The sequence below is a fragment of the Callospermophilus lateralis genome, chromosome 12 (assembly GCF_048772815.1).
Source record: "Callospermophilus lateralis isolate mCalLat2 chromosome 12, mCalLat2.hap1, whole genome shotgun sequence".
NCBI classification, from domain to species: Eukaryota; Metazoa; Chordata; class Mammalia; order Rodentia; family Sciuridae; genus Callospermophilus; species Callospermophilus lateralis.
In genome coordinates this window covers 13,787,525-14,075,882 of record NC_135316.1, presented here as the reverse complement: position 1 = coordinate 14,075,882, position 288,358 = coordinate 13,787,525, and the positions used below count along the sequence as shown (strand labels likewise).

General features: G+C 40.2%; 1 pseudogene; it reads left to right on the top strand.

Moving 5' to 3' along the window:
* The first annotated feature begins 6,514 nt into the window (after window positions 1–6,514).
* LOC143642372 (eukaryotic translation initiation factor 5-like) lies at window positions 6,515–7,907 on the top strand (annotated as a pseudogene).
* Window positions 7,908–288,358: the final 280,451 nt, after the last annotated feature.

Genomic DNA, 288,358 nt, shown 5'->3' with positions numbered 1-288,358 from the left:
ATAATCATACTAGAAAACAACAAGCCTACCTGTGTAGGTTAGGAATATCTGTAGGCCTTAAACTAAAAACTTCTGCCTCTGGTAGCTCCTCTTGATAGTCTCTCTTTATAGTTATCAGGCATTCCTGTCTGAGAATCCTTCTTTGTAGCCCACAGTCTTACTTATTTTGGGAGGCTAACATAAAGTGTATACCTAAAAATATTATTATTATTATTATTATTATTATTATTATTAATTATTATTATTATATAAAATACCCAGGAATGGCTGTATTTTGCTTGCAACTATCTTTGCTAAGTGCTTAAGATGAAGCAGTGAAACTGACTTTTGTTTCTATCTATTGTTAATAGTCTGCTGAGCTTTTATGGGAGTCATTCCTGGGGAAACTTGAGAGCAGCTTCTCAGTTCTGCTAGTGCCAATTGCGCTAGGTGGGTCCAGGTCTTGCTTGACTATGTGGCTTCTCTCGGAAGAATCAGGGATGTCTCCCTTCTCTGATGACTCTCCTCTTTGTAGCAAATTCACTGATTGGCTTTATGTTCTCCAGTGGTCTCATTAATCTCCCTGATCAGGAGGTTATGTGGCCCAGAGTTGCAAAGCTCTTAGAGAAGTCCCCTGTTTCCTGGATTCAGACTGACTCAGGGGGCAAGAGCCAAATATTGGTTTTCTTGTCCCTTTTCACTTAAATTTAATTTTAAATCCTAATCTGAAACAACCAGCAAATAAATTTTAACAGCCTGTTAATGTCTATAACTTTATAATAATTTATATTTTATTAATTACGATCTTATTATTCTGTCTGTCTTGTAGGTGATGACTTATTATCTTAAATTAACCCGTGTTCTGTTCTTAAAGCAACACTTCTGTAAAACACCAACAGGAAATCATTAGATCACTTATAAGAAAATTACAAAATAAAATTTTTTAACAAGAGTAAAAATACTTAGTTCATGTAGTAGCTACCCTGAATTTTTTGGGTGAGTTATACATTATATCCCCTTTTTGAGATCCTATTAATCTTGAAAGAAGAAAAAAACCTTTTGAACATAACTTTAAATGAAATGAAATCTGACCTACTGCTTTCGTAGTCATTCTCACATGTAGTAAGATTGGACACAGAGCCTTATCTCAGGTAAGGCAGGGCTCTTTATAAATCTTAAGTGTTTTAGTGCTAAAGCTGATCTTTGTTTTTTAAATATCATTTTACAAAGTTTACATAAATTGTTAGAGATCACATGAACATTAGCTAACACCATATGATATCACATATAAAACATGAATTAAAGAACGGCTGGAAGTTTTTAACCTTTACATAGATTAGGGTATCATTAACTTAAAAATATATTTAAATTGTTCCACAATGTAAAAAGTAACATAAAACTTTATATATCTTATTGATAACAGGTAAATAAATCCCCAATATATATTTTATTTACCATACAACTTCAGAACACCTGCTTGATATAATGCGTACTTATACAGACCTTAGTATATCAATCAGATATCAAACAAAGGTACTCATGAATGAGTAATCCCATATCAAATTTACTTTACTTATTTATCAAAATATTAGAAAAATGTACTGAACAGTGTAAACCATATTTATTGGTTGAAGGAAAAGTCCTAGAACAAAGGCATATCAGACCATTTGTAGACATTAATATTTTATTAGATTTTTGAACACCTAGAAAAACTTGTAAGCTTAAATTTAAAGACATTTATATTTATCTGTTATCCAATTTATAATTGAAACATTTAAATCACGTGCATTAAAGATCTTTGGATCCACTTTTTAAAATTTTTTTATGAGTGATTTTTTAATATAAGTGTTTATTATATATGTTAATTTGTGTATCATATATATGATATATGGACATATGTATATATATAGACATGCAACACATAACAAAAGTGTGCACACATAATAATAGTGAAGGCCTTGTAGCTTTTAACAGGTGAAATCTCCATTGCAATGTTTTAAAAATTTCACAGTTGGTCAAAGATAGAACTGATCAGAAAAACATTAACCTAGGTCTGTAGGATCAAAATCATGAGCTCAAAAAATAAATAAAGAATCTATGGAAAAAATAATGAGTCCTAGATAAAATGACTGGCCAGTAATTAGTAAATACCACACAATATACCTTTTTTCCCCTTAGGCCTCATATCAGTCTTCTTTTGAGTTTACAGGCTTCTTTCATTTGCATTTGAAAATAAGTCCTGGCTGAGGTCTGGAAGGAGGAGGAAAAAATGGCTATTCTGAGCACACACCTCAGGCCTAAGGCATTTTAACCATAATTTTCTGGTTAGGATGTTGAAAATTATGATACAAGTTTAAAATACAATTCACAAAATTTTATATAATTACAAGTTGTTTTGTCAACAGATACCATACTATGATTCAGTATCCTTGTCCAAATTAATGCACTGGCACACACAGTGAAATTTTCCCAGGCTACCCAATTCAAAATTCGTGAAAAAAAGACTGAATGATTGGGAAGTTACTTGCCAACTTGGAAGTAGAGTTCTTTAATTTTCCATGCTAAGTATGTAAGTTCTTTGGCATGAATTATCTGAAATCATAAACTAAACAATTACCTAAACCCGACTTTTAACTGAAAGATTGTGCAATGCTTCAAAATCCCATTCAGATACTAGATTGTTACAATAAAACATCATCATTTAGACACACATTTAGCTAAGATCATTCTCAAAAAACAATTTATAATATCAACACATTATTTCACATGTCTTAAAGGGCCAGAAAAAAGCCACAAGACAGAAACAAAGGAACTCCAGACTATGTCTGACAGACAGAAGCCTTTACAACAGAGCAGATAAGAGAAAAATCTCCTACACCAGTGGCACCACAGATGTCCCCACAAGGGGCCCAGATGTTTTCACAGAGGAGCAACCTGAAATGTAAAACCAAGGGTTTCCATGGTGACTTTACTGCATTTAGTGTCCCCTTTTTCTTTTTCTCTTTTGTAAGAGGACAGAGGTGGCATAATCATTACAGTGCAGGGGACAAAGGAGGGAATTCCCTGAAGCAACAGGGCTTTGGCTGATGCTGGGAGTCCCTCAGTCCCTCCTTTTACTTACAGGATTAGCTCTTCTGTTTCGGTTCCACCCCAAGCATGCTCCATCTCCTAACATTTCAGTAGTCAGCTCTTAAAAAGTTCTGGGACGGGGGGCGGGTATCAAAATTTTTAACATAAAGTTCGGTTCCTGAACTTGAAGCCAAATAAAGCCAATTTAATAATGAGGACAGGGTTTTGAGAAAAAGAAAATGGGAGGTTTATTGCTTTGCTAACAAAGGAAAAACAAGGGGACTCTGCCCAAATGTTGTGACTCTCTTGATCTGCAAGGACCAGGGGATTTTAAGGAGTTTCACTTGTTAAGCTGGGATATACTCAGTTCTTCGTTCCCCAGCAGTCATTGCCATCTGGAGTGGGTGTGCTCCAGGCAGCCAGCTAGGGGCTTCTCTCATCTTGCTTAACAAAGGGTGGTAAAGTTCATCGCAGTTCCTTAAAACACAGTCCAAAGGGGTGTCAGGCTTACTTGCTTTGTTACCCATTTTCACTTCCAATATCCTTAAGATTTTACCACAGAAATCACACGAAAAAACGCACAAAAACAAACAAACAAAAAACATATAGAACACAGAACAAAACACAAAGAAACAGAAACCCGGTGAAGAAACAGAAAAACAGAGGAGCAATGCAACGTCTTGCTAAAGCTCCGGGGTAGGAGCTTGCGCGTGCCCCTCGGCACCTTTCTACCCTTCCAGAGGAATTCCCTACAGAACAGAACAAAGGATAGAACGATTGTCATTACTGTCCTGGACAGAAGTGAATGTGAGCCTCCCCAGGCCACTTCTCTGTCATCAGAAAAGATCTCCCTTAACCAGATATCAGATGTTATAAAGGCGTCACTTACCTATGGAGGCCTCCTCTACCAGGTGCTTGCTAATAGTTTTAGTGCGGTGGTTCACTGCAGTGCTCCCCAGACTGAAGGCTCACCCCAAGGCCTTGTAACATCTCAAGTAGTGCACCCCCTAGAGTGGCTCTCCAGCCCGGTGCCCTAGAGGGAAGGCCAGCTTCAGAATTTTCAGTAGTCTGGTCTTGTGATTAGGTCGGGCAGCGTCATCTCACAGGGGAACTCCAAAATGTTAGACCAGGACACAAGAAAAGACCACTGACTCCAATTAAAATCAAATTAAGGCAAGCTTATTATTAAAACAGGCTGGGCTGCCTCTCCATCCCAAAATGGCGGGAACAAGACAGCAACACCACTTTTCCTGCAGCCCAGCTATATAGCCCAGAAAGTTACACAAAAGGGGCTTACAGAAAACAGAACTTTGAAAACATCACACTAATGGTAGTTTACATTTTTTTTTGCTGGCCCCAACATCAGAAATTATGAGGACCATTAGAGCCTCAGAGAGGGTCGTTGTCTGGCCTGGGAAGGAAAATATTTATGAGGTGTCACTAATGTTTCAGAGAGCACGGTTATCTGGTCAGAGAGCCAGGCATGGATGAGTTCAAGGCACAGGCAGGCATTCCAAGCAGGTTCAGAATTTGCAGTAATTTATAGTAAAGCCAAAATTATCTTTTCATGGCTTTCTGGCAGGATGGCTCCCAATTTTAATAAAAGATCAGGTTGGGTCTATCAAGCCTGTCCCTTACTTTTGGAAACTCCTCTGCAACCTGTAAGGTTTTGAACTCCTGAGCATTTTACATTCCAGATATGTATTCACAGATTTTCGAACTCTTCTCCTCCAATTCCGTCTTACTTGGGGTGAAGGTAATATCAAGGCATTGTCCTGGATGAGAGTGGGAAGATTTTTGTGTAGCACATATTTGCATACACATTTAGAAGATCACTCCTCCTAAACACTGTTGGAACAGTAAATTCAATCTATTTGGGGAGCTTCCTAGCTGAACAACATTATACATAAATCCAAGTTCATTAAATAAATAGTTTTGGATCAGTGGATGATATATATTTCAAGATGAATTTAAATTGGCATATATATTGCTACATTTTAATGTCCGTGTGTGTTTTGTGTTTAAAATGTTTTGTGATTTATGTGGATTTATAATCAAATTTTCACAAGATTATTCTCAGAAATATTCATCCACCTGAAATACATATTTTTTTCCTAGTACTGAAAACTAACTTCAGTGAATGGTGCATAAATATCCTAAAAATTCTACAGTAACTGACCCAGATTAACATCAATGCAAGTAGATTTCTATGGGACATGATGTGTATTTTGATGTTCATTTTTATTCAACACTGGTACATTACTATTTCTGCAGTTAATGCACATCATACAATATATATTTCATCCAATATTTTGCAAATTTATAGGCATGTGTTTCACGTTCAATCACTTCCTGCTTCAGAACACATGTATTCCTCCAGGTTTCTTGACTATTCTTTTCATGAGACTTCTTTCCAAACACATTATTTTTGCTTTGCATAATCACTTTTGAAGCAAAACTCACACACCTTTCAGGATAAACCATAACCCTAATATTACCATTAGATGTATAACTGGTTGGTATGAATGATTGTATATCAATATGAGATTTCTTTTATGTTTTCAGATATCAATTCAATGCATTATTTTAAGTGGAACCAGTTATATTATTTACACAAAGTATGATCTATTCATGCATTATCTGCATATTCATAGACACAGGGTACACCTATTTGTACCCTGAATACTAATTTATACGTCTACAAAATATTGCTACAGAAATGGTGAAAGAAATACTCATGTCACCTTATCTACATATACATTTTTTTACAATTATATTCTGGATACAAAATGCAAAGGTCACACTTATGATTTTACCAAAGCCTAAATGGAAAGTGAGCATGGATTAATGAAAACATCCATGTCCTGGTTACCTAATGCTCTCAAAGATCAATGCAATTTGTGTCAAAATATTTGTTTCTTCCTAAGATTATACATGCAAACTCAACCCGTTTGAAAATATCAAACAAATTACACACTTTATACTTTTGCTGATTTTCTAATGTCTCTATTTATATCTGCTTTCCTACATATTTTCCACAATTCATCATTGTGACTGACTCTTCACATGTGCTGATATTTACATTCACTCTCTACCCGAAACCCTATTTGTAAAGAACTTTTGGTAGTCAGAGCGAGAACATTCCAGAGGTCGCCAGGCTCGGTGCTGCTGGTGTGGACGCAGACGTCGCTGGGACAGTCCTTCCAGCTGCTCGGCAGCGGCACCTGCCTGGCCGCCCTCCACTCGCCCTCCCCGCCGCTCCGGACCCAGTTTCCAGCGCCTCTTCCTCCCAGTCCTGGGCGACCTGCGTTGGGTTTATGTCTTTATTTGACGAAAACGAGTTGTTGTGCAGCCATTGGTACCTGTATTGGGGAAACATAGCGTAGAAGCAAGGAGTTTACAGCCTCAGCGGCGAAAATTTTTTCATGTCGGAGACCAAGAACTCTTGCAGTCATTTATGTCATCCCTTCTTCTCCAGACAGAAGATACCAAAAAGTTGCAATCAAAGATCTCTTCATCTTATTGATAAAGCCACTAATAAGCCAAAATGTCTGTCAACGTCAACCGCAGTGTGTCAGACCAGTTCTATCGCTACAAGATGCCCCGTCTGATTGCCAAGGTTGAGGGCAAAGGAAATGGAATCAAGACAGTTATAGTCAACATGGTTGACATTGCAAAGGCACTTAATCGGCCTCCAACGTATCCCACCAAATATTTTGGTTGTGAGTTGGGAGCACAGACCCAGTTTGATGTTAAGAATGACCATTACATTGTCAATGGATCTCATGAGGCGAATAAGCTGCAAGACATGTTGGATGGATTCATTAAAAAATTTGTTCTCTGTCCTGAGTGTGAGAATCCTGAAACAGAACTGCATGTCAATCCAAAGAAGCAAACAATAGGTAATTCTTGTAAAGCCTGTGGCTACCGAGGCATGCTTGACACACATCATAAACTCTGCACATTTATTCTCAAAAACCCACCTGAGAATAGTGACAGTGGTCCAGGAAAGAAAGAAAAGGAAAAGAAAAAAAGAAAGGGCAAAGACAAGGAAAATGGTTCTGTATCCAGCAGTGAGACACCACCACCACCACCACCAAATGAAATCAGTCCTCTTCCACATGTTGTGGAAGAAGAGGAGGATGATGATTGGGGAGAGGATTCAACTGAAGAAGCTCAGAGGCGTAGAATGGATGAAATTAGTGACCACGCAAAAGTTCTGACACTCAGTGATGATTTGGAAAGAACTGTAGAAGAGCGTGTCAATATTTTGTTTGATTTTATTAAGAAAAAAAAGAAGAGGGTATCATTGACTCATCAGACAAAGAAATTGTCGCAGAAGCAGAAAGGCTGGATGTAAAAGCCATGGGCCCTCTTGTTTTAACTGAAGTTCTTTTTAATGAGAAAATTAGAGAACAGATTAAGAAATACAGGTGCCATTTCTTATGATTTTGTCACAATAACAAAAAAGCTCAATGATACCTTCTTCATGGTTTGGAGTGTGTGGTGGCAATGCATCAAGCTCAGCTCCTCTCTAAGATTCCACATATCTTGAAGGAAATGTATGACGCAGACATTTTAGAAGAGGAGGTCATCATCAGCTGGTCGGAAATGGCCTCTAAGAAATATGTATCAAAAGAACTTGCCAAAGAGATTCGTGTCAAAGCAGAACCATTTATAAAGTGGTTGAAGGAAGCAGAGGAAGAATCTTCTGGTGGTGAAGAAGAAGATAAAGATGAGAACATTGAAGTGGTGTACTCAAAGACTGCCAGTGTACCGAAAGTTGAAACTGTGAAGTCTGACAACAAGGATGATGACATTGATATTGACGCCATTTAAAAGAATGGATGCAACCTAGCTTAACAGCGTAATGCTGCAAATTTTTCTCCATTATCAGCCAGAAGTGCAACATGTATGTGTAAAATCTAAAATGGCTTAACATCATGCTACACTTTAATACTAAAAATATATTACTGTGAGTGGTCTGTAATTAGCCCAATGAGACATCTAGGAAGTCCATACACACATCAGTGAGCAAATGTAGTTTGCTTATTTATAGCATGTTTCTTTTGGAAAAACTAGTGGTGTACACATTTGGATCACATTTATACAGATTTAAAAATAAAGACTTGATTTTGGTCATTCTTCAGATTTTGGGCTCTGAATGACTTAGCTAAAGTAATTGGCTCCTTTTAAAAAGTGGTGCCATCATTTAACCTGACATGGTCCTTGGAGCCTGGTAGATTTTGTTAGGTGCTGAGACCATTCAGGAGTTTTCAGCAGAATGTAAACAAACTTGTTTGTAATGATCTTACTGAGCTGTTAAATCTAGTACTTTTGAATTTTTTTAGTCCCTCAAATTGGCATCTGTAATTTTTTTTGTGCTGAGATAGACTGATAATCAAATGACAGTGCAACATCTTGTTGAGAAATAAAATTAATCTGAGTGTCCTATAAATAATTTTAAGAACTAGTTTTGAAGTTTGGGGTTGTGATTTTTCAGTTCATGTACACTAGCCCCAAATTTTAGTCTTTGGAGTCATGTGCATTGCACGTTGGATGAGCCAGGGAAAAATTAATAAATTAACAAATAAGTATTTTAATGTGTATATAGTGATTGCTCTGTAACAAGAGAAAACTCAAACTTTGAGGTGTGATTAAATAATAAATTCTGATTTTATTTGGGGGAAACAGGGAAAGGTGCATTTAATATCTAAGAAGAACTCAGCAGTTTTTCAGCTTTTACCCTTAAGATTTAAATTATAATTTCAAAATGTTGAGACATTCTATCTTGTGTTCAGTATGTCGTGTACCCCCCCCCAAAAAAAAAGAAAAAAAAATATTGTGGTTTATTCAATGCCTTTTACATTTGGACATGTAGCTTATGCTGTTTTAGATTTTGGTTATTGCCTTGCCAAAAAAGTGTTGCTATATTTCAAACTGGATTTTTTTCCCTCAAAAAACGTCTTATTTAAAAAATAAACAAGTTAAAGGCATATTTCTACACACATTTCTCACCACTGGACAGATCTTCCAAACAAAAGTTGAATAAGGAAACTATAGAACTCAATAACAGAATTAATAACCTAGACTTAATTGACATATATAGAATATACCACCCAAGATCAAGCAGTTACACTTTTTTTCTCAGCAGCACATGGATCCTTCTCAAAAATAGATCATATATTATGTCACAGGGAAACTCTTAGACAATATAAAGGAGTAGAGATAATACCATGCATCTTATCTGATCATAATGGAATGAAATTGAAAATCAACGATAAAAGAAGGAAGGAAAAATCATGCATCACTTGGAGAATGAACAATAGGTTACTGAATGATCAATGGGTTACAGAAGACATCAAGGAGGAAATTAAAAAATTCATAGAGATAAATGAAAACACAGACACAACATATCGAAATCTATGGGACACATTGAAAGCAGTTCTAAGAGGAAAATTTATTGCTTGAAGTTCATTCCTTAAAAAAAGAAAAAACCAACAAATAAATGATCTCATACTTCAACTCAAAATCCTAGAAAAAGAAGAGCAAAACAACAGCAAAAGAAGTAGAAGACAAGAAATAATTAAAATCAGAGCTGAAATTAATGAAATCGAAACAAAAGAAACAATTGAAAAAATTGACAAAACTAAAAGTTGGTTCTTTGAAAAAATAAATAAAATCGACAGACCCTTAGCCACGCTAACGAAGAAGAGAGAGAACTCAAATTACTAGCATACGGGATGAAAAAGGCAATATCACAACAGACACTTCAGAAATACAGAAGATTATCAGAAATTATTTTGAATCCTTATACTCCAATAAAATAGAAGATAGTGAAGGCATCAATAAATTTCTTAAGTCATATGATTTGCCCAGATTGAGTCAGGAGGATATTGACAACCTAAACAGACCAATATCAATTGAGGAAATAGAAGAAACCATCAAAAGATTACCAACTATGAAAAGCCCAGGACCCGATGGTTATACAGCAGAGTTTTACAAAACCATTAAAGAGGAACTAATACCAATATTTTTCAAGCTATTTCAGAAAACAGAAAAAGAGGGAGAACTTCCAAATTCATTCTATGAGGCCAACATCACCCTGATTCCTAAACCAGACAAAGACACTTCAAAGAAAGAAAACTAGAGACCAATATCTCTAATGAACCTAGATGCAAAAATCCTCAATAAAATTCTGGCAAACCGGAAACAAAAACATATCAAAAAAATTGTGCATAATGATCAGGTAGGATTTGTCCCTGGGATGCAAGGTTGGTTCAATATACGGAAATCAGAAATGTTATTCACCACATCAATAGGCTTAAAAATAAGAACCATATGATCATCTCGATAGATGCAGAAAACATCCCTTTATGTTCATAACTCTAGAAAAACTAGGGATAACAGGAACATACCTCAATATTGTAAAAGCAATCTATGCTAAGCCTCAGGCTAGCATCATTCTGAATGGAGAAAAACTGAAGGCATTCCCTCTAAAATCTGGAACAAGACAGGGATGCCCTCTCTCACCATTTCTGTTCAACATAGTTCTCGAATCACTGGCCAGAGCAATTAGAAAGACGAAAGAAATTAAAGGCATAAAAATAGGAAAAGAAGAACTCAAATTATCACTATTTGCAGATGACAAGATTCTATACCTAGCAGACCCAAAAGGGTCTACAAAGAAACTATTAGAGCTAATAAATGAACTCAGCAAAGTGGCAGGATATAAAATCAACACGCATAAATCAAAAGCATTCCTGTAATTCAGCGACAAATCCTCTGAAATGGAAATGAGGACAACCACCACATTCACAATATCCTCAAAAAAAAAAATAAAATACTTGGGAATCAACCTAACAAAAGAGGTGAAAGACTTATACAATGAAAACTACAGAACCCAAAAGAGAGAAATAGAAGAAGATCTTAGAAGATGGAAAAATATACCCTGTTCATGGATAGGTAGAACTAACATCATCAAAATGGCGATATTACCAAAAGTTCTCTATAGGTTTAATGCAATGCCAATCAAAATCCCAACGGCATTTCTTGTAGAAATAGAGAAAGCAATCATGAAATTCATATGGAAAAATAAAAGACCCAGAATAGCAAAAACAATGCTAAGCAGGAAGTGTGAATCAGGCGGTATAGCTATACCAGACTTCAAACTATACTACAGAGCAATAGTAACAACAACAGCATGGTACTGGTACCAAAACAGGCGGGTGGACCAATGGTACAGAATAGAGGACACAGAAACCAATCCACAAAACTACAACTATCTTATATTCGATAAAGGGGCTAAAGCATGCAATGGAGGAAGGATAGCATCTTCAACAAATAGTGTTGGGAAAACTGGAAATCCATATGCAACAAAATGAAACTGAATCTCTTTATTTCGCCATGTGCAAAAGTTAACACAAAGTGGATCAAGGAACTTGATATCAAATCAGAGACATGGCGTCTGATAGAAGAAAAAGTTGGCTATGATCTACATACTGTGGGGTCGGGCTCCAAATTCCTCAATAGGACACCCACAGCACAACAGTTAATAACTAGAATCAACAAATGGGACTTACTCAAACTAAAAAAGTTTTTTCTCAGCAAAAGAAACAGTAAGAGAGGTAAATAGGGAGCCTACGTCCTGGGAACAAATCTTTACTCCTCACACTTCAGACAGAGCCCTAATATCCAGAATATACAAAGAACTGAAAAAATTAGACAATGAGATAACAAATAACCCAATGAACAAATGGGCCAAGACCTGAACAGAAATTTCTCAGAGGAGGACATACCATCAATGAACAAGTATATGAAAAAATGCTCACCATCTCTAGCAGTCAGAGAAATGCAAATCAAAACCACCCTAAGATACCATCTCATTCCAGTAAGATTGGCAGCCATTAGGAAGTCAAACAACAACAAGTGCTGGGGAGGATTTGGGGAAAAGGGTACTCTTCTACATTGCTGGTGGGACTGCAAATTGTTGCGGCCAATTTGGAAAGCAGTATGGAGATTTCTTGGAAAGCTCGGAATGGAACCAGCGTTTGATCCAGCTATTCCCCTACTTGGTCTATTCCCTAAAGACCTAAAAAGAGCACACTATAGGGACACTGCTACATCCATGTTTATTGCAGCACAAATTCACAATAGCAAGACTGTGGAACCAACCTATATGCCCTTCAATAGAGGAATGGATAAAAAAAATGTGGCATTTATACACAATGGAGTTTTACTCTGCATTAAGAAATGAGAAAATCATAGAATTTGGAGGGAAATGGATGGCATTAGAGCAGATTATGCTAAGTGAAGCTAGCCAATCCCTTAAAAACAAATGTCAAATGTCTTTTTTGATATAAGGAGAGTAACTAAGAACAGAGTAGGGATGAAGAGCATGAGAAGAAGATTAACATTAAACAGGGATGAGAGGTGGGAGGGAAAGGGAGAGAGAAGGGAAATTGCATGTAAATGGAAGGAGACCCTCAGGGGTATACAAAATTACATACAGGAGGAAGTGAGGGGAAAGGAGGAAAAATATAAGGGGGAGAAATGAATTACAGTAGAGGGGGTAGAGAGAGAAGAGGGGAGGGGATGGGGGAGGGGACATAGTAGAGGATAGGAAAGGCAGCAGAATACAACAGACACCAGAATGGCAATACGTAAATCAATGGTTGTGCAACTGATGTGATTCTGCAATCTGTATATGGGGTAAAAATGGGAGCTCATATCCCACTTGAATCAAAGTGTGAAATATGATATATCAAAAACTATGTAATGTTTTGAAACCTACAATAAAAATTAATTTTAAAAAATGAACTTTTGGTACAAATTCTATACTCACTCTTCTTTCTAAACCTAATGACTATCTTGCTAATCCTACGGACTATCCCTTTTTGACTGAATGTTCTGCTTGTTATTCCATCATCCAAGGTACAAGATCCTATTTCTTTGTATATCGATTTATCTGAGACATCTGTGCAGAATATAATTCAAAGCTAAGTATCCCACTCAAGGGCCCAATGCCCTACTTGGCTTCAAATCTTCCCTAGATTTCTGTTTCCATACTTATATTTCACCTATATATTCTATATATCACAGCTTCCCTATACCATTATTCATGTTGCAGAATGATTCCTAACCCAAATCGAACATGTTATTGACCATTCACTGTTCCCTCAATCTAACTTTACAGCAGTGCAGGGACAGACTTCGTCTTACAATACAGGAATGTAGGAGATCTTCCACTTGCTGAGAATCTCAAAGATCCATGCAGAAATAATCCCTGAAGAAGATGTAGACTGCTATGAAGGACCCGAGAGAGCAAAAGTCATTTTCCATGGCAAACAACCTGGTCAGGATGAAGGAATGTGTCTGAATCAGCCTCTCTCTTTTTAATGTAGAGCAAATGGACCAAACCAGGCCTGTGTGGGGATCTTTCCCCTGGTACCCATGGTTGATATACCATTCAAACTTGTGAAAGTGTCAGAGGAAGTAGGGGCAGCCTCCATCTCATGGGACCCAAGGAAGAAATTGTTAGGACAAAGTGGTTGCCAAGGCTGTGAGCTCATTCAGCTCATGAGGGAAGTGACAACTTCACTTCTTTGGTGATGGAATTCTCTGAACTTTGGATCCCGGAAACCAGGCACCCACAGCCAGGCCCAGTAACAGTCCCAGAGGTCTCACTTGTTTTGGATTTATCATTGAGAGAGTCAGTCTTTCTTGGTAACTACAGATGTGAGGATGGCCAAATGACAGGAAAATTCTGAAGAGGGGTCTTTCCTGAGAAAGCAGGTAGTGGCTTACCACTGGCTCCTGATAACTTCACAGAGTGGGCCAAGGAGTCCAGATTTGAGAACAAACAGGCCATTTCGTGGGAACAAAGTATGGCCAACCAGGCAGAGGAGACTCCAGATAGTCACAGACCTACTTGAGGGAAGGAGGTGCCTTTATGGGAATGAGTGTGCATTTGTGGTTTTGTCTCATGTTCTGAGAATAGGTAGGAAAATCGGTTTCTTTTGTTTGGAATGGTCTGTTTCTAGTAAGTCATTTGACAAGGCGAGTGTTTCTATGTCTGTGTATCCCACTGTGTCCGTGGTTGTAGACATTACAATAGAAAATGCATCAATGGATGTGTCCTGTCTAGGAAAAAGCTTACCAACACTCATCCTGCCCAATTTATGAAAGAACGGAGGCTTGCCTTATTGATGGGCAAGACCTGCTACCTTCCTAAGTTTCTGTTTTCTTACTGAATTCTGGCCACTCTCCAGAATAGGCTCATGGTTTTGTGACCAAGATATGTACCCCCTCCAAGCTCTGTGACATGGCCATGTACTGGATAGCTGAAAGGAATGGCGAGAATCTCAGAAAACTCAGACATCATAGAGCAGATGAGCTAGCAGATCTCCATGTTTGTGGAGTGGTTACCATGTCCCTTACTTTTGGAAACTGCTCTACCACCTCCAAGATTGTGAACTCCTGAGCGTATTCCATTCCAGATATGCATTCACAGATTTTCTAACTTTTCTCATCTAATTGTGTCTTACTTGGGGCGAAGGTAATGTCAAGGCATTGTTGTGGATGAGAGTGGGAACATATTTGTGTAGCACATGTTTGCATACACATTGGATTCATTTTCCAAATTTTCATTCAAAATACTGAATCCCTGAAACTAACTCATAAACTACTAGACTCTGACTACTAATCCTAATATGATGGAGAAAAATAAACCAAACAGAATAGAAATACAAGCAGTTCAGTGGAGGCATGGTGTATAGTTGTAGTTGCTATTTGCATTATGTAGGGTAGTTGTTAAAAATCTAGTTAATTTTTAATTGAAATAGATCCCCATGTGTTTTTAAAGTTAATAAATATGTGAATTCCTGTCTCCCTTTCTCTGTTGCCTATTGAGAACATGTATTTTTATATGCACATGTAGAATCCTACCTGGTATCACATGTACATTCTTGTGAGGTGGCTGACTTGGCAGATACAAATTATAAGAAGATATCACTCCTCATAAACCCTGTTGGATATTAAAATTCAACCTATGGGTGACCTTCGTAGTTGAACAACATTATTCAAAAATCCATGTTCAGTAAAATTAAAAATTTTGGACCTGTGGACGATTTATATTTCACTATGAATTTCGATTGGCATATATATTCCTAATTTTTAATGTCTGTGTGTGTTTTCTGTGTGTGTGTGTGTATATATATATATATATATATATATATATATATATATATATATATATATATATTTATTCCAGATTTTTCAAAATATGAAATATATGTCTTATTATACACTCCGTAAATACATTCATATTCATATATGTGGATTTATAGTCAACTTTTCACAAGATTATTCTCAGAAATATTCACTCACCTGAAATACATATTTGTTTCCTAGAACTGAGAACTACCTTCAGTGAAAGGTGCATGCAAATTCTAATATTTCTGCAGTCACTTACCCAGTTTAACATGAAGGCTAGTAGATTACTATGGGGCATGATGTATATTTTGACGTTCATTTTTATTCAACACTGGTACACTACTATTTCTTCAGTTTATGCACATCATTGGATAAATATTTCATCCAAAATTTCAAAATTTAAAACATATGTTTCACTTTCAATCACTTCCTGCTCCAGAACACATGTATTCCTCCAGGTTTCTTGACTGGTCTTTCATGAGAATCCTTACAAATACATTATTTTCGATTTCGATAATCACTTTTGAAGCAAACCTCACACACTCTTCATGATAAACCATAAACCTAATATTACGATTAGATGTATAACTGGTTGTAATGAATGTATGTATACCATTATCAATATAAGATATCCTGTATATTTTCAGATATCAATTTATTCCAATTCCAATTTCTAAAGTTGGATCCAGTTATATTATTTATTCACAGTATGCTCTATTCATGCATCATCTCTATATTCATCAAAACAGGGTACACCTATTTGTATACCCAATACTAATTTATAGGTTTTAAAAATATTGCTCCCCATAATGGTGAAAGAAATACTCATGTCACCTAATCTACATGTACATTTTATCACAGTAATATTCTGGACACAAATGCAAAGGTCACACTTATGAATGTACCAAAGCCTAAATTGAAAGTGAGTATATATTACTAATAACATCCATTTCCAGGTTGCCTAATGCTCTCAAATGTCAATACTATTGGTGACTACATATTTGTTTCTTCCTAAGATTATATATTCAACCTCAAGCCTGTTGAAAATGTCTAATCCTATCACTCAATTTACACTTTGCCTGATTTCCTAATGTCTCTATTGATATCTGCTTTCCTACATAAGTTTCCCAGTTTATCATTGTGACTGACTCTTCATAAGTGCTGACATTTACAATCACTCTCTAAAGGAAACCCTATTTCTACAGAACTATTGGTCCAACTCGAATACTCACTCTTCTTCCGAAACCTAGGATCTTCCTAAACCTACTGACTATCCCTTTTTGACTGGATGTTCTCTTCGACATTCAGGCATCTGAGGTACAAGTTTTTATTCCATTGTGTATAGGTTTATCTGATACCACAGTGCAAAATGTAATTCAAAGCTAAATATCCCAATCAAGGGCCTAATGCCCTTCCTGGCTTCAAATCTTACCTAGATTTCTGTTTTCATACTTACATTTCAAATATATATTCTTATAAATATTGCAGGTGTCCAATACCATTATTCATCCAGCAAAATGATTCCTAACACAAATAAAACATGTTATTAACCCTAAGCATACACTGTTCCCTAAATCTAAATTTACAGAGAGGAGGGACAGAGTTGGTCTTACAATACAGGAATGTAGGGGAACTTCCCCCTAATGAGAACCTCAAAGTTCCTTGCAGAAATGATCACTGGAGAATATATACGCAGCTATGAAGGACCTGAGAGCGCAAAAGTCATGTTTAATGGCAGACAACCTGGTCAGAATTAAGGGTTCTGTCTGAATCAGCCTCTCTCTTCTTAATACAGAGAAGATGGACCAAACCAGGCCTGTGTGGGTAGCAGTTCCTGGGTGCCTATGGTTGATATACCATTCTAACTTGTGAAAGTGTCACAGGAAGTAGGGACAGCCTGTTTCTCATCTGACACTTGGAAGCCAAACCTGGCCTGTCTGGAGAGATTTTCCTGAGTGCCTATGGTTGATATACCATTCTAACTTGTGAAATTGTCACAGGTATTAGGGGCAGATTCTGTCTCATGGGACCCTTGGAAGCAACTGTTAGAACAAAGTGGTTTCCAAGGCAGTGACCTCATTCAGTTCCTGAAGGAAGTGACCTAACCTCACTTGTTTGGTGATGGAAATCTCTGAACTTGGGATTCATGAAGCCAGGCACCCAGAGGCAGCCTGAGTCCCAGTCCCAGTGGTCTCACTTGTTTGGGTTTACCAATGACAGAGTCAGTCTTTCCTGGTACCTACTGATGTGAGAATGGCCAGATTCCAGCAAAGCTCTGAAGAGGGGCCTTTCCTGAGAAAGCAGGTAGTGGCTCACCTCTGGGTCCTGACACATTCACAGAGTTGGCCAAGGAGACCAGAACTGAGACAGGTAAGGCCATTTCAGGGGAACATAGTATTGCACACCAATCAGAGGACAATCAAGATAGTCACAGACCTTCTTGGGGAAGGAGGTGCCTTTGTAGATGTGGGGGTGGGTTTGTGGTTTTGTCTCATGTTCTGAGAATAGGTAGGCAAGGCGCTTTTTTTTGGTGTGGAATGAACTGTTTCTAGTAAGTCATTTGACAAAGCGAGTGTTTCTATTTCTGTTTATCACACTGTGTCCATGGTGGTAGACATTAGAAAAGAGAATGCATCAATGGATGTGTCCTGTCTAGTAGAAAGCTTCCCAGCATTCACACTGCCCAATTTTTGAATGGACTTCAGATTGCCTTATCGGTGGGTAACAACTGGAATCTTCCTAATTTCCAGTTTTCTTCCAAAATTCTGGCCCTTCTCCAGAATAGGCTTATGGTTTTGTGTCTAAGGTATGTACCACCTCCAAGCTCTGTGGCATGGCCATGTACTGGAGAGCTCAAGGGAATGGAGAGCATCTCAGAAAAATCAGATATCAGAATGACCATTAAATCTCAGTGGAGAAACCCTGCTTTGCACCTTTTGCTTACCTATTGTTCTCTTGCCCTGAATGTCAGGAAGTTCTTTGCCTCAGGCCACCCCTTTGTGAAGCCTGAAGAAAAGAGTTTTAAAATGGAAATGAATGGGCATCACCTGGGGCTCTTTGCTTAATTGCTTTGGAAAGGGATGTGTCTGAGTCAGCCTCTTGGCCCTGTGTGAGGCTGTGTCTTAGATTCTCAGCACCTGATGGATCTAAAAAAAGATCCCATGGGTGCATCCAAAACTAAAATGGCCAAAAGAGCAGTCATTGTGGATGAAGCCTGCCACCTTCCTCTCTAGGGTTCCTGACATCCATCAATTGAGAATAGGGATCCTTTGGGTCAAATGAGTTCTTCAAAGCCCTGCAGAGGCTAGCCCATATGCTCTTGGGTTTTCTCATGACTCCAATTCACATAAAAAATCTAAACCCCACAGACAGTAGGCCTCAAATTGGAGAAGCCGAGCAGTATTAACTGCAGGCCTATTTGATCACTCCTGATTCACAGTCTGGATTTGAAGGCCACACAGACTTTAGGCAAATGAGGGGCAAGGGAGGTTATTTTGGAAACTGTCTTGACCTCGCCCCTCATGGAAACCTATATCCAGAGTTTATGATGAGTGTCTACAAGGAGAAGATAAGGACCATGTGGGAACATTTTGTTTTGAATTGTGGTAATTTGTGTGGCACTTGGAAGAGGTGAATGGATCCACCTGGGCTTGAACACTGGTGTGATTCCCTTTTGATAATTTCCATAACCACTTTTGAAGCAAAACTCACACACTCTTCATGATAAACCATAAACCTAATATTACCTTTAGATGTATAAGTGGTTGGAATGAATGTATGTGTATCAATATAAAATTTCCTGTATATTTTCAGATATGAATTGAATGCATTATTTAAATTTGGAACCCATTATATTATTTATTCACAGTACGGTCTATTCATGCATTATCTCTATATTCATAGTCATAGGGTACACCTATTTGTACACCCAATACTAATTTGTACATCGTCAAAATATTGCTCCCAGAAATTGCGGAAGATATACTCAAGTCACCTTATCTACATATACATTTTATCACAGTAATATTCTGGACACAAAAAGCAAAGGTCACACTTATTATTTTACCAATGTAAAGGTCAGGCGAGCGTCGGAGGAAGAGACCACAAGAGACTTTCTCATGCAACAGCCAAGGGTTTATGGGCGTCCAGCATGCTGGGGCTCAGAGCTCCCTTGAATAGAGCAGAGAGCCCTGAGAACAGCTTAAGCAGAGCTTTTATACTTTCCTTGGAGAGGGCAGGGAGGGAAGATTATTGATGGCTCAGGGCGAGTGGGCAGTTTGCATGCAAACGGGTGAGGGAGTACATTCTACAGTTTTGCAGTTGGTACAGCACATTCAGGGAACAAGATAAGAAAACTGTTCTCAAAATATCAACAGTGTTTTGTTAAACATACCGAAAAACTGGAAGTGACAAATAGCTATTTTGTTAAACTTTCATTCCCCATTTCTTCTTTTGGTTACTTTTAATCATAAAAGTGATCATTGGGGGTGTCACATTTTATGTCTGCTAGTGTGGTATATTGTTTTCTTATTACCATAAGTTTAACTTGTCCAATTTGAGCTTGGAGAAAGGAAACTACATGGTTGAGCAAACAAGGTCCAACAGTTAGCAATAATATGAGGATTATTAATGGACCGGTCAGGGCTGATAAGAGCGTAGTTAACCAGGGGGACTCTGTGAACCAAGACTCAAACCACCCTTTTTGGGCCTCTCTCTCTTGTTGATGCTCTACAAGGCGTCTTCTTAATTTAATCATAGATTCTTTTGCAACTCCAGTGTGGTCGGCATAATAACAACATTCTTCCCTCAATGCAGGACAAAGGCCGATTCTCTCATGAAGAGGAGGTCGAACCCTCGACTGTTCTGTAAAACAACTTCAGAGAGAGAGGTTAAAGATTCCTGTAAAGCTGTGATGGAGGTTTTTAATACCTTTAAGTTTTGGTCTATTGCTGCTTCTAATTGGGTCATTTGTTGTGTCCCATCAACTAGGGCAGTGGTTCCTGTGCCCACCCCTGCAGCAACTCCTATTCCTAATAGGATGGAGAAAGTGAGGGATACAGGTTTCCGGTGGAACCAGTTTGTATGACCCCACTATTGAAACTTTAAATGATCCTGCGTCATGATAGAGCACTCTGGGAAACATCTGCACCATTACATCTGTTGATCATTTTATGAAAACATAAACAATGCTTAAGTATATAGAATTATACTGTTGTAGGGACGGACAAGGCAAGGCACCTAAGATAGCACAGAAGACAGAGAACCAGTCCTATTTATTTGAAACCGAATTTAGAGGGCATTGCTTCTATTGTAATCAATTAATCCCCTGAACCCCAAGTTTAGGTAGTTTCAGAATTTTGTACCCAACATGTAACGTAAGTGGCTCAGAAATTCACAGTCTGCAGAACTTCACAAAACACAGTTTTAGTTTCTTTTTTTTTCCTCTGCTCTGGGCAAGTTAACTTTTAAAGGACACCTGGGAGGGGGAGAGCTTTTTTCTTCTCTTTTTTTTTTCTTCCTCCCAGCTGGTACCATGGAGCCCAGTTGTAAACTTCTTTATCTTAGAAATGTAGCCATCTTTGGAAGCCCCAGCTAAAGGCCAGAGGCCTTGTTCACATATTTTGTTAAAAACTAGTAAGGGGGTGTCTAGCTTAGGAGTGCTAATTTTTCCAGCCAGTGTCCAAGTAGAACAGAGCAACACAAAACGAGGAAGTTTAACTACACTGAACTCTTCTATAGGGACTCTGTTGCTGAAAGTACTAAAGTCAGCCATCATGAAGACTTCTGGAGAAGGCCATTTAAGATTTTTCTGTGGGCCTGGTACAGAGGGGGAAGATGGGGAAGGCGGGGGGGGGGGGAGTGAGAGCAGCACTGTGATTCTGAGAATGAGGAAAAAGAGATATAAAAGAATAATGGGAAAGGGGTTCGGGATTTTCCTGGCAACAAAACTTGATCAGTAGAACAGGTAGAGCAGAGGGGAAGATGGGAGTGAGTATCCCAAAAAGCCTGTGAGGGACTTTAAATTCTTTGTAACCTGTTTTCAGTGATGACAAAGCAACTTTAAAGGCCATTTTCATTACATCTTGGATAGGCATCTGAGGGCACTCCTCAGCTGGTTTGAGCTTTGGGTTAGCTGGTAAGAGGACCTGGTGGGACCTGGTGCAGGCACTGACAGGAGAAGAGTGGAGTGAGTGGGTGGAAGGGTACCTAAGTACCTGCAAGCTCAGCAAGGGGGCAATTGTCTGAGAACCAGGGGAGGTTTGGGTTTTTGATCTAGTAATTGGAACGGAGAAATCAGGTTGCTGATGTGAGAGTGACAGCAGAGAGTCTGGAAAAGAAGGCAGGGGGTGAGGATCTATTGGAGAAACATAGTTCAGGATGTGAGCAAAGGAGGGAAAAGGCCTACACATAGGGGAATTTCCTTGGAAGGAAATTCCAAAAGGATGGATTCTTTAGAACACTTGCCGAAGTTGAAACGGTCACACAGAATTTGAGGCTCTAGAGACCCCTCTGGGGGCCATCGGTTATGGTTGTCTAATTGGTAATATGGCCAATGCTGTGTAATAAATTTGATGAGGAGTTTGGGTTCCACCAGGCAGCCCCAGTATGCTCACATCCCCATTATTTACTGAAGAAGTCGGCTTTTCCCCCACACAGCCATGGCTGTTTGTGGCTTTGATAGTCTGCTGGGCAAACATAGTAGTCTAGGCTAGCCAACCTGCATCTGGCTCGCATGTCCCTACATCCATAATGTTTGTTTCCATTATCTATGGTACGGAAGGGATTTAATGGAATTTTAGTGGGATCCTCTTCATCAGAGATATCCCAATAGAAAAGACGTATAGCCAGCTGATAAATTTCTTGGTGGAGAGATGGCCACCAGGTCCCTAAGGGGGCTGTATGCGAGATAGACCATACTTCTTGTCAGGTAGAATTTTTGATCAGCCATCGCTGCTGAACAGGCTGATGAGGGTTAGGGCTACTGGTGGCCAAGGGGAGAGTCTATAGCCTTATCCACATGGCGAATATGCAATTTGAAACGGTTACCAGTTTTTTCCAGTTTCCAGCCAGATTCTGGACAGGGCGCAGGCTTGAGATGAGAATTAGGATACAGGAAGTGATTCCGTCTACCTTTACCACTGTAGGTTTTATAAGTAGCACCTGGTATGGTCCTGTCCAGCGGGGTTCCAGCGATGACACCTGATGTTGTCTTAGGTAGAGGAAGTCTCTTATTTGATATCGATGTGGAGTCCCCTCTTCACTAGGTTGGTAGGCAGTGGCCAGCTGTTTCCACAGGTATTGCTGAGTTCTTTCAAGAGCTTTAAGTCTGTCAAACAAGAGGGTGTTGAAAGGATCATTAGGTCTTAGAGTTGGGGTTAGGTCCCTTAGTGGAGGAGGGGCCCCATAGAGAATTTCATAGTGGGTGAGGTTACACAAAGAAAAAGAGGGAGTATTTCTTGCATGAAACAGTGCATAAGGCAGGAGCATAGTCCAATCTTTTATGCCGTTCTCTAAGCTTAATTTCGTTAAGGTCTCTTTAATGGTTCTATTTATTTTTTTTTACCTGTCCTGAGCTGGGGGTCTATAAGCACAATGTAACTTCCAATTTATCCCCAGGGTCCTGGGTAACCCCTGACTTACTTGGGCCATGAATGCTGGGCCATAATCAGACACTATTACCTTAGGCAGGTCATATCTTGGAAAAATATCTTTCAGGATCTTCTTGACCACCATTTATGCATTTTTTTTGTGTGTGTGGGGAAGGCTTCAATACATCCTGAAAATGTATCTACAAAGACTAGGATATATTTAAGTCCATAAGTTGCTGGCTTAATTTCAGTAAAGTCCACTTCCCAGAATTGTCCTGGTCTGGTTCCTCATAGGTGCTTTCCTGCAGGAAGCTTGGAAGGATAAGCATTATCTTATTGACAGAGACCGGACAGGCTTTTGTTACCCGTTCAGTTATTTCCTTTCACTGTGAGTCGGTTAGTGGAAAACTCTGTTCTTGATCCTTCAGGAGTGCCTGCAGTTTCTTTGAACCAAGTTGTGTAACTTGATGTACATTTTGAACATAGTGTAGGGCTTTCTGAAATTGCAAGCTTGGCTCAGTCAAGTTGAGGAGTTCAGTGTCAGTGTCGTTAGATGTTATCAAATCTTGCTGGTTCTCCGGGGTCCATTGGAATTGGGCATCTCCCTTTAACAGCGGGTATAAAGGAGAAGTTAAGGACGCAAAAACAGGAATCCATAACCTACAAAACCCAGTAGTCCCAAGAAACTCCCTTGTGTTCTCTGCTGCTAGATGGGGGTGGTATCTGCACAACCGTTTGATTTCTGGGCTCAGTGAGCCATCGTTTACCACCCCTAAGGGAATAGCCCAGGAAGATTACTTCTTGCTGTCAAATTTGGGCCTTTTGGGCAGAAGCTCTATACCCGAGTTGAGGAAGCTCATATAATAGTGCTTTGGTCCTAGACTCACAGTTTTCCTTGGTGTTGGCTGCCAGTAGCAGGTCATCCACGTATTGAAGCTGGGTGACGTCGGGATGCATAGTTCTGAAGTTGTTGAGATCTCTGTGGAGGGCTTCATCAAAAAGAGTGGGAGAGTTTTTGAACCCCTGTGAGAGTCTAATCCAAGTTAGTTGACCAGACGTTCCGGTTTCTGGGTCTACCCACTAGCAGGCAAACAGCAACTGACTAACTTTATGCAGAGGCAAGCAAAAGATAGCACCTTTTAAGTCCAGAACAGTATACCATTTCTGCTCAGGGTTCAGAGTGATAAGCAGATTGTACGGATTAGTTACTGTGGGGTGAATGTCCTGCACTCTGTTGTTGATCTCTCTTAGGTCTTGAACTGGGGATAGTCCCCAGTTCCTGGCTTTTTTTACTGGTAGCAGGGGAGTGTTCCAGGACGATTGACATGGCCTTAGGACCCTAAGGTCAGATATTTCTGAATATGGGGCCTTATCCCATCTTTAGCTTTTTTGCTCAGAGGATATTGTTTGACATTGATTGGGGAGGCTGAGGTTTTTAACTCCACTGTTCTTGGAGGTAATTTCACAGCTAGGCCTAACCCCGCAGTTTTTGCCCAAGCATCTGGGAAATCCGTTATCCATTTCTGGGGTAGCTTGCCTGTTTGATCAGTCTTGGGGGGTGTGAAGAGTTGCTGTTCATCTTCTACTGACATTTATAAAGCCAAGACTATAGGAGTTTTTACTGAAGGATTTAGAAATTTCATTTTGGGGCCTTCAGGGTTAAAAGTTGTTTTGGCCCAGAGCTTACTGAGCAGATCTCTGCCCATCAATGGGGACAGGAGTTCTGGGATAACTAGGAAGGAGTGATGGATTTTTCCTTTCCCCATGTACATGGTCCTCTTAGTTGTCTAAGTCTGATATTTACTGCCGTTAGCCCTTTGAACTGGAGACCTTTTATTTGATAATGGGCCCAGTGGGGCCTTAAGGGCTGTGTATACTGCCCCTGTATCCACTTCAAAGTTTACTGGGATCCTCTCCACTTCAAAAGTTACCCTGAGCTCAGGGAAGGGATCTGAGCCCCGACTTACTTAGTCATCCTCCAGAGTCAGAATGGCTGGCTGGCGTGCCTGTCTCTTTCTAGGGCACTCTTTGGCCCAGGGTTCTTTTTCTTTACAGTAGGCACATTGATCTGAGGCCAGGGGTGGCCTCTGGCGTGCACCAAGGTATCCCTTCCTGTCTCCCTGTTTCTTAATTTCTGGCCTATTTATTGTTGTGACCAGGACCTTAGTCAATGCCTTCGTCTGTCTCTTTCATCTCTCATCTTCCCTTTGCTCCCTTTCTTTCTCTCTGTTTCTCACTTATACTATACTTTCTCGGCTTCTCAGACTAAATCTCTCAAGGTCATATCTTGTAATCCATCTACGTATTGTAACTTTCTTTTAATATCCAGGGCAGCTTGCCCAATGAAGGCCATCATGACAGATGCATTTTGATCCTCTGCCTGAGGAACAAAAGGAGTAAATCTCCTATATGCCTCCATAATTCTCTCTAGAAACATAGAGGGATATTCATCAGGCCCTTGAATATTCTCTCTTAACCTGGCCAAATTACTTGGTTGCCTACCGACCGGTTGGAAACCCACTATTAGGGTCCGGCAATAAGTGGACAGATGCTCCCTAAATTCAAAGGTGTCAGGGTCCCACTTGGGTCAGTTCAAGGGGAAGCCGGCTTTGATTATGTTGGGAAGTTGTGTTGGTCACCCATCTGGACCGAGGATATTTTTTTCTAGCTTCCAGGAGGTTTCTCTCTCATTACTCTGTCATGAAGAGAGTCCCTAGGATTTGTTGGCAGTCATCCCAAGTAGGCAGGTGTGAAAACGCCAGGGAGTTCTTTGAGTTTTTTTAGCCGGCCAGCTTCCTCCAGGAAAGAAGGGGCTGTGTGTGACGCGGGGGAGTCATCTAGAGGGCGCTGGGCCGGCCTAACTTCCTCCAATGGCGAAGAGGCTGAGTCAGCAGCATTGGAATCACTTAGAGGTTGTTGGGTTTGGGGGATGAGGGCAGGGGATAAGAAGGGGGAGGAGAGTCCAGTAGAGTCTTGAGACTCAGGGAGAACAGAGGGTGGAGGAGGAGGAGCAGAGGGTTTGAGAGATAGAATCATGGTGGAAGGAGTAGGAGCGGGGGCAGGGACAAGAAAAGGCTTCACCCATGGAGGAGGAGATTTGCAGAGGTCCTGCCAAGTTAAGATATATGGCTGTTGATCTGGATGGCTATGTGGCCCCAGCTGAAAGACAATATCTCTGATTTTTCAAATTTGTGTGAAGTAGAAACAACCTTCTGGGGGCCATCCAACTCCAAAGGTGTGTCATTCTGAGGCACAGAGAGTCTGCCAGGTCCAGCGTTTTACTGAAAAAGAAAGGTTCTGGGCCCTTAAGCGAACTTTGGTCCAGTGATCAAGGGTCAGGGAGAGAGGTATTGAAGTGCTCTGTCCCAAAATGAGAGATACACAAACAGTGAAAGCAACGGCACACTACACAGAGAAGACAAGACAATAAAGACAGGCAATGGACATCCAATACTGAGACCAGGACTGAGTACCCGCCAAAACCTGATGGACTGGCAATACCAAATCCGAAACAAAATATCACTGAGTTGAGGAGACTATTGTTCCTTGATTTCCTGAGTCCTCTGGGGCATGTCCCAGGGACGTGGCCTGTGGCTCTGTGACACATCTCTCAGGCACCGTCAGAGAGAGCTCACGCTCATCACCAATAGCGATTTTGGCAAACCCTAACCTGAAACCTGAAACCAGAAAGAGTCGCCTTACTTACCCTGAAAGGAGCCCCTTGGGGGTCTTTCGTCCGCCGCTGCTGGATCTCGCTGGTGCCTCCAGATGTAAAGTTTGGGCGAGCATCGGAGGAAGAGACCACTAAGAGAATGTCTCATGCAACAGTAAAGGATTTATTGGAAGTCCACCATTACGAAGCTCACAGATCACTTGAATAGAGCAGAGAGCAATGAGAACAGCTTAAGCAGAGCTTATATACTTTCCTTGGAGAGGGCAGGGAGGGAAGTTTATTGATGGTTGAGGGCAAGGGGGCCATTCTGCAGTTTGGCAGTTGGGGACAGCACATTCTGGAAACAAGATTAGCAAACAGTCCTAAAAGATTTCATCAGTGTTTTGTTCAGCATACAGAAAACCAGGAAGTGACAATTACCTATTTTATTAACCTTTCACCAAAGTCTAAATGGAAAGTGAGCATGGATTACTAAAAACATCCATGTCCAGGTTGCCTAATGCTCTCAAATCAATCCTATTGGTGACTACATATTTGTTTCTTCCTAAGATTATATATTGAACCTCAAACCTGTTGAAAATGTCTAATCCTATCACTCACTTTGTATTTTGCCTGATTTCCTAATGTCTCTATTGATATCTGCTTTCCTACATATTTTCACAAGTTCATCATTGTGACTGACTCTTCACATGTGCTGACATTTACATTCACTCTCTATCTGAAACCCTATTGCTAAAGAACTTTTGGTCCAAATTCTATACTCACTCTTTTTTCTAAACCTACCAACTATCTTCCTAATCCTACCGACTATACCTTTTTGACTGGATGATCTCTTCGACAATCAATCATCCAAGCTACAAGGTCGTATGCCATTGTATATTGATTTATCTGAGACATCTGTGCAGAATATAATTCAAAGCTAAGTATCCCAATCAAGAGCCCAATGCCCTTTTTGGATTCAAATCTTATCTAAATTTCTGTTTTCATACTTATATTTCACCAATATATTCTTGTAAATATCACAAGTTCCCAAAACCATTGTTCATTTCTCAGTATGATTCCTAACCAAATTCGAACCTGTTACTACCCTAACCATACACTATTCCCTCAAACTAAGTTTAAAGATTAGCCAGGACAGAGTTTGTCTTACAATCCAGTAATGTAGGTTATCTTCCACCTGCTGAGAATATCAAAGGTCCATGCAGAAATGATACCCTGGAGAAGTTGCAGGGAGCTATGAAGGAACTAAGAGAGCAAAAGTCATATTCCATGGCAAACAACCTGGTCAGTATGAAGGGATGTGTCTGAATCAGCCTCTCCTTTCCTAATGTAGAGAAGACTCATCAAACCATGCCTGTGTGGAAAGCTGTTCCAAGGTACCTATGGTTGATATACCATTCTAACTTGTGAAAGTGTCACAGGAAGTAGGAGCAGCCTCCATCTCATGGGACCCTTGGAAGCAACTGTTAGGACAAAGTGGTGGCCAAGGCAGTGACCTCATTCATTTCCTGAAGTAAGTGACCTCACCTCACTTCTTTGGTGATGGAAATCTCTGAACGTGAGATCCAGGAAGCCAGGCACCCAGAGCCAGTCCCAGTCCCAGTCCCAGTGGTCTCACTTGTTTGGATTTACGAAGGACAGAGTCAGTCTTTCTTGGTACCTACTGATATGAGGATGGTCAAATGCCAGAAGAGCTCTGAAGAGGGACCTTTCCTGTGAAAGCAGCTATTGGTTCACTGCCGGCTCCTGACAACTTCACATAGTTTGCCAAGGAGACCAGATCTGGGACCGGACGGGCCATTTCAGGGGAACATAGTATGGCATACCAGTTAGAGGACACTCTGGAGAGTCACAGACCTACTTGGGTTAAGGAGGTTCCTTTTTAGGTTTGGGTGTGAGTTTGTGGTTTTCTCTCAAGTTCTGAGAATAGGAAGGAAAGGCTCTTTATTTGAATTGGAGTGGACTGTTTCTAGTAAGTCGTTTGACAATGCTAGTGTTTCTATGTCTGTGAATCCCACTGTGTCCGTGGTTGTAAACATTAGAAAAGAGAATACATCAATAGATTTGTCCTGTCTAGTAGAAAACTTCCCAGAATTCATCCTGCCTAATTTATGAATGGACTGTGGCGTGCCTTATGGATGGGCAACACCTAGTAAATTCCTAAGTTTCTATTTTCTTCCTGAATTCTGGCCACTCTCCAGAATAGGCTCATGGTTTTGTGTCCAAGATATGTAACACCTCCAAGCTCTGTGACATGTCCATATACTTGAGAGCTGTAGAGAATGGGAACATCTTAGAAAACTCAGATATCAGTGTTACCAGTAAACTCTCAGTGTAGAAACCCTGCTTTGGTTCATTTGCTTACCTATGGTTCTGTTGCCCTGAATGTCAGGAAGGTCTTTGCCTCAGGCCACCCCTTTGTGAAGCCTGAATAAAACAGTTTTCAAATGGAAATAAATGGGCATAATCTGTGGCTCTTTGCTTAATTGCTTTGGAAAGGTATGTGTCTGAATCAGCCTTTTGGCCCTGTATGAGGTTGTGGCTTAGATTCTCAGCACATGATAGATCTAAAGATAGATTCCATGTGTGCAATCAAAAGCAAAATTGCCAAAAATCTTTCATTGTTTAAGAGTCTCTTGCCTTCCCCTGTTAGGTTCCTGACCTCTATCAAGTGAGAATAGGGATCCTTTGGGTCAAATGAGTTCTTCGAAGCCCTGCAGAGGTGCTTGTGTTTTCTTATGACTCCAAAAAACATAAAGAATGTATCCCTGAGAGTCAGTAGGCCTCAATTTGGAGAAGCAGAGCAGTATTAACGGCAGGCCTATTGGATCACTTTAGGTTCACAGGAAGGGTGTCCATGCCATCCTGACTTTAGGCAAATGAGGGGTAAGGGAGAATATTTTGGACACTCTTTTGGGATGCGTCCCGCATTGAAACCTCCAGCCAGAGGTAATGATGAGTGTCTATATTTAAGAAGATGAGGGCCATGTGCGAGTGTTTTGGTTTTAATTGTGGTTATTTGTGTGGCAGTTGGAAGAGATTACTGGATCAACCTGGGCTTGAACTCTGGTGTCATTCCCCTTAAAGACTGAGTTCTGGATCAGACATCAAAGAAGTATTGCCATGAATTGTGTTTGGATTTTAGGAGGCCACGCATGAGATTCGCCCTTGGAATCGGAGATCTAGGCCCAGCGTGGCTTTTCACAGAGCACTGGGAATCTCAGCGAGGATATCACATAACTTTATTCTGAATGAGTTGGAAGCCATATTTGCTAGTCAAAACACACATGGACCTCAATTGTAGACCTCAATGGGCCTGGATTCATGTGACCTTTTGGCCACTCTTTGGGAGGCCTTGGCTGTGCGACTTCTCCAAAACTTTAATTGAAAGGAGCTTCCACACCATTGAATGATTCCTGAATGAATTGAAACCCACAGTGCCTCCAACTTCATCCTTGAAAATTGGCTAGATAAATACCATGAAATTTTTGAAATTCCAATGACCAGGTGGCACTGAATAACCTTTGGTTGTCCTGTTGCTGATCATGACTGTACCAGACAGTGCCTTGATTGACTGGGTTTCATGAAAATGGTGGAGAACAGAGATGCCATTAAGTTGGTGCCTGCTAAGTAGTGGGCCTAGAGCAGTTGTGAGCAAGTGTGTGATATAACATCTGTTGTGGGGTCATGTGGATCTGCCATTGGCTTCCAAATGGCTTGTGACTGACATGGTGCAGTCAGCAGACCCTTATATGTAAAGGCATCTTGTTATATGGAGAGGTTTCAGGGCAATGTTCAGAATTAGGTTGCTATGGTCAAGGGGGCAACCTATGTGGTATACAAGCCCTGTTGGTGCATTCTCCTGCAGACCCTGACCCACCACACGTGACAGAACTTCTTTCAGCATGGTGTCCCAGTTGAACTCCTTGTATTTCGTGAAGCAAGTACCAAACTCCGAGTGCAGCAGCAAAAAACACTATGAAAAGTGGAGGATGATAAAATAACTTCACAGTCCACATGGGGAGACACTTAGCCCCCAGTGGCCACAGTTTACCTACAAAGATAGAATTCAGCACTGCTGCCTCATGTTCATTGTAAAATAAGAATCCATGTCCTCCAGGTCACAAAGATGCAGACCCAGCTTTGATGCTCTCACTACAAAGAGAATTCAGCACTGCTGCTTCATGTTCATTGGAAAATTATAAACCATGTCCTCCAGATCACAGAGATGCAGACCCAGGTTTGATGGTCTCATTAGAAAGGAAGCTAAAGCTCCTGACAACAACATGTATTTCAAAGTTCCTGACAACAACATGTATTTCAAGTGCCCAACCTACAGGCAGTTTCTCCAGACGTCTTTAGGCAGGCAATTCTCCATGTTTGTGGAGTTTTTACACTGTCCCTTACTTTTGAAAACTCCTCTACCATCTCCAAGTTTGTAAATTCCTGAGAATTTTCCATTTCAGATATGCATTCAAAGATTTTCTAACTCTTCTCCTCTAATTGTGTCTTACTTATGGTGAAGGTAATTCAAGGCATTGTTCTGACTGAGAGTGGGAAAATTTTTTATGTAGCACACATTTGCATACACATTGATCCATTTTACAATTTTCCATTTGAAATACTGTATCCCTGACACGAACTCATACCTTACTAGACTCTGACTACTAATCCTAATATGATGGAGAAAGATATCCAAACAGAATGAAAATACAAGCATTTCAGAGAAGGCATGGTGTATAGTTGGAATTCCCTTTGCATGATAAAGGGTAGGTTTTATAAATCAACTCAATTTTTAATTGAAATAGTCCTCCATGTGTTTGTAAAGTTAACAAATATGTGAATTCTTGTCTCCCTTTCTCTGTAGCCTCCTCAGCACATGTATTTTTTAAATGCACATATAGAATTTTACCTGGTATCACACATACATTTTTATGAGTTGGCTGACTTGGCAGAAACAAATTGTGAAAAGAGATCACTTCTCCTAAACGGTGTTGGAACTGAAAATTCAAACTATGCGTGAGCTCCCTAGTAGAACAATATTATACATAAATCCGTGTTTAGCAAAATAAATATTTTTGCATCTGTGGATGATTTATATTACAGGAAGAATTACGATTGGCATATACATATTGATATTTTTAATGTATTTTTTGTGGTTTTTTGTATATATATATATATATATATATATATATATATATATATATATACACACTCTCCACATTTTATAAAATATGAAATATATGTGTCTTATATACACTCCGTAAATTCATTCATGTTCATATATGTGGATTTATAATCAACTTTTCACAAGATTATTCTCAGAAATACTCATCCACCTGAAATACATATTTGTTTCCCATACTGAAAACTAACTTCAATAAACGGTGCTTACATATCCTAATATTTCTACAGTAAAAGATCCAGTTTAACATAAATGCAAGTTGATTCCTATGGGACATGATTTGTATTTTGACGTTCATTTTAATTCAACACTGGTACATTACTATTTCTTCAGTTTTTGCACATCATAGGATATATATTTCATCTAAAAGTTCAGAAATTCATAGGAATTTGTTTCACTTTCAATCACTTCCTGCTTCGGAACACATGTATTCCTCCATGTTACTTAAATCGTCTTTTCATGAGACTTCTTTCCAAACACATTATTTTCAATTTCCATAATCAATTTCGAAACTAAACTCACACACTCTTCAAGATAAACCATAATATTAATATTACCATTTGATGTATAACTGGTTGGAATGAATGTATGAATATCAAGATAAGATTTCCTGTATATTTTCACATTTCAATTCAATCCATTATTTAAAGTTGAAATCAGTTATGCTATTTATTCACAGTATGGTCTATTAATGCATTATCTCTATATTCTTAGACACAGTGTACACCTATTTGTCCCCCCAATACTAATTTATACCTCTTCAAAATATTGCTACAAGAAATGGTGGAAGAAATACTCATGTCACCTTATCTACCTATCTATATATGTATCTATATATATATCAATATCTATATCTATATCTATATCTATATCTATCTATATATATCTATATCTATATCTATATCTATCTATCTATCTATATATATATATATATATATATATATATATATTATCACAGTAATATTCTGCACACAAAAAGCAAAGGTCACACTCATGATTTTATCAAAGCTTAAATGGAAAGTGAGCATGGATTACTAGAACAACAGTGTCCAGGTTGCCTAATGCTCTCAAATGTAAATCCTATTGGTGACTACATATTTGTTTCTTCCTCAGATTATATATTAAACCTCAAGCCTGTTGAAAATGTCTAATCCTATCACTCACTTTATACTTTGCCTGATTTTCTAATATCTCTGTTGATATCTGCTTTTCTACATATTTTCCCCAGTTCATCATTGTGTCTGACACTACATATGCTGACATATACATTCACTGTCTACCCTAGACGCTATTGCTAAAGAAATTTTGGTCCAAATCCTATATTCACTCTTATTTCTAAACCTACTGACTATCTTCCTAATCCTACTGACTCTCGCTTTTTGACTCGATGTACTCTTCGACAATCAATCATCCCAGATATAAGGTCCTAAGCCATTGTATTTCAATTTATCTGAGACATGTATGCAGAACATAATTCAAACCTAAGTATCCCACTCAAGGGCCCAATGCCCTTTTGGTTTCAAATCTTACCTAGATTTTTGTTTTCATACTTGTATTTCACCTATATATTCTTGTAAATATCACAGGTTCCCAATACCATTATTTATGAGGCAGAGAGATTCCTAACCCAAATCAAACATGATATTAACCCTAAACATACACTGTTCGCTCAATCTAACTTTACAGAAGAGGAGGGACAGAGTTGGTCTTACAATAAAGGAATGTAGGGGATCTTCCACCTGCTGAGAACATCAAAGGTCCATGCACAAATGATCCCTGGAGAAGATGTAGGCAGCTATGAAGGACCTGAGAGAGCAAAAGTCAAATTCCATGGCAAACAACCTGGTCAGGATGAAGGGATGTGTCTGAATCAACCAACAACCTCTATCTTCTAAATGTAGAGAAGATGGACCAAACAAGGCCTGTGTGAAGAGCTGTTCCCAGGTGCCCATGGTTGATATATCATTCTAAATTGTGAAAGTGTCACAGGAGGTAGGGAGAGCCTCCATCTCATGGGACCCTTAGAAGTAACTGTCAGGACAAAGAGGTTGCAAAGGCAGTGACCTCATTGAGTTCCTGAAGGAAGTGACCTCACCTCACCTCGTTGGCGATGGAACTCTCTAAACTTGTGATCCAGGAATAGAGGCACCCAGAGTCAGTCGCATTCCCAGTCCCAGTGGTCTCACTTGTTTCAATTTACCAAGGACAGGGTCAGTCTTTCTTAGTGCCTACAGATGTGAGGATGTCCAAATTCCAGGAAAGCTCTGAAGAGGGGCCTTACCTGAGATAGCAGGTAGTGGCTCACCTATGACTCCTGACAACTTCACAGAGTTGGCCAAGGAGACCAGATTTGAGACAGGAGAGGCCATTTTGGGAGAATATAATGTAGCCCATCATTCAGAGGACACTCTGGATAGTCACAGACCTAATTGGACAAAGAGGGTGCCTTTGTGGGTGTGGGTGTGTGTTTTTGGTTTTGTCTCATGTTCTGAGAATAGGTAGGAAAGGATGTTTCTTTGGATTGGCATTGACTGTTTCTAGTAAGTCGTTTGACAAGGCGAGTGCTTCTATTTCTGTGTATCCCACTCTGTCCGTGATTGTAGACAATAGAAAATAGAATGCATCAATGGATGTGTCCTGTTTAGTAGAAAGCTTCCCAGCCTTCATCCTGCCCAAATTATAATTGGACTGCGGCTTGCCTTTTTGAAGGGCAACACCTGCTATCTTCCGAAGTTTCTGTTTTCTTCCTGAATTCTGGCCACTCTCCAGAAGAGCCTCAAGGTTTTGTGTCCAAGATATGTACCACCTACAAGCTCTGTGATATGGTCATGTACTGGATAGCTGACGGGAATGGCGAGCATCTCAGAAAACTCAGATATCAGTGTGACCAGGAAAGTCTCAGTGGAGAAACCCTGCTTTGTGCCATTTGTTTACCTATTGTTTGTTGCCCTGAATTTCAGGAAGGTCCTTGCCTCAGGCCACTCCTTTCTGAAGCCTGAAGAAAACAGTTTCAAATGGAAATGAATGGGCATCACCTGTGGCTTTTTGCTTATTTGCTTTGGAAATGGATGTGTCTGAATTAGCCTCTTGGCAATGTGTGAGGCTGTAGTTAGATTCTCAGCACCTGATGGATCCAATGTTTTCATCCAAATCCAAAATGGCCATTGTGGATGAAGTCTCTTGCCTTCCTCTGTAAGGTTCCTGACCTCCATCAAGTGAGAATAGGGATCCTTTGGGTCAAATGATTTCTTCAAAGCCCTGAAGAGGGAAGCTCAAAGGTGCTTGGGTTTTCTCATGTTTCCAATTAACATGAAGAATCTAAACCCCAGAGTCAGTAGTCCTCAAATTGGAGAAAGAGAGCAGTATTAATGGCAGGCCTACTTGATCACTCCTGGTTCACAGGAAGGTGTTCAGGCCACCCCGACTTTAAGCAAATGAGGGTACAAGGGAGCATATTTTGGACACTTTCTTGGGCTGCGCCCCTCATGGAAACTTCCAGCCAGAGGTTATAATGAGTGTCTATATGGAAGAAGATGAGGGCCATGTGGAAGTATTTTGGTTTTAATTGTGGTTATTAGTTGGACAGTTGAAAATGATGACTAGCTCCACCTGGGCTTGAACTCTGGTGTGATTCTCCTTAGAGATGGAGTTCTGGAACTGACCTCAGAGAAGTATTGCCATGAGTTGTGTTGGGATTTTAGGAGGCCATGCATGAAAGTAACACTTGGAATTGAGATGTATGCCCAGGAAGGCTTTCCAAAAGGCACGGTGAATCTCAGCCAGGATATCACATGATTTTATTCTGACAGACTTGGCAGCCATAGTTGAGAATCAAAATACACATGGATCTCACATTGTAGACCTCAATGGGCCTGGCTTCATGTGACCTTTTGGCCACTTTTTTAGAAGACTTGCCTGTGTGTGTTCTCCAGAGCTTTCATTGAAATGAGCTTCCTCAACATTTAATGGTTCCTGAATGAATTGAAAATGATAGTGCTCCAACTTCATCCTGGAAAAATGGCTAGATAAATACCATGGGATTTTTAAATTTTTCACGACCAGGTGGCACTGGAGAACCTTTTGATGTCCGTTTGCTGATCATGAGTATACCAGACAATGCGTGATTGACTGGGTTTCATGAAAATGATGTAGATCAGAGATGCCAGTAACTTGGAGGCTGCTTAGTAGCGGTCCTAGAGCAGTGGTGGGCAGGTGTGTGATAAAATGTCTGTGCTGGGGCCATGTGAATCTGCCATTGGCTTCCAAATGGATTGTGACTGACATGGCTCAGCCAGCAGACCCTTATATGTTAAGGCATCTTGTTATATGGAGAGGTTTCAGGGCAATGTTCAGAATCAGGTTGCTATGGTCAAGGGGGCAAGCTATGTGGGATAGAAGCCTCATTCGTGCATTCTCCTACAGATCCTGACCCACCGCATGTGACAGAACTCCCTCCAGCACTATGTCCCAGTTGAACTCCTTGTATTTCGTGAAGCAAATACCAAACTCCCAGTGCAGCAGCAAGACACACCAGGAAAACTAGAGGATGACCAAATGGCTTCATAGTCAACACGGAGAGACACCTAGACCCCAGTTGCCACAGTTTACCTTCAAAGTGAGAATTCAGCACTGCTGCCTCATGTTCATTGAAAAATAAGATACCATGTCCTCCAGGTCACATAGATGCAGACCCAGTTTTGATGCTCTCACTACATAGGAAGCTAAGGCTTCTGACAAAAACACATATTTCAAATGCCCAAATTTAGAGGAATTTTCTCAAGAAGTCTTTAGGCCTGCAGAGCTCCATGTTTGTGGAGTGTTTACCATGTCCCTTACTTTTGGAAACTCCTCTACCACCTCAAAGCTTGTGAACTCCTGAGCATATTCTATTCCAGATATGTGTTCATAGATTTTCTAACTCTTCTCCTCTATTTGTGCATTACTTCAGGCGAGGGTAATATCAAGGCATTGTTCTGGATGAGAGTGGGAAGATTTTTGTGTAGCACATATTTGAAAACACATTGTGTTTATTTTTCTATTTTTCATTCGAAATACTGAATCGCTGACACTAACCCATTTCCTACTAGACTCTGACTACTAATCCTAATATGATGGAGAATAGTAACCCAAACAGAATAGAAATACAAGCAGTTCAGAGGAGGCATGGTGTATAGTTGGACATCCCTTTTGCATTTTATAGAGTTGAAGTTATAAATATGGTCAATGTTTATTGAAATCGTTCACCATGTGTTTTGAAGTTAAGAAATATGTGAATTCCTGTCTCTCTGCAGCCTATTCAGCATATGTATTTTTATATGCACATATAGAATCCTACCTGGTATCACGTGTACCTTCTTCTGAGGTGGGTGACTTGGCAGATACAAATTGTGAGAAGAGATCACTCCTCCTAAACGCTGTTGGAACTGAATATTCAACCGATGGGTGAGCTTCCTAGTTGAACAACTTTATAAATAAATCCATTTTTAGTAAAATGTATGTTTTTTGGATATGTGGATGATATATATTTCATGATGAATTTCGATTGGCATATATATTGCTACTTTTTAATTTCTGTGTGTGTGTGTTTGTGTATATATATATATATACATATATATATATATATATATATATATATATATATATATATACACTCCAGATTTTTCAAAATATGAAATGTATGCGTCTTATAATACACTCCCTAAAATCATTCATATGCATGTATGTGGATTTATAATCAACTTTTCATAAGATTATTCTCAGAAATATTCATCCACCTGAAATTCATATTTGTTTTCTAATACTGAAAACAAACGTCAGTAAATGGTGCATACAAATCATAATATTTCGTCATTGCAAGATGGCCGTGAATAGAGTGCATCACACCCAGTGTACCGCACCACTGTACCCGTGAATAACGAGTTAGAATGACAAAAAACTATCTTGTTAGAAAATTACAGCAAAATGGGGGTGCACCAAAACCTATAAGAAGGATTTCTAGCACCATGGTTCGGTAATTGAGTCTCAAACACGAGCCAACTGTGTGATCCAAGATCCGATCTGACTGATCCGCACGGCTCGCCCAGTGGCTACAGACGGCGCGGCACCACCGAGATGTGACCAATAAGCAGGGAGAAACGTTGATGCGGATTCTGTGGAATCCTGCCGGTAGAGCCCCCACTGAGGCCTTAGCTGAGTTCAGGATTTCAGACTGGGAAGAAAGTGGTACAGTTATAATTCCCAAAATGGAAACTCCTCCAAGGAAACCAAAGGCCACCATCTTGGAGAGCCGAAGTAACCACAGCCACTCTCCTACAGATTGCAACAATCAAACAGGTGTGTGTTACTCAGCTCATCTCCCATACATCGTGGATTTCGCATAAAATCTCTTATAGGCGTTCCGGGGGAGAGATGATGAGAGCGAGCCTGCATAAAAATGGGGGAAAACTAGAGGCAACTGACCTTTAACTCCCCCTCCCATCAGCGGTGAAAATGAAATCTGTCTAGCCAGCACTGGGGGAGGGGCAAGAGGAAAAAATCAAAACAATAGAATGCCGGGGTTCCTAATAGCCAACTGTGCGACCGGAGAACCGGGCTGATTGAATCGTGCAGCCAGGCCCGCTGTTACAGATGGCGGGGCACCACTGAGAAGCGACCTGCAAGTAGGGAGAAATGTTGCTGCGGATTCTGTGGAATCATGCCGGTAGAGCCCCCACTGAGCCCCGGGCTGATTTCAGGATTTCAGACGGGGAAGGAAGTGGTAAAGTTTTATCCCCCACAAAGGAAACTCCACCAAGAAAACCAGCGGCCACCATCTTGAAGAGCTGAAGTAACCACCGCCACTCTCCAACAGATTGCAACAATAAAACAGGTGTATGTTACTCAGCTCATCTCTCATACAGAGCTGAATTCGCATAAAATCTCTCCTAGGCTTTCTGGGGGAGGGATTATCGGAACGAGCCTGCATAAAGACACGGGTAAAACTAGAGACACCTAACTTTCAATTCCCCTCGCATCAGTGGCAAAATCGAAACGTGTCTAGCCAGTGCTGGGGGAGGGGCAAGCGGAAAAAATCAAAACAATATAGTGTCTGAGTTCCCAATAGACACCCTCCACACCCAACAATCGGCAGGCCCAGAGTATAGTTTGAACTGCTGAGAGGCATCACTCAGGGGAAATCTGGTCTAGCTGGAGAAACCAGCACTAGCAGGAGAAACCAGGGGACTAGAGGCCAGTCCCATGTGACTGGGCGGCTGGAGACTGCAGGACCGCAGGCGACAGTCCACCGGCTGCCCGCATGACTAGGCGGCTGGCAAACGCCCCCCGCCGGTGACCGACCACGCCACTGGGTTTCTAGAGATTGCCCGCCCGCACGCCACTGGGTTTCTAGAGATTGCCCGCCCGCCAGTGACAGCCCACTTGCTGCCCGCATGACTGGGCAGCTGGAGACCGCGTGCCCGCCAGTGACCCAGAGCTGAAACCAACCAGAGACAGTCGAGTCACACCCCCGTATTCACATACCTTGACAAAGAGCCTGGGGCCCGCCAAAACAGAGAGGTGACGTCACTGGAGCTCGGCCTTCGGATTTACTTCAAAGTGGAATCCACTTTAGCAGGCATAGTCTACCAACACAAAAGAGAGACAACAGAGATATACAACACCAAAACAAATCTATAGAATAAAGCAGAAACACAGCAATAAAATAGAGCTGGAAAGTAAAGTGAACATCATGAAAAAACAAGGGAAAAAAAGGAGTACAAACAATGCAGGACAACTTAATTCTACAGGAGGACCTAGAAGCATCAGAAACAGGGATAGGAAAAGAACTCAAGGCATACCTAACTCAGATGGAAAGGAATATTAGAGAAGACATGAGGCAGCAAGTCCAAGGAATAAAAGTATATTTTGAAAATGAATTAAACAGACAAATTCAAATGGCAAACAATGAGCTTTACCAGGAGATAGAGATCTTAAAAAAATTCAAACAGTAATTCTAGAAATGCAGGAAACTATAAACCAAATTAAAAACTCAAACAAGAATATTACAAATAGACTAGATCAAGTAGAAGTCAGAACATCAGATAATGAAGACAAAGTTTATCAACTTGAAAAGAATATAGTCAACACAGAAAAGATGCTTAAATCCCTCAAGCAATCTATTCAAGAGATATGGGATGTCATAAAAATAAATAAATAAATAAAAACTTCATCGGGATAGAAGAAGGCATAGAGATTCAAACCAAAGGAATGGACAACATACTAAATGAAATAATTCTAGAAAACATCCCAGAGATGAAAGATGGATTGGATTGTCAAATCCTGGAAGCCTACAGGATCCCAAACATTCAAAACCATAATAGACCAACTCCAAGACATATAATTATGAAGATAGCCAACATACAGAACAAGGAGAGAATATTAAGCGCTATAAGAGAAAGAAGGCAGATTACATTCAGGGGTTAACCAATTAGGTTAACGACTGATTTTTCATCACAGACATTGAAAGAGAGAAGATCCTAGAACAATGTATTTCAAATGCTGAAAAATAATGGATTCCAACCAAGAATACTGTATCCAGCAAAATTAAGCTTCAGATTTGAAAATGAAATTAAAGTCTTTCACAAGAAACAAAAGCTTAAAGAATTCACAGCCAGAAAATCAGCACTGCAAAGCATTTTGAGCTAAATACTACAAGAAGAAGAATTGAAAAATAGTGCTCAAAACTAACAGTGGGTGGTACCTCAGTAAAGGGGCAGGAAAACAACCATAAAAGTAAAAACTAGCCAAACTAAAATATAATAAATAAATAAACATGACTGTAAGTACAAATCATATTTCAATTGTAACCTTAAATGTTAATGGCCTAGACTCACCAATCAAGATACATGGGCTAGTAACGTGGATCAAAAAAACAAATCCCACAATATGTTGCCTTCAGGAGACTCATATGATAGGAAAAGACATAAACAGGGTGAAGGTAAAAGGTTGGGAAAAATCATACCACTCACATGGCCCTCAGAAGCAAGAAGGAGTGGCTATACTCATATGGAATAAAATCAACTTCAAAAATAAGTTAATCAAAAGGGATAAAGAAGGACACTATATTCTGTTAAAAGGAACCATCCACCAACAAGACATAACAATTATCAATTTGTGTGCACCAAGCAATGGAGCTGCAACGTTCATAAAACAAACTTTCCTCAAGTTCAAGAGTCAAATAGACTACAACACAATAATTATGGGTGACTTCAACACACCACTCTCGGCATTAGACAGATCCTCTAGATAGAAACTGAATAAAGAAACTATAGAACTCAAAAGCACAATCAATAACCCAGACTTAACCGACATATATAGAATATATCAACCATCATCAAGTGGATACACGTTCTTCTCGGTAGCAGCACATGGATCCTACTCAAAGATATATTATGCCATAGGGCAATTCTTAGTAAATATAAAGGTATGGAAATAATACCATGCACCATATCTGATCATAATGGAATAAAACTTGAAATCAATGATAAAAGAAGGAAGGAAAAATCCTACATCACATGGAAAATGAACAACATGTTACTGAATGATCAATGGGTGACAGAAGACATAAAGGAGGTGTTAAAAAAAATTATTGGAGACAAATGACAATACAGACACAATGTACCAGAATCTATGGACACAGTGAAAGCAGTTTTAAGAGGGAAATTCATTTCTTGTAGTTCTTTCCTCAAAAAAAGAAAAACCAACAAATAAATGAACTCACACTACACCTCAAAAACCTAGAAAAGGAAGAGCAAAACAAAAGCAAATGTAGTAGAAGACAAGAAATAATTAAATTTAGAGCAGAAATCAACAAAATTGAAACAAAAAAATTGAAAAAATTGATAAAACTAAAAGTTGGTTCTTTGAAAAAATAAATAAGATTGACAGGCCCTTAGCCATGCTAATGAAAAGAAGAAGAGAGAGAACTCAAATTACTAACATACGGGATGAAAAAGGCAATATCACAACAGACACTACAGAAATACAGAAGATAATTAGAAAGTATTTTGAAACACTATATTCCAATAAAATAGAAGATAGTGAAGATATCGATAAATTTCTTGAGTCATACGATCTGCCCAGATTGAGTCAGGAAGACACACACAATTTAAAGAGACCAATAACAAAGGAAGAAATAGAAGAAGCCAACAAAAGACTACCAACCAAAAAAGCCCTGGACCGGATGGGTATACAGCAGAGTTCTACAAAACCTTCAAAGAAGAATTAATACCAATATTTTTCATGCTATTTCAAGAAATACAAAAAGAAAGAGCTCTTTCAAATTCATTCTATGAGGCCAACATCACCCTGACCCCGAAACCAGAGAAAGACACTTTAAAGAAAGAAAACTACAGACCAATATCTCTAATGAACTTCGATGCAAAACTTCTCAATTAAATCCTGGTGAATCGAATACAAAAGCATATCAAAAAAATTGTGCAACATGATCAAGTAGGATTCATCCCTGGGATGCAAGGATAGGTCAATATACGGAAATCAATAAATGCCATTCACCACATCAATAGATTTAAAGACAAGAGCCATATGATCATCTCGATAGATGCAGAAAAAGCATTTGACAAAGTTCAGCATCCCTTTATGCTCAAAACACTAGAAAAACTAGGGATAACAGAAACTTACCTCAAGATTGTAAAAGCTATATATGCTAAAACTCAGGCTACCATCATCCTAAATGGAGAAAAACTGAAGGCATTCCCTCTAAAATCTGGAACAAGATAGGGATGCCCTCTATCACCACTTCTATTCAATTTAGCTTTTGAAATACTAGCCAGAGCAATTAGACAGACACAAGAAATTAATGGCATAAAAACAGGAAAAGAAGAATTTAAATTATCGCTATTTGCAGATGACATGATAATATATTTAACAGACCCAAAAGGGTCTACAAAGAAACGGCTAGAGTTAATAAATGAATTCAGCAAAGTGGCAGGATATAAAATCAACATGCATAAATCAAAGTCATTCCTGTATATCAGCAACAAAACTTCTGAAATGTAAATGAGGGACCACTCCATTCACAAAATACTCAAATAAAATAAGATATTTGGGAATCAACCTAACAAAAGAGGTGAAAGATTTATATAACGAAAACTACAGAACCCTGAAGAGAGAGATAAAATAAGATCTTAGAAGATTTAAAAATGAACCCTGTTCATGGATAGGCAGAACTAACATCATCATAATGGCCATATTACCCAAAGTTCTCTACGGGTTTAAAGCAATGCCAATCAAAATCCCAACAGCATTTCTTGTAGAAAAAGATAAAGCAATCATGAAATTCTAATGGAAAAACAAAAGACCCAGAATAGCAAAAGCAACTCTAAGCAGGAAGTGTGAATCTGGAATTATAGAGATACCAGAGTTCAAACTGTACTACAAAGCAATAGTAATAAAAGCAGCGTGGTACTAGTACCAAAACAGGCAGGTGGATCAATGGTACAGAATAGAGGACACAGAAACCAATCAACAAAATTACAACTTTCTTATATTTGATAAAGGGGCTTAAAGCATGCAATGGAGGAAGGATAGCATCTTCAACAAATGGCGCAGGGAAAACTGGAAATCCACATGCAACAAAATGAAACTGAATCCCTTTCTCTCGCCATGCACAAAAGTTAACTCAAAATTGATCAAAGAGCTAGATATAAAATCAGAGACACTGTGTGTGATAGAAGAAAATGTTGGCTACGATGTACATACCGTGGGGTTGGGCTCCAAATTCCTAAATAGGACACCCATCGCACAAGAGTTAATAACAAGAATCAACAAGTGGGACTTACTCAAACTAAAAAGTTTTTTTCTCAGCAAGAGAAACAATAAGAGTGCTAAATAGAGAGCCTACATCCTGGGAACAAATTTTTACCCCTCACACTTCAGATAGAGCCCTAATATCTAGAATATACAAAGAACTCACAAAACTAAACAATTAGATAACAAATTACCCAATCCACAAATGGGCCAAGGACCTGAAAAGACACTTCACAGAGGAGGACATACAATCCATCAACAAGTACATGAAAAAATGCAAACCACCTCTAGCAATCAGGGAAATGCAAGTCAAAACCACCCTAAGATATCATCTCACTTCAGTAAGATTGGCAGCCATTTTGAAATCAAACAACAATAAGTTTTGGCGAGGATGTGGGGAAAAGGGTACACTTGTACACTGCTGGTGGGACTGCAAATTGTTGAGGCCAATTTGGAAAGCAGTATGGAGATTCCTGGGAAATCTGTGAATGGATCCACCATTTGACCCAGCTATTGCCCTTCTCGGACTATTCCCTGAGGATCTTAAAAGAGCGCACTTTAGGGATAGTGCCACATTAATAATCATAGCGGCACAATTCACAATAGCTACACTGTGGAACCAACCTAGATGACCTTCAATAGACGAATGGATAAAAAAAGGGGCATCTATACACAGTGGAGTATTATGCAGCACTAAAAAATTACAAAATCATAGAATTTGAAGGGAAATGAATGGCATTAGAACAGATTATGCTAAGCGAAGCTAGCCAATCCTTCAAAAACAAATGCCAAATGTTTTCTTTGATATAAAGAGAGCAAATAATAACAGAACAGGGAAGAAGAGAATGATGAAAACATTAACACTAAACAGAGATGAGAGGGGGGAGAGAAAGGGAGAGAGAAGTGAAAGCATATGGAAATGGTAGGAGACACTAAATGTTACACAAAATTACATATAAGAGGTTGTGAGGGGAAAGGGGGGAAAACAAGGAAGAGAATTAAACAACAGCAGATGAGGTAGAGAGGGTAGATGGGAGGAGAGGGGAGGGGGATAGTAGGGGATAGGAAAGGTAGCAGAATACAACAATCATTAATATGCCATTATGTAAAAATGAGTGAGTGTGTAACTTATGTGATTCTGAAATTTCTATTGGGGTAAAAAGGGGAGTTCATAACCCAATTGAGTCAAATGTATGAAAGATGCTATAGCATGAGCTTTATAATGTTTTGAACATCCAAAAAAAAGGAATTTAATTTCCAATATTTGAGACATTTTACAACTTTATTTTTTAATAAAATTGACTTTTATTTGTTATCTTACTTGCTGTTATCTGCCTTTCAGTTTGAAAAAACAATGTGCTGTAGCCATTCATCCATGTAGTATGTAACAGAAATTTTTGAGTGTCTCCATATAACCAGATTGGCAAGGCATCAAGGTTTCCTTCACAAACAAGATGAAGGCTTTTCCATAAGAAATTTAATATTCTGCAATACATTTTTTTAAATTTCCAATTAAATTTCAAATATTTTTTTAAAAAAAGAAGGATCTAAACCCCACAGTAAGAAGGCCTCAAATTGGAGAAGTGGAGCAGTATTAATGGCAGGCCTATTTAATCACTCCTGGTTCACAGGAAGGGTGTCCAGGCCACCCTAAATTTAGGGAAATGAGCAGCAAGGGAGCTTATTTTGGGCACTGTCGTGGGCTGCGCCCCTCATGGAAAACTCTAGCCAGAGGTTATGAGGAGTGTCTATGTGGAAGAAGATGAGGGCCATGTGGGAGTGTTTTAGTTTTTATTGTGGTCATTTGTGTGGCAGTTGGAAGAGATTACTGGGTCTAACTGGTCTTTAACAATGGTGTGATTCACCTTGGAGAATGCGTTCTGGAACTGACCTCAGAGAAGTATTGCCGTGAATTGTGTAGCGATTTCAGGAGACCACACATGAGAGTCGCCCTTGGAAACTGAGATTTAGGCCCAGGGTGGCTTTCCCAAGAGTACTGGGAATCTCAGCCAGGATATCACAGGATTTTATTCTGAAATACTTGGCAGCCATAGATGAGAGTCAAAACACACATGGACCTCACATTGTATACCTCAATTGGCCTGGCTTCTTGTGACCTTTTGGCCACTCTTTGGGAAGCCTTGCCTGTGAGAATTCTCCAGATATTTTATTGAAATGAGCTTCCTCAACATTTAATAGTTCCTGAATGAATTGAAACCCACAGTGCCAACAACTTCATCTGTGAAAAATGGCTAGATAAATACCATGAATATTTAGAAATTCCCATGACCAGATGGCACTGGAGAACCTTTGGATGTCCTTTTGCTGATCATGAGTATACCAGTCAGTGCCTTGATTGACCAGGTTTCATGAAAATGTGTAGAACAGAGATGCCAGTAATTTGGAGCCTGCTGAGTAGTGGGCCTAGAGCAGTGGTGGGCAGGTGTGTGATAAAATATCTGTGGCGGTGCCATGTGGATCTGCCATTGTCTTTCAAATGGCTTGAGACAGACATGCTGCAGCCAGCAGACCATTCTATATAAAGGCATCTTGTTATATGGAGAAGTTTCAAGGTAATGTTTAAAATCAGGTTGCTATTGTCAAGGGGGCAAGCTATGTGGGATAGAATCCTGGTTGGTACATTCTACTGCAGACCCTGACCTACCAGACGTGACAGAACTCCCTCCAGCACTGTGTCCCAGGTGAACTTCATGTATTTCGTGAAGCCAATACCAAACTACCAGTGCAGCAGCAAGAAACACCACAAAAATTGGAAAATGACCAAATGGCTTCACAGTCCACATGGGGAGAAACTTATCCCCCAGTGGCAACAGTTTACCTACAAAGAGAAAATTCAGCACTACTGCCTCATGTTCATTGGAAAATCAGAAACCATGTCCTTCAGGTCAAATAGATGCAGACCCAGCTTTGATGGTCTCACTATAAAGGAAGCTAAAGCTCCTGAAAACAATGTATATTTCAAGTGCCCAACCTCAAAGGCAGTTTCTCAAGAAGTGTTTAGGCCACCAGAGCTCCATGTCTGTGGAGTGTTTACCATGTCACTTTCTTTTGGAAACTCCTCTACCACCTCCAAGGTTGTGAACTCATGAGCATTTTCCATTCCAGAAATGTGTTCACAGATTTTCTAACTCTTCTCCACTAATTGTGACTTACTTGGGGCAAAGGTAATGTCAAGTCATTGTTCTAGATGAGAGGAGGAAGATTTTTTTGTAGCACATATTTGCATACACATTTGATTCATTTTCCAATTTTTCATTCGAAATACTGAATCCCTGACACTAACCCATACTCTACTTGACTCTTATTACTAATACTAATATGATGAGAAAAATAACCCAAACAGAATAGAAATACAAGCAGTTCAGAAGAGTCATGGTGTATAGTTGTACTTGCCTTTTGCATGATATAAGGTAGGAGTTATAAATCTAGTCAATTATTTGTTGAAATAATTCTCCATGTGTTTTTAAAGTTAAGAAATATGTGAATTCCTGTCTTTTTTTTATCTGTAGTCTTTTAAGCACATGTATTTTTATATGCACAAATAGAATCCTACCTGATTTCACACGTACATTCTTCTGAGGTGGCTGACATGGCAGATACAAATTGTGAGAAGAGATCACTCCTCCTAAACGCTGTTGGAACTGAAAATTCAACAAATGAGTGAGCTTCCTAGATGAACAACTTTATACATACATCCATGTTCAGTAAATTGAATATTTTTGGATATGCGGATGAGTTATTTTTCATGATGAATTTCGACTGGCATATATATTGCTACATTATAATGTGTGTGTGTTTGTGTGTCTATATATATATATATATAGACTCCAGATTTTCAATATTGAAATATATGTGTCTTTCTATACACTGCCTAAATTCATTCATGTTCCTGTATGGGGATTTATTATCAATTTTTCACAAGATTATTCTCAGAAATATACATCCACTAAAATACATATTTGTTTCCTAGTACTGAAAACTAACTTCAGGAAATGGTGCTAACAAATCCTAATATTTATACAGTAACTGACCCAGTTTACCATCAATGCAAGTAGATTCCAATGGGATATGATGTTTCTGTTAAAGTTCATTTTTATTGAAACCTGATACGTTATTATTTCTTCAGTTTATGGACATCATAAGGTATATCTTTTCATTCACAAATTTATAAACATTTGGTTCACTTTCAATCACTTTCTTCTTCGGAACACATATATTCCTCCATGTTTCTTGACTGGTCTTTTCACTAGACTTCTTTCTAAACATATTTTTTTCGATTCCATAATCATTTTTGACGCAAAATTCACACACTATTCATGATAAATGGTAACCCTAATATTACCATTAGATATATAACTGGTTGAAATTAATGTATGTATATCAATATAAGATTTCCTATATATTTTCAGATATCAATACAATCCATTATTTAAATCTGGAACCAGTCATATAATTTATTCACAGTATGGTCTATTAATGCATCATCTCTATATTCATCAACACAGGGTAAACCTATTAGTATCCTTAGTACTAATTTATAAATTTTCAAAATATTGCTCCCAGAAATGTTGGAAGAAATACTCATGTCACCTGATATACATACACATTTTATCACATTAATATTCTGGACATAAAATGAAAAGGTCACACTTATGATTGTACCAAAGCATCAATGGAAATTGAGCATGGATTTCTAAAAACATCCATGTCCAGGTTGCCTAATGCTCTCAAATATCAACCCTATTGGTGACTACATATTTGTTTCTTCTTAAGATTATATATTCAACCTCAAGCCTGTTGAAAATGTCTAATCCTATCACTCACGTTATACTTTGCCTGATTTCCTAATGTCTCTATTGATGTCTGCTTTCCTACATATTTTCCCCAGTTCATCATTGTGCCTGACTCTTCACATGTGGTTTCATTTATATTCACTGTCTAACCGAAACCCTATTGCTAAAGAACTTTTGGTCCAAATCCTAGACTCACTCTTCCTCCTAAACCAACTGACTATCATCCTAATCCTACAGACTATCCCTTTTTGACTGGATGTTCTCTTCTACATTCAATCATCTGAGGTACAGGGTCTTATGCCATTGTATATCGATTTAACTGAGACCTCGGTGCAGAACATAATTCTAGCTAAGCATCCCAATCAAGGGTCCAAATCCTTCTGGGCTTCAAATATTACCTAGATTTCTGTTTTCATACTTATATTTCACCTCTATATTCTTATAAATATCGCAGATTCCCAATATCATTATTCATCCAACAAAATGATTCCTAACCCAAATCAAACATGCTATTAACCATAACCATACACTGTTCACTCAATCTCACATTAAAGAAGAGCAGAGACAAAGTTGGTCTTACAATACAGGAAGTTAGGAGATCTTCCAACAGCTTAGTACCTCAAAATCCATGCAGAAATGATCCCTGGAAAAGATGTAGGCAGCTCTGAAGGACCTGAGACAGCAAAAGTCTTCTTCTTTTGCAAACAACCCGATCAGGATGTAAGGATGTGTCTGAATCATCCTATCTCTTCTTAATGTAGGAAAGATGTATCAAACAATGCCTGTGTGGAGATCTGTTCCCAGGTGCCTTTGGTTTCTGTACCATTCTAACTTGTGAAAATTTCACAGGAAATTGGGGCAGCCTCCATTTCCTGAGACCCTAGGAAGCAACTGTTAGGACAAAGTGGTGGCCAAGGCGGTGACCTCATTCATTTCCTGAAGTAAGTGACCTCACCTCACTTCCTTGGTGATGTAACTCTCTGAATTTTGTGATTCAGGAAGCCAGGCACCCAGAGTCAGTCGCTGTCCCAGTTCCTCTGTTCTCACTTGTTTGGATTTACCAAGGAAAGAGTCAGTCTTTCTTGGTACCTACTGATGTGAGGGTGGCCAAATGCCAAGAAAGCTTTGAAGATGGCCTTTCCTGAGAGGGCAAGAAATGGCTCACCACTGCCTCCTGACAACTTCACAGAATTGGCAAAGGAGACCAGATCTGAGACAGGACTGGCCATTTCTAGGGAACATCGTATGGCCTACTAGTCAGAGGACACTCCGGATAGTAACAGACCTACTTGGGGGAAGGAGGTGCCTTGGTGTGTGTGTATGTCAGTTTGTGGTTTTGTCTCATGTTCTGAGAATAGGCAAAAAAAGAGGTTTGTTTGGTTTGGAGTTGACTGTTTCTAGTAAGTCATTTGAAAAGGAGACTGTTTTTATGTCTGTGTATTCCACTGTGTCCTTGGTTGTAGATATTAGAAAAGAAAATGGCTCAATTTGTGTGTCCTGTTTAGTAGAAAGCTTCCCAGCATTCACCCTGCCCAATTACTGAATGGACTGATGCTTGCCTTATCCATGGGCAATACCTGCTGTCTTTCTAGTTCCCATTATTTCCTGAATTCTGGCCACTCTCAACATTAGTTTCATGCTTTTTGTACAAGATATGTGCCACCTCCAACCTCGGTGACATGGCCATGTACTGGATAGCTGAAGGGAATGGCAAGCATCTCAGAAAACTCAGACATCAGAGTGACCAGGAAAGTCTCAGTGGAGAAACCCTGCTTGGGGCCTTATGATTATCTATTGTTCTGTTTCCCTAAATGTCAGAAAGGTCTTTGCCTCAGCCAAAATCTGTGTGAATATTGAAGAAAAGAGTTTTCAAATGGAATGGAATGGGCATCACCTCTGGCTCTTTGCTTAATTGCTTTTGAAAGGGCTGTGTCTGAATAAGCCTCTTGGCCATGTGTGAGGCTGTGGTTTAGATTTTCAGCATCTGATCGATCTAAAAAAAGATCCCATGTGTGCATCCAAAACCAAAATGGCAAAAATATCAGTCATTGTGGATGAAGCCTCTCGCCTTCCTCTGTAATATTCCTGACCTCTATCAAGTGAGAATAGGGATCCTTTGTGTCAAATGAGTTCTTCAAAGCCCTGAAGAGGCTATCTCATAGGTGCTTGTGTATGCTCATGACTCCAATTCACATGAAGAATCTAAACAACACAGTCAGTAGGCCTCAAATTGCAGAAGTGGAGCAGTATGAATACCAGGCCTATTGATCAATCCTGGTTCACAGGAAGGGTGTCCAGGCCACCATGACTTTAGGCAAATGAGGGGCAAGGGAGCTTATTTTGGACACTCTCTTGGGCTGTTCCCCTCATGGAAAGCTCCAGGCATAGGTTCTGATGAGTGTCAATATGGAAGAAGGTGAGGGCCATGTGGGAGTGTTTTGATTTTAATTGTGGTCATTTGTGTGGTGGTTGGAAAAGATGACTAGGTCCACCTGGGTTTGAACTCTGGTGTGATTCCTTTTAGAGACTGAGTTCTGGAACTGACCTCAGAGAAGTATTGCCATGAATTGTTTTGGGATTTTAGGAGGCCACGCATGAGAGTCACCCTTGGAAACTGAGATCAAGTCCCAGGGTGTCTTTCCACAGAGCACTGGGAATCTCAGCCAGGATATTACATGATTTTATTCTGAAAGACTTGGCAGCCATAGTTGAGAGTCAAAACACTCATTGACCTCACATTGTAGACCTCAATTGGCCTGGCTTAATGTGACCTTTTGGCCACTCTTTGGGAAGACTTGCCTGTGAGTGTTCTCCAGAGCTTTCAATGAAATGAGCTTCCTCAACATTAATGGTTCCTGTATAATTTGAATCGCACATTGGAGGATGACCAAAGGGCTTTACAGTCCACATGGAGAGACACTTAGCCCCCAGTTGCAACAGTTTACCTACAAAGAGAGAATTTAGCACTGCTGCCTCAAGTTCATTGGAAAATCAGAAACCATATCCTCCAGGTAACATAGATGCAGACCCAGCTTTGATGGTCTCACTACAAAGGAAGCTAAATCTTCTGACAACAACTATATTTTAAGTGCCCCACTTCAGAGGCAGTTTCTCAAGAAGTATTTAGGCTGGCAGAGCTCCATGTTTGTGGAGTCTTTACCCTGTCCCTTACTTTGGGAAACTTCTGTACCTCCTCCCAGGTTGTGAACTCCTGAGCATACTCCATTCCAGATATGTATTCACAGATTTTCTTGCTCTTCTCCTCTAATTGTGTCTTAATAGGGACGAAGCTAATGTCAACCCATTGTTCTGGAGGAGAGTGAGAAGATTTTTTTCTAGCACATATTTGCATTCACATTTGATTGATTTTCCTATTTTCCATTTGAAATACTGAATCCCTGACACTAATCCATACACTACTAAACTCTCACTACCTATCATAATATGATGGAGAAAAAGAAACATTACAGAATAGAAATACAGGCCATTCATAGGAGGCATGGTGTAAACTAGGACATGCCTTATGCTTTATCAATGGTATGTGTTATAAATCTAGTCAACTTTTCATTGTAATACTTCTCCATGAGTTTTTAAAATTAAAGCATATGTTAATTCCTGTCTTCCTTTCTCTGTAGCCTATCAGCACATGTAGTTTTTTTTATGCATATAATGAATCCTACCTGGTATCACACGTACATTCTTGTGAGCTCACTGATTTTCAAATATACAAATTGTGAGAAGAGATCACGCCCCCTAAATACTGATGGAACTGAAAATTCAACCAATGGGTGAGCTTCCTAATAAAAAATATTATACATTATTCCATGTTCAGTAAAATGAATATAGTTGGATATGTGGAGGAATTATTTTAAATGATGAATTTCGATTGGAATATATATTGCTACATTTTAATGTGTGTGTGTGTGCATGTTTGTCTCTCTCTTCTCTCTCTCTCTCTCTCTCTCTCTCTCTCTCTCTCTCTCTCTCTATATATATATATATATATATATATATATATATATATATATATATATATATATATCCAGATTTTCCAAAATATGAAATATATGTGTCTTATTATACACTCCCTAAATTCATTCATGTTCCTCTGTGTGTGGCATTATAATCAACATTTCACAACATTATTCTCAGAAATATCCAACCACCTGAAATACATATTTGTTTCCGAGTACTGAAAACTAAATTCAGTGAATGGTGCTTACAAATCCTAATATTTCTACAGTAACTGACCCAGTTTAACAAAAATACAAGTAGATTTCTATTGGACATCATGTGTATTTTGAAATTCATTTTTACTCAACACTGGTACATTACTATTTCTTCAAGTTATGGGCATCATAGGATATATCATTTCATCAACAAGTTTTCATATGTATATGCATTTGGTTCACTTTCAACCACCTCCTCCTTGCAGAACACAAGTATCCCTCCATGTTTCTTTACTGGTCTTTTCACTAGACTTCTTTCAAAACACGTTATTTTCGATTCCATTATCATGTTTGAAGCAAAACTCACACACTCTTCATGATAAACCGTAACCCTAATATTCCCATTAGATATATAACTGGTTGCAATGAATGTATGTATATCAATATAATATTTTCTGTATATTTACAGATATCAATTCGATCCATTATTTAAAGTTGGAACTAGTTATATAATTTATTCACAATATGGTCTATTCATGCATCATCTCTATATTCATCAACACAGGGTAAACCTATTTATATCTCCAGTACTAATTTATAAGTTTTCAAAATATTGCTCCCCGTAATGGTGGAAGAAATACTCATGTCACCTGATATACACATACATCTTATCACAGTAATAATCTGGAAACAAATTGCAAAGGTCACACTTATGGTTTTACCAAAGCCTAAATGGAACTTGAGCATGGAATACTAAAAATATCATGGCCAGATTGCCTAATGCTCTCAAATATTAATCCTAATGGTGACTAGATATTTGTTTCTTCCTAAGATTATATATTCAAACTGAACCCTGTTGAAAATGTGTAATCCTATCAATCACTATATACTTTGCCTGATTTCGTAATGTCTCTATTGATATCTGCTTCCCTATATTTTCGCCAGTTCATCATTGTGACTGACTCTTCACCTGTGCTGACATTTACATTCATTCTCTAACTGAAACCCTACAGCTAAGCAACTTTTGGTCCAACTACTAGACTCACTATTCTTCCTAAACATACTGATTATCTTCATAATCCTATGGACTATCCATTTTTGACTGGATGTTCTCTTCTACATTCAATCATCTGAGGTTTTGGGTGCCATGCCATTGTATATCGATTTATCTGAGTCCTCGGTGCAGAACATTATTCAAGCTAAGTATCCCAATTGAGGGTGCAATGCCCTTCTGGGATTCAAATCTTTTCTAGATTTCTGTTTTCATACTTATATTTTATGTCCATATTCTTATAAATATCGCAGGTTCCCAATACAATTATTCATCCAGCAGAATGATTCCTAAGCCAAATCGAACATGCTTTTAACCCTAACCATACACTGTTCCCTCAATCTCACTTTACAGAAAGCAGGGACAGAGTTGGTCTAACAATAAAGGAAGGTAGGGGATCTTCCACCTGCTGAGAACCTCAATAGTCCTTGCAGAAATGACATCTGAAGAAGATGTAGGCAGCTATGAAGGACCTGAGAGAGAAAAAGTCATATTCCATGGCAAACAACACGGTCAGGATGAAAGGATGTGTCTGAGTCAGCCTCTTTCTTCTTAATGTAGGGAAGATGGACCAAACCAGACCTGTGTGGAAAGCTGTTCCCAGGTGACTATGGTTTCTATACCATTCTAACTTGTGAAAGTATCACAGGAAGTAGAGGCAGCCTCCATGTCAGGAGACTGTAGGAAGCAACTGTTAGGACAACGTGGTGGCCAAGGTAGTGACCTCATTCAGTTCCTGAAAGAAGTGACCTGACCTATTTCCTCTGTAATGGAACTCTCTTAATTTGGGATCCAGGAAGCCAGGCACCCAGAGCCATTCCCAGTCCCAGAGGGCTCACTTCTTTAGATTTACCAAGGACAAAGTCAGTCTTTCTTGGTACCTACTGATGTAAGTGTGGCCAAATACCAAGAAAGCTCTGAAGAAGGGTCTTTCCTGAGAGGACAGGAATTGACTCACAACTGCCTCCTGACAACTTCACAGAGTTAACCAAGAAGAGCAGATCTGAGACAGAAAAGGCCATTTCTGGGGAACATTGTATGGCCTACCAGTCAGAGGACACTCCAGATAGTCACAGACCTACTTGGGGAAAGGAGGTGCATTTTTGGGTGTGGGTGTGGGTTTGTGATAATTTCTCATGTTCTGAGAATAGGTAAAAAAGGTGGTTTGTTTGGTTTGGAGTGGACTGTTTCTAGTAAGTCATTTGACAAGGTGAGTGTTTCTATGTCTGTGTATCCCACTGTCTCAGTGGTTGTAGACTTTAGAAATCAGAATGCCTCAATGGGTGTGTCCTGTCTAGTGGAAAGCTTCCCAGCATTCATCCTGCTCAATTTATGAATGGACTGCGGCTTGCCTTATCCATGGGCAACACCTACTATCTTCCTAAGTTCCTGGATTCTTCCTGAATTCTGGCTATTCTCCAGAATAGACTCATGGTTTTTTGTCCAAGATATGTACCACCTCCAAACTCTGTGACATGGTCATGTACTGGATAGCTGAAGGGAATGGCGATCATCTCAGAAAACTCAGATATCAGTGTGACCAGTAGTATCTCAGTGGAAAAACCCTGCTTTGAGCCTTTTGATTACCTATTGTTGTGTTGCCATGAATGTCAGGAAAGTCTTTGCCTCAGGCCACCCCTTTGTGAAGCCTGCAGAAAACAGTTTTCAAAGAGAAATGAATGGGCATCACCTGTGGCTCTTTGCTTCATTGTTTTGGAAAAGGATGTGTCTGAATCAGCCTCTTGGTCTTTTGTGAGGCTGTGGCTTAGATTGTCAGAACCTGATGGATCCAAAGAATTATCCCATGTGTGCATTCAAAACAAAAATGGAAAAAAGATAAGTCATTGTGGATGAAATCTCTCGCCTTCCTCTGTAAGATTCCTGATCTCCATTAAGTAAGAATAGGAATCATTTGTGTCAAATGAGTTCTCCAAAGCCCTGCAGAGGCTAGACAATAGGTGCTTGGGTTTTCCCATGACTCCAATTCACACAAAGAATCTATACCCGACCGTCAGTAGGCCTCAAATTTGAGAAGTGGGGCAGTATTAGCACCAGGCCTTTTTGATAGCTTCTGGTTCACAGAAAGGTTGTCCAGGCCACCCTGACTTAAGGCAAATGAGGGTCAAAGGAGATTATTTCTGACACTGTCTTGGGCTGCGCCCCTCATGGAAACCTCCAGCTAGAGGTTTTGATTAGTGTCTATATAAAACATGAAGAAGGCTGTGTGGGAGTGTTTTGGTTTTAGTTGTCGTCATTTGTGTGGCAGTTGGAAGAGATGCCTGGGTGCACCTGGACTTGAACACTGTTGTGATTTCCCTTAGAGACTGAGTTGTGGAACTGACCTCAGAGAAGTATTGCCATGAATTGTGTTGGGATTTTAGGAGGCCACGCATGAGATTCACCATTGTAAACTGAGATCTAGGCCCAGCGTGGCTTTCCACACAGCACTGGGAATCTCAGCCAGGGTATCACATGATTTTATTCTGAAAGATTGGCAGCCATAGTTGAGAGTCAACACACACATGGACCCCACATTGTAGACCTCATTGCACCTGGCTTCATGTGACCTTTTGGCCACTTTTTGGGAAGCCTTGCCTGTGAGAGTTCTCTCGAGGTTTCATTGAAATGAGATTCCTCACCATTTAATTGTTCCTGTATAAATTGAATCCCACAGTTCCTCCAACTTCATTATGAAAAAATATCTTGATAAATACCATGAATTTTTTGAAATTCCCATGACCAGGTGGCACTGGAGAACCTTTGGATGTCCTGTTGCTGATCATGATTTTACCAGATCGTGCCTTGATTGACTGGGTTTCATGAAAATGGTGTAGAACAGAGATGCCAGAAAGTTGGAGCCTGCGGACTAGTGGGCCTAGATCAGTGGAGTGTAGGTGTGGGAAAAAAAAAAAAAAAAACATCTGTGGTGAGGCCACGGGGATCTGCCATTGGCTTCCAAATGACTTGTGACTGACATGGTACAGCCAGCAGACCCTTCTATGTAAAAGCATCTTTTTATATTGAGAGGATTCCTGCCAGTGTTCAGAATCAGGTTGCTATTGTCAAGTTGAAAAGCTATGAAGGATTGAAGCCACATTGGTGCATTTTCCTGCAGACCCTCACCCACCACACGTGAGAGTACTCCCTCCAGCCCTGTGTCCCAGTTGAACTCTTTGTATTTCATGAAGTCAATAGCAAACTCACAGTGCAGCAGTAAGAAACACCACAAAAGTGGAGGATGACCAAATGGCTTTACAGACCACACGGTTAGATACTTAGACCACAGTGGCCAAAGTTTACCTACAAAGAGAGAATTCAGCACTGCTGCCTCATGTTCACTAGAAAATAAAGAACCATGTCACCCAGGTTACATAGGTGGAGACACAGCGTTGATGGTCTCACTACAAAGGAAGCTAAAGCTCCTGACAGCAACATATATTTCAAGTGCCCAACCTCACAGGGAGTTTCTAAAAAACTCATTAGTCCAGCAGAGCTCCATGTTTGTGGAGTGTTTACCCTCTTCCTTACTTTTGGAAACTGTTCTACCTCCTACAAGGTTGTGAACTCCTGAGCATTTTCATTTCCACATATATATTCACAAATTTTCTAACTCTTCTCGACTAATTGTGTCTTATTTGGGGCGAAGGTAATGTCAAAGCATTGTTGTGGATGAGAGTGGGAAGATTTTTGAGTAGCACATATTTGCATACACATTAGATTCATTTTCCTATTTTCCATTTGAAATACTGAATCCCTGACACTAACCCATACTGTACTAGAATCTGACTACTAATCCTAATATGATGGAGCAAAAGAATCCTAACAGAACAGAAATACAGGCCTTTCATAGGAGGCATGGTGTATACTTGGACTTGCCTTCTGCTTTATCAAGGATATGTGTTATAAATCTAGTCAACTTTTCATTGTAATATTTCTCCATTAGTTTTTAAAGTTAACACATATGTAAATTTCTGTCTCCCTTTCTCTGTAGCCTATTCATCACATGTATTTTTTTATGCATATTTAGAATTATCCCTGGTATCACACGTACATTCTTGTGAGCTCGCTTATTTTGGAAGATACAAAATGTGAGAAGAGATCACTCCCTCTAAATCCTGATGGAACTAGAAATTCAACCTATGGGTGAATTTCCTAGATTAACAATATTATGCATAAATGAATATTCAGTAAAATGAATATTTTTGGATATGTGGATGATATATATTTCATGATGAATTTCGAATGGCATATATATGGCTACATTTTAATGTCTGTGTATGTGTGTATCTATGTAATTATCTATCCATCTATCTATCTACATAGATATAGACATCTACTCTCAAGATTTTCAAAATATGAATTATATGTGTCTTATTATACACTCCCTAAATTCACTCATGTGTGTTTATGTGGATTTATAATCAACTTTACACAAGATTATTCTCAGAAATATTCATCCACCTGAAATACATATTTATTACATAGTACTGAAAACTAAATTCAGTGAATGGTGCTTACAAATTCTAATATTTCTACAGTAACTGACCCAGTTTAACATCAATGCAAGTAGACACCTATGGGACATGATGTGTCTTTTGAAGTTTATTTTTATTCAACACTGGTACATTACTATTTCTTCAGTTTATGGACATTATAGGATATATCATTTCATCCACAATTTCACAAATTTATAGGCATTTGGTTCAATTTCAATCACTTCCTACTTCAGAACACATGTATTCCTCCATGTTTCTTGACTGTTTTTTTTTTTTGTGAGATTCTTTCCAAACACATTATTTTCGATTTCCATAATCACTTTATGAAGCAAAACTCACACACTCTTCATGATATACCGTAATGCTAATATTACCATTAGATGTATAACTGGTTGGAATGAATGTATGTGTATCAATATAAGATTTCTTGTATATTTTCAGATATCAATTCAATCCATTATTTAAAGTTTGAACCAGTTATATTATTTATTCACAGTTTGATCTATTAAGGAATCATCTCTATATTCATAGACCCAGGGTATTCCTATTTGTATCCCCAATACTAATTTATAAGTCTTTAAAATATTGCTTTCAAAAATCGTGGAAGAAATACTCTAGTCACCTGATATACATATACATTTCATCACAGTAATATTCCTGACACAAAATGCAAGTGTCACACTTATGATTGTACCAAAGCCTATATTGAAAGTGAGCATGTATTACTAACAACATCCATGTCCTGATTCACTAATGATCTCAAATATCATTCCTATTCGTGACTACATATTTGTTTCTTCCTAAGTTGTATATTCAAACTCAACCCTGTTAAAAATGTCTTATTCTATCACTCACTTTGTACTTTGCCTGATTTCCTAATGTCTCTATTGATATCTGCTTTCCTACACATTTTCCCCAGTTCATCACTGTTGCTGACTCTTCACATATGCTGACATTCACATTCACTCTCTAACCAAAACCCTATATATAAAGTACTTTTGATCCAACTCCTCGATTCACTCAAATGGGTTCTTCAAAGCCCTTCAGAGGGTAGCCCATAGGTGCTTGGGTTTTCTCATGACCCCACTTCACATAAAGAATCTATAACCTACAGAGACTAGGCCTCAAATTGGAGAAGTAGAGCAGTATTAATGGCAGGCCTATTTGATCACTCCTGGTTCACAGGAAAGGTTTCCAAGCCACCCTGAATTTAGGAAAATGAGGGGCAAGGGAGCTTATTTTTGACACTGTCTTAGGCTGTGCCCTTCATGGAAACCTCCAGCCAGAGGTTATTCTGACTATCTATATGGAAGAAGATGAGGGCCATGTTGGAGTGTTTTGGTTTAATTGTGGTCATCTGTGTTACGGTTGGAAAAGATTCTTGGGTCAACCAGGGCTTGAACTCTTGTGTGATTCCCCTTAGAGACTGAGTTATGGAACAGATCTCATAGAAGTATTGGCATGAATTGTGTTGGGAATTTAGGAGGACACACATGAGGGTTGCCCTTGGAGACTGAGATCTAGGCCCAGGATGGCTTTCCAAATAGCACTGGGAATCTCAGCCAGGATATCACATGACTTTATTCAGAAAAACTTGGCAGGCATAGTTGAGAGTCAAAACACACATGGACCTCAATTGTAGACCTCAATGGGCCTGGCTTCATTTGATCTTTTGGCCACTCTTTGGAAAGCCTTGCCTGTGAGTGTTCTCCCGAGCTTTCATTGAAATGAGCTTCCTCACTATTTCATGGTTCCTGAATGAATTGAAACCCACAGTGCCTCCAACTTCATCCTTCACAATTGGCTAGATAAATACCATGAAATTTCTGAAATTCCAATGAACAGGTGGCACTGGAGAACCTTTTTACGTCTGTTGCTGATCACAAGTATACCAGATAGTTCCCTGATTGACTGGGTTTAATGAAAATGTTGTAGAACACAGATTCCAGAAAGTTGTAGCCTGCTTAGTAGTGGGCCTAGAGCAGTGGTTGGCAGGTGTATGATAAAACATCTGTCGTGGGGCCACAAGGATCTTCCATTGGCTTCCAAATGACTTGTGACTGACATGGTGCAGCCAGAAGACCCTTACAAGTAAAGGGATCTTGTTATATGGAGAGGTTTCAGGGCAATGTTCAGAATCATGTTGCTATGGACATGGGTGCAAGCTTTTTGGGATAGAAGCTTGGTTGGTGCATTTTCCTGCAGACCCTCACCCACCACACGTGAGAGTACTCCCTCTAGCACTGTGTCCCAGTTTATCTCCTTGTACTTCGTGAAGCCAATACCAATCTCAGAGTACAGCAGTAAATAACACCAGAAAAATTCGAGTATGACCAAATGGCTTCACAGACCTCACGGTTAGACACTTAGACCCCAGTGACCTCAGTTTACCTACAAAGAGAGAGTTCAGAACTGCTGCCTCATGTTCAATAGAAAATTAGGAACCATGTCCTCCAGGTAACATAGATGCTGACCCAGTTTTGATGGTCTCACTATAAAGGAAGCTAAATCTTCTGACAACAACAAATATTTCAAGGTCCCAAGCTAAGAGGCAGTTTCTTAAAAATTCATTAGGTCACCAGAGCTCCATATTTGTGGAATGCTTACCCTGACCTTTACTTTTGAAAATTCCTCTACCACCTCCAAGGTTGTGAACTTCTTAGCATTTTTCTTTCCAGATATATATTCACAGATTTTCAAACTCTTCTCCACTAATTGTGTCTTACTTGGGGCGAAGGAAATATCAAGGCATTGTTCTGGAGGACTGTGTGAAGAATTTTGTCTAGCAAATATTTGTATACACATTAGATTCATTTTCCTATTTTATATTTGAAATACTGAATCTCTGACACTAACCCATACCCTACTAGACTCTGACTGTTCCCAGGTGCCTATGGTTGGTATACCATTCTAACTTGTGAATGTGACACAGGAAGTAGAGGCAGCCTCTCTTTTGGAACACTTGGAAGCCAATGTTAAGACAAAGTGGTTGCCAAGGCAGTGACCTCATTCAGTTCCTGAAGGAAGTGACCTACCTCACTTCCTTGGTGATGGAACTCTCTGAACTTGGGATCCAGGAAGCCAGGCACCCAGAGCCAGTCCCAGTCCCTTTCCCAGTGGGTTCACTTGTTTGAATTTACCAAGGACAGAGTCAGTCTTTCTTCGTACATACTGATGTGTGGATGATTAAATGCCAGGAAAACTCTGAAGAGGGCCCTTTCCTGAGAAAGCAGGTAGTGACTCACCGATGGCTCCTGACAACTTTGCAGAGTTGGTAAAGGAGACCAGATCTAAGACAGACAGGCCATTTCGAGGGAACATAGTATGGCCGATCAGTCTGAGGACACTCTGGATAGTCACAGACCTACTTGGGTAAAGGATGTGCCTTTGTGGGTGTGGATGTGAGTTTGTGGTTTTGGCTCATGTTCTGAGAATAGGTAGGAAAGGCAGTTTGTTTGGTTTGGAGTGGACTGTTTTTAATAAGCCATTTGACATGGTGAGTGTTTCTATGTCTGTGTATCCCACTTTGTCCGTGGTTGTAGATATTAGAAAAGTGAATGCATCAATGCATGTGTCCTGACAAGAAGAAAGCATCCCAGCACACATCCTTCCGAATTTATGAATGGACTGTGGCTTGCCTTATCGATGGGCAACACCTACTATTTTCCTTAGTTCTTGTTTTCTTCCTGAATTCTGGCCACTTTCCAGAATAGGCTCATGTTTTTTTGTCTAAGATATGCACCACCTCCGAGCTCTGTGACATGGCCATGTTTGGATAGCTGAAGGGAAAGGGGAGCATCTCAGAAAACTCAGATATCAGTGTGACCAGTAAAGTCTCAGTAGAGAAATGCTGCTTTGTGCCTTTTGCTTACCTACTGTTCTGTTGACCTGAATGTCAAGAAGTTCTTTGCCTCAGACCACCAGTTTGTGAAGCCTGAAGAAAACTGCTTTCAAATGGAAATGAATGAGCATCACCTGTGGCTCTTTGCTTAATTGCTTTAGAAAGGAATGTGTCTGAATCATCCTCTTGGCTCTGTGTGAGTCTGTGGCTTAGATTTTCAGCACCTGATGGATCTAAAGAAAGATCCCATGTGTGCATCCAAAACCAAAATGGCAAAAAGATCAGTAATTGTGGATGCAGTCTCTTGCTTCCTGTATTAGGTTCCTGACCTCCATCATGTAAGAATAGGGATTTTTAGGGTCAAATGAGTTCTTCAAAGACCGGACGAGGTGCCTGGGTTTCACATGACTCCAAATCACATAACGAATCTATTCCTCACAGTCAGTAGGCCTCAGAATGGAGAAACAGAGCATTATTAATTGCAGGCCTATTTGATCAATCCTGGTTCACGGGAAGGGTGTCCAGGAAACCCTGACATTAGGCAAATGAGGGTCAAGGGAGCTTATTTTTGACACTCTCTTGGGCTGCACCCCTTATGGAAACCTCAAGCCAGAGGTACTGATGAGTGTCTATATGGAAGAATATGAGGGCCATGTGGGAGTGTTTTTGGTTTTAATTGAACATGTTAATAACCCTAACCATACACTGTTCCATCAATCTAAGTATTCAGAAGAGCAGAGACAGATTTGTTCTTAAAATACAGGAATGTAGGGGATCTTCGACCTGCTGAAAACCTCAAAGGTCAATGCAGAAATGATCCCTGGAGAAGATGTAGGCAGCTATGAAGGACTGGAGAGAGCAAAAGTCATCTTCCAATGCAAACAACCTGGTCAGGATGAAGGGTTGAGTCTGAATCAGACTATCTCTCCTTAACGTAGAGGAGATGGACCAAACCAGGCCTGTGTGGAGAGCTGTTCCCAGGTGCCAATGCTTGGTATACCCTTCTAACTTCTGAAAGTGTCTCAGGAATTAGGGGCAGCCTCCATCTCAACTGTTAGGACAAAGTGGTTGCCAAGGCAGTGACCTAATTCAGTTCCTGAAGGAATGACCTTCCTAACTTCCTTGGTTATGGAACTCTCTGAACTTGTGATCCAAGAAGCCAGGCACCCAGAGCCAGTCCCAGTCACAGTTCCAGTGTTCTCACTTGTTGGATTTACCAAGGACAGAGTCTGTCATTCTTGGTACCTACTGATGTGAGGATGGCCAAATGCCAGAAGTGCTCTGAAGAGGGGCCTTTCCTGAGAAAGCAGGGAGTGGCTCAACGCTGGCTCCTGACAACTTCACAGAGTTGGCCAAGGCGACAAAATCTGAGGCAGGACAGGCCATTTTGGGGGAACACAATGTGGCCCACAAGTCAGAGGACACTCCGGATAGTCACAGACCTACTTGGGGGAATGAGATGAATTTGTGGGTTTGGGTGGGGTTTGTGGTTTTGTGTCATTTTCTCAGAATAGGTAGAAAAAGCGGTTTGTTTGGTTTGGAATGAACTGATTCTTCTAAGTCCTTAGACAATGTGAGTGTTTCTATGTCTGTGTATCTCACTGTGTTAGTGGTTGTAGACATTAGAAAAGAGAATGCATCAATGGATGTGTCCTGTCTAGTAGAAAGCTTCCCAGCATTCTTCCTGCCCAATTTATGAATGGAGTGCTGCTTGCCTTATCCATGGGCAACACCTGCAATCTTCCTAAGTTCCTAATTTCTTCCTCAATTCTGGTCACTCTCAAGAATAGGCTCATGGTTTTGTGTCAAAGATATGTACCACCTACAATGTCTGTGACATGGCCATGTACTGAATAGCTGAAGGGAATAGCGACCATCTCAGAAAACTCAGATAGCAGTGTGACCAGGAATATCTCAGTGGAGAAACCCTGCTTTGGGCCTTATGCTTACATATTGTTCTGTTGCCCTGAATGTCAGGAAGGTGTTTGCCTCAGGCCAACACTTTTGGAAGCCTGAACAAAAGAGTTTTCAAATGGAAATAAATGTGCATCTCTTGTGGCTCTTTGCTTAATTGCTTTGGAAAGGGATGTGTCTGAATCAGCCTCTTGGCCCTGTGTGAGGCTGTGGCTTAGATTCTAAGCACCTGATGGATCTAAAGAAAAATCCCATATGTGCATCCAAAACCAAAATGGCAAAAAGAAAAGTCATTTTGGATGAACTCTCTTGCCTTCCTCTGTTAGGGTATTGACTTCCTTCAAGGAAGAATAGGGATCCTTTGGGTCAAATGGTTTCTTCAAAGCTCTGCCGTGGCTTGCCCATAGGGATTGTGTTTTCTCATGCCTCCAATTCCCTAAAAGAATCTAAACCCCACAGTCAGTAGGCCTCAAATTTTAGAAGTGGAGCAGTATTAATGGCAGGCCTATTTGATCACTCCTGGTTCATAGGAAGGCTGTCCAGGCCAACATGACTTTAGGCAAATGAGGGACAAGGAAGCTTATTTTGGACACTGTCTTGGGCTGCGCCCCTCATGAAAACCTCCTACCAGAGGTTATGATGAGTCTCTATATGGAAGAAGATCAGGGTCATGTGAGAGTGTTTAGGTTTTAATTGTGAGAGATGACTGGTTCTACCTGGGTTGAATTCTGGTGTGATTCCCCATAAAGGCTCAGTTCTTGAACTGATCTCAGAGAAGTATTGCCATGAATTGTGTTAAGATTTTAGGAGGCCATGCATGAGAGTTGCCGTTGGAAACTGAGATCTAGTCCCAGGGTGGCTTTCCACAGTTCACTGGGAATCTCAGTCAGAGAATCACATGATTTTATTCTGAAAGACTTGGCAACCACAATTGAGAGTCAAAACACACATGGACCTCCCATTGTAGACCTCATTGGGCCTGGCTTCAAGTGACATTTTGTCAACTATTTTGGAAGCCTTGCCTGTGAGTGTTCTCCAGAGCTTTCATTGAAAAGAGCTTCCTCACCATTTAATGGTTTCTGAACAATTGAAACCCACAATGCCTCCAACTTCATCTTTGAGAATGGTTACATAAATATCATGAAATTTTTAAAATTATGATGACCAGGTGGCACTGGAGAACCTTTGGATGTCCTGTTGCTGATCATGAGTATACCAGACAGTGCCTTGATTGACTGGGTTTCCTGAACATGGTGTAGAACACAGATGCCAGTAAGTTGGAGTCTGTTGAGTAGTGGTCCTACAGCAGTGGTGGGCAGGTGTGTGATAAAACATCAGTGGTACGGCCATGAGAATCTACCATTGGATTCCAAATGCCTTGTGACTGACATGGTGCAGCCAGCACACCCTTCTATATAAAGGCATCTTATTATATGCAGAGGTTTCAGGGAAATGTTCAGAATCAGGTTGTTATGGTCAAGGGGGCAAGCTATGTGGATAGAAGCCTGGTTGGTGCATTCTCCTGCAGACACTGACCCACCACACGTGAAAGAACTCCTTCCAGCACTGTGTCCCAGTTGAACTCCTTGTATTTCATGAAGCAAATACCAAACTCCCAGTGCAGCAGCAAGAAACACCACGAAAAGTGGATGATGACCAAATTGCTTCACAGTCCACAGGGGGAGACACTTAGCCCCCAGTGGCCACAGTTTACCTGCAAAGAGAGAAACCAGCACTGCTGCCTCATGTTCATTGGAAAATAAGATGCCATGTCCTCCAGGTCACATAGATGCAGACCCAGCTTTGATGGTCTCACTAGAAAGAAGCTAAAGCTCCTGAAAACAACATATATTTCAAGTGCCCGAACTCAGAGGCAGTTTCTCAAGAAGTTTTTAGGCCAGCGGAGCTCCATGTTTGTGGAGTGTTTACCCTGTCCCTTATTTTGGAAACTCCTCTACCACCTCCAAGATTGTGAACTCCTGAGCATTTTCCATTGAATATATGTATTCACAGATTTTCTAATTCTTCTCCTCTAATTGCGTCTTACTTGGGGTGAAGGTAATGTCAAAGCATTTTTCTGGATGAGAGTGGGGAGATTTTTGTGTAGCATATATTTACATACACATTGGATTCATTTTCCAAATTTTTATTCGAAATACTGTATCCCTGACACTAACCACTACATTACTAGACTCTGACAACTAATCCTAATATTATGGAGAATAAAAACCGAAACAGAATAGAAATATAAGCAGTTTAGAGGAGGCATGTTGTATAGTTGGACTTGCCTTTTGCATTTTGTAGAGTAGGAGTTATAAATCTAGTCAATTTTCTGTTGAAATAGTTCTCCATGTATTTCTAAAGTTAACAAATGTTTGAATACCTGACTCCCTTTCTCTGCAGCCTATTCAGCACATGTAATTTTATATGCACATATAGAATCCTACCTGGAATCACATGTACATTCTTGTGTGGTGGCTCACTTGGCAGATACAAATTGTTAGAAAAGTTCACTCTTCCTAAACGCTGCTGGAACTGAAAATTCAACCAATGGGTGAGCTTCCTAGTTGAACAACTTTATACAAAAATCCATGTTCAGTAAAATAAATATTTCTGATCTGTGAATAATATATATTTCATGGTGAATTTCGATTGGCATATATATTTTTACTTTTTAAAGTCTGTGTGTGTGTGTTTGTGTGTGTGTGTGTATACATACTCTCCTGATTTTTCAAAATAAAAAATATTTGTCTTATTATACACTCCCTAAATTAATTCATATTCATGTATGTGTATTTTTAATCAACTTTTCACGAGATTATTCTCAGGTATATTCACACATCTTAAATACATAATTGTTTCCTAGTACTGAGAACTATCTTCAGTGAATGGTGCATACAAATTCTTGTATTTCTACAGGAACTTACCCAGTTTAACATCAACACAAATAGATTCCTATGGGACATGATGTGTATTTTGAAATTCATTTTTATTCCACACTGGTACATTGCGATTTCTTCAGTTTATGCACATCATAGGATATATATTTCATCCACAAATTCGAAAATTTATAGGCATTTTTTTCAGTTTCAATCACTTCCTGCTTCAGAACACATGTATAACTCCATGTTTCTTGACTGGACTTTTCATGAGATTTCTTTCCAAACACATTATTTTCGATTTCCCTAATCACTTTTGAAGCAAAACTCTCACATCATTCATGATGAACCATAACCCTAATATTACCATTAGATGTATATTTGGTTTTAATGAATGTATATATATCAATATAGGATTTCCTGTATATTTTCAGATATCAATTCAATCCATTATTTAAATTTGGAACCAGTTATTCTATTTATTCACAGTATGATCTATTCATGCATTATCTCTATATTCATAGACACAGGGTACACCTATTTGTACCCCCAGTAATAACTTATACGTCTTCACAATATTGCTCCCAGAAATGGTGGTATAAATACTCATGTCACCTGATCTACATATACATGTTATCACAGTAATATTCTGGAAACTAAATGCAAAGGTCACACTTATGATTGTACCAAAGCCTAAATGAAAAGTGAGCATGGATTACTAAAAACATTCCTGTCCAGGTTGCTACTGCTCTCAAATGTCAATCCTATTGGTGACTATATATTTGTTTCCTCCTAAGATTATATATTCAACCTCAAGATTGTTGAAAATGTCTAATCCTATCACTCACTTTATACTTTGCCTGATTTCCTTATGTCTATATTGATATCTGCTTTCTTAAATATTTTCCCAGTTTATCATTGTGACTGACTCTTCACATGTGCTGACATTTAAATTCACTCTCTAACAGAAACCCTATTGCTAAAAACATTTCCTCCAAAACCTATAATCACTATTCTTTCTAAACCTACCGACACGCTTCCTAATCCTACGGACTATAGCTTTTTGACTGGATATTCTCATGACATTTAATCATCCAAGGTACAAGTTCCTATGACATTGTATATGAATTTATTTAAGACATCCGTGCAGAACGTAAGTCAAAGCTAATTATCCAAATCAAGGGCCCAATGCCCTTCTGATCTTCAAATCTTACCTAGATTTCTGTTTTCATACTTATATTTCACCTATATATTCTTGTAAGTATCGCAGTTTCCCAATACCATTATTCATCGCTCAGAATGATTCCTAATCCAAATCGAACCTGTTATTAACCCTAACCAAACACATGGGACTACACTTAGCCCCCAGTGGCCACAGTTTACATACAAAGAGAGAAATCAGCACTGCTGCCTCAGTTTCATTTGAAAATAAGAAACCAAGTTCTTTATGTCATATAGATGCAGACCCAGCTTTGATGGTCTCACTACAAAGGAAGCTAAAGCTCCTGACAACAACATATATTTCAAGTGCCCAACCTCAGAGGCAGTTTCTCAAGAAGTCTTTAGGCCAACAGAGCTCCATGTTTGTGGAGTGTTTACCCTGTCCCTTACTTTTGGAAACTGCTCTACCACCTCCAAAGTTGTGAACTCCTTAGCATATTCCACTACAGATATATATTCACAGATTTTCTAACTCTTCTCCTCTAATTGTGTCTTAATTGCGGTGAAGGTAATGTCAAGGCATTGTTGTGGATGAGAGTTGGACGATTTTTTTTGTAGCACATATTTGCATACACATTGGATTCATTTTCCAATTTTCCATTTGAAATACTGAATCCCTGACACTAACCCATTCCCTACTAGACTCTGACTACTATGGAGTAGTCAGATGGAGAACAATTACCCAAACATAATAGAAATCCAAGCAGTTCAGAGGAGGCATGGTGTATAGTTGGATTTGCCTTTTGCATTTTATAGGGTAGGAGTTATAAATCCAGTCAATTTTTAGTTGACATAGATCTCCATGTGTTTTTACATTTAACAAATATGTGAATTCCTCTCTCCGTTTGTCTGTAGCCTATTCAGCACATGTATTTTTATATTCACATGTAGAATCCTAGCTGGTATCACATGTACATTCTTGTGATGTGGCTGACTTGGCAGATACAAATTTTGAGAAAAGATCACTCCTCCTAAACGCTGTTGGAACTGAAAATTTAACCTATGGGGCAGCTTCCTAGTTGAACAACATTATACACAAATCCATGTTCAGTAAATTAAATATTTTTGGATCTGTGGATGATATGTATTTCAACATGAATTTCGATTGGCAAATATATTGCTACTTTTTAATGTCTCTGTATGTCTATGTGTGTATGTGTGTGTGTGTGTGTGTGAGTGTGTGTGTGTGTGTGTATACACACACACACTCTCCAGAGTTTTCAAAATACGAAATACATGTGTCTTCTTTTACATATCCTAAATTCATTCATATTTATGTATGTGGATTTATAATCAACTTTTCACAAGATTATTCTCAGAAATATTCATCCACTTGAAATACATATTTGTTTTCCAGTACGGACAACTAACATCAGTGAATGGTGCATACAAATCCTAATATTTCTACAGTAACTAACCCAGTTAAACATCAATCCAAGTAGATTACTATGGGACATGTTGTATATTTTGACGTTCATTTTCATTAAACACTGGTACTTTACTATTTCTTCAGTTTATGCAAATCATAGGATATGTATTTCATCCACAAGTTAGCAAAATTATTTGCATTTGTGTCACTTTCAATCACTTCCTACTTCAGAACACATGCATTCCTCTATGTTTCTTGACTGGTCTTTTCATGAGACTTCTTTCCAAACACATTATTTTCCATTTCCATACTCAGTTTTGAAGCAGAACTCACACATCTTTCATGATAAAATATAACCCTAATATTACCATTAGATGTGTAACTCGTTGTAATGAATCATTATATATCAATATAAGATTTATTATATATTTTCAGATATCAATTCTATCAATCCATTATTTAAAGTGGAATCAGTTAAATTATTTATTCACAGTATTGTTAATTCATGCATTACTTCTATATTCATAGACACACTGTACACCTCTTTATACCACCAATACTAATTTATACGTCTTCAAAATATTGCTCCCAGAAATGGTGGAAGAAATACTCATGTCACCTGATGTACATATACATTTTATCACAGTAATATTCTGAACACAAAATGCAAAAGTCACACTTATGATTGTACCAAAGGCTAAATAGAAAGTGAACCTGGATTACTAAAAACATCCATGTCCAGGTTGCCTAATGCTCTCAAATGTCAATCTAATTGGTGATTACATATTTGTTTCTTCCTAAGATTATATATTGAAACACAACCCTGTTGATAATGTCTAATCCTATCACTCACTTTATACTTTGCCTGATTTCCTAATGTCTCTATTGATATCTGCTTTCCTACATATTTTCCCCAGTTCATCATTGTGACTCATTCTTCACATGTGCTGACATTTACATTCACTCTCTAACCGAAACCCTATTGCTAAAGAACTTTTGGTCCAAATCCAATTCTCACTCTTCTTCCTAAACATACAGACTATATTCCTAATCTTACCAACTATCCCTTTTTGACTGGATGTTCTCTTCTACATTCAATCATCTAAGAAACGGTCGGGCGAGCGTTGGAAGAAGAGACCACCAAGAGTCTATCTCATGTAACAGCAAAAGGTTTATTGGGGGTCCAGCATGCTGGAGCTCAGAGCTCACTTGAATCGAGTAGAGAGCCCTGAGAACAGCTTAAGCAGAGCTTATATACTTTTTTTTGCGAGCGCAGGGAGGGAAGTTTATTGATGTGTCAGGGCGAGTGGGCAGTTTGCATGCTACCAGGTGAGGGAGTACAGTATGGCAGTTGGGGACAGCACATTCTGGGAACAAGATTGGCAAACATTTCTCAAGATTTCAACAGTGTTTTGTTAAGTGTACAGAAAAACAGGAAGTGACAAGTATATATTTTATTAACCTTTCATTCCCCACTTCTTCTTCTGGCTACTTTTAATCATAAAAGTGATCATTGGGGGGTGTCACATTATATGTCTGCTAGTGGGGTATTACCATAAGTTTAACTTGTCCAATTTGAGCTTGGAGAAAATAAATTATATGGTTGAGCAAACAGGGTTTTATAGTTAGCAATAATATGAGGATTATTATTGGACCGGCCAGGGTTGATAAATGAGTAGTTAACCAGGGGGACTTTGTGAACCAAGATTCAAACCACCATTTTTGGGCCTCTTTCTCTCGATGACGCTCTTCAAGTCATCTTTTTAATATACTCATAGATTTTTTTACCACTCCAGTATGGTAGGCATAAAAACAACATTCTTCTATCAATGCAAAACAAAGGCCCTCTTGTCTCATGAAGAGGAGGTCCAATCCTAGACTGTTCTGTAAAACAACTTCAGAGAGAGAGGATAAAGATTCCTGCAATGCTGTGATGGAGGTTTCTAACATCTTTAAGTTTTGGTCTATTGATGCTTCTATTTGGATCATTTGTTGTGTACCATGGACCAAGGCAGTGGTTCTTCTGCCCACCCCTGCAGCAACACGTATTCCTAATAGGATGGCTAAAGTGAGGGATATATGTTCCCATTGGAACCAGGTTTTATGCCCCCTATTTGATCTTCAAATGAACCTGCATAATGATAGAGCACTCTGGGAATCATTTGCACAATTACACAATTAATCACATCTGTTGACCATTTCATGAAAACATAAACAATGTTTAAGTATATAGAATTATACTGTTGTAGGGACAGACAAGGCAAGGCACCTAAGATAGTACCAAAGACAGGAAAACAGTCCTATTTGTTTGCAACCAGATTCAGAGGGCATTACTTCTGTTTTAATCAATTAAATCCCGGGAACCGCAAATTAAGGTAGTTTCAGAATTTTGTACCCAACATGTAAGGGAAGGGGCTCAGAAGTTCACAGTTTGCAGAAGTTCACAAAAAGCAGTTTTTCATCTGTTTTTTTTCCTCTGTTATGGGCAAGTTAACTTTTCAAGGACACTTGGGTCAGGGAGAGCTTTTAATTCCCTTTATTTTTTCCCCTGCCAACTTTTACCATGGATCCCAGTTGGTAACTTCTTTATCTTACAATTGTAGCCATCTCTGTGAAGCCCCAGCTCAATGCCAGAGGCCTTGTTCACATATTTTGTGAAAAACTAGTAAGGGAGTGTCTAGCTTAGGAGTGCTGATATTTTTAGCCAGTGGCCAAGTAGAACAAGGAAACACAAAAAGAGGAAGTTTATCTACTTAGAAATCTTTTATAGAGATTCTTTTGCTGAAAGTCCTAAATTCAGCTATGTTGAAGATTTCTGGAGAAGGTCAGTTAAGACTTTTCTGTGGGCCTGGTACAGAGAAGGAAGACGGGGAATGCGTGGCTGTGAGCAGCTCCGGGGATCTGAGAATGAGGTAAGAGAGATGTAAAAGAATAATTGGAAGGGGTTCGGGAATTTCCTAGCAACTAAATCTTGAGACGTAGAACAGGTAGAGCAGAGGGGAAGATGGGTGTTAGGATCCCAAAAAGCCTTACAGGGACTTTAAATACTTAGTAACCTGTTTTCAGTGATGACAAAGCAACTTTAAAGGCCATTTACATTACATCTTCGATAGGGGTTTGAGGGCTCTCCTCAGCTGGTTTGAGCTTTGTGTTAGCTGGTAAGAGGACCTGGTGGAACCAGGTGAGGGCAATGACAGGAGAACAGAGGAGTGAGTGGGTTGAGGTGTACCTCAGTACCTACTACCTCAACAAGGGGGCAATGGTCTGGGAACTGGCAGAGGTTTGGGTTTGTGATCTAGTAATTGGAGGGGAGAAATCAGGTTGCTAAGGTGAGAGTGAGAGCAGAGAGTCTGGAGCAGAAGGCTGAGGGTGAGGATCTATTGGAGAAGCATAGTTCAGGATGTGAGCAAAGGAGAGAAAAGGCCTCCACGTAGGGGAGTCTCCTTTCACACTTTTGAGCACTTGCAGAAGTTAAAAAGGTCACGCAGAAATTGAGGATCTAGAGACCCCTCTGGGGGCATTCGGTTTTGGTTATCTAATTGGTATTATGGCCATTGCTCTGTACAGAAGTTGATGAGGAGTTTGGGTTCCATCAGGCAGTCCGTGTATGCTCACATCCCAATGACTTACAGAAGTAGTTGGCTTTCCCCCAACACAGCCATGACTGTGGTTTTGATAGTCCTCCGGGCAAGCATAGTAATCTAGGCTAGCCAACCTGCATCTGACTCCCGTGTCCCTACATCCATAATGTTTGTTTCCTTTATCTATGGTATGGAAGGGATTTAATGGAATTTTAGTGGGATCCACTTCATCAGGGATATCCCAGTAGAAAAGACGTATAGCCAGCTGACAAATGTCTGTGTGGAGAGATGGCCACCAGGTCCCTAATTAGGCTGTATGCGAGATGGACCATACTTCTTGTCCAGTATGATTTTTGATCAGCCATCGCTGCTGAACGGGCTGATGAGGGTTAAGACTACTGGTGGTCAAGGGTAGAGTCTATAGCCTTATCCACATGGCAAATACACAATTTGAAAGGGTTACCAGTCTTTTACAGTTTCCAGCCAGAGTCTGGACAGGGCACATGGTTGAGATGAGAGGTATGGATCCAGGAAGAGATTCTGTCTAACTTACTGCTATAGGTGTTATAATTAGCACCTGCTGTGTTCCTTTCCAGCGGGGTTCCAGGGATGACACCTGATGTCTTCTTATGTAGACAAAGTCTCTTTCTTGATATCGATGTTGATTCCCCTCGTTCCCAGGTTGATATGCAGTGGCGATCTTCACAGGTATCTATGTGGCCCTGGCTGAAAGCCAATATCTCTGACTTTTTAAATTAGTGGGAAGTAGAAAGATCCTTCTAGGGGCAATCCAAATCCAATGGTGAGCCATTCTGAGGAACAGAGAGTCTGCCATGTCCAGCGTTTTACTGAAAAAGAAAGATTCTGAGCCCTTAAGCGAACTTTGGTGCAGTGATCAAGGGTCAGGGACAGAGACATTCAAGTGCTCTGTCCCATAATGATAGATACACAAACACTAAAAGCAACAACACATGACACAGACAAGACAAGACAATAAAGAATGGATATGGACGTCCTACACTGAGAACAGTACTGAGTAGTAGGAAATACCTGATGCGCTGGTAATACCGAATCTGAAAAAAAATATCACTGAGTCGTGGAGAGTATTGTTCCTCGATTTCCCAAGTCCTCTGTGGTGTCTCCCAGGGACGTGGCCTGTGGCTCTGTGACATGACTGTCAGCCACCGTCAGAGAGAGCACACGCTCTTCATCGACATCCATTTTGCCAAGCGCTGACCTGAAACCTGAAACCAGAAAGAGGCGCCTTTCTTATCCTGAGAGGAGTCTGTTGGGGTCTCTTGTCCGCTGCTGCTGGATCTCGGTGGAACCTCCATATGTAAAGGTCCAGTGACAATCAGGGAAAGAGACCACCAAGAGACTGTCTGATGCCAAAGCAAAGGGTTTATTGGGTGTCCAGCATGCTGGGGCTCAGAGCTCACTTGAATAGAGCAGAGAGCCGTGAGAACAGCTTAAGCAGAGCTTATATAGTTTCATTGGAGAGGGCAGGGGGGGAAGTTTATTGATGTTTCCAGGCAAGTGAGCGGGTTGCGTGCAACCGGTTGAGGGAGTACATTCTGCAGTTTGGCAGTTGGGGACAGCACATTCTGGGAATAAGATTAGCAAACAGTTCTCAAGATTTCAACAGTATTTTGTTAAGCATACAGAAAAACAGGAAGTGACAAGTACTAATTTTATTAACCTTTCACTACCGACTATAATTTGCCAGAGTTCCTAATGTCTCTATTGATATGTGCTTTCCTACATATTTTCCAGAGTTCATCATTGTGACTGACTCTTCACATGTGCTGACATTTACATTCACTCTACCTGAAACCCTAGAGCTAAAGAAATTTTGGTCCAAATCTTATACTCACTCTCCTTTCTAAACCTACCAAATATCTTCCTAATCCTATCGACTGTCGCTTTTTGACTGGAAGTTCTCTTTGACAATCAATCATCCAAGGTACAAGGTCCTATGCAATTGTATATCGATTTATCTGAGATATCTGTGTACAAAATAAATCAAAGCTAAGTATCACAATCAAGGGCCCAATGCCCTTCTGGGCTTCAAATCTTACCTAGATTTGTGTTTTCATACTTATATTTCACCTATATATTCTTGTAAATATCACAGGTTCCCAATACCATTATTCGTGCAGCAGAATGATTCCTAAACCACATCGAACCTGTTATTAACACTAAACATACACTGTTCCCTCAATCTAACTTTACGGAAGAGCAGGTACAGAGTTGGTCTTACAATACAGGAATGTAAGGGATATTCCAACTGCTGAGAACATCAAAGGTCCATGCAGAAAAGATACCTGGAGAAGTTGTAGGCAGCTATGAAAGAACTTAGAGAGCAAAAGTCATCTTCCATTGCAAAAAACCTGGTCAGGATGAAGGGATGTGTATGAATCAGCCACTCTCTTCTTAATGTAGGGAAGAAGAACCAAATAAGGACTGTGTGGAGAGCTGTTCCTGGGTGCCTATGGTTGATATACCATTCTAACATGTGAAAGTGTCACAGGAAGTAGGGGCAGCCCCCATTTCATGGGACCCTTGGAAGCAACTGTTAGGACAACGTGGTTGCCAAGGCAGTGACCTCATTCAGTTCCTGAAGGAAGTGACCTCACCTCACATCCTTGGTGATGGAACTCTCTGAACTTGGGATCCAGGAGGCAAGGCACCGAAATCCTGTCCCAGACCCAGTCCTAGTGCTCTCAAATGTTTGGATTTACCAAAGACAGAGTAAGTCTTTCTTGGTACCTGATGATGTGAGGATGGCCAAATGCCAGGAAAGCTCTGAAGAGTGGCCTTTCTTGAGAAAGCAGGTAAGTGGCTCACCATTGGCTCCTGACAACTTAACAATGTTGACCAAGGAGACCAGATCTGAGACAGGACAGGCTATTTCGGGCGAACACAGAATGGCCCACCAGTCAGAGGACACTTGGGATAGTCACAGACCTTTTAGGGGGAAGGAGGTGACTTTGTGGGTGTGGGTGTGGGTTTGTGGGTTTGTCTGATATTTTGAGAATAGGTAGGAAAGGCGGTTTGTTTGGTTTGAAATGAATTGTTTCTAGTAAGTAGTATGACAAGGCGATTGTTTCTCTGTCTGTGTATTCCACTGTGTCCATGGTTGTAGACATTAGAAATGAGAATGAATCAATAGATGTGTCCTGTCTAGTAGAAAGCTTCCCATCATTCATCCAGCCCAATTGATGAATGGATTGTGACTTCCCTTATCAATGGGCAACACCTACTATCTTCCTAAGTTTCTGTTTTCTTCCTGAGTTATGGCCACTCTCCAGAATAGGCTCATGATTTTGTGTCCAAATAATGTACCACCTCCAAGCTCTGTGACATGGCCATGTACTGGATAGCTGATGGGAATTTCTAGCATCTCTGAATACTCAGATATCAGTGTGACCAGGAAATTCTCAGTGGAGAAACAGTGTTTAGGCCATTTGCTTACCTATTCTTCTACTGCCCTGAATGTCAGGAAGGTCTTTGCCTCAGGCGACCCCTTGTGAAGCCTGAAGAAAGCAGGTTTCAAATGGAAATAAATGGGCATCACCTGTGGCTCTTTGCTTAATTGCTTTGGAAAGGGATGTGTATGAATCAGCTTTTTGGCCCTGTGTGAGACTGTAGCTTAGATTCTCAGCACCTGATGAAAAATTCCATGTGTGCACCCAAATCCAAAATTTCCAAAAAGCATTCATTGTGGATGAAGTTTCTCGACATCCTCTTTAAGGTTCCTGACCTCCATCAAGTGAGAATAGGGATCCTTTGCATCAAATGAGTTCTTCAAAACCCCCCAAAGGCTAGCCCATAGGTGCTTGGGAATTCTCATGACTCCAGTTCACATAAAGAATCTAAATCCCAGAGTCAGTAGTCTTCAAATTGAAGAAGTGGAGCAGTATTAATGACAGGGTATTTGATCATTGCCGGTTAAAAGAAAGGGTTTCCAGGCAACCCTGAGTTGTAAAAAATGAGGTGCAAGGGTGCTTATTTTAGATACTGTGTTGGACTGTGCCCCTCATGGAAACCTCCAGCCAGAGGTTATTATTAGTGTCTATATGGAAAAAGATGAGGGCCATGTAGGAGTGTTTTGTTTTTAATTGTGGTCATTTCTGTGGCGATTGGAAGAGATTTCTGGTTCCAACTGGGCTTGAACTCTGGTGTGATTCCCCTTAGAGACTGAGTTCCGGAACTGACCTCAGAGAAGTATTGAACTGAATTGTGTTGGGATTTTAGGAGGCCACGCATGAGAGTCACCATTGGAAACTGAGATCTAGGCCCAGGGTGGGTTTCCACAGAACACAGGGAATCTCAGCCAGGATATCACATGATTTTATTCTGAAAGACTTGGCAACCATAGTTGAGAGTCAAAACACACATTGACCTCACATTGTAGACCTCAATTGGCCTGGCCTCATGTGACCTTTTGGCCACTCTTTGGGAAGCCTTGCCTGTGATAGTTCTCCGGATCATTCACTGAAATGAGCTTCCTCTCTATTTAATGGTTCCTGAATGATTTGAAACGCACAGTGCCTCCAACTTCATCCTTGAAAAATGGCTAGATAAATACCATGAAATTTTTGAAATTCCCATGACTAGGTGGCACTGGAGAAACATTGGATTCCTGTTGCTGATCATGAGTATTCCAGACAGTGCCTTGACTTACTTGGTTTCATGAAAATGGTGTAGAAGAGAGATGCCAGTAAGTTGGAGCCTGCTGAGTAGTTGGCCTACAGAAGTGGTGGGCAGGTGTGAGATAAAACATCTGTGGTGAAGCCGTGTTTATCTGCCATTGGCTTTCAAATGACTTGTGACTGACATTTTGCATCCAGCAGATCCTTGTATTTAAAAGCATCTTGTTATACGGAGAGGTTTCAGGGCAATGTTCAGAATCATGTTGCTATGGTGAATGGTGCAAGCTCTGTGGGTTAGAAGCCTGGTTGGTGCATTCTCCTGCAGACCCTGACCCACCACAAGTGACAGAACTCCCTCCAGCACTTTGTTCCTGTGGAACTCCTTGTATTTCATGAAGCAAATACCAAACTCCCAGTGCAGCATAAAGAAACACTACAAAAAGTGGATTAGTACCAAATGGCTTTACAGTACACACAAGGAGACACTTAGCCCCCAGTGGCCACAGTTTACCTACAAAGAGAAATTTCCACACTGCTGCCTCATGTTCATTTGGAAATAAGAAACCATGTCATCCAGGTCACATAGATGCAGACCCACCTTTGATGGTCTTACTAGAAACGAAGCAAAATCCCCTGAAAACAATATATATTTCAAGTGCAGAGGCAGTTTCCCAAAGTCTTTAGGTCAGCAGAGCTCCATGTTTGTGGAGTGTTTACCGTGTCCCTTACTTTTGGAAACTCCTCTACCATCTCCAAGGTTGTGAACTCCTGAGGATTTTCCATTCCAGATATGTATTCACAGATTTTCTAACTCTTCTCCTTTAATTGTGTCTTACTTTGCACGAAGTAATGTCAAGGCATTGTTGTGGATGAGAGTTGGAAGATTTTTGTGTAGCACATATTTGCATATACATTGAATTCATTTTCCTATTTTCTATTCAAAATACTTAATCCCTGATAATAACCCATGCCCTACTAATCTCCTACTACTAATCCTAATATAATGGAGAAAAATAACCGAAACAGAATAGAAATACAAGCAGTTCAGAGGAGGCATGGTGTATATTTGGACTTGCCTTTTGCATGATAAATTGTTGGTGTTATAAATTTAGTCATTTTTTATTTGAAATGGTTCTCAATGTGTTTTTAAAGTTAACAAAAATGTGAATTCCTGTCTCCCTTTCTCTGTAGCCTATTCAGCACATGTTTTTTATATGCACATATAGAATCCTACATGGTATCACACGTACATATTTGTGAGGTACCTGATTTGGCAGATACAAATTGTTAGAAGAGATCACTCCTCCTAAACTCTATTGGAACTGAAAATTCAATCTATGGGTGAGCTTCCTAGCTGAACAAAATAAATCCATGTTCAGTAAAAGGAATATATTTGGATCTGTGGATGATATTTATTTCATGGTGAATTTGATTGGCATACATAATGCTAATTTTTAATGTCTCTGTGTGTGTGTGTGTGTAAATATATATATATATATATATATATATATATATATATATATGTATATATATATATATATATATATATATATATATATATACACTCTCCTAATTTTTCAAAATATGAAATATATGTGTCTTATTATACACTCAATAAATTCATTCATATTCATGTATGTGGATTTATAATCCAATTTTCACAAGATTATTCTTAGAAATATTCATCCACCTGAAATACCTATTTGTTTCCTAGTATAGAAAACTAACTTCAGGGGATCAAATGATGGCGGCGAAGGGAGTTCATCACCCCTGTGTACTGTGTCACTTTGTGGAAGAATGACGAGTTAGAACGGTTAAAAGCTATCTTGTTAGGAATTTCCAGCAAAATTGGGGTCCTCCAGAACCTAGAGGAAGGATTTCTATCGCACGAGGACCAGCTACGGGGGCTCAAATGCGAGCAATTTTTCTGCGCGGAGGGTCATGCTGCTTATTCAGCAAATTGCCCCATGGCTAGAGTCTGCGGTGCCCGCTGGGAAACAACGAGATAGCAACGAAAATATACAGTGCTGTGGATTCTGAGGGCTCCTGCCAGCTGTGCAGTCACTGTGCTCAGTGCTGAATTCTGGGTTTGAGACGGGGGAAAGAAGCTGTCCAATTCAGTTCTGCACACCGGTCAGACCACAGAGGAAGCCAGCGGCCACCATCCCTGTTTTCGACTGATCGCAGCTCATTCAGATATAGAATACGTAATTTCTGGCTGCCATTCGCCTGCATCTTTCAGACAAATTACTAAGGCTCAGTGCTAAAGAACCCAAGGAAATTACTTCTTGGAGCCTGCTCCTATCAGAACATACACCTAACCCGGAGCGGCTGATTTCCGGGTCCTGGAACTGGTCTGGCCCAGGGCTAAAGAACCTGTGTAAACTGCTTCTCAGTCTGGGTCCTGCTGAATACTGTGGAGTTAAATATCAACCGAGCCTTCATAAGCAGTGGCAACAGGATTGAGACAGGGCTTGTGAGGGCCGGTCAGGACTCACCCGTTGCTTTGGTAACCCGGCAAAGGGAATGAAATGCTGCCATTCACATGGGATACCAACATGGCAGAGATCTGATGTCAGAAAGCGGCGGGGGTGGTAACTTAATCGATACCAGCGGCAACAGAAACAGTTGGTCTCCTGGTAAAGAAAGTGAGTCACAAACACCCGAGTCTCTCTCACTTTGTCATCAAGCCAGAAGGGCAGAGCAAAGCCACCACGCGTGTCCGGAACAGGCCCAGCGATACACCGGCGTGGTAGTCACATCACCCTAATTGGACTAAGGGCAGAGCAGAACTGCCGCCTGTGCCCGGAACAGGATAAGCAAACCGCAGGCGTTGTAGTCACGTCACCCCAATTAGAGTAGGGCCCGATCAGAGCCACCACCCGCATCTGGAATAAGCCCAACGACCCGCTGGCATGGTAGTCACGTCACCCCAATTGGAGTAGGGGCATAGCAGATCTGCCTCCCGAGCCCGCAAGGTAGGCAGACCTGCGACCGACCTGCAGAAGAGGTCCAGTGGTCTGCAGGCGTGGTAACCATGTCACATCAATTGGAGGAGAGGCAGAGCAGCTCCACCACCAGTGCTCGCAAGGTAGGCAGACCTGCAAACGACTGTCGGATCAGGCCCAGCGGCCTGCCGGCATGGTAGATGCGTTACCCTAATTGGAGTAGGGTCCGAGCAGAGCCACCACCTGCTCTCGGAACAGGCCCTGAGACCTGCCGCCATGGTAGTCATAACACCCCAATTGGAGTAGGGGCAGAGCAGAGCTGCCACCCACGCCCACAAGTTAGGCAGACCTGGGACAAACCGGCAGAACAGGCCCAGTGGCCTGCTGGCACGGCAAACACATCACCCCATTTGGAGTAGGGGCAGAGCAGAGCCGCAGCCCATGCCTGCAAGGTAGGCAGACCTGCGACCGACTGAGGGAACAGGGCCAACCACCAGCCGGCATGGTAGACACGTCATCCCAATTGGAATAGGGGCAGAGCAGAGCTTCCACCCACGTCCGGAACAGGCTCATAGGCTCACCGGCATGGTAGTCAAATCACCCCAATTGGGGTAGGGGAAGAGCAGAGCTGCCACACACGCCCAGGACAGGCAGAGTGACCCGCTGGTGTGGTAGACACGTCACCCCAATTTTAGTAAGTGCAGAGAAGAGCCGCAGACAATGACTGCAAGGTAGGCAGACTTGCAACAGACTGGCAGAAGAAGCCCAGGGGTTCGAGGGTGTGGTAAATACGTCTCATCAATTGGAGGAGGGGGAGAGCCCAGCTGCCACCCACGGCTGCAAGGTAGGCAGACCAGCGACCGACCGGCACAACAGGCCCAGTGGCCAGTCAGCATGGTAGACAGATAACCCCAATTGGAGGAGCAGCACAGCCGCCGACCACCCCTGCAATGGAGACTTTTCCACTATACAAGAGAAATATAAATATATAGGGGGAAAATTTTAAAAAGCCAAAAGTTTCACCAAGTAGAAAGTAATGTGAGCAGTATGAAAAGACAAGGAAAGAAAGGACCACAAGCAATGCAGGTCAACTCAACTTTAGGAGAGGTAATAGCTGCAGCAGATGGAATGTCAGATAAAGAATTCAGGATATACATGCTTCAGATGTTCTGGAGTCTCAAGGAAGACATTAGACAGCCAAATCAGACAATGAATGATCACTTCGACAATGAATTACATAAAAATCCAAGTAGCAAAAGATCAACTATACAGGGAGATAGAGGTTAAAAAAAAACAAACAAACAGAAATCCTAGAAATGCAGGAAGCAATGAGCCAACTTAAAAACTCAATTGAGAATACTACCAGCAGAGTAGAATACTTGGAAGATAGAACATCAGACAATGAAGACAAAGTATTTCAACTCGTAAAGAACATAGACAGCTCAGAAAGACTGTTAAGAATCCATGAGCAGAACATCCAATAAATATGGGATAACATAAAGACACAAAACTTAAGAGTCATTGGGATACAGGAAGGTATAGAGGTCCAAACCAAAGGAATGATCAATCTATTCAATGAAATAATATGAGAAAACTTCCCAGGCTTGAAGAATGAGACAAAATCCCAAATCTTAGAAGCCAACAGAATGCCAAATGTGCAAAATCATAAGAGATCCACACCTAGACACATTATAATGAAGGTGCCCAACATATAGAATAAGGAGAGAATTTTAAAAGCTACAAGAGAAAGGAAGTAGAATACACTTAAGGGGAAAACCAATCAGGATAACAGCTGATCATTCATCACAGACTCTGAAAGCTAGGAGATCCTGGAACAACATATTTCAAACACTGAAAAGAAATTCCAATCAAGAAGCATGTATCCAGCAAAATTAAGCTTCAGGATGGAAGATGAAATTAAAAACTTCCACGATAAAAAAAAGTTAAAATAATTTGCAGCTAGAAAACCATCTCTTCTAAACATCCTCAGAAAAACATTACAGGAAGAGGAAATGGAAAATATCAATGAAAACCAACAGTAGGAGGTAGGACAGTAAAGGGGGGAAAATAATCAATGAGGAAAACGAACCATATTTAGTAACATAACTAAACAAATATGGCTGTAAGAACAAGACATATCTCAATAATAACCCTAAATGTTAATGGCGTAAACTCACCAATTAAAAGACACAGGCTAGTAGAATGGATCACAAAAAAAGAACCAACAATATTCGGCCTAAAGGAGACTCATTTGATAGGAAAAGACATACATAGACTGATGGTGAAAGGTTGGAAAAATCATATCACTCATATGGACTTCGGAAACAAGCAGGAGTGTTCATTCTCGTATCAAATAAAACAGATTTCAAGCCAAAGTTAATCAAAAGGGATAAAGAGGGACACTACATACTGCTCAAGGGAACCATACACCAACAAGACACAACAATAATAAATATATATGCCCCAAACAATGGTGCAGCTATGTTCATCAAAAAAACTCTTTTCAATTTCAAGTGTCTAATAGACCACCATACAATAATCATGGGAGACTTTAACACACCTCTCTCACCACTGGAAAGATCTTCCAAACAAAAGTTGAATAAGGAAACTGTAGAGCTTAATAACACAAATAATAACCTAGACTTAATTGACATATATAGAATATGCCACACAACATCAAGCAGTTACACTTTTTTCTCAGAACCACATGGATCCTTCTCAAAAAATAGATCATATATTATGTCACAGGGCAACTCTTAGACAATATAAAGGAGTAGAGATAATACCATGCATCTTATCTGATCATAATTGAATGAAACTAAAAATCAACGAAAAAGAAGGAAAAATCATTCATCACTTGGAGAATGAACAATAGGTAACTGAATGATCAAAGGGTTATAGAAGACATCAAAAAGAAAATTAAAAAATTCTTAGAGATAAATGAAAACATAGACACAACATATTGGAATCTATGGGACACATTGTAAGCTGTTCTAAGAGGAAAATTCATTGCTTGGAGTTCATTCCTTAAAAAAAAAAATAAAAAACAAATAAATGATCTCATAATTCATCTCAAAATTCTAGAAAAAGAAGAGCATAACAACAGCAAAAGAAGTAGAAGGCAAAAAATAATTGAAATCAGAGCTGAAATTAAAGAAATCGAAACAAAAGAACCAATTGAAAAAATTGACAAAACTAAAAGTTGGTTCTTTGAAAAAATAAATAAAATAGACAGACCCTTAGCCATGCTAATAAAGAGAAGAAGAGAGAGAACTCAAATTACTAGCATACGGGATGAAAAAGGCAATATCACAAGAGACACTTCAGAAATACAGAAGATAATCATACATTTTTTTGAATTCTTATACTCCAATAAAATAGAAAATAGTGAAAGCATCGATACATTTCTTAAGTCATATGATCTGCCCAGATTGAGTCAGGAGGATATAGAAAACCTAAACAGACCAATATCAATTGAGGAAATAGAATAAACCATCAAAAGACTACCAACTAAGAAAAGCCCAAGTCCAGATGGATATAGAGAAGAGTTTTACAAAACCTTTAAAAAGGAATTAATACCAATACTTTTCAAGCTATTTTAGGAAAAATGCAAAAATCCTCAATAAAATTTTGATAAATTGGTTACAAAAATATATCAAGAAAATTGTGCATCATGATCAAGTAGGATTCATCCCTGGGATGCGAGACTGGTTCAATATACAGAAATCAATAAATGTTATTCATCACATCAGTAGACTTAAAAATAAGAACCATATGATCATCTCAATAGATGCGGAAAAAGCATTCGACAAAGTACAGCATTCATTTATGTTCAAAACTCTAGAAAAACTAGGGATAACAGGAACATCCGTCAATATTGTAAAAGCAATCTATTCTAAGCCTCAGGCTAGCATCATTCTGAATGGAGAAAAATTGAAGGCATTCCCTCTAAAATCTGGAACAAGACAGGGGATGTCCTCTCTCACCACTTCTGTTCAACATAGTTCTGGAAACACTGGCCAGAGCAATTAGACAGATGAAAGAAATTAAAGGCATAAAAATAGGAAAAGAAGAACTTAAATTATCACTATTTGCAGGAGACATGATTCTATACCTAGCAGACCCAAAGGGTCTACAAAGAATTTATTAGAGCTAATAAATGAATTCAGCAAAGTGGCAGGATATAAAATCAACATGCAAAAATCAAAGGCCTGTATCTCAGTGACAAATCCTCTGAAATGGAAATGAGGACAACCACTCCATTCACAATATCCTCATAAAAAATAAAATACATGGGAATCAACCTAACAAAAGAAGTGAAAGACTTATACAAAGAAAACTAAAGAACCCTAAAGAGAGAAATAGAAGATCTTAAAAGATGGAAAAATATACCCTGTTCATGGATAGGCAGAACTAACATCATCAAAATGGCGATATTACCAAAAGTTCTCTAAAGGTTTAATGCAATGCCAATCAAAATCCCAATGGCATTTCTTGTAGAAATAGAGAAAGCAATCATGAAATTCATATGGAAAAATAAAAGACCCAGAATAGCAAAAACAATGCTAAGCAGGAAGTGTGAATCAGGTGGTATAGCGATACCAGACTTCAAACTATACTACAGAGAAATAGTAACAAAAACAGCATGGTACTGGTACCCAAACAGGCGGGTGGACCAATGGTACAGAATAGAGGACACAGAAACCAATCCACAAAACTACAACTGTCTTATATTTGATAAAGAGGCTAAAAGAATGCAATGGAGGAAGGATAGCATCTTCAACAAATGGTGCTGGGAAAACTGGAAATTCATATGCAACAAAATGAAACTGAATCCCTTTCTCTCACCATGCACAAAAGTTAACTCAAAATGCATCAAGGAGCTAGATATCAAATCAGAGACACGGAATCACAGAATCTGATAGAATAAAAAGTTGGCTATGATCTACATACTGTGGGGTCTGTCTCCAAATAACTTAATAGGACACCCATAGCACAATAGTTAATAACTTCAATCAACTAATGGGACTTACTCAAACTAAAAAGTTTTTTCTCAGCAAAAGAAACAATAAAAGATGTAAAGAGGGAGCCTACATCCTGGGAACTAATCTTTACTCCTCACACTTAAGATAGAGCCCTAATATCTAGAGTATACAAAGAATTCAAAAAATTAGAGAATAAGATAACAAATAACCCAATCAACCAATGGGCCAAGGACCTGAACAGACACTTCTCATAGGAGGACATACAATCCATCAACAAGTACATGAAAAAATGCTCACCATCTCTAGCAGTCAGAGAAATGCAAATCAATACCACCCTATGATACCATCTCACTCCAGTAAGATTGGCAACCATTATGAAGTCAAACAACAACAAGTGCTGGCGAGGATGTGGGGAAAATGGTACACCTGTACATTGCTAGTGGGACTGCAAATTGGTGCAGCCAATTTGGAAAGCTGTATGGAGATTTTGTGGAAAGCTGGGAATGGAACCACCATTTGACCCAGCTAATCCCCTTCTCTGTCTATTCCCCAAAGACCTAAAATGAGCATGCTACAGGGATACTGCTACATCGATTTTCATAGCAGCACAATTCACAATAGCAAGACTGTGAAACCAACCTAGATGCCCTTCAAAAGATGAATGCATAAAAATGTGTCATTTATACATAATGGAGTATTACTCTGCATTAAAAAATGACAAAAATCAAAGAATTTGCAGGAAAATGCATGACATTAGAGCAGATTATGCTAAGTGAAGCTAGCCAATCCCTAAATAACAAATGCCAAATGTCTTCTTTGATATAAGGAGAGTAACTAAGAATACATTAGGGATGAAGAGCATGAGAAGAAGATTAACATTAAATATGGATGAGACGTGGGAGGGAAAGGAAGAGCGAATGGAAATTGCATGAAATTGGAAGGAGACCCTCAGGAAGAGGAAGTTAGGGGAAAGGGAAAAATAATACAAGGGGGAGAAATGAATTACAGTAGAGGGGTAGAGAGAGAAGATGGGAGGGGAAGGGAGGGGAGGGGGGATACTAGAAGTTAGGAAAGGCAGCAGAATACAACAGACACTAGTATGGCAATATGTAAATCAATGGATGTGTAGCTGATGTGATTCTGCAATCTGTATACCAGGTAAAAATGGGAATTCATAACCCACTTGAATCAAATTGTGAAATATGATATATCAAGAACTAGGTAATGTTTTGAACAACCAACAATAAAAATTTGAAAAAACAGAAAAATAACTTCTGTGAATCGTGCACACGCATCATAATATTTCTACAGTAGCTGTCCCAGTTTAACATCAATGCAAGTAGATTTCTATGGGACAAGATGTGTATTTTGACGTTCATTTTTATTCAACACTGGGACATTACAATTTCTTCAGTTTACTCACATCATAGAATATATATTTCATTCACAAGTCAGCAAATTTATCGCCTTTTTTTTTTTAAATATCAATCACTTTCTGCGTCAGAACTCATGAATTCCTCGGTGTTCCTCGACTGGTCTTTTCATGAGACTTCTTTCCAAACACATTATTTTCGATTTCCATAATCACTTTTGAAGCAAAACTCAAATAAACTTCATGATAAACCATAACCCTAATATTAACATTAGGTGTATAAGTGGTTGGAATCAATGATTGTATATCAATATAAGATTTCTTATATATTTTCAGATATCAATTCAATCCATTATTTAAAGTGGAACCAGTTATATTATTTATTCACAGTAATGTCTATTCATGCATTATCTCTATATTCATAGAAACAGGGTACACCTCTTTGTACCCCAATACTAATTTATACGTCTTCAAAATATTGCTCCCAGAAATGGTGGAAGAAATAATCATGTAACCTGATCTACATATACATTTTATCACAGTAATATACTGGAAACAAAATGCAAAGGTCCCACTTAGGATTGTACCAAAGCCTAAATTGAAAGTGAACATGGATTACTAACAACATCAATGTCCAAGTTGCCTAATGCTCTCAAATGTCAATCCTATTGGTGACTACATATTTGTTTCTTCCTATGATTATATATTCAATCTCAACCCTGTTGAAAATGTCTAATCCTATCACTCACTTTATACTTTGCCTGATTTCCTAATGTCTTTATTGATATCTGCTTTCCTACATATTTTCCCCAGTTCATCATTGTGCCTTACTCTTCATATGTGCTGACATTTACATTCACTCTCTACCCGAAAAAATATTGCTAAAGAACTTTTGTTAAATATCCTATACTAACTCTACTTGCTAAACCTCACGACTATCTTCCTAATCCTACTGACTCTCCCTTTGACTGGATGTTCTCTTCCGCATTCAATCATCCAACGTTCAAGTTCCTCTGCCATTGTATATTGATTTATATGAGACATCTTTGCAGATAGTAATTCAAAGCTAAATATCCCAATCAAGGTCCCAATGCCCTTCTGGGATTCAAATCTTACTTTAATTTCTGTTTTTATACATATATTTAACCTCTATATTCTTATAAATCTCGCAGGCTCCAATATCATTATTCATCCAGTAGAATGATTCCTAACCCAAATTGAACATGATATTAACCCTAACAATACACTGTTCACTCAATCTAAATTTACAGAAGAGCAGGGACAGATTTGTTCTTACAATACAGAAATGTAGGGGATCCTCCACCTCTTGAGAACTTCAAAGGTCCATTCCGAAATGATCCCTGGAGAAGATGTAGTCAGCAATGTAGGACCTGAGAGAGCAAAAGTCATCTTCCATGGCAATCTACCTGGTCAGTATGAAGGGTGGTGTCGGAATCAGCCTCTCTCTTCTTAATATAGAGAAGATTGACCAAACCAGGCTTGTGTGGAGAGCTTTTCCCGGGTGCCTAAGGTTGATATACAATTCTAACTTGTGAAACTGTCAAAGGAAGTAGGGGCAGCCTCCATTTCTTGGGACCCTTGGAAGCAACTGTTAGGACAAAGTGGTTGCCAAGGCAGTGACCTCATTCATTTCTTGAAAGAAGTGACCTACCTCACTTCCTTGTTGATAGAACTCTGTGAACTTGGGATCCAGGTAGCCAGGCACCCAGAGTCAGTCGCAGTCCCAGTCCCAGTGGTCTCATTTGTTTGGAATCAACAAGGACAGAGTCAGTCTTCTTGGTAGCGACTGATGTGAGGGTGGCCAAATACCAGGAAAGATCTGAAGAGGGGCCTTTCCTGACAAAGCAGGTAGTGGCTCACCGCTGGCTCCTTACTACTGCACAGAGTTGGCCATGGAGACCAGATCTGAGACAGGACAGACCATTACCAGGGAACATAGTATGGCCCACCAGTTAGAAGACAATCTGCATAGTCACAGACCTACTTGGGGGAAGGAGGTGCCTTTGTGAGTGTGGGTGTGTGGTTTCGTCTCTGTTCTGAGAATAGGTAGGAAAGGAGGATTGTTTGGTTTGGAGTGGACTGTTTCTAGTAAGTCCTTTGACAAGGTGACTGTTTCTATGTCTGTGTATTCCACTGTGTCCATGGTTTTATACTTTAGAAAAGAGAGTGCATCAATGGATGTGTCCTCTCTAGTAGAAAGCTTCCCAGCATTCATCCTGCGCAATTAATGAATGGAGTGTGGCTAGCCATATGGATGGGCAACACCTACTATCTTCCTAAGTCCCTGTTTTCTTCCTGAATTCTGGCCACTGTCCAGAATAGGCTCTTAGTATTGTGTCCAAGATATGTACCACCTCCAAGCTCCGTGACATGGCCATGTACTGGATCCCTGAAGGGAATGGCCAGCATCTCAGAGAACTCACATATCAGTGTGACCTAGAAAGTCTCCGTGGAGATATCCTGCTTTGGGCTTTTTGCTTACCTATTGTTCTGTTGCCCTGAATGTCAGGATGTCTTTGCCTCAGGCCACCCCTTTGGGAAGACTGAAGAAAAAAGTTTTCAAATGGACATGAATGGGCATCACCTGTGGCTCTTTGCTTAATTGATTTGGAAAGGGATGTGTCTAAATCAGCCTCTTGGCACTGTGTGAGGCAGTGGCTTAAATTCTCAGCACCTGATGGGCCTAAAGAAAGATCACATGTGTGCATCCAAAAGTAAAAAGGCAAAAATATCAGTCATTGTGTATGAAGTCTCTTGCCTTACTCTGATAGGTTCCTGGCCTCCATCAAGTGAGAATAGTGATTATTTGGGTCAAATGAGTTCTTCAAAGCTCTGGAGACGCTAGCCCATATGTGCTTTGGTTTTCTCATGACTCCAAATCACATAAAGAATCTATACCTGACAATGAGTAGGCCTCAAATTGGAGAAGCAGTGTACTACTATGGCCAGAATTATTTGCTCACTCCTGGTTCACAGGAAGGGTGTCCAGGCCACCCTGACTTTAGGCAAATGAGGGGCAAGGGAGCTTATTTTGGACACTGTTTTGTGCTGTGCCCCTCATGGAAACCTCCAGCTAGAGGTAATGATGAGTGTCTTTATGGAAGAAGGTGAGGGCCATGTGGGAGTGTTTTGTTTTTAATTGTGTTCATTTGTGTGGTGGTTGGAAGAAATGACTGGGTCCACCAAGGCTTGAACTTTGGTTTGATTCCCCTTAGAGACTGAGTTCTGGAACTGACCTCAGAGAAGTATTGCCATGAATTGTGTTGGGATTTTAGGAGGCCACACATGAGAGTCGCCCTTGGAAACTGAGATCAAGGCCTAGGGTGGCTTTCCATTGAGCACTGGGAATCTCAGCCAGGATATCACATGATTTCATTCTGAAAGATTTGGCAGCCATAGTTGAGAGTCAAAACACACAGGGACCTCACATTGTAGACCTCAATGGAATTGGCTTCTAGTGACCTTTTGGCTACTCTTTGGGAAGCCTTGGCATTGGAGTTCTCCAGAGCATTCATTGAAATTAAGTTCCTCAACTTTTAATGGTTCCTGAATGAATTGAAACCCACAGTGCGTCCAACTTCATTCTTGAAAAGTGGCTAGATTAATTCCCTGAAAAATTTGAAACTCCCATGACCAGGTGGCACTGGAGAACATTTATATCTTCTGCTGCTGATCATGAGGGTACAAGACAGTGCCTTGATTGATTGGGTTTCATGAAAATGGAGAAGAACAAAGATGCCAGTAAGTTGAGACTGCTGAGTAGTGGGCCCAGAGCTGTGGTGTGCAGGTGTGTGATAAAATATCTGAGGTGGGGATCTCCAATTCACTTCCAAATGTCTTGTGGCTGACATGGTTCAGCCAGCAGACCCTTATATATAAAGGCATCTTGTTATATGGAGAGGTTTCAAGGCAATGTTCAGAATCAGTTTGCTATGTTCAAGGGGAAAGCTATGTGGGATAGAAGCCTGGTTGGTGAATTCTCCTGCAGACCCTGACCCACCACACGTGACAGAACTCCCTCAAGCACTGTGTCCCACTTGAACTCCTTGTATATCGTGATGCAAATAACAACCTCCCAGTTCAGCACCAAGAAACACCACGAAAACTAAGGATGACCAAATGGCTTCACAGTCCACACGGGGAGACACTTAGCCCCCAGTGGCCACAGTTTACCTACAAAGAGAGAATTCAGCACTGCTGCCTCATGTTCATTGGAAAATAAGAAACCATGCTCTCCAGTCACATAGATGCAGACCCAGAAAAGAAGCTAAAGCTCCTGACAACAACATATGTTTCAAGTGCCCAACCTCAGAGGCAGTTTCTCAAGAAGTCTTTAGGTCGGCAGAGCTCTATGTTTGTGGAGTGTTTACCTGTTAGACTAGAATGTAAGAAAAGAACACTGACTCCAATTAAAATCAAATTAAATCAAGCTCATTATTTCCATTGGCTGGGCTGCCTCTCTCTCCCAAAATGGCACAAACAAGAGAGCAATCCCACCTTTCCTACAGCCCAGCTTTATAGCCCAGAAAGTTACACAAAAGCGGGGTTACAGATAACAGAACTCTGACAAGTATCACACTAATGGTAGTTTACATTTTTTTTTGCTAGCCCCAACTTCAAAATTTATGAGGACCATTAGAGCCTCAGAGAGGATCATTGTCTGGCCACGGAAGGCCAATATTAATGAGGTGTGACTAAAGTTTCAGAGAGGGCTGCTACCTAGTCATAGAGCCATGCATGGATGAGTTCAAGGCATGGGCAGGCATTCCAAGCAGGTTCAGAATTTGCAGTAATTTATAGTAAAGCCAAAATGATCTTTTCATGGCTTTGTTGCAAGATGGCTCCCAATTTTAATAAAAGATAAGGTTGGGTCTATCATTTCCCCCTTTTCTTATGTGTCCCTTTCAAATGTTTGATAGGGTAGGGGAAGAGCACTGAGGAAATTTTAATCCCTCAGGTAACAGTCTCGAAATTTTTAGAACTCACCGAAAACTGGTCTCCCTGATATTACCTGACTTAATTAATTACTTATATTGATAGTCTATTTATTTTTGGCTCCATTGTTGTAAGTAGAGAGGCGTCTCTCATTTTGGCTTCTTCTGAGCTGAGAGAGGGTGACGTGAGGGGGCACGGCATGAGGGACATGAGTTGCCTTTTTGAAGTCAGTTGAGGGATATGAATTGCCTTTTAGATGTCAGTTGGTTTTGAAGTCTGATTGGGGAAGAACAGGTTGTAAAGTCATCTGGGGATGGGTTCTTCTATGAGAGAAACAAAATACATGAGTACTGAATAAATGATGCAGCAGCTAGAACATGTCACTGTACCGAAGTTTCCTCACCAGTCTTTAATATCCCCAGTTATCAGGACTGTCAACTTAATATTTAAATTTTAGTGTTACAGTTGTCCCACCCATAAGATACAGTTTAATAATTTAATGTCATCTGATCTTGCAAAATCCTTTTACTAGTATGACCTCTGTGTCTAATAGAGAAATCTTTAATTCTGTTACTCAGGGCTGGATAATCGTATTAGCAAACACCAAATCTACCTGTGTAGGTTAGAAATATCTGTAGGCCTTAAACTAAAAACTTCTGCATCTGGCAGCTCCTCTTGATAGCCTCTTTTTATATTTATCAGGCATTCCTGTCTGAGAATCAATCTTTGTTGCCTCCAGTCTTACTTATTTTGGGAGGCTAACATAAAGTGTATACATTAAAATATTATTATTATTATTATTATTTTAAAATGACCAGGAAATGCTGTATTTTGCTTTCAACTGTCTTTGCTAAGTGTTTGAGATGAAGCAGTCAAACTGACTTTTGTTTCTATCTATTGTTAACAGTCAGCTGAGCTTTCATGGGAGTTATTCCTGGGGAAACTTGAGAGCAGCTTCTCAGTTCTGCTAGTGCCATTTGTGCTAGGTGGGTCCAGTTCTTGCTTGATCATGTGGCTTTCCTCGAAGCATCAGGGATGTCTTTCTTCTCTGATGACTCTCCTCTTAGTATCAAATGCACTGATATGCTTTCTGTTCTGCAATGATCTCATTAATCTCCCTGATGGGGAGTTTTTGTGGCGCAGAGTTGCAAAGCTCTTAGAGAAGTCCCCTGTTCCCTGGATTCAGACTGACTCAGAGGGCAAGAGGCAAATATTGGTTTTCTTGGCCCTTTATTTTAACTTTAATTTTTAAATCCTAATCTAAAACTTTCAGCAAATAAATTGTAACAGCCTTATATTAAGAGTACTGGGCTTTAATGTCTATAACTTAATAATTATTTATCTTTTTATTAATTTGGGTCTGTATTATTCTGTCTGTCTTGTAGGTGATGACTTATTATCTTAAATTAACCCATGTTGTGTTCTTAAAGCAACACATCTGTAAAACACCAACAGGGAATCTTTAGATCACTTATAAGCAAATTAAAAAATAAAATTTTTTAAGAAGAATTAAAATACTTAGTTAATGTAATGCTACCCTGAATTTTTTGGGTGAGTTATACTTTATTTTCCCTGTTTGAATACTAGTAAACTTGAGAGAAAAAAAAAAAAAGAAAAGAAAAAACAAAACTTTTGAACATAACTTTAAATGAAATAAAATCTGACCTACTGCTTTCGTAGTCATTCTCACATGTAGTAAGATGGGACACAGAACCTTATCTCAGGTAAGACAGGGCTCTTTGTAAATCTTAAGTGTTTTAGTTCTAAAGCTGATCTTTGTTTTTTAAATATCCTTTTACAAAGTTTACATAAATTGTTTGAGGTCACATGAACATTAGCTAACACCATATAATATCACTTTTAAAAGATGAATTAAAGAATGGCTGAATGTTTTTAACATTTAAATAAATTAGGCTCTCATTAATTTAAAAATACATTTAAATTGTTCCACAATGTAAAATGTAACATAAAACTTTTCATATCTTATTGATAACAGGTAAATAAATCCCCAATATATATTTTATTTACCATACAACTTCAGAACACCAGCTTGATATAATGCTCTTTTAAAGTTTCTACCTTATAGAGTTGTATAACTGGAAGATATGAGCACATTAATAGCATCACAATTACATTGATGTTTCTACATTAACCAAGTTTAGCTTTTAAAGAAATGGCAGTACAGTGCTCTAAAATAACAGTTCTGTTTTAAATAGTTTTTTAATTTTTATGGTTGCTTGCTCTGGAAAAAATAAAACTTAATAAACACAATGTTATGAGTAAACTTATGTTTTAAGAAAATTTTGTCTCTTTAACACATGACTAATTTTTACAATCTTACACAGACATTAGTGGAAAGTCTGTATAAGATTGTAAAAATTTTATACAGACTTTGTACTAAAAATTGATAGACCTTAGTATATCAATCAGATATCAAACAAAAGCACTCATGAATGAGTAAAGCCATATCAAATTTACTTTACTTTTTAATCAAAATATTAGACAAATGTATTGAACAGTGTAAACCATTTTTTTGGTTGAAAGAAAAGTCCTAGAACAAAGCCATATAGACCTTTGGTAGACAATAATATTTTATTAGATTTTTGAAAACCTAGAAAAACTTATAGGCATAAATTTGAAGACATTTAAATTTATCTGTTTATCCAATCTAAATTGAAACATTTAAACCATGTGAATTAAAGATCTGTGGTCCACTTTTTAAAATTTGTTTTTATGAGCGCTTTTTTATATGAGTGCTCCTTATATATGTTAAATTGTGTATCATATGAATGATATACGGATATATATATATATTTATATATATATATATATATATATAGACATACAACACATAACAAAAGTGTGCACACATAATAATAGTGAAGGCCTTGTAGCTTTTCACAGGTGAAATCACCATTTCAATGTTTTTAAAACTCCACAGATGGTCAAAGATAAAACTTATCAGAAAAACATTAACCTAGGTCTGTAGGATCAAAATCATGAACTCAAAAAAAAAAAAAGAATCTAAGAAAAAATTATGAGTCCTAGAAAAAATGACTGGCTGGTAATTAGTAAATACCATACAATTTACCATTTTTTTTTCCCTTAGGCCTCAGATCAGTCTCCTACTGAGCTTACAGGAGACTTTCATTTGCATTTCAACAGAAGTCCTGGCTGAGGTCTGGAAAGAGCAGGAAAAAACTGCTATTCTGTGCAGACACCTCAGGCCTAAGGCATTTTAATGATAATTTTCTGGTTAGGATGTTGAAAATTATGATACAAGTTTAAGATACAATTCACAAAATTTTATATCTTTACATCTTGTTTTGTCAACAGATACCATACTATGATTTACTATCCTTGTCCAAATTAATGCACTGGTAAACACAGTGACATTTTCCCAGGCTACCCATTTCAAAATTGGTGAAAATAAGACTGCATGATTGGGAAGTTACTTGCCAACTTGGAAGTAGAGTTCTTTAGTTTTCCATCCTAAGTATTTAAGTTCTCTGGCATGAATTATCTGAAATCATAAACTAAACAATTACCTAAACCCGACTTTTAACTGCAAGATTGTGCAATGCTTCAAAAAAACGCATTCAGATACCAGATTGTTACAATAAAAACACCATCATTTAGACACACATTCAGCTAAGATCATTCTCAAGAAACAATTTATAATATAAACACATTATTGCACATATCTTAAAGGGCCAGAAACAAAGGCACAAGACAGACAGAAAGGAACTCCAGAATATGGCTGACAGACAGAAGCCTTTAATACAGAGCAGATAAGAGAAAAATCTCCTACACCAGTGGCACCACAGATGTCCCCACAAGGGGACCAGATGTTTTCACAGAGGAGCTACCTGAAATGTAAAATCAAGGGTCTCCACGGTGACTTTACTGCATTTAGTGTCCCCTATTTATTTTGCTCTTTTAAAAGAAGACAGAGGTGGCATAATGCTTACAATGCAGGGAAGGAAAGAGGGAATTCCCTGAAGCAACAGGGCTTTGGCAGTTGCTGGGGTCCCTCAGTCCCTCCTTTTACTTACAGGATTAGCTCTTCTGTTTCGGGTCCACTCCAAGCATGCTCCATCTCCTAACATTTCAGTCGTCAGCTCTCAAAAAGTTCTGGGACAGGGGCGGGTATCAAAATTTGTAACTTGAAGTTCGGTTTCTGACCCTGAAACAAATTAATGCCAATTTAATAATGAGGACAGGGTTTTGAGAAAAAGAAAATGGAGGTTTATTGCTTTGCTAACAAAGGAAAAACAAGGGGACTCTGCCAAAAGGTTGTGACTCTCATGATCTGGAGGGACAAGGGATTTTAAAGAGTTTCACTTGTTAACCTGGGATATACTCAGTTCTTCATTCCCCAGCAGGCATTGCCCTGTGCAGTGGGTGTGCTCCAGGCAGCCAGCTAGGGGCTTCTTTCATCCTGCTTAACAAAGGTGGGTAAAGTTCATCACAGTTCCTTAAAACACAGTCCAAAGGGTGTCAGGCTTACTTGCTTTGTTACCCTTTTTCACGTCCAATATCCTTAAGATTTTACCACAGAATTCAAACAAAAAAAGGCACAAAAACAAACAACAAAAAACATATAGACCACAGAACAAAACACAGAAAAACAGAATCCTGGTGCCGAAACAGAAAAACAGAGGAGCAATGCAACATCTTGCTAAAGCTCCAGGGTAGGAGCACGTGTGTGCCCATCGGCACCTCTCTACTCTTCCAGAGGAATTCCCTACGGAACAGAACAGAGGACAGCATGATTCTCATTACTGTTCTGGACAGGAGTGTATGTGAGCCTCCCCAGGACACCTCTCTGTCATCAGAAGAGATCTCCCTTAACCAGATATCAGATGTTATAAAGGCGCCACTTACCTATGGAGGCCTCCTCCACCAGGGGCTTGATCATAGTTTTAGTGTGGTGGTTCACTGCAGTGCTCCCCAGACTGACGGCTCACTCCAAGGCCTTGGAACATCTCAAGTTGTGCACCCCCTAGAGTGGTTCTCCAGCCCAGTGCCGTGGAGGGAAGGCCAGCTTCAGAATTTTCAGCAGTCTGGTTTTGTGATCTGCTCGGGCAGGGTCATCTCGCTGGGGAACTCCAAAATTTTGGACTAGGATGCAAGAAAAAACCACTGACACCAATTAAAATCAAATTAAGGCAAGCTTATTATTTCAACAGGCTGGGCTGCCTCTCCTTCCCAAAATGACTGGAACAAGACAGCAACCCCACCTTTTCTATAGCCCAGATATATAGCCCAGAAAGTTACACAAATGGGGGGTTACAGATAACAAAACTTTGAAAGCATCACACTAATGGTAGTTAACATTTTTTTTTTTTTTTTTTTTGCTGGACCCAACATCAGAAATAATGAGGACCATTAGAGCCTCAGAGAGGGTCGTTGTCTGGCCAGGGAAGGCCAATATTTATGAGGTGTCACTAAAGTTTCAGAAAGCACTGTTATCTGGTCAGAGAGCCAGGTGTGGATGAGTTCAAGGCACGGGCAGGCATTCCAAGCAGGTTCAGAATTTGCAGTAATTTAGAGTAAAGCCAAAATTATCTTTTCACGGCTTTGTGGCAAGATGGTTCCCAATTTTAATAAAAGATCAGGTTGGGTCTATCAAGCCTCTCCCTTACTTTTGGAAACTCCTCTACAATCTCCAATGTTGTGAACTCCCGAGCATTTTACATTCCAGATATGTATTCACAGATTTTCTAACTCTTCTATTCCAGTTGTGTCTTACTTGGGGCGAAGGTAATATCAAGTCATTGTTCTGGATGAGAGTGGAAAGATTTTTGTGTAGCACATATTTGCATACACATTTAGGAGATCACTCCTCCTAAACACTGTTGGAACAGAAAATTCAAACTATGGGGGAGCTTCCTAGTTGAACAACATTATTCATAAATCCAAGTTCATTAAACAAATAGTTTTGGATCAGTGGATGATATATATTTCAAGATGAATTTCAATTGGCATATACTATGCTACATTTTAATGTCTGTGTGTGTTTTGTGTTTATAATGTTTTGTGATTTATATGGATTTAAAATCAAGTTTTCACAAGATTATTCTCAGAAATATTCATCCACCTGAAATACATATTTGTTTCCTAGTACTGAAAACTAACTTCAGTAAATGGTGCATAAAAATCCTTATATTTCTACAGTAACTGACCCAGATTAATATCAATGCAAGTAGATTCCTAGGGGACATGATGTGTATTTTGATGTTCATTTTTATTCAACACTGCTACATTACTATTTCTGCAGTTTATGCACATCATAATGTATGTATTTCATTCAAAAGTTCGCAAATTTATATGCATGTGTTTCACGTTCAATCACTTCCTGCTTCAGAACACATGAATTCCTCCAGGTTTCTTGACTATTCTTTTCATGAGACTTCTTACCAAACACATTATTTTATATTTCCATAATCACTTTTGAAGCAAAACTCACACACATTTCAGGATAAAATATAACCCTAATATTACCATTAGATGTATATGTGGTTGGAATGAATGATTGCATATCAATATGAGATTTCTTTTATATTTTCAGATATCAATTTAATCCATTATTTAAAGTGGAACCAGTTATATTATTTATACACAGTATGGTCTATTCCCGCATAATCTGCATATTCATAGACACAAGGTACACCTATTTGTACCCCAAATACTAAATTATACGTCTACAAAACATTGCTCCAGAAACGGTGGAAGAAATATTCATGTCACCTGATCTACACATACATTTTATCACAATAATATTTTGGACACAAAATGCAATGGTCACACTTATGATTTTAAAAAAGCCAAAAGGGAAAGTGAACATGGATTACAAAAAACATCCAAGTCCTGGTGACCTAATGCTCTCGAATTAAATCCTATTTGTGACAACATATTTGTTTCTTCCTAAGATTATATATTCAAACTCAACCCTGTTGAAAATGTCCAAAACCAATTACACACTTTATACTTTTTCTGATTTCCTAATGTCTCTATTTATGTCTGCTATCCTACATATTTTCCCCTGTTCATCATTGTGACTGACTCTTCACATGTGCTGACATTTACATTAACTCTCTACCCGAAACCCTATTTGTGAAGAACTTTTGGTCCAAATGCTATATTCACTCTTGTTTATAAACCTGCTGACTATCTTGGTAATCCTACGGACTATCCCTTTTTGACTAGATGTTCTGTTTGTTATTCAATCATCCGAGGTACAAGATCCAATTTCATTGTATATTGACTTATCTGAGACATCTGTGCAGAATATAATTCAAAGCTAAATATCCCACTCAAGGGCCCAATGCCCTACTTGGCTTCAAATATTCCCTAGATTTCTGTTTCCATACTTATATTTCACCTATATATTCTTGTAAATATCACAGGTTCCCAATACCATTATTCATCCAGCAGAATGATTGCTAACCAAAATTGAACATATTATTAACCCTAACCATACACTGTTCCCTCAATCTAACTTTATAGCAGTGCAGGGACAGAGTTGGTCTTACAAAAGAGGAATGTAGGGGATCTTCCACCTGCTGAGAATATCAAAGATCCATGCAAAAATGATCCCCGAAGAAGATGTAGACTGCTATGAAGGACCTGAGAGAGCAAAAGTCAGCTTCCATGGCAAAGAACCTGGTCAGTATGAAGGGATGTGTCTGAATAAGCCTCTCTCTTTTTAATATAGAGCAAATGGACCAAACCAGGCCTGTGTGGAGATCTTTTCCCTGGTACCAATGGTTGATATGCCATTGTAACTTGTGAAAGTGTCACAGGAAGTAGGGGCAGACTCCATCTCATGGGACCCTTGGAAGCAACTGTTAGGACAAAGTGGTTGCCAAAGCTGTGAGCTCATTCACTTCATGAAGGAAGTGACCTACCTAACTTTCTTGGTGATGCAACTCTCTGAACTTGGGATCCCTGAAAACAGGCACCCAGAGTCAGGCCCAATAACAGTCACAGAGGTCTCACTTGTTTGGATTTATCAAGGAGAGAGTCAATCTTTCTTGGTACCTACAGTTGTGAGGATGGCCAAATGCCAGGAAAGATCTGAATTGGGGTCTTTCCTGAGAAAGCAGGTATTGACTCACCGCTGGCTCCTGACAACTTCACAGAGTGGGCCAAGGAGTCCAGATTTGAGAATAGAGAAGCCATTTCGGGGGAACATAGTATGGCCCACAAGGCAGAGGACACTCTGGATAGTCACAGACCCTTTTGGGGGAAAAAGGTGCCCTTGTGGGAATGAGTGTGTGTATGTGGTTTTGTCTCATGCTCTGAGAATAGATAGGAAAGGCGGTTTCTTTGGTTTAGAGTGGACTGTTTCTAGTAAGTCATTTGACAAAGTGAGTGTTTCTATGTCTGTGTATCCAACTATGTCCGTGGTTGTAGACATTACAAAAGAAAATGCATCAATGGATGTGTCCTGTCTAGGAGAAAGCTTCCCCACATTCATCCTGCCCAATTTATGAAAGGACGGAGGCTTGTCTTATTGATGGGCAAGACCTGCTGTCTTCCTGAGTTTCTGGTTTCTTCCTGAATTCTGGCCACTCTCCAGAATAGACTCATGGTTTTGTGACCAAGATATGTAGCATCTCCAAGCTCAGTAACATGGCCGTGTACTGAATAGCTGCAGGGAATGGCGAGAATCTCAGAAAACTCAGATATCTGTGTGACCATGAAAGTCTCAGTGGAGAATCCCTGCTTTGGGCCTTTGCTTACCTATTGTTCTGTAGCCCTGAATGTCAGGAAGGTCTTTGCCTAAGGCACCACTTTGTGACACCTGAACAAAACAGTTTTCTAATGGAAATGAATGAGCATCACCTGTCTCTCTTTGAGTAATTGCTTTTGAGAGGGATGTGTCTGAGCCAGCCTCTTGGTTATGTGTGAGGCTGTGGCTTGCATTCTCAGCACCTGATGGATCTAAAGAAAGATGCCATGTGTGCATCCAAAACCAAAATGGCCTAAAGAGCAGTCATTGTGGATAAAATCTCTTGCCTTCCTCTGTAAGCTTCCTGACCTCCATCAAGTGAGAATAGGAATCCTTTGGGTCAAATGACTTCTTCAAAGCCCTGCGGAGGCTAGCCAATAGGTGCTTGGGTTTTCTCATGACCCCAATGCACATAAAGAATCTAAACCCCACAGTCAGTAGGCCTCAAATTGGAGAGGCTGAGCAGTATTAATGGTAGGCCTTTTTGATCACTTCTGGTTCACAGGAGGGGTGTCCAGGCCACTCTGACTTTCAGAAATGACGAGCAAGAGTGCGTATTTTGGACACTGTCTTGTCCTGCGCTCCTCATAGAAACCTCCAGCTAGAGGTTATGATGAGTGTCTATATGGAAGAAGATGAGAGCCATGTGGAAGTATTTTGGTTTTAATTGTGGTCATTTGTGTGGCAGTTGGAAGAGATGACTGGGTGCACCTGGGTTTGAACTCTGGTGTGAATCCCCTTAGAGACTGGGTTCTGGAAGTGACCTCAGAGAAGTATTGCCATGAATTGAGTTGGGATTTTAAGAAGCCATGCATGAGAGTCGCCCTTATAAACTTAGATCAAGGTCCAGGGTGGCTTTCCAGAGAGCGCTGGGAATCTCAGCCAAATTATCCCATGATTTTATTCTTAAAGACTTGGCAGCCATACTTGAGACTCAAAACACACATGGAACTCACATTGTAGACCTCAATAGGCCTGGCTTTATGTAACCTTTTGGCCACTCTTTGGGAAGCGTTGCCTATGAGAGTTCTCCAGAGTTTCACTAAAATGAGCTTCCTCAACATTTAATGGTTCTTGAAAGCCACAGTGCCTCCCAACTACATCCTTGAAAAATGGCTAGATAAATACCATGAAATTCTTGAAATTCCCATGACCAGTTGTCACTGGAGAATCTTTGGATGTTCTGTTGCTGATCATGAGTATACCAGAGAGTACCTTGATTGACTGGAATTTATAAAAATAATGTAGAACAGAGATGCTAGTAAGTTGGAGCCTGCTGAGTAGTGGGCCTAGAGCAGTGGTGGCCACGTGTGTGATAAAATATCTGTGGTGGGTCCATGTGATTCGCCCATTTGCTTCCAAATGGCTTGTGACTGACATGGTGCAGCCAGCATACCCTTATTTGTAAATGCATCTTTTTATTTGGAGAGCTTTTAGGGTAATGATCAGAATCAGGTTGATATGGTCAAGGGTGCAAGCTATGTGGGAAAGAAGCCTGGTTGTTTCATTCTCCTGCAGACCCTAAACCACCACACGTGACAGAACTCCCTCTAGCACTGTGTCCCAGTTGAACTTGTTGTATTCTGTGAAGCAAATACCAAAGCCCCAGTGCAGCAGCAAGAAACACCACAAAAATTTGAGGAGGACCAAATGGCTTCATAGTCCACACGGGGTGAAACTTAGCCTCCATTGGCCACACTTTACCTAAAAAGAGAGAATTCAGCACTGCTGCCTCAGGTTCATTGGAAAATAAGAATCGATGTTCTCCAGGACATATAGATGCAGACCCAGCTTTGATGGTCTCACTACAAAAGAAGCTAAAACTCCTTAATACAACATATATTTCAAGTGCCCAGCTTCAGAGGCAGTTTCTCAAGAAGTCTTTAGGCCAGCAGAGCTCCATGTTTGTGGAGTGTTTACCATGTTCCTTACTTTTGGAAACTGCTCTACCGCCTCCAAGGTTGTGAACTCCTGAGCATATTCCATTCCAGATTTGCATTCACAGATTTTCTAACTCTTCTCCTCTAATTGTGTCTTACCTGGGGTGAAGGTAATGCCAAGGCATTGTTGTGGATGAGAGTGGTAAGATATTTGTGGAGCACATATTTACATACACATTGGATTCATTTTCCAATTTCCCATTCAAAATACTGAATCCCTGACACGAATCCATACCCTACTAGACTCTGACTACTAATCCTAATATGATGAAGATAAATAACCCAAACAGAATAGAAATACAAGCAGTACAGAGAAGGCATGGTGTATAGTTGGACTTGCTTTTTGCAACATGTAGGGAAGGTTTTATAAATCTAGATAATTTTTAATTGAAATAGTTCTCCATGTGTTTTTAAAGTTAACAAATATGTGAATTTCTATCTCCCTTTCTCTGTAGCCTATTCAGCAAATGTATTTTTATATGCACATATAGAATCCTAGCTGGTATCACATGTACATACTTGTTTGGAGGCTGACGTGGCAGATAAAAATTATGAGAAGAGATAACTCCTCCTAAATGTTGTTGGATCTTAAAATTCAACCTATGGGTGATCTTCCTAGTTGAATAACATTATTCATAAATCCATGTTCAGTAAAATTAATATTTTTGGATCAGTGGACGATATATATTTCACCATGAATTTCGATTGGCATATATACTGCTACTCTTTAATGTCTGTGTGTGTTTTGTGTGTGTGTGTGTGTGTGTATATATATATATATATATATATATATATATATATATATATATATATATACAATCTCCAGATTTGAAATATGAAATATATGTGTCTTATTATACACTCCCTAAATACATTCATATTCATGTATGTGGATTTATAATCAAATTTTCACAAGATTATTCTCAGAAATATTCATCCCCCTGAAACACATATTTGTTTCCTAGTACTGAAAACTAACTTCAATGAAAGGTGCATACAAATCCAAATATTTCTGCAGTAACTTACCCAGGTTAATATCAATGCAAGTAGATTCCTATGGGACAAGATGTGTATTTTGACATTCATTTTTATTCAACACTGGTACAGTACTATTTCTTCAGTTTATGCACATCATAGGATAAATATTTCATCCAAAATTTCAAAATTTAAAACATTTGATTCACTTTCAATCACTTCCTGCTTCAGAACACATGTATTCCTCCATGTTTCTTGACTGGTCTTTTATGAGACTTCTTTGCAAACACATTATTTTCGATTTGCATAATCAATTTTGAAGCAAAACTCACACACTCTTCAAGATCAACCATAACACTAATATTACCATTAGATGTACAACTGGTTGTAATGAATGTATGGATGCCAATATCAATATAAGATTTCTTGTATATTTTCAGATATCAATTTATTACAATTCCAATTTCTAATGTTGGGTCCAGTTATATTATTTATTCAGAGTATGGTCTATTTATTCATCATCTCTATATTCATCCAAACAGGGTACACCTATTTTTTTTCCCCAATACTAATTTATAGGTTTTAAAAATATTGCTCCCCATAATGTTGGAAAAAATACTCATGTCACCTGATCTACATATACATTTTATCACAGTAATATTCTGGACACAAATGTAAAGGTAACACTTATGATTGTACCAAAGCCTAAATTGAAAGTGAATATATATTACTAAAAACATCCATGTCCAGGTCGCCTAATGCTCTCAAATTTCAATCCTATTGGTGACTACATATTTGTTTCTCCTAATATCATATATTAAACCTCAACCCTGTTGAAAATGTCTAATCCTGTTACTCACTTTATACTTTGCCTGATTTCCTAATGTCTCTATTTTATATCTGCTTTCCTACATATTTTCCCCAGTTCATCATTGTGACTGACTCTTCATATGTGCTGACATTTTCATTCGCTCTCTAAACGAAACCCTATTGCTAAAGAACTATTGTTCCAACTCAAAGACTCACTCTTCAACCTAAACCTACAATCTTCCTAATCCTACTGACTATCCCTTTTTGACTGGATGTTCTCTTCGACATTCAGTAATCTGAGGTACTAGGTTTTATTCCATTGTATGTAGATTTACCTGCGACCACAATGCAGAATATAATTCAAAGCTAAATATCATAATCAAGGGCCCAATGCCCTTCCTGGCTTCAAATCTTACCTAGATTTCTCTTTTCATACTTATATTTCAAATACATATTTTTATAAATATTTCAGGTTCCCAATACCATTATTCATCCAGCAGAATGATTCCTAACACAAATAAAACATGTTGTTAACCCTAACCATACACTGTTTCCTCAATCTAAATTTACAGAGGGAAGGGACAGAGTTGGTCTTACAGTAAAGAAATGTAGGGGGTCTTCCACCTACTGAGACCCTCAAAGTTCCATGCAGAAATGATCACTGGAGAATATATATGCAGCTATGAAGGACCTGAGAGAGCAAAAGTCATGTTCAATGGAAAACAACCTGGTCAGGATGAAGGGTTCTGTCTGAATCAACCTCTCTCTTCTTAATGTAAAGAAGATGGACCAAACCAGGCCTGTGTGGGTAGCTGTTCCCGGGTGCCTATGGTTGATATACCATTCTAACTTGTGAAAGTGTCACAGGAAGTAGGGGCAGCCTGCTTCTCATGTGAGACTTGGAAGCCACTGGTAGAACAAAGTGCTTGCCAAGGCAGTGACCTCATTCAGTTTCTGAAGGAAGTGACCTCACATCACTTCCTTAGTGAAGGAAATCTCAGAACTTGAGATTCATGAAGCCAGGCACCCAGAGTCAGTCCCAGTCCCAGTCCCAGTGGTCTCACTTGTTTGGATTTACCAAGGACAGAGTAAGTCTTTCTTGGTACCTACTGATGTGAGGATTGCAAAATGCCAGGAAAGCTCTGAAGAGGGGCCTTTCCTGAGAAAACAGGTAGTGGCTCACCTCTGGGTCCTGACACCTTCACAGAGTTGGCCAAGGAGACCAGATCTGAGACATTTCAGGCCATTTCAGGGGAAAATAATATGGCCCACCAGTCAGAGGACACTCCGGAGAGTAACAGACCTTCTTGGGGGAAGGAGCTGCCTTTGTGGGTGTTGGTTTGTGGTTTTGTCTCATGTTCTGAGAATAGGTAGGCAAGGCGCTTTATTTGGTGTGGAATGAACTGTGTATTGTAAGACATTTGACAAGGCGAGTGTCTCTATGTCTGTTTACCTCCCTGTGTCCGTGGTTGTACTCATTGGAAAAAAGAATGCATCAATGGATGTGTCCTGTCTAGTAGAAAGCTTCCCAGCATTCATCCTGCCCAATTTATGAATGGAGTTCAGATTGCCTTATCAATGGGTAACACCTGCAATCTTCCTAAGTTCCAGTTTTCTTCCAGAATTCTGACCCCTCTCCAGAATAGTCTCATGGTTTTGTCTCTAAGGTATGTACCACCTCCAAGCTCTGTGACATGGCCATGTACTGGATAGCTCAAGTGAATTGTGAGCATCTCAGAAAAATCAGATATATGTGTGACCACTAAATCTCAGTGGAGAAACCCTGCTTTGGGCCTTTTGCTTACCTATTATTCTGTTGCTATGAATGTCACGAAGTTCTTTGCCTCAGGCCACCAAATTGTGAAGCCTGAAGAAAACAGTTTTCAAATGGAAATTAATGGGCATCACCTAGGGCTCTTTGCTTAATTGCTTTGGAAAGGGATGTGTCTGAATCAGCCTCTTGGCCCTGGGTGAGGCTGTTGCTTAGATTCTCAGCACCTGATGGATCTAAAGAAAGATCCCATGGATGCATACAGAACCAAAATAGCCAAAGGAGCTATCATTGTGGATGAAGACTCTCGCCTTCCTTTCTAAGGTTCCTGACATCCATCAAGTGAGAATAGGGATCCTTTGGGTCAAGTGAGTTATTCAAAGCCCTGCAGAGGCTAGCCCATATGCGCTTGGGTGTTCTCATTACTCCAATTCACATAATGAATCTAAACCCCACAGTCAGTAGGCCTCAAATTGGAGAAGCCAAGCAGTATTAATGGCAGACCTATTTGATCACTCCTCGTTCACAGTCAGGGTTTCCAGGCCACACTGATTTTAGGCAAATGAGGGGAAAGGTAGGTTATTTTGGACATTGTCTTGGTCTGTGCCCCTCATGGAAAACTCCATCCAGAGGTTATGATGAGTGTCTACATGGAAGAAGATAAGGGCCATGTGGGAGAATTTTGTTTTGAATTGTGGTAAGTTGTGTGGCAGCTGGAAGAGATGCCTGGGTTTACCTGGGCTTTAACTCTGGTGTGATTCCCCTTAGAGTCTGAGTTCTGGAACTGACTTCAGAGAAGCATTGTCATGAATTGTGTTTGAATTTTACTAGGCCATGCATGAGAGTTGCCCTTGGAACCTGAGATCTTGACCCAGAGTGGCTTTCCACAGAGCACTGGGAATCTCAGCCAGGATATCATATGATTTTATTCTGAAAGACTTTGCAGCCACAGTTGAGTCACATGAAGGTGACCTCAATGGGCCTGGCTTCATGTGACCTTTTGGCCACTCTTTGGGAAGCCTCGCCTGTGAGTGTTCTCTAGAGCTTTCATTGAAATGAGCTTCCTCAACATTTAATGGTTCCTGAATGAATTGAAACCCCCAGAGCCTCCAACTTCATCCTTGACAAATGGCTTGATAAATACCATGAAATTTTTGAAATTCCCATGACCAGGTGGCACTGGAGAACTTTTGGATGTCCTGTTGCTGATGATGAGTGTACCAGACAGTGCCTTGATTGACTGGGTTTCATGAAATTTGTGTAGAACAGTGATGCCAGTAAATTGGATCCTGCTCATTAGTGGGCCTAGAGCAGTGGTGTGAAGGTGTGTGATAAAACATGTGTGGTGGTGACATGTGAATCTGCCATTGGCTTCCCAAAGGCTTGTGACTGACATGGTACAGCCAGAAGACTCTTCTAGGCAAAGGCATTTTTTATATAGAGAGGTTTCAGAGCAATGTTCAGAATCAGGTTGCTATGGAAATGGGGGCAACTTATGTGGAATTGAATCCTGGTTGGTGCATTCTCATGCAGACCGTGACCCTCCACACGGGACAGAACTCTCTCCAGCACTATGTCCCAGTTTAGCTCCTTGTATTTCATGAAGCAAATACCAAACTCCCAGTGCACCTGTGAGAAACACCACGAAAATTGGAGAATGACCAAATGGCTTCACAGTCCACACGTGGAGACACTTACAACCCAGTGACCATAGTTAAACTACAAAGAGAGTATTAAGCACTACTGCCTCATGTTCATTGGAAAATTAGAAACAATATCCTCCAGGTCACATTGTTGCACACCCAGATTTGATGGTCTCCCAACAAAGGAAGCTAAAGCTCCTAACAACAACATATATTTTAAGTGCCCAACCTCAGAGGAAGTTTCTCAAGAAGTCTATACACCAACAGAGCTCCATGTTTGAGAAATGTTTACCCTGTCCCTTACTTTTGAAAACTCCTCTACCACCTCGGAGGTTGCAAACTCCTGAGCATTTTTCATTCCTGATATATATTCATAGATTTTCTAACTTTTCTCCTCTAATTGTGTCTTACTTGGAACGAAGGCAATGTTAAGGCAATGTTCTGGATGACAGTGTGAACATTTTTTTGTAGCACATATTTACATACACATTGCATTCATTTTACAATTTTCCATTCAAAATATTTCCATTCACGAACCCATACCCTACTAGACTCTGACTACTACTCCTAATATGATGGAGAAAAATAACACAAACAGAATAGGAATACAAGCAGTTAGGAGAAATCATAGTGTATAGTTGTACTTGTCTTTTGCATGATTAATGGTAGGTGTTATAAATCTAGTCAATATTTAATTTAAATAGTTCTCCATGTGTTTTTAAGGTTAACAAATATGTGAATTCCTGTCTCCCTTTCTCTGTATCCTATTTAGCACATGTACTTTTAAATGCACATATAGAATCATACCTGGTATCACATGTACATTCTTGTGAGGTGGCTGATTTGGCAAATACAATTTGTGAGAAGTGATCACTCCTCTTAAACGCTGTTGGAACTGAAAATTCAACCTATAGGTGAGCTTCCTAGTTGAACAACATTATACATAAATACATGTTCAGTAAAAGAAATGTTTTTGCATCTGTGGATGATATATATATCATGATAAATTTCGATTGGCATATATATTGCTAATTTAATGTCTGTGTGTGTGTGTGTGTATCTGTGTGTGTGTGTGTGTGTGTATATATATATATATATATATATATATATACTCTCCAGAAATATATGTGTCTTACATACACTCTCTAAATTCATTCATGTTCATGTATATGGATTTATAATCAACATTTCACAAGATTTTTCTCAGAAATATTCATCCTTCTGAAATACATATTTGTTTCCAGTACTGAAAACTAACTTCAGTTTATGTTGCATACAAATACTATTATTTCTACAGGAACTGACCCAGTTTAACATCAAAGCAAGTAGATTCCAGTGGGACATGATGTGTATTTTGACTGTCATTTTTATTCAGCACTGGTACATTAATATTTCTTCAATTTATGCACATGATAGGATATATATTCCATCCACAAGTTAGCAAACTTATAGGCAGTTGTTTCACTTTCATCACTTCCTGCTTTAGAACACATGAATTCTTCTAGGTTTCTTGACTGGGCTTTTCATGAGACTTCTTTCCAAACACATTATTTTCAATTTCCATGATAACTTTTGAAGCAAAACTCACACACTTTTCATGATAAACCATAATCCTAATATTACCATTAGATGTATTAGTGGTTGGAATGAATGTATGTATATCAATATAAGATTTCCTGTATATTTTCAGATATCAATGGAATCCATTATTTAAATTTGGAACTCATTATATTATTTATTCACAGTATGGTCTATTCATGCATTATCTCTATATTCAGAGTCACAGGATATACCTATTTGTACACCCAATACTAATTTATACATCTTCAAAATATTGCTCCCAGAAATGGTGGAAGAAATACTCACGTCACCTTATCTACATATACATTTTATCACAGTAATATTCTGGACACAAAAAGCAAAGATGACACTTATTATTTTACCAATGTAAAGGTCAGGCGAGCGTCGGAGGAAGAGACTACCAGAGACTGTCTCATGAAACAGCCAAGAATTTATGGGGGTCCAGCATGCTGGGGTCAGAGCTCCCTTGAATAGAGCACAGAGCCCTGAGAACAGCTTAAGCAGAGCTTATATACTTTCCTTGGAGAGGGCAGAGAGGAAAGTTTATTGATGGGTCAGGGCGAGTGGGCGGTTTGCGTCCAAATGGGTGAGGAAGTACATTCTGCAGTTTTCCAGTTGGGTACAGCACTTTCAGGGAACTAGATTAGCAAACAGTTCTCAAGATATCAACAGTGTTTAGTTAAGCATACCGAAAAACTGGAAGTGACAAGTACCTATTTTATTAACCTTTCATTCCCCACTTCTTCTTTTGGTTACTTTTAATCATGAAAATGATCATTGGGGGTGTCACATTTTATGTTTGCTAGTGTAGTATATTGTTTTCAGATTACCATAAGTTTAACTTGTCCAATTTGAGCATGGAGAAAGGAAACTACACGGTTGATCAAACAGGGTCCTACAGTTACCAATTATATGAGGATTATTAATGGACCGGCCAGGGCTGATAAAAACGTAGTTAACGAGGGGGCTTTGTGAACCAAGACTCAAACCACCTTTTTTGGGCCTCTCTCTCTTGTTGATGCTCTTCAAGGCATCTTCTTAATATAATCATAGATTCTTTTACAACTTCAGTATGGTCGGCATAAAAACAACATTCTTCCCTCAATGCAGGACGAAGGCCCCTTCTCTCATGAAGAGGAGGTCCAACCCTCGACTGTTCTGTAAAATAACTTCAGAGAGAGGTTAAAGATTCGTGTAAAGCTGTGAAGGAGGTTTTTAATATATTTAAGTTTTGGTCTATTACTGTTTCTAATTGGGTGATTTGTTGTGTAACATGGACCAGGGCAGTGGTTCCTGTGCCCACCCCTGCAGCAACTCCTATTCATAATAGGATGACTAAAATGAGGGACACAGGTTCCTGGCAGAACCGGGTTGTTTGCGCCCCTATTTGATATTTAAATGTACCTGCATCATGATAGAGCACTCTGGAAAGCATCTGCACCATTACATAATTAATCACATCTGTTGACCATTTTATGAAAACATAAACAATGTTTAAGTATATAGAATTGTACTGCTGGAGAGACGGACAAGGCAAGGCACCTAAGATAGCACAGAAGACAGGGAAACAGTCTTATTTGGTTGCATCCGGATTTAGAGGGCATTGCTTCTGTTGTAATCAATTAATCCCTGAACCCCAAGTTTAGGTTGTTTCAGAATTTTGTACCCAGCATGTAAGGGAAGGGGCTCAGAAGTTCACAGTCTGCAGAAGTTCACAAAAAGCAGTTTTTGTTTCTGTTTTTTTTTTTTTCCTCTGTTCTGGGCAAGTTAACTTCTTAAGGACACCTGGGAGGGGAGGAGCTTTTTTCTTCTTTTTTTTCTTTTCCTCCCTGCCAGCTGTTACCATTGAGCCCAGTTGGTAACTTCTTTATCTTAGAAATGTAGCCATCTCTATGAAGCCCCAGCTCTAGGCCAGAGGCCTTCTTCATATATTTTGTTAAAAACTAGTAAGGGGGTGTCTAGCTTAGGAGTGCTGATTTTTCCAGCCAGTGCCAAGTAGAACAGAGCAACACGAATAGAGGAAGTTTATCTACATTGAACTCTTTTATAGGTACTGTGTTGCTGAAAGGCTTAAAGTCAGCCATGGTGAAGACTTCTGGAGAAGGTCATTTAAGACTTTTCTGTGGGCCTGGTACAGAGGGGAAGACGGGGAATGCAGGGGATGAGAGCAGCTCCATGGATCTGAGAATGAGGAAAAAGAGATATAAAAGAATTATGGGAAAGGGGTTTGGGATTTTCCTGGCAACAAAACTTGAGCAGTAGAACAGGTAGAGCAGAGGGGAAGACGGGAGTGAGTATCCCAAAAAGCCTGTGAGGGACTTTAAATTCTTAGTAACCTGTTTTCAGTGATGACAAAGCAACTTTAAAGGCCATTTTAATTACATCTTGGATAGGCGTCTGAGGGCACTCCTTAGCTGGTTTGAGCTTTGGGTTAGCTGGTAAGAGGACCTGGTGGGACCCGGTGCGGGCACTGACAGGAGGAGAGAGGAGTGAGTGGGTGGAAGGGTACCTCAGTACCTGCAAGCTCAGCAAGGGGGCAATTGTCTGAGAACCGACGGGAATTTGGGTTTTTGATCTAGTAACTGGAGCTGAGAAATCAGGTTGCTGATGTGGGAGTGACAGTAGAGAGTCTGGGGCAGAAGGCTGTGCGTGAGGATCTATTGAAGAAGCATAGTTCAGGATTTGAGCATAGAAGGGAAAAGGCCTACACGTAGGGGAATTTCCTTCCACCCTTTTGAGCACTTGTCGAAGTTGAAAAGGTCACGCAAAATTTGAGGATCTAGAGACCCCTCTGGGGCCATCGGTTTTTGTTATCTAACTGGTAATATGGCCAATCCTGTGTACTGAATTTGATGAGGAGTTGTGCTTCCACCAGGTAGCCCCTGTATCCTCACATCCCCATTATTTACAGAAGAAGTTGGCTTTTCCCCCACACAGTCGTGGCTGGTTTTTGCTTTGGTAGTTTGCGGGCAAACATAGTAATCTAGGCTAGCCAACCTGCTTCTGGCTCGCCTGTCCCTACATCCATAATGTTTGTTTCCATTATCTATTGTACGGAAAGTATTTAATGGAATTTTTGGGGATCCTCTTCATCAGGGATTTCCCAATAGGAAAGACGTATAGCCCGCTGACAAATTTCTTGGTGGAGAGATGGCCACCAGGTCCCTAAGTGGGCTGTATGTGCGATAGACCATACTTCTTGTCTAGTAGGATTTGTGATCAGCCATCGCTGCTGAACGGGCTGATGAGGGTTAGGACTACTGGTGGCCAAGTGGAGAGTCTATAGTCTTATTCACATGGCAAATATGCAATTTGAAAATGTTACCAGTCTTTTCTATTTTCCAGCCAGATTCTGGACAGGGCGCAGGCTTGAGATGAGAATTAGGAACCAGGAAGTGATTCCGTCTAACTTTAGCACTGTAGGTGTTATAAGTAGCACCTGGTATGGTCCTGTCCAGCCGCGTTCCAGGGATGACACCTGATGTCGTCTTATGTAGACAATGTCTCTTACTTGATATAGATGTGGAGTACCCTCTTCAGCAGGTTGGTAGGCAGTGGCCAGCTGTTTCCACAGGTATTGCTGAGTTCCTTCCAGAACTTTAAGTCTGTCAAGCAAGGTGGTGTGGAAAGGATCGTTAGATCTTTGAGTTAGGGTTAGGTCCCTTACTGGAGATGGGGCCCCATAAAAAATTTCAAAGGGGTTGAGGTTACACAAAGAAACAGAGGGAGTATTTCTTGCATGAAACAGTGCATAAGGCAGGAGCATAGTCCAATCTTTTATGCTACTCTTTAAGCTTAATTTCGTTAAGGTCTCTTTAATGGTTCTATTTAATTTTTTTTACCTGTCCTGAACTCTGGGGTCTATTAGCACAATGTAATTTCCAATTAATCCCCAGGGTCCTGGCTAACCCCTGAGTTACCTGGGCCATGAACTCTGGTCCATTATCAAACCTATTACCTTAGGCAGGCCATACCTTGGAAAAATATCTTTCAGGATCTTCTTGACCACCATTTGAGCCTTTTTTTTTGGGGGGGGGAGGCTTCAATCCATCCTGAAATATATCTACAAAGAGTAGGAGATATTTAAGTCCATACCATGCTTGCTTAATTTCAGTAAAGTCCACTTCCCAGAATTGTCCTGGTCTGGTTCCTCGTAGGTGCTTTCCTGCAGGCAGCTTGGAAGTGTAAGCATTAACCTATTGACAGACCCGACAGGCTTTTTTTTACCTGTTCAGTTATTTCCTTTCACTGTGAGTCGGTTAGTGAAAAACTCTGTTCTTGATCCTTCAGGAATGCCTGCAACTTCTTTGAACCAAAGTGAGTGAACTGATGTACATTTTTAACGTAGTCTAGGGCTTTCTGAAATTTCAGGCTTTGCTCAGTGAAGTTGAGGAGTACAGTGTCAGTGTCCTTAGATGTTATCAAAAGCTTGCTGGTGCTCAGGGGTCCATTAGAATTGGGCATCTCCCTTTAACAGCGGGTATAATTGAGAAGTTAAGGACCCAAACACAGGAATCCTTAACCTGCAAAACCCAGCAGTCCCAAGAAACTCTCTGTGTTGTCTGCTGTTAGATGGAGGTGGTATCTGCACAACCGTTTGATTTCTGGGCTCAGTGAGACATCGTTTACTGCCCCTAAAGGAATAGCCCAGGAAGATTACTTCTTGCTGGCAAATTTGGGCCTTTTAGGCAGAGGCTCTATACCCGAGTTGAGGAAGCTCATATAATACTGCTTGGGTCCCAGATTCACAGATATCCTTGGTGTTGGCTGCCAGTAGCAGGTCATCCACGTATTGAAGCTGGGTGACTTCGGGGTGCGTAGTTCTGAAGCTGTTGAGATCTCTGTGGAGGGCTTCATCAAAGAGAGTGGGGGAGTTTTTCAACACTTTTGGGGAGTCTACTCCAAGTTACTTGACCAGACGTTCCAGTTTCTGGGTCTACCCACTAGTAAGCAAACAGCAACTGACTATATTTATGCAGAGGCAAGCAAAAGAAAGCATCTTTTAAGTCCAGAACAGTATACCATTTCCTCTCAGGGTTCAGAGTGATAAGCAGATTGTACGGATTAGGTACAATGGGGTGAATGTCCTACACTCTGTTGTAGGTCTGTCTTATGTCTTGAATGGGGGATAGTCCCCGGTTCTTGGCTTTTTATACTGGTAGCAGGGGAGTGTTTTAGGATGATTGACAAGGCCTTAGGACCCTAAGGCCAGATATTTCTGAATATGGGGCCTTATCCCATCTTTAGCTTTTTTGCTCAGAGGATATTGTTTGACATTGATTGGGGACGCTGAGGTTTTTAACTCCACTGTTTTTGGAGGTTGTTTCATGGCTAGGCCTAACCCAGCAGTTTTTTTCCAGGCATCTGGGTAATCTGTTATCCATTTCTGGGGTAGCTTGCCTGTTTGATCAGTCTTAGGGGGTGTGAAGAGTTGCTGTTCATCTTCTACTGACATATTTAAAGCCGTGAATATAGGAGTTTATACTGAAGGATTTTGAAATATCATTTTGGGGCCTTCGGGGTTAAAAGTCGTTTTGGCCCGGAGCTTGGTGAGCAGATCTCTGCCCATCAATGGGGCCAGGCATTCTGGGGTTACTAGGAAGGAGTGATGGATTTTTCCTTTCCTCATGTCCAAGGTTTTCTTAGTTGTCTAATTCCCATATTTACTGGTGTTAGCACTTTGAACTAGAGAGCTTTTATTTGATAGAGGGCCCAGTGGGGCCTTAAGGACTAAGTATACTGCCCCTGTATCCACTTCAAAGTTTACTTGGGTCCCCTCCACATCAAAAGTTACCCTGGGTTTATTGGGACTCTAGCATTCTGGGGCTCAGAGCTCACTTGAATAGAGGAGAGAGCAATGAGAACAGCTTAAGCAGAGCTTATATACTTTCCTTGAAGAGGGCAGGGAGGGAAGTTTATTGATGGGTCAGGGCGAGTGGGCGGTTTGCGTGCAAACAGGTGAGGGTGTATATTATCAGTTTGGCAGTCGGGGACAGCACATTCTGGGAAAAAGATTAGCAAACAGTCCTCAAGTTTTCAACAGTGTTTTGTTAAGCATACAGAAAAACAGGAAGTGACAAGTACCTATCTTATTAACCTTTCACCAAATCCTAAATGGAAAGTGAGCATGGATTTCTAAAAACATCCATGTCCAGGTTGCTCAATGCTCGCAAATCAATCCTATTGGTGACTACATATTTGTTTCTTCCTAAGATTATATATTCAACCTCAACCCTGTTGAAAATGACTAATACTAACCCTCACTTTATGCTTTTCCTGATTTCCTAGTGTCTCCATTGATATCTGCTTTCATACATATTTTCCTGAGTTCATCATTGTGACTGACTCTTCACATGTGCTGACATTTACATTCACTCTCTATCCGAAACCCTATTGCTACAGAACTTTTGTTCGAAATCCTATACTCACTCTTTTTTCTATACCTAGCAACTATCTTCCTAATCCTACCGACTATCCCTTTTTGACTGGAAATTCTCTTTGTCAATCAATCATCCAAGGTACAAGGTCCTATGCCATTGTATATCAATTTATCTGAGACATCTGTGCAGAATATAATTCAAAGCTAAGTAGCCCAATCAACAGGCCAATGCCCTTCTTGGATTCAAATCTTATCTAGATTTCTGTTTTTATACTTATATTTCACCTACATATTCTCGTAAATATCACGAGTTCCCAATACCATTGTTCATTCCTCAGTATGATTCCTAACCTAAATCGAACCTGTTATTACCCTAACCATACACTGTACCCTCAAACTAACTGTACTGAAGAGCTGGAACAGAGTTTGTCTTACAATAGAGTAATGTAGGGGCTCTTCCACTTGCTGAGAACATCAAAGGTACAAGCAGAAATGATACCCTGGAGAAGTTGCAGGCAGCTATGAAGGACCTAATACAGCAAAAGTCATCTTCCATGACAAACAACCTGGTCAGTATTAAGGGATGTGTCTGAATCAGCCTCTCCTTTCTTAATGTAGAGAAGATAGATCAAACCATGCCTGTGTGGAGAGCTGTTCCCAGGTGCCTATGGTTGATATACCATTCTAACTTGTGAAAGTGTCACAGGAAGTAGTGGCAGCCTCCATCTCATGGGAACTTTGGATGAATCTGGTAGGACAAAGTGGTTGCCAAGGCAGTGACCTCATTCAGTTCCTGAAGGAAGTGACCTCACCTCACTTTCCTGGTGATGAAAATCTCTGAATTTGGGATCCAGGAAGCCAGGCACCGAGAGCCAGTCCAAGTCCCAATCCCAGTGGTCCCACTTGTTTGGATTTACCAAGGACAGAGTCAGTCTTCCTTGGTACCTACTGATATGAGCATTGCCAAATGCCTGAAGAGCTCTGAAGAGGGGCCTTTCCTGAGAAAGCAGGTAGTGGTTCACCGCTGGCTGTTGACAACTTCACAGAGTTGGCCAAGGAGACCAGGTCTGAGACAGGACAGGCCATTTTAGGGGAAAATAGTATGGCCCACCATTCAGAGGACACTCCGGATAGTCACAGACCTACTTGAGTTAAGGAGGTGCCTTTGTGGATGTGGGTGTGAGTTTGTGGTTTTGTCTCATGTTCTGAGAATAGGTAGGAAAAGCTGTTTGTTTGGATTGGAGTGGACTGTTTCTAGTAAGTCGTTTGACTAGGCGAGTGCTTCTATGTCTGTGTATCCCACTCTGTCCATGGTTGTAGACATTCGAAAAGAGAATGTATCAATGTATGTGTCCTGTCTAGTAGAGAACTTTCCAGCATTCATCAGGCCTAGTTGATGAATGGACTGTGGCTTTCCTTATGGATGGGCAACACCTACTAACTTCCTAAGTTCCTGTTTTCTTCCTGAATTCTGGCCACTCTCCAGAATAGCCTCATTGTTTTGTGTCCAAGATACATACCACCTCCAAGCTCTGTGGCATGGCCATGTACTTGATAGCTATAGGGAATGGGAATATCTTAGAAAACTCAGACATCATTGTGACCAGTAAACGCTCAGTGAAGAAACCATGTTTTGTTTCATTTGCTTACCTATTGTTCTGTTGCCCTGAATGTCAGGAAGGTCTTTGCCTCAGGCCACCCCTTTGTGAAGCCTGAATAAAACAGTTTTAAAATGGAAATAAATGGGCATAACTTGTGGTTCTTTGCTTTGGAAAGGGATGTGTTTGATTCAGCCTCCTAGCCCTGTATGAGGTTGTGGCTTAAATTTTCAGCACATGATGGATCTAAAGATAGATACCATGTGTGCAATCAAAACCATAATGGCAGAAAATCAGTCATTGTGGATGAGTCTCTTGCCTTCCTCTGTTAGGTACCTGACCTCTATCAAGTGAGACAGGGATCCTTTGGGTCAAATGAGTTTTTCAAAGTCCTGCAGAGGTGCTTGTGTTTTCTCGTGACTCCAAATCACATAAAGAATCTATACCTGAGAGTCAATAGGCCTCAAATTGGAGAAGCAGAGCAGTATTAACGGCAGGCCTATTTGATCACTTCTTGTTCCCAGGAAGGGTGTCCAGGCCACCCTGACTTCAGGCAAATGAGGGGCAAGGGAGAATATTTTGGACACTGTCTTGGGATGCGTCCCGCATGGAAACCTCCAGCCAGAGTTTATGATGAGTGTCTATATTTAACAAGATGAGGTACATGTTTGAGTGTTTTGGTTTTAATTGTGGTCAATCGTGTGGCGGTTGGAAGAGATGACTGGATCCAACTGGGTTTGAACTATGGTGTCATTCCCCTTAGAGACTGAGTTCTGGAACTTACCTCAGAGAAATATTGCCATGAATTGTGTTGGGATTTAGGAGGCCACGCATGAGAGTCACCCTTGGAAACTGAGATCTAGGCCCAGGGTCGCTTTCCACAGAGCACTGGGAATCTCAGGAGGATATCACATAATTTTATTCTGAAAAACTTGGCAGACATATTTGATAGTCAAAACACACATGGACCTCAATTGTAGACATCAATGGGCCTGGCTTCATGTGACCTTTTGGCCACTCTTTGGGAAGTCTTGCCTCTGAGAGTTCTCCAGAGCTCTCATTGAGATGAGCTTCCTCACCATTTAATGATTCCTGAATGAATTGAAACCCACAGTGTTTCCAACTTCATCCTTGAAAATTGGCTAGATAAATACCATGAAATTTTTGAAATTCCCTTGACCAGGTGGCACTGGAGAACATTTGGATGTCCAGTTGCTGATCATGAGAGTACCAGACAGTGCGTTGATTGACTGGTTTTCATGAAAATGGTGTAGAAAAGAGATGCAAGTCATTTGAAGCCTGTTGAGTAATGGGCCCAGAGCGGTGGTGAGCAAGTGTGTGATAAAACATCTGTGGTGGGGTCATGTGGATCTGCCATTGGCTTCCAAATGGCTTGTGACTGACATGGTGCAGCCAGCAGATCCTGTATGTAAAGACATCTGGTTATATAGAGAGGTTTCAGGGCAATGTTCAAAATCAGGTTTCTATAGTCAAGGGAGCAACCTATGTGGTATACAAGCACTGTTGGTGCATTCTCCTGCAGACCCTGAACCACCACACATGATAGAACTTCCTCCAGCCCTTTGTCCCAGTTGAACTCCTTGTATTTCATGAAGCAAATACCAAACTCCGAGTGCAGTATCAAGAAACGTTTTGAAAAGTGGAGGATGACCTAATGGCTTAGCAGTCTACATGGGGAGACACTTAGCCCCCAGTAGCCATAGTTTACCTACAAAGAGAGAATTCAACACTGCTGCTTCATGTTCATTGGAGAATTATAAACCATGTCCTCCAGGTCACAGATGTGCAGACCAAGCTTTGATGGTCTCACTAGAAAGGAAGCTAAAGCTCCTGACAACAACATATATTTCACGTTCCCAACCTAGAGGCAGTTTCTCCAGAAGTCTTTAGGCTGGTAAATCTCCATGTTTGTGGAGAATTTACACTGTCCATTACTTTTGGAAACTCCTCTACCAACTCCAAGGTTGTGAACTCCTGAACATTTTTCATTTCAGATATGCATTCAAAGATTTTCTAACTCTTCTCCTCTAATTGTGTCTTACTTGGGGTGAAGGTAATGTCAAGGCATTGTTCTGAATGAGAGTGGGAAAATTTTTGTGTAGCACACATTTGCATACACATTGATCCATTTTAAAATTTTCCATTTGAAATACTGAATTATTGACACTAACTCATACCCTACTAGACTCTGACTACTAATCCTAATATGATGGAGAAAAATACCCAAAAAGAATGAAAATACATGATTGGAAGTAAAAATCATATTTCAATTGTAACCTTAAATGTTAATGGCCTAAATTCACCAATCAAGAGAATGGGCTAGTAACCTGGATCAAAAAAACAAATCCAACAATATGCTGCCTTAAGGAGACTCACATGATAGGAAAAGACATACACAGGCTGAAGGTAAAAGGTTGGGAAAAATCATACCACTCACATGGCCCTCGGAAGCAAGATGGAGTGGCCATACTCATGTGGAATAAAATCAACTTCAAACCTAAGTTAATGAAAAGGGATAAAGAAGGACACTATATTCTGTTAAAAGAAACCATCCACCAACAAGACATAACAATTATGAATTTGTATGCACCAAGCAATGTAGCTGCAATGTTCATAAAACAAACTCTCCTCAAGTTCAATAGTCAAATAGACTACAACACAATAATTATGGGTGACTTCAACACACCACTCTCGGCATTAGACAGATTCTCTAGACAAGAACTGAATAAAGAAACTATCAAACTCAACAGCACAATCAGTAACCTAGACTTAAACGACATATATAGAATATATCAGCCATCATCAAGTGGATACACGTTCTTCTCAGTTTCACATGGATCCTACTCAAAGATAGACCATATATTATGGTCAAAGATAGACCATAGGGCAATTCTTAGTAAATATAAAAGCATGGAGATTATACCATGCACTATATCTGATAATAATGGAATGAAACTGGAAATCAATGATTAAAGAAGGAAGGAAAAATCCTACATCACATGGAAAATGAACAACATGCTACTGAATGATCAATGGGTTACAGAAGACATAAAGGAAGAGATAAAAAAAATTCTTAGAGACAAATGACAATACAGACACAACATACCGGAATCGATGGGACACAATGAAAGCAGTTTTAAGAGGGAATTTCATTTCTTGGAGTTCTTTCCTCAAAAAAAGAAAAAAATCAACAAATAAATGAACTCACACTACACCTCAAAAACCTAGAAAAGAAAGAGCAAAACAACAGCAAATGTAGTGGAAGACAAGAAATAATTAAATTTAGAGCAGAAATCAACAAAATTGAAACAAAAAAAATTAAAAAATTTGATAAAACTAAAAGTTGGTTCTTTGAAAAAATAAATAAGATTGACAGGCCCACAGCCATGCTAATGAAGAGAAGAAGAGAGAGAACTCAAATTACTAACATACGGGATGAAACAGGCAATATCACAACAGACACTACAGAAATACAGAAGATAATTAGAAAGTATTTTGAAACACTATATTCCAATAAAATAGAAGATAGTGAAGATATCGATGAATTTTTTAAGTCATACGATCTGCCCAGATTGAGTCAGGAAGACACACATAATTTAAAGAGACCAATAACAAAGGAAGAAATGAAAGAAGCCATCAAAAACTACCAACCAAAAGAAGCCCTCGACCGGATGGGTATACAGCGGAGGTCTACAAAACCTTTAAAGAAGAATTAATACCAATATTTTTCAAGCTATTTCAAGAAAAACAAAAAGAAGGAGCTTTTCCAAATTTATTCTATGAGGATAAATCACCCTGATCCCGAAACCAGACAAAGACACTTCAAAGAAAGAAAACTACAGACCAATATCTCTAATGAACTTCGATGCAAAACTTCTCAATAAAATCCTGGCGAATCGAATACAAAAGCATATCAAAAAAATTGTGCACCATGATCAAGTAAGATTCATCCCTGGGATGCAAGGCTTGTTCAATATACAGAAATCAATAAATGCCATTCACCACATCAATAGACTTAAAGACAAGAACCATATGATCATCTCAATAGATGCAGAAAAAGCATTTGACAAAGTTCAGCATCACTTTATGTTCAAAACACTAGAAAAACTAGGGATAACAGGAACTTACCTCAACATTGTAAAAGCTATATATGCTAAACCTCAGGCTAGCATCATCCTAAATGTGGAAAAAATGAAGGCATTCTGTCTAAAATCTGGAACAAGACAGGGATGCCCTCTATCACCACTTCTATTCAATTTAGTTTTTGAAATACTAGCCAGAACAATTAGACAGACAAAAGAAATTAAAGGCATAAAAATAGGAAAAGAATTATTTAAATTATCGCTATTTGCAGATTTCATGATAATATATTTAACAGACCCCAAAGGGTCTACAATGAAACGGCTAGAGTTTACAAATGAATTCATCAAAGTGGCAGAATATAAAATCAACACGCATAAATGAAAGGCATTGCTGGATGTCAGCAACACAACTTCTGAAATGGAAATGAGGAAAACCACTCCATTCACAATATCCTCAAATAAAATAAGATACTTGGGAATCAACCTAACAAAAGAGGTGAAAGTTTTATATACTGAAAACTACAGAACGCCAAAGAGAGAGAGAGAAGAAGATCTTAGAAGATGGAAAAACAAAAGACCCAGAATAGCAAAAGCAAATCTAAGCAGAAAATATGAATCTGGAGGTATAGTGATACCAGAGTTCAAACTGTACTAAAAGCAATAGTAACAAAAACAGCGTGGTACTGGTAACAAAATAGGCAGGTGGATCAATGGTACAGAATAGAGGACACAGAAACCAATCCACAAAATTACAACTTTCTTATATTTGAAAAAGGGGCTAAAAGCATGCAATGGAAGAAGGGTAGCATCTTCAAACAATGGGGTAGGGAAAATTGGGGAAAGGGGGGGGCAAGGGAGAGAAGTGAACAACAGCAGATGAGGTAGAGAAAGAAGATGGGAGGAGATGGGAGGGGGGATAGTAGGGGATAGTAGGGGATAGGAAATGTAGCAGAATACAACAGTCACTAATATGACATTATGTAAAAATGTGAATGTGTAACCGATGTGATTCTGCAACTCGTATTTGGGGAAAATTGGGAGTTCATAACCCAATTGAGTCAAATGTATGAAAGATGATATATGATGAGCTTTGTAATGTTTTGAATAACCAATAAAAAATAAATAAATAAAAGTTAAAAATTGAGTGGGATGAAATCAGCTAAAAAAGAGTTGAGATGCATTCATTTTGCTAAGCAGAAACTTTGTTTTGTGTAGTTGTAACTATCACAAATTTATTTTACCAGAAACCTGGCTTTTAAAAATGCATATAATTGAGATTAAAGGATAATCCACTTTCCTTCATGAAAAACTCATAGCATTTCCTATATTTTTCATATTTTATTTTTTTGTGAATATTTTGACATGGACCAGGTCTAGACTTAGGCTATTCTTCCAGAATACTACCTCATCTGACAAGTTGGTACAATGTGTTGGATTGTTCTTTTCACCTTTTATTTAATAGTTTCTAGATGATAATGTGTATTTTTTCTTATCTTTGTTTGGACATACATACCCAACTATATCTTCGCTTTTTATGTTTTACTTGGGAAGAGACTCATCAAAAGCTCTTTATTATATGTATCAACAATCAAACATTTACAGCATGCAATAATACATAATTTTGCATGAAAATATTTTTGTACAATTTTTATAAAGATTTAGAATTATTAATACTGTCCCTACTGTAATTAGTAACTACTTACAAAAAGAATTAAACAATTGACTTTATATCAATTATGAATATGAAAATTACTAAAATAAGTGTTTGGCAATTAATACGCAATTGATAGAAAGTGAAATCACAAGAAAGCCATTTAAAATGTCAGTGCATATGGTCCTTAAATAATAGGTTGTTCAAAAAAAATTTCTCTAATTCAAAAGAGTTAATATGCCATATTACAGCTAAATGTGATATAAAACTTTAAATTATCAGTATTGATAAATAAGAATGATACCTGTTTACTTAAATATGTTTATTTGATTTTCACTGTAAGATGTTAATTCTGGAAGACTTGAGAATTAAGAAAGACTTGGTCTATATTATTTCTAACAGGCTAATCAAAGTACTTTTAAATATATATGTATATGTATATATATATATATATATATATATATATATATATATGTAACACATATGCATGAATATAGATACATATGCATAATAAATGTATTGTAATATATTTATCAGGTGGTTTTAATTTTTAAATTTTCTCAAGAAAAAAGAATGACTATAAAAAACAGTTTTAAATGTAAATTTCATAGCATAGTACTGTTTGTAATGCTATGAGAGAAAAATACATATGGAGGAAAAATGAAAAAGGAAGAGAGAGAAGGGGAAAAATGAGGAAGAAAGTGAGTAAAGAAGAGGGAGACGAGTGTTTGATGAAAAGATAAAAGTGGAGGGGCTGGGTTTGTGGCTCAGTGTTAACATGCTTGTCTAGCATGTGTGAGGCAGTGGGTTATATTCTCAGCACCACATACAAATAAATAAAATGAAAGTCTATCAACAACTGAAAAATAATAAAAGGAGAAATATTACCAAAATTCCAAGATTTTATGAATGTTAAATACAAAAAATTATGTTGCATAGCCTTATATAATTTCTAGACTCCCCAAAATAATCATTAAATGTTAGATTATTAGTGCTATAACTAAAAATCCATTGCTCTTTCCTCTACATTCTGTGGCATGCTAGTGCTAAAATAAATTGTATTATAACACCAAAATAAAATTCTAATATTTATACAGTAACTGACCCAGTTTAACATCAATGCAAGAAGATTCCTATGTGATATCATGTGTATTTTGACGTTCATTTTTATTCAACACTGGCACATTACTACTTCTCCAGTTAATGCACATCATAGGATGTATATTTCATCCACAATTTAGCAAATATATACACATTTGTTTTGCTTTCAATCACTTCTTGCTTCAGAACACATGTATTCCTCCATGTTTCTTGACTTCTCTTTTTATGAGACTTCTTTCCAAACACATTATTTTCAATTTCCATTATCACTTTTGAAGCAAAACTGACACTCCCGTCATGATAAAACATAACACTAATATTACCATTAGATGTAAAACTGGTTGAAATGAATGGTTGTACATCAATATAAGATTTCTTGTATACTTTCAGATATCAATTCAATCCATTATTCAAAGTGAAACCAGTTATATCATTTATTCACAGTATGGTCTATTCATGCATTGTCTATATATTGATAGACACATGGTACACCTCTGTGTACTCCCAATAATAATTTGTATATCTTCAAAATATTGCTCCCAGAAATGGTGGAAGAAATATGCATGTCAACTGATCTACATATATATTTTATCACAGTAATATTCTGGACACAAAATGCAAAGGTCACACTTATGACTGTCCCAAAGCCTAAATGGAAAGTGAACATGGATTACTAAAAACATCCATGTCCAGGTTGCCTAATGCTCTCAAATGTCAATCCTATTGGTGATTACATATGTGTTTCTTCCTAAGACGACATTTTCAATCTCACCCTGTTGAAACTGTCTAAACCTCTCACTCATTTTATAATTTGCCTGATTTCCTAATCTCTATTCACATCTGCTTTCCTACTTTTTCCCCCAGTTCATCATTGTGACTGACTCTTCACATGTGCTGACATTTATATTCAATCTCTACCAGAAACCCTATTGCTAAAGAACTTTTGGTCCAAATTCTATACTCAATCTTCTTGGTAATCCTACCGAGTATATTACTAATCTTAGCAAAAATCCCTTTTTAACTGGATGCTCTCTTCTACATTCAGTCATCGAAGGTACAAGGATCTATGCCATTGTATATCGATTTATCTGAGAAATATGTGCAGAACATAATTCAAAGCTAAGTATCCCACTCAAGGGCCAAATTCCCTTCTGGGATTCAAATCTTACCTAGATTTATATTTCCATACTTATATTTCACCTATATTTTCATGTAAATATCGCAGGTTTCCGATAACATTGTTCATCACGCAGAATGATTCCTAACCCATATTGAACATGTTATTAACCCTAACCATACACTGTTCCTCAATCTAACTTTACAGAAGAGCAGAGACAGAGTTGGTATTACAATACAGGAATGTATGGATCTTCCACCTGCTGAGAACCTCAAAGGTCCATGCAGAAATAATCCCTGGAGAATATGTAGGAAGCTATGAGCGACCTGAGAGGGCAAAAGTCATCTCCCATGGCAAAAAACATGGTCAGGATAAAGGGTTGTGTCTTAATCAGAATCTCTCTTCTTAATGTAGAGAAGATGGACCAAACCAAGCCTCTGTGGAGAGCTGTTCCCCAGTACCTATGGTTGATATACCATTCTAACTTATGAAAATGTAAGAGGAAGTAGGTGCAGCCTCCATCTCATGGGACCCTTGGAAGCATCTGTTAGGACAAAGTGGTTGCCAAGGATGTGACCTCATTCAGTTCCTGAAGGAAGTGACCTACCTCATTTCTTGGTGATGGAATCTCTGAACTTGGGATCCAGGAAACCAGGCACACAGAGCCACTCCCAGTACCAGTCCCAGTGGTCTCACTTGTTTGGATTTACCAAGGACAGAATCAGTCTTTCTTGGTACCTACTGATGTGAGGATGGGCAAATGCCAGAAAAGCTCTGAAGAGGGGCCCTTCCTGAGAAAGCAGAAAGTGGCTCACCACTGGATCCTCACAACTTTACAGAGTTGGCTAAAGAAAACAGATCTGAGACAAGACAGGCCATTTTGGGGTAACATAGTATGGCCCACCATTCAGAGGACACTCCGTATAGTCACAGACCTACTTGGGAGAAGGAGGTGCCTTTGTGGGTGTGGGTGTGAGTTTGTGGTTCTGTCTCATGTTCTGAGAATAGGTGGAAAAGGCGGGTTTTTTGGTTTGGAGTGGACTCTTTATAGTAGGTCGTTTGACAAGGTGAGTGTTTCTTTATCTATGTATTCCACTGTGTCCATGGTTGAAGACATTAGAAAAGAGAATGCATCAAGGATGTGTCCTGTCTATTAGAAAGCTTCCCAGCATTCATCCTGCCCGATTTATTAATGGACTGTGGCTTGTCTTATAGATGTGCAACACCTACTAAATTCCTAAGTTCATGTTTTCTTCCTGAATTCTGGCCACTCTCCAAAATAGTCTCATGGATTTGTGTCCAAGATATGTACCCCTCCAAGCTCTGTGACATGGCCATGTACTGGATAGCTGAAGGAAATGGGAGCATCTAAGAAAACACAGATATCAGTGTGACCTGTAATGTCTCAGTGGAAAAACCCTTCTTTTGGCCTTTTGCTTACCTATTGTTCTGTTGACCTTTATGTCAGGAGGTCTTTGCCTCAGTCCACCCATTTGGGAAGACTGAAGAAAACTGTTTTCAAATGGAAGTGCATGCGCATCACCTGTCGCTCTTTGTTTAATTGCTTAGGATAAGGATGTGTCTGATTCGACCTCTTGGCCCTGTGTGAGGCTGTGGCTTAGATTCTCAGCACCTCATGGATCTAAAGAAAGATCCCATGTGTGTATCCAAAACAAAACTGGTCAAAAATCAGTCATTATGGATGAAGTCTCTAGCCAATTCTGTCAGATTCCTGATATCCATCACGTGAGAATAGTGATCCTTTGTGTCAAATGACTTCTTCAAAGCCCTGCAGAGGCTAGCCCATAGGTTCTTGAGATTTCTCATGACTTCAAATCACATAAAGAATCTATCACTATGAGTCAGTATTCCTCAAAATGTAGAAGCAGAGCAGTATTAACAGCAGGCCTATTTGATCACTCCTGGTTCACAGGATGGGTGTCCAGGCCACGCTGACTTTAGGAAAATAAGTGGCAAGGGAGCTCTTTTGAACACTCTCTTGGGCTGCGCCCCTCATGAAAAACTCCAGCAAGAGGTTATGATTAGTGTCTATATAGAAGAGGATGAGGGCCTTGTGGGAGTGTTTTGGTTTTAATTGTGGTTATTTGTGTGGTGGTTGGAAGTGATGACTGGGTCCACCTGGGGTTGAACTCTGGTGTGATACCCTTAGAGACTGAGGTCTAGAACTGACGTCAGAGAAGTATTGCCATGAATTGTGTTGGGATTTTAGGAGGCCATGCATGAGAGTCGCTCTTGGAAACTGAGATCTTGGACCAGGGTGGCTTTCCACAGAACACTGGGAATCTCAGCCAGGATATCACATTATTTCATTCTGAAAGACTTGGCAGCCATAGCTGAGAGTCAAAACACACATGGACCTCACATTGTAGACCTCAATGGACCTGGCTTCATGTTTAATTTGGTCACTCTTTGGGAAGACTTTCCTCTGAGAGTTCTCCACAACTTTCATTGAAATAAACTTCCTCAACATTTAATGGTTCCTGAACGAATTTAAACCCACAGTGCCTCCAACTTCATCCTTGAAAAATGGCTAGATAAGTACCATGACATTTTTGAAATTCCCATGACCAAATGGCACTGGAGTAACTTTGGATCTTCTGCTGTTGATCAAGAGTGTACAAGACAGTGCCTTGATTGACTTGGTTTTATGAGAATGGTGTAGAACAGAGATGCCAGTAATTTGGAGACTGCTGAGTAGGGGCCTAGAGCAGTGGTGTGCAGGTGTGTAATAAAACATCTGTGTTGGGGCCATGTGGATCTGCCATTGGCTTCCAAATGGCTTGTGACTGACATGCTGCAGCCAGCAGACCCTTATATGTAAAGGCATCTTGTTATATGGAGATTTTTCAGGGCAATGTTCAGAATCGAGTTGCTATGGTCAAGGGGGCAAGCATGTGCGATAGAAGCCTGGTTGGTGCATTTATCTGCAGACCCTGACACACCACATGTGACAGAAATCCCTCCAGCACTGTGCCCCAGTTGAAATCCTTGTATTTCAAGAGGCAAATACCAAACTCCAAGTGCAGCAGCAAGAAAGACCACGAAAACTGGAGGATGACCAACGGGGTTCACAGTCCAAACAGGGAGACACTTAGCCCCAAGTTGCCCCAGTTTACCTACAAAGAGAGAATTCAGAACTGCTGCCACATGTTCATTAGGAAAATAAGAAACAACATGCTCCAGGTCACATAGATGAAGACCCAGCTTTGATGGTCTAAGTACAAAGAAAGCTAAAGTTTCTGACAACAACGTATATTTCAAGTGCCAAACCTCAGAGGCAGTTTCTCAAGAAGTCTTTAGGCCAGCAGAGCTCCATGTTTCTGGAGTGTTTACCCTTTCCCTTACTTTTGGAAACTCCTCTACCACCTCCAAGGTTGTGAACTCCTGAGCATTTTCCATTCCAGATATGTATTAACAGATTTTCTAATTCTTCTCCTCTAATTGTGTCTTACTTGGGGCGAAGGTACTGTCAAGGCATTTTTCTGGATGAGAGTGGAAAGATTTTTTTTAACATATGTTTGCATACACATTGGATTCATTTTCCTATTTTCCATTTGAAGTACTGAATCCCTGACACTAACCCATACCGTACTAGAATCTGACTACTAATCCTAATATGATGGAGAAAAAGAATCCTAACAGAAAAGAAATAGAAGCTGTTCAGAGGAGGCATGGTATATATTTGGACTTGCCTTTTGCATGATAAAGGGTAGGTGTTATAATTCTAGTCAATGTTTAATTGAACTAGTCCTCCATGTGTTTTTAAAGTTAACAAATATGTGAATTCCTGTGTCCCTTTCTCTGTATCCTATTCAGCACATTTATTTTTATATGCACATATAGAATTCTACCTTTTATCACGTGTATATTTTTGTGCGGTAGCTGACTTGCAGATACAAATTTTGAGAAGGGATCACTCCTCCTAGATGCTGTTGGAACTGAAAATTGAACCTATGGGTGAGCTTCCTAGGAGAACAACATTATACATAAATCCCTGTTAAGTAAATTGAATATTTCTGGATCTGTGAATGATGTATATTTCATGGTGAATTTCGATTGGCATATATGTTGCTACATTTTAAAATGTGTGTGTGTGTGACACACACACACACTCTCCAGATTTTTCAAAATATGAAATATATGTGTCTTATTTACACTCCCTAAATTCATTCATGTTCAAGTATGTGGATTTATAATCAACTTTTCACAAGATTATTTTCAGAAATATTCATCCACCTGAAATTTATATTTGTTTTCTAGTACTGAAAACTAACTTCAGTGAATGGTGCATATATATCCTGTTGATAGTCACAGCCGAAGGGGCCACAGCAAACTTCCAGCTGCCAGCAAACTTTCAGCTGCCGGCTGATGATTGGCTCACAGCGACCCCAGCAACTTCTAGCTGATTGGCTCCTCTGTGGTGATGCTCATTGGAGATGCTCATTGAGATGTTTCCCCGCCTTTCAGACTTCCAGCTTATGATTGGCTAACAGCAGCCCCAGCAACATCTAGCTGATTGGCTCCTCTGCAGTGATGCTCATTGGGCTGTTTACCTGCCCATTCAGACCATGGAGCTGCTCATTGGGGGACTTTTTTGGCTCTGCCCACGTGACCCAGCCAATCTGCCTCAAGAGCAGGAGGATTGTGAGAAGTGGATAGAGGCTTGTGTAAGAGGGAGAGGCTTTTGGGAAGCCGGTGTTGGGAGTTGGGGTTCTGAGGATTTTTCCTGAGAGGCTGTTTTGCTTGGTGTGTGTGGTTCTAAACATAAAGTTAGTTTCTTTTGACAAGTGGATCCTGATTGTGCCCAGCCAGACTGCGGCATTTGGTGGCTCGCATGGTGAGCGACTGAGGGTAACTGATAAGGTAAACTGCTCGCTCATGAGGGCAGGGCGAGAGGATGGGTAGCCATTTTATTATTTCTCTTTTGTTTTAAGTTGCCTTTCCCTGGAGATGAGTGAGATGGAAGAAAAGCCACTCACATCTGAGGAAAAACTATTTGTGTCTGAGGAACAGATAGGGAGAAAGGCTATAATAATTTTTTGTTGTTCCATTTTTATTTCGTTCTATCTTTTTTTTGTTTGGTGTTATCTTGTTGGTTTGTATTATAGTAGAAATATGGGATCAAAAATTAGTAAAAAACAAACCAAAAAAGTGTTAAGTAAATTGTTAGAGGAAGGAGGCATCCCAGTAAAATCAAGAGCAGTCATGGCAATTGTTGATACAATACAAAAATGTAGACCATGGCTTTTTAAAGAGGAGTTGTTAAATATATCACAATGGAACCATCATGGTGCAGATTTAAAAAGAATAGAAAAGAAAAGCGCAGGGACTCTGCCAGTTGGCACATTGCCATTGTGGACATTCATATCTTGTTTGCTTAGTCCAAAGCCTTCAGTTCAGTCAATGGTAGAGGAAGGAGGAGAAGACATATTGATTCAAGTAAAACAGAAGGTGTCTCAAGTTAGTCAGACAGAGGAAAAAATTCAAGTAAAAGAGAAGGTCTCTAGATCTAGTCAGATAGATGAAACTATTCAAGTAAAAGAGAACGTCTCTCGAACTAGTCAGTCAGAGGAAAAAATTCAAGTAAAAGAGAAGGCCTCTAAAGCTAGTTAGACAGAGAAAGAAAGTGTAAAACAGTAAAAACCATCAGGGGAAATTTTCAACAGGAGACTGCTACTAACATCTTTCTATCACCAGAGGGTGTAAGTGTCCAACCAACAGGACCACCTCTACAGGAGACTGCTACTAACACCTTTCTATCACCAGATGACATAAGTGTCCAACTAACAAGGCCACCTTCATATGCTGGGAGGCCCCCAACTCCCGCAGTTGATAGTTGGGATCCAGAGACAAGATCTCAAATATTAACATGCCCTGTATTTGAGGGAGGAGGGCAGCGTGTTTACCATGCTTTAAATTTCAAAACAGTGAAGCAGCTAAAAGAGGCTGTAATAACCTATCGTCCTTAAGCACCCTTCACTGTAATCATGGTCGAATTCATTAACAACTTGAACATGAAGCCAGCGGATTGGGCTAATATGTGTAATGGTGTGCTAAATGGAGGACAATACATGTTATGGAAGGTTGCCAATGAGGAATGTTGCAAGGAGACAGCTAGGCGAAATGCAGGAGCTGGTTATCCTCAGAGAAATCTAGATTTGTTGTTAGGAAAGGGACCTTATGAAGATCAGCAGCAACAAATTGCATATGATCATGGTGTATGTGCATAAATTGCTGTAGGTGCAATTAAGGCATGGAAGACTTTACAAGAACATGGTGGTTTACAAGGTCAATTATCTAAGATAATACAAGGAGCTAATGAACCTTATGCTGAATTTGTAGATAGGCTTATTCAAAGAGCAACCAGAATTTTGGGGAATACAGAACAAATAATGCCATTACTAAAACAACTGGCTTATGAGCAAGCGAATCGTTGTTGCAGAGATATCATTAGACCATGGAAACATGAAGATTTAAACACATTTATTTAATAATGTAGAGAAATTAATGAACAAAGCAAGTCATGGTAGCTGCAGTAAAACAGGCTTTAGTTGACAGAGACATTAATGAACAAGGGCAAATTGTGGCAGCTGCAGTAAAACAGGCTTTAGATGCCAGACCAAGAACATGCTACAAATGTGAAGAAACAGGACATTTTAAAAGGAATTGGCCCATAGGAAGAGGGTTTAACAAAATTAGGTATCAAAGTAGTAGAATACCAGGTATTTGGCCACAATGCCATAGAGGGAGACATTGGGCTAATGAGTGCTGTTCTCAAACCACCATAGAGGGTACTCAATTATCAAAAAATGAACAAGGACTAGGTGTTTATCCACGTTATCATGGAGTAAGGCATTGGGCTCAATTGCCAAAAAAATGGACAGGGGGTTCCAATGCTCCGGGGCCCAAAACCACAAATATACAGAGCACTGGAGGAACCCAGCAACCCCATCAGGGTAGTTCCCAGGACACATTGTCCATCAGATCCCTCATCAGACAAACCAGAGGGAGCACAGGGTTGGACATCTGCACCTCTGCCAGAGCAGTACTAACTCCAGAGATGGGAGTTCAAATCATTCCCACAGGGGTAAAAGGACCTCTTCCCAAAGGAACCGTAGGCTTATTATTGGGATGCAGCTCTTCTACTCTAAAAGAACTTATAATAAGTCCTGGGGTGATTGATCCCAATTATTAAGGTGAAATAAAAATTATAGCCAGTTCTCCAAAGGATATATCAGTAATTTCACCAGGAGAGAGAATAGCACAGTTACTAATAATACCCAGCCTACATGATAAATTTTCCAGTCGTACTGTAGAAAGATGTTCCAAGGGATTAGGCTCCACAGGTGTAGATTTGGCTATGCTTTCTTTTAATTTAGATTCTCGCCCCATGCTAAAACTAAATATTCAAGGGCATGAATTTAATGGGCTACTGGATACAGGTGCAGACATTAGCACCATCTCTCGTCAAGAATGGCAAAAACATTGGCCATTACAACAAGCCACTCAAACGCTTCGAGGCCTATCAGTGGCGACTAATCCCCATAGAAGTGCAATGGTATAGATAGGAAGGATCCTGAAGGATGTGAAGGAACTATACAGCCATATGGATTGGATCATCTTCCCATAAATTTATGGGGACGAGATGTCCTAGATCAATTAGGTTTGACATTAACAAATAACATCAACCAAAATGCAGCCACTATTATGACTAGACAAGGTTTTAGGAAAGGAAAAAGATTAGAGAAACAAGAATAAGGCATAGCAACACCAATACAAATAGATCAAGGAACAGACAGACATGGGTTAGATTTTCAGAAAGGGCCACTGAGACAATAAAAATTACCTGGAAATCAGAAAGACAGTATGGGTTCCTCAGTGGCCCCTGACTAAAGAAAAGATACAAGCAGTCCATGACCTGGTAAAACAACAATTAGCAGAAGGACATATACAACCGACTGTATATCCCCAAAATACTCCCATTTATGTCATCAAAAAGAAATCTGATAAATGGAGACTATTGCAAGATTTTAGAGCCATTAATAATGAGATGGTTATTATGGGACCTGCTCAATCTGGGATTCCTCAATTGTCTGCTTTGCCAATAACCTGGTATGTTTTAGTTATAGATATTAAAGATTGTTTTTTTTTTCAATTATTATTCATCCTGAGGATAGTCCAGGTTTTGCTTTTACTATCCCTGCACTGAATCCTGAAGGTCCTGATCAGAGATATGAATGAAAAGTACTCCCTCAAGGGATGGCTAACAGCGCAACTATGTGTCAAATTTATGTTAACAAAATAATCCAGCCACTTAGAAATCAAAATCCTGAACTACAAATATTTCACTATATGGATAATGTATTATTAGCACACAAAGCTAAAAACACAATGCTAGAAAGTTATGCCACACTTACAAACTTATTAAAAATTATAATCTAGAGATAGCAATAGATAAAGTACAATTAAATTTTCCAATTAATTATTTAGGAGTTCTATTATCCTCAACCATGGTCAGTCCACCAAAAATTCAAATACGAGTAGATCAACTCAAATCACATAACGACTTTCAAAAGTTATTAGGAGACATAAATTGGATAAGGCCTTATCTAGGTATACCAACAGGAGAGTTGGGACCTTTATTTGATATCCTAAAAGGTCTATCAGATAAAAATTCACCCTGCATGTTAACGCCTGAAGCAAGAAAGGCATTAAAAATCAATGAAACATATATGGAAAATATGCATTTGGATAGAATTGATATAAGTTTGCCTTTATTATTTATTGTACTACCAAAAAAATTTTCTAATAGGAGTATTTTGGCAAGAAGGTCCATTATTATGGATACATTTATCTTATTCTCCTAACACTATTCTTACTAGGTATCCTGAGGCTTTAGAATAATTAATACTCAAAGGAATTAAAGCAGCAAAGGGAGTGTTTGGAATTTCTTCCAATAAAATTTTTACTCCATATACTCTGAATCAAATTGATGAGTTAGCTAATGAGTTAAATTCTTGGGGAATAATCATGGTCCAATCTAATACTTCATTTGATAACCACTTACATCTAACCCTTTATTGTCTTTTTGGTCATCGCATCCTGTAATTTTTCCAAAATTGAGTAGAAAAACACTTATCATGAATGCTCCAAATATATTCACTGATGTATGAAATAATGGTACAGCAGCAATAGTTATACCTGATTAAACTTATACATTTTTAGTACCCAAACAATCAGCTCAAAAGGTAGAGCTTAATGCAGTATTACAAGCTTTTGAGATATTTAAATATTCTGTATTTAATTTTTTTTCCGATAGTCAGTATACAGTTAATGCTATGGTATCCCTTGAAGATGCTGGTAAGATTTCTCCTTTCTCTACTGTTTTCTCTTTGCTTTCCAATATACAAAGTCTAATCTGGGACAGAAAAGATCCATTCTTTATAAGACATATCAGGGCACATCCAAAAAGAATATGATTTGACTCAAGTCCATAACAGCTGATATCCAAAATTCCAGTTTGGCTATCCTTACATCTGAGATAGAACCAGGATGCTTTTTTCATTATCTATTTTATTATTGCCCTTTCCCACATTCTATTTTGTTTTTTGAGCTCATACAGACCTAGTTTAATGTTTTGCTGATCAGTTCTATTTTTTGACAAAAGAGTTTTTGAACATTGCAATGGAGATTTCACGTGTAAAAAGTTATAAGGCCTTTACTATTAGGTTATGTGTTGTATGTATTATATTATGTGTGAACACTTGTGTTTTGTGTTATATGTTTGAATGTTCGTATGTCCATGTATCATATATGATGAGCGCTCATTAAAAAAAATGGATCCAAATATCTTTTTATTCACATTATTTAAATGGTTTAATTTAAATTGGGTAAAGAGCTGTTGCGGTTTGTTTTAAAATGTGAAAAAAAGGAGGTTAACAGATCTGTTTCCTTTCTTTCACCTTTTCTTTTCATTATTTTTAATAATTATCTTCAAGACAATGTAAATAGTTAAGAAAATTGTTTTCTTTCAGTGCCTTCTGCAATGTTACATAATTTTTCTTTAGCCATTATTGCCAGAATTCCTATCTTCATCCCAGTGCTGGTGAAATCAAAGATAAAACCAATCTACAGCTTCTGCAATAGCCATCACTGTAATGCTTCCAGAACTTGCCTAGACACATTGAGAACTCACCTGTATGCATTGTAAACTATCTGTTTGTGCAGCGACGTGTGGTAGTGTTCGGGTATATTTGCTGATGATGTCATCAGTGGCACAATTTTTCCAAAAGGATCCGTTAATTGGCTTGGTGTATCTTCCTTTCTTCTGTGTGTCATTATCGTCCAGCTAATGTTTGGGGGCCATTAGATGTGAGGCAAAGAACCTCACCACCCCCCGGTGGTACAAAGACCTCTCCACAGGTGTTGCTGTATACTGGACCGGTAGTCAGTGATGGGTAAGATCCAATTGCAATGGTACCAACTTAATGGCTAAGGACCATATGTACTATTGGACAACCTAAGGCAGGCACTGTCCCTAAGCCACATGTGTGTTGTTTAAACAGAGAGTGGGAGATGTTGAGAGCCACATGCGAAGGGGCCCCAGCAAAATTCCAGAAGCCAGCAAACTTCCAGCTGCTGGCTGATGATTGGCTCACAGCGGCCCCAGCAACATCTAGCTGATTGGCTCCTCTGCGGTGATGCTCAATGGAGATGCTCATTGAGATTTTTCCCCACCCTTTCAGATTGTCAGCTGATGATTGGATCACAGCGGCCCCAGCAACACCTAGCTGATTGGCTCCTCTGCGGTGATGCTTATTGGGCTGTTTCCCTGCCCTTTCAGACCACGAGTTGCTCATTAGGGGACTTTTTTGGCTCTGCCCACATGACCCAGCCAATCGGCCTCAAGAGCAGGAGGATTGTGGGAGGTGGAGAGAGGCTTGTGTGGGATGAAGAGGCTTTTGGGAAGCCAGTGGTGGCAGTTGGGGCTCTGAGGGTTTATCCTGAGAGGCTGTTTTGTTTGGCGTGTGTGGTTTTAAAATTAAAGTTAGTTTCTTTTGACAAGTGGCTCCTGATTGTGCCCAGCAAGACTGTGGCATTGTCCTAATATTTCTACAGTAACTGCCCCAGTTTAACAGCAATGCAAGTAGACTCTTATGGGACATGATTTGTATTTTGACGTTCATTTTTATTCAAAACTGGTACATTACTATTTCTTCTGTTTATGCACATCAGAGGGTGTATATTTCTTGCACAAGTTAGCAAATTTATAGGCATTTGTTTCACTTTCAATCACTTCCTGCTTCAGAACACATGTATTACTCCAGGTTTCTTAACTGGTCTATTCGTGAGACTTCTTTCCAAACATATTATTTCCGATTTTCTTTATAATTGTTGAAGCAAAACTCACACATCCTTCATGATAAACCATAACTATAATTTCACAGTTAGATGTATAACTGGTTGGAATGAATGATTGTATATCAATATAAAATTTCTTATATATTTTCTGATATCAATTTAATCCATGATTTAAAGTGGAACCAGTTATATTATTTATTCACCGTATGGTCTATTCATGCATTATCTCTATATTCATAGACACAGGGTACACCTCTTTGTACCCCCAATACTAATTTATACGTTTTCAAAATATTGCTTCCAGTAATGGAGGAAGAAATACTCATGTCACCTGATCTAAATATGCATGTTATCACAGTAATATTTTGAACGCAAAATGCAAAATTCACACGTGTGATTGTACCAAAGCCTAAATGGAAACTGAACATGGATTACTAAAAACATCCATGTCCAGCTTGCATAACGCTCTCAAATGTCAATTCTATCGGTGACTACATATTTTTTCTTCCTAATATATTCAACCTCAAAACTGTTGAAAATATCTAATACTATCACTCACTTTATACTTTGCCTGATTTCCTAATGTCTCTATGGTACAAATACTAAATTTACCCTTGTTCCGAAATCTACCGACTATCTTCCTGATCCTATTGATTATCCCTGTTTGAGTGGATGTTCTCCTCTACATTCAATCAGCGAAGGTACAAGTCCTATGGCATTGTATATCGATTTATCTGAGTCATGTGTGCAGAACGTAATTTAAAGCTATGTATTGCAATCAATTGCCCAATGCACTTCTGAGCTTCAAATCTCACTTAGATTTCTGTTTACATACTTATATTTCACCTCTGTATTCCTATAAATATTGCAGGTTCCCAATACCATTATTCATCCCGCAGAATGATTCCTAAACCAAATCGATCCTGTTATTATCCCTAACCATACACTGTTGCCTCAATCTAACATTACAAAAGAGCAGGGACAGAGTTCGTCTTACAATACAGGAATGTAGGGGATCTTACACCTGCTGAGAACCTCAAATTTCCATGCAGAAATGATCCCTGGAGAAGATATAGGCAGCTATGAAGGACCTGAGAGAGCAAAAGCCATCTTCCTTGGCAAATAACTTGTGATAACGAAGGGATGTGTATGAATCAGCCTCTCTCTTCTTAATGTAGAGAAGATGGACCAATCCAGACCTGCGTGGAGAGGTGTTCCCGGGTGGCCATTGTTGATATACCATTCAAACTTGTCAAAGTGTCACAGGAAGTAGGGGCAGCCTCCATCTCATGAGACCCATGAAAGCAACTGTTAGGACAAAGTGGTCGCCAAGGCAGTGATCTCATTCAGTTCCTGAAGGAGGTGACCTACCTAACTTCGTTGGTGATGGAACTCTCTGAAATTGGGATCAAAGAAGCCAGGCACCAGAGCCAGTCCCAGTCCCAGTCCCAGTGGTCGAACTTGTTTGGATTTACCAAGGACAGAGTCAATCTTTCTTGGTACCTAATGATATGAGGATGGCCAAATGCCAGTAGAGCTCAGAAAAAGGGCCTTTCCCGAGATAGCAGGTAGTGGCTCAATGCTGCCTGCTGACAACTTCGTAGAGTGGGCCAAGGAGAAAAGATCTGAGACAGGACAGGCCATTTTGGGGCAACATAGTATGGCCCACCAGTCAGAGGACACTCCAGATAGTCACAGACCTACTTGGGGGAAGGAGGTGCTTTTGTGGATGTGGATGTGAGTTTATGGTTTTGTCTCATGTTCTGAAAATAGGTAGGAATTGTGGTTTGTATGGTTTGGAGTCGACTGCTTCTAGGAAGTCGTTTGGCAAGGTGAGTGTTTCTATGTCTGTGTATCCACTGTGTTCGTGGTTGTAGTCTTTAGAAAAGAGAATGCATCAATGGAGGTTTCCTGTCTAGTTGGAAGCTTCCCAGCATTCATCCTGCCCACTTTATAAATGGACTGCGGCTTGCCTTATGGATGGGCAACACCTACTATCTTCCTATGGTCCTGTTCACATCTTGATTTCTGGCCTCTCTCCAGAATAGGCTTATGGTTTTGTGGCCAAGATATGTACCACCTCCAAAATCTGTGACATGGCCATGTAATGGATAGCTGAATGGAATGGGAACATCTCAGAAAACTCAGATATCAGTGTAACCAGTAAAGTCTCAGTGGAAAAACCTTGCTTTGGGCCATTTGCTTACCTATGGTTCTGTTGCCCTGAATGTCAGGAAGGTATTTGCCTCAGGCCACCCCTTTCTGAAGCCTGAAGAAAACATTTTACAAATGGAAATGAATGGGCATCACCTGTGGATCTTTGCTTAATTGCTTTGGAAAGAGATGTGTCTGAATCAGCCTCTTGGCCCTGTGTGAGGTTGGGGCTTTGATTCTCAGAACGTGATAGATCTAAAGAAAGATCCCATGTGTGCTTGGGTTTTCTATTGCCTCCAAATCACATATAGAATTTACACCTGACAATCAGTAGGATTAAAATGGAGAATCAGAACATTATTAACGACAGGCCTATTTGATCACTCCTGGTTCACAGGAAGGGTGTCCATGTCACCCTGACTTTAGGCACATGAGGGGCAAGGGAGTTTATTTTGGACACTGTCTTGGGCTTCGCCCCTCATGGAAAACTCCATCCAGAGGTTACGATGAGTGTCTATATGGAAGATAATGAGGGCCATGTGGCAGTGTTTTGGTTTTAATTGTGGTCATTTGTGTGTTGGTTGGAAGAGATGACTGGGTCCACCTGGACCTGAACTCTGGTGTGATTCCCCTTAGAGACTGAATTCCGGAACTGACTTCAGGGAAGTATTGCCATGAATCGTGGTGGGATTTTAGGAGGCCACGCATGAGAGTCGCCCTTGGAAACTGAGATCTAGTCTCAGGGTGTCTTTTCACAGTGCACTGGGAATCTCCACCAGGATATAACACGATTTTATTCTGAAAGACTTGGCAACCATAGTTAAGAGTCAAAACACATATGGAACTCACATTGAGTAGACATCAATGGGTCTGGCTTCATGTGATGTTTTGGCCACTCGTTGGGAAGCGTTGCCTTTTAGAGTTCTCCAGAGCTTTCATTGAAATCAGTTTCCTCACCATTTAATGGTTCCTGAATGAATTGAAAAACCAGTGCATCAAACTTGATACTTGAAAAATGGCTAGTTAAATACCATGAAATTTTTGAAATTCCCATGACCAGGTGGCACTGGAGAACCTTTGGATGTCCTGTTGCTGATCATGAGTGTACCAGACAGTGCCTTGAATCACTGGGTTTCATGAAAATGGTGTAGAACAGAGATGCCAGTAAGTTGGAATTTGCTGAGTAGTGGGCCTAGAACAGTGGTGGGCAGGTGTGTGATTAAACATCTGTGTTGGTGTCATGTGGATCTGCCATTGGCTTCCAAATGGCTTATGACTGACATGGTGCAGCCAGCAGACCCTTGTATGTAAAGGCATCATGTTATATGGAGAGGTTTCAGGGCAAGGTTCAGAATCAAGTTGCTAGGGACAAGGGGGAAGTCTATGTTGGATAGAAGACTGGTTGGTGCTTTCTCCTGGCAGACCCTGACCCACCACACATGACAGAACTCCCTCCAGCACTGTGTCCCAGTTGAACTCCTTGTATTTCGTGAAGCAAACACCAAACTCAAATTGCAGCAGCTAGAAAGACCATGAAAAATGGAGGTTGACCACATGGCTTCAGAGTCCACACAGGAAGACACTTAGCCCCCATTGGCCACAGTTTACCTACAAAGAGAGAATTCTGTACTACTGCCTCATGTTCATTAAAGAATAAGAAAAGATGTGCTCCAGGTTACATAGATGCAGACCCAGCTTTGATGGTCTCACTTCAAAGGAAGCTAAAGCTCTTGACTACAACATATATTTCCAGTGCCCAAACTCAGAGGCAGTTTCTCATAAGTCTTTCGGTCAGCAGAGCACCATGTTTGTGAAGTGTTTACCCTGTCCCTTACTTTTGGAAACTATTCTACCACCACCAAATTTGTGAACTCCCGAGCATATTCCATACCAGATAAGTATTCATAGATTTTCTAACTCTTCTCCTCTAATTGTGTCTAACTTGGGGCGAAGGTAATGTCAAGGCATTGTTCTTGATGAGAGTGGGAAGATTATTTTTAGCACATATTTGCATAAACATTGGATTCATTTTCCTAATTTTCATTCGAAATACTGATTCACTGACACTAACCCATACCCTACTAGACTCTATATTCTGATTCCTAATCCTAATATAATGGAGAAAAATAACCCAAAATGAATAGACATACAAGCATTTCAGAGGAAGCATGGTGTATAATTGGAATTGCCTTTTGCATTATGTAGAATTGGAGTTATAAATCTAGTCAATTTTTTGTTGAAATAGTTCTCCATGTGTTATTTTTTAACTTTTGTTGTTTGTTGTTCAAAACATTATATAGTTCTTGATATATCATATTTCACACTTTGATTCAAGTGGGTTATGAACTCCCATTTTTATCCCGTATACAGTTTGCAAAATCATATCAGTTAAGCATCCATTGATTTACATATTGCCATACTAGTGTCTGTTGTATTTTGCTGCCTTTCCTATCCTCTACTATCCCCACTCCCCTCCCCTCCCCTCCCATCTTCTCTCTCTACCCCCTCTACTGTAATTTATATTTCCCCCTTGTATTTTTCCCTTTCCCCTCACTTCCTCTTGTCCGTAATTTTGTATAACCCTGAGGGTTTTCTTCCATTTCCATGCAATTTCCCTTCTCTCTCCCTTTCCCTCCTACCTCTGATCCCTGTTTAATGTTAATCTTCTTCTCATGCTCTTCATCCTTACTCTGTTCTTAGTTACTCTCCTTATATCAAAGAAGACATTTGGCATTTGTTTTTTCGGGATTGGCTACCTTCACTTAGCATAATCTGCTCTAATGCCATTCATTTCCCTGAAAATTCTATGATTTTGTCATTTTTTAATGCAGAGTAAAACTCCATTGTGTATTAATGCCACATTTTTTAACCATTCGTCTATTGAAGGGCATCTAGGTTGGTACCACACTCTTGCTATTGTGAATTGTGCTGCTATGAACATCAATGTAGCAGTGTCCGTGTACCATGCTCTTTTTAGGTCTTTATGAAATAGACCAAGAAGAGTAGTAGCTGGGTCAAATGGTGGTTCCATTTCAAGCTTTCCATGAAATCTCCATACCGCTTTTAAAATTGGCTGCACCAATTTGCACCCCTACCAGAAATGTACATGTGTACCCATTTACACACATCCTTGCCAGCACTTGTTGATGTTTGACTTCATAATGGCTGCCAATCTTACTGGAGTGAGATGGTATCTTATGGTGGTTTTGATTTGCATTTCTCTGACTGCTAGAGATGGTGAGCATTTTTTCATGTACTTGTTGATTGATTGTATTCCTCCTCTATGAAGTGTCTGTTCAGGTCCTTGGGCCATTTGTTGATTGGGTTATTTGTTATCTTAATGTCTAATTTTTTGAGTTCTTTGTATACTCTGGATATTAGGGCTCTATCTGAAGGGTGAAGAGTAATGATTTGTTCCCAGGATGTAGGGTCCCTATTTACCTTTCTTATTCTTTCTTTTGCTGAGAAAAAAAAATTAAGTTTGATTAAGTCCCATTTCTTTATTCTTGTTATTAACTCTTGTGCTATGGGTGTCCTATTGAGGAATTTAGAGCCCGACCCCACAGTATGTAGATCGTAGCCAACATTTTCTTCTATCAGACTCCGTGTCTCTGATTTGATATCAAGCTCCTTGATCCATTTTTTGTTAACTTTTGTGCATGGCGAGAGGAAGGGATTCAGTTTCATTTTTTTTCATATGAATTTCCAGTTTTCCCAGCACCATTTGTTGAAGATGCTATCCTTCCTCCATTGCATGCTTTTAGTCCCTTTATCAAATATAAGATAGTATGTAGTTTTGTGGATTGGTTTCTGTGTCCTCTATTCTGTACCATTGGTCCACCCACCTGTTTTGGTACCAGTACCATGCTCTTTGTGTTACTATTGCTCTGTAGTATAGTTTGATGTGTGGTATCGCTATACCGCCTGATTCACACTTTCTGCTTAGCATTGTTTTTGCTATTCTGGGTCTTTTATTTTTCCATATGAATTTCATGATTGCTTTCTCTATTTCTACACGAAATGCCTTTGGGATTTTGATTGGCATTGCATTGAACCTATAGAGAACTTTTGGTAATATCGCCATTTTGATAATGTTAGTTCTGCCTATCCATGAACCAGGTATATTTTTCCATCTTCTAAAATCTTCTTCTATTTCTCTCTTTAGGGTTCTGTAGTTTTCATTGTATAAGTTTTTCACCTCTTTTGTTAAGTTGATTCCCAAGTATTTTATTTTTTCTGAGGATATTGTAAATGGAGTGGTTGTCCTCATTTCCATTTCAGACAATTTTTCGCTGATATACAGGAATGCCTTTGATTTGTGCATGTTGATTTTACGTCCTTCCACTTTGGTGAATTCATTTATTATCTCTAATAGTTTCCTAGTAGACCTTTTTGGGTCTGCTAGGTATAGAATTATGTCATCTGAAAATAGTGATAATTTAAGTTTTTCTTTTCCTATTTTTATGCCTTTAATTTCTTTTTTCTGTCTAATTGCTCTGGCCAGTGTTTCCAGAACTATGTTGAACAGAAATGGTGAGAGAGGGCATCCCTGTCTTGTTCAAGATTTTAGAGGGAATGCCTTCAATTTTTCTCCATTCAGAATGATGCTAGCCTGAGGCTTAGCATAGATTGCATTTACAGTATTGAGGTAGGTTCCTGTTATCTCTAGTTTTTCTAGAGTTTTGAACATAAATGGATGCTGTACTTTGTTGAATGCTTTTTCTGCATCTATCGAGATGATCATATAGTTCTTATTTTTAAGTCTATTGATGTGGGAAATAGCATTTATTGATTTCTGTATATTGAACCAGCCTTGCATCCCAGGGATGAATCCTACTTGCTCATGGTGCACAATTTTTTGATATGTTTTCGTATCCGATTCACCAGAATTTTATTGAGGATTTTTGCACCTAGGTTCATTAGAGATATTGGTCTGTAGTTTTGTTACTTTATAGTGAGTTTCTCTGGTTTAGGAATCAGGGTGATGTTGGCCTCGTAGAATGAATTTGGAAGTTCTCCCTCTTTTTCTATTTCCTAAAATAGCTTGAAAAGTATTGGTATTAATTCCTCTTTAAATGTTTTTTAAAACTCCGCTGTATACACATCCGGTCCTGGGCTTTACTTAGTTGATAGTCTTTGGATGGTTTCTTCTATTTCCTCAATTGATATTGGTCTGTTTAGGTTGTCTATATCCTCCTGACTCAATCTGGGCAGATCAGATGACTTAAGAAATTTATCAATGCCTTCACTATCTTCTATTTTATTGGAGTATAAGGATTCAAAATAATTTCTGATTATCTTTCGTATTTCTGAAGTGTCTGTTGTGATATTGCCTTTTTCATCCCGTATGCTAGTAATTTGAGTTCTCTCTCTTCTTGTCTTCATTAAAATGTCTAAGGTTCTGTCGATTTTATTTATTTTTTGAAAGAAACAACGTTAAGTTTTGTCAATTTTTTCAATTGTTTCTTTTGTTTCGATTTCATTAATTTCAGCTCTGGTTTTAATTATTTCTTGCCTTCTACTTCTTTTTCTGTTGTTTTCTTCTTCTTTTTCTAGGGTTTTGAGATGAAGTATGAGATCAATTATTTGTTGGTTTTTTCCTTTTTTAAGGAATGAATTCCAAGCAATGAAATTTCGTCTTAGAACTGCTTTCAATGTGTCCCATAGATTTTGATATGTTTTGTCTGTGTTTTGTTTTATCTCTAAGAATTTTTTAATTTCCTCCTTGATGTCTTCTAAAACCCATTGATCAGTCAGAAACCTATTGTTTATTCTCCAAATGATGCATGATTTTTCTTTACTTCTTTTATCATTGATTTTCAGTTTCATTCCATTATGATCAGATGAGATGCATGGTATTATCTTTACTCCTTTATATTGTTTAAGAGTTGCCCTGTGACGTAATATATGATCTATTTTGAGAAGGATCCATGTGCTGCTGATAAAAAAGTGTAACTGCTTGATGTTGGGTGATTTATTTTGTTTATGTCAATTAAGTCTATGTTATTAATTGTGTTATTGAGTTCTATACTGTTGCCTCAATCTAACATTACAAAAGAGCAGGGACAGAGTTTGCCTTACAATAAAGGAATGTAGGTTATCTTCAAACTACTGAGAATCTTAAAGTTCCATGCAGAAATGATCCCTGGAGAAGATGTAGGCAGCTATGAAGGACCTGAGAGAGCAAAAGCCATTTTCCATGGCAAACGACCTTGACAGGACGAAGGGATATGTCTGAATCAGTCTCTCTCTTCTTAATATAGAGAAGATGGACCAAACCAGGCCTGCGTGTACAGCTGTTCCCAGGTGCTTATTGTTGATATTCCATTCTAAGTAGTCAAATTGTCACAGGAAGTAGGTGCAGGCTCCATCTCATGGGACCCATGGAAGCAACTGTTAGGACAAAGTGGTTGCCAAGGCAGCGACCTCATTCAGTTCCTGAGGAAGTGATCTACCTAACTTCCTTGGTGACGGAACTCTATGAACTTGGGATCCAAGAAGCCAGGTACCCAGAGCCAGTCGCAGTACCAGTCCCAGTGGGCTCACTTGTTTGGATTTACAAAGTACAGAGTCATACCTTCTTGGTAACTACTGATGTGAGGATGGCCAAATGCCAGTAGAGATCTGAAGAGGGTCTTTTCCTGAGATTGCAGGTAGTGGCTAACCACTGACTCCTCACAGTTTCACAGAGTTTGCAAAGGAGACCAGATCTGAGACAGGACAGGCCATTTCGGGGGGAAAATATTATGGCCCACCAGTCAGAGGACACTCCAGATAGTCACAGTCCTACTTGGGGGAAGGAGGTGCCATTGTGGGTGTGGGTGTGAGTTTGTGGTCTACCGGACAGTGCCTTGATTAAATGGGTTTAGGGAAAATTCTGTAGAACAGAGTTGCCAGTAAGTTGCACCCTCCTGAGTAGTGGGGCCAAAGCTGTGGTGTGCAGGTGTGTGATAAATCATCTGTGGTGGGGCCATGTGGATTTGCCATTGATTTCCAAATGGATTGACACTGACACGGTGCAGTGAGGAGACCCTTGTATGTAAAGGCATCTTGTTATATGGATAGTTTTCAGGGCAATGTGCAGAATCAGGTTACTATGGACAAGGGGGCAAGCTATGTGGAAATGAAGCCTGATTGTTGCATTCTCTTGCAGACCCTGAAAAACCACACGTGACAGAACTCCCTCCAGCACTGTGCCCCAGTTGAACTCCTTGTATTTCATAAAGTAAATACCAAACTCCCAGTGCAGCAGCAGGAAAAAACCACGAAAAGTTGAGGATGACCAAAAAGCTTCCCTGTCCACACGGGGAGACACTTAGCCCCCTGTGGCCACAGTTTACCTACAAAGTGAGAATTCAGCACTGCTGCCTCATGTGCATTGGAAAATAAGAAAGAATGTCCTCCAGGAAACATAGATGCAGACCCAGCTTTGATGGTCTCTATACAAAGGAAGCTAAAGCTCCTGACAACAACATATATTTCAAGTGCCCATCCTCAGAGGCAATTTCTCAAGAATTTTTTTAGGCCAGCAGACCTCCATATTTCTGGAGTGTTTACCCTGTCCCTTTCTTTGGAAGACTCCTCTACTACATCCAAGTTTGTGAACTCCTGAGCATTTTCTATTCCAGATATATATTCACAGAATTTCTAACTCTTCTCCTCTAATTGTTTCTTATTTGGGGTGAAGGTGACGTGAAGGCATTGTTGTGGATGAGAGTGGGAGGATTTTCATGTAGCACATGTTTGCATACACTTTGGATTCATTTTCCTATTTTCCATTCGAAATACTGAATCTCTGACACTAACGCATACCCTACTAGACTCAGACTACTATTCCTAATATGATGGAGAAAAATAACCCAAACAGAATAGAAATACAAGCAGTTCAGAGGAGGCATGGTGTATAGTTGGACTTCCTTTTGCATGATAAAGTGTAGGTGTTATAAATCTAGTCAATTTTTATTGAAATAGTTCTCCATGAGTTTTTTTTTTTCATTTAATTTTTATTGTTGGATCTTCAAAGCATTACATAGTTTTTGACATATCATAGTTCACACTTTGATTCAAGTGGGTTATGAACTTCCATTTTTCCCCGTATACAGATTGCAGCATCCCATCGGTTACACAGTGACTGTTTTACATATTGCTATAGTGTCTGTTGTATTCTGCTGTCTTTCCTATCTACTATCTCCCATCCCTTCCCTCCAATCTTCTCTCTCTACATCACCTACTGAAATTTATTTCTTGCCCTTGTTTTATTCCCCTTTCTCCTCAATTCCTCTTGTATTTAATTTTGTATAACCATGAGGGTCTCCTTCCATTTCCATGAAATTTTCCTTCTCTTTTCTTTCACTCCCACCTCTCACCCTTGTTTAATGTTAATCTTCTTCTCATGCTCTTCCTCCCAACTCTGTTCTTAGTTACGCTGCTTATATCAAAGAAAACATTTGGCATTTGTTTTTTAGGCATTGGCTCTCTTCACTTAGCATAATCTGTTCTAATGCCATCCATTTCTCTGCAAATTGTATGATTTTTTCATTTTTTAATGCAGAGTAATACACCATTGTGTATAAATGCCACAATTTTTTTTTATCCATTCATCTTTTGAAGGGCATCAAGTTTGGTTCCACAGTCTTCCTATTGTGAATTGTGCTGCTAGGAACATCAATTTATCAGTGTCCCTGTACCATGCTCTTTTTAGGTCTTTAGCGAATAGACCGAGAAGGGAAATAGCTGGGTCAAATGATGTTTCCATTCCCAGCTTTCCAAGAAATCTCCATACTTCTTTCCAAATTGGCTGCACCAATTTGCAGTCCCACCAGCAATGTACAGGTGTACCCTTTTCCCCACATCCTCGCCAGCACTTGTTGTTGTTTGACTTCATATTGGCTGCCAATCATACTGGAGGGAGATGGTATCTTAGGGTGGGTTTGTTTTGCATTTCTCAGACTGCTAGAGATGGTGAACATTTTTTCATGGACTTGTTGATTGATTGTATGTCCTCCTCTGAGAAGTGTCTGTTCAGGTCCTTGGCCCATTTGTTGATTGCATTATTCGTTTTTATATTGTTTAATTTTTTGAGTTCCTTGTATACTCTGGAAATTAGGGCTCTCTCTGAAGTGTGAGGAGTAAGATTTGTTTCCAGGATGTAGGCTCTCTATTTACCTCTCTTATTGTTTTTGTTACTGAGAAAAATCTATTTAGTTTGAATAAGTCCCATTTGTTCATTCTAGTTATTAACTCTTGTGCTATGGGTGTCCCATTGAGGAATTTGGAGCCCGACCCCACAGTATGTACATCGTAGCCAAGGTTTTCTTCTATCAGATGCCGTGTCTCTGATTTGATATCAAGCTGTTTGATTCATTTTGACTTAACTTTTGTGTATGGCGAGAGAAAGGGATTCAGTTTCATTTTGTTACATATGGAACTCCAGTTTTCCCAGCACTATTTGTTGAAGATGCTATCCTTCCTCCATTGCATGCTTTTAGACCCTTTATCAAACATAAGATAGTTGTGGTTTTGTGGATTTGTTTCTGTGTCCCCTATTATGTACCATTAGTCCACCCACCTATTTTGGTACCAGTACTATGCTCTTTTTGTTAGTATTGCTCTGTAGTACAGTTTGAGGTCTGGTATCGCTATACCGCCTGATTCACACTTCCAGCTTAGAGTTGTTTTTGCTATTCTAAGTCTTTTATTTTTCCATATGAATTTCATTATTGTTTCATCTATTTCTACAAGAAATGCCGTTGGGATTTTGATTGGCATTGCATTAAACCTATAGAGAACTTTTGGTAATATCGCCATTTTGATGATGTTAGTTCTGTGTATTCATAAACAGGGTATATTTTTTCATCTTCTAAGATCTTCTTCTATTTCTCTCTTTAGGGTTCTGTAGTTTTCATTGTGTAAGTCTTTCACCTCTTTTGTTAGGTTGATTCCCAAGTATTTTATTTTTTTGAGGATATTCTGAATGGAGTGGTTTCCTCATTTCCATTTCAGAGGATTTGTCACTGATATACAGGAATTCCTTTGATTTATGCGTGTTGATTTTATATCCTGCCACGTTGCTGAATTCATTTATTAGCTCTTATAGGTTCTTTGTAGACCCTTTTGGGTCTGCTAGGTATATAATCATGTCAGCTACAAATAGTGATAATTTAAGTTCTTCTTTTCCTTTTTTTATGCCATTCATTTCTTTCATTTGTCTAATTGCTGTTGCCAGTGTTTCGAAAACTATGTTGAACAGAAGTGTCGAGAGAGGGCATCTCTATCTTGTTCCAGATTTTAGAGAGAAGTCCTTCAGTTTTTATCAATTCAGAATGATGCTGGCCTGAGGCTTAGCATAGATTGCTTTTACAATATTGAGGTATGTTCCTGTTATCCCTAGTTTTTCTAGAGTTTTGAACAGAACGGGATGCTGTACTTTGTCGAATGTTTTTTTCTGCATATATCGGAATGATCATATGGTTCTTATTTTTAAGTCTATTGAAGTGGTGAATAACAAATATTGATTTCCATATATTGAACCAGCCTTGCATCCCAGGGATGAATCCTACTTGATCATGTTGCACAATTTTTTAATATGTTTTTGTGTCTGATTTGCCAGAATTTTATTGAGGATTTTTGCATCTAGGTTCATTAGAGATATTGGTCTGTAATTTTGTTTCTTTGAAGTGTCTTTGTCTGGTTTAGGAATCAGGGTAATATTGGCCTCCTAGAATAAAATTGGAAGTTGTCCCTCTTTTTCTATTTCCTGAAATATCTTGAAAACTTTTGGTATTAGTTCCTATTTAAAGGTTTTGTAAAACTCTGCTGTATATATATCCAATCCTGGGCTTTTCTTAGTTGGTAGTCTTTGGATGATTTCTTCTGTTTCCTCAATTGATATTGTTCTGTTTAGGTTATCTATATCCCCCTGACTCAATCTGGGCAGATCATATGACTTAAGAAATTTATTGATGCCTTCACTATCTTCTAATTTATTGGAGTATAAGGATTCAAAATAATTTCTGATTATCTTCTGTATTTCTGAAGTGTCTGTTGTGATATTGCCATTTTCATCCCGTATGCTAGTAATTTGAGTTCTCTCTCTTCTTCTCTTCCTTAACATGGCTAAGGGTCTGTCGATTTTATTTATTTTTTCAAAGAATCAACTTTTAGTTTTGTCAATTTTTTTCAATTGTTTCTTTTGTTTCAATTTTATTAATTTCAGCTCTGATTTTAATAATTTCTTGCCTTCTACTTCTTTTGGTTTAGTTTTGCTCAAGTTTTTCTAGAATTTTGAGATGAACTATGAGATCATTTATTTGTTGTCTTTTTCTTTTTTTAAGGAAAGTACTCCAAGCAATGAATTTTCCTCTTAGAACTGCTTTCAATGTGTCCCCTAGATTCTGATATGTTCAGTCTGTCTTTTCATTTATCTCTAAGATTTTTTTTTTATTTTCCTCCTAGATGTCTTCGATAACCCATTGATCATTCAGTAACCTATTGTTCATTCTCCAAGTGATGGATGATTTTTCCTTCCTTCTTTTACCGTTGATTTTCAGTTTCATTCCATTATGATCAGATAAGATGCCAGGTATTATCTGTACTCCTTTATATTGTCTAAGCGTTGCCATTTGACATAATATATGATGTATTTTTGAGAGGTATCTATGTGCTACTGAGAAAAAAGTGTAACTGCTTGATGTTTGGTGGTATATTCTATATATGTCAATTAAGTCCAAGTTATTAATTGTGTTATTGATTTCTATTGTTTCCTTATTCAACTTTTGTTTGGAAGATCTGTCCAGTAGTGAGAGAGGTGTGTTGAAGTCTCCCATGATTATTGTATGGTGGTCTATTAGACTCTTGAACTTGAGAAGAGTTTGTTTAGTGAACATAGCTGCACCATTGTTTGGGGCATATATATTTATGATTGTTATGTCTTGTTGGTGTATGGTTCCCTTGAGCAGTATGTAGTGTCCCTCTTTATCCCTTTTGATAAACTTTGGCATGAAATCTATTTTATTTTATATGAGTATGGACACTCCTGCTTGTTTCTGAAGTCCATATGAGTGATATGATTTTTCTCAACTGTTCACCTTCAGTCTATGTATGTCTTTTCCTATCAAATGCGTCTCCTGTAGGCAGCATATTGTTGGGTCTTGTTTTGTGATTCATTCTACTAGCCTGTGTCTCTTAATTTGTGAGTTTAAGCCATTAACTTTTATGGTTATTATTGAGATATGGGTTGTTCTTCCAGCCATATTTGTTTATTTATGTTACTAAACATGGTTTGTTTTTCTTTGATTATTTTCCCCCCTTTATTGTACTACCTCCCACTGTTGGTTTTCATTGTTAGTTTCCATTTCCTCTTCCTATCATCTTTTGCTGAGGATGTTTTGAGGAGATGGTTTTCAAGCTGCAAATTCTTTTAACTTTTGTTTATCATGGAAGGTTTTAATTTCATCTTCCATCCTGAAGCTTAATTTCGCTGGATGCACAATTATTGGTTGAAACCCATTTTCTTTCAGTTTTGGAAAAATGTTACTCCAGGATCTTCTAGCTTTCAGAGTCTGTGTTGAAAGATCAGCTGTTATAATGATTGGTTTACCGCTAAGTGTAATCTGCTTCCTTTCTCTTGTAGCTTTTAAAATCCTCTCCTTATTCTGTATGTTTAGTGTCTTCATTATAATATGTCTAAATGTGGATCTCTTATGATTTTGCACATTCGGCATCCTGTAGGCTTCTAGGATTTGGGATTCTGTCTCATTCTTCAAGTCTGGGAAGTTTTCCCATATTATTTCATTGAATTGATTTCTCATTCCTATGGTTTGGACCTCTATACCTTCCTGTATCCAATGATTCTTAAGTTTGGTATCTTTATGTTATCCCACATTTCTTGGATGTTCTGCTCATGGTTTCTTAACAGTCTTGCTAGCTGTCTCTGTTCTTTTCAAGTTGAAATACATTGTCTGATGTTCTATCTTCTAAGTGATCTCCTCTGCTGGTAGTATTCTCATTTGAGTTTTTAAGTTGGTTTATTGCTTCCTGCATTTCTATGATTTCTGTTTGTTTGTTTTTTATAACCTCTATCTTCCTGTATAGTTGATCTTTTGCTTCTTGGATTTGTTTATGTAATTCATTGTCAAAGTGATCTTTCATTGTCTGATTTTGCTGTCTAATGACTTCCTTGAGACTCCAGATCATCTGAAGCATGTATGTTTTGAATTCTTTATCTGACATTCCATCTGCTGCAGGTATTACCTCTTCTAATGTTGAGTTGACCTTCATTGCTTGTTGTCCTTTCTTTCCTTGTCTTTTCATACTGTTCGCGTTTCTTTCTGCTTGTTCAAATCGTTGTGTTATTGAATTTTACCCCTAAATATTTACACTGCTCTTTTATAGTTGCAAAGTCACCGTCACAGGCGCAGGCCGTGGCTCTGCCCCTCCTCCAAATGGGGCAATGTGCCTACCTCACCAGCAGGCTGCTGGGCCTGTTCTGCCGGTCGGTAGCAGGTCTGCCTACCTTGCAGGAGCGGGCATCGGCTCTGCCCCTCTGCGGGCGCTGGGCCTGTTCTGCCAGTGGGTCACAGGTCCACCTACCCTGCAGGCGCGGTCGTCGGCTCTGCCCCTCTGCACGACGCTGGGCCTCTTCTGTCTGTGGGTTGCAGGTCTGTCTACCTTGCAGCCGCAGGTGGCGGCTCTGCCACTTCCCAAACAGGGGTGATGTGTCTAACACGCTGGCAAGTAGCAGGGCCTCTTGTGCTGGTGGGTCAGAAGTCCACCTGCCTTGCAGGCACGGGCGGCAACTCGGACCCTCCCCCAACCTGGTGATGTTTCTAACACCCTGTCGGGCCCCTGGGCCTGGTCTGTCCACGTTAACAGGTCCGCCTACTTCGCAGGTGCGTGGGGTGTCTCTGCCCCTCTGAAGGCCCCTGGGCCTCTTCTGCCGGTGGGTTGCTGTTCACCAACCTTGACGTGGCAAGGGGCGCCTCTGCCCCACCGCTGTTTTCTGGGCCTGTTCTGCCTGTGGGTCGCAGGTCCGCATTCCTTGCAGCCGGGCGGTGGCTCTGCCCTTTCCCCAACCAGTGCGATGTGTCTTTTACGATTGGCGGACCGCTAGGCCTGTTCTACCAGTGGGTGGAGGGTCCGCCTACCTTGCAGGCGTGGTTGGTGGCTCTGTCCCTCCCCCTCTTCATGTGTTTTTAAAGTTAACAAATATGTGAATTCCTGTCTCCATTTCTCTTTACCCTATTCAGCACATGTATTTTTATATGCACATATACAATCCTACCTGGTATCACAAGTAAATACTTATGAGGTTGCTGACTTTGCAGATACAAATTGTGAGAAGAGATCACTCCTCCTAAACGCTGTTGGAAATTAAAATTCAAACTATGGGTGAGCTTCCTAGTTGAACAACATTATACATAAATCTATGTTCAGTAAAATGAAGATTTTTGGATTTGTGGATGATATATATTTCATGATGTATTTCGATTGGCATATATATTGCTACTTTTAACTGTGTGTGTGTGTGTGTGTGTGTGTGTGTGTGTGTAGGTATAAATAAATAAATAAATAAATAAAAAAAAAAAATATATATATATATATATATATATATATACTCTCCAGATTTTTCAAAATATAAAATATATCTGTCTTATTATACACTCCCTAAATTCATTCATGTTCATGTATGTGAATTTATTATCAACTTTTCACAAGATTATTTTCAGAAATATTGATCCACCTGAAATACATATTTGTTTCCTACTACTGAAAACTAACTACAGTGAATTGTGCATACAAATCCTAATATTTCTGCAGTCACTGACCATGTTTAACATCAATGTTAGTAGATTCCTATGGGACATGATATGTATTTTGACGTTCATTTTTTTTCAACACTGGTAAATTACTATTTCTTCAGTTTATGCACATCATAGGATATATATTTAATCCACAAGTTAGCAAATTTATATGAATTTGTTTCACGTTCCATCACATCCTCCTTCAGAACACATGTATTCCTCCATGTTTCTTGACTAGTCTTTTCATGAGACTTCTTTCTAAACACATAATTTTGGATTTCCATAATCACTATTGAGGCAAAAGTCACACACACTTCATGCTAAACCATAACACTAATATTACCATTAGATGTATAACAGGTTGGAATGAATGTATGAATATCAATATAATATTTCCTGTATTTTTTCAGATATCAATTCAATCCATTATTTAAATTTGGAACCAGTTATATTATTTATTCAGAGTATGGTCTATTCATGAATTTTCTCTATATTCATATAACACAGACTACACCTATTTGTACCCCCAATACTAATTTATTCGTCTTCAAAATATTGCTCCCCAAAATGGTGGAAGAAATACTCATGTCACCTGATCTATATACACATTTTATCACAGTAATATTGTGGAAACAAAAAGCATGGTCAAACTTATGATTGTACCAAATACTAAATGGAAAGTGAGCATGGATTACTAAAAACATCCATGTCCAGGTTGCCTAATGCTCTCAAATGTCAATCCTATTGGTGACTACATATTCGTTTATTCCTGAAATTACATATTCAACCTCAACCCTGTTGAAAATGTTTAATCCTATCACTCACTTTATACATTGCCTGATTTCCGAATGTCTTCATTGATATCTTGTTTTCTATATTTTTTCCCACTTAATCATTGTGACCGAATCTTCAAATGTGCTGACATTTACTTTAACTCTCTACCCAAACCCGTACTGCTAAAGATCTTTTGGTCCAAATCCTATACACACTCTTCATTATAAACCTACCGACTATCATCTTAATCCACCAACTATCCCTTTTTGACTGGATGTTGTCTTTGACATTTAATCATCCAAGGGACAAGGTCCTATGCCATTGTATATCAATTTATCTGAGACACCTGTGCAGAACATAATTCAAAGCTAAGAATCCCAATCATGGGCGCAATGCCCTTCTGGGCTTTAAAAATTACCTAGATTTCTGTGTTCATACTTATATTTCACCTATATATTCTTATAAATATTGCAAAATCACAATACCATTATTCATCCTGCAGAATGATTCCTAACCCAAATGGAACCTGTTATTAACCTTAACCATACAATGTTCCTCAATCTAACTTTACTGAAGAGGAGGGACAGAATTGGTCTTCCAATATATGAATGTAGGGGATCTTCCAGCTGCTGAGAACCTCAAAGTTCCATGCAGAAATGATCCCTGGAGAAGATGCAGGCAGTTATGAAGGACCTGAGAGAGCAGAACTCATCATTCATGGCAAACAACCTGGTCAGGATGAAGGGATGTGTCAGAATCAGCCTCACTCTTCTTAATGTTGACAAGATGGACCAAACCAGGCCTGTGTGGAGAGCTGTTTCCGGGTGCCTATGGTTGATATACAATTCGCAGTTGTGAAAGTGTCACATGAAGTAGAGGCAGCCTCCTTCCCAGGAGAACCTTGGAAGCAAATGTTAGGACAAATTGGTTGCCAAAGCAGTGACCTCATTCAGTTCATAAAGGAAGTGACCTTCTTCACTTCCTTGGTGATAGAACTCTCTGAAATTGGGATCCAGGATGCCATGCACCCAGAGCCAGTCCCAGTACCATTCCCAATGGGCTCATGTGTTTGGATTTACCAAGAACAGAGTCAATCTTTCTTGGTACCTACTGATATGAGGATGGCCAAATTTCAGGAGAGCTCTGCAGAGGGGCCTTTCCTGAGAAAGCAGGTAGTGGCTCACCGCTGGCTCCTGACAACTTCACAGAGTTGTCCAATGAGATCAGATTTGAGACAGGACAGGCCATTTCAGGGAAACATAGTATGGCCCACCAGTCAGAGGACAATCTGGATAGTCACAGATCTACTTGGGGAAAGGAGGTGCCTTTGTGGGTGTGGGTGTGAGTTTGTGGTTTTGTCTCATGTTCTAAGAATAGGTACGAAAGGCGGTTTATTTGGTTTGGAGTGGACTGTTTCTAGTAAGTCTTTTGACAAGGTGAGTGTTTCTATGTCTGTGTATCCCACTGTGTTCATGGTTGTAGATATTAGAAAATAGAATGCATCAATGGATGTGTCCTCTTTAGTAGAAAGCTTCCCAGCATTCATCCTGCCCAATTGATTAATGGACTGTCGCTTCCCTTATGGATGGGCAACACCTACTATTTTCCTAAGGTCCTGTTTTCTTCCTGATTCTGTCCACTCTCCGGAATTTGTCATGGTTTTGTGTCCAAAAAATGTAACACGTACAAGCTCTGTGAAATAGCCATGTACTGAATAGCTAAAGGAATGGCGAGCATCTCAGAAAACTCAGATACCAGAGTGACGTGGAAAGTCTCAGTGGAGTAACCCTGCTTTGGGCCTTTTGCTAACCAATTCTTCTCTTCCACTGAATGTGCGGAAGGTCTTGGCCTCAGGCCACTTTTTTGTGAAGCCTGAAGAAAACAGTTTTCAAATGGAAATGAATGGGCATCACCTGTGGCTCTTTGTGAATTGCTTTGGAAATGGATATGTCTGAATCAGCCTCTTGGCCCTGTGTGAGCCTGTGGCTTAGATCTCAGCACCTGTTGGATCAAAGGAAAGATCCCATGTGTGCATCCAAAACCAAAATGGAAAAAGATCAGTCATTGTTGATGAAGTCTATCGCCTTCCTCTATCAAGTGAGAATAGTGATTCTTTGAAACAAATGAGTTCTTCAAAGCCCTGCAGAGGCTAGCCTATACATGCTTGTGTTTTCTCATGTCTCCAAATCACATAAAGAATCTATACCCGTCAGTCAGTAGGCCTCAAATTGGAGAAGCAGAGCAGTATTAATGGAAGGCATATTTGATCCCACCTGGTTCACAGGATGGGTGTTCAGGCCACCCTGATTTTAGGAAAAAGACGGGCAATGGAGCTTATTTTGGACACTGTCTTGGGCTTCGCCCCTCATGGAAAACTCCAGCCAGAGGTTATGAGTAGTGTCTATATGGAAGAAGATGAGGGCCAGGTGGGAGTGTTTTGGTTTTAATTTTGGTCATTTGTGTGGCTGTTGGAAGAGATGACTGGGTCCACCTGGCCTTGAACTCTGGTGTGATTCCACTTAGAGACTGAGTTCTGGAACTGACCTCCGAGAAATATTGCCATGAATTGTGTTGTGGTTTTAGGAGACCACACATGACATTCGCCCTCGGAACCTGAGATCTATGCCCAGGATGGCTTTCCACAAAAAAACTGGGAATCTCAGACAGGATATCCCATGATTTTATTCTGAAAGACTTGGCAGCAATAGTTGAGAGTCAAAACATACATAGACCTCACATTGTAGACCTAAATGGGCCTGGCTTTATTTGACCTTTTGGCCACTTTTTGGGAAGCCGTGCTTGGGAGAGTTTTCCAGAGCTTTCATTGAAATGAGCTTCCTAAACATTTAATGGTTCCTGAATGAATTGAAAACCACCGTGCTTCCAATTTTATCGTTGAAAAATGGATAGATAAATACCATGAAATTTTTTAATTTCCCATGACCAGGTGGCACTGGAGCACCTTTGAATGTCCTGCTCCTGATCAAGAGTGTACTAGACAGTGCCTTGATGGTGTAGAACTGAGATGCCAGGAAGTTGAAGCACGCTAAGTAGTGGGGTTCGAGCAGTGGTGGTTAGGTGTGTGATTAACCATGAATGGTGGGTTCATGGGGATCTACCATTACCCTACAAATGGATTGTGACTGACATGGTGCAGCCAGCTGACCCTTTTATGTAAAGTCATCTTTTTATATTGAGAGGTTTCAGGGCATTGTTCAGAATCGGGTTGCTATGGTCAATGGGGCAAACTATGTGGGATAGAAGCCTGTTCTGTGCATTCTCTTGCAGACCCTGAAAAACCACACATGACCGAACTCCCTCCAGCACTGTGTTCCAGTTGAACTCCTTGTATTTTGTGAAGCAAATACCAAACTCACATTGCAGCAGCAAGAAACACCACGACAAGTGGAGGATGACCAAAAGACTTCACAGTCCACACGGAGACAGACTTAGCCCCCAGTGGCCACAGTTTACCTACAAAGAGAGAATTCAGCACTGCTGCCTCATGTTCATTAGAAAATAAGAAACCATGTCCTCCAGTCACTTAGATACATACCCAGCTTTGATGGTCTCTCTACAAAGGAAGCTAAAGCTCCTGAAAACAACAAATATTTAAAGTGCCCAAACTCAGAGGCAGTTTCTCAAGAAGTCTTTAGTCCAGCAGAGCTTCATGTTTGTGGAGTATTTACCCTGTCCCTTACTTTTGGAAACTCCTCTACCACCTTCAAGGTTGTGAACTCTTGAGAATATTCCATTCCAGATATGTATTCACAGATTTTCTAACTCTTCCACTCTAATTGTGTTTTACTTGGGGCGAAGGTAAAGTCAAGTCATTGTTCTGAATGAGAGTGGTAAGATTTTTATGTAGCACATATTTACATACACATTGAATTTATTTTCTGATTTTCCATTTAAAATACTGAACCCTGAAATTAACCCATAACCTACTAGACTCTGACTACTATTTCAAATATGATGGAGAAAAATAACCCAAACAGAAAAGAAATAAAAGCAGTTCAGAGGAGGCATGGTGTATACTTGGACTTGCCTTTTGCATTATATAGGGTAGTAGTATTAAATCTAATCAATTTTTTGTTGAAATAGTTCTCCATGTGATTTTAAAGTTAACATATAGGTGAATTCCTCTCTCCCTTTCTCTGTAGCCAATTCAGCACATGTATTTTCATATGCACATATAGAATCATACCTGTTATCACATGTACATTCTTGTGAGGTGGCTGACTGGGGAGATACAATTTGGGATAACAGATCACTCCTCCTAAACCCAGTTGGAACTGAAAATTCAACCGATGGGAGAGGTTCATAGATAAACAACATGATAAATAAATCCATGATCAGTAAAATGAATATTTTTGGATCAGTGGATGATATATATTTCATGATGAATTTTGATTGGCATATATATTGCTACTTTTTATTTTCAAAATATGAAATATATGTGTCTTATTGTACACTCCCTAAGTTCATTCATATTCACTGTATGTGGATTTATAAACAAATTTTCAAAAGATTATTCTCAGAAAAATTCATCCACCTGAAATACATATTTGTTTCCTAGAACTGAAAACTAACTTCAGTGAATGGTGCACACGAATCCTAATATTTCTACAGTAACTGACGCAGTTTAACATCGATGCAAGTAGATTCCTATGAGACATGATGTGTATTGTGATGTTCATTTTTAGTCAACACTGGTACATTACTATTTCTTCAGTTGATGCCCATCATAAGATATATATTTCATCCACAAGTTAGCAAATTTAAAGGCATTTGTTTCAATTTCAATAACTTCCTGCTTCAGAAAACATGTATTCCTCCTTGTTTCTTGGCTGGTCTTTTCATGAGACTTCTTTCTAAACACATTATTTTCGTTTTCCATAATCACTTTTGAAGCAAAACTCACACACTCTTCATGATAAAACATAACCCTAATATTACCATTAGAAGTATAACTGGTTAGAATGAATGATTGTATATCAATATAAGAATTCCTGTATATTTTCAGATATCAATTCAATCTTTTATTTAAAGTGGAACCAGTTATATTATTTATTCATAGTATGGTCTATTCTTGCATTATCTCTATATATTCATAGACACAGGGTACACCTATTTGTACCCCCATACTCATTTATACACCTTCAAAATATTGCTCCCAGAAATGGTGGAAAAATTATTCATGTCACCTGATCTACATATACATTTTATCACAGTAGTATTCTGGACACAAAATGCAAAGGTCACACTTCTGATTGTACCAAAGCCTAAATTTATAGTGAGCATGTATTTCTAAAACATCCATGTCCAGGTTGTCTAATGCTTTCAAATGTCAATCCAATTGGTGACTACATATGTGTTTCTTCCTAAGATTATATATTCAAACTCAACCCTGTTGAAAATGTCTAATCCTATCACTCACTTTATACTTTGCCTGATATCCTAAAGTCTCTACTGATATATGCTTTCCTACATAATTTCCCAGGTTCATCATTTTGACTGACTGTACATATGTGCTGACATTTACATTCACTCTCTACCTGAAACCCAATTTCTAAATAACTTTTGGTCCAAATCCTATACTCACTCTTCTTTTTGAATATACCTACTATCTCCCAAATCCTACTGACTATCCTTTTTTGAATTGGTGTTCTCTTCGACATTCAATCACCCAAGGTACAAGGTCCAATGCCAATATATATTAATTTATCTGAGACATCTGTGCAGGACATAATTCAGAGCTAAGTCTCCCAATCAAGGGCCTCATACTTTTCTGGGCTTCAAATCTTACTTAGATTTCTGTTTACATACAGTGTGACCAGGAAATTCTCAGTGTAGAAACCCTGCTTTGGGCCTTTGGTTTACCTATTGTTCTTTTGCCCTGAATGTCAGGAAGGTCTTTGCCTCAGGCCACACCTTTGTGAAGCCTGAAGAAAACAGTTTTCAAATGGAAAAGAATGGGCATCCCCTGTGTCTCTTTGCTTAATTGCTTTGTAAAGATATGTGTCTGAATCAGCCTCTTAGCCCTCTGTGAGGCTGTGGCTTAGATTCTCAACTCATGATGGATTTAAAGAAAGATACCATGTGTGCATCCAAAATCAAAATGGCAAAAATTGCAGTCATTGTGGATGAAGCCTCTCGCCTTCCTCTGTAAGGTTCCTGACCTCCATCAAGTGAGAATAGGGATCCTTTGATCAAATGAATTCTTCAAGGCCCTGCAGAGGGTAGCCCATAGGTGCTTGGGTTTTCTCATGAGTCCAGTTCACATAAAGAATCTAAACCCCACAGTCAGAGACCTCAAGCTGGAGAAGAGGAAAAGTATTAATGGCAGGCCTATTTTATCACTCCTGGTTCACAGGAATGGTGTCCAGGCCACAGTGACTTTAGGCAAATGAGGGGCAAGGGAACATTTTTTCGACACTGTCTTTGGTTGCACCCCCAGTGGAAAACACCAGCCAAAGGTTATGATGAGTGTCTGTTTGGAAGAAGATTAGGGCCGTGTGGAGTGTTTTGGATTTAATTGTGGTCATTTGTGTGGTGGTTGGAAGAAATGACAAGGTCCACCTGGCCTTGAACTCTGGTGTGATTCCTCTTAGAGACTGAGTTCTAGAACCGACATCAGAGAAGTATTGCCATGAATTGTGTTGGGATTTTAGGAGGCCACTCATGAGAGTCGCCCTTGGAAACTGAGATCTAGGCCCAGGTTGGCTTTCCACATATCACTGGGCATCTCAGCCAGGATACCAAATGAATTTATTCTGAAAGACTTGGCAGCCATAGTTGAGAGTCAAAAATCACATGGACCTCACACTGTAGACCTCAATAGGCCTGGCTTCATGTGACCTTTTGGCCACTCTTTGGGAAGCCTTGCCTGTGAGAGTTCTCCAGAGCTTTCATTGAAATGAGCTTCCTCACCATTTAACGGTTCCTTAATATATTGAAACCCACAGTGCCTCCAACATCATCCTTGAAAAATGGCTAGATAGATACCATAAATTTTTTTTCAAATTCCCATGACCAGGTCGCACTGGAGAACCTTTGGATGTCCTGGTGCTGATCTTGAGTATGCCAGACAGTGCCTTGATTGACTGGGTTTCATGAAAATGGTGTAGAACAGAGATGCCAGTAAGTTGGAGCCGGCTGAGTAGTGGGGCTAGAACAGTGCTGGGCAGTTGTGTGATAAAACATGTGGTGGGGCAATATGGATCTCCTTTTGGCTTCCAAATGGCTTGTGACTGACATGGTGCAGACAGCAGACCCTTCTTTGTAAAGGCATCTTGTTATATGGAGAGGTTTCAGGGAAATGTTCAGAAACAGGTTGCTATGGTCAAGGGAACAAACTATGTGGAATAGAAGCCTGGTTGGTGCATTCTCTTTCAGACCCTGACCCACCACTCAGACAGAAATCGCTCCAGCACTGTGACACAGTTGAACTCCTTGTATTTCATGAAGCAAATACCAAACTTCCAGTGCAGCAGCAAGAATCACCACAAAAATTGCAGGATGACCAAATGTCTTCACAGTCCACACGGGGAGACACTTAGCCCCCAGTGTCCACAGGTTACCTAATAAGAGTGAATTAAGCACTGCTTCCTCATTTTCATTGGAAAATAAGAAACCATGTCCTCCAGGTCACATAGATGCAGACCCAGCTTTGATGGTCTCACTACAAGGGAAGCTAAAGCTCCTGACAACTACATATATTTCAAGTGCCCAACCACACAGGCAGTTTCTCAAAAAGTCTTTAGGCCAGCAGAGCTCCATGTTTGTGGAGTGTTTACCATGTCCTTTACATTGGAAACTCCTCTACCACCTCCAAGGTTTCAAAACCCTGAGCATAATCCATTCCAGATATGTATTCACTGATTTTCTAACTCTTCTCCTCTAATGGTGTTTTAGTTGAGGTGAAAGTACTATCAAGGCATTATTCTGGATGAGAGTGGGAACATTTTTTTGTAGCACATATTTACATACACATTGGATTCATTTTCTAATTTTCCATTCGAAATATTGAATCCCTGACACTAACCCCTAACCTACTGCACTCTGACTACTAATACTAATAAGATGGAGAAAAATAACCCAAACAGAATAAAAATACAAGCATTACAGGAGGCATGGTGTATAGTTGGACTTGCCTTTTGCCTTAAATATGGTAGGAGTTATAAATCTAGTCAATTTTTTGTTGAAATCGTTCTCCATGTTTTTTTAAAGTAAACCATTGTGTGAATTCCTGTCTCCCTTTCTCTGTAGCCTATTCACCACCTGTATTTTTATATGCACACATAGAATCCTACCTGGGACCACACGCACATTCTTGCGAGGTGGCTAACTTGGCAGATACAAATTGTAAGGGATCACTCTTCCTAAACGATGTTGGAACTGAAAATTCAAATTATGTGTGAGCTTTCTACTTGAACAATATTATTCATAAATCCATGTTCAGTAAAATAAATGTTTTTGGATCTGTCGATGATATATATTTCATTATAAATTTTGATTGGCATATATATTGCTATTTTTAATGTATCTGTGTGTGTGTGTGTATCTATATATCTATATATCTATATATCTATATCTATCTATATATATCTATATCTATATCTATATCTATATATCTATCTATCTATATATATATATCTATATATATCTATCTATATCTATATCTATATCTATATATATATATATATATATATATATATATATATATATATACATATATTTATATATACACTCTCCAGATTTTTCAAAATATGAAATGTGTGTCTTATTTTACACTCACCAAATTTATTCATATTTATGTATGTGGATTAATAATCAACTTTTCACAAGGTTATTCTTAGAAATATTCATTCACCTGAAATACATATTTGTTTCCTAGTACTGAAAAGTAATTCAGTGAATGGTGCATACAAATCCTAATATTTCTACAGTAACTGACCCAGATTAACATCAATACAAGTAGATTCCAATCACACATGATGTGTATTTTGACGTTCATTTTTATTCAACACTGGTAGATTACTATTTCTTTAATTTATGCACATCGTAGGATATATATTTCATCCACAAGTTAGGAAATTTATAGGCATTTCTTTCACTATCAATCACTTCCTGCTTCAGAACACATGTATTCCTCCATATTTCTTGACTGGTCTTTTCTTGAGAAAAGGGACGGACAAGGCAAGGCAAGGCACCTAAGATAGCACCTAAGACAGGGAAACAGTCCTATTTGGACTGTTGTCCAGAGCTTTCATTGAAATGAGCTTCCTCACCATTTAATGGTTTAGAGGGCATTTCTTCTGTGGTAATCAATTAATCCCCTGAACCCCAAGTTTATGTTGTTTCAAAATTTTGTACCCAACATGTAAGGGAGGGGCTCAGAATTCCACAGTCTGCAGACGTTCACAAAAATCAGTTTTTTTTTTCTCTATTCTGGGCAAGTTAACATTTTAAGGACACCTGGGAGGGGGAGAGATTTTTTCTTCTCTTTTTTTCCTTGCCAGCTGTTACCATGGAGCCCAGTTTGTAACTTCTTTATCTTAGAAATATAGCCATTTCTTTGAACCCCCAGCTCAAGGCCAGAGGCCTTGTTCACATTTTGCCAGCATTGTGACTGACTCTTTCCAAACACATTATTTTGGATTTCCATAATCACTTTTGTAGCAAAACTAACATATCTTCATGATAAACCATAACTCTAATATTAATATTATATGTATAACTGGTTGGAATGAATGATTGTATATCAATAGAAGATTTTTTATATATTTTCAGATATCAATTCAATCCATTATTTAATGTGGAAACACTTATATTATTTATTCACTGTATGGTCTATTCATGCATTATCTCTATATTCATAGACACAGTGTACACCTCTTTGTACCCCCTATACCCATTTATATGTCTTCAAAATATTGCTCCCAGAAATGGTGGAAGAAATACTCATGTCACCAGATCTACAAATACATTTTATCAGTGTAATATTCTGGACACAAAACGCAAATGTCACACTTATGATTGTACCAAACCCTAAATGGAAAGTGAGCAGGGATTACAAAAAACATCCATGTCAAGGTTGCCTAATGCTTTCAAATGTCAATCCTATTGGTGATTACATATTTGTTTCTTCCTAAGATTATATATTCTAAGTCAACCCTCTTGAAAATGTCTAATCATATCACTCACTGTATACTTTGCCTGATATATTGATATATGCTTTCCTTCATATTTTTCCCAGTTCATTATTGTGACTGTTCACATGTGCTGACATTTACATTCACTCTCTAACCTAACCCCTATTGCTAAAGAACTTTTGTTCCAAATCCTATACTCACTCTTCTTCCTAAACCTACCGACTATCTTCTTAATCCTACTGACTATCCTTTTTCGACTGGATTTTCTCTTCTACATTCAATCATCCAAGTAATGTTCATATGAGCATCAGAGGAAGAGACCACCAAGAAACTGTCTCATGCAACAGCAAAGGGTTTATTGGGGGTCCAGCATGCTGGGGTTCAGAGCTCACATGAATGGAGCAGAGAGCCCTGAGAACAGCTTAAGCAGAGCTTATATAATTTCCTAAAAGAGGGTAGGGATGGAAGTTTATTGATGGGTCAGGGCGAGTGGGCGGTTTGCATGTAACCGGGTGAGGGAATACATTCTGCAATTTGGCAGTTAGGGGACAGCACATTCTGGAAACAAGATTAGCAAACAGTTCTCAATATTTCAACAGTGTTTTGTTAAGCATACAGAAAAACAGGAAATTACAAGTACCTATTTTATTAACCTTTCTTTTCCCACTTCTTCTGGCTACTTTTAATCATAAAAGTGATCTTTCGTGGGTGTCACATTCTATGTCTGCAAGTGGGGAATTACCAAAAGTTTAAATTCTCCAATTTGAGCTTGGAGAAAACAAATTACACGTTTGAGCACACAGGGTTTCATAGTTAGCAATAATATGAGGATTATTATTGGACCGACCAGGGTTGATAGAAGCGTAGTTAACCAGGGGTACTGTATGAACCAGACTCAAACCACCCTTTTTGGGCCTCTCTCTCTCATTGATGCTCTTCAAGGTGTCTTTTTAATTTACTCATATTTTTTTACACCTACAGTATGTTCGCCATAAAAACAACATTTTTCCCTCAATGCAGCAAAAGGCCCCCGTCTCTCATGAAGAGGAGGTCCAACCCTTGACTGTTCTGTAAAACTACTTCAGAGAGAGAGGATAAAGATTCCTGAAAAGCTGTGATGGAGGTTTCTAATATCTTTAAGTTTTGGTCTATTGATGCTTCTAATTGGATCATTTGTTGTGTCCCATGGAGCAGGGCAGTGGTTCCTGTGCCCACCCCTGCAGCAACTTCTATTCCTAATAGGAAGGCTAAAGTGAGAGAAATATGTTCCCAGCGGAACCAGGTTGTATGCCCCCCTGTTTGAACTTCTAATGAACCTGCATCATTATAGAGCACTCTGGGAAACATCTGCACCATTACACAATTAATCACATCTGTTGACCATTTCATGAAAACATAAAAAATGTTTAAGTATATAAGTATATAGATTTTACTCTTGTAGGGGTGGACAAGGAAAGGCACCTAAGATAGCACCGAAGACAGGGAAAAAGTCCTATTTGGTTGCAACTGGATTCAGAGGGCATTGCTTCTGTTGTAATCAATTAACTCCCTTAACCCCACGTTTATGTAGTTTCAGAATTTTGTACCCAACATGAAAGGGAAGGGGCTCAGAAGTTCACAGTGTGCAGAACTTCACAAAAAGAAATTTTTTTTCCTGTTTTTTCCTCTGTTCTGGGCAAGTTAACTTTTCAAGGACACCTGGAAGGGAGAAAGCTTTTTCTTCATTTTCTTTTATCCCCCTGCAGCTGTTACCATGGAGCCCAGCTGGTAATATTTTATCTTTGAAATGTAGACATCTCTGTGAAGCCCCAGCTCAAAGCCAGAGGCCTTGTTCACATATTGTGTGAAAAACTATTAAGGGGGTGTCTAGCTTAGGAGTGCTGATTTTTCCAGCCAGTGGCTAAGTAGAACAGGGCGACAGAAAAAGAGGGGGTTTATCTACACTGAACTCTTTTGTAGGGACTCTTTTGCTGAAAGTCCTAAAGTCAGCCATGGTGAAGACTTCTGGAGAAGTTCAGTTAAGATTTTTCTCTGGGCCTGGCACAGTGGGGGAAGATGGGGAAGGCGGGGGGTGAGAGCAGCTCCGTGGATCTGAGAATGAGGCAGGTGAGATGTAAAAGAATAATGAGAAAGGGGTTTGGGATTTTCCTAGCAACTAAAACTTGAGCAGTAGAACAGGTAGAGCAGAGGGGAAAAGAGGAGTGAGTATCCCAAAAAGCCTGTGAGGTACTTTAAATTCTAAGTAACCTGTTTTTAGTGATGACAAAGCAACTTTAAAGGCCATTTTTATTACATCTTCGATAGGGGTCTGAGGGCTCTCCTAAGCTGGTTTGAGCTTTGTGTTAGCTGGTAAGAGGACCTGGTTGGACCCGGTGCAGGCACTGACAGGAGAAGAGAGGAATGAGTGGGTGGAGGGGTACCTCAGTACCTGCTACCTCAGCAAGGGGGCAATGGTCTGAGAACCGGCAGAGGTTTGGGTGTTTTATCTAGTAATTGGTGGAGAGAAATCAGGTTGGTGAGCTGGGACTGACAGCAGAGAGTCTGGAGCAGAAGGCTGAGGGTGAGGGTCAATTGGAGAAGCATAGTTCAGGATGTGAGCGAAAGAGGGAAAAGGCCTTCACATTGGGGAATTTCCTTTCACCCTTTTGAGCACTTGCAGAAGTTAAAAAGGTCACACAGAATTTGAGGATCTAGAGACTCCTCTGGGGGTTTGGTTTTGGTTGTCTAATTGGTAATATGGCCAATGCTGTGTATTGAATTTAATGAGGATTTTGGGTTCCACCAGCAACCCCTCTATGCTGAAATCCCCATGACTTACAGAAGATTTCGGCTTTTCCCCCACACAGCCATGGCTCTTTGAGGCTTTAATAGTCTGCCAGGCAAACATACTAATCTAGGCTAGCCAACCTGCATCTGGCTCGCATGTCCCTACATCCATAATGTTTGTTTCCATTATCTATCGTATGGAAAGGATTTAATGGAATTTTAGTGGGATCCTCTTCATCTGGGATATCCTAATAGGAAAGACCTATAGCCAGCTGACAAATATCTGGGTGGAGAGATGGCCACAAGATCACTAAGGGGGCTGTATGCGAGGTAGACCATACTTCTTGTCTAGTAGGATTTGTGATCAGCCATTGCTGCTGAACGGGCTGATGAGCGTTAGGTCTACTCATGGCCAAGGGGAGAGTCTATAGCCTTATCCACATGACGAATACACAATTTGAAAGGGTTACCAGTCTTTTCCAGTTTCCAGCCAGAGTCTGGACAGGGTGCAGGCTTGAGATTAGAGGCATGGATCCAGGAAGTGATTCCGTCAACTTTTACCGCTGTAGGTGTTATAAGTAGCATCCAGGGATGACACCTAGTGTCGTCTTATGTAGATGATGTCTCTTACTTGATATCGATGTGGAGTCCCCTCATCCCCAGGTTGGAAAGCAGTCGCCAGCTATTTCCACAGGTATCGCTGAGTTCTTTCAAGAGATTTAAGTCTGTCAAGCAAGGGGGTGTGGAAGGGATGTTTAGGTCTTAGAGTTGGGGTTAGGTCCCTTACTGCAGGAGAGGCATCATAGAGAATTTCATAGGGGGAGAGTTTACACAAAGAAACAGAGGGGGTATTTCTTGCATGAAATAGTGCATAAGGCAGAAGCATAGTCTAATCTTTTATGTCGGTCTCTAAGCTTAATTTCGTTAAGGTCTCTTTAATGGTTCTATTTATTTTTTTTAACCTGTCCTGAGCTCTGGGGTCTATAAGCACAATGTAACTACCAATTGATCCCGAGGGTACTGGCTAACCCCTGACTTACCTGGCCCAAGAACGCCGTTCAATTATCAGATCCTATTACCTTAGGAAGGCCGTGTCTTGGAAAAATATCTTAATATTTTTCAGGATCTTCTTGACCACCATTTGTGCCGTGTTTTTTTTTTTGGGGGGGGGGCGGGGAAGGCTTCAATCCATCCTGAAAATGTATCTACAAAGACTAGGAGATATTTATGTCCATATCTTCCTGGCTTAATTTCAGTAAAGTCCACTTCCCAGAATTGTCCTGGTCTGGTTCCTCGTAGGTGCTTTCCTGCAGGAAGCTTGGAAGGGTAATCTTTAACCAATTGACAGAACCGACAGGCTTTTGTTACCTTTTCAGTTATTTCCTTTCGCTGTGAGTGAGTTAGTCGAAAACTCTGTCCTTGATCCTTCAGGAATGGCCGCAGTTTCTTTGAACCAAGGTGAGTGAGTTGATGTACATTTTTAATGTAGTGTAGGGCTTTCTGAAATTGCAGGCTGGGCTCAGTGAAGTTGAGGAGTTCAGTGTCAGTGTCCTTAGATGTTATCAAAAGCTTGCTGGTGCTCAAGGGTTCATTGTAATTGGGCATTCTCATTTAACAGCGGGTATAAAGGAGCAGCTGAGAACACATACACCGGTATCAATAACCTGCAAAAGCCAGCAGTCCAAGAAACTCTCTGTTTTGTCTCCTGTTAGATGGGGGTGGTATCTCCCCAACGGTTTTTTTTTCTGGGCTCAGTGAGCCATCATTTACCGCTCCTAAGGGAACACCCCAGGAAGATTACTTCTTGCTGGGAAATTTGGGCCTTTTTGGCTGAAGCTCTATATTCGAGTTGAGCAAGCTCGGATAATAGTGCTTGGATCCCAGACTCACAGTTTTCCTGGTGTTGGCTGCCAGTAGCAGGACATCCACATATAAAAGCAGGGTGACTTCAGGGTGCATAGTTCTGAAGTTGTTGAGATCTCTGTGGAGGGCTTCATCAAAGAGAGTGGGGGAGTTTTTGAACCCCTGTGGGAGTCTAGTCCAAGTTAGTTGACCAGACTTTCTGGTTTCTGGGTCTACCCACTCGAAAGCAAACAGCAACTGACTATCTTTATGCAGAGGCAAGCAAATGAAAGCATCTTTTAAGTACAGAACAGTATACCATTTTCACTAAGCAACAGCAAAGGTTTTATTGGGGGTCCAGCATGTTGGGGCTCAGAGCTCACTTGAATAGAGCAGACAGCCCTGAGAACAGCTTTAATAGAGCTTTTATACTTTCCTTGGCGAGGGCAGGGAGGGAAATTTATTGATGTGTCAGAGTGAGTGGGCGGTTTGCGTCCAACCGGGTGAGGGAGTACATTCTGCAGTTTGTCAGTTGGGGACAGCACATTCTGGGAACAAAATGAGCAATCAGTTCTCCAGATTTCAACAGTGTTTTGATAAGCATACAGAAAAACAGGAAGTGACAAGTGACTATTTTATTATCCTTTCACGAAAGCAAAATGGAAAGTGAGCATGGATTACTTAAAACAACCATGTTCAGGTTGCCTAATGCTCTCAAATGTCAATCCTATTGGTGACTACACATTTCTTTCTTTCTAAGATTATATATTCAACCTCAACCATGTTGAAAATGTCTAATCCTATCACTCACATTATACTTTGCTGATTTCCTAATGTCTCTATTGATATCTGCTTTCCTACATATTTTCCCCAGTTCATCATTGTGAATGACTCTTCATATGTGCTCCAATTTATGTTCACTCTCTACCTGAAACCCTATTGCTAATGAACGTTTTGTACAAATCCTATACTCACTCGTTTTTCTAAACCTACTGACTATCTTCCTAATCATACCAACTATTTATTTCTGACTGGATGTTCTCTTGGACATTCAATCTTCCAAGGTACAAGGTCCTATGCCTTTGCATATTGATTCATCTGAGACATCTGTGCAGAACAAAATTCAAAGCTAAGTATCCCACTAAAGGGCCCAATGTCCTTCTGGGCTTCAAATCGTTCCTAGATTTCTGGTTTCATACTTATATTTTACCAATATATTCTTGTGAATATCGCAGGTTCCCAATATCATTATTTATCCTGCAGAATGATTTCTAACCCAAATAGAATATATTATTAACCCTAACCATACACTCTTCCCTCGATCTAACTTTACAGAAGAGCAGGGACAGAGTTGGTCTTACAATACAGGAATGTAGGGGATCTTCCACCTGCTGAGAACATCAAAGGTCCATGCAGAAATGATCTCTGGAGAAGATGTAGGAAGCTATGAAGGACCTGAGAGAGCAAAAGTCATCTTCCATGGCAAACAACCTGATCAGGATGAAGGTATGTGTCTGAATCAGCCTCTTTCCTCTTGATATAAAAATATGGACCAAACCAACCCTGTGTGGAGAGCTTCTCCTGGGTGCCAATGGTTGTTATACCATTGTAACTTGTGACAATGTCACAGGAAGTAGGGGCAGTCTCCATCTCAAGGGACCCTTGGAAGCAACTGTTAGGACAAAGTGGTTGCCAAGTCAGTGACCTCATTCCCTTCCTGAAGGAATTGACCTACCTCATTTCTTTGTTGATGGAACTCGCTGAACTTGGGATCCAGGAAGCCAGGCACACAGAGCCAGTCCCAGTCCCATTCCCAGTTGTCTCACTTGTTTGGATTTACCTAGAACAGAGTCTGTCTTTCTTGGTACCTAGTGATTTGAGGATGGCCAAATGCAAGTAGAGCTCTGAAGAGGAGCCTTTCCTGAGAAAGCAGGTAGTGGTCAGCACAGGCTCCTGACAACTTCAGAGACTTGGACAAGGAGACCAGATCTGAGACAGGACAGGCCAATTTGGGGGAACACAGTATGGCCAATGAGTCAGATGACACTCTGGATAGTCACAGACTTACTTGGGGAAGTAGGTGCCTTTTTGAGTGTGGGAGTGAGTTTGTGGTTTTGTCTCATGTTCTGAGAATAGGTAGGAAAGGCGGTTTGTTCAGTTTGGAGTGGACTCTTTCTAGAAAGTCCTTTGACAAGGCGAGTGTTTCTGTGTCTGTGTATCCCACTGTGTCCATGGTTGTATACATTAGAAATTAGAATCTATCAGTGGATGTGTCCTGTCTAGTAGAAAGATTCCCAGCATTAACCCTGCCCATTTTAGGAATGGACTGCAGCTTGCCTTATCCATGGGCAACACCTACTCTTTTCCTAAGTTTCTGTTTTCTTCCTGAATTCTGGCCACTTTCCAGAATAGGCTCATAGTTTTGTGTCCAAGATATGTACCACCTTCGAGCTCTGTGACATGGCCATGTACTGGATAGCTGAAGGCAATGGCGAGCATCTCAGAAAACTCAGATATCAGTGTGACCAGGAAAGTCTTAGTGAAGAAACCCTGCTTTGGGCCTTTTGCAAACCTATTGTTTTGTTGCCCTGAATGTTAGGAAGTTCTTTGCCTCAAGCCACTCCTTTGTGAAGCCTTAAGAAAACAGTTTTCAAATGGAAATGAATGGGCATCACCTGTGTCTCTTTCCTTTATGGCGTTGAAAATGGTTGTATCTGAATCAGCCTCTTGGCTCTGTGTGAGGCTGTGGCTTAGATTATCAGCACCTGATGGATCTAAAGAAAAATCTAATGTGTGCATCCAAAACCAAAATGGCAAAAAGATCAGTGATTGTGGATGAAGTCTCTCGCCTTCCTCTGTTAGGTTCCTGACCTCCATCAAGTGATAGTAGGGATCCTTTGTGTCAAATGAGTTCTTCCAAGCCCTGCAGAGGTGATTGGGTTTCCTCATGACTCCAAATCACATAAGGAAACTATACCTGACATTCAGTAGGCTTCAAACTGGAGTAGCAGAGCAGCATTAACGTCAGACCTATGTGATCAATCCTGGTTCACAGGAAGGGTGTCCAGGCCACCCTGAGGTTAGGCTAATGAGGGGTATGGGAGATTATATTGGACACTCTCTTGGGCTGTGCCATTCATGGAAACCTCCAGCGAGAGGGAATGATGAGTGTCTATATGGAAGAAGATGAGGGCCTTGGGGGAGTGTTTTGGTTTTAATTGTGGTCATTTGTGTGGCGGTTGGAAGAGATGACTGGGTCCACCTGGGCTTGAACTCTGGTGTGATTCTGCTCAGAGACTGAGTTCTGTAACTGACCTACGAGAAGTAATTGCTTTGAAAAAGGATGTGTCTTAATCAGCCTCTAGGCTCTGAGTGATGCTGTGGCTTAGAATATCACCACCATATGGATCTAAATAAAGATCCCATGCATGCACCCAAAACCAAAATGGCCAAAAGAGCAGTCATTGTGGATGAAGTCTCACACCTTTCTTTGTAAGGTCCTGAAAGTATAAAAGAAATTAAAATTGAAATAAAAGAACCAGGTTTTGTAAAGTTTACAAGCTGCACTCAGAACCTGAAAATCTGTGGCAGTTAAGACAATTCCCAGACCTGCCCATTATATGTGTGTTGAAATCTTCCCTGACCACCTAGTTACTTAACAACCCCTTACCAGAAACCGTGCAGCTCAGCACATATACATCTCAGGTCTTCAACCAATCATTTTAAACGTATACCCCTTCTCATGGCTGACCAATCACCCCTGCCCGATGTGTTCCTGCCAATGAAGGTGCTAATCATGTTTTAGAGTTGTTATTTGATTTTCCCGTGGTATATGATGATTTGCTAAAGGAGGCTATGATGTATGTAAAGTCCCTGCCCTCTCTAAAGAATGTATATAAACTCTGCTCAAGTTGTTCTCGGGGCTCTTTGTTCTTTGCATCTCTGAAGTGAGCTCTGAACCCCAGCATGCTGGACCCCCAAAAAACCCTTTGCTGTGGCATGAGACAGACTCTTGGTGGTCTTTTCCTCCGACATTCGCCCCATCTTTTCATCTGGAGGCCCCAGGTGAGACATCTGGCAGCGGCGGACGAAAGACCCCATCTTACTTACCCCAACTCTCGGGGTAAGTAAGGTGCCTCTTTCTGGTTTCGGGTTTCAGGTTAGGGCTTGTCTAAGTGGCTGTCAGTGAAGAGCATTAGCTTTCTCTGATGGTGGCTGACAGACGTTTAACAGAGCCATAGGCCACGTCCCTGGGGGACGCTAAAGAGGACTCGGGAATTCGAGGAATAGTAGTTTCCTCAACTCGGTTATATTTTGCTTCAGGATTCGGTTTGACAGCCCATCTGGTTTTGCCGGCTACTCAGTTTTGTTCATTGTCAGAAACTCATGTTGAGTTTACTGTCTGTCTTTATGTCTAACCCATCAGGTTTTGCCAGTTACTCAGTTCTAATCTTTGTCTTGGACTCATGTTAAACTTTTACTGTTTGTCTTTGTCTGTGTTGTGTTTGTGTATTCACTGTCCCTGTTTGAGTAATTCCCATTATGGGACAAAGTACTTGCACGCCTCTGTACCTTACCCTTGATCATTGGACTGATGTCCGCTCAAGGGCCCAGAATCTTTTTTTTTTTTTTTTTTTTTTCAGTAAAACGCTGTACCTGGCAGACTCTCTGTGCTTCAGAATGGCCCATTGCCGCAGTCCGGCTGCAGCAAAATATCCGGGGGGTGACGAATGACTTGTGTACTTTGATACAGCAGGAATAGGAGCCGTTTATTGTAGGATCTGAGCGATATTCATACATTTTACACAGCTTATCTAATTAGCATAAAATAGATACAGCAGTCAACCAATAAGGAATCTCTAAACTTAATGGCTCGCTTTTGTTACTTCACAAACCACTCCCGCTGGCATTTTGCCAGGCACCATGAAGACTTGTTTACAGATTCTAACATTTCTCTGGCAAAATAACAGGTGCCATCCTGACTTGTTTACAGACCTTAACATTTCCCCCTTTTGTTTAATTTAAATAACGACCATAGTGTTTTTTACAGAAACACCATAAATAACCTGCTAGAAACAGAAAGGGAGGATACAAAATGTTACAATTCCAAGCCAATTGATGGCTCCATGCAAGAAGCCCTTGGAAAAATTATACCAGCAATGACACCATTAGCAAAGATATTGAGTTACAATTTGTTGTAGATTACAGTTTGTTATCTCAGTCCAGATAAAGCAGTGTCTCAATAGATTAACTCTCAGTCCAGGTAAGTCACAGTCCAGGTAAGTTCCTCAGTCAGCTAGCTTAAGTTGTAGCAGCAGAAACAGCAATACTCGGATGTCTAATCGGGTTCTCAGCCGAAGTTTTCTTTGGTTCTCAGCAACACTGTAAATTCTTTCACCTTTGTTTTCACCAGCACTGGAAAGAAGGCAGGAACTCCGGATGGCTAAAGAAAATCCTGTAGCATTTCACTAAGAAACCAACCTTTGGAACAATTTAGTACATTATCTCAAGGATTTTTACATTTGAAATAAGCCTTAATAGTACTCATTACTCATCAGTCTCCTGGTGTGGGAGACCCATTGTAGTTACTGGCCTTTGAAATGATCAAACTTCAGGGATGCCAGTAGCGTCTTCTGCCAGCTGTAGCATCCCGGGCAGCCCCAGATGGCCATGGGGAGAGTCCCAGACTCAAACTGCTTCCGGGCACATGGAGCAAGAGCCTGCGAGACTGTGCCTCCAGGTGAGGTCTACATTTGGGCTCCCAGTGGCCATCCGCTCCCCCAGACAGGGAGGCGGGGAAGAGCCAGCAACTGCCGCTTGGAAAATTCTTGCTGCGCCATGATCGGATTGGGCAGGTGGCAGCCACCTTGTCGTTTCACGCACCCTCCGGTAATGAAAAGTATTCAGTAACAGCCTTTTGGTGCAACTTTTGTCCTGATAATCTTTCTTCTTCTGAACTTTCTTTTTCTTTCTGACTAGAGTTTCTGGCCTTTTATCAAGACATGCCCTAATTATTCTTGGTTCTACTGGGGTGCCTTTCTCCCTTATCAATTTACTTCTCACCCTTTCCATAATTTTTGTCACAAAGACAATACAACATTTCAAGACAAAACAAGACACAAACATACTGCATCAATCTTCTCCATTTTCTCGAAAAGGCCATTTTTCCTCTGGCCCTATCTGCCTAGGGACAAGCAGATTACTCCCGTCCTATCTATGGACGGGCAGCTTTTCTTTGTCACTTTCCCCCGAGTGTCCCGGGGCTCCCCGTAACGGGCCACCATCTGCCGCAGTCCGGCTGCAGCAGAATAACCGGGGAGGGAGGGGTGACGAATAACTTGTGTACGTTGATGCAGCAGGAATGAGAGCTGTTTATTGTAGGATCTGAGCGATATTTATAAATTTTACACAGCTAATCTAATTAGCATAAAATAGATACAGCAGTCAACCAATAAGGAATCTCCACACTTAACGGCTCACTTTTGTTACTTCACAAACCACTCCCTCTGGCATTTTGCCAGGCACCATGAAGACTTGTTTACAGACTCTAACATTTCCCTGGCAAAATAACAGGTGCCATCCTGACTTGTTTACAGACCTTAACAGCCCATCCTCGGAGTTGGATGTGCCCCAGAATGATCCTTCCACTTTCCTCTAACCTGAAAAGTCAGAGATATTGTCTTTCAGCTGGGGCCACGTGTCCACCCAGATCAACAGCCATATAACCCTTCCCCCACGATCCTATCATTCAAAACTTTCACTCCTCCCCCTCTTCCCTTCATTCTCCCTGAGTCACAAGACTGGACACTCCTCCCCCTTCCTTATCCTCTACCCTTGCTCCCCAACCCCCAACATGTTCTTGATGATCTTCCCGCCGCTGACTCAGCCTCTCCACCACTAGAGGCATTTAGTCCGGACCCAAGCCCTCCAGGGGACTTCCCCAAAGTAGCAGCTGCCCCTACGACCCTGGAGGAAGCTGGGCCACCTAAAGGAAACCGCCAGCAATGGATAATAGAAAACTCAGAAGCCCCTGTGATGCTCCTTCTCCATCCTTATGGGCCAATGAAACGACCCAACTGGGACCCCAACACCTTTGAACGTAGGTAGCATCTGTCCACTTATCGCCGGGCTCTAATAGCAGGTCTCCGAGCGGCCGCCAGAGGGCTGACTAATTTGGCCAAAGTAAGAAAGATTATCCAAGGGCCTAATGAGTCTCCCTCTAAGTTTCTTGAGAGAATTATGGAAGCATAAAGGAAATATACTCCTTTTGATCCTCAGGCAGAGGATCAAAGAGCATCTGTTGCAATGGCCTTTATCGAGCAGGCTGCCCCAGATATTAGGAGAGATTTACAAAGTCTAGATGGATTACAACATATGACTTTAAGAGATTTATTCAGAGAAGTTGAGAAAGTATATTATAAGAGAGAAACTGAAAAGGAGAGGAAACAGAAGAGAGAGAATGAAAGAGAACAAAAGGAGGATGAAATGAGCAAAAGGCAGACTAAAGCATTGGCTAAGGTTTTGTTCACAGCAGCAAATACGCCAGAAGTTAAAAGCAGGGAGACAGGAAGGGATACCTGGTCCCATGCCAAAGGCTGCCCCTGGCCTCAGATCAATGTGCCTACTTTAAAGAAAAAGGACACTGGGCCAAAGAGTGCCCCAAAAAGAAGCAGCCACCCCAGCCCGCCATGCTGACTCTAGAAGAGGACTAGGAATGTCGGGGCTCGGATCTCCTCTCCGAGCTCAGGGTAACATTTGAAGTGGAGGAGACTCCAGTGAACTTTGAAGTGGATACAGGAACAGTATACTCAGCCCTTAAGACCCCACTGGGCCCCCTATCAAATAAAGGGTCTCTTGTTCAAGGGGCTAATGGCAGTAGATATCGGGCTTGGACAACTAAGAGGATTATGGATGTAGGAAAGGGAAAAGTCCACCACTCTTTCCGAGTAGTCCTAGAATGCCCAGCCCCATTGATGGGCAGGAAACTGCTTACCAAACTCCGGGAAAGAATAACCTTTAACTCTGATGGTCCCCTAGTGAAGTTTATAAAGCCTTCAGTAAAAATTCCCATAGTCACGGCTTTGACTATGTCCACAGAAGATGAACAACAACTCTTCTCGCTCCCTAGGACTGATCAAACAGGCAAACTACCACAGAAATGTATAAAAGATTATCCTAATACCTGGGCAGAAACTGCTGGATTAGGTCTAGCCATAAAACAACCTCCAATAGTAGTAGAATTAAAAGCCTCTGTCTCTCTAATCAGTGCTAAACAATATCCTCTAAGCAAAGAAGCTAAGGATGGGATAAGGCGCCATATTCAGGAATACCTGGCTCTTGGTATCCTAAGGCCCTGTCAATCAGCCAGGAATACCCCCCTGCTACCAGTAGGAAAGCCAGGAACTGGGGACTACCGTCCTGTTCAAGACCTAAGAGAGATCAACAACAGAGTGCAGGACATTCACCCCACAGTACCCACTCCATATAATTTGCTTAGCACTCTGAATCTGGAGCGGTAACGGTACACTGTGCTGGACTTAAAAGATGCTTACTTCTGCTTTCCACCTACATAAGGACAGTCAGTTCCTGTTTGCTTTCAAGTAGATAGACCCAGAAACTGGAACTTCTGGCCAAGTAACCTGGACTAGACTCCCACAGGGGTTCAAGTACTCCCCCACTCTCTTTGATGAAGCCCTGAACAGGGACTTCAACGACTTCAGAACTGCACACCCCGAAGTCACCCTACTCCAATATGTGGATGATCTCCTACTGTCAGCCGACACCAAGGAGAACTATGAGTCTGGGGCCCAAGCACTATTATCTGAGCTTGCTCGGCTTGGATATAGGGCTTCTGCCATAAGGTCCAAATTTGTCAGCAAGAAGTAATCTTCCTTGGTTATTCTCTTAGGGGTGGCAAACGATGGCTCACTGAGCGCAGAAAACAAACTGTTGTGCAGATACCACCCCCATATAATAAGAGACAACTCAGAGAGTTTCTTGGGACTGCCGACTTTTGCAGGTTATGGATTCCTGGGTTTGCATCTCTGGCTGCCCCTTTATACCCGCTGATAAAGGGGGATGCCTACTTCCAATGGAACCCTGAGCACGAACAAGCTTTTTATAATGTCAAAAAAAGGTGCTGCTATCTGCTCCGGCCTTAGCACTCCCAGATGTAGAAAAACCCTTCACTCTCTACATCAAGGAAAAGAAAGGAATAGCACTGGGAGTGCTCACTCAGACTTTGGGACCTTGGAGAAGGCCGGTAGCATTCTTATCAAAAAAAACTGGACCCATTGGCTAGCGGGTGGCTCCATTGCTTAAGAGCTATAACAGCGGCAGCCCTTCTAATAAAAGATGCTCGTATATAAACTTGGGACAAAAGCTAACCATTATAGCCCCCCATGCCCTGGAGAGAATCATCTGTAAGCCTCCAGAGAGGTGGCTATCAAACTTCAGAATAAACCACTACCAGAGGCTCTTGCTTGACAAAGACAGAATAATGTTGGGACCCCCTGCTCCACTCAACCCGGCTACACTGCTGCCAGAAGTATCATCAGGACCCATCGCTCATGAGTGTCAACACATACTGGCAGAGGAAACCAGCATACGACGAGACTTGAAGGATCAGCCACTTCCTCGCCCTGAAGTCCTATGGTTTACGGAGGGAACCAGCTTCCTCCAAGACGGTAAGCAGCGGGCTGGAGCAGCAATAGTTAGCGAAACTAATGTCATCTGGTCCTCTGGTCTCCCAGAAGGGACATCAGCCCAAAAAGCAGAACTGATTGCCCTTACGAAACCATTGGAACTAGCAACAGGCAAAAGGGCCACCATATACACTGATAGCTGTTATGCATTTGTCACTGCAAATGTGCAGGGGGCTACTTACCAGCAAAGGCGGCTATTAACCTCCGCTGGGAAAGAAATAAAGAACAAAGATGAGATCCTCCAACTTCTCTCAGCAGTGCAGGGCCCTAAGGACCCAGCTATAGTGCACTGTCCAGGGCACCAGAAGGGAAACGACCCCGTGGTGGTTGGAAACAGAAGGGCAGATGAGGAAGCTTAATTGGCAGCCCTAAACGGAGTGACTCTTTTAACTTTTTCCACACCGGGGAGAACAAAAAGTGGTCAAAAAAATCCTAGAAGACATTTTCCAAGGTTCGGCCTGCCTAAGGTACTAGGGTCCGATAACAGACCAGCATTCGAAGCCCAGGTAAGTCAGGGATTCACCAGAACCCTGGGGATTAATTGGAAGTTACATTGGGCTTATAGACCCCAGAGCTCAGGACAGGTTCAAAGGATGAATAGAACCATCAAAGAGAACTTAACAAAATTAAGCTTGGAGACTGGCATAAAAAATTGGATTATGCCCCTACCTGATGCACTGTTTCGTGCAAGAAATAACCTCTCTGCCTCTTTGTGTAACTTAACCCCTTATGAAATACTCTATGGTGCCCCTCCTCCAGTAAGGGATCTAACCCCAACTCTGAGACTTAATGATTCCTTTCACACCCCCTTGCTTGACAGACTTAAAGCCCTTGAACAAACCCAGCACCCAGCTATACCTGTGGAAACAGTTGGCCACTGCTTATCAGCCTGGAGATGAGGGAACCCCACATAGATATCAAGTGGGAGTCTTTGTCTACGTGAGACAGCATCAGGTGTCATCCCTGGAACCCCGCTGGAAAGGACCATACCAGGTGCTGCTTATAACACCTACAGTGGTGAAAGTGGATGGGATCACTTCTGGATCAATGCCTCCCATCTCAAGCCTGTGCCCTGTCCAGACTCCGGCTGGAAATTGGAACAGACTGGTAACCCTCTCAAGTTGCGTGTCCATCTTGTGGGTCGGGCTATGGATTCTTCCCCTGACCACCAGCAGTCCTAATCCCCATCAGCCTGTTCAGCAACAATGGCAAGTTATAAATCCTACTGGGCAAGTAGTGTGGTCTATTTCACATACAGCCCCCTTATGGACTTGGTGGCCATCTCTCCACCCGGACATTTGTCAGCTTGCCATAGGCCTCTCTGACTGGGATCTCCCTGACATAGAGGACCCCACAGAGATCCCACTCAAACCCAAACCAGGGCAACATAGACCACCTTACCCCATGAATTATGGATGTCATCTCCCCCAGCCCAGGTGTAAACTAGCCAGTCTTGATTTTTATGTGTGCCCAGCTGATTTCCGAAGTCGCAAACAGGCCCAACCCTGTGGAGGACCCAGTGCCTAGATCTACCAGAACCCCTCTATCATCTCATACTTCCCAGTTTCCGTTTTTGCCTACTTCTCCAGTCCAGAGTACAGGTGACTCCTCCCCCTGGGAACTAAATAAAGGAACCTTTATGGTACTGAACTCCACATAGTCAGAACTCCTTGCATTTCAGCTCAGGTATTGGACAGCTCTCTAAAATATTGTGTATTGGTGCAGATACTCCCCAGGGTGCTCTATCATGATGCAGAAACTTTTGAAGGTCTACTAGGGGGACAAAAAAACTGATTTTGCTGGGAGCCAGTGTCCCCTACTCTAGTCATCCTATTGGGGATAGGAGCTGGTGCAGGATTGGGTACAGGAACAGCTGCTATGATCCGTGGGTCACAACAAATGGCCCTATTAGAAACAGCAATATCTCAAGACTTGAAGACGTTAGAGACCTGCATTACAGTTTTTCAGAAATCCTTAACCTCTCTCTCTGAAGTGGTTTTACAGAACAGGTGAAGATTAGACCTCCTCTTCATGAGGGAGGGGAGCTTCTGGGCTGCACTGAGAGAAGAATGTTGTTGTTATCTTGACCATACTGGAGTTGTAAAAGAATCCTTGAGTAAATTGAGAAAATGCCTTGAAGAGCACCAGAGAGAAAGGGAGATTCAACAAGGGTGGTTTGAGTCATGGTTTACCCAGTCCCCCTGGTTAACTACACTCCTATCAGCCTTAGCAGGACCCCTGATCATCCTTATGGTGTTGCTAGCTGTGGGAATTTGTTTGCTTAATAGCATATTTACCATTCGCCAGGCTCAGATTGGGCATGTAAAACTCATTGTAATCAGACAGAAATACGCTCCACTGGCAGAAATAGAATGTGAGACCCCACAATAATTATGATTCATTATTTTTAAGATTAAAAGTTGTCAGAAAACGCAGTGGGAAATTAAATAATAAAAGAAATTGAGATTGAAACGTAAAGAACCAGGTTTTGTAAAGTTTACAAGCTGCATTCAGAACCTGAAATTCCTGTGGCAGTTAAGACATTTCCCGGAACTGCCCATTAGATGTGTGTTGAAATCTTCCCTGACCACCTAGTTACTTAAAAACCCCTTAACAGAAACCGTGAAGTTCAGCACATATACATCTCTGGGCTTCAACCAATCAGTTTAAATGTATACCAATTCTCAGGGCTGACCAATCACCCCTGCCCGACGTGTGTCCGCCAATGAATGTGCTAATCATGTTTTAGAGTTGTTATTTGATTTTTCCGTGGTATATGATGATTTGCTAAAGGAGGCTAGAATGTATGTAAAGTCCCTGCCCTCTCTAAAGATTGTATATAAACCCTGCTCAAGTTGTTCTCGGGGCTCTTTGCTTCTCTGAAGTGAGCTCTGAGCCCCAGCATGCTTGGTCCCCAAAAAACCCTTGTCTGTGGCATGAGACAGTCTCTTGGTCGTCTTTTCCTCTGACATTTGACCGACCTTTTCACCTATCAAGGACCTGAGAGAGCAAAAGTCAACTCCATGTCAACTTCCATATCAAACAACCTGGTCAGAAGGAAGGGATGTGTCTGAATCAGCCTCTCTCTTCTTAATGTAGATTAAATGGACCAATCCAGGCCTGTGTGGAGAGCTGTTCCCGGGTGCCTATGGTTGATATACCATTCTAACTTGTGAAAGTGTCACATGAAGTAGGGGCAGCCTCCATCTCATGGGACCCTTGGAAGCAATTGTTAGAACAAAGTGATTGCCAAGGCAGTGACCTCGTTCAGTTCCTGAAGGAAGTGACCTACCACACTTTCTTGGTGATGGAACTCTCTGAACTTGGGATCCGGGAAGCCAGGCACCCAGAGCAAGGCCCAGTCCCAGTCCCTGTGGTCTCAATTGTTTGGATTTACCAAGGACAGAGTCAGTCTTTCTTGGTACCTACTTATGTGATGATGGCCAAATGCCAGGAGAGCTTTGAAGAGGGCCCTTTTCTGGGAAAGCAGGTAATGACTAAACCATGACTCCTGTCAACTACAAAGAGTTGGCCAAAAAGACCAGATCTGAGACAGGACACGCAATTTTGGAGGAACATAGTATGGCCCACCAGTCAGAGGACACTCAAGATAATCACAGACATACTTGGCGGAAGGAGGTGACATTGTGGGTGTCCGTGTTAGTGTGTTGTTTTGTCTCAGGTTCTGAGAATAGGTAGGAAAGGCGGTTTATTTGTTTGGACTGGAATGTTTCGAGAAAGTCGTTTGATAACAGGAATGTTTCTATGTCTGTGTATCCCACTGTATCCGTGGTTGTAGACATTTGAAAAGCGAATGCATCAATGGTTGTGTCCTGTGTAGTAGAAAGCTACCCAGCATTAATCCCGCCCAATTTAAGAATGGAGAGCGGCTTGCCTTATGGATGGGCAACACCTACTACCTTCCTAAGTTCCTCTTTTCTTCCTGAATACTGGCCACTCTCCAGGATAGCCTCATGGTTTTGTTTCCAAATATGTACCACCTCCAAACTCTGTGACATGACCATGTACTGGATAACTGAAGGGAATGGGAGCATCTCAGAAAACTCAGATATCAGTGTGACAAGTAAAGTCTCAGTGGAGAAACACTGCTTTGGGCCTTTTGCTTACCTATTGTTCTGTTGTCCTGAATGTCAGGAAGGTCTTTGCCTCAGGCCACCCCTTTGTGAAGCCTGAAGAAAACAGTTTTCAAATGGAAATGAATGGGCATCACCTGTGGCTCTTTGCTTAATTGCTTTGGAAAGGGATGTGGCTGAATCAGCCTCTTGGCCCTGTGTGAGACAGTGGCTCAGATTCTCAGCACCTGATGGATCTAAAGAAAGTTTCCAAGTGTGCATCCAAACCAAAATGGCCAAAAGAGCAGTCATTGTGGATGAAGGTTCTCGCCTTCCTCTGTTAGCTTCCTGACCTCCATCAAGTGAGAATATGGATCCTTTGGGTCAAATCAGTTCTTCAAACCCTGCAGAGGCTAGCCAATATGTGCTTAGGTTTTCTCATGACACCAATTCACATAAAGAATCTATACCAGACAGTCAGTAAGCCTCATTCAGGAGAAGCAGAGCAGTTATATAGCCAGCATATTTGATCACTCTTGGTTCACAGGAAGGGTGTCCAGGCCACCCTCACTTTAGGCAAATAAGGGGCAATGGTGCTTATTTTGGACAATGTCTAAGGCTGCACCCCTCATGGAAAACTTTAGTCAGAGGTTATTATGAGTGTCTATATGGAAGAAGAAGAGGGTCATGTGGGACTGTTTTGGTTTTAATTGCGGTCAGATGCCGCAGTCTCTGGCTGGGCACAAATCACGAGTCTCCACACAGCTTGTAGATTCAAACAGCAATTCTTTATTCCCGAACTCACACAGGCCATCTACAAACACATTCTGGGGAAATCCACGTTCTCTGCCCAAATCCACTCTCTGCCCAAATCCACTCTCTGCCCAAATCCACTACTCCTGGGCTTCTGTCTCCCAAATATACTGTCTGACCCTAAGAACTCAAGAGGAATTCAGCAGCAGGATACGCCCTATTCTAAAGGGGAACACCCTAATCTCCTATTATGCTAAACCGCGCTATTCTAAAGGGGGAACACCCTAATCTCCTATTATGCTAAACCAAGAACACCCTAAACATGGATCCGCCCTGGTCCTTGAGCAAGGTCACCTTACATGCAATGTCCTGCAAAATGTCCTATTTCCATGATTCATTCCACTAAAGAAACATGGGGGTACGCTGGCAAGGAAATTGTCATACCTACTTGGCTGATGGCTCCCAGCATCTCCCCCCTTCTGATTGATTAAACAACAAGTAATGTGGCTTAAGGACCGTGCCTGGTAGGTTGTCCAGTTCAACATATGGTTCTTTCCCGTCATTGGAAAACTGACCTTTAGGCGTCAGCCTCCTGTCATAGGTTGATACCACTGCAACTGGATCATACCCGTCACTGACTACCGGTCCAGCATACAGCCATACTTGTGGATAGGTCTATGCACCAGTGGGGGGGGTGAGGTTCTTTGCCTCACCTCTGTTGGCCCCCAAATTTGGCCTTGGTGCCAGTGGGGGAGTGAGGTTAATGTGGCTTAAGGACCGTGCCTGGTAGGTTGTCCAATTCAACATATGGTTCTTACCCGTCATCGGAAAACTGACCTTTAGGCGTCAGCCTCCTGTCTTAGGTTGATACCACTGCAATTGGATCATACCCGTCACTGACTACTGGTCCAGCATATAGCCATTGGCCCCCAAATTTAGACGATCACTAGCAGAAGGAAGGAGTATACAGAAATGCCATGACACCAAGCCAATTGACAGTTCCTTTGGAAAAATTGCATCATTGGTGACACCATCAGCAAAAATCACTGGTGACACCATCAGCAAAGATATGCCAGCATTACCACAATTCGCTGTACCAAACGATTGTTACATAGTCTAGGCAAGTTCTGTAAGCAATTCAAAGTGGAGGAATCCTTCTTCTACTGTTTTCTCTTTGTTTTCCACTATACAAAGTCTAATCTGGGACAGAAAAGATCCATTCTTTATAGGACATATTAGAGCACATACAGGATTGCCTGGAGCCCTTAGTTTGGGCAATGATTTTGCAGATAAAACTAAACATGACATACATATTTTCTCTAAACTAGAAGAAGACAATTTCCTTGTCAGCGTACCCCCATGTTTCTTTAGTGTTAGGACTCATTGAAATAGGACATTTTGCAGGACATTGCATTTAAGGTGACCTTTCTCAAGGACCAGGGCGGATCCATGTTTAGGGTGTTCCTGGTTTAGTATAATAGGAGATTTGGGTGTTCCCCCTTCAGAATAGGGCGGTTTAGCATAATAGGAGATTAGGGTGTTCCCCTTTAGAATAGGGCGTATCCTGCTGCTGAGTTCCTCTTGAGTTCTTAGGGTCAGACAGTATATTTGGGAGACAGAAGCCCAGGAGTAGTGGATTTGGGCAGAGAGTGGATTTGGGCAGAGAGTGGATTTGGGCAGAGAATGTGGATTTCCCCAGAATGTGTTTGTAGACGGCCGGTGTGAGTTCGGGAATAAAGAATTGCTGTTTGAATCTACAAGCTATGTGGAGACTCGTGATTTGTGCCCAGCCAGAGACTGCGGCATCTGGTGGTTTGTACGTGGAACGCCTGAAGCTTGGGGGTAAGTGAAATTGCTCGCCCCTGAGGGAAGGCGAGAGAATGGGTGACCATTTCAAAAAACAGTATGTTTTTCTTTTGATTTATTTTGTTTTTATTTCAAGTTGCCTGTTCCTAGAACTTTCTCAGGCAAACTGGGGAAAATGGTTGGCTCAAAGTTTGAAGTTGTTCACCTCCGAGGGAGAGAAATTGTTAGAGAAAGGAGCAGGCACCCCCCCAGTAAGACCAAGAACAGCTAGGGCATATGTTGATATAATACAAAAATGTAGCCCATGGCTTTTTAAAGACGAGTTATTAAGTATATCAATGGGACCATCATGGTATCCTGTAGAAGGATTTTTCTTCAAGAAATAGATGGCTAATTCTGTTTACTACATTTGTCTAAGATCTTGGTTTCTACAAAGTTCTAATTAATTTACAAAGCTAAAGTGTTAAAATATCAACCACTAAATATAAAATCAAGTACTCTTTACTTATTAAGTTCGATAAGGTAATATATTTAAAAATTATGTGTGTTTTCATAAATTGGTCAATGGAAAAAAGTTTTAATATTGCTTTGGTCTGTGTCTTTGCCAAAACAAGGTTACTAAGTGTTAAGATTCTATCAGGTGTTATTTATATACAAAGAGTATAATCAGTTTCAGTTGGGTTTCAATTATAGTATCATGGTACCATAAAAAAAAATGAAAGTATTTTATCCTATTAAAGTGGAGTAATTTGTCAGAATCAGAAATTTTATAAGAGTTGTTTCAAAATGTGAATTTATGAAAAGGGTTAACGGTTAAAAAAGAGATACAAAAAGATTCAAGATGTGGAAATATATTTTAATATAAGAAGTTAATGGAAAAAAGAAGTGTTTCTAGATGAGATAATCTCTGTGTGGTAAAGTAAAAAGTTGTAAAAAGCCATTTAAAAAGATTTTGAGGAAACTAGACTTACTTTAAAAGCTTGAGAAAAAAAGAAGGAAGAAAAAAGGTATTTGTACATGCAGATTAAGACAAAGCTTCTTAATGGAGAAAAAAAGGCCTTTGGTTGAAGGGCAGCCATGTAAACTAACATTAAGCGATTTAAACAGAATCTAAGCCTCGTTTAAAATAGTGAAGCTGTAGGTGGTGAAAAAGTTCATTTAAAAGTACAGTATAGATGATAATTAAAAGGCTTTAAAAGGTTAATTTGAAGGTGGTTAAGATGCCTTCATGACGGAGGAAAAATTGCATCATTGGTGACACCATCAGCAAAAATCACTGGTGACACCATCAGCAAAGATACGCCAGCATTACCACAATTTGCTGTACCAAACGATAGTTACATAGTCTAGGCAAGTTCTGTAAGCAGTTCAAAGTGGAGGAATCTATTAATCTGTCCGTCTCCTCGCAAAGTCCGTTTCCTCCCAAAGTAAGTTGACTCCTTGATTGAGCATACTTGTTGAGTTATGTTCATTGGGATGAAGATAGGAATTCTGGCAATGATGCTAAAAAGACATTATCCTGAAAAGAATTATTAAATATAATGAAAAGGAAAGGTGAAAGTAAACAAACAGATCTGTTAACCTCCTTTAAAAACAATCCTTAGCAGCTGTTTACCTAATTTAAATTAATCCATTTAAATCACGTGAATAAAAAATAATAATTCGGATCCATATTCTCATGAGCGCTCCTCATATATGAAATATGGACATACACACACACAGACATACAACACAAAACACAAATGTGCAAACAAATGTACAACACATAAGATAATAATAAAGGCCTAGTAGCTTTACCTAGGTGAAATCTCCATTGCAATGTTTAAAAACTCCACAGTCAAAAAATAAAACTGATCAGAAAAACATTAACCTAGGTTTGTATGAGCTCAAAAAATAAAAATAGAGCCTTATGATGTGAAAAAATGCAATAATAAAATAGATGTTGAAAAAAGAATCCGGGTTAATCACTGTTGCAGATGTAAGAATGGCCAAGCTGGAGTTCTGGATATCAGCTGTTATGGATTTGAGTCAAATCATCTTCTTTTCGATCTGTAGAAATCGTTTTAGTTATTCTTTCTGGAATCCAAATCGGTTGCTGTTCTCCCTATGGAAACACACAGACAGAGCCCCGACTCCAGACAATCACTGGGTCAGGACCTTTCCATTGTCCTGTTAGAATATCTTTCCAAAGAACTTTAGACTTATGCACATTTTTTGGATACATATGCCTTTCCGCAGCACTAAGTCCTGATGAATCCAAATTTAAAAATTTAGAGTAAAAAGCGTTATTTTAAGTTTATCTTTAGGGGATATATACCCCTTTCCAATTCCCTCTTTTTGCTTTAATAAGTACGTTTTAATAGTTTTATGAGCTCTTTCAACTATGCCTTGTCCCTGTGGATTGTATGGAATTCCTGTTATATGAGTAATACCAAATGATGAGCAAAATTGTTTAAAAGAGGTAGAGGTATAGCCAGGACCGTTATCAGTTTTTAACTGTTTAGGAACGCCCACAGAGGCAAAATTTTGTAAGCAATGAGCTATAATATCTTTAGTTTTTTCTCCGGCATGAAGGGAGTCCATCAAAAATCCGGAAGAAGAATCAACTGTAACATGTAAATATTTTAATTTTCCAAATTCTGGCAAGTGTGTGACATCCATCTGCCAAATATGGTTAGGTGTCAGTCCTCTAGGATTGACTCCAAGATTAACTTGTGGTAAAAAGGTCACACAATTTTGACATTGTTTTATTATATGTCTGGCTTGTTCCTTAGTTATTTTAAAATGCTTTTGTAAAGTATTAGCATTAACATGGAATTTTTTATGAAAATTTGTAGCTTCTTCTAGTGTAGAGAAAATATGTATGTCGTGTGTAGTTTTATCTGCTAAATCATTGCCCAAACAAAGGGCTCCAGGCAATCCTGTATGTGGTCTAATATGTCCTATAAAGAATGGATCTTTTCTGTCCCAGATTAGACTTTGTATAGTGGAAAACAAAGAGAAAACAGTAGAAGAAGGGGAAATCCTACCAGCATCTTTAAGAGATACTATAGCATTAACTACATACTGAATATCAGAAAATAAATTAAATACAGAATCTTTAAACATTAAAAAGGCTTGTAAAACTGCATTAAGCTCTACCTTTTGAGTTGATTGTTTGGGTACTAAAAATGTAAAAGTTTGATCAGGGGTAACTACTGCTGCTGTACCATTATTTTACCCATCAGTGAATATATTTGGAGCATTCATGATAGGGGTTTTTCTTGTCATTTTTGGAACAACTACAGGATGCTTAGACCAAAAAGACAACAAAGGATTAGATTGTAAGTGATTATCAAATCAAACATTAGATTTACACATGATTATTGCCCAAGTATTTAACTCATTAGCTAACTCATCAATTTGATCCATAGTATATGGAGTAATAATTTTATTGGGAAAAATTCCAAACACTCCCTTCGCTGCTTTTATTCCTTTGAGTATTAATTGTCCTACAGCCTCAGGATACCTAGTAAGAATAGTTTTAGGAGAATAAGATAAATGTATCCACAATAATGGACCTTCTTGCCAAAATACTCCTGTAGGAATATTTTTTGTTGGTAGTACAATAAATAATAAAGGCAAACTTATATCAATTCTATCCAAATGTATACTCTCCATATATGTTTCAAGAATGTTCAATGCCTTTCTTGCTTTAGGTGTTAACATGCGAGGTGAGTTTGGATCTGATTGACTTTTTGGAATATCAAATAAAGGTCCCAACTCTCCTGTTGGTATGCCTAGATAAGGCCTTATCTAATTTATGTCTCCCAATAACTTTTGAAAGTCGTTAAGTGACTTGAGTTGATCTACTCGTAATTGAATTTTTGGTGGATGGACCATGGTTGAGGATAATAGAACTCCTAAATAATTAATTGGAAAATTTAATTGTACTTTATCTATTGCTATCTCTAGATTATAATTTTTTAATAAGTTTGTAAGTGTGGCATAACATTCCAGCAATATGTTTTTATCTTTATGTTCCAATAATACATCATCCATATAGTGAAATATTTGTAGTTCAGGATTTTGATTTCTAAGTGGCTGGATTGCTTTATTAACATATATTTGACACATAGTTGTACTGTTAGCCATCCCTTGCGGGAGTACTTTCCATTCATATCTCTGATCAGGACCTTCATGATTTAATTCAGGGATAGTAAATGCAAAGCGTGGACTATCCTCGGGATGAATTGGAATTGGAAAAAAAAAAACAATCTTTAATATCTATGGCTAAAACATGCCAGGTTTTTGGCAAAGCAGACAATTGAGGAATCCCTGATTGAGCAGGGATTATAATTAAATGGGAGTATAATGGGGAGATATGGAAGGTTGTATATGTCCTTCCACTAATTGTTGTTTGACCAGATCATGGGCTACTTGTATCTTTTCTTTAGTCAGGGGCCACTGAGGAACCCACACTGGTCTTTTTGATTTCCAAGTAATGTTTATTGTCTCAGTGGCCCTTTCTGAAAATCCAACCTATGTCTGTCTGTTCCTTGATCTATTTGAATTGGTTCTGCTATATCTTGTCCTTGTTTTCCTAATCTTTTTTCTTTCCAAAGTCCTTGTCAAGCCCTAGTAGTGGGCGCATTAGGATTGATGTTATTTGTTAACGTCAAATCTAATTGATCTAGGTCATCTCGTCCCCATAAATTTATAGGAAGATGATCCAATACATATGGCTGTATAGTTCCCTCACAACCTTCAGGATCCTTCCAATCTAATACCATTGCACTTCTATGGGGATTCGTAGCCACTCCAAGGCCTTGAAGCGTTTGAGTGGCTTGTTGTTATGGCCAATGTTTTGGCCATTCCTGACTAGATATGATGCTAAGGTCTGCACCTGTGTCCAGTAGCCCATTAAAGTCGTGTCCTTGAATATTTATTTTTAACATTGGGCGAGAATCTAAATTTAAAGACAACATAGCCCAATCTACCCCTGTGGAGCCTAATCCCCTGGAACCTCTTTTTTACACTATAAATAGGAAATTTATTATGTAGGCTGGGTATTATTAACAACTGTGCTGTTCTATCTCCAGGTGAAATTACTGATATACCTCTTGGAGAACTAGCTATAATTTTTATTTCACCTACATAATCGGGATCAATTACCCCAGGACTTATCATAAGTCCTTTTAATGTAGATGAACAACGTCCCAATAATAAGCCTACTGTCCCTTCGTGAAGAGGTCCTTTTATTCCTGAAGAAATGATTTGAACTCCTATCTCTGGAGTTAATACTGCTCTGGCAGAGGCACAGATGTCTAACCCTTTGCTCCCTCGGGTTTGTCTGATGAGGGATTTAATGGACAATGTGTCCTTTGCACTACTCTGATGGTGTTGCTGGGTTCCTCCACTGCCCCGTATATTTGTGGTTGTGGGCCCTGGAGCATTGGGCCCCTTTGTCCATTTTTTGGCAATGAAGCCTGATGCCTTTCTCCACGATATCGTGGGTAAATACCTGGTCCTTGTCCGTTTTTTGATAAGGGAGTACCCTCTATGGTAGTTTGAGAATGGCATTCATTAGCCCAATGTCTCCCTCTACGGCATCGTGGGCAAATACCCGGTATTCTATTTCTTTGATACCTAGTTTTTTTAAATCCTCCTCCTATGGGGCAACTCCTTTTAAAATGTCCTGTTTGTTCACAATCATAGCATGTTTTTGGCCTGGCATCTGAAGCCTGTTGTACTGCAGCTGCCAAGACTTGCCCTTGTTCATTAATATCTCTACATAATTTAATATATATGTTTAAGTCTTCATGTCTCCATGATCTAATAACCTCTCTGCAACAATGATTTGCTTGGTCATAAGCCAGTTGTTTTATTAATGGCATTGCTTGTTCTGTATCCCCAAAAATTTTGGCAGCCGTTTGAATTAGCCTGTCTACAAAGTCAGCGTAAGGTTCATTACCTCTCTGTATTACCTTAGATAGCTGACCTTGTAAATCTCCATGTCCTTGGAAAGTCTTCCATGCCCTAACTGCGTCTGCAGCAATTTGTGCATATATAGCAGAATCATATTCAATTTGTTGCCAATGACCCTCATAAGGTCCTTTCCCTAGCAACATTTCTAGATTTCTTTGAGGGTAACCTGCTGCTGCATTTTGCTTAGCTGTCTCTGTGCAAAATTCCTCATTGGCAACCTTCCATAACAAATATTGTCCTCCATTTAGCACAGATTTACACATGCTAGCAAATCCACGTTCCTGCCCAAATCCACTCTCTGCCCAAATCCACTACTCCTGGGCTTCTGTCTCCCAAATATACTGTCTGATCCTAAGAATCAAGAGGAACTCAGCAGCAGGATACGCCCTATTCTAAAGGGGAACACCCTAATCTCCTATTATGCTAAACCGCCCTATTCTAAAGGGGGAACACCCTAATCTCCTATTATGCTAAACCAGGAACACCCTAAACATGGATCCGCCCTGGTCCTTGAGCAAGGTCACCTTACATGCAATGTCCTGCAAAATGTCCTATTTCCATGATTCCTTACACTAAAGAAACATGGGGGTACGCTGGCAAGGAAATTGTCATACCTACTTGGCTGATGGCTCCCAGCAGTCATTTGTGTGGTAGTTAGAAGAGATGCCTGGGTCCACCTGGACATGAACTCTAGTGTCATTCCCCTTAGAGACTGAGTTATGTAACTGACCTCAGAGAAGTATTGCCATGAATTTTGTTGGGATTTTAGGAGGCCATGCATGAGAGTCGCCCTTGGAAACTGAGATCTAAGCCAATGGTGGCTTTCCTAAGAGCACTGGGAATTTCAGCCAGGATATCACATGACTTTATTCTTATAGACTTGGCAGCCATAGTTGAGAGTCAAAACACACATGGACCTAACATTGTAGACCTCATGGGCCTGGCTTCATGTGTCCTTTTGGCCACTCTTGGGAAGCCTTGCCTCTGCGAGTTCTCCAGAGCATTTCTTGAAATGTGCTACCTCAAAATTTAATGGTTCCTGAATGTATTGAAACCCACAGTTTCTCCAACTTCATCCTTGAAAAATGGCTAGATAAATACCATGAAATTCTTAAAATTCCCATGACCAGGTGCACTGGAGAATCTTTGGATGTCCTGTTGTTGATCATGAGATACCAGAGAGGGCCTTGATTGAATGGGTTTCATGAAAATGGTGTAGAACAGAGATGCCAGTATGTTGGAGCCTGCTGAGTAGTGGGCCCAGAGCTGTGGTGTGCAGGTGTGTGATAAAATATCTGTGGTCGGGCCATGTGGATCTGCCATTGACTTCCAAATGGCTGGTGGCTGACATGGTGGAGACAGGAATCACTTATATGTCTGAAACCTCTCCATAAACAGCATCTTGTTATATGGAGATGTTTCAGGGCAATGTTCAGTATCAAGTTGCTATGGTCAAGGGGGCAATCTATGTGGGATAGAAGCCTGGTTGGTGCATTCTCCTGCAGACCTTTACCCACCACACGTGACAGGACTCCCTCCAGCACTGTGTCCCAGTTGAACTCCTTGCATTTCGTGAAGCAAATACCAAACTCCCAGTGCAGCAGCAAGAAAGTCCATGAAAAGTGGAGGATGACCTAATGGCTTCACAATCCACATGCGGAGACAATTAGCTTTCAGTGGCCACAGTTTACTTACGAACAGAGAAGTCAGCACTGCTGCCTCATGTTCTTTGGAAAATAAGAAACAATGTCCTCCAGGTCACATAGATGCAGACCCAGCTTTGATGGTTTCATTAGAATGGAAGCAAAAGCTCCTGACAACAACATATATGTCAAGTGCCCATCCTCAGAGGCAGTTTCTCAAAAAGTCTTTAGGCCAGCAGAGCTCCATGTTTGTGGAGTGTTTACCTTTTAGACTAGGATGCAAGAAATCACCACTGACTCCAATTAAAATCAAATTAAAACAAGCTTATTATTTCCACCACCCTGGTGCCTCTCCCTTCCAAAATGGCAGAAACAAGAGAGAAACCCCACCTTTCTTACAGTCCAGCTTTATAGCCCAGAAAGTTACACAAAAGGGGGGTTACAGATAACAGAACTGTGACAAGCATCACACTAATGGTAGTTCACATTTTTTTTTTTTTTGCTGGCACAAACATCAGAATTTATGGGGACCATTAGAGCCTCAGAGATTGTCATCTGACCAAGGAAGGCCAATATTTATGAGGTGTCAACAAAGTTTCAGATTTCTATAATCATTTTGAAGCAAAACTCACTCTTTATGATAAACCATTACCCTAATATTACCATTAGATGTATAACGGGTTGGAATGAATGATTTTATATCAATATAAGATTTCCTGTATATTTTCAGATATCATTTCAATCCTTTATTTAAAGTTGGAAGTACTTATACTATTTATTCACCATATGGTCTATTCATGCATTATCTCTATATTGATAGACAAACGTACACCTCTTTGTATCCCCAATACTAATTTATATGTCTTCAAAATTTTGCACCCAGAAATGGTGGAAGAAATACTCATGTCACCTGATCTACATATACATTTTATCACAGTAATATTCTGGACAAAACTACAAAGATCAAACTTATGTTTTTACCAAAGCCTAAATGGAAAGTGAGCATGGATTATGAAAAACATCTATTGCTCTCAAATGTCAATCCTATTGGTGACTACATATTTCTTTCTTCCTAAGATTATATATTCAACCTCAAGGCTGTTGAAAATGTCTAATCCTATCACTCACTTTATAATTGGCCTGATATCCTATAGTCTCTATTGATATCTGCTTTCCTACATATTTTCCCCAGTTCAACATTGTGACAGATTCTTCACATGTGCTAACATTTACATTCACTCTCTACCTGAAGCAATATTGCTAAAGAACTTTTGGTACAAATCCTATCCTCACTCTTCTTTCTAAACCTATTGAGTATCTTCCTAATCCTATTGACTATCTCTTTTTGACTGGATGTTCTCTTCTACATTCAATCATCCAAGGTACAAGGACCTATGCCATTGTATATCGATTTATTATAGACATTTTTGCAGAACATAATTCAAAGCTAAGTATCCCAATCAAGGGCCCCATGCCCTTCTGGTCTCCAAAGCTTACGTAGATTTCTGTTTACCTACTTATATTTCACCTATATATTCTAATAAATATCAAAGGTTCAGAATACCATTATTCATCTCGAAGAATGATTCCTAACCCAAATTGCACATGTTATTAACCCTAACCATACACTCTTTCCTCAATCTAACTTTACGGAAGAGGAGGTACAGATTTGGTCTTATAATACAGGAATGGAGGGGATATTCCATCTACTGAGAACCTCAAAGGTCCATGTAGAATTTATCCCTGTATAAGATGTAGGCTGCTGTGAAGGACCAGAGAGAGAAAAAGGTCATCTTTCAAGGCAAACAAGCTGGTCAGGATGAAGGGATATGTCTGAATCAACATCTATCGTTTTATTGTAGAGAAGATGGACTAAACCAGTTCTGTGTAGAGAGCTGTTCCTGGGTGCCTATGGTTGATATACCATTCTAACTTGTGAAAGTGTCACAGGAAGTAGGGACAGCCTCCATTTCATGCGAACCTTGGAAGCAACTGTTAGGGCAAAGTGGTTGCCAAGGCAGTGACCTAATACAGTTCCTGATGGAAGTGACCTACCTAACTTCCTTGGTGATGGAACTCTCTGAACATGGGATCCTGGAAGCCAGTCCCAGTCCCAGTCCAGGTGGCCTCACTTATTTGGATTTACCAATGACAGAGTCAGTCTTTCTTGGCACCTACTGATGTGAGGATGGCTAAAAGCCAGGAGACCTCTGAAGAGGGGCCTTTCCTGAGAAAGCAGGAAGTGGCTCACTGCTGGATCCTGACAACTTCACAGAGTTGGCCAACGAGATCTGATCTGAGACGGACAGGCCATTTTGGGGTAACATTGTATGGCTCACCAGTCAGAGGACATTCTGGACAGTCACAGACCTACTTTGGGGAAGGAGATGCCTTTGTGGGTGTGGGTGTGAGTTTGTGGTTTTGTCTCATGTTCTGAGAATAATTAGAAAAGGAGGTTTGTTTGTTTTGGAGTGGGCTGATCTAGTAAGTCATTTGACAAGGCGAGTTTTTCCATGTCTGTGTATCCCATTGTGTCCATTGATGTAGACAGTAGAAAAGAGAATGCATCAATGGATGTGCCCTGTCTAGTAGAATGCTTTCCAGCATTCATCCTGCCCAATTTATGAATGGACTGTGGCTTGCCTTAGGGATGGGCAACACCTAATATGTTCCTAAGTTCCTGTTTTCTTCCTGAATTCTGGCCAATCTCCAGAATAGGCTCATGGTTTTGTACCACCTCCAAGCTCAGTGACATGGCCATGTTCTGGATAGCTGAAGGGAATGGCCAGCATGTCAGAAAAATCAGTTATCAGTGTGACCAGGAAAGACTCAGTTGAGAAACCCTGCTTTGGGCCTTTTGCTTACATATAGTTCCGTTTCCCTGAATGTCAGGAAGGTCTTTTCTTCAGACCAAACTTTTTTGAAGCCTGAAGAAAACAGTTTTCAAATGGAAAAAAATGGGCATCACCTGTGGCTCTTTGCTTAATTGCTTTGGAAAGGGATGTGTCTGAATCAGCCTCTTGGCCCTGTGTGAGGCAGTGGGTTAGATTCTCAGCACCTGATGGATCTAAAGAAAGATCCCATGTGTGCATCCAAAACCAAAATGGCCAAAATTGCTGTCATTGTGGATGAAGTCTCTAGCCTTCTTCAGTAAGGTTCCTCACCTCCATCAAGAGAGAATAGGGATACATTGGGTCAAATGAGTTTTTCAAAGCCCTGCAGAGGCTAGCCCATAGGTGCTTGGCTTTTATCATCACTCCAATTCACATAAAGAATATAAACACCACAATCAGAACCCCTCAAATTGAAGAAGCAGAGTATTATTAACGGCAGGCCTATTTGATCACTCCTGGTTCACAGGAAGGGTGTCCATTCCACCCTGATATCAGGCAAATGAGGGGCAAGGTAGCTTATTTTGGACACTGTCTAGGGCTACGCCCCTCATCAAAAACTCCAGCCAGAGTTTATGATGAGTGTATATATGGACCTATGTGTATATAGGACCATGGTACATGGTCCTATGCCATTGTATATGGATTTATCTGAGACATCTGTGCAGAATGTAATTCAAAGCTAAGTATCCCAATCAAGGGCCCAATGTCCTCTGGGCATCAAATAATACTTGGATATATGTTTTCATACATATATTTCACCTCTATAGTCTTATACATATCGCAGTTCCCAATACTATTTTTCATCCAGTAGAATGATTCCTAACCCAAATTGAAAATGTTATTAATCCAAACCATACACTGTTCCCTCAACCTAACTTTACAGAAGAGCATGAACAGGGTTGGTCTTACAATACAGGAATGTATGGGATCTTTGACTTGCTGAGAACCTCAAAGGTCCATGCAGAAATGATCTCTGCACAAGATATAGTCAGCGATGAAAGACCTGAGTGAGCAAAAGTCTTCTTCCATGCCAAACAACTTGGTCAGGATGAAGAGTTGTGTCTGAATCTGCCTCTCTCTTCTTAATGTAAAAAAGATGGGCCAAACCAGGCCTGTGTGGAGAGCTCTACCTGGGTGCCTATGGTTAATATATCATTCTAACTTGTGAAAGTGTCACAGGAAATATGGGCAGCCTCCATGGGACTCTGGAAACAACTGTTAGGACAAATTGGTTGCCAAGGCAGTGTGTCCTCATTCAGTTTCTGAAGGAAGTGACTTCACCTCACTCCCTTGGTGATAGAAATCTCTTAACGTGGAATCCAGGAAGCCAGGAACACAGAGCCAGTCCCAGTCCCAGTACCAGTGGTTTCACTTGTTTGGATTTACCAAGAACAGAGTCAGTCTTTCTTGGCACCTACCGATGTGAGGATGGCCAAATGCCAGGATAGCTCAGAAGAGGGGATTTCCTGAGAAAGCAGTTAGTGGCTCAATACTGGCTCCTGACAACTTCACACAGTTGGCCAAGGAGACCAGAACTGAGACAGGACAGGCCATTTCAGGGGAACATAGTATGGCCCACCAGTCTGAGGACACTGCGCCTAGTCACAGACCTACTTGGGGAAAGGAGGTGCCTTTGTGGGTGTGGATGTGGGTTTGTGGTTTTGTCTCATGTTCTGAGGATAGGAAAGGCGGTTTGTTTGGTTTAGAGTGAACTGTTTCTAGTAAGTCCTTTGGCAAGGCGAGTCTTTCTATGTCTGAATATCCCACTATGTCTGTGGTTGTAGATATTAGAAAAGGGAATGCATCAATGAATGTGTCCTGTCTTGTAGAACACTTCCCAGCATTCATCCTGCGTAATTTATCAACGGACTGCAGCTTGCCTTATCTATGGGCAACACCTGCTATTTTTCTATGTTCCGGTTTTCTTCATAAATTCTACCCACTCTCCAAAATAGGCTCATGGTTTTGTGTCCAAGATGTGTACCACCTCCAAGCTCTGTGACATGGCCATGTACTGGATAGCTGAAGGGAATGGCGAGCATCTCAGAAAACTCAGATATCAGTGTGACCACGCAAGTCTCAGGGAGAAACCCTGCTTTGCTCCTTTTGCTTACCTACTGATATGTTGACCTGAATGTCAGGAAGGTCTCTTGCCTCAGGCAAACCCCTTGTGAATCATGAAGAAACACTTTTCAAATGGAAATGAGTGGGCATCACCTGTGTCTCTATGCTTAATTGCTTTGGAAAGGGATGTGTCTGAATCAGCCTCTTGGCCCTGTGTGAGGCTGTGGCTTAGATTCTCAGCACTTGATGGATCTGAAGAAAGATCCAAAGTGTGCATCCAAAACCAAAATGGCCAAAATTGCTGTCATTGTGGATGAAGTCTCTAGCCTTCTTCAGAAAGGTTCCTGACCTCCATCAAGTGAGAATGGGAACCCTTTGGGTCAAATGGGTTCTTCAAATCCCGGAAGAGGCTAGCCCATATATGCTTGGGAATTCTCATGACTCCAATTCACATAAAGAATCTCCACCTCACAGTCAGTAGGCCTCAAATTGGAGAAGTGGAGCAGTATTAACGGCAGGCCTATTTGATCACTCTTGGTTAACAGGAATGGTGTCCAGGCCACCCTGACTTTAGTCGAATGAGGGGGAAGGGAGCTTATTTTGGACACCGACTTGGGCTGCACCCTTCATGGTAACCTCCAGTCAGAGGTTATGATGACTGCCTATATGGAAGAAGATGTGGGCCATCTGGCAGTATTTTGGTTTTAATTTTGGTCATTTGTGTGGTGGTTGGAAGAGATGACTGGGTCCACCTGGGCTTGTTCTCTGGTGTGATTCCCCTTAGAGACTGAGTTCTGGAACTGACCTCAGAGAAGTATTGCCATGAATTGTGTTGGGATTTTAGGAGGCCACACATGAGAGTCGCCTTGGAAACTGAGATCTACGCCAAGGGTGGATTTGCAGAGAGCACTGGGAATCTCTGCCAGGATATCATATGATTTTATTTTTAAGGACTTGGCAGCCATAGGTGAGAGTCAATACACACATGGAGCTCACATTGTAGACATCATGGGCCTGGATTCATGTGACCATTTGGGCACTCTTTGGGAAGCCTTGCCTGTGAGAGGTCTGCAGAATTTTCATTGAAACGAGCTTCCTCACCATTTAATGGTTCCTGAATTAATTGAAACCCACAGAGCCTCCAACTGTATTATTGAAAAATGGCTAGATAAATACCAGGGAATTTTTGAATTTCCCATGACCAGGTGGCACTGGAGAACCTGTGGATGTCCTTTTGCTAATCAAGAGTATACCAGACAGTGCCTTGATTGACTGGCTTTCATGAAAATGGTGTAGAACATAGATTCCAGTAAGTTGGAGCCTGCTGAGTAGTGGGCCTAGAGCAGTGGTGTGCAGGTGTGTAATAAAACATCTGTGGCAGGGCCATGTGGATCTTCCATTGGCTTCCAAATGGCCTGTGACTGACATGGTGCAGCCAGGAGTCCCTTTTATGTAAAGACATCTTGTTATATGGAGAAGTTTCAGGGCAATGTCCAGAATCAGGTGGCTATGGTCAAGGGGGCAATGTCTGTGGGATAGAAGCCTGTTGGTGCATTCTCCTGCAGACCCTGACCCACCACACGTGACAGAACTCCCTCCAGCACCGTGTCCCAGTTGAACTCCTTGTATTTTGTTAAACAAATAACAAACTCCCTATGCAGTAGCAAGAAAGACAATGAAAAGTGGAGGATGACCAAAGGGCTTCACAGTCCACACGGGGAGACACTTTGCCCCAATGGCCATAGTTTACCTACAAAAATAGAATTCATCACTGCTGCACCATGATCATTGGAAAATAAGAAAACATGTCCTCCAGGTCACATAGATGCAGATCCAGCTCTGATGGTCTCACTAAAAAGGAAGCTAGAGCTCCTGACAACAACATATATTTCAAGGACCTATCCTCAGAGGCAGTTACTCAAGAAGTCTTTAGGCCAGCAGAGCTCCATGTTTGTGGAGAGTTTACCCTGTCCCTTACTTTTGGAAACTCATCTACCACCTCCAAGTTTGTGAATTCCTGAGCATTTTCCATTCCAGATATATATTCACAGATTTTCTAACACTTCCCCTCTCATTGTGTCTTACTTGGGGCCAAGGTAATGTTAAGGCTTTGTTCTGGATGAAAGTGAGAAGATGTTTGTGTAGCACATATTTGCATGCTCATTGGATTCATTTTCCTATTTTCCATTGAAATACAGAATCCCTGACATGAACATATACCCTACTAGACTCTGACTAATAATCCTAAAATGATGTAGAAAAATACCCCAAGCAGAATAGAAATACAAGCAGTTCAGAGGATGCATGCTGTATAGTTGGACTTGCCTTTTGCATGATAAATGGTAGGTGTTAAATATGTAGTCAATTTTTAATTGAAATAGTTCTCCATGTGTTTTTAACGTAAACCAATATGTGAATTCCTGTCTCCCTTTCTTTGTAGTCAATTCAACACATGTATTTTTATATGCACATATAGATTCCTACATGGTATCACATGTACAATTTGTTAGGTGGCTGATGGAAGATACAACTTATGAGAAGAGATCACTCCTCCTAAACGCAGTTGGAACTGAAAATACAACCTATGGGTAAGCTTCCTAGTATAACGATATTATACATAAATCCATGTTCAGTAAAATGAATATTTTTGCATCTGTGGATGATATATATTTCATAATGAATTTCGATTTGCATATATTTCTACCTTTTAATGTCTGTGGGTTTTTTTTGTATATGTGTGTGTGTGTGTGTGTGTGTGTGTGTGTGTGTGTATATATATATATATATATATATATATATATATATATATATTTATATATATATATATATATTTTTTTTTCAGATTTTTCAAAATATGAAATATATATGTCTTATTTTACACTCCCTAAATTCACTCATATTCATGTATGTGGATTTATAATCAACTTTTCACAAGATTATTCCCAGAATAATTCATCCACCTAAAATACATATTTATTTTCTAGTGCTGAAAACTAACTTCAGTGAATGGTGCATACAAATCCTAATTATTCTACAGTAACTGACCCTGTTTAACATCAATCCAAGTAGATTACTATGGGACATGATGTATGTTTTGACGTTCATTTTCATTCAAAACTGGTACATTACTATTTCTTCAGGTTATGCATATCATCGGATATGTATTTCATTCACAAGTTAGCAAAATTATTTGCATTTGTTTCAGTTTCAATCACTTCCTATTCAGAACACATAAATTCCTCTATGTTTGTTGACTGGTATTTTCATGAGACTTCTTTCCAAACACAATATTTTCCAAATCCATAAGCAGTTTTGAAGCAAAACTCACACACCCTTCATGAGAAAACATAACTCTAATATTACCATTAGATGTATAACTCGTTGGAATGAATGATTGTATATCAATATAAGATTTCTTATATATTTTCAGATATCAATTCAATCCATTATTTTAAGTGGAACTAGTTATATTATTTATTCACTGTATGGTCTATTCATACATTATCTCTATATTCATAGACAAAGTGTACACCTCTCTGTACCGCCAATACTAATTTATACATCTTCAAAATATGGCCCTCAGAAAAGGTGGAAGAAATACTCATGTCACCTGATTTACATATACATTTTATCAGAGTAATATTCTGGACACAAAATACAAAGGTCACACTTATGATTGTACCAAAGCCTAAATGGAAAGTGGGAAAGGATTACTACAATCATCCATGTCATGTTTCCTAATGCTCTCAAATGCCAGTCCTATTGGTGAGTACATATTTGTTTCTTCCTAAGATTGTGTATTCAAACTCAACCCTGTTGAAAATGTCTAATCCTCTCACTGACTTTATACTTAGCCTGATTTCATAATGTCTCTATTGATATCTGCTTTCCTACATATTTTCCCCTGTTCATCATTGTGACTGACTCTTAACTTGTGTTGACATTTACATTCACTGTATAACCGAAACCGTATTGCTAAAGAACTTTTGTTCCAAATCCTATATTCACTCTTCTTCCTAATCCTTCCAACTATCAGTTTTTAATGGATGTTCTCTTCTATATTCAATCATCCATGTAAAGGTCGTGCGAGCATCGGAGGAAGAGACTACCAAGAGAATACATCATGCACCAGCAAAGGGTTTATTTGGGGTCCAACATGCTGGGGCTCAGAGCTCACTTAATTAGAGCAGAGAGCCCTGAGAAGAGCTTATGCAGAGTTTATATACTTTTCTTGGAGAGGGCAGAAAGGGAAGTTTATTGATGGTTCAGGGTGAGTGGGTGGTTTGCATTCAACCGGGTGAGGGAGTACATTCTGCAGTTTGGCCGTTGGGGACAGCACATTCTGGGACAAGATTAGGAAACATTTCTCAACATTTCAACAGTGTTTTGTTAAGCGTACAGAAAAACAGGAAGTGACAAGTACATATTTTATTGACCTTTCATTCCCCACTTCTTCTTCTGGCAACTTTTAATCATAAAAATGATCGTTGGGGGATGTCACATTCTATGTTTGCTAGTGGGGTATTACCATAAGTTTAACTTGATTTGAGCTTGGAGAAAAGAAATTACATGGTTGAGGAAACAGGATTTTATAGTTAGCAATAATATGAGGATTATTATTGGACGGGCCAGAGTTGATAAAAACGTAGTTAACCAGGGGGACTGTGTAAACCAAGACTCAAACCACCCTTTTTGGGCCTCTCTCTCTCCTTGAGTCTCTTCAAGGCATCTTTTTAATTTACTCATAGATTATTTTACAACTCCATTATGGTCGAAATGAAAAAAACATTCTTCCCTCAATGCAGCACAAAGGCCCCCTTCTCTAGTGAAAAAGAGATCCAACCCTCGACTGTTCTGTAAAACAACTTCAGAGAGAGAGGTTAAAGATTCCTGCAAAGCTGTGATGGAGGTTACTAATATCTTTAAGTTTTTTATATATTCCTGCTCCTAATTGGGTCATTTGTTGTGTCCCATGGACCACGGCAGTGGTTCCTCTGCCCAACCATGCAGCAACTCCTATTTGCAATGGAATGGCTAAGGTGAGAGATATATGTTTTCAGAGGAACCGGATTGTATGCCCCCCTATTTGAACTTCAAATGAACCTGCGTCATGATAGAGCACTCTGGGAAACATCTGCACCATTACACATTTAATCACATCTGCTGACAATTTCATTAAAACATAAACAATGTTTAAGTATATAGAATTAAACTGTTGTAGGGACGGACAAGGCAAGGCACAAAAGATAGCACCAAAGACAGGGAAACAGTCTTATTTGGTTGCAACCAGATTCACAGGGCATTTCTTCTGTTGTAATCAATTAATCCCCTGAAACCTAAGTTTATGTAGTTTCAGAATTTTGTACCCAACATGAAAGGGAAGGGGCTCAGAAGTTCACAGTCTGCAGAAGTTCACAAAAAGCAGTTTTTGTTTCTGTTTTTTCCTTAGGTCTGGGCAAGTTAAATTTTCAAGAACATCTGGGAGGGGGAGAGCTTTTTCTTCCCTTTCTTTTTTCCCCCTGCCAGCTGTTTCCATGGAGCCCAGTTTGTAACTTCTTTATCTTAGAAATGTAGCAATGTCTGTGAAGCCCCAGCTCAAGGCCAGGAGTCTTGTTCACATATTTTGTGAAAAACTAGTGAGGGTGTATCTATCTCAGGAGTGCTGATTTTTTAGTCAGTTGCCAAGTAGACCAGGTCAACACAAAAAGAGGAAGTTTATGTACACTGAAGTCTTTTATAGGGACGCTTTTCCTGAAAGTCCCATAGGCAGCCACGGTGAAGACTTCTGGAGAAGGTCAGTTAAGACTTTTCCATGGGCCTGGTACAGAGGAGGAAGACAGGGAAGCAGGGCTGAGAGCAGCTCCTTGGATCTGTGAATGAGGAAGGAGAGATGTAAAAGAATAATGGGCAAGGGTTTTGGGATCTTCCTAGCAACAAAAACATGAGCAGTAGAACATGTAGAACAGAGGGGGAAACGGGAGTGAGTATACCAAAAAGCCTGTGAGGGACTTTAAATTTTTAGTAACCGTTTTCAGTGATGACAAAGCAACATTAAAGGCCATTTTCATTACATCTTGGATAGTGGTATGTGGGTTCTCCTCAGGTAATTAGAGATTTGGTTTAGCTGGTAAGAGGACATGTTGGGACCTGGTGTGGGCTCTGACAAGAAAAGAGACGAGTGAGTGAGTGGAGGGGTACCTCAGTAGCTGCTACCTCAGAAAGGGGGCAGTGGTCTGAGATCCAGTGGAGGTTTGGGTTTTTGATCTATTAATTGTAGGGGAGAAATCAAGTTGCTGATGTGGGAGTGACAGCAGAGAGTCTGGAGTAGAAGGCTGACGGTGAGCATCTATTGGAGAAGAATAGTTCAGGATGTGAGCAAAGGAGGGAAAAGGCCTCCACATAGGGGAATCTCCTTTCACCCTTTTGAGCACTTGTAGAACTTAAAAAGATCACACATAATTTGAGGATCTAGAGACCCCTCTGTGGGCCATCAGGTTTGGTTATCTAATTGGTAATAATGGCAATATTGTGTACAAAATTTGATGAGGAGTTTGGGTTCCATCTGGAAGTCCCTGTATGAAGACATCCCCATGACTTACAGAAGAAGTTGGCTTTCCCCCACACAGCTGTGACTGTTTATGGCTTTGACAGTCCACCAGGCAAACATAGTAATCTAGGCTAGCCTACCTGCATCTGGCTCACGTGTCCCTACATCCATAATGTTTGTTTCCATTATCAATGTATGGAAGGGATTTAATTGAATTTTAGTGTAATCCTCTTCATCAGGAATATCCAAACAGAAAAGACCTATAGCCAGCTGAGAAATGTCTGGGTGGAGAGATGGTCATCAGGTCCTTAAGGGGGATGTATGCGAGATAGACCATACTTCCGGTTTTCTTCCTAAATTCTGGCCACTCTCAAGAATAGGCTCATGGTTTGGTGTCCAAGATATGTACCACCTCCAAGCTCTGTGACATGGCCATGTACTGGATAGCTGAAGGAAATGGCGAGCATCTCATAAAACTTAGATATCAGTGTGACCAGTAAAGTCTCAGTGGAGAAACCGTGCTTTAGGCCTTTTGCTTACCTTTTGTTCTGTTCCCTAGTAAGTCAGGAAGGTTGATGCCTCAGGCCACACCTCTGTGAAGCCTGCAGAAAACATTTTTCAAATGGAAATGAATAGACCTCACCTGTGGCTCTCTGCTTAATTGCTTTGGAAAGGGGTGTGTCTGAATCAGCCTCTTGGCCCTATGTGAGGCTGTGGCTTACATTGTGAGCACCTGATGGATGTAAAGAAAGATCCCATGTGTGCATCCAAAACCAAAATGGCCAAAATAGCAGTTATTGTGGATGAACTCACTCACCTTCCACTGTAAGGTTCCTGACCTCCATCAAGTGAGAATCCGTATCTTTGGGTCAAATGAGTTCTTCAATGCCCTGCAGAGGCTAGCCTAGAGGTGCTTGTGTTTTCTCTGGGCTCCAATTCACATTAAGAATCTAAACCCCACAGTCAGTAGGCCTCAAATTGGAGAAGCAGAGCAGTATTAACGGCACACCTATTTGATCACTCCTGGTTCACATGAAGGGTGTCCAGGCCACCCTGACTTAGGCAAATGAGAGGCAAGTGAGCTTATTGTGGACACTGTTTTGGGCTGCATCCCTCATGGAAACCTACAGCTTGAGGTTAAGATGAGTGTCTATATGGAATAAGATGAGGGTGATGTGGGAGTGTTTTGGTTTTAATTGTGGTCATTTGTGTGGGGGTTGGAAGAGATGTGTAGGTCAACCTGGGCTGGAATTCTGGTGTGTTTCCCCTTAGAGACTCAGTTCTGGAACTGACCTCAGAGAAGTATTGCCATGAACTGTGTTATGATTTTAAGGAGGCCACGCATGAGAGTCGCCCTTGGAAACTGAGATCTAGGGTCAGGCTGGCTTTCCACAGAGCACTAGGTATCTCAGCCAGGATATCACATGATTTTATTCTGAAAGACTAGGCAGCCATAGTTGAGAGTCAAAAGACACATAGACCTCACATTGTAGACCTCAATGGGCCTGGCTTCATGTGACCTTTTGGCTACTCTTTGGGAAGACATTCCTGTGAGTGTCCTCCAGAGATTTCACTGAAATGAGGTTCCTCACCATTTAATGGTTCCTGAATAAATTGAAACATACAGTGCTTCCAACTTCAACCTTGAAAAATGGATAGATAAATACCATGAAATTTTTGAAATTCCCATGACCAGGTGGTACTGGAGAACCTTTGTATGCCCTGTTGCTAATCATGAGTGTACCAGATAGTGCCTTGATTTACTGGGTTTCATGAAAATGGTGTAGAACAGAGATGCCAGTAAGTTGGAGACTGCTCAATTGAGGGCACGAGCTGTGGTGTGCAGGTTTGTGACAAAACATTTGTGGTGGGGCCATGTGGATCTGCCATTGCTTCCAAATGGCTTGTGACTGACGTGGTGCAGCCCGTAATCCCTTATATGTTTGATCTCTTCATATAAAGGCATCTTGTTATATGGAGAGGTTTCAGGGCAATGTTCAGAATCAGGTTGCAATGGTCAAGGGGGAAAGCTATGTGAGATAGAAGCCTGGTTGGTGTATTATCCTGAAGACCCTGACCCACCACACCATTAAATTGTGAGGAAGCTCATTTCAATGAAAGCTGTGGAGAACTCTCACAGGCAAGTCGTCCCAAAGAGTGCCCAAAAGGTCACATGAAGCTAGGCACATTGAGGTCTACAATGTGAAGTCTATGTGTGTTTTGACTCTCAACTATGGCTGCCAAGTCTTTCAGAATAAAATCATGTGATATCCTGGCTGAGATACCCAGTGCTCTGTGGAAAGCCAGCCTGACCCTAGATCTCAGTTTCCAAGGGCGACTCTCATGCATGGCCTCCTAAAATCCCAACAAATTTATGGCAATACTTCTCTGAGTTCATTACCAGAACTCATTTTCTAAGGGAAATCACACCAGAGTTCAAGTGGGGGAGTTTTTGAACCCCTGTGGGTGTCTAATCCAGGTTTGTTGGCCAGATCTTCCTGTTTCTGGGTCTATCCACTCGAAAGCAAACAGCAACTGACTGTCCTTATGTAGGGGCAAGCAGAAGTAAGCATCTTTTAAGTCCAGCATAGTGTACCATTCCCTCTCCGGATTCAGAGTACTAAGCAAATTATGTGGATTGCGTACAGTGGGGTGAGTGTCCTGCAGTCTGTGGTTGATCTCTCTTAGGTCTTGAACAGGACGGTAGTCCCCAGTTCCTGGCTTTCTTACTGGTTACAGGGGGGTATTCTAGGCCGATTGACAGAGCCTTAGGACCCCAAGAGCCAGGTATTTCTGAATATTGGGCCTTATCCCATCCTTAGCTTCTTTGATTAGAGGATATTGTTTAACACTGATTGGAGAGGAAGAGGCTTTTAATTCTACTACTATTGGAGGTTTTTTTTTTTTTTATGGCTAGACCTAACCCAGCAGTTTCTGCCCAGGCATTAGGATAATCTTTTATCAATTTCTGGGATAGTTTGCCTGTTTGATCAGTTCTAGGGCGCGCGAAGAGTTGATGTTCATCTTCTACGGACATAGTCAAAGCCGTGACTATGGGAGATTTTACTGAAGCGTTTAGAAACACCACTTGGGGACCATCAGGGTTAAAGATTATTCTAGCCCCGAGTTTTGTAAGCAGATCCCTGCTCATCAATGGGGCCTGACATCCTGGGATTACTAGGAAAGAGTGGTGGACTTTTCCATTTCCTAGGTCCATTGTCCTCTTAGTTGTCCTAGCTCATTATCTACTGCCATTAGCCCCTTGAACAAGCGACAATTTATTTGATAGGGGGCCCAGTGGGGTCTTAAAGGTTGAGTATACTGCTCCTGTTTTCACTTCAAAGTTCACTGGGGTTTCCTCCACTTCAAATGTTACCCTGAGCTTGGGGAGGAGATCCGAGTCCCGACTTTTCTAGTTCTGTTCTAGAGTCAGCACGGCGGTCTGGCATCTCTGCTTCTTTTGGGGGCACTCTTTGGCCCAGTGTCCTTTTTCTTTACAGTAGGCACATTGATCTGAGGCCAGGGACAGCCTTTGGCATGGGCCCATGTATCCCTTCCTGTCTCCGTGCTTTTTAACTTCTGGCCTATTTACTGCTCTGACCAGAACCTTAGCCAGTGCTTTAGTCTGCCTTTTGCTCCTTTCATCCTCCTTTTGTTCCCTTTCCTTCTGTCTCCTCTGTTCCCATTCCTCCTCAGTTTCTTTCTTATAATATATTTTCTCAGCTTCTCTGACTAAATCTCTTAAGGTCATATCTTGTAATCCATCTAGACGTTGCAACTTTCTCTTAATATCTAGGGCAGCCTGCTGGATAAAGGCCATTGCAACAGATGTCTTTTCGTCCTCTGCCAGAGAATCAAAAGGAGTATATTTGCTAAATGCTTCCATAATTCTCTCCAAAATCATAGAGGAAGACTCATTAAGCCTTTCGAAAATCTCTCTTACCGTGGCCAAATTAGTCGGCCTTCTGGCGGCCACTCAGAGACCCGCTATTAGAGCCCGTTGATAAGTGGACAGATGCTACCTAACTTCAATGGTGTTGGGGTCCCAGTTTGGTCGGTTCATGGGCCCATAGGGATGGAGAGGGAGCATCACAGGGGCTTCTGAGTTTTTTATTATCTGTCGCTGTGTCAGGGGCGGGAGAATCATCTGGAACGTGTTCAGGGTTGGGGAGCGAGGGTAGAGGATAAGGAGTGGGAGAAGTGTCCAGTCTTGTGACTCAGGGAGAATGGAGGGAAGGCGGGGGAGCGGAAGGTTTGAATGATAGGATCCTGGGGAAGGGGTATATGGCTATTGATCTGGGTGGCCACGTGGCCAAAGCTGAAAGACAATATCTCTGATTTTCGGATTAGAGGGAAGTGGAAGGATCCTTCTGGAGGCCATCCGACTTTGAGAATGGGCCATTCTGAAGCACAGAGCATCTGCCAGGTCCAGCATTTTACTAAAAAATAAAGATTCTGGGCCCTTGAGCGGACATCAGTCCAATGATCAAGGATCAGAGACAGAAGCGTGGAAGTGATTTGTCCCATAATGGCAGTTACTCAAAGAGAGACAGTGAAGACACAAACGCAAAACAGACAAAGACAAACAGTAAACGTGTAACATGTGTCCAAGACAAAGATTAGAACTGAGTAACTGGCAAAACCTGATGTGTTAGACAATAAAGACAGACAATAAACTCAACATGAGTTCAGGACAATGAACAAAATTGAGTAGCCGGCAAAACCTGATGGGCTGGCAAACCGAATCCTGAAGCAAAATATAACCGAGTTGAGGAAACTACTATTCCTTGATTTCCCTCGTCCCCTGGAGTGTCCCACAGGGACGTGGCCTGCAGCTCTGTGACACGTCTGTCAGCCACTATCAGAGAAAGCTAATGCTCTTCACCGACAGCCATTTTGCCAAGCCCTAACCTGAAACCCGAAACCAGAAAGAGGCGCCTTACTTACCCTGAGAGAAGTCCCTTGGGGTCTTTCGTCCGCCATGCCAAATATCTCACCTGGGGCCTCCAGATGAAAAGGTGGGGTGAACATCGGAGGAACAGACCATCAACAGGCTTTCTCATGCAACTCTAAAGGGTTTATTGGGGGTCCAGCATGCTGGAGCTCAGGACTCACTTCAGAGGAGCAAAGAACAAAGAGCTCCGAGAACAACTTCAGCAGAGTTTATATACATTCTTTAGAGAGAGCAGGGACTTTACATACATCATAGCCTCCTTTAGCAAATCATCATATACCAAGGAAAAATCAAATAACAACTCTAAAACATGATTAGCACATTCATTGGTGGGAACAGGTCGGGCAGGGGGTGATTGGTCAGCCCTAAGAAGGGGTATACATTTAACTGATTGGTTGAAGCCCTGAGATGTATACGTGGTGAGCTGCATGGTTTCTGAGAAGCGGTTGTTAATTACCTAGGTGGTCAGGGAAGATTTCAACACACACCTAATGTGCAGATCTGGGAATTGTCTTAACTGCCACCGGAATTTCAGGTGCTGAGTGCAGCTTGGAAACTTTTCGAAACCTGGTTCTTTACATTTCAATTTCAATTTCTTTTATTCTTTCAGAACCTTACAGAAGAAGGCGAGAGACTTCATCCACAATGACTGGTCTTTTGGCCATTTTGGTTTTGGATGCACACATGGAATCTTTCTTTAGATCCATCTGGTGCTGATAATCTAAGCCACAGCCTCAAACAGGGCCAAGAGGCTGATTAAGTCATATACATTTCCAAAGCAGTTACTACTCTGAGGTCAGTTACAGAGCTCAGTCTCTGAGGAGAATCAAACCAGTGTTCTAGCGCAGGTGAACACAGTCATCTCTTCCAACAGCCACACAAGTGACCACAATTAAAACCAAACAATCCCACATGGCCTCATCTTCTTCCATATAGTCACTCATCATATCCTCTGGCTGGAGGTTTCCTTAAATGGCACAGCCCATGAGAGCGTCCAAAATAAGCTCCCTTGCCCTTCATTTGCCTAAACTCAGGGTGGCCTGGAAACCCTTCAAGTGAACCAGGATTGATCACATAGTTCTGCCATTAATACTGCTCTTCTTCTAAAATTTGAGGCCTACTGACTGTCAGGTATAGATTCCTTATGTGATTTGGCGTCATGATTAAACCCAAGCACCTCTGCAGAGCTTTGAAGAACTCATTTGACCCTTAAGAATCCCTATTCTCACTTGAAAGAGGTCAGGAACCTAACAGAGGAAGGAAAGAGTCTTTATCCACAATGACTGATCTTTTTTTGCCATTTTGGTTTTGGATGCACACATAGGATTTTTCTTTAGATCCATCAGGCGCTGAGAATCTAACTCACAGCCACACACAAGGCCAAGAGGCTAATTCAGACACACCCCTTTCCAATGCATTAAGCAAAGAGCCACAGGTGATGCACATTAATGTCCATTTGAAAACTGTTTTCTTCAGGTTTCACAAAGGGGTGGCCTGAGGCAAAGACCTTCCTGACATTCAGTGCTACAGGACAATAGGGAAGCAAAAGGCCCAAAGCAGGGTTTCTCCACTGAGACTTTCCTAGTCACACTGATATCTGAGTTTTCTGAGATACTTGCCATTCCCTTCAGCTATCCATTACAAAAAATCCCTATACTCCCTTGATGGAGGTCAGGAACATAATAGAGGAAGGCAAGAGACTTCATCCACAATGACTAATCTTTTTGCCATTTTTGTTTTGGATGCACACATTTGATCTTTCTTTAGATCCATCAGGTGCTGAGAATCTAAGCCACTGCCTCACACAGGGCCAGGAGGCTTATTCAGACACAACCCTTTCCAAAGCAATTAAGCAAAGAGCCACTGGTGAGGCCCATTCATTTCCATTTGAAAACTGTTTTCTTCAGGCTTCACAAAGGGGTGGCCTGAGGCAAAGACCTTCCTGACATTCAGGGCAACAGAACAATACGTAAGCAAAAGGCCCACAGCAGGGTTTCTCCACTGAGACTTTCCTGGTCACACTGATATCTGAGTTTTCTGAGATGCTTGCCATTCCCTTCAGCTATCCATTACATGGCCATGTCACAGAATTTAGAAGTGGTACATATTTTGGAAACAAAACCATGAGCCTATTCTGGCGAGTGGCCAGAATTCAGGAAGAAAACAGGAACTTAGGAAGATAGTAGGTGTTGCCCATCGATAAGACAAAAGGCAGTCCATTCCTAAAATGGGTAGGATGAATGCTGGGAAGCTTTCTACTAGACAGGACACATCCATTGATGCATTCTCTTTTCTAATGTCTACAACCACGGACACAGTGGGATACACAGACACAGAAACACTCGCCTTGTCAAAGGACTTTCTAGAAACAGTTCACTCCAAACCAAGCAAACCGCCTTTTCTACCTATTCTCAGAACATGAGACAAAACCACAAACTCACACCCACACTCAAAAAGGCACCTCCTTCCCCCAAGTAAGTCTGTGACTATCCAGAGTGTCCTCTGACTGGTGGGCCATACTATGTTCCCCCAAGGTGGCCTGTCCTGTCTCAGGTCTGGTCTTATTGTCCAACTCTGTGAAGTTGTCAGGAGCCTGCGCTGACCACTACATGCTTTCTCAGGGAAGGCTCTCCTCGCATCTGGCCATCCTCACATCAGTAGGTACCAAAAAAGACAGACTCTGTCCTTGGTAAATCCAAACAAGTTATCCCACTGGTACAGGGACTGGGACTGGCTGTGTGTTCCTGTCTTCCTGGAACCCAAGTTCAGAGAGTTCCATCACCAAAGAAGTGAGGTAGGTATATTCCTTCAGGAACTGAATGAAGTCAGTTCCTTGGCAAACACTATTTTATTAAATTTTCAATATAATTATGAAAACAGAAATCAAGGTAAGATTTGAAGTCCAGAAGGGCCCTTGATTGGGATACTTAGCATTGAATTAGGTTCTGCACAGATGTCCGAGATTAATCAATATACAATGGCATAGGACCTTGTACCTTGGATGATTGAAGGTAGAAGAGAACTTCCTGTCTCAAAGGTATAGTCGGTAGGATTAGGAAGATAGTCGGTAGGTTTAAGAAAAAGAGTGAGTATAGGATTTAGACCAAAAGTTCTTTAGCAATCAAGTTTGGGTAGAGAGTGAACAAAATATCAGCACATGTGAAGAGTCAGTCACAATGATGAACGGGGAAAACATGCAAGAATGCAGATATCAATAGAGACATGAAATCAGGCAAAGTATAAAGTGAGTGATAGAATTAGACATTTTCAACATGGTTGAGGATGAATATATAATCTTTGAAAGAAACAAATATGTAGTCACCAATAGGATTGACATTTGAGAGCATTAGGTAACATGGAAATGGTTGTTTTGGTAATCCATGCTCACATTCCATTTCGCTTTGGTGAAAGGTTAATAAAATAGGCACTTGTCACTTCCTGTTTTTCTGTATGCTTAACAAAACACTGTTGAAATCTGGAGAACTGTTTGCTAATTTTGTTCCCAGAATGTGCTGTCTCCAACTGCCAAACTGAGGATTGTACTCCCTCACCCGCTTGTACCAAACCGCCTACTCGCTCTGACCCATCAATAAGTTTCCCTCCCTGCCCACTCCTAGAAAAGTATATAAGGTCCGATTAAGCTGTTCTCAGGGCTCTCTGCTCTATTCAAGTGAGCTCTGAGCCCCAGCATGCTGGACCCCAAATAAACCCTTTGTTGTTGCTGAGTGAAAATGGTATACTGTTCTGGACATAAAACATGCTTTGTTTTGCTTGCCTCTACATAAAGATAGTCAGTTGCTCTTTGCTTTGAGTGGGTAGACTCAGAAAGTGGAACGTCTGGTCAACTAACTTGGAGTAGACTCCCACAGGTGTTCAAAAACTCCCCCACTCTCTTTGATGAAGCCCTCCACAGAGATCTCAAAATTTTCAGAACTACACACTCCTAAGTCACCCTGATTCAATATGTGGATGTCCTGCTACTGACAGCCAACACCAAGGAAAACTGTGAGTTGCAACCCAAGCACTGTTATCCGAGCTTGCTCAACTCGGGATAGAGCTTCTGGCAAAAAAGCCCAAATTTGCCAGCAAGAAGTAATCTTTTGGTGTATTCCCTTAAGGGCGGTAAATGATGGCTCACTGAGCCGAAAAAAAAAAAAAAAAAACGTTGTACAGATACCACCCCCATCTAACAAGAGACAACTCAAGAGAGTTTCTTGGGACTGCTGGCTTTTGCAGGTATGGATACCTGGCTTTGGGTTCTTAGCTTCTCCTTTATTCCAGCTGTTAAATGAGGATGCAAAATTCCAATAGACCCTTTGAGCACCAGCAAGCTTTTGATAACATCTAAGGACACTGACACTGAATTCCTCAACTTCACTGAGCCCAGCCTTCAATTACAGAAAGCCCTACACTACTTTAAAAATGTACATCAACTCACTCACCTTGGTTCAAAGAAACTGCAGGCATTCCTGAAGGATCAAGAACAGAGTTTTCGATTAACCGACTCACAGGGAAAGGAAATATCTGAACGGGTAACAAAAGCCTGTCGGATCTGTCAATTGGTTAATGCTTACCATTCCAAGCTTCCCTCAGGAAAGCACCTACGAGGAACCAGACCAGGACAATTCTGAGAAGTGGACTTTACTGAAATTAAGCCAGCAATGTATGGACTTAAATATCTCCTAGTCTTTGTAGATACATTTTCAGGATGGATTGAAGCCTTTCCCAAAAAATAAAAAATAACGACACAAATGATGGTCAAGAATATCCTGAAAGATATTTTCCAAGATACGGCCTGCCTAAGGTAATAGGTTCTGATAATGGACCGGTGTTCATGGCCCAGGTAAGTCAGGGGTTAGCCAGGACCCTGGAAATTAATTGGAAGTTACATTGTGCTTGTAGAACCCAGAGCGCAGGACAGGTAAAAAATAAATAGAACCATTAAAGAGACCTTAAAGAAATTAAGCTTAGAGACCAGCATAAAAGATTGGACTATGCTCCTGCCTTATGCACTGTTTCATGCAAGAAATTCTCCCTCTGTTTCTTTGTGTAACCTCACCCCCTATGAAATTCTCAATGGTGTCCCTCCTCCAGTAAGGGACCTAACCCCAACTCTAAGATCGAACGATCCCTTTCACACCCCCTTGCTTGACAGACTAAAAGCTCTCGAAAGAACTCAGTGATACCTGTTGAAACACCTGGCCACTGCCTACCAACCTGCGGACAAGAGGACTCCACATCAATATCAAGTAAGAGACTTCATCTACATAAGATGACATCAGGTGTCATCCCTGGAACCCCGCTGGAAAGAACCATACCAGGTGCTACTTATAACACCTACAGGGGTAAAAGTAGATGGAATCACTTCCTGGATCCATGCCTCAAGTCTCAAGCCTGTGCCCCATCCAGACTCTGGTTGGAAACTGGAAATGACTGGTAACCCTATAGCCATATCCATATGTATTCGCCTTATGGATATGGCTATAGACTCTCCCCTTGGCCACCAGTAGTCCTAACTCTCATCAGCCTGTTCAGCAGCGATTGCTGATCACAAATTCTACTAGACAAAAAGTATGGTCTATCTTGCATACAGCCCACTTTGGGACCTGGTGGCCTTCTCTCCATCCAGACATTTTTTAGCTGGCTATAAGTCTTTCCTATTGAGATATTCCTGATGAAGAGAATCCCACTAAAATTCCATTAAATACCTTCTGTACCATAGATAATGGAAACAAATATTATGGATATAGGGACACGCTAGCCAGATGCAGGTTGGCTAGCCTAGATTACTATGTTTGCCAGGCAGAGTATCAAAGCCACAAACAGCCATGGCTGTGTGGGGGAAAAGCTGACTTCTTCTGTAAGTCATGGGGATGTGAGCATACAGGGAGTGCCTGGTGGAAAACAACTGCTCATCAAATTAAGTACACAGCATTGACCATATTATCAATTAGAGAAAGAAAAATGATGGCCCACAGAGGGGTCTCTAGATCCTCAAATTCTGTGTGACCTTTTTAACTTCTGCAAGTGCTCAAAAGAGTGAAAGGAGATTCCCCTATGTGGAAGCCTTTTCCCTCCTTTGCTCACATCCTGAACTATGCTTCTCCAATAGATCCTTACCCTCAGCCTTCTGCTACAGACTTTCTGCTGTCACTCTCACCTCAGTAACCTGATTTCTCCCCTCCAATTACTAGATCCAAAACCCAAACCTCCGCCGGTTCTCAGACCATTGTCCCCTTGCTGAGGTAGCAGGCACTGAGGCACCCCCCCACCCACTCCCTCCTCTCTTCTCCTGTCAGTGCCTGCACCGGGTCCCACCAGGTCCTCTTACCAGCTAACCCAAAGCTCAAACCAGCTGAGGAGAACCCTCAGACCCCTATCCAAGATGTAATGAAAATGGCCTTTAAAGTTGCTTTGTCATCACTGAAAACAGTTTACTAAGAATTTAAAAGCCCTCACAGGCTTGTTGGGATACTCACTTCGGTCTTCCCCTCGGCACTATCTGTTCTACTGCTCAAGTTTTTGTTACTAGGAAAATCACAAACCCCTTTCCTATTATTCTTTTGTATCTCTCCTTCCTCATTCTCAGATCCACCAACCGGGTCTTACCCCCCGCCTTTCCCGTCTTCCCCCTCTGTACCAGGCCCACAGAAAAGTCTGAACTGACTTCTCCAGAAGTTTTCACCATGGCTAACTTTAGGACTTTCAGCAAAAGAGACCCTATGAAAGAGTTCAATGTAGATAAACTTCCTGTTTTCCTGTTGCCTGTTCTACTTGGGCACTGGCTTGAAAAATCAACACTACTAAGCTAGACACCCCATACTAGTTTTTCACAAAATATGTGAACAAGGCCCCTGTCTTTGAGCTGGGGCTTCAAAGAGATGGCTACATTTCTAAGATAAAGAAGTTACCAACTGGGCTCCATGGTAACAGCTGGCAGGTAGGAAAAAAAAGACAAGAAAAAAGCTTAGGTGTCCTGAAAAATGTTACTTGCCCAGAACAGAGGGAAAAAAAAAAACAGAAACAAAAACTTCTTTTTGTAAAATTCTGCAGACTGTGAACTTCTGAGCCCCTTCCCTTACATGTTGGGTACAAAATTATGAAACTAACTAAACTTGAGGTTCAGGGGATTCATTGATTACAACAGAAGCAATGCCTTCTAAATCAGGTTGCAACTAAATATAACTGTTTCCCTGTCTTCCATTCTATCTTAGGTACCTTGCCTTTTCCATACCTAAAAGAGTATTATTCTATATACTTAAACATTGTTTATGTTTTCATAAAATGGTCAACAGATATGATTAATAATGTAATGATGGAGATGTTTCCCAGAGTGCTCTATCATGACACAGTATCATTTAAAGTTCAAATAGTGGGGCATACAACCCGGTTCTGCCGGGAACCTGTTTTCCTCACTTTAGCCATCCTTTTGGGTATAGGAATTGCTGCAAGGGTGGGCACAGGAACCACTGCCCTAGTTCATGGGACACAAGAAATGACCCAATTAGAAGCAACAGCATACAAAATCTTAAAGATAGTAAAAACCTCCATCACATCTTTACAGGAATCTTGAACCTCTCTCTCTAAAGTTGTTTAACAGAACAGGCGAGGGTTGGAACTCTTTTTCATGAGAAAAGGGGGCATTTATGCTACATTGAGGGAACAATGTTGTTTTTATGCCGACCATACTGGTTGTAAAAGAATCTATGAGTAAATTAAGAAGACGCCTTGAAGAGCGTCAACGAAAGAGAGAGGCCCATAAAGGGTGGTTTGAGTCTTCGTTAACAGTGTCCCCCGTGTTAACTACGATTTTATCAGCCCTGGCTGGTCCATTAATAATCCTCATTAATTGCGAACTGTAGGAACTTGCTTGCTCCACCATGTAGTTTCATTTCTCCAAGCTCAAATTGGACAAGTTAAACTTTTGGTAATCAGACAACAATATACCCCACTAGCAGACATAAAATATGACACCGTCCAATGATCACTTTTATGATTAAAAGTAACCAGAAGAGGTGGGGAATGAAAGGTTAATAAAAAAGGTATTTGACACTTCCTGTTTTTCTGTATGCTTAACAAAACACTGTTGAAATCTTGAGAACTGTTTGCTAATCTTATTCCCAGAATGTGCAGTCCCCAACTGCTAAACTGCAGATTGTACTCCCTCACCCGGTTGCACGCTAACCAGCCACTCGCCCTGACCCATCAATAAACTTACCTCCCTGACCTCTCCAAGAAAAGTAAATAAGCTCTGCTTAAGCTGTTCTCAGGGCTCTCTTCTCTATACAACTGAGCTCTGAGCCCCAGCATGCTGGACCCCCAATAAACCCTTTGCTGTCGCATGAGACAATCTCTTGGTGGTCTCTTCCTCGGAAGCTCAAATGACCTTTACATTGGTACAATCATAAGTGTGACATTTACTTTTTGTGTCCAGAATATTACTGTGATAAAATGTATATGTATATCATGTGACATGAGTATTTCTTCCACCATTTCTGGGAGCAATATTTTGAACATATATAAATTAGTATTGGGGGTACAAATAGGTGTAACCTGTGTCTGTGAATATAGAGATATTGTATGACTAGACCATTCAGTGAATAAATAATATAACTAGTTCCAACTTTAAATAGTGGATTGAATTGATATCTGAAAAATATAGAATATCTAATATTGATATATACATTCATACATTCATTACAACAAGTTATACATAATTTTGTTTAAACAGGAAGCTCACACATATGTTGAATTTTCATTTCCAACAGCATTTAGGAGGAGTGATCTCTTCTCACAATTTGTGTCTGAAAATTCAGCCACCTCCCAAGAATGTACGTGTGGGACCAGGTAGGATTCTATATGTGCATATAAAAATACATGTGCTGAATAGGCTACATAGAAAGGGAGACAGGAATTCACATATTTGTTAACTTTAAATTCACATGGAGAACTATTCCAACAAAAAATTGACTTGATTTATAACTCCTACCCTATATAATGCAAAACGCCCGTCCAACTATACAACATGCCTCCTCTGAACTGCTAGTATTTCTATACTGTTTGGGTAATTTTTCTCCATCTTATTAGGATTAGTAGTCAGAGTCTAATAGGGTAGGTTTTAGTGTCAGGGATTCAGTATTTTAAACTGTGGCCACTGGGGGCCTAGTGTCTCCCTGTGTAGACTGTGAAACCATTTGGTCATCCTCCACTTTTCCTGGTGTTCCTTGCTCCTGCACTGAGAGTTTGATATTTGCTTCACAAAATACAACGAGTTCAACTGGGACACAGTGCTGGAGGGAGTTCTGTCACTTGTGGTGTGTCAGGGTATGCATGAGCATGCACCAAACTGGCCTATATACCGCATAGCTTGCCCCCTTGACCATAGCAACCTGATTCTGTATATTACCCTGAAACCTCTCAATATAACAAGATGCCTTTACTTATAATGGTCTCCTGCCTGCACTATGTCCATCTCAAGACATTTGGAATCCAATGGCAGATCCACATGGCCCCACCACAGATGTTTTATCACACACCTGCCCACCACTGCTCTAGGCCCGCTACTCAGCAGGCTCCATCTTACTGGCATCTCTGTTCTACACCATTTTCATAAAACCCAGTGAATCAAGGCACTGTCTGGTACACTCATGATCAGCAATAGGACATCCAAAGGATCTGCAAGCCACCTGGTCATGTGAATTTCAAAAATTTAATGGTATTTTTCTAGCCATTTTTCAATAATGAAGTTGGATGCACTGTGGGTTTCTATTCATTCAGGAACCACTAAATGGTGAGGAAGCTCATTTCAATGAAAACTCTGCAGAACGCTCATAGGCAATGCTTCCCAAACAGTGTTCAAAAGGTCAAATGAAACCCTGCCCATTGAGGTCTACAATTGAGGTCCATGAGTGTTTTGATCTCAACTATGGCTGCAAAGTCTTTCAGAATAATATCTTGTGATATCCTGGCTGATTTTCCCTGTGCTCTGTGGATAGCCACCCTGGGCCTATATCTCAGTATCCAAAGGCGACACTCATGCGTGGCCTCCTAAAATCCCAACACAATTCATGGCAATACTTCTCTGAGGTCAGTTCCAGAACTCACTATCTAAGGGGAATCACACCAGAGTTTAAGCCCAGGTGGACCCAGTCATCTCTTCCAACCACCACATAAATGACTACAATTAAAACCAAAACACTCCCACATGGCCCTCATCTTCTTCCATATAGAAACTTATCAAAACCTCTGGCTGGAGGTTTCCATAAGGGACGCAGTCAAAAAAAGTATCCACAATAAGCTCCTTGGCCCCTCATTTGCCTAAAATCAGGGTGGCCTAAACACCCTTCTTGTGAACCAGGAGTTATTAAATGAGCCTGCTTTTTATACTGCTCTGTTTCTCCAATTTGAGGACTACTGACTGTCAGGTATAGATTTTTTATGTGATTTGGATTCATGAGAAAACCCAAGCACATCTGAAGGGCTTTGAAGAACTCATATGACCCATAAGTATCCCTATTCTCACTTGAAAGAGGTCAGGAACCTAACAGAGGAAGGAAAGAGTCTTTATCCACAATGACTGATCTTTTTTGCCATTTTGGTTTTGGATGCACACATGGGATTTTTCTTTAGATCCATCAGGCGCTGAGAATCTAAGTCACAGCCACACACAAGGCCAAGAGGCTAATTCAGACACACCCCTTTCCAAAGCATTAAGCAAAGAGCCACAGGTGATGCACATTAATGTCCATTTGAAAACTGTTTTCTTCAGGTTTCACAAAGGGGTGGCCTGAGGCAAAGACCTTCCTGACATTCAGTGCTACAGGACAATAGGGAAGCAAAAGGCCCAAAGCAGGGTTTCTCCACTGAGACTTTCCTGATCACACTGATATCTGAGTTTTCTGAGATGCTCCCCATTCTCTTCAGCTCACCAGTACATGGACATGTCACAGAGCTTGGAGGTGGTACATATCTTGGACACAAAACCATGAGCCTATTCTGGAGAGTGGCCAGAATTCAGGAAGAAATTAGGAACTTAGGAAGATTGTAGGTGTTGCCCATCCACAAGTCAAGCCGCAGTCCATTCATAAATTGGGAAAGATTAATCCTGAGAAGCTTTCCACTAGACAGGACACATCCATTGATGCATTCTCTTTTCTAATGTCTACAACCATGGTCACAATGGTATACGCAGACATAGAAACACTCACCATGTCAAACGACTTACTAGAAACTCTCCACTGAATACCAAACAAACTGCCTTCCCTACCTATCCTCAGAACATGAGACAAAACCACAAACTTTCACCCATATCCACAAAGGCACATCCTTCCCCCAAGTAGGTCTGTGAAAATCCTGAGTGTCCTCTGACTTGTTGGCCATTTTATGTACCCACGAAATGGCCTGACCTGTCTCACATCTGGTCTCTTTCTTCAAATCTGTGAAGTTGTCAGGAGCCAGCGGTGAGTCACTACCTGCTTTATCAGGAACGTCCCCTCTTCAGAGCTCTCCTGGCATTTGGCCATTCTCACATCAGTAGGTACCAAGAGAGACTGACTCTGTCATTGGTAAATCCAAACATGTGAGCCCACTGGAACTGAGACTGAGACTGATTCTGTGTGCCTGGCTTCCTGGATCCCAAATTCAGAGAGTTCCATCACCAAGGAAGTGAGGTAGGTCACTTCCTTCAAGAATTGAATGAAGTCACTACCTTGGCAACCACTTTGTCCTAACAGTTGCTTCCATGGGTCCCATGAGATAGAGGCTGCCCCTACTTTCTGTGACACTTTCACAAGTTAGAATGGAATATCAACCATAGGAAACCAGGAACAGCTCTCCACAGACTCCGGGTTTGGTCCATATTCTCTACATTAAAAAGAGAGAGGATTATTCAGACACATTCCTTCATCCTGACCAGGTTGTGTGCAATGGAAGATGACTTTTGCTCTCTCATGTCCTACAAAGCTGCCTACAACTTCTCCAGGGATCATTTCTGCTTGGTCCATTGAGGTTCTCAGGAGGTGAAAGATCCTCTACATTCCTGTATTGTAAGACCAACTCTGTCCCTGGTCTTCTGTAAACGTAGATGGAGGGAACAGTGTATGGTTAGGGTTAATAACAGGTTCAATTTGGGTGAGGAGTCATTCTGCTGGATAATAATGGCATTGGGAATCTACAATATTTACAAAAATATATAGGTAAAATATAAGTATGAAAACAGAAATCTATTTAGATTTGAAGCCCAGAAGGGCATTAGGCCCTTCATTTGGGATACTTAGCTTTGAATTATGTTCTGCACAGATGTCTCAGATTAATCGATATACAATGTTACAGGACCTTGTACCTTGGATGATTGAATGTCGAAGAGAACATCCAGGCAAAAAGGGATAGTCAGTAGTATTAGGAAGACAGTTGGTAAGTTTAGAAAGAAGAGTGAGTATAGGATTTGGACCAAAATTTCTATAGCAATAGGGTTTCGGGTAGACAGTGAATGTAAATGTCAGCACGTGTGAAGAGTCAGTCACAATTATGAACGGGGGAAAATATGTTAGAAAGCCAATATCAATAGAGAAATTAGGAAATCAGGCAAAGTGTAAAGTGAGAGATAGGATAAGACATTTTCAATAGGATTGAGTTTGAATATATAATCTTAGAAAGAAACAAATATGTAGTCCCCAACAAGATTGACAAGTGGGAGCATTAGGCAACCTGCACATGGATGTTTTTAGTAAGCCATGTTCATTTTCCATTTAGGCTTTGGTACAATCATAAGTGTGATATTTGCATTTTCTGACCAGAATATTACTGTGATAAAATGTATATGTAGATCAGGTTACATGAGTATTTCTTCCACCATTTCTTGGAGCAATACTTTGAAGATGTATAAATTAGTATTGTGGGCAAAAATAGATGTACCCTTAGTCTATAAATATAGAGATAATGCATGAATAGGCCATACTGTGAATAAATAATGCAACTTCTTCCAACTTTAAATAATGTATTGAGTTGATATCTGAAAATATTCAGGAAATCTTATATTGATATACATACATTCATTCCAACCAGTCATACATCTAATGTTAATACTAGGGTTATGGTTTATCCTGAAGGGTGTGTGAGTTTTGCTTTAATCTTATAATGGAACTAAAAAATATTATTTTTGGAAAGAAGTCTCATGAAAAGACCAGTCAAGAAACATGGAAGAATACATGTGTTCTGAAGCAGGAAGTGATTGACAGTGAAACAAATGCCTACAAATTTGTGAACTTGTGGATGATATATATATATATATATATATATATATATATATATATATATATATATATATTCTATGATGTGCATAAACTGAAGAAATAGTAATGTACCAGTGTTGAAAAAAATGAACGTCAAAATACACATCATGTCCCATAGGAGTCTACTTCATTGATGTTAAACTGGGTCAGTTACTCTAGAAATATTAGGATTCGTATTTACCTTTCACTGAAGTTAGTGTTCAGTACTTGGAAAAATATATATATTTCAGGTGTATGAATATTTCTGAGAATAATCTTGTGAAAAATTGATTATAAATCTAAATACATGAACATGGATGAATTTATGGAGTGTATATAAGACACATATATTTCATATTTTGAAAAATCTGGAGAGTGTGTATATATATATATATATATATATATATATATATATATATATCACACACACAGACATTAAAAAGTAGCAATACATATGCTAATCGATATTCATCATGAAATATATATCATTCACATATGCAAAAATATTTATTTTACTGAACATGGATTTATGTATAATGTTTTCAACTAGGAAGCTCACCCATAAGTTGAATTTTCAGCTCCAACAGCGGTTAGGAGGAGTGATCTCTTCTCACAAGTTGTATCTGCCAAGTCACACAACACACAAAAATTAACCTGTGATACCAGGTAGGATTCTATATGTGCATATAAATACACATGTGCTGAGTAGTCTATAGAGAAAGGGAGACAGTACTTCACATATTTGATAATTTTAAAAACACATGGAGAACTATTTTAAGCAAAAATTGACTAGATTTATAACACCAACCCTTTATCATGCAAAAGGCAAGTCCAAATATACACCATGCCTCCACTGAACTGCTTATATTTCTATTCTGTTTCGGTTATTTTTCTCCATCATATTTGGATTAGTAGTCAGAGTCTAGTAGGGTAGGAGGAGTTATCTCTTCTCACAATTTGAATCTGCCAAGTCAGACAACACACAAAAATTAACCTGTGATAGCAGGTATGATTCTATATGTGCATGAAAAAATACATGTGCTAAATAGTCTATACAGAAAGGGAGACAGGAATTCACATTTTTGTTAATTTAAAAACACATGGAAAATTATTTTAAACAAACATTTACTAGATTTATAACACCTCCCCTTTATCATGCAAAAGGCAAGTCCAAATATATACCATGCGTCCACTGAAATGCTTGTATTTCTATTCTGTTTGGGTTTGTTTTTTCCATCATATTAGAATTAGTAGTGAGAGTCTAGTAGGGTACAGGTTAGTGTCATGGTTTCAGTATTTTGATTGGAAAATAGGAAAATGAATCCAATGTGTATGCAAATATGTGCCACAGAATAATATTCCCACTCTCATCCAGAACAATGCCTTGACATTACCTTCGCCCAATAAGACACAGTTAGAGGAGAAGAGTTAGAAAATCTGTGAATACATATCTGTAATGGAAGATGCTCAGGAGTTCACAACCTTGGAGATGGTAGAGGAGTTTCCAAAGTAAGGATCAGGGTAAGCACTCCACCAACATGGAGCTCTTCTTGCCTAAAGACTTCTTGAGAGACTGCCTCTGAGATTTGGTCCTTGAAATATATGTTCTTCTCAGGAGCTTTATTTTCATTTGTAGTGAGACCATCAAAGCTGGGTCTGCATCTATGTGACCTGGAGAACATGGTTTCTTATTTTATAATGAACATGAGGGAGCAGTTGCTGAATTCTCTCTTTGTAGGTAAACTGTGACCACTGGGGGCTAAGTGTCTCCCCGTGTGGACTGTGAAGCCATTTGGTCATCCTCCACTTTCTGTGGTGTTTCTTGCTGCTTCACTGGGAGTATGGTATTTACTTCACAAAATACAATGAGTTCAACTGGGACAAAGTGCTAGAGGGAGTTCTGTCAGGTGTGGTGGGTCAGGGTCTGCAGGAAAATGCACCAACAAGTCTTCTATTTCACGTAGCTTGTGCCCTTGACCATAGCAACCTTATTCTTAAAATTTCCCTTAAACCTCTCCATATAACAAGATGCCTTTACATATAAGGGTCTGTTGGCTACACTATGTCAGCCACAAGCCATTTGGAAGTCAATGGAAGATCCACATGACCCCACCACAGATGTTTTATCACACACCTGCACACCACTGCTCTAGGCCAACTACTCAGCAGACTCCAACTTACTGGCATCTCTGTTCTACACCATTTTCATGAAACCCAGTCAATCAAGGCACTTCCTGGTACACTCATGATCAGCAACAGGACATCCAAATATTCTCCAGTGCCACCTGGTCATTGGAATTTCAAATATATCGTGGTATTTATCTGAATTAGGAAGTTAGACGGTAGGATTAAAAAGAAGAGTGAGTAAAGGATTTGGACAAAATGTTCTGCGTTTCCAATTTGAGGCCTACTGTCATGCGTGGTCGAATCTCATGCTTCTCCTCCTAAAATCCCAACACAATTCATGGCAATACATCTCTAAGGTCATTTCCAAAACTCCGTTTCTAAGGGGAATCACACCAGAGTTCAAGCCCAGGTGGACCCAGTCATCTCTTTCAACCACTGCACAAATGACCACATTTAAAACCAAAACACTCCCACATGGCTCTCATCTTCTTCCATATAGACACTCATCATAACCTCTGGCTGGAGGTTTCCATGAGGGGCAGAGCGCAAGACAGTGTCCACCATAAGCTCCCTTGCCCCTCATTTGCCTAAATTCAGGGTGGCCTGGACACCCTTCCTGTGAACAAGGAGTGATCAAATAGGCCTTCAATTAATACTTCTCTGCTTCTCCAATTTGAGGACTACTGACTGTAGGGTTTAGATTCTTTATGTGAATTGGAGTCATGAGACAACCCAAGCACCTCTGGGCTGCCCTCTGCAGGGCTTTGAAGAACACATTTGAGTGAGTCTAGGAGTTGGACCAAATGTTCTTTAGCAATATGGTTTTGGCGAGAGAGTGAATGTAAATGTCAGCACATTTGAAGGGACATTCCCAATGATGAACTGGAGAAAAGGTGTTTGAAAGCAGATATCAATGGAGACATTAGAAAATCAGGCAAAGTACAAAGTGAGTGGTAGGATAAGACATTTTTAACAGGGTTATGGTTCAATATATAATCTTAGGAAGAAACAGATATGTAGTCACCAATAGGAATGATATTTGAGAGCATTAGGGAACCAGGACATGGAAGTTGTTAGTAATACATGCTCAAATTCAATTTAGGCTTTGGTACAATCATAAGTGTGACCCTTGCATTTTGTGTCAGGAATATTACTGTGATGAAATGTATATGTATATCAGGTGACTGTAGTATTTCTTCCACCATTTCTGAAAGCAATATTTTAAAGACTTATAAATTAGTATTGGGGATACAGTTAGGTGTACCCTGTGCATATGAATATAGAGATGATGCCTTAATAGACCATACTGTGAATAAATAATATAACTGGCTCCACTTTTAATAATGGTTTGAATTGATATCTGAAAAATATATAAGAAATTTTATGTTCATATACAATCATTCATTCCAACAAGTTATACATCAAATGGTAATAACAGGGTTATGGTGTATCATGATTGGTGTGTGAGTTTGCTTCAAAAGTGAATATGGAAATCGAAAATAATGTGTGTGGAAAGATGTCTCATGAAAAAAACTGTCAAGAAACCTGGAGGAATACATGTGTTCTGAAGCAGGAAGTGATTGAAAGTGAAACAAATGCCTATAAATTTGATAACTTGTGGAAGAAATATATATCCTATGATGTGCATAAAATGAAGACAAAGTAATGTACCAGTGTTGAATAAAAATGAACGTCAAAATAGACATCATGGAACATAGGAATCTACTTGCATTGATGTTAAACTGGGTAATTTACTGTAGAAATATTAGTATTTGTATGCATCATTCACTGAATTTAGTTTTCAGTACTAGGAAACAAATATGTAGTTCAGGTGGATGAATATTTCTGAGAATAATCTTGTGAAAAGTAGATTAGAAATCCAAATATATGAACATTAATGCATTTAGGGAGTGTATAATAAGACGCATATATTTCACGTTTTGAAAAATCTAGAGAGTATATATATATATATATATATATATATATATATATATATATATATACAAAACCCACACAGAGACATTAAAAGTAGCAATATATATGACAATCAAAATTCATCGTGATATATATATCGTCCAAAGATCCAAAAAATATTTATATTACTGAACATGGATTTATGTATAATGCTGTTCAACTAGGAAGCTCCCCCATAGGTTGAATTTTCAGTTCCAACAGCGATTAGGAGGAGTGATCTTTTCTCACAATTTGTATCTGCCAAGTTGGCCACCTCACAAGTGTATACGTGTGATACCAGCTAGGATTCTATATGTGCATATACAAAAGCATGTGCTGAATAGGCTACAGATAAATGGAGACAGGGATTCACCTATTTGTTAACTTTAAAAACACACTGAGAACTACTTCAATTAAAAAATGACTTGATTTATAACTCCTACCCTATATATTGCAAAAGGCAAGCCCAACTATACACCACCCCTCCTCTGAACTGCTTTTATTTCTATTCTGTTTGAGTTATTTTTCTCAATCATATTAGGATAAGCAGTCAGAGTCTAGTAGGGTATGGGTTAGTGTCAAGGATTCAGTATTTCGAATGGAAAATTGGAAAATTAATCCAAAGTGTATGCAAATATGTGGTACACAAAAATCTTCTTACTCTCATCCAGAACAATGCATTGTCATTACCTCCAGCCCAAGTAATACATAATGAGAAGAGAAGAGTTAGAAAATCTCTGAATACATATCTGGAATTGAATATGCTCACGAGTTCACAACCTTGGAGGTGTTAGAGGAGTTACCCAAAGTAAGGGATAGGGTAAACTTTCCAAAAACATGGAGCTCTGGTGCCCTAAAGATTTCTTGAGAAACTGCCTATGAGGTTGGGCACTTGAAATATATGTTTTTGTAAGGAGCTTTTGCTTTCTTTCTAGTGAGCCCATCAAAGCTGGGTCTGCATCTATGTGACCTGGAGGACATGGTTTCTTATTTTCCAATGAACATGAGGCAGCAGTGCTGATTTCTCTCTTTGTAGGTAAATTGTGGCCAATGTGGGCTAAGTGTCGCCCCATGTGGACTGTGAAGCCATTTGGTCATCCTCCAATTTTCAAGGTGTTTCTTGTTGCTGCACTGGGAGTTTGGTATTTGCTTCATGATATACAAGGAGTTCCACTGGGACACAGTGCTGGAGGGAGTTTTTTCATGTGCAGTGGGTCAGGGTTCTCAGGAGAATGTACCAACCAGGCTTCTATCCCTCATAGCTTGCCCTCTTGTCAATTGTAATCTGGTTCTGAACATTGCCCTGAAACCTCTCCATATAACATTATGCTTTTACATAGAACATTCTGCTGGTTGCACCATGTCAGTCACAAGCCATTTGGAAGCCAATGGCAGATCCACATTGGCCCACACAGATATTTTATCATACACCTTCCCACCTCTGCTCTTGGCCCACCACTCAGCAGGCTCCAACTTACTGGTATCTGTGTTCTACATCATTTTTATGAATCCCTGTCAATCAAGGCACTGCCTGATACACTCATGATCAGACGTGGGACATCCAAAGGTTCCCCAGTGCGACCTGGTCATGGGAAATTCAAAAATTTCATGGTATTTATCTGGGCATTTTTCAAGATTGAAGTTGGAAGCATTGTGGGTTTCAATTCATTCTGAAACCATTAAATGGTGAGGAAGCTCATTTCAATGAAAGCTTTGGAGAACACTAACAGGCAAGTCTTTCCAAAGAGTGGCAAAATGGTCACATGAAGCCAGGCTCATGGAGTTCTACACTGTGAGGTCCATGTTTGTTTTGATTCTCAACTATGGCTACCATGTCGTTAAGAATATAATCATGTATTATCCTGGCTGAGATTGCCAGTGCTCTGTGGAAAGGCACCCTGGGCCTATATCTCAGTTTCCAAGGGCGACTCTCATGCGTGGCCTCCTAAAATCCCAACACAATTAATGGCAATACTTCTCTGAGGTGAGTTTCAGAACTCAGTCTCTATGGGGAATCACAAAAGAGTTCAAGTCAAGGTGGACCAAGTCATCTCTTCCAACCGCCACACAAATGAACACAATTGAAACCAAAACACTCCCACATGGCCGTCATTTTCTTCTATATAGACACTCATCATAACTCTTGCTAGAGGTTTCCATGAGGGGCACAGTCCAAGACAGTGTCCAAAATAAGCTCCCTTGCCCCTCATTTGCCTAATGTTCGAGTGTCCTGACACCCTTCCTGTGAACCAGGAGTGATCCAATAGGCCTGCATTTGATATTGCTCCGCTTCTCCAATTTGCGGCCTACTGATTGTGGGGTTTAGATTCTTTATGTGTATTTGAGTCATGAGAAAACGCAAGCCGCAATGGGCTAGCCTCTGCAGGGCTTTGAAGAACTCATTTGATCCAAAGGATCCCTATTCTCACTTGATGGAGATCAGGAACCTTAGAGAGAAAGGCGAGCGACTTCATCCACAATGCCTGCTCTTTTGGCCATTTTGGTTTTGGATGCACACATGGGATCTTTCTTTACATCCATCAGGTGCTGACAATCTAAGTCACAGACTCACACAGGGCCAAGAGGCTGATTCAGACACATCCCTTTCCAAAGCAATTAAGCAAAGAGCCACAGGTGATGCCCATTCATTTCCATTCGAAAACTGTTTTCTTCAGGCTTCACAAAGGGTTGGCATGAGGCAAAGACCTTCCTGACTTTCAGGGCAAAAGAAGATTTTATAAGCAAAAGGCCCAAGGCAGGGTTTCTCCACTGAGAGGTTAGTAGTCACACTGATATCTTCGTTTTCTGAGATGCTCACCATTCCCTTCAGCTATTCAGTACATAACCATGTGACAGAGCTTGGAGGTGGTACATATCTTGGACACAAAACCATGAGCCTATTCTGGAGAGTGGCCAGAATTCAAGAAGAAAACAGGAACTTAGGAAGATAGCAGATGTTGGTCATTGATAAGGCAAGCCCTGGTCCATTCATTAATTCATCAGGATTAATGCTGGGAAGAATTCTAGTACACAGGACACATCCATTGATGCATTCTTTTTTCTAATGTCTACAACCACGGACACAGTGAGGTACACAGATATAGAATCACATGCCTTGTGAAACGACTTAGTAGAAACAGTTCACTGCAAACCAAACAAACTGCCACTCCTACCTATTCTCAGAACATGAGACAAAACCACAAACCCACACCGACACCCACAATGGCATCTCCTTTCCCCAAATAGGTCTGTGACTATCCGGAGTGTCCTCTGACTGCTGGGCCATACTATGTTCCCCCAAAATGGCCAGTCTTTTCTCAGATCTGGTCTCCTTGGCCAACTTTGTGAAGTAGTCAGAAGCCAGCAGTGAGCCACTACCTGCTTTCTCAGGAAAGGCCCCTCTCAGAGCTTTCCTGGCATTTGGCCATCCTCACATCAGTAGGTACCCAGAAAGACTGACTCTGTCCTTGGTAAAACCAAACAAGTGATCCCACTGTGATGGGACTGGGACTGGCTCTGGATGCCTGGCTTCTTGGATCCCAAGTTAAGAGAGTTCCATCACCAAGGAAGTGAGGTGAGGTCACTTCCTTCAGGAACTGAATGAGGTCACTGCATTGACAACCACTTTGTCTTAACCGTTGCTTCCATACTTCCTCTGACACTTTCACAAGTTAGATCGGTATATCAACCATAGGAACCCGGGAACAGCTCTCCACACAGGCCTTGTTTGGTCCATCTTGTCTACATTAAGAAGAGAGAGGCTGAATGAGACAAAACCCTTCATCCTGACCAGGTAGTTTGCCATGGAAGATGACTTTTACTCTCCCAGGTCCCTCATAGCTGCCTACATGTTCTCCAGGGATCATTTCTGCATGGACCTTTGAGGTTTTCAGCAGGTGGAAGATCCACTACATTCCTGTATTGTAAGACCAACTCTGTCCCTGCTGTTCTACAATGTTAGATTGAGGGAACAGTGTATGGTTAGGGTTAATAACATGTTTGATTTGGGGTAGGAATCATTCTGCTGGATGAATAATGGTATTGGGAACCTACGATATGTATGAGAATATATAGGTGAAATATATGTATGAAAACAGAAATCTAGGTAAGATTTGAAGCCCAGAAGAGCATTGGGCCCTTGATTGGGATACTTAGCTTTGAATTAGGTTCTGCACAGATGTGTCAGATTAATCAATATACAATGGCATTGGACCTTGTACCTTGGATGATTGAATGTCGAAGGGAACATCCAGTCAAAAAGGGATAGTCGGTAGTGAAAGGTTAATAAAATAGGTACTTGTCACTTCCTGGAAAGAATGTTGTGTTTATTCCGAGCATAATGGAGTTGTAAAAAAATTATGATTAAATTAAAAAGACACCTTGAAGAGCGTCAATGAGAAAGTGAGAGGACAAAAAAGGGTGGTTTGAGTCTTGGTTCACATAGTCCCCCTGTTTGACTACTTTTTAACAACCCTGGTTTGTCCAAAATAATCTCCATAATATTGCTAACTATAAAACCCTCTTTGCTCAACCGTGTAATTTCTTTTCTCCAAGCTCAAATTGGACAAGTTAAACTTATGGTAATACCCCACTAGAAGACATAGAATGTGACACCCCCCAATGATCACTTTTATGATTAAAAGTAGATAGAAGAAGAAGTGAGGAATGAAAAGTTAATAAAATATGTACTTGTCACATGTTTTCTGTATGCTTAACAAAACACTGTTGAAATCTTGAGAACTGTTTGCTAATCTTGTTTTCAGAATGTCCTGTCCCCAACTGCTAAACTGCAGAATGTACTCCTTCACCCGGTTGAATGTAAACCGCCCACTCGCCCTTATCCATCAATAAACTTCACTCCCTGCCCTCCCCAAGGAAAGTATATAAGCTCTACTTAAGCTCTTCTCAGGGCACTCTGCTCTATTCAAGTTAGCTCTGATCCCCCACATGCTGGACCCCCAATAAACCTTTTGCTGTTGCATGAGATAGCCATTTTTCAAGGATGAAGTTGGAGGCACTGTGGGTTTCAATTCATTCAGGAACCATTAAATGGTGAGGAAGCTCATTTCAATGAAATCTCTGGAGAACGCTCACAGGCAAGTCTTCCCAAAGAGTGGCCAAAAGGCACATGAAGCCAGGCACATTGAACTCTACAATGTGAGGTCCATTTGTGTTTTGACTCTCCACTATGGCTGCCAAGTTTTTCATAATAAAATCAAGTGATATCCTGCCTGAGATTCCCAGTGCTCTGTGGAAAACCAACCTGGGACTAGATTTCAGATTCCAAGGGTGAATCTCATGCGTGGCCTCCTAAAATCCCAACACAATTCATGGCAATACTTCTCTGAGGTAAGTTCGAGAACTCAGTCTATAAGGGGAATTACCCAAGAGTTCAAGCCCTGGTGGACCCACTCATCTCTTACAACTGCCACAAAAATGACCACAATTATAACCAAAACATTCCCACATGGCCCTCATTTTCTTCCATATAGACACTGATCATAACTTCTGGCTAGAGTTTTCCATGAGTGATGCAGCTCAAGACAGTGTCCAATATAACCTCCCTTGCCCCTCATTTGCCTAAAGTCAGTGTGGCCTGGACACCTTTCCTGTGAACCAGGAGTGATTAAATAGGCCTGCCATTATTACTGCTCTGCTTCTACTATTTGAGGCCTACTGACTGTCAGGTATAGATTCTTTATGTGGTTTGTATTCATGAGAAAACACTAGCACATCTGCAGGGCTTTGAAGAACTCATTTGACCCAAGGGTCCATATTCACACTTGATGAAGGTCAGGAACCTAACAGAGGAAGGTGAGAGACTTCATCCACAATGACTGATTTTTTGAATTCTGGTTATGTATGCACACATGGGATCTTTCTTTAGATCCATCAGGTGCTGACAATCTAAGCCCCAGCTTCACACAGGGCTAAGAGGCTGATTCAGACACATCTCTTTCCAATTAAGCAAAGAGGCACAGGTGATCCCCATTCATTTCCATTTGAATACTGTTTTCTTCAGGCTTCACAAAGGGATGGCCTGAGCCAAAGACTTTCCTTGCATTCAGGGCAACAGAAAAATAGGTAAGCAAAAGGCCCAAAGCAAGGTTTCCCCACTGAGACTTTCCTGGTCACCCTGATATCTGAGTTTTCTGAGATGCTCACCATTCCCTTCAGCTATCCAGTACATGGCCATGTGACAGAGCTTGGAGGTTGTACATATCTTGGATACAAAACCATGAGCCTATTCTGGAAAGTGTCCAGAATTCAGGAAGAAAACAGGAACTTAGGAAGATAGTAGGTTTTGCCCATTGATAAGGCTAGCCGCAGTCCATTCATAAATTGGCAGTATGAATGCTGGGAAGCTTTCTACTAGACAGAACACACACATTGATGCATTCTTTTTCTAATACTACAACCACGGACAGAGTGGGATACACAGTAATAGAAACACTCACCTTGTCAGAGAACATACTAAAAACAGTCTTCTCCAAATCAAACAAATTGCCATTGCTACCTATTCTCAGAACATGAGACAAAACCACAAACTCACACCCACACTCAAAAAGGCACCTCCTTCCCCAAAGTAGGTCTGTGACTATCCGGAGTGTCCTCTGAAGGGTGGGCCATACTATATTTCCCCAAAGTGGACTGTGCTGTCTCTGTTCTGGTCTCCTTGTCCAAATCTGTGAAGATGTCAGAAGCCAGTGGTGAGCCACTACCTGCTTTCTCAGAAAAGGCCCCTCTTCTTAGCTTTCCTGGCATTTGGCCATCCTCACATCACTAGGTACCAAGAAAGACTGACTCTGTCCTTAGTTAACCCAAACAAGTGAGACCACTGGGACTGGGACTGGGACTGGTTGTGGTTGCCTGACTTCCTGAATCCCAAATTTAGAGTGTTCCATCACCAAGGAAGTTATGTGAGGTAACTTCCTTCAGGAAGTTAATGAAGTCACTGCCTTGGCAAACACTTTGTCCTAACAGTTGCTTACAAGGGTCCCATGAGGTGCAGGATACCCCTACTTCCTGTGACATTTTCACAAGTTAGAATGGTATATCACCATAGGCAACCGGGAACAGCTCTCCACACAGGCCTGGTTTGGTCCATCTTCTCTACATTAAGATGAAAGAGGCTGATTAAGACACATCCTTTCATCCTGACCAGGTTGTTTACCATGGAAGTTGTCTTTTCCTCCCTCAGGTCCTTCATAGCTGCCTACAACTTCTCCAGGGATCATTTCTGCATGGACATTTGAGGTTCTCAGCAGGTGGAATATCCCCAACACTCCTGTATTGTAAGACCAACTCTGTCCCTGCTTTTCTGTAAAGTTAGATTGAGGGAACAGTGTATGGTTAGGGTAATAACAGGTTAAATTTGGGTTAGGAATCATTCTGTGTGATGAATAATGGTATTGGGAACCTGTGATATTTACAAGAATATATAGGTGAAATATAAATATGAATACAGAAGTCTGGGTAAGATTTGAAGTCCAGAAGAGCATTGGGCCCTTGATTGGGATAATTAGCTTTGAAATACCTTCTGCACAGATGTCTCAGATAAATTGATAAACAATGGCATAGGACCTTGTAAATTGGATGATTGAATGTAGAAGAAACCATCCACTCAAAAAGGGTAGTCGGTAGGATTAGAAAGATTGTCAGTAGGTTTAGGAAGAAGAGTGAGTATAGGATTTGGACCAAAAGTTCTTTAACAATAGGGTTTCCGGTAGAGAATGAATGTAAATGTCAGTACATGTGAAGAGTCAGTCACAATGATGAACTGGGGAAAATATATAGGGAAACAGATATGAATAGAGACATTACGAAATCAGGCAACGAATAAATTGAGTGATAGGATTAGACATTTTCAACAGAGTAGAGGTTGAATACACAATCTTAGGAAGAAACAAATATTTAGCACCAATACGATTGACATTTGAGAGCATTAGGCAATCTGGACTTGGTTGTTTTTAGTAATCCATGCTCACTTTCCATTTAGGCTTTGGTACAATCATAAGTGTGAACTTTGCATTTTGTGTCCAGAATATTAGTGTGATAAAGTGTATATGTAGATCAGGTGGCATGAGTATTTCTTCCACTAATTCTGTTGGCAATATTTTGAAGTTGTATAAATTAGTATTGGGTGTACAAATAGGTATACCCTGTGTCTACGAATATAGATAAAATGAATGAATAGACCATACTGTGAATAAATAATATAACTATTTCCAACATTAAGTAATGGATTGAATTGATATCTGAAAATATACAGGCAATCTTATATTTATATACATACATTCATTACAACCATTTATACATCTAATGGTAATATTAGGGTTATGTTTTGTCATGAAGAGTGTGTGAGTTTTGCTTCAAAAGTGATTATTGAAACCTAAAATAAAAAGAAGTCTCATGAATAAACCAGTCAAAAAACATGTAGGAATACATGTGTACTGAAGCAGGAAGTGATAGAAAGTGAAACAAATGCCTATAAATTGGAAAACTTATGAATAAAATATATATCCTATGATGTGCATAAACTGAAGAAATAGTCATGTAACAGTGTTGAATATAAATGAACGTCAAAATACACATCATGTACCATAGTAATCTACTTGCATTGATGTTAAAGTGGGTCAGTTACTGTAGAAAAATTAGGACTTCTATGCACCATTCACTGAATTTAGATTTCAGCACTAGGAAACAATATATATTTGAGGTGGATGAATATTTCTGAGAATAATTTTGTGAACATTTGATTATAAATCCACATACATGAATATGAATGCATTTAGGGATTGTATAATAAGACACATATATTTTATATGCTGAAAAATCTGGAGAGTATATATATATATATATATATATATATATATATATATATATACACACACACACACACACACACACACACACACACACATGCAAATGCACAGACATTAAATGGTAGCAATATATATGCCAATCGAAATTCATCATGAAATATATATCATCCACAGATCCAAAAATATTCATTTTACTGAACATGGATTTATGTATTATCTTGTTCAACTAGGAAGCTCACCCATAGTTCTAATTTTCAATTCCAAAAACGTTTAGGAGTAGTGATCTCTTTTCACAATTCATATCTGCCAAGTCAGCCACCTCACAAAAATGTACATGTGATACCAGGTAGGATTCTATATGTGCATGCAAAAATACATGTGCTGAATAGGATACAGATACAGGGAGAAAGGTATTCACATATTTGTTAACTTTAAAACACACGGAGAATTATTTCAATTTAATATTGAGTAGATTAATAACACCAACCCTTTATCATACAAAAGGTAAATCCAGCTATACACCATGCCTCCTCCGAACTGCTTGTATTTCTATTCTGTTTCGGTTATTTTTCTCCATCAATTTATGATTGCCACAGTCTGGCTGGGCACAATTCAGGAGCCACTTGTCAAAAGAAACTAACTTTATTTTTAGAACCACACATGCCAAAAAAATAGCTCCTCGGGAAATACCCTCAGAGCACAACTGCCACCACCAGTTTCCCACAAGCTCTCAACCTCTCCACTCCTCCTGCTCTTGAGTTCGATTGGCTGGATCATTTGGGCAGAGCCAAAAAAGTCCCCCAATGAGCAGCTTTGTAGTTTGAAAGGGTGGGGAAACAGCCCAATGGGCATCACCGCAGAGTAGCCAATCAGCTAGATGTTGCTGGGCCGCTGTGAGCCAACCATCAGCTGGCAGTCTGAAAGTTTCCTTTGGCCCCTCGGGCTGTGGCTCTCAACATCTCCCCCTCTCTGTTTAAACAACAAGCATGTGGCTTAGGGACCATGCCTGCCTTAGATTGTCCAATAGTACACATGGTCCTTACCCATTATCGAATGAGCTGACCTCAAGGTGTCAGCCTCCAGTCTTAGGTTGGTACCATTGCAATTGGATCTTACCCGTCACTAACTACAGGTCCAGTATACAGCCACACCTGTGAAGAGGTCTTTGTACCAGTGGGGGGATGAGGTTCTTTGTCTCATCTCTGTTGGCCCCCAAATTTTAGCTGAACCACCATGACAAGCAGAAGGGAGGAAGATACACCAAGCCAATTGAGTGCTCCTTTTGGAAAAATTGTACCACGGATGACATCATCAGCAAAAATATCCCAACACTACCACAAGTCGATGCACCAACATATTGTTCACAATGCATGCAGGTGAGTTCACAATGCATACAAGTGATACATAGTCCAGGAAAATTCTGCAAGCAGTTCAGTGAAGGCTTTTGCAGAAGCTGTAGATTGGTTTTATCTTTGTCTTCACAGGCACTGGGATGAAGATAGGAATTCTGGCAACAATGCCTAAAGAAAAAATTATGTAACATTCCAGAAGGCACTAAAAAAAAAACAATTTTCTTAACAATTTACATTGTCTTGAAGAGAATTATTAAATATAATGAAAAGGAAAGGTGACAGAAAGCAAACAGATCTGTTAACCTCCCTTTTTGTTCACATTTTAAAACAATCCTCAACAGGTGTTTACCCAATTTAAATTAAAATATTTACATCACGTCAATAAAAAAAAAATACTTGGATCCATTTTTTCATGAGCGCTCATCACATATGATATATGGTTATGTACATTCAAACATATAACACAAAGCACAAGTGTGCACACATAATATAATACATACAACACATAACATAATAGTAAAGGCTTATAACTTTTTACATGTGAAATCTCCATTGCAAAGTCTAAAAACTCTATAGTCCAAAAATAGAACTGATCAGCAAAACATTAACCTAGGTCTGTATGAGCTCAAAAAACAAAATAGAACTTCATGATATGGGAAAGGGCAATAATAAAATAGATATTGAAAAAAAACATCCTGGTTCTGTCACTAATGTAAGAATAGCCAAACTGGAGTTCTGGATATCAGCTGTAATTGATTTGAGCCAAATCATCTTCTTTTGGGTCTGTAGAAATCTGTTTAGTTAATCTCTCTGGAATCCAAATCGGCTCCTGTTCTCCCTGTGGAAACACACAAACAGACCCCCGACTCCAGACAATTACTTGGTCAGGACCTTTCCATTGTCCTGTTAGAATATCCTTCCAAAGTACCTTGGGCTTATGTACATTTTTTGGACATATATGCCTTTCTGCAGCACTAAGGCCTGATGAATCCAAATTTAAAAAGTTTAGAATAAAAAGGGTTATTTTAAGTTTATCTTTGGGAAATATATACCCCTTCCCAATTCCTTCTTTTTGCTTTAGTAAGTACGTTTTAATAGTTTGATGTGCTCTTTCAACTATACCTTGTCCCTGCTGATTGTATGGGACTCCTGTTATATGAGTGATGCCAAATGATGAGCAAAATTGTTTAAAAGAGGTAGAAGTATAACCAGGGGCATTATCTGTTTTTAACTGTTTTGGAACGCCCACAGTGGCAAAATTTTGTAAGCAATGTGCTATAACATCTTTAGTTTTTTTCTCCGACAAGAAGGGAGCCCAACAAAAATCCAGAAGAAGTATCAACTGTAACATGCAAATATTTATTTTTCCAAATTCTGGCAAGTTTGTGACGTTCATCTGCCAAATATGGTTAGGTATCAATCCTCTAGGATTGACTTGAAGACTAACGTGTGGTAAAAAGGTCACACAATTTTGACATTGTTTTATTATTTGTCTAGCTTTTTCCTTAGTTATTTTAAATCACTTTTGTAAACTATTAGCATTGACATGGAACTTTTTATGAAAATTTGTAGCTTCTTTAACTATAGAGAAAATATGTATGTCATGTGTAGTTTTATCTGCTAAATCATTGTCCAAACTAAGGGCTTCAGGCAATCCTGTATGTGTTCTGATATTTCCTATAAAGAACAGATCTTTTCTGTCCAAGATTAGACTTTGTATAGTGGAAAGCAAAGAGAAAACAGTAGAGGAAGGGGAAATCCTACCAGCATCTTCAAGGGAAACTATAGCATTAACTATATTCTGACTATCGGAAAATAAATTAATTACAGAATCTTTAAACATCACAAAAGCTTGGAATACTGCATTAAGCTCTACCTTTTGAGATGATTGTTTGGGTACTAGAAATGTAAAAGTTTGATCAGGTGTAACTATTGCTGCTGTACCATTATTTGACCCATCAGTGAATATATTTGGAGCATTCATGATAGGTGTTTTTCTTGTCATTTTTGGAAAAGTTACAGGATGCGATGATCAAAAAGACAATAAAAGATTAGATGGTAAGTGGTTATCAAATGAAACATTAGATTTGCACATGATTATTGCCCAAGTATTTAACTCATTAGCTAATTCATCAATTTGATTCAGAGTATATGGAGTAATTATTTTATTGGGAGAAATTCCGAACACTCCCTTTGCTGCTTTTATTCCTTTCAGTATTAATTGTCCTACAGCCTCAGTATACCGAGTAAGAATAGTGTTAGGAGAATAAGATAAATGTATCCATAATAATGGACCTTTGCCAAAATACTCCTGTAGTAATATTTTTTGTTGGTAGTAGAATAAATAATAAAGACAAACTTATATCAATTCTATCCAAATGCATATTTTCCATATATGTTTCAATAATTTTTAATGCCTTTCTTGTTTCAGGCGTTAACATGCGGGGTGAATTTGGATCTGATAGACCTTTTAGGATATCAAAAAAGGTTCCAACTCTACTGTGCGTATACCTAGATAAAGCCTTATCCAATTTATGTCTCCTAATAACTTTTGAAAGTCATTAAGTAATTTGAGTTGATCTATTTGTACTTTAATTTTTGGTGGACAGACCATGGTTGAGGATAATAGAACTCCTAAATAATTAATTGGAACATTTAATTCTACTTTATCTATTGTTATCTCTAGTTTATATTTTTTAATAAGTTTTTAAGTGTGGCATAACATTCTAGCAATGTGTTTTTAGCTTTGTGTGCTAATAATATATCATCCATATAGTGAAATATTTGTAGTTCAGGATTTTGATTTCTAAGTGGCTGGATTACTTTGTTAACATAAATTTGACACATAGTTGGGCTATTAGCCGTCCCTTGAGGGAGTACTTTCCATTTGTATCTCTGATCAGGACTTTCATGATTCAGTGCAGGGTTAGTAAATGCGAAACATGGACTATCCTAAGGTTGGATTGGAAATGAAAAAAAAAAAATCTTTAATATCTATAAATAAATCATACCAAGTTTTGACAAAGCAGATTATTGAGGAATCCCTGATTGAGCATGTCCCATAATAACCATCTCAATATTAATGCCTCTTAAATCTTGCAATAATCTCTATTTACCAGATTACTTTTTGATGACAAAACTGGGAGTATTATGGGGAGATACAGATGGTTGTATATGTCTTCTGCTAATTGTTGTTTGACCAGATCATGGGCTGCTGGTACCTTTTCTTTAGCCAGGGTCCACTGAGGAACCCATACTGGTCTTTCTTATTTCCAAGTAATTTTTATTGTCTTAGTGGCCCTTTCTTAAAATCCAACCCATTTCTGTCTGTTCCTTGATCTATTAGTATTGGAGCTGCTATACCTTGATATTGTTTTTCTAATCTTTTTCCAATCCTAAAACCTTTTCTAACCATAATTGTGGGTACATTTTAATTGATGTTTTTTTGTTAATTTCAAACCTAATTTATCTAGGACATCTCATCCCCATAAATTTACAGGAAGATGATCCATACATATTGCTGTATAGTTCCTTCACATCCTTCAGGATCCTTCCAATCTAATACCATTGCTCTTTGATGGGGATTAGTCGCCAATCCTAGGCCTTGAAGTGTTTGAGTGGATGGTTGTAATGGCCAATATTTTGGCCATTCTGGACGAGAGATGGTGCTAAGTTCTGCATCTGTATCCAGTAGCCCATTTAATTCATGTAGTTGAATATTTAGTTTTAGCATGGGGCGAGAATCTAACTTTAGAGAAAACACAGCCAAATCTACATCTGTGCAGCCTAATCCCTTGGAACCTCTTTCTACAGCACGACTGGAAAATTTATCATGTAAGCGTGGTATTATTAGTAACTGTGCTATTCTGTCTCTTGGTGAAATTACTGATATACCCTTTGGAGAACTGGCTATAATTTTTATTTCACCTTCATAATTAGGATCAATTACCCCAGGACTTATCATAAGTCCTTTTAGAGTAGAAGAGCTGCGTCCCAATAATAAGCCTACTGCTCCTTGAGAAAGAGGTTTTTTTTACCCCTGAGAGAATGATTTGCACTCCCATCTCTGGAGTTAGTACTGCTCTGACAGAGGTGCAGATGTCCAACCCTGCACGCCCTCTGGTTTGTCTGTTGAGGGATCTGATGGACAATGTGACCTTGGCACTACCCTGATGGGGTTGCTGCGTTCCTCCAGTGCTCCGTATATTTGTGGTTTGGGGCCCCAGAGCATTGGGTCCCCCTGTCCATTTTCTGGCAACGTAACCTGATGCCTTTCTCCATGATATCATGGATAAACACCTGGTCCTTGTTTGTTTTTTGATAATGTACTAGCCTCTATGGTGGTTTGAGAATGGCATTCATTAGTCCAATGTCTCCCTCTACAGCATCCTGGGCAAATACCTCGTATTCTTCTCCTTTGATACCTAATTTTGTTAAACCCTCCTCTTATGGGTAATTCCTTTTAAAATGTCCTGTCTGTTCACAATTGTAGCATGTTCTTGTCCAGGCATCTAAAGCCTGTTTTACTGCAGCTGCCACGACTTGCCCTTGTTTTAAAGCCTGTTTTACTGCAGCTGCCACGACTTGCTCTTGTTCATTAATGTCTGTACATAATTTAATATATGGGAATTGGAGCATTTTAGAAAACTCAGACATCAGTGTGTCTTGTAAAGGCTCAGTGGAGAAACCCTAGTTTGGCCCATTTGCTTACCTATTGTTAATTTGCCCAGAATGTCAGGAAGCTCTTTGTCTCAGGCCACACCTTTGTGAAGCCTGAAGCACACAGTTTTAAAATGGAAATGAATGGGCATCACCAGTGGGTATTTGCTTAATTGCTTTGGAAAGGGATGTGTCTGAATCAGCCTCTTGGCCCTCTGTGAGGCTGTGGCTTAGATTCTCATCACCTGATGGATCATTCCGTGTGTGAATCCATAACCAAAATGGCCAGAAGAGCAGTCCCTGTGCATGAAGTCTCTCACCTTCCTCTGTAAGGCTCCTAACCTCCATCAAGTGAGAATAGGGATTTTTTGTGTCAAATGAGTTCTTCAAAGCCCTGGAGAGTCTAGCACATAGGTTCTTGGGTTTTCTCATGACTCCAATTCACATAAAAAAATCTATACCTGTCAGTCAGTAGGCCTCAAATTGGAGAAGCCTAGGCGTATTAAGGGCAGGCCTATTTGATCACACCTGGTTCACAGGAAGGGTGTCCAGGCCACCATGACTTTAGGCAATGAGGGGCAAGGGAGCTTATTTTGGACACTCTCTTGGACTTTTCCGCTCATGGAAACCTCCAGACAGAGCTTAGGATGAGAGTGAATATATGGAAGAAGATGAGGGCCATGTGGGAGTGTTTTGGTATTAATTGTCGTCATTTGTGTGGTAGTTGTAAAATATGACTGGGTACACCTGGGCTGAAATCTGGTGTGATTCCCCTTAGAGACTGGGTTCTGGAACTGACCTTAGAGAAGTATTATCATGAAATGTGTTGGGATTTTAGTTGGCCACGCATGAGAGTCGCCCTTGGAAACCGAGATCTAGGCCCAGGTTTGCTTTCCACAGAGCACTGGGAATCTCAGCCAGGATATCACATGGTTTTATTTTGAAAGACATGGCAGCCATAGATGAGAGTCAAAGCACACATGGACCTCACATTGTAGACAGCAATAGGCCTGGGTTCATGTGACCTTTTGGCCACTCTTTGGGAAGCCTTGCCTCTGAGATTTCACCAGAGCTTTCATTCAAATGAGCTTCCTCACCATTGAATGATTGCTGAATGAATTTAAATCCACAATGCCTCCAACATCAGTCTTGAAAAATGGCTAGATAAATACCATGAAATTTTTGAAATTCCCATGACCATGAAAATGGTGTAAGAACAGAGATGCCAGTAAGTTGGGGCCTGATGAGAAGTGGGCCTAGAGAAGTTGTGTGCAGGTGTGTGAGAAAATATCTGGTGGGGCCATGTGGATCTGCCATTGGCTTCCAAATGGCTTGTAACTGACATGGTGCAGCCAGCAGACCCTTCTATGTAAAGGCATCTTTTTATATGGCGAGTTTTCAGGGGAATGTTCAGAATCAGATTGCTATGGTCAAGGATGCAAGCTATGTGGGATTGAAGCCTGGGTGGTGCATTATCCTTCAGACCCTGAAACACCGCACGTGAAAGAACTCCCTTTAGCACTGTGTCCCAGTTGAACTCCTTGTATTTTGTGAAGCAAATACCAAGCTCGCATTGCAGCAGCAAGAAACACCATGACAAGTGGAGGATGACCAAATGGCTTTACAGTCCACATGGAAAGAGTTAGCCCCCAGTGGCCACAGTTTACCTACAAAGAGAGAATTCAGCACTGCTGCCTCATGTTCATTAGAAAATAAGAAACCATGTCCTCCAGGTCACATAGATACATACCCAGCTTTGATGGTCTCTCTACAAAGGAAGCTAAAGCTCCTGACAACAACAAATATTTCAAGTTCCCAAACTCAGAGGCAGTTTCTCAAGAAGTCTTTAGTTCAGCAGAGCTCCATTTTTGTGGAGTATTTACCTGTTCCTACCTTTTGGAAACTCCTCTACCACCTTCAAGGTTGTGAACTCTTGAGCATATTTCATTCCAGATATGTATTCACAGATTTTCTAACTCTTCTCCTCTAATTGTGTTTTACTTGGGGCGAAGGTAAAATCAAGGCATTGTTCTGGATGAGAGTGGGAAGATTTTTGTGTAGCACATATTTACATACACATTGGATTTATTTTCCTATTTTCCATTCAAAATAATGAATCCCTGAAACTAACCCATACCGTACTAGACTCTGACTAATAATTATAATATGATGGAGAAAAATAACCCAAACAGAATAGAAATACAAGCAGTTCACACAAGGCATAGTGTATAGTTGGACTTGCCTTTTGCATTATACAGGGTAGGAGTTATAAATCTAGTCAATTTTTTGTTGAAATAGTTCTCCATGTGTTTTTTTTTTAATTGGTTGTTCAAAATATTACAAAACTCTTGACATCTTTTATTACATATATTAGATTCAAGTGGATTAAGAACTCCTATTTTTACTCCAAATACAGATTGCAGAATCACATCGGTTACACATCCACATTTTTACATAATGCCCTATTAGTATCTGTTGTATTCTGCTACCTTTCCTATCCTCTACTATCCCCCCCTCCCCTCCCCTCCCATATTCTCTCTCTACTTCATCTTCTGTAACTCATTTTCCTACTTGTTTATTTTCCCCTTCCCCTCACAACTTCTTATATATAAGTTTGTAAAACATTGAGGGTCTCCTTCCATTTCCATGCAATTTCCCTTTTCTCCCCTTTACCTCCGACCTCATGTCTCTGATTAATGTTGATCTTTTCTTCCTGCTCTTCCTTCCTGCTCTGTTCTTAGTTGCCTCATTATATCAAAGAAGACATTGGAATTTGTTTTTTAGGGATTGGGTAGCTTCACTAAGCATAATCTGCTCTAATGCCATCCATTTCCCTGAAAATTCCATGATTTTGTCATTTTTTTAGTGCTGCGTAATAATCCATGGTGTATAAATGCCACATTTTTTAAATCCATTTATCTATTGAAGGGCATCTGGGTTGGTTCCACAGTCTAGCAATTGTGAATTGTGCTGCTATGAACATCGATGTGGCATTATCTCTGTAGTATGCTCTTTTAAGGTCTTCAGGGAATAAAACGAGAAGGGCAATGGCTGGGTCAAATGGTGGTTCCATTCCCAGCCTTCCCAGGAGTCTCCACACTGCTTTCCAAATTGGCTGCACCAGTTTGCAGTCCCACCAACAATGTACCAGAGTACCCTTTTCCCCACATCCTTGCCAGCAATTGTTTTTGTTTGACTTCCTAATGGCTGCCAATCTTACTGGAGTGAGATGGTATCTTAGGGTGGTTTTGACTTGCATTTCTCTGACTGCTAAAGATGGTGAGCATTTTTTCATGTACTTGTTGATTGATTGTATGTCCTCCTCTGAGAAGTGTCTGTTCAGGTCTTTGGCCCATTTGTTGATTGGGTTATTTGTTATATTATTCTATAATTTTTTGAGTTCTTTGTATACTCTAGATATTAGAGCTTTATCTGAAGTGCGAGGAGTAAAAATTTGTTCCCATGATGTAGGCTCCCTATTTACCTCTCTTATTGCTTCTTTTGCTGAGAAAAAACTTTTCAGTTTAAGTAAGCCCATTTGTTGATTCTTGTTATTAATTCTTGTGCTATGGGTGTCCTATTAAGGAATTTGGAGCCTGACCCCACAATATGTAGATCGGAGCCAACTTTTTCTTCTATCAGATGCAGAGTCTCTGCTTTGATATCTAATTCCTTGATCCACTTTGAGTTAATTTTTGTGCATGGCAAGAGGAGGGGATTCAGTTTAATTTTGTTGCATATGGTTTTCCAGGTTTCCCAACACCATTTGTTGAAGATTCTATCCTTCCTTCATTGCATGCTTTTAGCCTCTTTATCAAATATAAGATAGTATGCAGTTTTGTGGATTGGTCTCTGTGTCCTCTATTCTGTACCATTGTTCCACCCACCTGTTTTGGTACCAGTACCATGCTGTTTTTGTTACAATTGCTCTGTAATATAGTTTGAAATCTTGTATCACTATACCGCCTGATTCACACTTTCTGCTTAGAATTGCTTTTGCTATTCTGGGTCTTTTATTTTTACATATGAATTTCATGATGGCTTTCTCTATTTCTACAAGAAATGCCCTTGGGATTTTGATTGGCATTGCATTAAATCTATAGAGAACTTTTGGTAGTATCGCCATTTTGATGATGTTAGTTCTGCTATCCATGAACAGGGTATATTTTTACATCTTCTAAGATTTCACACTTCATCACAAAGCCCTAGAAAAAGAAGAACAAAACAACAGCAAATGTAGCAGAAGGCAAGAAATAATTAAAATCAGAGCGGAAATCAACAAAATTGAAACAAAAGAAACTATTGAAAAAAATGACAAAACTAAAAGTTGGTTCTTCGAAAAAATAAATAAGATCGACAGACCCTTATCCATGCTAACGAAGAGAAGAAGAGAGAGAAGTCAAATTACTAACATACAGGATGAAAAAGGCAAGATCAAAACAGATGCTACAGAAATACAGAAGACAATTAGAAATTATTTTGAAAACCTATATTCCAATAAAATAGAAGAGAGTGAAGACATCGATAAATTTTTTAAATCCTATGATTTGCCCAGACTGAGTCTGGTGGATACACAAAATTTGAACAGACCAATATCAATGGGTCAGATTGAAGAAGCAATCAAAAGACTACCAACCAAGAAAAGCCCAGGACCAGATGGGTATACAGCGAAGTTTTACAAAACCTGAAAAGAAGAATTAATACCAATACTTTTCAAGTTATTTCAGGAAGTGGAAAATGAGGGAGCTTTGCCAAATTCATTCTATGAGGCGAACATCACCCTGATTCCGAAACCAGACAATGACACCTCAAAGAAAGAAAACTACAGACCAATATCTCTGATAAACCTAGATGCAGAAATCCTCAATAAAATTTTGGCGAATCGGACACAAAGGCACATGAAAAAAATTGTGCACCATGATCAAGTAGGATTAATCCCTGGGATGCAAGGATGGTTCAATATACGGAAATCAATAAATGTTATTCACCACATAAATAGACTTAAAATAGGAACCATATGATCATCTCAATAGACGCAGAAAAAGCATTCGACAAAGTACAGCATCCCTTTATATTCAAAACATTAGAAAAACTAGGGATAACAGGAACTTTCCTTGAAATTGTGAAAGCTATCTATGCTAAGCCTCAGGCTAGCATCATTCTGAGTGGAGAAAAATTGAAGGCATTCCCTCTAAAATCAGGAACAAGACAGGGATGCCCTCTATCACCACTTCTATTCAATATAGTTCTCAAAACACTGGCCAGAGCAATTAGACAGATGAAAGAAATTAAAGACATAAAAATAGGAAAAGAAGAACTTAAATTATCACTGTTTGTGGATGACATGATTCTATACCTAGAAGACCCAAAAGGGTCTACAAAAAAACTACTAGAACTAATAAATGAATTCAGCAAAGTGGCAGGATATAAAATCAACACACACAAATCAAAGGAATTTCTGTATATCAGTATCAAAACTTCTGAATTGGAAATGAGGAAAAACACTCCATTCACATTATCCTTAAAAAATAAATAAATAAATAAAATACTTGGGAATCAACCTAACAAAAGAGGTGAAAGACTTATACAATGAAAACTACAGAACCCTAAAGAGAGAAATAGAAGAAGATCCATGTGTTTTTAAAGGTAACAAATAGGTGAATTCCTCTCTGCGTTTCTCTGTAGCCAATTCAGCACATGTAATTTCATATGGACATATAGAATCGTACCTGTTATCACATGTACATTCATGTGAGGTGCCTGACTTGGCAGATACAAATTGGGAGAGGAGATCACTTCTCCTAAACACAGTTAGAACTGAAAATTCAAACTATGGGTGAGCTTCTTAGATGAACAACATGATAAATAATATCATATTCAGTATAATGAATATTTTTGGATCAGTGGATGATATACATTTCATGAAGAATTTCGATTGGCATATATATTGCTACTTTTTAATGTGTGTGTGTGTATATATATATATATATATATATATATATATATATATATATTTATATACACTCTCCAAATTTCTCAAAATATGAAATATATGTGTCTTATTGTACACTCCCTAAATTCATTTGTATTCATGTATGTGGATTTATAATCAAATTTTCAAAAGATTATTCTCAGAAATATTCATCCACCTGAAATACATATTTGTTTCCTAGAACTGAAAACTAACATCAGTGAATGGTGCATACGAATCCTAATATTTCTACAGTAACTGACCCAGTGTCACATCAATGCAAGTACATTATTATGGAACATGATATGTATTTTGATGTTCATTTTTAGTCAACACTGGTACATTACTATTTCTTCAGTTTATGCCCATCATAAGATATATATTTCATACACAAGTTAGCACATTTATAGGCATTTGTTTCACTTTCAATAACTTCCTTCTTCAGAACACATGTATTCCTCCATGTTTCTTGACAAGATTTTTCATGAGACTTCTTTCTAAACACATTATTTTTGATTTCCATTATCACTTTTGAAGCAAAACTCACACACTCGTCATGATAAAATATAACCCTAATATTACCATTAGAAGTATAACTGGTTGGAATGAATGATTGTATATCAAAATAAGATTTCCTGTATATTTTCAGATATCAATTCAATCCGTTATTTAAAGTTTACCAATTATATTATTTACTCTCAGTATGGTCTATTCTTGCATTATCTCTATATTCATAGAGAGATGGTACACCTCTTTGTACTCCCAATACTCATTTATACGTCTTCAAAATATTGCTCCCAGAAATGGTGGAAGAAATACTCATGTCGCCTGACCTACATGTACATTTTATCACAGTAATATTCTGGAAAATAATGCAAAGGTCACACGTATATTTGTACCAAAGCCTAAATTTAAAGTGAGCATGGATTTCTGAAAACATCCATGTCCAGGTTGCCTAATGCTCTCAAATGTCAACCCAATTGTTGACTACATATTTGTTTCTTTCTAAGATTATATATTCAAACTCAACCCTGTTGAAAATGTCTAATCCTGTCACTCACTTTAAACTTTGCCTGATATCCTAATGTCTCTATTGATATCTCCTTTCCTTCATAATTTCCCAGTTCATCATTTTGACTGTGCATTTGTGCTGACATTTACATTTACTCTGTACCTGAAAACCAATTGCTAAACAACTTTTGGTCCAAATACTATACTCTCTCTTCTTTCTGAATCTACCGACTATCTCCCAAATCCTACTGACTATCCTTTTTAGAATGGATGTTCTCTTCAACATTCAATCATCCAAGGTATAAGGTCCGATGCCATAGTGTATTGATTCATCTGAGACATCTGTGCAGGACATAATTCAAAGCTAAGTCTCCCAATCAAGGGCCCAATCCCTTTCCTGGCTTCAAATCTTACTTAGATTTCTGTTTTCATACATATATTTGACCTCTATATTCTTATAAATATCGCAGGTTTTCAATACCATTATTCATCCAGCAAAATGATTTCTAACCCAAATCGAACATGTTATTAACCCAAACCATATACTGTTCCCACATTCTAACTTTATAGAAGAGCAGGGACAGTGTTGGTCTTACAATAAGAAATGTAGGGGATATAACACCTGCTGAAAACCTCAAAGTTCCATGCAGAAATAATCCCTGGAGAAGATGTAGGCAGCTATGAAGGACCAGAGAGTGCAAAAGTCTTCTTCCATGGAAAACAGCCTTATCTGGATGAGGGGTTGTGTCTGAATCAGCCTCTCTGTTCCTAATGTACAGAAGATGGACGAATCCAGGCCTGTGTGGAGAGCTGTTCACGGGTGCCTATGGGTGATATACCATTCTAACTTGTGAAAGTGTCACGGGAAATAGGGGCAGCATCCATCTCATGGGACCCTTGGAAGCAACTGTTAGGACAAAGTGGTTGCAAAGGCAGTGACCTCATTCAGTTCCTGAAGGAAGTGACCTCATCTCTATTCCTTGGTGATGGAACTCTCTGAACTTGCGATATAGGAAGCCAGGCACCCAGTGGCAGTCCCAGTCCCAGTCCCAGTGGGCTCACTTGTTTGGATAGTCCAAGGACAGAGATAGTCTTTCTTGGTATATACTGATGTGAGGATGGCCAAATGCCAGGAAAGCTTTGAAGACTGGCCTTTCCAGAGAAAGCAAGTAGTGGCTCACCGCGGGCTCCTAACATTTTCAGAGTAGGCCAAGGAGACCATATCTGAGACAGGACAGGCCATTTCAGAGGAACATAGTAAGGCTCACCAGTGAGAGTACACTCCGAATAGTCACAGACCTACTTGGGGAAAGGAGATGCATTTGTGGTTTTAGTTGTGTGTTTGTGGTTTTGTCTCATGTTCTGAGAAAAGGTAGGAAAGGCGGTTTGTTTGGTTTGAAGTGAACTGTTTCTAGTAAGTTGTTTGACAAGGCAAGTGTTTCTATGTCTGTGTTTCCCAGTGTGTCTGTGGTTGTAGACATTAGAAAAGAGAATGCATCAATGGATGTGTCCTGTCTAGTAGAAAGCTTCCCAGCATCAATCCTGCCCAATATATAAATGGACTGTGGCTTGCCTTATCGAAGGGCAACACCTTCAAACTTCCTAAGTTCTTGTTTCCTTCCTGAATTCTGTCTACACTCCAGAATAGGCTCATGGTTTTCTGTCCAAGATATTTGCCACCTCCAAGCTCTGTGATATGGCCATGTACTGGATACCTGGAGGGAATGGCGAGCATCTCAGAAAACTCAGATATCAGTGTGACCAGTAAAGTCTCAGTGGAGAAACTCTGCTTTGGGGCTTTTGCTTGCCTATTGTTCTTTTGCCCTGAATGACAGGAAGGACTTTGCATCAGGCCACCCCTTTGTGAAGCCTGAAGTAACCAGTTTTCAAATTGAAATAATTGGGCATTACCTGTGGCTCTTTACTTAACTGCTTTGGAAAGGGATGTGTCTGAATCAGTCTCTTGGCCCTGTGTGAGGCTGTGGCTTAGATTCCCAACACCTGATGGATGTAAAGAAAAATCCCATGTGTGCATACAAAATCAAAATGGCAAAAATTACAGTCATTGTAGATGAAGACTCTCGCCTTTCTCTGTAAAGTTTCTGACCTCCATCAAGTGAGAATAGGGATTATTTGGGTCAAATGAATTCTTCAAAGCCATGCAGAGGCTAGCCCATAGGTGCTTGGGTTTTCTCTTGACTACAGTTCACATAAAGAATCTAAATGCCACAGTTAAAAGGCCTAAAATTGAAGAAGTCGAAAAGTATTAATGGCAGACCTATTTGATCACTCCTGGTTTACAGTAAGGGTGTCCAGGCCGTCCTATTTGGTTGCAACCAGATTTAGGGGCCATTGCTTCTGTTGTAATCAATTAATCCCCTGAACTCCAAGTTTAGATTGTTTCAGAATTTTGTACCCAACATGTAAGGGAGGGACTCAGAAGTTCACAGTCTGCAGAAGTTCATTAAAAGCAGTTTTTGTTTCTGTTTTTTCTTCTCTGTTCTGTGCAAGTTAACATTTTAAGGACACCTGGGAGGGGCAGAGCTTTTTTCTTCTCTTTTTTTTCTCTCTGCCAGCTTTTACCATGGAGCCGAGTTGGTAACTTCTTTATCTTAGAAATGTAGCCATCTCTGTCAAGCCCCAGCTCAAGGCCAGAGGCCTTGTTCACATATTGCCAGCATTGTGACTGACTCTTTCCAAACACATTATTTTCGATTTCCATAATCACTTTTGTAGCAAAACTAACATAGCTTCATGATAAACCATAACCCTAATATTAATATTAGATGTATAAATGGTTGGAATGAATGATTGTATATCAATATAAGATTTTTTATATGTTTTCATATATCAATTCAATCCGTTATTTAATGTGGAACCAGTTATATTATTTATTCACTTATGGTCTATTCATGCATTATCTCTATATTCATTGACACAGTGTGTACCTCTTTGTACCCCCAATACCCATTTATATGTCTTCAAAAAATTGCTCCCAGAAATGGTGGAATAAACACTCCTGTCACCAGATCTACATATACATTTTATCACAGTAATATTCTGGACACAAATGCAAACGTCACACTTATGATTGTACCAAAACCTAAATGGAAAGTGAGCATGGATTACAAAAAACATCCATGTCAAGGTTGCCTAATGCTCTCAAATGTCAATCCTATTGGTAACTACATATTTGTTTCTTCCTAAGATTATATATTCTAACTCAACTCTGTTGAAAATGTCTAATCGTATCACGCACTTTATATTTTGCCTGATTTCGTAATGTCTTTATTGATATCTGCTTTCCTACGTTCTTTTCCCATTTCATTATTTTGACTGTTCACATGTGCTGACATTTACATTCACTCTCTAACCGAACCACTATTGCTAAAGAGATTTTGTTCGAAATCCTATACTCACTCTTCTTCCTAAACCTACCGACTATCTTCTTAATCCTACCGACTATCCCTTTTTGACTGGATTTTCTCTTCTACATTCAATCATCCAAGTAATGTTCGTGCAAGCATCGGAGGAAGAGACCACCAGTAGAGTGTCTCATGCCACAGCAAGGGGTTTATTGGGGGTCCAGCATGCTGGGGCTCAGAGCTCACAAGAATAGAGCAGAGAGCCCTGAGAACAGCTTAAGCAGAGCTTATATACTTTCCTTGGAAAGAATAGGGACGGAAATTTATTGATGAGTCAGAGCGAGTGGGCGGTTTGCTTGTAACCGGATGAGGGAATACATTCTGCAATTTTGAAGTTGGGGACAGCACAATCTGGGAACAAGGTTAGCAAACAGTTCTCAATATTTCAACAGTGTTTTGTTAAGCATACAGAAAAACAGGAAGTTCCAAGTACCTTTTTTATTAACCTTTCATTCCCCACTTCTTCTTCTGGCTAATTTTAATCATAAAAGTGATCATTGGAGGGTGTCACATTCTATGTCTGCTAGTGGGGTATTACCATAAGTTTAACCTGTCCAATTTGAGCTTGGAGAAAAGAAATTACACGGTTGAGCAAACAAGGTTTTATAGTTAGCTATAATATGGAGATTATTATTGGACAGGCCAGGGTTGATAAAAGCATAGATAAACAGAGGGACTGTGTGAACCCAGACTCAAACCACCCTTTTGGGGCCTCTCTCTCTCGTTGACACTCTTCAAGGCATCCTTTTATTTTACTCATAGGTTTTTTTACAACTTCAGTATGGTCGGCATAAAAACAGCATTCTTACATCAATGCAGCACAAAGGCCCCCTTCTCTCATGAAGAGGAGGTCAAACCCTCGACTGTTGTGTAAAACAACTTCAGAGAGAGAGGTTAAAGATTCCTGCAAACTGTGATGGAGGTTTCTAATATCTTTAAGTTTTGGTCTATTGCTGCTTCTATTTGGGTCATTTGTTGTGTACCATGGACCAGGGCAGTGGTTCCTGTGACTACCCCTGCAGCAATTCCACTTCCTAATATGATGGGTAAAGTAAGAGATATATGTTCCCAGTGGAACTGGGTTGTATGCCCCCCTGTTTGAACTTCAAATGAACCTGAGTCATTATAGAGCAATCTGGGAAACATATTCACCATTACACAATTAATCACATCTGTTGACCATTTCATTAAAACATAAAAAATGTTTAAGTATATAGAATTATACTGTTGTAGGGACAGTCAAGGCAAGGCACATAAGATAGCACAGAAGACAGGGAAACAGTTCTATTTGGTTGCAACTGGATTCAGCGGGCATTGCTTCTGTTGTATTCAATTAACTCCCTGAACCCCAAGTTTAGGTAGTTTCAGAATTTTGTACCCAACATGAAAGGGAAGGGACTAAGAAGTTCACAGTCTGCAGAACTTCACAAAAACAAGTTTTTTCCTCTATGGTGGGCAAGTTAAATTTTCAGGGACACCTGGGAGGGGGAGAGCTTTTTCTTCCTTTTCTTTTATCCCCCTGCAGCTGTTACCATGGAGCCCAGTTGGTAATTTTATATCTTAGAAATATAGCCATCTCTATGAAGCCCCAGCTCAAGGCCAGAGGCCTTGTTCACATATTGTGTGAAAAACTATTAAAGGGGTGTGAAGCTTAGGAGTGCTGATTTTTGCAGCCAGTAGCCAAGTAGAGCTGGGCAACAGAAAAAGAGGAATTTTATCTACACTGAACTCTTTTATAGGGACTCTTTTGCTGAAAGTCCTAAAGTCAACCATGGTGAAGACTTCTGGAGAAGTTCAGTTAAGATTTTTCTGTGGGCCTGGTACAGAGGCGGAAGACGGGGAAGGCAGAGGGTGAGAGCAGCTCCGTGGATCTGAGAATGAGGAAGGAGAGATATAAAAGAATAATGGGAAAGGGGTTTGGGATTTTCCTAGCAACAAAAACTTGAGCAGTATAACTGTAGAGCAGAGGGGAAGACGGGAGTGAGTATCCCGAAAAGCCTGTGAGGCACTTTAAATTCTTAGTAACCTGTTTTCAGTGATGACAAAGCAACTTTAAAGGTCATTTTCATTACATCTTTTATAGGGGTCTGAGGGCTCTCCTAAGCTGGTTTGAGCTTTAGGTTAGCTGGTAAGAGGACTTGGTGGGACCCGGTGCGGGCACTGACAGAGGAAGAGAGGAGTGAGTGGGTGGATGGGTACCTCAGTACCTGCTAACTCAGCAAGGGGGCAATGCCCTGAGAACCGGCGGAGGTTTGGTTTTTGATCTAGTAATTGGAGAAGAGAAATCAGGTTGCTGAGGTAGGACTGACAGCAGAGAGTCTGGAGCAGAAGGCTGATTGTGAGGAACGATTGTAGAAGCATAGTTCAGGATGTGAGCGAAAGAGGGAAATGCCTCCACATAGGGGAATTTCCTTTCACCCCTTTGAGCACTTGCAGAAGTTAAAAAGGTCACACAGAATTTGAGGATCTAGAGACTCCTCTTGTGGCCATCGGTTTTAGATGTCTAAGTGGTAATATGGCCAATGCTGTGTACTGAATTTGATGAGGATTTTACATTCCACCAGGCAGCCTCTGTATGCTCAAATCCCCATGACTTACAGAACAAGTCGTTTGTCCCACACTCAGCCATGGCGGTGTGTGGCTTTGATAGTCTGGGGGGCAAACATACTAATATAGGCTAGCCAACCTGCATCTGGCTTGCCTGTCTATACAACCATAATGTTTGTTTCCATTATCTATGATACGGAAATGATTTAATGGAATTTTAGTGGGATCCTCTTCATCAAGGATATCCTAATAGGAAAGACCTATATCCAGCTGACAAATGTCTGGGTGGAGAGATGGCCACCAGGTCCCTAAGGGGGCTGTATGCAAGATAGACCATACTTCTTGTCTAGTAGGATTTGTGATCAGCCATTGCTGCTGAACGGGCTAATGAGTGTTAGGTCTACTGGTGGCCAAGGGGAGAGTCTATAGCCTTATCTACGTGGCGAATACACAATTTGAACGGGTTACCAGTCTTTTACAGTTTCCAGCCAGAGTCTGGACAGGTTGCAGGCTTGAGATGAGAGGCATGGATCCAGGAAGTGATTCCGTCTACTTTTACCGCTGTAGGTGTTATAAGTAGCACCTGGTATGTCCTTTCCAGCGGGGTTCCAGGGATGACACCTGATGTCCTCTTATGTAGAGGAAGTCTCTTACTTGATATCGATGTGGAGTCCCCTCGTCCCCAGGTTGGAAGGCAGTGGCCAGCTGTTTCCACAGGTATAGCTGAGTTCTTTCAAGAGATTTAAGTCTGTCAAGCAAGGGTGTGTGGAAGGGATACTTAGGTCTTAGAGTTGGGGTTAGGTCCCTTACCAGAGGAGGGGCCCCATAGAGAATTTCATAGGGGGTGATGTTACACAAAGAAACAAAGGGAGTATTTCTTTCATGAAACAGTGCATAAGGCAGGAGCATAGTCTACTCTCTTATGACGGTCTCTAAGCTTTATTTCTTTAAGGTCTCTTTAATGCTTCTATTTATTTTTTCATGTGTCCTGAGCTCTGGTGTCTATAAGCACAATGTAACTTCCAATTAATCCTCAGGGTCCTGGCTAACCCATGATTTACCTGGCCCATGAACGCCGTTCAATTATCAGACCATATTAAATTAGGCAGGCCGTGTCTTTGAAAAATATCTTTCAGGATCTTCTTGACCACCATTTGTGCCGTTTTTTTTTTTTTTTTTTTTTTTTTTTTTTTTGTGGGAAAGGCTTCAATCCATCCCGAAAATGTATCTACAAAGACTAGGAGATATTTAAGTCCATATCTTGCTGGCTTAATTTCAGTAAAGTCCACTTCCCAGAATTGTCCTGGTCTGGTTCCTGGTACGTGCTTTCCTGCAGGAAGCTTGGAATGGTAAGCATTAACCAATTAACAGAACCGACAGGCTTTTGTTACCCATTCAGTTATTTCCATTCACTGTGAGTGAGTTAGTCTAAAACTCTGTTCTTGATCCTACAGGAATGGCTGCAGTTTCTTTGAACCAAGTTGATTGAGTTGATGTACATTTTTAGCATAGTGTAGGGCTTTCTGAAATTGCAGGCTGGGCTCAGTGAAGTTGAGGTGTTCAGTGTCAGTGTTCTTAGATGTTATCAAAAGCTTGCTGGTGCTCAAAGGGTCCATTGGAATTGGGCATTCTCATTTAACAGCGGGTATAAAGGAGAAGCTAAGAACACAAACCCAGGTCCATAACCTGCAAAAGCCAGCAGTTCCAAGAAACTCTCTATGTTGTCTCCTGTTAAATGGGGGTGGTATCTGCACAACGTTTTGTTTCCTGGGGTCAGTGAGCCATCATTTACAGTGCCTAAGGAAATACCCCAGGAAGATTACTTCTTGCTGGCAAATTTGGGCCTTTTTGGCCAAAGCTCTATACCCGAGTTGAGCAAGCTCAGATAATAGTGCTGGGGTCACAGACTCAAGGTTTTCCTTGGTGTTGGCTGCCAGGAGCAGGACATCCACATATTGAATCAGGGTGACTTCGGGGTGTGTAGTTCTGAAGTTGTTGAGATCTCTGTGAAGGGCTTCATCAAAGAGAGTGGGGGAGATTTTGAACCTCTGTGGGAGTTTAGTCCAAGTTAGTTGACAAGATGTTCCGGTTTCTGGGTCTACCCACTCGAAAGCAAACAGCAACTGACTATCTTTATGCAGAGGCAAGCAAAAGAAAGCATCTTTTAAGTACAGAACAGTATACGATTTTCACTCAGCCACAGCAAAGAGTTTATTGGGGGTCCAGCATGCTGGGGCTCAGAGCTCACTTGAATAGAGCAAAGAGCCCTGAGAACAGCTTTAACAGAGCTTATATACTTTCCTTGGACAGGGCAGGGAGGGAAATTTATTGATGTGTCAGGGCGAGTGTGCAGTTTGCGTGCAACTGGGTGAGGGAGTACATTCTGCAGTTTGGCAGTTGGGGATAGCACATTCTGGGAACAAAAATAGCAAACAGTTCTCAAGATTTCAACAGTGTTTTGTTAAGCATACAGAAAAACAGGAAGTGACAAGTGACTATTTTATTAACCTTTCACGAAAGCAAAATGGAAAGTGAGCATGGATTATTAAAAACAACCATGCCCAGGTTGCCTAATGCTCTAAAATATCAAATCTATTGATGACTACATATGTCTTTCTTCCTAAGATTATATATTCAACCTCAACCATGGTGAAAATGTCTAACCCTATCACTCACATTATACTTTGCCTGATTTCCTAATGTCTCTATTGATATCTGCTTTCCTACATATTTTTCCCAGTTCATCATTGTGACTGACTCTTCATATGTGCTCATATTTACGTTCACTCTCTACCCGAAACCCTATTGCTAATGAACGTTTTGTCCAAATCCTATACTCACTCTTTTTCCAAAACCTACTGACTACCTTCCTAATCCTGCCGACTATTCCTTTTTGACTGGATGTTCTCTAGGACATTTATTCATCCATGGTACAAGGTCCTCTGCCATTGCATATCAATTTATCTGAGACATCTGTGTAGAACATAATTCAAAGCTAAGTATCGCACTAAAAGGCCCAATTCCCTTCTGGGCTTCAAATCGTACCTAGATTTCAGGTTTTATACTTATATTTCACCTATATATTCTTGTGAATATCGCAGGTTCCTAATACCATTATTTATCCAGCAGAATGTTTCCTAACCCAAATAGAATATATAATTAACCCTAACCATACACTGTTCCCTCAATCTAACTTTACAAAAGAGCAGGGACACAGTTGGTCTTACAATACAGGAATGTAGGGTATCTTTCACCTGCTGAGAACCTCAAAGGTTGATGCAGAAATGATCTCTGGAGAAGATGTAGGCAGCTATGAAGGACCTGAGAGAGCAAAAGTCATCTTCCATGGCAAACAACCTGGTCAGGATGAAGGTATGTGTCTGAATCAGCCTCTCTCCTATTCATATAAAAAAGATGGACCAAACCAACCCTGTGTGGAGAGCTTCTCCTGGGTGTCTATGGTTGATATACCATTCTAACTTTTGAAAGTTTCACAGGAAGTAGGGGCAGCCTCCATCTCAAGGGACCCTTGGAAGCAACTGTAAGGACAAAGTGGTTGCCAAGGCAGTGACCTCATTCCCTTCCTGTAGGAATTGACCGACCTCACTTCTTTGGTGATGGAACTCTCTGAACTTGAGATCCAGGATGCCAGGCATCCAGAGCCAGGCCCAGTCCCATTCCCAGTGGGCTCACTTGTTTGGATTTACCAAGGAGAGAGTCTGTCTCTCTTGGTACCTAATGGTTTGAGGATGACCAAATGCAAGTAGAGCTCTGAAGACGGGCCTTTCCTGAGAAAGAAGGTAGTGGCCAGCACAGGCTCCATACAACTTCACAGAGATGGACAAAGAGACCAGATCTGAGACAGGACAGGCCATTTCGGGGGAACATACTATGGCCCACAAGTCAGAGGACACTCTGGATACTCACAGACTTACTTGGGGAAAGAGGTGCCTTTTTGAGTGTGGGTGTGAGTTTGTGGTTTTGTCTCATGTTCTGAGAATAGGTAGGAAAGGCGGTTTGTTTGGTTTAGAGTGGACTGTTTCTAGAAAGTCCTTTGACAAGGTGAGTGTTTCTGTGTCTGTGTATCCCACTGTGTTCTTGGTTGTACAAATTAGAAAAAAGAATGCATCAATGGATGTATCCTGTCTAGTAGAAAGCTTCCCAGCATTCATCCTGCCCATTTTAAAAAAGGACTGCTGGTTGCCTTTTCGATGGGCAACACCTACTAACTTTCTAAGTTCCTGTTTTCTTTCTGAATTCTGGCCACTCTCCAGAATAGGCTCATGGTTTTTTTGTCCAAGATATATATACCACCTCCAAGCTCTGTGACATGGCCATGTACTGGATTGTTGAAGGGAATGACAAGCATCTCAGAAAACTCAGATATCATTGTGACTAGTATAGTCTCAGTGGAGAAACCCTGCATTGGGATTTGCTTACTTATTGTTCTGTTGCTCTGAAGTCAGGAAGGTCTCTGCCTCAGGCCACCCCTTTGTGAATCTTGAAGAAAACAGTTTTCAAATGGAAATGAATGGGCATCACCTGTGGCTTTTGGTTAATTGCTTTGAAAAAGGATGTTCTGAATCAGCCTTGTGGCCCTGTGTGTGGCTGTGCCTTAGATTGGCAGCGCCTGATGGATATAAAGAAAGATCCAATGTGTGCATCCAAAACCAAAATGGCAAAAAGATGAGTCATAGTGGATAAAGTCTCTCGCCTTCCTCTGTAAGGTTCCTGACCTCCACCAAGTGAGAATAGGGATCCTTTGGGTCAAATGAGTTTTTCCAAGCCTTGCAAATTTACTTTGGTTTCCTAATGACTCCAAATCACATAAGGAATCTATACCTGACAGTCAGTAGGCCTCAAATTGGAGAAGCAGAGCAGTATTACAGGAAGAACTATGTGATCAATCCGGGTTCACAGGAAGGGTGTTCAGGCCACCCTGAGGTTAGGCAAATGAGTGGCAAGGGAGCTTATTTTGGACACTCTCTTGGGCTGCGCCATTCATGGAAGCCTCTAGCCAAAGGTTATCATGAGTGTATGTATGTAAGAAGATGAGTGCCATGTGGGAGTGTTTTTGTTTTAATTGTGGTCATTTGTGTGGTGGTTGGAACAGATGACTGGGTCCACCTGGGCTTGAACACTGGTGTGATTCCTCTCAGAGACTGAGTTCTGTAACTGACCTCAGAGATGTAATTGCTTTGGAAAGGGATGTGTCTTAATCAGGCTCTTGGCCCTGTTTGAGGCTGTGGCTTAGATTATCAGAAACAGACCGATCTAAGAAAAGATCCCATGTGTGCATCCAAAACCAAAATGGCCAAAAGAGCAGTCATTGTGGATGAAGTCTCTCGCCTTCCACTGTAAGGTTTTGAAAGAATAAAACAAATTGAAATTGAAACGTAAACAACCAGGTTCTGTAAAGTTTCCAAGCTGCACTCAGAACCTCAAATTCCTGTGGCAGTTAAGACAATTCCTGAAACTGCCCATTAGATGTGTGTTGAAATCTTCCCTGACCACCTAGTCACTTAACAACCCCTTCCCAGAAACCGTGAAGCTCACCACGTATATATCTCAGGGCTTCAACCAATAAATTTAAACGTATACCCCTTCTAAGGGCTGACCAATCACTCCCTGCCTGACCTTTTCCCACCAATGAATGTGCTAATCATGTTTAAGAGTTGTTATTTGATTTTCCCGTGGTACATGATGATTTGCTAAAGGAGGCAATGATGTATGTAAAGTCCCTGCCCTCTCTAAAGAATGTATATAAACTCTGCTCAAGTTGTTCTCGGGGCTCTTTGATCTTTGGTCCTCTGAAGTGAGCTCTGAGCCCTAGCATGCTGGACCCCCAATAAACCCTTTGCTGATGCATGAGAAAGCCTCTTTGTTGTCTTTTCCTCTGACGTTCACCGCACCTATTTATCTGGAGGCCCCAGGTGAGATATCCGGCAGCGGTGGACGAAAGACCTCAAGGGACTCCTCTCGGGGTTAGTAAGGAGCCTCTTTCTGGTTTCGGATTTCAAGTCAGGTCATGGCAAAGTGGCTGTTGGTGAAGAGCATTAGCTCTCTCCTATGGTGTGACAGACCTGTCACAGAGCCCAAGGTCACGTTTCTGGGGGACACTCCGGAAGACTAGGGAAATCAAAGAATAGTAGTTTCCTCATCTCAGTTACATTTTGCTTCAGGATTCGGTTTGCCAGCCCATCAGGTTTTGCCGGCTACTCAGTTTTGTTCATTGTCCCGAACTCATGTTGAGTTTACTGTCTGTCTTTATTGCCTAACCCATCAAGATTTACCAGTTACTCAGTTCTAATCTTTGTCTTGGAGTCATGTTAAACGTTTACTGTTTGTCTTTTTCTGTGTTGCGTTTGTGTCTTCACTGTCCCTGTTTGAGTAACTCCCATTATGGGACAAAGCACATTCTCTTCTCTGTCTCTGACCCTTGATCATTGGACTGATGTCCGCTCAAGGTCCCAGAATCTTTCTTTTCCAGTAAAACGCTGTACCTGGCAGACTCTCTGTGCTTCAGAATGTCCCATCCTCGAAGTCGGATGGCCCCCAGAAGGATCCTTCCACTTTCCTCTAATCCGAAAAGTCAGAGATATTGTCTTTCAGCTTTGGCCACGTGGCCACCCAGATAAAGAGCCATATACCCCTTCCCCCACGATCCTATCATTCAAACCATCCGCTCCTCCCCCTCTTCCTTCCATTCTCTCTGAGTCACAAGACTGGACACTCCTCCCCCTCCTTATCCTCTACTCTCCCTCCCCAACGGCCAACACAGTTCCTGATGATCCTCCCACCGCTGACTCAGCCTCTCCACTGCTAGAGGCAATTGGGCCAGACCCAAGCCCTCCAGGGGACTTCTCTGCAGCAGCAGCAGCCCCTCCTCCCCTGGAGGTAGCTGGGCAACCTAAAGGAACCCACCGGCGACGGATAATAGAAAACTCAGAAGCCCCTGTCATACTCTCTCTCCATCCCTATGGGCCCATGAACCGACCAAACTGGGACCTCAACACCTTTGAAGATAAGAAGCATCTGTCCACTTATCGCCGGGCTCTAATAGCGGGTCTCCGAGTGGCCGCCAGAGGGCCGACCAATTTGGCCAAGGCAAGAGAGATTATCCAAGGGCCTAATGAGTCTCCCTGTATGTTTCTGGAGAGGATTCTGGAAGAATATAGGAAATATACTCCTTTTGATCCTCAGGCAGAGGACCAAAATGCATCTGTTACAATGGCCTGTATTGAGCAGGCCGCCCAAGATATTAAGAGAAAGTTACAATGTCTAGATGGATTACAAGATACGACCTTAAGAGATTTAGTCAGAGAAGCTGAGAAAGTATATTATAAGAGAGAAACTGAGGAGGAGAGGGAACAGAGGAGAGAGAAGGAAAGGGAACAAAAGGAGGATGAAAGGAGCAAAAGGCAGACTAAAACATTGGCTAAGGTTTTGTTCACAGCAGAAATATGCCAGAAGTTAAAAAGCTTGGTGTCAGGAAGGGATACTTGGGCCCACGCCAAAGGCTGCCCCTGGCCTCAGATCAATGTGCCTACTGTAAAGAAAAAGGACACTGAGCCAAAGAGTGCACCAAAAAGAAGCAACCACGCCAGCCCGCCATGCTGACTCTAGAAGAGGACTAGGAATGTTGGGGCTCGGATCTCCTCCCCGAGCTCAGGGTAACATTTGAAGTGGAGGGGACTCCAGTGAACATTGGAGAGGATACAGGAGCAGTATTCTCAGCCCTTAAGACCCCACTGAGCTCCTATCAAATAAATGGTCCCTAGTTCTAGGGGATAATGGCAGTACATATCGGGCTTGGACAACTAAGAGGATTATGGATGTAGGAAAAGGAAAAGTCCACCACTCTTTCCTAGTAATCCCAGAGTGCCCAGCCCCATTGATGCACAGGGATCTTCTTACCAAACTCGGGGCTAGAATAACCTTTAACCGTGTTGTTCCCCCAAGTGGATGTTCTAAAGCCTTCAGTGAAAACTCCGATAGTCACAGCATTGACTATGTTCGTTGAAGATGAACATCAACTCTTCGCGCCCCCTAGGACTGATCAAAGAGGCAAACTACCACAGAAATGGATAAAAGATTATCCTAATGCCTGGGCAGAAACTGCTGGGTTAGGTCTAGCAATAAAACTACCTCCAATAGAACTCGAATTAAAAGCCTCTGCCTCTCCAATCAGTGTTAAAAAATATCCTCTAAGTAAAGAAGCTAAAGATGGGATAAGTCCCCATATTAAGAAATAATTGGCCCTTGGGGTCCTAAGGCCCTGTCAATCAGCCTGGAATACCCCACTGCTACCAGTAAGAAAGCCAGGAACTAGGGACTACCGTCCTGTTCAAGACCTAAGAGAGATAAACAACAGAGTGCAGGACATTCACCCAACAATACCCAATCCATATAATTTGCTTAGCACTCTGAATCTGGAGCAGGAATGGTACACTGTGCTGGACTTAAAAGATGCTTACTTCTGCTTGCCCCTACATAAGGACAATCAGTTTCTGTTTGCTTTCGAGTGGATAGACCCAGAAACTTTAACATATGGCCAACTAACCAGTACTAGACTCTCACAGGGGTTCAAAAACTCCCCCACTATCTTTGATGAAGCCCTCCACAGGGCTTCAGAACTGCACACCCCAAAGTCACCCTACTCCAATATGTGGATGATCTGATACTGGAAGCCAACACCAAGAAGAACTATGAGTCTGGGACCCAAGCACTATTATCCTAGCTTGTTGGGCTTGGATATAGGGCTTCTGCAAAAAGCAAGAAGTAATCTTCCTGGGTTATTCTCTTAGGAGTGGCAAACGATGGCTCAGTGAGCCCAGAAAACAAACCGTTGTGCAGATACCGCCCACATCTATTAAGAGACAATTCAGAGAGTTTCTTGGGACTGCCGGCTTTTGCAGGTTATGGATTCCTGGGTTCGCATCTCTGGCTGCCCCTTTATACCTGCTTATAAATGGGGATGCTCATTTCAAATGGACCCCTGAGCACCAACAAGCTTTTGATAATGTCAAAAAAAGGCGCTGCTATCTGCTCCGGCTTTAGCACTCCCAGAAGTAGAAAATCCCTTCACTCTCTACATCGAGGAAAAGAAAGGAATAGCACTGGGAGTGTTCACTCAGACTTTGGGACCTTGGAAAAGGCCGGTAGCATTCTTATCAAAAAAATTGGACCCAGTGGCTAGCGGGTGGCCCCAGTGCTTAAGAGCTATAGCAGCAGCAGCCCTTCTAAAAAAGATGTTCATAAATGAACGTTGGGAAAGAAGCTAACCATTATAGCCCCCCATGCCCTGGAGAGCATCATCTGTCAGCCTCCAGAGAGGTGGCTATCAAACTCCAGAATAAACCACTACTAGAGCCTCTGGATTAGCAAAGACAGAATAACTCTGGGACCCCCTGCTTCACTCAACCTGGCTACACTGCTGCCAGAAGAATCATCAGAACCCATCACTCATGAGTGTCAACACATACTGGCAGAGGAAACCAGTATAGGATGAGACTTGAAAGATCCAGCCACTGCCTCACCCAGAAGTCATATGGTTTACAGACAAGAGCAGCTTCCTCCAAGATGGTAAGCGGCGGGCGGGAGCAGCAGTAGTTAGCAAAACTAATGTCATCTGGTCCTCTGGTCTCCCAGAAGAGACATCAATCCAAAACACAGAACTGATTGATCTTCCGAAAGCATTGGAACTAGCAACAGGCAAAAGGGCCACCATATACACTGATAGCCGCTATCCATTTGCCAATGCTAATGTGCACAGGGCTATTTACCAGCAAATGGGGCTATTAACCTCTGCTGGGAAAGAAATAAAGAACAAAGATGAGATCCTCCACCTTCTCTCAGCAGTGCAGGGCACTAAGGAACTAGGTGTAGTGCACTGTCCAGGGCACCAGAAGGGAAACGACCCCGTGGCAGTTGGAAACAGAAGGGCAGATGAGGAAGCTAAATTGGCAGCCCTAAACGGAGTGACTCTGGTAAATTTTTCCACACCGGGGGGAACAACAATCAAGAGATTTGGCCGCACTGGAACATTCAGGCAACTTATCATCTGAGGATACAAATACAGGATTCTGGGACCCTACAGAGCCAAGTTTACGATTTCAATAAGCCCACCTTTATGTCAAAGACGTACACCAGCTCACCCACTTAGGCTCAAAAAAGTTATAGGCACTCCTAAAGGACCGGAGAAAGGACTTATTATTGACTGACTCACAGAGGAAAGAAATAGCTGAGCAGGTGACTAGAGCTTGTCAAGTCTGCCAATTAGTTAATGCTTACCCATCCAAGCTGCCTGCAGGGAAGCGCTTACGAGGAACCAGAATAGGACAATTCTGGGAAGTGGACTTTACTGAAATTAAGCCAGCAAGGTATGGACTTAAATATCTCCTAGTCTTTGTAGATACTTTTTCAATATGGGTTGAAGCCTTCCCCATGAAGAAAGAAAAGGCTGAGAGGATGGTCAAAAAGATTCTATAAGACATTTTTCCAAGGTTCAGCCTGCCTAAGGTAATAGGGTCTGATGATGGACTGGCATTCATGGCCCAGGTAAGTCAGGGATTTGCCAGGACCCTGGGGATTAATTGGAAGTAAAATTGTGCTTATAGACCCCAGAGCTCAGGACAGGTAGAAAGGATGAATTGAACCATCAAAGAGACCTTAATGAAATAAAGCTTGGAGACCGGCATAAAAAATTGAACTATGCTCCTACCTTAAGCACTGTTTCATGCAAGAAAAACACCCTCTGCCTCTTTGTGTAAACTCACCCCTTATGAAATTCTCTATGGTGCCCCTCCTCCAGTAAGGGACCTAACCCCAACTCTGAGACTTAATGATTCCTTTCACACACTCTTTCTTGACAGACTTAAAGCCCTTGAACAAACCCAGCACCCAGCGATACCTGTGGAAACAGTTGGCCACTGCTTATCAGACTGGAGATGAGGGAACCCCACATCGATATCAAGTGGGAGACTTCATCTACATGAGATGGCATTATGTGTTATCCCTGGAAGCCCGCTGGAAAGGACCATACCAGGTGCTGCTTATAACACTCACAGTGGTGAAAGTGGATGGGATCACTTCCTGGATCCATGCCTCCCATCTCAAGCCTGTGCCCTGTCCAGACTCTGGCTGGAAACTGGAACAGACTGGTAACCGTCTCAAGTTGTGCATCTGTCATGTGGGTAGGGCTATGGATTCTTCCCCTGACCACCAGCAGTCTTAATCCCCATCAGCCTGTTCAGCAACAATGGCAAGTTATAAATCCTACTGGGCAAGTAGTGTGGTCTATTTCACATACAGTCACCATATGGACTTGGTGGCCATCTCTCCACCTGGATATTTGTCAGCTTGCCATAGGCCTCTCTGACTGGGATCTCCCTGACATAGAGGACACCCACAGAGATCCCACTCAACCCAAAACCAGGGCAACATAGACGACCTTACCCCATGAATTATGGATATCATCTCCCCCAGCTCAGGTGTAAACTAGCCAATCTTAATTTTTATGTTTGCCCAGATGATTTCCAAAGTCGCAAACAGGCCCAAACCTACTTTTATTGTAGATTTTGGGGTTGTGAACAAACGGGAGCTGCATGGTGGAACCCAAACTCCCCCGACAGTACGATTCAGGAAGAAAGAAATGACACCTTGATTGATCCCAAGAAATGTGCTGTTAGCCAAGTGGTGTCAAAAACTCACTGTGGAAAGAATAGTCTATGTTACCCCCTCATTTTAACTTTCAATTCCAAAGGAAGGGGCTACCTCAGAACAACATGGCCTATGGTAAATACGTGGGGAATGCGATTCTATATTTATGGCCCTCGTTATGACTTTGGTCACTGGTTCACCATCCGGTTTAAAAAGGAAGAAAATATCACACCAATAGAGCCCAATCCCCTCAACCCAGGAATTAAGCCTCCTAAACCTCCCATGCCTAGATCTACCAGAACCCCTCTACCATCTCATACTTCCAGGTTTCCGTCTTTGCCTACTTCCGCAGTCCAGAGTACAGCTGACTCCTCCCCCTGGGATCTAATTGAAGGAACCTTTATTGTACTGAACTCCACACAGTCAGAACTCCTTGCATTTCAGCCCAGGTATTTGACAGCTCTGTAAATTATTGTGTAATGGTGCAGATACTCCCCAGGGTGCTCTATTATGATGTAGAATCATTTGAAGGTCTACTAGCAGGAGAAACAACCCGATTTTGCAGGGAGCCAGTGTCCCTTACTCCTGCCATCCTATTGGGAATAGGAGCTGCTGCAGGAGTGGGTACGGGAACAGCTGCTATGATACGTGGGTCACAACAAATGGACCAATTAGAAACAGCAATAGATAAAGACTTGAAGACGTTAGAGACCACCATCACAGCGCTGCAGGAATCCTTAACTTCTGTCTCTGAAGTTGCTTTAAAGAACAGGCGAGGATTAGACCTCCTCTCATGAGTGAGGGGGGCCTCTGTGCTGCACTGAGAGAAAAATGTTGTTTTTATGCTGACCATACTAGAGATGTAAAAGAATCCATGACTAAATTGAGAAAATGCCTTGAAGAGCACCAGAGAGATAGGGAGATTCAACTAGGGTGGTTTGAGTTATGGTTTACCCAGTCCCCCTGGTTAACTACACTCCTACCAGACTTAGCTGGACCCCTGATCATCCTTATGGTGTTGCTAACTGTAGGACCTTGTTTGCTTAACCGCATAGTTTCCTTTCTCCAGGCTCAAATTGGGCAGGAAAAACTCATTGTAATCAGTCAGAAATACGCTCCACTGGCAGAAATAGAATGTGAGACCCCGCAATAATTATGATTTATTACTTTCAAGATTAAAAGTAGTAAGAAAAAGGAGTGGGAAATGAAAGAATAAAAGAAATTGAAATTGAAACATATAGAACCAGGTTTTGTAAAGTTTACAAGCTGCACTCAGAACCTGAAATTCCTGTGGCAGTTAAGACAATTCCCAGAACTGCCAATTAGATGTGTGTTGAAATCTTCCCTGACCACTTAGTTACTTAACAACCCCTTCCCAGAAACTGTGAAACTCACCACGTACACATCTCAGGGCTTCAACCAATCAGTTTAAACGTATACCCCTTCTCAGGGCTAACCAATCACCCCCTACCCAACCTCTTCCCGCCAATGAATTTGCTAATCATGTTTTAGAGTTGTTATTTGATTTTCCCGTGGTATATGTTGATTTCCTAAAGGAGGCTATGATGTATGTAAAGTCCCTGCCCTCTCTAAAGAATGTATATAAACTTTGCTAAAGTTGTTCTTGGGGCTCTTTGTTCTTTGCTCCTCTGAAGTTAGCTCTGAGCCCCAGCATGCTGGACTCCCAATAAGCCCTTTGCTGTGACATGAGACAGTCTCTTGATGGTCTTTTCCTCTGACTTTTGACCGACCTTTTCACCTATGAAGGGCCTGAGAGAGCAAAAGTCAACTCCATGTCAACTTCCATGTCAAACAACCTGGTCAGAATGAAGGAATGTGTCTGAATCAGCCTCTCTCTTCTTAATGTATATGAAATGCACCAAACCAGGCCTGTGTACAGAGCTTTTCCCGGGTGCCTATGGTTGATATACCATTCTAATTTGTGAAAGTGTCACAGGAAGTAGGGGCAGCCTCCATCTCATGGGACCATTGGAAGCAACTGTTAGGACAAAGTGGTTTTCCAAGGCAGTGACCTCATTCAGTTGCTGAAGGAAGTGACCTACCACACTTCTTTGGTGATGGAACTCTCTGACCTTGGGACCAGGAAGCCAGCCACCAAGAGCAAGTCCTAGTCCTAGTCCCAGTGGTCTCAATTGTTTGGATTTACCAAGGACAGAGTCAGTCTTTCTTGGTACCTACTTATGTGATGATGGCCAAATTCCAGGAGAGCTCTGAAGAGGGACTTTTCTAAGAAAGCAGGTAGTGGCTCAACCATGGCTCCTGATAACTTCAAAGAGTTGGCAAAGAAGACCAGATCTGAGACAAGACAGGCCATTTCAGGGCAACATAGTATGGCCCGCCATTCAGAGGACATTCAGGATAGTCACAGACATACTTGGGGGAAGGAGGTGCCATTGTGGGTGTCGGTATGAGTTTGTGGTTTTATCTCATGTTCTGAGAATAGGTAGGAAAGGCAGTTTGTAGGTTTGGACTGGAAAGTTTCTAGAAAGTCATTTGACAACACGAGTGATTCTATGTCTTTGTATCCCACTGTATCCGTGTTGTAGACATTTGAAAAGCAAATGCATCAATGGTTGTGTCCTGTCTAGTAGAAAGCTTCCCAGCATTCATCCTGCCCAATTTAAGAATGTAGAGCGGCTTGCCTTATAGATGGGCAACACCTACTATCTTCCTAAGTTTCTCTTTTACTCCTGAATACTGGCCAATCTCCAGAATAGCCTTATGGTTTGGTGTCCAAGATATGTACCACCTCCAAGCTCTGTGACATGGCCATGTACTGGATAGCTGAAGGGAATGGGAGCATCTCAGAAAACTCGGATATCAGTGTGACCAGTAAAGTCTCAGTGGAGAAACCCTGTTTGGGCCATTTGCTTACTTATGTTTCTATTACCCTGAATGGCAGGAAGGTCTTTGCCTCAGGCCACCCCTTTGTAAAGCCTGAAGAAAACAGGTTTCAAATGGAAATGAATGGGCATCACCTGTGGCTCTTTGCTTAATTGCTTTGGAAAGGGATGTGTCTGAATCAGCCACTTGGCCCGTTGTGACAGCAGTGGCTTAGATTCTCAGCATCTGATGGATCTAAAGAAAGTTTCCAAGTGTGCATCCAAAACCAAAATGGCCAAAAGAGCAGTCATTGTGGATGAAGTCTCTCGCTTTCCTCTGTAAGCTTCCTGAGCTAAATCAAGTGAGAATAGAAATCTTTGGGTCAAGTCAGTTCTTCAAAGCCCTGCAGAGGCTAGCCGATAGGTGCTTGGGTTTTATCATGAAACCAATTCACATAAAGAATCTATACCAGACAGTCATTAGGCCTCAAATTGGAGAAGCGGAGCAGTTATAGAGCAGGCCTATTTGATCACTCTTGGTTCACAGGAAGGGTGTCCAGGCCACCCTGACTTTAGGCAAATGAGGGGCAAGGCTGCTTATTTTGAACAGTGTATTTGGCTGTGCCCTTCATGGAAACCTCCAGCCAGAGTTCATGATGAGTGTCTATGTGGAAGAAGATGAGGGCCATGTGGGAGTGATATAGTTTTAATTGTGGTCATTTGTGTAGTGGTTGTAAGAGATGCCTGAATCCACCTGGGCTTGAACTCTGGTGTGATTGCTCTTAGAGACTGCGTTATGGAACTGACGTCAGAGAAGTATTGCCATGAATTATGTTGGGATTCAAGGAGGCCACGCATGAGAGTCGCCCTTGGAAACTGAGATCTAAGCCCAGAATGGCTTTCCACAGAGCACTGGGAATCTCAGCAGGATATCACATGATTTTATTCTGAAAAACTTGGCATCCATAGTTGAGCGTCAAAACACACATGGACCTCACACTGTAGACCTCAATTGGCCTGGCTTCATGTGACCTTTTGGCCACTCTTTGGGAAGCCTTGCCTGTGAGATTTCTCCAGAGTATTCCTTGAAATGTGCTTCCTCAAAATTTAATGGTTCCTTAATAAATTGAAACCCACAGTTTCTCCAAATTCATCTTAGGAAATGGCTAGATAAATACTCTGAAATTTTTGAAATTCCCATGACCACCTGCAACTGGAGAATATTTGGATGTCCTGTTGCTGATCATGAGTATACCAGAGAGTGCCTTGATTGACTGGGTTTCATGAAAATGGTGTAGAACAGAGATGCCAGTATGTTGGGGCCTGCTGAGTAGTGGGTCCAGAGCTGTTGTGTGCAGGTTTGTGATGAAACATCTGTGGTCGGGCCATGTGTATCTGCCATTGACTTCCAAATGACTTGTGGCTGACATGGTGCAGACAGGAATCACTAATATGTCTGAAACCACTCCATTAAAGGCATCTTGTTTTATGGAGATGTTTCAGGGCAATGTTTAGAATCCGGTTGCTATGGTCAAGGGGGTTAGCTATGTGGGGTAGAAGCCTGGTTGGTGCATTCTCCTGCAGACCCTGACCCACCACAAGTGACAGGACTCCCTCCAGCACTGTGTCCCAGTTGAACTCCTTGTATTTCATGAAGCAAATACCAAACTCCCAGTGCAGTAGAAAGAAACACCATGAAAAGTGGAGGATGACCAAATGGCTTCACAGTTCACATGCGGAGACACTTAGCTTTCAGTGGCCACAGTTTACCTACAGAGAGAAGTTAGCACTGCTTCCTCATGTTCTTTGGAATAATAGAAACAATGTCCTCCAGGACACAGAGATGCAGACCCAGCTTTGATGGTCTCATTAGAATGAAATCTAAAGCTCCTGACAACAACATATATGTAAAGTGCCCATCCTCAGAGGCAGTTTCTCAAGAAGTCTTTAGTCCGGCAGAGCTCCATGTTTGTGGAGTGTTTACCTTTTAGACCAGGTCGCAAGAAAAGGCCACTGACTTCAATTAAAATCAGATTAAAGCAAGCTTATTATTTCCACCACCCCAGCTGCCTCTCCCTCCAAAAACGGCGGGAACAAGAGAGCAACACCAACTTTCCTGCAGCCCAGCTTTAAAGCCCAGAAAGTTACACAAAAGGGGAGTTACAGATAACAGAACTCTGCAAGCATCACACTAATGGTAGTTTACATGTTTTTTTTTTTTTTTTTTTTTTTGCTGGCCCCAACATCAGAATTTATGAGAACCATTAGAGCCTAAGAGAGTGTTGTCTGGCCAAGGAAGGCCAATATTTATGAGGTGTCAATAAATTTTCAGAGAGGGCTGCTATCTGGTCACAGAGCCAGGCATGGGTGAGTTCAAGGCACAGGCAGGCATTCCAAGCAGGTTCAGAATTTGCTGTAATTTATAGTTAAGTCAAAATTATCTTTTCATGGCTTTGTGGCAAGATGGCTCCAATTTTAATAAAAGATCAGGTTGGGTCTATGATTCCCCCCTTTTCTAATGTGTGCCTTTCAAATCTTTGATAGGGTAAGGGAAGAGCACTGTGGGAATTTTAATCCCTCAGGTAACAGTCTCCCTATTTTTTGAACTCAACCAAAAACAGGTATCCCTGATTTTATCTCACTTAATTAATTACTTATATTGATATTCTATTTATTTTTGTCTCCATTGTTGTAAGAAGAAAGGCGTCACTCATTTTGGCTTCTTCTTAGCTGAGAGAGGGTGACGTGAGGGGGCACACCCTGAGGGACATGAGTCGCCTTTTAGAAGTCAGTTCGGTTTGAAGTCTGGTTGTGGAAGAACAGGTTGTAAAGTCATCTGGGGATGGGTTCTTCTATGAGAGAAACAAAAAGCATGAGTACTGAATAAATGTTGCAGCAGCTGGAACATGTCACTGTATAGAAGTTCCCTCACAAGCCTTTAATATCCCCAGTTATCAGGACTGTCAACTTAATATTTAACTTTTAGTTTTACAGTTGTCCCTCCCCATAAGATACAGTTTAATAATTTAATGTCATCTGATCTTGCAAAATCATTTTAGTATGACCTCTGTGTCTAATAGAGAAACCTTTAATTCTCTTACTCAGGGCTGGATAATCATACTAACAAATACCAAGCCTATGTGTTTAGGTTAAGAATATCTGTAGGCCTTAAACTAAAAACTTCTGCCTCAGGCAGATCCTTTTGATAGTCTCGTTTTATAGTTATCAGGCATTCCTGTCTGAGAATTCTTCTTTGTAGCCTCCAGTCTTACTTATTTTGGGAGGCTAACATGAAGTGAACACCTTAATATATTATTATTACTATTATTATATAAAATGCCCAGGAATGGCTGTATTTTGTTTTTAACTGTCTTTTCTAAGTGTTTAAGATGAAGCAGTCAAACTGACTTTTTTTTCTATATATTGTGAACAGTCAGCTGAGCTTTTATTGGAGTCATTCCTGGGGAAACTTGAGAGGAGCTTCTCAGTTCTGCTAGTGCCATTTGCACTAGGTGGGTCCAGGTCTTCCTTGACCATGTGGCTTCCCTTGGAAGCATGTCTCCCTTCTCTGATGACTCTCCTCTTTGTAGTAATGCACTGATTGGCTTTCTGTTCTCCAGTGGTCTTATTAATCTCCCTGATCAGGAGGTTATGTGGTTCAGAGTTGCAAAGCTCTTTAGAGAAGTCTGCTGTTCTCTGGATACAGACTGACTCAGAGGGCAAGAGCCAAATATTGGTTTTCTTGTCCCTATTCATTTAACTTTAATTTTAAAACCTAATCTTAAACATCCATCAAATAAATTTTAACAGCCTTATATTAAGAGTACTGTGCTTTAATGTCTATAATTTAAAATTATTTATCTTTTTATTAATTGGGATCTGTATTATTCTGTCTGTGTTGTAGGTGATGGCTTATTATCTTAAATTAACCCATGCTGTGTTCTTAAAGCAACACTTCTGTAAAACACAAACAGGGAATCTTTTTGTCACCTATAAGGAAATTACAAAACAAAATTAACAAGAGTAAACATACTCAGTTCTTGTAATAGCTACACTGAATTTTTTGGCTGAGTTATACATTGCATCCCCTGTTTGAGATGCTAGTAATCTTGACCGAAAAAAAAAAAAAAAAAAAAAAAAAACCTTTTGAACATAACTTTAAATGAAATAACATCTGACCTACTGCTTTCGTAGTCATTCTCACATATAGTAAGTTGGGACACAGAGCCTTATCTCAGGTAAGGCAGTGCTCTTTATAAATCTTAAGTGTTTTAGTTCTAAAGCTAATCTTTGTTTTTAAAATATCATTTTACAAAGTTTACATAAATTTTTGAGGTCACATGAACATTAGTTAACACCATATGATATAACATTTAAAACATTAATTAAAGTAAGGCTGAAACTTTTTAACTTTTACATAGATTAGGCTCTCATTAACTTAAAAATACATATAAATTGCTCCCCAATGTAAAAAGTAACATAAAAATTTACATATCTTATTGATAACAGGTAAATAAATCCCCAATATATTTTTTTACCATACAACTTCAAAACACCTGCTTGATGTAATGCTGTTGTAAAGTTTCTACCTTACAGACTTGTATACCTGGAAGATATAAGCACATTAATAGCATCACAATTGCATTGATGTTTCTACATTAACCAAGTTTAGCTTTTAAAGAAATGGCAGTACAGTGCTTTAAAATAACAGTTCATATTTTATCAGTTGTTTAATTTTTATGGTTGCTAGCTCTAGAAAAAATAAAACTTAATAAACACAATGTTATGGGTAAACTTATGTTTAAGAAATTTTTGTCTCTTTAACACATGACTGATTTTTTACAATCTTATACAGACTTTAGGACAAACTTTTGCAGACCTGAGTAAATCAACCAGATATCTAACAAAAGTACTCATGAATGAGAAATCCCATATCAAATTTACATTACTTATTTTTCAAAATATTAGACAAATGTATTGAACAGTGTGAGGGATTTTTTGTTGAAGGAAAAGTCCTAGAACCAAGGCATATTAGAACATTTGTCGAAATTAATATTTTATTAGATTTTTGAACACCTAGAAAAACTTGTAAGCTTAAATTTAAAGACATTTATTTTTATCTGTTTATCCAATTTAAATTGAAGCAATTAAATCAGGTGAATTAAAGATCTTTGAATCCACTTTTTAAAATTTGTTTTTATGAGTGCTTTTTTTATGAGTGCTCCTTATATATGTTAATTTGTATATCATCAATATGATAAACGGATATATGTATATATTGACATACAACACATAACAAATGTGTGCACACATAATAATAGTACAGGCCTTGTAGCTTTTTGCAGGTGAAATCTCCATTGAAATGTTTCAAAAACTCCACTGTTGGTCAAAGATAGAAATGATCAGAAAAACATTAACCTAGGTCTGTATGATCAAAATCATGAGCTCAAGAAAATACAGAATCTAAGGAAAAAAATTAGAGTCCTGGAAAAAATGACTAGACAGTAATTAGTAAACACCATACAATTCAAATTCCCCCCCCCTTTGGCCTCAGATCAGTCTCCTACTGAGCTTGCAGGCTTCTTTCATTTGCATTTCAACATAAGTCCTGGCTGAGGTCTGGAAGGAGGAGGAAAAAAAATGCTCTTCTGAGCAGACACCTCAGGCCTAAGGCATTTTAACCATAATTTTCAGATTCGGATGTTGAAAATTTGATACAATTTTAAGAAAAAATTCACAAAATTTTATATCTTTACATCTTGTTTTGTCAACAGATACCTTACTATGATTTACTATCCTTGTCCAAATGAATGCACTGGTACACACTGTGACATTTTCCCAGTCTACCCAATTCAAAATTAGTGAAAAACAAAACTGAATGTTTGGGAAGTTACTTGCCAACTTGGAAGTAGAGTTCTTTAGATTTCCATCCTAAGAATTTAAGTTATCTGGCATGAATTATCTGAAATCATTAACTAAACTATTACCTAAACCCGAATTTTAACTGCAAGATTGAGCAATGCTTCAAAAACCCATTCAGATACCAGATTGTTACAATAAAACATCATCATTTAAACACACATTGAGCTAAGATCATTCTCAAGAAACAATTTATAATATCAGCACATTATTCCACATGTCTTAAAGGGCCAGAAACAAAGACACAAGACACACAGAAAGGAGCTCCAGACTATGGCTGACAGACAGAAGCCTTAAAAACAGAGCAGATAAGAGAAAAATCTCCTACACCAGTGGCACGATAGATGTCCCCACAAGAGGATCAGATGTTTTCACAGAGTGGCAACCTGAAATGTAATATCAAGGGTCTCCATGGTGACTTTACTGAAATTAGTGTCCCTTTTTCTTTTTCTGTTTTTTAACAAGACAGGGGTGGCATAATCCTTACAGTGCAGGGAAGTAAAGAGGGAATTCCCTGAAGCAACAGGGCTTTGGCAGCTGCTGGGAGTCCCTCAGTCCCTCCTTTTAGTTACAGGATTAGCTCCTCTGGTTTGGTTCCACCCCAAGCATGCTCCATCTCCTAACATTTCAGTAGTCAGCTTTCAAAAAGTTCCTGGGCGTAGGGGGGTGTGGTTATCAAAATTTGTAACTTAAAGTTCGGTTCCTAACCTTGAAGCGAATTAATACCTATTTAATAATGAAAACAGGGTTTGAGAAAAATAAAAAGGGAGGTTTACTGCTTAGCTAACAAAGTAGAAACACAGGGAACTCTGCCCAAAGGTTGTGACTCTCTTGATCTGGAGCGACAAGGGGTTTTAAAAAAGTTTCCATTGTTAACCTGGGAGATACTCTGTTTTTAGGTCACCAGCAGGCATTGCCCTGTGCAGTGGGTGTGCTCCAGGCAGCCACCTAGGGGCTTCTCTTATCCTGCTTAACAAAGGGGTGTAAACTTCATCACAGTTCCTTAGAACACAGTCTAAAGGGGTGTCAGGCTTACTTTCTGTATTATCCATTTTTTACATCCAATATCCTTAAGTTTTTAACCACAGAAATCACACAACAAGATGCACAAAAACAAACAAACAAAAACATATTAAACACAGAACCAAACACAAAGAAACACAAACCTGGCGAAGATACAGAAAAACAGAGGAGCAATGCAACGTCTTGCTGAAGCTCCGGGGTAGGAGCTCCTGCGTGCCCGGTTGCACCTTTCTACTCTTTCAGAGAAATTCCCTACAGAACAGAACAGAGGACAGGACAATTCTTGTTACTGTTCAGGACAGGAGTATATGTGAGCCTCCCCAGGCCACCTCTCTGTCATCAGAAGACATCTCACTTAACTGGATATCAGATGTTATAATGCACCACTTACCTATGGAGGCTTCCTCCACCAGGTGCTTGCTAATAGTTTTAGTGTGATGGTTCAGTGCAGTGCTCCCCGACCAAAGGCTCACTCCAAGGCCTTGGAACTTGGCTCTCCAGATCTGAGCCCTGGAGGAAAGGCCAGCTTCAGAATTTCCAGCAGTCTGGTCTTGTGATCTGGTTGGGTCATCTCTCTGGGGAACTCCAAAATGTTAGACCAGGACGCAAGAAAAAACCACTGACCCCAATTAAAATCAAATTAATGCAAGCTTATTAGTTCAACCAGCCGGGCTGACTCTCCTTCTCAAAATGGTGGAAAAAAGACAGCATCCCCACCTTTCCTACACCCCAGCTTTATAGCCCAAAAAGTTACACAAAAAGGAAGTTTCAGAAAATAGAACTTTGACAAGCATCACACTAATTGTAGTTTACATTTTTTGTTTTTTGTTTTTTGTTTTGGCTGCCCCAGCATCAGAAATTATGAAGACCATTAGAGCCTCAGAGAGAGTCCATGTCTGGCCAGGGAAGGCCAATATTTATGAGGTGTCACTAAAGTTTCAGAGAGGGCTGCGATATGGTCAGAACTCCAGGGATGGGTGAGTTCAAGGAATGGGCAGACATTCCAAGCAGGTTCAGAATTTGCAGTAATTTACAGTAAAGCAAAAATTATCTTTCCATGGCTTTGTGGCAAGATGGCTCCCAATATTAATGAAAGATCACGTTGGGTGATCACCCCTGTTCCTTACTTTTGGAAACTCCTCTACCACCTCCAAGGCTGTGAAATCCTGAGCATTTCCCATTCCAGATATGTATTCACAGAATTTCTAACTCTTGTCCTCTAATTGTGTCTTCCTTGGCGCAAAGGTAATGTCAAGGCATTGTTCTGGATGAGAGTGGGAAGATTATTGAATACCCCATATTTGCATACACATTGGATTCATTTTCCAATTTTCCATTCAATATACTTTATCCCTGACAATAACCCATACCCTATTAGACTCTAACTACTAATACTAATATGATGGAGAAAAAAAACCCAAACAGAATTGAAATACAAGCAGTTCAAAGGAGGCACGGTGTATATTGGAATTGCCTTTTGCAAGATAATGGTTAGGTGTTATAAATCTAGTCAACTTTTAATTGAAATAGTTCTCCATGTGTTTTTAAAGTTAATAAATATGTGAATTCCTGTCTCGCTTTCTCTGTAGCCTATTCAGCACATGTATTTTTATATGCACATATAGAATCCTACCTGATAACACACGTATATTTTTGTGAGGTGCCTGACTTGGCAGATACAAATGGTGAGAAGAGATCACTCCTCCTAAACACTTTTGGAACTGAAAATTCAAGCTATGGGTGAGCTTCCTAGTTGAATAACATTATACATAAATCCATGTTCAGTAAAATGAATGTTTTTGGATCTGTGAATGATATAAATTTCATGGTGAATTTTGATTGACATATATATTGCTACATTTTAATGTCTGTCTTTGTTTGTATATATATATATATATATATATATATATACACACACACACACACACACACACACACACACACTCTCCAAATTTTTCAAAATATGAAATTTATGAGTCTTATATACACTCCCAAAATTCATTCATGTTCATGTATGTGGATTAATAATCAACTTTTCACAAGATTATTCTCAGAAATATTCATCAACCTGAAATACATATTTGTTTCCTAGTACTGAAAACTAACTTCAGTGAAAGGTGCATACAAATTCTAATATTTCTACAGTAACTGAGCTAGTTTAACATCAATGCAAGTAGATTCCTATGGAACATGATGTGTATTTTTACGTTCATTTTTATTCAACACTGGTACATTACTATTTCTTCAGTTTATGCACATCATAGGATATATATTTCATCCACTATTTAGCAAATTTGTAGGCCTTTGTTTCACTTTCAATCACTTCCTTCTCCAGAACTCATGTATTTCTCTATGTTTCTTGACTGATCTTTTCATGAGCCTTCTTTCCAAACACATTACTTTTGATTTCCATAATCACTTTTGAAACAAAACTCAAACACCCTTCATGATAAACCATAACCCTAAGATGACCATTAGATATATAACTGGTTTTAATGAATGATAGTATATCAATATAACATTTCTTATGTATTTTCAGATATCCATTCAATCAATTATTTAAAGTGGATCCAGTTATACTATTTATTCACAGTATGGTCTATTCATGCATTTACTCTATATTCATAAATACAGTGTACACCTATTTGTACCCCCATACTAATTTATTCGTCTTCAAAATATTGCTCCTAGAAAGGGTGGAAGAAATACTCATGACACCTTATCCACATATACATTATATCACAGAATATTCTGGACACAAAAAGCAAAGGTCACACTTATGATTGTACCAAAGCCTAAATGGAAAGTGAACATGGATTACTAAATACATCCATGTCCAGGTTGCCTAATGCTCTCAAATGTCAATCCAATTGATGACTACATATTTGTTTCTTCTTAATATTATATATTCAACCTCAAGCCTATTGAAAATGTCTAATCCTATCACTCTCTTTACACTTTGCTTGATTTCCTAATGTCTCTATTGATATCTGCTTTCCTACATGTTATTCCCAGTTCGTCATTTTGACTGACTCTTCACATGTGCTCACATTTCCATTCACTCTCTACCCAAAACCCTATTGCTAAAGAACTTTTGTTCCAAATCCTATACTCACTCTTCTTTCTAAGCCTACCGACTACGTTCCTAATCCTACCGACTATCTCTTTTTGACTGGATGTTATCTTCAACATTCAATCATCCAAGGTACAAGGTCCTATGCCATTGTATATTGATTTATCTGAGACAAATGTGCAGCACATAATTGAAAGCTAAGTATCCTACTAAAGGGCCCAATGCCTTTCTGGGTTTCAAATCTTACCTAAATTTTTGATTTCATACTTAGATGTCACCTATATACTCTTGTAAATATCGCAGGTTTCCAATAACATTATTCATCCCGCAGAATGATTCCTAACCCAAATCAAAGCTGTTATTACACATAACCATAAACTCTTCCCTTAATATAACATACCGAAGAGCTAGGAGAGAGTTGGTCTTACAATATAGGAATATAGGTGACCTTCCGCCTGATAAGAACCTCAAAGATCCATGGAGAAATGATCCTTGGAGAAGATGTAGGCAGCTATGTAGGACCTGAGGGAGCAATAGTCATCTTCCACAGCAAACAACCTGGTCAGGATGAATTGATGTGTATGAATCAGCCTCTCTCTTTTTATTGTAGAGAAGATAGACCAAATCAGGCCTGTGTGCATAGCAGTTCCCGAGTTCCTATGGTTGATATAGAATTCTAACTTCTGAATATGTTACCGTATGTAGGGGCAGCCGCCATCTCATGGGAACCTTGGACACATCTGTTAGGACAAAGTGGTTACCAAAGCAGTGACCTCATTCAGTTCCTGAAGGAAGTGACATTACCTCACTTCCTTGGTGATAGAATTCTCTGAACTTGGGATCCAGGAAGCCAAGCACCCAGAGCCAGTCCCAGTCCAAGTGTCAGTGGGCTAACTTGTTTGCTTTTCCCAAGGACAGAGTCAGTCTTTCTTGGTACCTACTGATGTGAGGATGGACAAATGCCAGCAGAGCTCTAAAGAGAGGCCTATCCTGAGAAAGCAGGTAGTGGCTCACTGCTGGCACCTGACAACTTCACAGAGTTGGCCAAGGAGACCAAATCTGAGAAAGGACAGGCCATTTCGGGGGAACATTATATGGTCCACCAGTCAGAAGACACTCCGGATCATCACAGACCTACTTGGGGGAAGGAGGTGCCTTTGCTGTTGTGGGTGTGAGTTTGTGGTGTTTTCTCATGTTCTGAGAATAGGTAGGAAAGGCGGTTTGTTTGGTTTGGAGTGGACTGTTTCTAGAAAGTCTTTTGACATGGTGAGTGTTTCTATATCTGTGTATCCCACTGTATCCGTGGTTGCAGACATTAGAAAAGAGAATGCATCAATGGATGTGTTGTCTCTAGTAGAAAGCTTCCCAGCATTCATCTTGCCCATTTGATGAATGGACTGCAGCTTGCCTTATGGATGGGCAAAACCTACTATCTCCCTAAGTTCCTGTTTTCTTCATGAATTCTAGCCACTCTCCAGAATAGGCTCATGTATCACCAGAAGGCTCTGTGACATGGCCATGTACTGGATAGCTGAAGGAATGGGAGGATCTCAGAAAACTCAGATATCAGTGTGACCAGTAAATTCTCAGTGGAGAAACCCTGCTTTGGGCCATTTGCTTACTTATGTTTCTATTAACCTAAATTTCAGGAAGGTCTTTGCCTCAGGCCACACATTTGTGAAGCCTGATGGAAACTGTTTTCATATGGAAGACAATGAGCATCACCTGTGGCGCTTTGCTTAATTGCTTTGGAATAGGATGTGTCTGAATCAGCCTCTTGTCCTTGTGTGAGGTTGTGACTTAGATTCTCAGCACCTGATGGATCTAAAGAAAGATCCCATGTTTTTCCAAAACCAAAATGGCCAAAAGAGCAGTCATTATGGATGAATTTTTTTGCCTTCTTGTGTTAGGTTCCTGACCTTCATCAAGTGAGAATAGGAATCATTTGGGTCAAATGAGTTCTTCAAATCCCTGAAGAGGCTAGCCCATAGGTGCTTCGGTTTTCTCATGACTCCAAATCAGAAAAAAGAATATATACCTGACAGCCAGTAAGACTCAAATTGGAGAAGTGGAACACTTTAAAAGCAGGAATATTTCATCACTCCTGATTCACAGGAAAAGTGCCCAGGCCACCCTGATTTTAAGCAAATGAGGGGCAATTGAGCTTATTTTGGACACTTTCTTGGGCTGTGACCCTCATAGTAACCTTCAGCCAGACATAATGATGAGTGTCTATATGGAAGAAGATGAGGGCCATGTGGGAGTGTTTTGGATTTAATTGTGGTTATTTTTGTGGCGGTTGGAATGGATAACTGAGTTCACCTGGGAACAAACTCTGGTGTGATTCTCCTTAGAGACTGAGTTCTGGAACTGAACTCAGAGAAGTATTTCCATGAAATGTGTTGGGATTTTAAAAGGTCATTCATGAGAGTCGCCCTTGGAAACTGAGATCTAGGCCCAGGGTGGCTTTCCACAGACCACTGGGAATCTCAGCTACCATATCACATGATTTTATTTTGAAAGACTTGGCAGCCATAGTTGAGAGTTAAAACACACATGGACCTCACATTGTAGATCTCAATTGGCCTGGCTTCATGTGGCATTTTGGTCACTCTTTGGGAAGCCTTGCCTGTGGGACTTCTCCAGAGCTTTCATTGAAATGAGCTTTCTCAAAACTTAATGGTTCCTGAATGAATTGAAACCCACAGTGTCTCCAACTTCATCCTTGAAAAATAGCTAGATAAATACCATGAAATTTTGGAAATTCCCATGACCAGGTGGCACTGGAGAAACTTTGGATGTCCTGTTGCTGATCATGAGTATACCTGACAGTGCCTTGTTTGACTGGGTTTCATGAAAATGGTGTAGAACAGAGATGCCAGTAATTTGGGGCATGCCGAGTAGTGGGCCTAGAGCAGGGGTGGGCAGGTGTGTGATAAAACATCATGGTGGGGCCATGTGGATCTTCCATTGGCTTCCAAATGGCTTGTGACTGACATGGTGCAGCCCACAGACCCTTATATGTAAAGGCATCTTGTTATATGGAAAGCTTTCTGGGCAATGTTCAGAATCAGGTTGCTATGGTTATTGGTGCAATTTATGTGGGAAAGAAGCCTGGTTGGTGTATTCTCCTGCAGACCCTCACCCACCACATGTGACAGAACTCCCTCCAGCACTGTGTCCCAGTTAGCTCCTTGCATTTTGTGAAGCAAATACCAAACTCCCAGTGCAGCACAAAAAATACCACAAAAAGTGGAGGATGACCAAATGGCTTAACAGTCCACACAGGGAGACACTTAGCCCACAGTAACCACAGTTTAACTACAAAGAGAGGATTCAGCACTGCTGCCTCATGTTAATTGGAAAATAAGAAACCATGTCCTTCAGGTCACAAAGATGCAGACCCAGCTTTGATGGTCTCACTACAAAGGAAGCCAAATCTCCTGACAACAACATATATTTCAAGTGCCCAAACTCAGAGGCAGTTTTTCAAATAGTTTTTAGGCTCTCAGAGATCCATGTTTGTGGAGTGTTTACACTGTCCCTTACTTTTGGAAACTCCTCTGCCACCTCCAAGTATGTGAACTCCCGAGCATTTTCCATTCCAGATATGTATTCACAGATTTTCACACTTTTCTACTCTAATTGTGTCTTACTTGGGGCGAAGGTAATGTCAAGGCATTGTTCTGGATGTGAGTGGGAAGATTTCTGTGTAGCACATATTTACATACACATTGAATTCATTTTTCAATTTTCCATTTGAAATACTGAATTCCTGACACTAACCCATACCCTACTAGACTCTGACTAAGAATCCTAATATGATGGTAAAAAATAACCCAAACAGAATAGAAATACAAGCCGTTCAGAGGAGGCATGGTGTGTAGTTGGAATTGCCTTTTGCATTATATAGTATAGGAGTTATAAATCTAGTCAATTTTTTGATGAAATAATTAAACATGTGTTTTTAAAGTTGACAAATATGGGAATCTTGTCTCCCTTTCTCTGTAGCCAATCAGCACATGTATTTTTATATGCACATAGAGAGTCCTACGGGGTATCACACGTACGTACTTGTGAGGTAGCTGAATTGGCAGATAAAAATTGTGAGAAGAGATCACTCCTCCTAAACGCTGTTGGAACTGAAAATTCAACCTATGGGTGAGCTTAGTTGAATAACATTATACATGAATCCATGTTCAGTAAAATGAATATTTTTGCATCTGTGGATTTTATATATTTCATGATGAATTTCGATTGGAATATATATTGCTACTTTCTTTTTCTTTTTTTGGTTGCTCAAAACATTACAAAGCTCTTGACATATCATATTTCATTCATTGGATTCAAGTGGGTTATGAACTCCCATTTTTACCCCAATTATAGATTGCAGAATCACATTGGTTACACATTCACATTTTTACATAATGCCCTATTAGTTATTGTTGAATTCTGCTACCTTTCCTGTACTCTACTATGCCCCCTCCCTTCCCCTCTCATCTTCTCTCTCTACCCCATATACTGTAATTCTTTTCTCTCCTTGTTTATTTTCCCATTCCCCTCAAAACCTCTTATATGTAATTTTGTGTGACAATGAGGGTCTCCCTCCATTACCATGCAATTTCCCTTTTCTCTTTGTTTCCCTCCCACCTCATGTCTCTGTTTAACGTTAATCTTTTCTTCCTGCTCTTCCTCCCTGTTCTGTTCTTAGTTGCTCTCATTATATCCAAGAAGACATTTGGTATTATTTTAGGGATTGACTAGCTTCACTAAGCATTATCTGCTCTAGTACCATGCATTTCCCTGAAAATTCCATGATTTTGTCATATTTTAGTGCTGCATAATACTCCATGGTGTATAAATGCCACATTTTTGTTATCCATTCATCTATTAGAGGGCATCGGGGTTGGGTCCACAGTGTACCAATTGTGAATTGTACTGCTATGAACATCGATGTGGCAGTATCCCTGAGGTTCACTCTTTTAAGTTCTTCAGGGAATAGTCCGAAAAGGGCAAGAGCTGGGTCAAATTGTGGTTCCATTCCCAGCTTTCCCAAGAATCTCCATACTGCTTTCCAAATTGGCTGCACCAGTTTGCAAGAACAGCTCTCCACATAGGCCTGGTTTGGTCCATCTTCTCGACATTAAGAAGAGAGAGGCTTACTCAGACACACCCCTTCATCCTGTCCAGGTTGTTTGCCATAGAAAATGACTTTTGGTCTCTCAGGTCCTTCATAGCTGCCTACATCTTCTCCAAGGATCAAATCTGCAAGGACCTTTGAGGTTCTCAGAAGGTGGAAGATCCCCTACATTGCTGAAATGCAAGACGAACTCTGTCCATGCTCTTCTGTAAAGTTAGATTGAGGGAACAGTGTATGGTTAGGGTTAATAACATGTTCGATTTGGGGTAGGAATCATTCTGCTTGATGAATAATGGTATTGGGAACCTGCGATATTTATATGACTTTAGAGGTGAAATATAAGTATGAAAACAGAAATCTAGGTAAGATTTGTAGCCCAGAAGGGCATTAGGCCCTTGATTGGGATTCTTAGCTTTTAATTGTGTTCTGCACGTTTGTCTCAGATAAATTGATAATCAAAGGCATAGGACCTTGTACCTTGGATGATTGATTGTAGAAGAGAACATCCACTCAAATTGAGATAGTCGGTAAGATTAGGAAGACAGTCGTAGGTTTAGGAAAAAAAGTGAGTATAAAATTTGGATCAAATGTTCTTTAGCAATAGGGTTTCATTTATAGAGTGAATGTAAATGTCAGCATATGCAAAGAGTCAGTCACAATGATGAACTGGGGAAAATATAGAAAAGAAGATATCAATAGAGACATTACAAAATGAGGCAATTATAAAGTGAGTGATAGGTTTAGACATTTTCAACAGGATTGCAATTGAATACATAATCTTAGGAAGAAACAAATATGTAGTCACCAATAGAAATGACATTTGAAAGCATTAGGCTACTTGGACATGGATGTTTTTAGTAATCCATGTTCAATTTTCATTTAGGATTTGGTACAATCATAAGTGTGACCTTTGCATTTTGTGCCCAGAAAATTATTGTGATAAAATATATATGTAGATCATGTGACATGAGAATTTCTTTCACCATTTCTGTGAGCAATATTTGAAGAAATATAAATTAGTATTGGGGGTACAAAGTGGTGTACCCTGTGTCTATGAATATAGAGATAATGCATGAATAGAACATACTGTGAATAAATAATATAACTGGTTCCACTTTAAATAATGGATTGAATTGATATCTGAATATATATAAGAAATCATATATTGACATACAATCATTCATTCCAACCAGTTATATATCTAATTGTCATCTTAGGTTTATTGTTTCTTTTGCTGAGGACAAAAACTTTTTACTTTGAGTAAGTCCCATGTGTTGATACAAGTTATTAACTCTTGTGCTATGGGTGTCCTATTGAGGAATTTGGAGCCCGACCCCACAGTATGTAGATCGTAGCCAACTTTTTCTTCTATCAGATGCCATGTCTCTGATTTGATATCAAGGTCCTTGATCCATTTTGAGTTAATTTTTGTGCATGGGAGAGAAAGGGATTCAGTTTCATTTTGTTACATATGGATTTCCAGTTTTCCCAGCACCATTTGTTGAAGATGCTATCCTTCCTCCATTGCATGCTTTTAACTCCTTTATCAAATATAAGATTGTTGTAGCATTGCGGATTAATCTCTGTGTCCTACATTCTGTACCATTGGTCCACCCGCCTGTTTTGGTACCAGTACCATGCTGTCTTTGTTACTATTGCTCTGAAATTTAGTTTGAAATCTGGTATCGCTATACCACCTTATTCACACTTCCTGGTTAGAATTGCTTTTGCTTTTCTGGGTCTTTTATTTTTCCATATGAATTTCATGATTGCTTTCTCTATTTCTACAAGAAATGCCGTTGGGATTTTGATTGGCATTGCATTAAACCTATAGAGAGCTTTTGGTAATATCACCATTTTGATGATGTTAGTTCTCCCTATCCATGAACAGTGTATATTTTTCCATCTTCTAAGATCTTATTCTACTTCTATTTATAGGGTTCTGTAGTAAGCATTGTATAAATCTTTCACCTCTTTTGTTAGGTTGATTCCCAAAGATTTTATTTTTATTTTTTGAGGATATTGCGAATGGAGTGTTTTTTTTTCTCATTTCTGTTTCAGAAGTTTTGTCACTTATATACAGAAATGCCTTTGATTTATGCATGTTGATTTTACATCCTGCCACATTGCTGAAATCATTTATTAGTTCTAGTAGTTTTCTTGTAGACCCTTTTGGGTCTTCTATATATAGAATCATGTCAGCTGCAAATAGTGATAATTTAAGTTATTCTTTTCCTATTTTTATGCCTTTAATTTCTTTCATCTGTCTAATTGCTCTGGCCAGTGTTTTGAGAACTATATTGAATAGAAGTGGTGGTAGAGGACATCCCTGTCTTGTTCCAGATATTAGAGGGAATGCTTCAATTTTTCTCAATTCAGAATGATGTTAGCCTGAGTCTTAACATAGATAGCTTTTACAATGTCGAGGTAAGTTCCTGTTATCCCTAGTTTTTCTAATGTTTTGAACATAAAGGGATGCTAAGGGTCTATCGATCTTATTTATTTTTCGAAGAACCAAGCTTTACTTTTGTTAATTTTTTCAATAGTTTCTTTTGTTTCAATTTCGTTGTTTTCTGCTCTGATTTTAATTATTTCTTGCCTTCTGCTAAATTTGCTGTTGTTTTGCTCTTCCTTTTCTAGGGCTTTGAGATGAAGTGTTAGCTCATCTATTTGTTGTTCTTTCCTTTGAGGAATGACGTCCATGTGATGAATTTCCCTGTTAAAACTGCTTTCATTGTGTCCCATAGATTTCGATATGTTGTGTCTGTATTTTCATTTATCTCTAAGAATTTTTTGATTTCCTCATTTATGTCTTCTGTAACCCATTGATCATTTAGTAACATATTGTTCATTTTCCATGTGATGTAGGATTTTTTCTTCCTTCTTTTTCATTGATTTCCAGTTTCATTCCATTATGATCAGATAAAATTCATGGTATTAAGTCCACCCCTTTATATTTACTGAGGGTTGCCCTATGGCATAATATATAGTCTATTTTTGAGAAGGATCTATGTGCTGCTGAGAAAAAAGTATATCCACTTGATGATGGTTGATATATTCTATATATGTCAGTTAAGTCTAGGTTATTGATTGTGATATTGAGTTCTATAGTTTCTTTATTCAACTTTTGTTTGGAGGATCTGTCCAATGATGAGAGAGGTGTGTTGAAGTCACCCATAATTATTGTGTTGTGGTCTATTTGATTCTTGAACTTGAGGAGAATTTTTTTTATTAACGTTGCAGCACCATTAAATGGTGCGTTAATATTGATAATTTGTATGTCTTGTTGGTGAATGGATCCTTTTAACAGTATATAATGGCCTTCCTTATCCCTTTTGATTAAATTAGTCTTGAAGTCGATTTTATTCGATATGAGGATGGCCACCCCTGCTTGCTTATGAGAACCGTGTGCATGGTATATTTTTTCCCAACCTTTCACCTTCAGCCTGTGTATGTCTTTTCCATTCAGATGTGTCTGCTGGAGGCAACATATTGTGGATTTGTTTTTTGAATCCAAGCTACAAGCCTATGTTGCTTTATTGGAAAGTTTAAGCCATTAATGTTTAGAGTTACTATTGATATATGGTTTGTACTGCCAGCCATGTTTGAATATTTATCTTTTTTTTTAATTTAGTTTGTTTCTCCATGATTAGCTTTACCCCGCCCTCTGTCATTATTGAGGCACTTCCCACTGATGGTTTTGGTTGTTGTTTTTTATTTTTTCCTCGTGTAGTGTTTTGCTCAAGACACTTTGCAATGCTGATTTTCTGACTGAAAATTCTTTTAGCTTTTGTTTATCATGAAAGATTTTTATTTTGATGTCGTACCTGAAGCTTAATTTTGCTGGATACAGAATTCTTGGTTGGCATCCATTGTCTTTCAGTGTTTGAAATACATTGTTCCAGGATCTTCTCACTTTCAGTGTCTGTGATGAAAAATCCGTTGTTAACATTTTTGGTTTACCCCTGAATGTAATCTGCCTCTTTTCTCTTTAAGCTTTTAATATTTTCTCTTTGTTTTGTATATTGGATATCTTCATAACAATGTGTCTTGGCTTTGGTCTACTGTAATTTTGTGTGCTCTGTGTCCTGTAAGCATCTACAATTT